At 42.6% G+C, this 288,358-nt stretch overlaps 1 protein-coding gene and 1 long non-coding RNA gene across 5 annotated transcripts; both read right to left on the reverse strand.

The window, feature by feature from the left end:
• Nucleotides 1-15,131: 15,131 nt before the first annotated feature.
• LOC311521382 lies at nucleotides 15,132-23,323 on the reverse strand. The gene is made up of 3 exons (XR_014711879.1): nucleotides 23,038-23,323; nucleotides 22,050-22,177; nucleotides 15,132-16,608 (listed from the first exon to the last, which is right to left on the reverse strand). It is a non-coding gene; the product is annotated as an uncharacterized lncRNA (long non-coding RNA).
• Nucleotides 23,324-28,901: 5,578 nt separating this feature from the next.
• SEMA3D (semaphorin 3D) lies at nucleotides 28,902-220,451 on the reverse strand. 4 transcript variants are annotated; one of them, XM_084617316.1, is made up of 19 exons: nucleotides 220,017-220,339; nucleotides 202,981-203,115; nucleotides 153,190-153,381; nucleotides 131,535-131,695; nucleotides 116,883-116,945; nucleotides 114,002-114,121; nucleotides 104,823-104,916; nucleotides 100,716-100,844; nucleotides 93,085-93,227; nucleotides 79,013-79,127; nucleotides 78,546-78,615; nucleotides 76,054-76,198; nucleotides 61,867-62,089; nucleotides 58,863-58,951; nucleotides 56,965-57,006; nucleotides 55,264-55,421; nucleotides 50,882-50,946; nucleotides 48,619-48,758; nucleotides 28,902-37,227 (listed from the first exon to the last, which is right to left on the reverse strand). In XM_084617316.1, exons 3-19 carry the CDS (start codon nucleotides 153,338-153,340, stop codon nucleotides 36,799-36,801), a joined length of 2,337 nt encoding a protein of 778 aa, XP_084473442.1. In that variant the 5' UTR covers nucleotides 153,341-153,381; nucleotides 202,981-203,115; nucleotides 220,017-220,339; the 3' UTR covers nucleotides 28,902-36,798. The 4 variants fall into 4 exon arrangements, with proteins under 4 accessions (XP_084473442.1, XP_084473441.1, XP_084473443.1 ...); XM_084617315.1 differs by lacking the exon at nucleotides 202,981-203,115 and having other exon boundaries at nucleotides 220,017-220,451; XM_084617317.1 differs by lacking the exons at nucleotides 202,981-203,115; nucleotides 220,017-220,339 and adding an exon at nucleotides 219,839-219,940.
• Nucleotides 220,452-288,358: the final 67,907 nt, after the last annotated feature.

Consider the following 288,358-nt stretch of genomic DNA (forward strand, 5'->3'; position numbering starts at 1 on the left):
CCGGGATTTGTTGGCTTTGACATGATTTTTTTCATTGTTCAAGTACACAGGGCCAATCCTGAAAACCTGAATGCTTCCCAGGGCTTCCTTTGGAGCATGCCGGTGGCACGGTATGTGGAAAATGAGTTCTCCAAAATGCATGCTTCTGCAGTGTTGTGGAATTCGAGAATATGTGTAATGAAATGTAAAAGAGTATGTTAGTCAGAAAGCAAACACACGCCTTCCAAATCTTGTGACATTTTATCCTGACTCTGCAACCTCTGCACCATTTAAATCCCATTTAAACTCTTAATGTGGAGCTTAAATTGAAGGTCAAAGCAAAATTCTGCTCTCCTTTGCACCTGTCTAATACTCATTGATGTCAATGGAGGTTGAATGGGGGGAAACAAGAAAAGACTTACTCCCTAAAGGCAGGGGTGAAAGTAAGGCGGTACGGGCTGGTACGGCGGGCTGGTAAAGGGCTGCCAGCACTTTAAAGGACCCAGCTTAAACCTCAGCAGCGCTTTAACATTGCTGCTCCTTTTGCGCCCTCCCCCCCCCCACGTAGGCAGCTCTGCCGGGTCCCTAGCGACGTTAAAGCACTGTCACAGCAAAGGACCCTGCTTAAAGCACTGTCGCAGCAGTGGCCGGAGCCCCAGGCCCTTTAAATCGACGCTGGAGCCTTGGGCGGCGCGGGCCAGGCAGCGCAGATGGGCTGGCTGGGTGACGTTGACCCTCCCCCAGTCCCGCCCCTTCCGCCTGAGGCCCCGCCCCTTCAGGTAAAAAGCCAGCCCACCCCGTACCGGTAAGAGATATTTTCACCCCTGCCTGAAGCACAGAATGCTCAAACATAAGTAAACTTTTATGTGCCTTTCTAATAGCAATGGGCCTGGGGCAAAACCTAGGAGCTGTTGAAGATTTTTTCATAGTGAAATTTGAACTAACATTTCTACAAATTGAATAAGGAAAAGTTCCAAAATATTGTCAGATTTCATAATCACACTGGATTTCAGCAGCATTGTTACATTTTAACTCTAATATCGAAATCCTGCTCACCTTACTGAGAGTGTCTGCTCCTTTATATAAGTCAAGTAGGCTCTGATTGAGTACCCAGCAGTCTGTGTGAGAAATAAGAACAGCCCTGAAAAGACCAGGGGCCTGCTACAGGGTTTAATTGCTGTGTAGACATACCCTGTACCAATGAAGCCTTGGGGAAGGTTTGAGGAACACTTTTCCCATATAAAATAAATAAATGAAGACCTAGGTTGGGATTTCCAAATGATATTATGAAATCCAATGGGAGTTGGGAGGCTAAATCCCTTAGGCTCCTTTGAAATTCCAGCCATAATGAAAGAATGAATGAATGAAGATATTTCAGTGTACGGAGGATATGTCCTTATGTATAACTGATTACAGATTTTTTGACGCCTGAATTATGGGGCAGATTTTCATAACATTACGTGGTCTGTTGCAACCCAAAAGAGCCATACAATTCAGAGTTATAGATGGATATCTGGAATGACATTCCAAGTTTCATTTATGTCATTGTTTTGCAAACACACAGAAGTCCCATTACATTGTATTATTTAAAGTGACAAGGTCAGCTCAGAGTTTTAGGTCTAAGTCCTGTGGGCTGAATCCTGATATTGTTATTCATTCCAAATTCCTCTCAGGATCAATAGGAATTTTGGATAAATAAGGAATAAAAACTGAAAAAGATTTGGCTTATAGATTTTTGAATTGGAATTTCTTATGTTTTGTCTGTTATGCCTGTGTTTTATTTTCCATTTTCTGTTTTAGTAGTAGCATTCTTTTAAAAATTAAAAAATTGAAGAAAAAAGTAATGTTGAAAACTGCATTACCCATCTTAGGTAGTCAGATGTAGGAGAGTTTACATTTATAATATTTGTTGGGTCAGGAAAGTAAGTTAGTAGGGTGTAATTACACTCAATCCTCAAGCTTCAGCGATCACCAGCTGGAGTCAGGAAGACATATTCCCCTAAGGTATAGTAAGGAGCACTATGGAGATTTAATACCTTCCTCTGAAACATCCAGAATTGAGACAGGATAGTGGATAAGATGGAGCATTGGTCTGTTCCAGTATATATCCTGAGATTATAAATAATAGCTCTTTTAATGCAATGCATCGATGGATTCTGACAGCTCCTACATGGGTGCCTCAAATGCACTGCATGGCGTGCTAAAAAAAGTCAGGAAAAAGAATAAACAGACTTTCCTGTTTAACTTATTTTGAAAATGGAAAAAATGTTTTTAAAATATCAGAAGACTTTAGGGGCTTGATTTTCAGAAGTTCTCAACATCCAGAACTCCAGCTGAAGTCAATATGAGCAACAGGTGCTCAGCACTTCTAGGAATTAGACCGTTAGCTGATATTATGTACTAATGATGACTAAAACTTTGCTTTAAAAAACAAAAAGAGAAAAGCTATTTGTGCTATAGGAAAGCAGACAATTTACAGGACTCACTTATAAATTATTAAACAACAGATCAAGAATTAAAACATGGCCTGACATGCAAACTACACATATCAACGGTACCCGGAGTGGGATTTTGAAAGGAACCTATGAGAATTAGGTCCCCAATTCTCATTGAATTTCTGTGGGATTTGGACACCTTATTCCTTAGGTCCACTTGAAAATTCCAGTCCTAGTCCTTAGCCATTAGCAAGGCACTTTCATGGCTACTTATCCAACACATATTCTTCAGTCCTCCATCTGCTATGCATCTGTAGAGGTGCTCCTGATTTCTAGGGGGGTATTTTTCCCTGGTTAGTATGCCTTTTATGTAGGTTTAAGCACTATTATGAAAATTTGGAGCTCAGACACTGAAAGTAAGACACACAAATCCATACTGAGGCATCCAAGGAAGTGGCCTGATTTTCAGAGGTGTTTGGTGCACCCATAATATGCAGATTGAACATTGCTGGAACTGACCTGTTATTTAGCAAGTCAGTTGCTGCCCCAGGAACAGAACGCTGGTGCCCCAGCTCCTAGCCCTGTGCCTTCAGCACGGGACCATGCAACGAAATAAGGATTAACAGCATTCAAGATGTGGAGGTTAAATTGAGGGCATGGCCACAGAAGACAGTGTCAGCCTCCATGAAGCCATCTTTTACATTCAATTCATATCAATGTACTGTCGTTCTCTTCTGAAATAAATTCCTACTAGTTATTCTAGGTTTAAGTTTGCTCCCATTTAAATCAATGGGAGTTTTGCCATATTGACTTCAGTTGGATTAGAATTTAGCCACCTGTGAGTTGACATTGAACAGAAGACCTTCTCCAGGAGTTCCTAATGTATTTGACTGCTAGAAGCATCAGTTAATCACACAAGCACAGCCCTCTCCCCTACCTCAAATGAATGTGTTATACTATCAACGTTACGATAGCACTGAAGGAATTTCTGGTTAGTGCTCACCAATGGGAGGAAAGCATCCATAATCAGGCCCTGACACAGTATACTGCCCTACTACTACACAAATAGTTTGGGAGTAAAGAGGCTCGCTATTTCTTTTGGTCTCACCCCACCAACCTGTGTAATACGGGACAGGTTTTACCCTTGCTATGCAGTGTGCACAGAGTAGGATTTCACTGTAAGTCAAAGAGACACCATAACAGTGTCACATATTATTGATCTTTAATTTGTTGACCTTTTTAATTTTTGAGTCCACTTTCTCACCATCACTAATTGAATATGGTACATGTTTTTGACCTTTCCCTAGCCAGGGCTGAATTAAGCTACACACTGTGCCCATAGCCCCAGCTTCTATTCTGTGGCTCTGTTCTGTGCCATGAAACCGCCCCCCCCCCCCCATGGGGTAATAGCAGGTTTCAGAGTTAAGATGAATGGAGCAGATCATACCTCTTGGTGCTATTGTCTCAGGCTTTGTGCAGACTCACAGAAATTGGGTACACATGGGTCAGGTTCTCAGCTTTTTAATGAGAACTGGTATTTTGATCTCATCCTGTAACCCCATGAGCTGGTATCTTAGGCATGGGCCTATACATCCTATACCTGAAATTAGCCCTGGAGTCAATGGGTCAATGGTTCCCAGGAATAAGTGCTCACCAATGTGAAGGAGGCCTGCACAACTAAGGGTATGTCTACACTACGAAATTAGGTTGAATTTATAGAAGTTGTTTTTTTTAGAAATCGTTTTTATATATTCGAGTGTGTGTGTCCCCACAGAAAATGCTCTAAGTGCTTTAAGTGCATTAACTCGGTGGAGTGCTTCCACAGTACCGAGGCAAGCGTCAACTTCCAGAGTGTTGCACTGTGGGTAGCTATCCCACAGTTCCCGCAGTCTCCGGAAATGAGATTCAAAAGTTCGCGGTTCTTTTCCTGTCTACCTGGCCAGTGCATCTGAGTTGAGAGTGCTGTCCAGAGTGGTCACAATGGAGCACTCTGGGATAGCTCCCGGAGGCCAATACTGTCGAATTGTGTCCACAGTACCCCAAATTCAACCCAGCAAGGCCGATTTAAGCGCTAATCCACTTGTCAGGGGTTGAGTAAGGATATCGATTTTAAGAGCATTTTAAGTAGAAAAAAAGGGCTTCATCATGTGGACGGGTGCAGGTTTACATCGATTCAACGCTGCTAAATTCGACCTAAAGTCCTAGTGTAGACCAGGGCTAAGAAATTTAATACTCTCACATGTGTTAGGGCTGGAGTCAAGCTAACACACTAGCATCTTGGTCACCAGTAGGCACTAGAGGAATCACACACTGCTCTTTTTATGAAGGAGCAATAAGGGGCAGTGCAGAAGTCATTGCCCCAGCCCTCTTCTTCTCTGGTGAGGTTCTCCTGGGACCTTTACAGCAGCTGTACCCCAGCATATTGCTTCAGTGAGCTAGGGCAGGAGTTTTCCCTCAGAGAGGGAAGAGTGCTGCCTTCACAGATTTTCAGTTGCATCGTGTAGCCGAGTGGGGGAGGGTAAGAAAATATAAACAAAGAGCAGAACTTTACCCAGGAAATGGGTGCTCTATATATTTTCCTTTGCAAAAAACAAACAAACAAAAAAAACCCCTAAGAAATAATTGCTGATTAACTTAATTGAAAGCCCTCCCTCTGTTTTCCCATGGAGACCTCACAGCTTTGGTCACATTTCCACGGATTTCTTCACATCATGCTTTGCTCTGAATCCCCAAACACAACAAATACTCATGCTTTATTGAGCACTTGCTTGGCTTATTTGAAGAATCTGACTGTGATGGCACTAATCCTGACCTTTGACTTTTCCTGGCCAAAGCCAAAGTGGTTATTTCTGTCAGTTCTTAGATTGACACCAGGGAGCAATTCATTAATCCTCCAGCCTTGTTTTCTGCCCTTGTTGTTCACGCTTCTCATGTTTCTGTACTTCAGATTTGTTCAGACTGATGTACTATTCCAACAGCTATGGAGAAGGACATGACACTATGAACTGATATTGGCTCCCCACGTTCCCCCGCCCCCAACACAACTACCTATATTTTTTCTCACAGATAAATGAATGAACAACACACCAGGCATTTTAGTCCACTGCAAACAAGCACATGCCCACAGACCAGGCTGAATGCTCTAGGTGCAAAATATACATGCCACCTTCTGTAGAACAAATACCATACGCCATGAGTCGAGCGTTGCTAGTCCCACATTACAGCGAAAGTTGAAAAGGCCACCTGAACCTTTTCTCTGCCATTACTAGTAACTTCGTTAATACAGAACAATGCTGAATGCACTTTCTATATATGTAAGACTGTGGGTCAACCCAGCAGCAAGGATATAGACCCAAATTAAAGAGGAGACATGGGATCACAATGGAAAGTTGCAACCGAGAAGGCTTTGGAGCAGCTGTTTATTGAATGAAGCTAACTGGCTGTGCATCTCATACATACAAAGTCAGAAATCTAATGTTTACCATGGTACCAACAATGACCAGGGCCAAAGTGATTTCTATTTGCAGTGCTGTATTTTAAAGCTGATCCATTAGGACAATCTCCTAACGCATTTACATTAATAGGTGTGGAGAGAGGTCATCAGATGTAACATTCTAATTCAGCTTCACCTTTTTGATCATAAGCATGTGAAAGTTTCACTTGTTACCTGGTCTGGTGACTTGCACATGTCGCTAGCTGTTCTGCTTTCTACAAACGGCAGGCCAGATCCTCAGCTGCACTCAATGTAGCTGCTCCAATTTACAGCAGCTGAGAACCTGCCCTGTGTGTTTTGTCTTCTTTCCCAGGCTGGTGAGTCATTTCTGTATTGGTTTTTACCTTCCAAACTGAGTTTGTCTCCAGAATTAGTGTTTTCTCCTTGATCCGCCCTTTTAGAGGGGGCTGTCTCCAGCAATGGCATTTGTGAGACATTATGGACCAGTCCAGCAATCCCTGGGAAAAGTTCCCAGCAATTCAATGGAAGTTTATGAGCTTTGATGCCGTAACCCAATGACCCACCTCAGTGCCACAACTAAAAGCAAACTGTTCCTTTTGTTACTGCCGGCAAGTATATTGAAACTGCCTCCTGAAATATTGCTTATGCAGTTTACTTCCACCATTGGCTGTTTGAGCCTTTCATGCATCACCTCTATATTTACAAAGCTTTAGTTCTGTTTCCCTCATCAGCAGATTATGACTTAATTTTCACTACCTTGTTCTCTTTCATTGCCACAAGTCAATGCCTCTTCCCACATAGGTCTTCGGCTTTCATCACAGGGTTTAGTTTTTTGTGAGTTTCCATTGCATGCTCTTAGATGCAAACTGGGAGCTTTGTTTCCAGTTTACTAGCTTAGCACTTTGTAAATTCTACATACACAGTAGCTTATGGCCTGGTTCTACTCCCACTCAGGTCAGCTGAAGGTTTGCCATGCACTTCCATGGAAAGACAGTTGAGCTGTTTTGAGTGCAAAGTCAGCCCTTAAACTTACACTTGCAAAGATGGCATTGCACCTCATTCTGCTCCTTTCAAACTATTTGCATTTTAACCAGCTGAATGTTTTACATCATCTTCTTGGCTCATTGCTCTGAGGCTACATCTTCTCCACTCTTTGTTTGGTTCCACTATTATATTCTATAAAGGTTATTACGTTGCCCTCCTCACCATAATATCTGAACAGCAGTGTGTTGAACAATTTGACCCATATCACTATCAAGTGTAGTTTGTTCTCTCGTGGATATTCTCCCCATGGGAAGGAATTGCATGTGCGGTGCACTGTTTTGGTTTCCCTTATCTACCACATTAAACATAAGCTACTTATCTTGCCCATTAAGGACCACCATACCCTACCCATCAACTACACCTTATTGACAGAACTGATCAAATTATTTTGTTTAAAAAAGGTGGTTTTAACCATAATATAAATTTCTGAGACCAAGATGCTATCATGTTCTTCAGAAGCTCTAAATTCTATCTGTTAAGTCTTTGGCTTTTGCCTGAGAAATGTGAAACAGATGTAACTGATGCTGAAAGGTGTGACTGAATCTGGCACAAGAGTTCTGAGAGATGTGACCTGCCCCATTCATCTCAGATGGCGTCTGGGGTTAACTCAGATGCCCAGTGATTATGTCTTGTCACTGTTAACTATCTCATTCCTCAGAAAGGATAGCAGGATCACAGATCTGTACAATTTATTCTGGTGACCTCTCATTCTGGTGCTGCAAGTGTGGGGTTTTGGGGTGATGCCATCACTTATTTGTTTATCTGAGAAAGAGCCAACCCCAAGGAGACTAGCAGACTCCTGGGAGTACTCAAACCCTACTGAGAGGGAGACAGGTTCAAGACACTCTGCGGAGCTAAACAACACACACTATCATATTTAAAACCTCTCCACAATCTATTGTGAGGGGAATCTCATTTTGTTGACTCACATGGGTGGAGTTTATTTGGTGGGTGGAGCTTGAAAGAGTACTCACACCTATTTTTCCCTTGTACAAAACACTTGACAATGGCAAGACAGTTGGTGTGGTCTGTCTGCTGCTAAACATAGTTGTTTCTTTCTCCTTCCCCACCATCTTTCCCTTGTCCTTGAATCCACTGCATCACTTTTGTCATATGATACAACTGTAAGCTCTTTGGGGTGGGATCCATGTTTTTCATAAATGTGTGTACGGTGCCTAGTAGAATTATTATTTATTTGTATTACACCACTGCCGAGAAGCTCAACCAAGATCAAAACTCCATTGTGCTATGGTACAAACACATCATAAGCAGTTCTTGCCCCAAAGAGCTTACAACCTAATTAGACAAAACTTGCAAAGAGGGGAAGGGGAAACAGAGACACAGACGTGAAGTAACTTGGCTGAGGTCACCCATCAGGGCAATGGCAGATCAGAGAATAGAAATGAGGTCCCCTATCTCCCAATTTAGCACTCTGTCCATTGGACCACTCGGTCTCTCCTAAAAGGCCTTGATCCCTGGTTAGGGCCTTTACATGCTATACAATGCACAATACAAACAATAAATAACAAAAAAATACCATGTATGAGGCTTTCCAGCATCCATCTCTCTATATTTCTGTTATATTTATATGCCCCAACCCCCATTACTGTTGTATCTGAACTCACAGTCTTTAATGCATTTATCTTCACAGTGCCCCATGAGGTAGGACACGAACACAGTCCTAGATTGAAGCTGTGCAGATTGCCTCCATAAAGGTCTATAGTACCACTTAAGTCCTACTTAGACCCTAAAGGTGGTTCATTGGGTTAGAGTACATACACAAGCAATATTCACAACCTTAAGCATTCAAAAACCATGAGTCAGGCCCCAGACAATCATGGGAGTGGCTTAAAAATAATATGATTTTAAAAAATAAGGGTTGTTTTTATTTGCCCTCTTGTTTCCGAGCCTTTCAGCTGCACTCAATTCACATTTTGAGCCTTTACTCCACAGCCACAAGGGCTAGAAAACACACTTTTTATTTAAAAATAATGAAAGCTGAAATTCACACTTAACTGCTTGGCTAGGGGAGTTGAGAACTTAAGAAAACACCAGATTTTGTGAGACTCATGATAAAATCATGATTGACTGGCAAGCATGACGATGGAGTTACACTGGGCATGAATTTAGCCTATATTGAAGCCTATTTGGTTTGCCATAAAATATGTTGGTTCAAGAACAGGAAACCATTATTTGCATTAGCATTCTCTGTTTTAAAATCTGGGCAAGTTTAGGAGAAGTATTTGTATAAGACTTTTACATGTTTCCTTTCATTACTTCAGTTATAACCTTTATCCATGCCCACTATTTATGCTCCTAATGGATCCCACAAATAACACACTCAGGTTCTATAAATAATCAGCTTTGCAATTACCCTTTTAGTATTAAACAAAGTTACTAGACGTATTGGAAATGCCATAGGACTCTCAAGCAGTGTGGGACTGCAGACCTACTCTGGCTTTTGAAACTTGCTTTATTTTTGCTTTTCTTTAAAGCACATTATTTTGATAAATCATATGACCACCAGCCAATGTCTATAGGAAGTTATTGTCTTTGGCGGTTATCTAAATAGTTACTAATTTAGGATAAATTCAAGGTGGAGAAACCTAGAATCAATACCAATAATCTGGAGAAAACAGTGATAATTCAAAGTCTTTAAATTGTCTTCTTGAGTGGGATTAGTTACTTCAAACTAAGGTGATTTTTACTTGATTATAAAAATCTCAATAAAAAAAAATCCACAATATAATGTTAAAAAGAGGGTGATTTGGCCTTTCCGAAAGACAGTATCTATTAAATTATAAACAACTTTTACTTACCTCTTTTGAGGAAAAAAAGAATTTCATTTTATTTTTCCCCGGACATACTGTTTTCTTGAGTACAAACTAACATCCCCAAGTTTTAGTCTAGTACAGCCCCCTTGCAGCACTCTGTGAATTCAAGGGGCCATACATCCGGGGGATCTGGCCACCTGGGAATTCCCACAATTAAGAAGCTTTTTTTTAAAAAAAATCTCTATTTTCTCTTTTTTGTGTTCCCATATTTTTTTCTCTTCATTCTGTAGCAATGGTCCACAAAGCTGGTATTAAGTACTGCTGGTCAAAAATAATTGAATTTAGACAAAAACTTTCTCAATTTTTAAACAGTTATAAGTCTAACTCCAGAAAGGTCCACAGGAATTTCGAAACCAGAGAAGACTAATGGTCCACCCTAGACTAGTATCTTCTCTGACAGTAATTTGTGCCAGGTTCTTCAGAAGAAATAAACAGAAGCCCTTGAAAATACAACTTACAGTACAATACTATACCACAAAAGGAAATTTCTTCCTGGCTCCAGTCGTTGATCAGCTTCCCGCCACCCCTCAGAAATGGTAGGAGGCAACAGAATAGCTACAAGTTGGATAAAGACAGCCATAGTTACTTAATTATTGGTGTTTGGGCAGATTGGATAGTTCAGGCCTGGCCTTTTCCCCCTTAACACCTGCTGATAGTTATAGTCATCTCAGACTTCTAGCTACATAACCTAAGAAAACTGTATTGTTGACAGTCACAACTTTTTGCCAAGTTAGGATGGAAACTCTTGGCTCCAGGCTCCAGGGTTATACACTTAGGTCTTAATATACCGTATGTTCAGCTTGAGATTTTGATCTTACACAGTGACAACTGGATATGATCTTTATGAGTCTTACCTTTGTGGAGGTTAAATGCACAAATGGAACCAGTATGTGTAGATTTAACTAGATTTTTAAAGATGATACGAACAGGGTGGCAAAATGAACAAAGAAAATACCAAGCATCTCTGGTGATTTATATTTGATTTCATTCAGCACAGAAGCACACAAGACCTTAAAGGTCTAGGATGTGTTTTTGCAAGAAGGCTCTGTTGAAGACATGCGCACAAATTACTGTAATACAGGACAGTTGTCAAAAAAGAACCAACAGTGATATAGAACAACAAGTCCATGATATAGAATTTTCAGTTCAAAATCGTCTTATGCTAACAAAAACCTGTATCTACAAAACATCTGAACTATAGTTACCAATGTTTTCCTAGTTGGAAATTAGAAAGCAACAACAAATCTTTCAGTCAATTCCTCCTGATCGAACAAGTAATCTATTATCAATGATCAGAAAACCCTCTCTGTAGCGTTTGGAATCCTTAGAAACACGGATGAAGTCTATAGCAATAACTCAGGGTAAATCAAAGAAATAACTTCCATCAGTTTCTAATTGCTAGACCACAATGTTTAAACAGATGAAAATCAAAATAAAAATGTACCTTGATCATTGTAAACCACTGCCTTCAAATATTTCAGAGTAAAATTTGCTTTTCATCAGTTAATTGTACAAAGCCCAATAGCCACTCAATATTTTGACCAGTGATATTATGGAAGCTGAAATAATGGGGATGGCCCCATAATTGCACTGTCTGCTACAAAAGACCTTGCAAAGTTAGATGTGACTAAGCAGAGCTCACACTATTTAGCAATAAAATCTATGAGAGCTCATGAGAACTATGCAGCTCATAATATTTTTATGTAATATCTCTTTAATCAGGACTGGTGCCCCATTCTGGTAGGTATTGTACAAATATAGAAGATGATGATCTTTTACAATTATATAGTTCCTGCTCAGACTTTCAACCCAAACTTAAATTATCCTAATATGGTGCCTGAATATGGAGTCAACCAACCAGAGAGTCAGGCTGATAACATATGGCCTGTTTCATCATCCCTTGTGGCTGGATTCTTAGTTACACTGCATAGTTCTTTATTGCCTTTAGTCCCATTGAGTTCAACAGTACTACTGGGGCAGCAAAGTCCTACTCAGCACAGGCAAGGGAGGGGAAACTAGGTTCCAAGCTAGCACAGTAAGAGGATTCATCCTGCGGTTCAGTCGCCAGCCAACTTCTGCTGTGGTTGACGAGTGGTTTGAATTCAACACCCAACGTGCTCCAGACTTTAAAAGGATAGTCACCACAACTCTTTAAACTCCACACCAGGCAACTGAAAACTTAACAAAGTGCCAAATGGCCATTTAGGAAGGTAAATAAAGAAGAACACCACAACTGCATCCATCTGAAGCTGCAAGAATATTTAGGTAGTCGGAATGTAATTGCAAGTGTTGGAATTTCATCATGGAATTAAAGTGCCATCGAATCTTTAATTACTATCAATTAAATTCAGCCCGTGCTAAACTTGATTAACTGCCATTGAGTTAAGGGTGGGTGAAGTAGTATCTTTTATTGGACCAACTTCTGTTGGTGAGAGAGACAAGCTTTCAAGCTTACCCATACCTTTTCTTCAAGACCTGTGGCCTACCCACAGGCAGATCTTTCCCAAAATAATACAAACTGGAAAAAAATATGAACACTTCCATACAGCTCTTGATCTCAGATTGGGGCAGCCCTCAGATTGTTTTCTGTCCACCATGATATCCATTCTACCAGGTCTGAAACAGGAATGGGAAGCCCCCGTGGTGTACTGGGAAAGCTTTGTAACATAAGCAGGATGGGCTAGTGGCTAGGGCTTCAGCCTGGGACTTAGGAAGCTTGTGGCAGAACAGATCTCCTGTGTGACTGTGGTCAAGTCACCCAACCTCTCTGTTCCTCATCTGTAAAATGGAGATACTAGCTCTTCCCCACCTCACAAGGATGTTGTAAGAATAAATATGTTAAAGACTGAGATCTACAGAAGAAAATGCTATAGAAAGAGTAGTATTATTAGCCCTGATCTCTCAGCTCATTCCAGACTGGTGCTCATTGACTTCTGTGCTGAGTCCTGTTAAGAGTTAATATAAAGGGGTGCAAAAGGCTTCCTTTATGCAGAACAGTTTTTATAGGTCCTAGAAAACCTTGGAGCAATGCTGCATATTCCCCTATATATGGTACATTATCTGTTAACGATCTGTCTACATAGATACCCACATCCCATTTGTAGAGCACCATCATAACAAGCCCCAGAGATCGTATGGAATGAGCTGAAGGACTGGAGTCTTATTTTTAAGTTTCAAGTTTCCTGAAATCTTTTCAGGTTTCTTAAAGCATTTCCCTCCCTTAATTAAATTATAATATAATCCTCACTCTTACTATAATACACATTATGACCTGTATGCCCCAATCAGGATCATTGTTCTATGCATTGTAGAAACACAGAGTAGAAAGACAATCCCTGCTTTAATCTAATTTAAACAATCCCCTTACAGGAGAAGCTCAATTAAAATCATAATATGTATTTCTAATTAAACAGAAGCCTATAGTATGACAACAACAAAGATTTTTCTTTGAAAACAGTTATTTCCTTGAACCTAGGACTGCCAGAAAGTGAAATATAAACCACACAATGATCCTGAAGGCACAGTTTCCTAGAGACAAACAGAACTCAAACCTCCCCTGTTTTGAGGGTTTTTTTCTAAACCCACAAGCCAAGTGGGTTCTACATTTTGAAAAAAACAAGTTTTCCATCCCTTGTCTGAAACTCTGACAGTTTTTACTAGTATTTTCCTCCAATAACTATTATCTATTATACTTAATCCTAAATCCTGAGTTGAACAAAAAACATTTGGTGCAGTTTAAACTAACACAATAACAGCATAAAAGGTGCATATAGTCTGTAAAATAAGACCCAGATGATCTGGTGTCTCTTTAAATGTCTCTTTAATTTAAATTTAATTAGTTCACTTTATTTTATTTAAATTCATGCGTGGAGACAGAGGCATTTAAGAAGAACAAAAGGTATCTTAACAGGAACAGAATGGTAGTTGCATCAATGCGGATAATGATGTGGCTTTTCTATTTCTCATTTATTGCAGAGGACTAAGATACACTGCCACAATTAGTGGCCCACAAAAGGTCAATGAGCAGGGGGGTACATTTAAATTATATTGGGGAATTTATGTCTACCATTAAACTTTACGCTAACAAAGGTATCTTAAAAAGGGAGACCTCTGTTGTAGTAAGTGACAAAATATGGTTTATATTTTGATAGCCAAGGAATATAAGCTGCAACATGCTACCTGTGAGAACGTGCCATCCCCCACAGAAATAAGAAAGGGACAATCTAACAGGAAATAAAAGTACTTACTGCTGGAAGGAAGGCACAACAAACAGCAGGCAGTTGCAGAATGGCTACTTTAGGCCTGCAGCTGTTTGTTTCTGCCATATTTAAAAGGCCAGTTTCCAGATAGGTATGCTGGGAAAAAGTTCCAAGAGGGTAGAGATTCTATAGTAGAGACTGTGCAGTCACAAAGGAAGGTGTTTTGGAGGGAAGGGTGTGTTGGTTTGGATTTTGTGCACTGTCCTTAAATCGCACTACATTAGAGTACAAAGCAGGAATAACATTTTGACCTGATAGTGTTTTACACCCACTTTCTCCACCATCTTGCATCTTGTCTACTCATTTACAGTTCTGCAAAGTGAGTGAAAATTACTAGCCAAGATGCCTGGCAGTGGCAATTCAGGTCCTATGTTTCTCAAGAAACTGCCTTTACGCAGAATGAACACATACTCATATTATTGCAATAAACCTATGGCGTTATATTGTGGCCCTGCTCCATGAGTTCCCTGAGACATAAAATTTGAATATTGTGAAACCTGACAACAAGCCTAACATCTTCCATGTTATATCTATGGGCCTGATTCTCCATTACCCTGAAGCTTGTGGAGTCATTTAATCCCATGCAAAGTGGATATAAACTACTACTATCCTGAGCTGAGTGAGAGTCAGGTCCCTTTTATTTATCTAGATGTCCACATGAAATTGAAGGCATCAGACAGTTATTGATGAATTTGTCCTCATAAAGGAGTAAAGCTGTTAGCCGACAGCCAAGGATGTTTGGTGAGGTGCCAGCTATGCCCGTTTATACCATCCGTGACTTTAACCGCTAGGACGCACTGTCCCTTCGCGGCAGGCAGCCCGGGCTAGGCTGACGGATGCCCCAAGGTCCTAACCACCTGTGACTTTAACTGCTAGAGCTCAGAGCTCCTTCGCAGCGGGCAGCCAGGATTGACTGACAGGTGCCCCAAGAGTTTGCCCCGTGGAGGCGGCACAACTCAACGCTAGGCTCTTAGTACTCTCACCTAATGGCCAGGCTTTAGAGCCAAAACGGCTGAGGTTCTTTAATTGTGTTGGCTGCTTTACAGTAAACCAGAGAAAACAAGTCAGGCTTATGCACAAATGGTTACCAAAATTTATTAAGCTAGATTCTAATCATGTGGTTACAAAATTGCTAGTGCCTACTTATTTAAATGTAGAGATGTTACACACACAAACAAGTTACAAAACTGAAGCCACAATCCCAAAGAAAGAAAACAAAGTATAGAGCTCTATTTCAAAATATGTGTACACTAAAGATAGGAGATCAGGTGTGGGTGCTTCTTACCCTCCTTGCATCTCTCGATTCCAGCGGTGCCAAGCCAGGATCGGTCACTCAATTCCGCGGAAAGACGAATAAGGGACAAGGCGTAGGGACCCTCTTAGCTGCAGAAGCCTTGGGAGGCTGTCACTTATCTGACCAGCAGATAGATAGTGAAAAGCACTCAAAAATCATGGTGCTGTAGGTCCCCTACTTATACCTCTGTACTCCTTTATTCTCTTTCTCCTTTCTTATGCCAAATTGAGGCTGGTCTGTCGGGGTGACGCCAGCTTTTGCAAGAGTAGTTTACTCTTGCAAGGGAGAGAAACAATAAGTTTCGACTACTGGACATTTCTTTTATCAGGGTAAATATTTTCCCACCTAGGATGTTGGTGTGTGTGCATCACCCTATTTAGTAGGGGCTAAGAGCCATGTCTGTCACAGGGCCTCTGCCTGCTGTGAGCTTAATCCTTGTATCTGTTCCCAGAGGCACATTGTAGCAGCACACCTGTGCTTTCACAGCTTCAAAGGCTGTGCTGGAATATATGTTAAGTGCCCTGTTCCGGCTTCCTCCTGTGTTTCCAGCAATGCTGGTCTGGGGGGGGGGGGAGCTGGCTGTCTGGCTACATTCCACCCCCTGATGCACCACACTACATCCCAGATTGCAAGGTGGCGGTGATGCCAGCACCTCTTGCCCTCCTTGGGGAAATCTAGAAATACCCAACAACCAAATTAGAGGATGAGGGTTCGCAGAATTGGTTAGGATCCCTTTTTAGCTCTAGGTATCTGATTTGCGTGGAGGAAAGAGCAGTTTGAATCAAACGCTTCATAATACATAAAGTTACACAAAAAACAATTACAATAATTAAAATGGTTAAAACAGTATTCACAACCGAATGTAAAAACGGGGAGAGGGAGAATCCCAAGTGTTGAGCTAACCATTGCATTCATGAGGTTTGTCCATTCTCAGCCACTGCATGTAGTGGTACAAATTCAAGTCCCAGTCCATTGGTTGAATCTAGCAAGGTGCACATCCAGCAATTTGTAGCACCAGCAGCTGAGGCGATGGTTTGGATTGCTCCCCGAAGAGGATGTTCTGGTATTGCCAAGGTGACTGGAGCCAAGAGAAGGATCATGAGGGCTTGCAGGAACATATCTCTGGTGGGTCGTGTTGTAGCTAAAAAAACTTATTTTAAAACCAAAAGCAAAAATTACACCTGCTATTATAAGTAATGGCAAATATATCAACAGTCCATAGTAGTCTCTAGTGATCAAACAGGTCTGCTGCATGATCCATTTTGCTGACAGGTTAGCTGGCAGGTTGCTCCGAACCATGGGACCATTCCTGCAATAAATCACATGGTCAGCCGGTCTTGGATGCGATCCAAGCCTCTGTAATGGTTATTAGCCTTTTATCAGCATTTAAGGCACTCCATACACCTTTCTCTTTATAGGCGTGCAAAACGCAGGTAAAGGTTCCCAGGGCTGGGTGTTTAATCACAACAGTATCTCCGGGAGCATACTTGGAACTGTGCAGTGGTGTTCTGGCAGGGGAGATAGCTTTCCCTGTAGGGAAGAATCCCCTGCTGATTGGACTTCCTGTAGGAGTCTGTCTGTTGTTTAATCTCTGCACCACTTCGTCCAGTCTGTCTCCCCATGTGCCATCGGTAGGCTTCAAGTGATTCTTTAGAAACCCATTCCAGTGCTCGACCATGCCATTAGATTGAGGTCGATATGGAAGGTGGAAGGTCCATTGGACTCCATGGTTAAGGGTCCATTCCCTTACAAGTTTATTCTTAAAATGCGAACCATTATCTGATTGGATTTCTTGAGGCATTGGGACAATTGCTGTTAAGCGGTTTAGTCCCATAACTGTGGACAACCCTGTTGCCAATCGGGTTGGATATGCAAAACCAATCCCTGAAACAATTTCTACTCCAGTCAAGATGTATTTCCACCTCTGCCTTGTAGTGGGCAGTGGTCCGACATAGTCGACCTGCCAGGTTGCCCATAGTGTTTTTCCATCTCTTAGCCTGGCAAATCTTTGTCCTTCTGCTATATGTTTTCTAGTCTCAGCACAAATAGTGCAGGCTTGCACCAGGTCTCTAGCCTGTCTGTGGGTGATAGGCCACCCCCTGATATGTGCTTGCCGCACTAACTCATCACTTCCTGTGTGTCCTAAATTATCATGTAACCATGAATATAAGCGTTCCCATTCTACTTGTGTGGTAAAGAGCTGGGCAGCTGCATCGGCTAAATTGTTTAACTGTGCAGCTGGGGTATTATTCCTCTGATGAGCTGAGACATGTCCTATAGACAGGGGTTGTTGCAGGGCATGCTGATATAACCACTGCCAGTATTCCAGTCCCCAGACTGGTTTACCTCCTATTTCCCAGTGGTTATTTTTCCAGTTAGTGATCCACTGAGTGGCACCTGCCCATACCGCATAGGAGTCCGTATATACTGCGGTGGCTCCTGCTTCACAGGCCAGTTTAATTGCAGCCAATTCTGCAAGTTGTGCTGACCCATCAATTTCAGCAGTTAGGGGTGCTGCAGAGGGGTCTGCAGGCACTGCTGCAGCTTTTCCCTTCCATTTTCCTTTTACCAGCCTGGCACTGCCATCAGTGAACCATACTCCCTCAGGCTTAGAAGGATCAAATGGGGCAGCATCCTTAATGGGAGACTGCTGTGGAGGTAGGTGGTATTCATCAGGCATTCCTACTTTCCATAGGGATTCCTGAATCATAGTGGGGTTTTGTGCAGTGTCTGCACTCCCTACCCTGTGGTGTATGTAAAGTGCCCATCTTTGGATAGTCATCTTTTGTGCTACACCAGGTGGTAACTCTTTCTCTTCCAATATAGGTTTAATGATTGGAAGAGGAGTGTGAATTGTGATGTCCTTATCCTGAGTTAATTCCTCAGTTTCTCTCAAGGCTGTGTAAGCTGCCAGAAGCACCTTCTCATAAGACGTGTAGTTAGCCTGTGACCCTTGCCATGACTTGGAACCAAACTGAATTGGTCGTCTGGGAGCAGTGTCACTTTCTTGCCAGAGAGCATAAGACATTCCAGTGGCTCCCACAGTTAGGTACAAATGGAATGGGGCTTCAGGATGTATGGGACCCAGAGCCTGATAGGTGTGTATCTCCCCTATCAGTTGCCTGAGGGCTTCCTCATGGGCAGGAGCCCAATCCCAGGCAGCACTTTTCTTTAACAAATTGTACAATGGTCTGGCGATAATGGCAAAGCCAGGTACATGTTTTCTCCAAAACCCCAGGGTTCCCAAAATCTGTCTCAATTGATCTTTACTTTCAGGGGAGGGTGCCTGATTTAGCTCTTGCACAGTGTCATTAGGCACAGACCTCCTACCTCCCATCCATACAGTACCTAAGAATTTTATCTCTTGGGAGGGACCTTGGCATTTCTCAGCTGGTAACTCTAAATTAAGGGCTTCTAGTGCTCCTTTGATTTGATTCATAGCCTCCTGTACCTCTTCTGAGGTTTTCCCACCTATTAAGATGTCATCAATGTATTGCACAGTTTGTACATTGTGTGGCAGTATAAGGTCATCTAGGACCTTTGCCAGTGCCCCATGGCAAATAGTGGGTGAGTGTTTAAACCCTTGTGGCATTTGGGTAAAAGTGTATTGTACACCTTTCCAAGTAAAAGCAAATCTTTCCTGGTCAGCTGGTTGCAAAGGGACCATGAAGAACATGTCCTTTACATCTAATACTGCTAGCCAGTGTTTATCCCAGGTTTGTATAGTGTTTACAATATCTGTTATGCTAGGGACTGCTGCAGTTAATGGTCCAGTGTTACTGTTTAGCTTCCTATAGTCTATAGTGAGTCTCCATTTGCCATTTGGTTTCTTGATGGGCCACACAGGAGAATTAAAGCGAGAGTGTGTACGAATTAAAATTCCTCGCTGTTCCAAATCTTTGATCAGGTCAGTAACAGGGCTTATGGCCTCAGCTGGGACATTATACTGCTTTGTGTTTGTTACTGTTGAGGGCGGGAGAGCAGGCGCGCTGCTAAGTAAGTTTACAGAATAGTGGGGAGGGCTTTCCTCTTCCAGGTGGGTGGCATGAGGAACAGAACTGACTCCAAAAGCCCATCTTTCCCCATTAATCCTTCCCTTCTTTCCTCTTAAAACGTCCATGCCCAGTATGTTGGCATTGCCCAAAATCACCTCATATTTTTGGGGCTGATGGTGGGGTTGCAATGGGATATCCAGTTTTATCTTAACTAATGGTAAGTTATGGTACTGCCATTTACCCCTGTAACAAGTACCTGCTTTCCGCCAGTAGGTGGCGAGCCCTGAAAACTTTCTCGCTTAATCATGGACCTTTGAGCCCCTGTGTCCATTAAGAAAGGAATAATGTGTTTGTCATTTACAGTTACATGTATCCGGGGGTCTTTTGCTGTTGTTTTCTCCTCTTTGGATTTAAGCTGGTTTATTAGGAGAGGAGATTGACCCCCGCAAGCTAGTTTCCCTGCTCTGGTAACTCTTGCAGTTGCTGCAGCAATGGAGTATACCGGGTGTCTGCAGGTGGGGAAAGAGGAGAGAGCTGCAGAGGTGCACTGGGAGTAGCATGAGTTGTCTCCCAGTCAGCTCTTTTAAAGGTGGTGAATAATTTTAGCCGCTCTGTGGGCAGTCCATTTATCACATCTCTGGGATAACGTAAAGCCAGACATTGTCTCCACAACTTGGCTCTAAGCTCCTTTTCCTCTTGGGTTGGCTCTCGCTTGTTTTTATGTCCTTTAGATGGTGCCCCCTTGTTTCCCTGAAGGGAACGCATCTTAGCTTTGCCTGTCAGTGCTCTGATGTCTCCGAATTCTCTAAAGTATGACACCAGAAGGTTTAGCAGTGCCCGAAAGGTACTGTTATGTGCTGCAGCTTCTGATCTAAGGGACAGTGCCATAGCCCTGTGGTTACTCGGAACTCCCTTAAGCAGGGGTCTGAGATCATCTACATCTACCTGACCCTCCCATGGGCTTTCATAGGCTAACTCTTGAGGGTTTTGGCCAAGCATGCTAATGACAGCCACAGTTAATAGAGCTGTTTTTACCTCATCTATGTTGGTCCAGTGCATTACTGTGGGTTCATCTCGGTCTGCTGGGTAAATACCTCTTGCCCATCGACAAGCCAGAGACCAAAGTGTTTTAGGGGTGTTCCCCTCTGAGTGTTCCAGGAATATTCCTGCACCTAAGTTAAGGCGCTCAGTTTCTTGGGCTGTCAGGCGTATATATCCACCCCCAGTGTCCCAGAGGCGGACCAGCCACTCTATTATACCTTCCTCAGGCTTTTTAGCAAAATCTCCCTGGATTGTTTTTAACTCCATGGGAGTATATTGGCGGGTGGTAATTTTGGTAAAGTGTGTTGGAGCTTTACTCCCTTTTCCCTTTTTACCTCCCTTCTTTGTTTTTGAAGAGGTGGATGGATAATTGTCATCCCCTTCTTCATCCAGCTCTGCCCCACTCAAATTTTCCTCATGTTCTTCTGATTTGTGATGTGTGATAGCTGGTCTTAATTTTACAGAGGGACCTTCCTCCTCAGAGGAGGGGGACTCATCTGCTGAATCCCAAATGTCTCCATCCCATTCCTCAGGGTCTAGCCAGAGAGCAGTCTCAACTTTAGCCCGGTTGATACTGCGTGTTTTAGTCTCCAGCTTTTCCCTTCGTTCTATCCCTTCTTTCTCAATTAAGGGAAGTAATCTTTTCTGAAGATGTTCCATATCCCTATTCAGTGTTCTTACTCTGGTATCTAAATTCTGGCATTCCTTGCGCAGTGTGTCCCTTTCCTGTTGTAGCCTATTAAATTCTATTGCCAGACTATGATAATCCTTACAGGCAGCTTGCCAAATGTTAGTAAGCAGCCATATACAAGCACCTTTTCCTTTCCCTTTCTTCATCTTGCAGGCAGTTCTCCAGTTACAGAAATGCTGCCAGATCTCTGCTGGTTTTCCCCAATATTTCTCCAGCAGTTCTTTGCTCCACAGAGGATTTCCCTATCCCTCTTGGGTCAAACTTTTCTCTAGCTCAGGGAATTCTGTGGTGTTTATCATGACTAGTTTCATTGTGTTACTGTAGTGCAGCCTATATCACAATCCTGTTCGTGACGCCAATTTCTGTTAGCCGACGGCCAAGGATGTTTGGTGAGGTGCCAGCTATGCCCGTTTATACCATCCGTGACTTTAACCGCTAGGACGCACTGTCCCTTCGCGGCGGGCAGCCCGGGCTAGGCTGACGGATGCCCCAAGGTCCTAACCACCCGTGACTTAGAGCTCAGAGCTCCTTCGCAGCGGGCAGCCAATACTGACTGACAGGTGCCCCAATGGCAGCACTAAGAGCCTCTCCACACCCGTGACTTTAACTGCTAGAGCTCAGAGCTCCTTCGCAGCGGGCAGCCAGGATTGACTGACAGGTGCCCCAAGAGTTTGCCCCGTGGAGGCGGCACAACTCAACGCTAGGCTCTTAGTACTCTCACCTAATGGCCAGGCTTTAGAGCCAAAACGGCTGAGGTTCTTTAATTGTGTTGGCTGCTTTACAGTAAACCAGAGAAAACAAGTCAGGCTTATGCACAAATGGTTACCAAAATTTATTAAGCTAGATTCTAATCATGTGGTTACAAAATTGCTAGTGCCTACTTATTTAAATGTAGAGATGTTACACACACAAACAAGTTACAAAACTGAAGCCACAATCCCAAAGAAAGAAAACAAAGTATAGAGCTCTATTTCAAAATATGTGTACACTAAAGATAGGAGATCAGGTGTGGGTGCTTCTTACCTTCCTTGCATCTCTCGATTCCAGCAGTGCCAAGCCAGGATCGGTCACTCAATTCCGCGGAAAGACGAATAAGGGACAAGGCGTAGGGACCCTCTTAGCTGCAGAAGCCTTGGGAGGCTGTCACTTATCTGACCAGCAGATAGATAGTGAAAAGCACTCAAAAATCATGGTGCTGTAGGTCCCCTACTTATACCTCTGTACTCCTTTATTCTCTTTCTCCTTTCTTATGCCAAATTGAGGCTGGTCTGTCGGGGTGACGCCAGCTTTCGCAAGAGTAGTTTACACTTGCAAAGGAGAGAAACAATAAGTTTCGACTACTGGACATTTCTTTTATCAGGGTAAATATTTTCCCACCTAGGATGTTGGTGTGTGTGCATCACCCTATTTAGTAGGGGCTAAGAGCCATGTCTGTCACAGGGCCTCTGCCTGCTGTGAGCTTAATCCTTGTATCTGCTCCCAGAGGCACATTGTAGCAGCACACCTGTGCTTTCACAGCTTCAAAGGCTGTGCTGGAATATATGTTAAGTGCCCTGTTCCTGCTTCCTCCTGTGTTTCCAGCAATGCTGGTCTGAGGGGGGTGGGGGGGCTGGCTGTCTGGCTACAAAAGCTGAAGGGAGAGAAAGGATGGTCTTGTGACTGGGATGTTAGCTTTACACACAGAGACCTGGCTTCATTTCCTTCCTCTGCTACAAACTTCCTCTGTGAACAAGGGGAAGTTGCTAAAGCCTCATCTACATGGCAGAGTTTTGTTAGTAAAAGGCAGCTTTTGGCAGCAAAACAGTGGACGTGTATACACTACAATGCCACTTCTGGCAACCAAACTTTTCAGTTTTGGCAACAAAATAAAACCACCTCGACGAGAGACATAGAGCTTTTTTGCAGCAAAGTTAAAATGACAAAGCACCAGCGTAGACACTGCCGTTCGATATATTGCCAGAACTGGCCTCCCCCAGTATCCCACGATGCCCGCCATGACCACTCTGCTCACCATTTTGAACTTGGCTGCCCTCCTCTTTCAAAGCTTCCTGAAGTTCTCACAGCTGAGCCTGCTGCTCTGCTCTGGGAACAAAGAACAAATCATTAAGGTGGGATGCTGCTGTTTCCTTCACTATGAACACAGAGGCAGACAGGCAAGCAGGGACATTTGTGTGTGTGTGTGTGAGAGAGAGAGAGACTGCTGTGCTGTGCAGAACCAGGGAGGGAGGCTGGGCTGATATCGGGGGTGTCCCCCCTCCTGCCTCAGGACTGGTTGCTGCCAGTGGCTGTCTGAACATAGAGACAACATGCCGACACACTCACTCTCCCCCAACCCACACGGTGTCTCTTACATACACTCCCTGCTCTCTCACACACTCCCCCAACACACTCTGTTTCTCCCCTCCCTCCACACACATACGCTCCCTCTCACACACTCTGCCCCCTCCCCTCCCACTTCAGTTGAAAAGTGACTGATAATCTAGTAGGCTGCCCATGGAACGATGGGATTGAGAAACCTGCATCGTGTGACGCTGTCCCTGCCCATGAGGCAATGCAAACCCTTCCCAAAGCACCCTGCGGCCAGCTGCACAGTGGGATAGCTACCCACAGTGCACTGCTCTCTGTGTTGATGCAAGAGTGGTAGTGTGGATGCGCTCTGACAACACAAGGAACATAGTGTGGGCATGCAACAGCGGGTTAATTAAAATGCTTTAATTAAAGTGGCAGAACTTTTGGCAACAAAACTCTGGAGTGTAGACATAGCCTTAGTCTTTCTTTGTACCATCAGTAAAATGGGACTAATGTGGTTTATTCCCTCACAGGCATGTTGTGAGGATAAACATATTACATATTCTGACTTGCTCCAATACTTTGATAATGGGAGCTATTTAAGTACTTTAAAGAAATAAGGCCTTGAACACATGGCCATTTTTCCTCCCTTAAAATCAGTGTGTTCCCTAAGTGTCCCCCTCAGCTCCGATCACCCACCTTCAAACCCCAACCACCCAAAGCTCTGTCCTTGTGTTGTGCTTTGAGTAGGGTGACCAGATCACCACACTAAAATATCGGGACACATTGGGGTGCCATCAGCCCTGCCCACAGTCCACCCCCGCAACTCCCAGGCTCCGCCCCCACTCTGCCCCAGGTCCCGCCCCCTCCCTGCTCCCCCCCTCCCCACCGCACCCTTCCTCATCCCTCTACCAGCCGTTGGCTTGCTGCGTCCCTCCTCAGTCCTCCAGCCACCGCTCGCCTGCCACTCACCCCTACCAGCGCCGACTTCCCCTCTGCCGGGTGGCTGCTCGCCCACCCCCCGCCTCTGCACTGCCCTCGCCCTGCCCCCATTCCACCCCCTTCCCCCAAGTCCCCGCCCCTGCCCTGCCTCTTCTCCGCCTCCTTCCCTGAGCGCGCCGCATACCCGCTCCTCCCCCCTCCCTCCTGGAAAGCGCTAAGCGCCACCAAACAGCTGTTAGGTGGCAGGAAGCACTGGGGGGAGAAGAAGGTGAGGAGGGGGAGCTTGGCTGCAATTTTTCCCCGTGGGTGCTCCAGCCCCGGAGCACCCACAGGGTCAGCGCCTCTCTCCCACTCGCCTCCTTACCTGAATATCAGGACAAATGGCGTCCAGATCATACATTGATCGGGATGTGGGACAAAGGGTAAAATATCGGGACAGTCCCGATTTTATGGGGACATCTGGTCACCCTAGCTCTGAGGCATACAGCAAGGCTTTCACTCTGATGCTGAGTTCATGGGGTTTACATGGAGTTACACGGGGTTAAAGGTAAGTTTTTGTGGTTGATGATGTGCCTCTTTGTGCACTGATGCTAATCAAGGTGGTGCTTATTTGGTTCCAGATCATAGTCCTGTCTATCCTCTTGTACTAAATGTTATTCATGATGATTCCTATGAGACTGACTGATTCTTCAACCTCCTTCTCCATTCCCCACTTGTTGATGTCCCATGCAAAAACAATGTTCCAGATTGCATTCTAAAAACCCTTTGAGTTTTAGATTGTCAAGGCCTAGAATGCCTCTGCTCATTTGAAAATTTCTGTGAAGCTGCTCTATTAGTATTAAACATCAGTGTGTTGCTGGCACCCAATGCCAGAGGCGAGCAACAGCAGGGGGTTTGCTGCCTGGTGTGCATCACCCAATAATCACAACAGGGTGGAGAAGCAGAAAAGTTTATTTGAAGCTTCAAAGAAGGTACAGGGAGAATAGAATCTCAAATCCTGCACCCGGAGCAGGAAGTTACACAGGCTTCTATACATCCTTTCTTCAGCACACTTATCCAATAGCAAGCTGCCCTAAGTATCCATATAGCCAGCCAATCCAGTTACCAGCTAGTTCCCTTGTTCTCTGTACCATCTATTAAACCATACATAAAGCTGCTTTATTCAGCATTGTTCTTCCATATCTGCCCTGTTTGGCCTTGTTTAGTTTCAGGCAGTCTGACTCTGCAACATATTGTTGCAGATCCCCAGCATAACTGCTGCGAGTGCCTCCAGGCAGGGGGACGGGGGGGTGGGGTGGGGGGGAAGGACACTTGGGCCTAGTACGAGGGGGCTTCATCGACACTCATGGTCTTCCATCCCCTCGAGTTACCTAGTGGCCATGCCCCAGTGTCCCCAACCAGGTGTAACCATTTTTTGAAGTTTCACATTTCTGTTTTTCTCCATTTGTACTGCCTCTCATTTGAGCGTATGTGTTGCACTTTCCAGATGCTTGTCACAGCTAGCCTGTCCGGTAAAATCAGCATGCATGTTCCACCTAGTAAAAAATGACTTTCCTCCGCTTTCATGAAATGTTTGTAGGGTATTGTTGTGCTCGTTGCTTTGCACTTATTTTAGCCACTTTACTCATTTTTTTGTTGTTGCCTCTTTAGCATTTTACTGCTGCTGACACTGCCAAAAAGTTGAGTTTACTTCCTGCTTCCACAAGACGGGTCACTGGTTTCATGGTTGAGTGGCAAGAAATGCCAAAATTCACACGTTCCATGACAATGGTGGCCACTGTGACAAAATCGTATCCCTACTCACGCTTAACTGAAGTAAATGGCTTGTTCATGGCAGTAAAGTTGAATACATAGGTGTTTGCAAGATTGGAGCCAACGATTGTTACCTTTAGTAAAATCTCAGCACACAATTAATCTGGGAATGCGTGAGCGAGGAAGAAAGGGGTTACAGGAAGGGGTGGGGAAGGAAAACCTTTGAAGCTGCACTGGCAACTATATTCCCTGACAGCTGAGGTATTTGTGGTTGTTTTTCTCACAAAACCCAGGTAGATGGTGGTAAAATTGGCCCCCACAATGCAGAGGCTGGCTGGTGTGCAGCGAATAATGGAGGAGACCACAGATTGAATAGTAAGGGGGAAAAACAAATAGGGAACAACTGACTCATTGACTATGCACTGTCCCTTCTGCGTGCTGAATTAGGCACGGCTCTGCAGATATAACAGTATGTAACCATGTAATTAAAGCTTTTATTGTAAGGAGCGTTAAGGTTGTAGAGGGAATCTTAATGTTGGCCCTGCCTGACTTTAAAGTGTTTAATTCCATTGGACTGTAACACTCTTTTAAAGATGCATGTCAACCTGTTCCAAAACATGCTTCGTTGTAATTATTTTTCCCCCCACAATTTTAAGAATGAACTCGGAGTCAGAAATGTGGATTTGATTCGTCAGTGTAGGAGAGCAAAGGAGGGAGCTTAAACTAGAATAATGCTAAATATAATTGAACTTGTTGAATACCCTCAGCCGGTTTTGAAAGGCATTGCTACGGTGTCACTGTATCACGCTCTGGTGAACGTGTTTTCGGGTCTCCCCTCTGTGCCCATCCACAGAGGATAGGAATAGTTACCGCTTGTAGTTGTAGACACTTGGTGCTTTAGCTCAAGCTGTAGCAGCCCATACTTTTAGCTCTGGTGGTCCCCCATTCAATCCTTTATGTGGTAACTAAGGTGATGTAACATCTTACCCTCTGTGGATCAGCACAGAAAAGGTCTTGAAACGCACACACTCACCAGTGGGCAACAACTGTACTGGGTTACAGGTTTCGGACTCCTCGTTGTTTGTCCTGGGTTAGGAACTCCACTTTCTGCCGCCATTTCCAGACAGTGCATTAGCTGCAAGCAATAACAATACAGAGAAAATGTGGCGATGGGGAGCCCCTGGGGGAACTGTTAGGATACAGATATTCAGGCATGTCTGTAAAGGCCTGTACTCTAAGAATTTAGGTGTATTCTTATCACTTGGCTAGTTATAGAGGTATAAAAGAAAGAATCAAAATCACTGTCTGCCGGTGTAAGGGCCTTCTCTTACTGTGACAGTCTGAGGCCCTGTTCTTAGGCTAAGGCCTTTGGCTAAACAGCAGAGGCAGCCATAACCTGGGAAGCGACTGGTCACTTCCGCACATTCCAAACTAGTCACATTGAAAGAAGGTGCTATTGGGCTGTTAGGAATACACTCCTGTCCTGATAATGTCTATCGCCTCCAGAGAAAGGGAAATGCCTAGAAGATGTAAAAGGAAACTTAGTTTTAGTTTCTTCCTGTCTGGCAAGAACTCACTTATCAATAGCTGGGGTGTGAAATCCTCACTTCTGTATTGTTTTGTCATTATAGTTCCCACTTTGCTATTGTTTATTTGTATGGTCTCTCTCTGGTTCTGTGATTGTTTCTGTCTGCTGTATAATTAATTTTGCTGGATGTAAACTAATTAAGGTGGTGGGATATAATTGGTTACATAATCATGTTACAATATGTTAGGATTGGTTAGTTAAATTTCAGTAGAATGATTGGTTAAGGTATAGCTAAGCAGAACTCAAGTTTTACTATATAGTCTGCAGTCATCAGGAAGTGAGTGGGTGGGAGGGGGGGAGGGGGAATTGGAATCATGTTTTGCTGAGGGAGGGGGAATGGGAACAGGTACACAGGTAAGGCTTTGTGGTGTCAGAGCTGGGAAGGAGGACACTAAGGAAGGAAACTGGAATCATGCTTACTGGAAGTTCACCCCAATAAACATCGAATTGTCTGCACCTTTGGACTTCGGGTATTGTTGTTCTCTGTTCACGCGAGAAGGACCAGGGAAGTAAGTGGGTGAAGGAATAAGCCCCCTAACAGCAACTAGCTGTTCTTTTTGCTCACTCTAAAATTGGATCAAATATATTACTTCATAGAAACCTAAATTACTACCAGTGTCAAGTAAACTTTGAATTTCTTGTCATTAACATTATAAATCTCATTGTGTGTGAATAGGCCCACAAGTTCTTCCAAACGGCCAGATTTCACCTCCTCCCTCCTTTTCTCTCTTGGAGTAGTGACGTATTTAGTCAGCAGCCCCACGGATTTCACAGAGACTAGACGTGGAGTAATGTACTACTCGCTGTGAGCAACAGCATGCAGAAAGTTTAGAAAGCTAATCCATTTCATAAATGCTGTCGTGTGAGCTTCAAAGAGCTCCTTGCTTGTATTATTAGTTCCTTAGGCCAGGTCCACACTACAGATGTCTGCCAGCATAACTACATTGGTCAGCGGTGAAAAGAGATGTGATCCCTGATCGACAGAGCTGTGCTGGCGGAAGACCCTAGTGTAGATGCAGCTGGCAAAGCTGTCCTTTTACTGCTATACCTTGTTTTGTTGAATAGGCATTTTCACTACACCAGTACAAAAATACAGACTTGTTGGAGTAGCTGCTGTTACACTAGGATTGATTTGCTGTTAATAGTATAAATGTATTCCTACACCAGTAAAGCACTCCTACGGCAAACATGGCCTATGTCTTCCCACTTCCATCTCACTTTGCAGTCTTTTTTTCTTTGGAAGCCCATATTGTACTATTTGGTATGATTAGGGGGAAAAAATAGACAGCAAAAGTTCTGTCAGAATTTGCTATTTATTATAATAAAACCAAAATATACATTTAACAGTTTCAGATACCTTTGGATTACAAGATTGGAATTCCTGTTAAAACAACAGGATTGCCAAGCTCAAAGCTAGTTAGTGACCATGTACGCTTTACTTATGATGTTACATAATTAGCTATATTGGCTGTAGTAGTGTTGTAGCCATGTCAGTCCCAGGATATTAAAGAGAGAAGGTGAGTGAGGTAGTATCTTTTACAGAACCAACTTTTGTGGGGGAAAGAGAAAAGCTTTCAGGTTTACCCGAATGAAGAGCTCTGTATAAGCTCAAAAGCTTGTCTCTTTCACCAACAGAAGTTGGTCCAGTAAAATATATTGCTTCACCCACTGTGTCTCTATATTTAGCCATGGTAATTTACAAATGGGCCCTTTCCACCAAAAATGGTTTTTTTTTTCCATATTACTCTATAAATAATGATACTATAAATGTGAAATGGACTCCTTCACAGAGTCAGTCTAAGAACCACTTAAGCCCTATAACATGGTTTTAAATGGTGCATAGTTCTTGTGCTGGACTACTGAAATAGTGTGAGTTTTGTCCTATGTGAAAATATTAGCCTTACTGACAGAATGTGAGGCATTAACCAAATTCCTTTTGGCCAGTCTGCTTGGCCATGACTTTTCTCTTGAGAGCACTTGGAGAGGTTTTGAGCAGTTTCCTTTCTTCCCAGCCAGACTTATGCTGAGATATTTGAAATTTTCTGTCATTAATTGTGGGGGAAAATGCACTTCATACAAGTGATGGAAAAGATTATAGATCAGTCTCTCTTGATTTGTATGTTTCATAGATTTCTGTACTTCTTATCCAGTAGTAATGTACTGTAGTTTTTACAATGTCAACATGTTGACTAGCAAACTTAAAATGACATTTTTACATTTACTTTACATAGAAATCTCTTCAATTTAAGTCATGAAGAAATCATAAGTAACAGAACTTAAGGAATCCTTTAGAGCAGGTTGATTTTTTTTTTAAAGTTGGGTGAGTTTTGGAAAATTTGAAAGCAATTTTCATGATGCCATTGTTCCCGGTATTTTCATTTTTCCTGAATTTTCTTGTATAATAATAATTCATTTTCAAACTAAAATTTTCAAAAAATGTTTTTTAAAAAATGCCTTGTGACTAAGGGCTTGTCTGCGTGGGGAAGTTTGTGTGGAGTAATAAGCTAGGGTGTGAATTTAAAATGCACTAGCTACCCGTGTGGATACCATTACGCTTTAAAGCACACAAAGGTGCTCTTAGTGCAGAGTAAGCATGTCCACACAGAGAGTTAATGTGAAGTATCTAGTGTGTACGAGTTGCTCCACACCAGCTACTCTGGGCTTTTTTCCTCATGTAAATAAGCCCGAAAATGACCATGCAATCTTCCCTCCCTGCACAAATATACATTTTGAAAAGCAACAAGCAGGCAATTATTTTCTTTACAAATTTCTGTTGATTTTTTTTTGACAAAATAGAAAACTTCAAAAATATGAAAACTTTTTCCAAAAATATTCCATTTTTGGAAAATGGCCACATTTTGATAAAGTATTTTTTTCCTTTTAAAATTTGACCATTTCTAGCTATCAGAGTTTTGGAACTTTCGATAACAAATTATATAACTTTAGGTGGTGCTTTGATGTATAGTAAATGCAAGTTTTGTAAACTGATCCTGGCTTTCAGCCTATAGGCAGATATATGGTACTGTCCTATGAAATGCTAAGTGCTTTCAAAACTCATTAAAGTTGTGAAGCCCACAAGGCTCTGCCCGGAGCAGCCATGACACACCTTAGCAGACAAGTTATCTGCCTAAGCCTTCTGTTCCAGTCACTATTACCACGTATGTTGAATCTTCAGAAAATGGCTGGTCTTGGACATGGTTCCATTTAACAGCAGGAATAGCAAGAACAAAATGAAAGAACACAAAAAGCAGCCAAAGGCACTTATATATAACAAGAGTAATGGAGCAGAATATAAAACACCACCAAAATCGAGACATGTCTGCATCCATTAAAAATATCATGACTGCCTATGAGTGGACAGATGACTTTCTTGGCACAGACTATATGAAACCATTAACTAGCGGTCTATAGCAGTAATAAAAGTCACCTGGAAACGTTTTTCTTGTTCTTACATCACCCAGAAAGGTTTTTGTTTTAAAGCACAATAGACATTGATTTTAAACTGGGGAATTGTACACAATAACAATACAATAAAGAGGGAAAAGACCAACTTTAAACAAGAGTTTCAAAATCTCATTATTGAGGCAAATTTCACCTTCCGATCTGTGATTTGTCTTTCCAGATCTGGTTTACATCTGTCAGCCACTGAATAGTTTTGTGTCAAAACATTAGGAAAGTTTGTGGTAGACACTAATCTATACAAACACAAGTGCTTAAGAGAAAACATTGTCTGAGATGAGAATATGTTAAGGGGCCTTCTAGTATGTTTAACTTTATACACCAAGCAATGAGCCAAATCCTGAAATCTTCACTGATTTTCCTAGTTTTTTCTTAATGTCAGCAAGAGTTTGCCTGAGTGAGGACTGAGTGAAAACCAAGGAAGGATTTGGCCCGATAACTTGAGACAACAGACTTGGATTGTGGGTTATAAAAACAAACCTGATCAATTAAGAGCCCAATCCTGCGTCTGTTGAAGTTTGTAGCAATACTGTTGTCCCAGTATTATAATTTATTTAAATATTCAGCACTGTCAAAATGTATGCCTGGCTTGGACACTTTTAGGTTTATCATCATTAAAATACTATATGGAAGTAAAAAACCCAAGATTTTTCACAACCTTAAAATTCTTTCATGAGCTGTTCTTTTATCCTTCCTTTTCCTGCCTATAATGAATTTATTTTATAAACCTGAAAAGATAGATTACAATTACAAAGGATTTCACATATCAGCTAATCACAGAAGCCTAATTCTGAGTAATATTTGTGACACTAAGGTAAAATATAATAAGGGACCACTTAAATTTTCATAAATTGTAACAGAATATATTGGAGAGACATGTGGACTTGATTTTCCTGTTATGCAGGTGTAATTCCACTGCCTTCCATGCAGTTAACTCCTGATTCTCCTCTGTATAATGAATCTCTACATAGTTATCTACACTCTAGGCTGCATCTTGGAATAACTTGCTATAATTATTTTGGTTAGGTTCAGATCTATATTCTACTGAAGCCAATGGGACTTTGGTCACTGACATCAATGGCTGAGCTGGCTCTGTAAGTATTTTTAACTCATACTAATCAGTTGCAACAACCTTGTGTTACACATAAAATAAAATGCATCCAATTACTTATGTAGGTCCCTACAAAACAGTCATACACATGACAGCAGTTTAGTAGGAAAATCATGTTCCAATAACCATGTATTAATTTTCGATAAGGGATTTGTAAATGGTAGGTGCATATCAAGACTTACATAGATTTGATTAAAATTTCAGAGCATTTTAGACTACGGCCCAATTCTGATCTCATATGAATGTAAACCAAGAGTAATTCCATTAAGTTTAATTCTGTACATCAGTATGATTGAGATAGGAATCAGGGTCCAATGTCTAGTTGAGGACTGGCAAAATCAAGGATCTTGGCTCCTCAGTATATGTGTAAATGTAACTGCTTGCACAGAAAACTGTGTCTGTGATATGAATACATTTTCACACATGTCCCTAGAATGTTTACCAGCAAAGGAAACAATTTATCAGAAGAAGAGTTAAACGCTTTATTCCTTTGTCCGCTAATCCCACTGCCAGTTTTGTTTTAACTGACTTCTGGACTACTACTGTATTTAGGGACCTGTTGGATCTTAAAGCTGGCATCAGTTTTTAGAATTCTAACAACTACAATACAAGCTGCACTGGATGTTCTGACAGCCTGTTTGAAATGGATGCAACTCAGACAAACACCAGTTATCTTCTGAAGTGGGGGGAGAAGGAATTATTTTATTTTATTTTGTTGAGGTAGGGGAAGAGCATTTATTACTGATTGAACCAAAGTAATTTTTTTAAAGTCTGCACTGGGGTGATCTGTTTAGAACCTTCAGTTATTAATGTGGAGGTAACTTTTTCCATGCTTAACCTAAACTTTGGGTATCATTACAGACGCTCCCCGGGTTACACAAGACCCGATTTACACAAATTCATACTTACGGAAGAGATTCCGTGAGCTAGAAATAGGAGGGGGTTTTTTTTGCATAACATTTGGGTAAACGTTTCCGACTTATGCAAAAGTCAAGTTATGCAAAGTTTTCTGGAACGGAATGATTGTGTAAGTCGGGGAGTGTCTGTACTTTTATTGAGCACTTTAAGGAGGGTGGGTTCAGTTTCAGTTTCCTGTTGTGGCTCATTATACAGCCCAGCAGCACAATGGACCCTCAAGTCCCCATTTTGAAATTTAAGTAGACCCAGGTTTGTGCCTTTAAATTATATATTTAGGAAGGGAATCCTTTCTTGTCTAGCTCTTGTTGCTACAATTCCCTGGGTTAGCTCATTCTGTTCTCCTTGAGACTGTTTTGGTGATTGTACATTACAGAAGGATCCACTACTGTTACTCCTGACCTTGGTTATTGACTCAATATCAAACAACTGTCTAAAGAAATCCCTTCTTATCCTTCCTCAGTGTTCCCTGGACTATCTATCTAATTTACTGGTCTCCAGGGCCCCTTGGAATCATGACCAGCGTATCATCTACTATGAGAAGCAGTGTGCTAGCTCAGAGTACATCACTTATAAAATGTATTGAACCACAGATTTTTATCTGCACAATATTATTAAATATCCCTCCCCGGGGTGGTATGAATCCAATATGGCACAACGACTTGGAGGATACTGAATTTATTTCCCCAGGATAGAAATGGCCTCATTCCTCACTTGGGGCTTCACTCTGCTACTTCACACAGGAGAGTTGAGGTCAGTCCTCTGAGAGGAATCCTCTTGCAAGAATACTTAAAATACAACAAAACCCCTTGAATTTAAGAGTAGTAACATTTTAATTCAATCTTTTATGCTCGCAGTCCCAGTGGTGCAGCCCTTAGGCCCTCAAGACTCCTGTTGAAGTTGATGGGGAGTTTTGTGTGAGGATTGTAGCGCTAGGCTCTGCAAAGCTATTTAAACCTAAAGGAAATCAATTGTGTTCAGCTCTTAAGGAAGATGGAAAAAAGTACCAACCAAACAACAAACAGCTCATTTAGGGCCAAATCCTGCTCACCTTATCTCATTGAGTAGGGCCACTGAAGTGAGTCCATGGTTCTACTTTTATGAATAAGGTAAGTAGGGTTTGTGCTGTAATTAATAATTACACTACTCAGTCCAGTCCTGCTCCCATTGACTTCAGTGGGAGCAGGAGCAGGCCCCTTGTCAGTATATGTAAGCACAGGCCCAAGATGGATTATTTGATGGTAGCACCTTAGCTTAATCATGGCATGGCACCACTCATTCCCAGAAGGACCAACTCTGAGAGATGGTACTTTCTGGACTGATAAAATACAACACGGAATACATCGGTGGGTTCTGTATGGTGACTGCAGTCATTCTTAGGCAAAATTTTTTTAAAGTGATTCAAGATTTTGTGTGTCTCATTTTTGGGTTTCCAACTTAAGATTCCTTAAATGGGCCTCATATTTACAGGATAACACCCCATATGGAGTCTCAAATTGGGCAAGAAACATCAGGGCAGTCAAAATCACTAGTCACTTTTGAAAATCTTGACGTAAGATCCTATTGCTGTACAAGCTGATTTCTGAGCATAATGCTTACTATTGTGAAAAGTTCTACGGACATTAATAGACTACTCAGAGTAATAAAGATTAACCTTACTAATAAGAGCCCAGGACATCAGTCTCTTTGATTAAAGGTCCTGTACAATGAAACTCCCCTCTCATCTTTTATAATATTTAACACTTGCAGAGTACACTATCAAAGTACTGAGCACAAACTACCTAATACCTTCTAATTAACTAATGTATCTCTTAATGAAAAAACAAAGAATATAAACCCCGTCTTTATACAATACATGCACATTCAGTTTTAGTTTTTTTACAATGAACTTGAGTCAGCTGAGGTTCCTTTCTCCGATCTGAAAAACACACCACCATATTTGTATCATTTATCAGAAAGAAAATGTACAATGACACAGATTGTATGGACACAATTATTGATCTGGGACTGAAAGCACACACACACTAGGTAGCAGATAGGGATAATCTCCAGCATTCAGAGCCAAAGTTCTTGGTTCCTTAATGAATTGCACATGAATTACATGGGTTTTCCACAGACTTTGCTATCCAGACATGTAGAATGCATGAGAAACAAGTAAAGTCTGTCGGTTTAGTATCCATCAAAGCTTCCTTCCATGTGAGGACGTCGCTAATTTGTCATTTCACACTCAAAGAGGCGTGAAAGGCAAAAAGGGGGAGGTTTGGTAGAGTGGGGGAGAGGGGCTGCAAAGCATGAGAAGAGGCAATAGGCCTGATTTTGATCTTGCTTACACTAGCGTAAATTGGAAGAAAGTCCAATGAAGCCAATGGAGTTATACTGGTGTAAATCAGATCTGAAGGAAGCACAGTGTCTCTTGCTCATACAAGAAGATTTATCTTATTAAAGAGCAGAAAGTAAAACTAGGAACAATTTACAAATGATGCTATTGTAAATCACAAAGCTGCTCCTCTCTAATTTGTACTTCAGTTAATTTACACATGGGCTTTTTTTGTTTTTATTTAATTATAATAAAAAAGTATTAATTCCAACACCACAATACCTTGTTTGAAATACACAAGACCTTTTATAAAACAAATACACAAGTCTGAGGAATGTCTGCTCTTTCCCCATTGTTATACCTGGTGTAAGAGCACTGTCAGTTTCTGTCTGTCACTAAATATGTTTCCCTCATTGTCTTTTGTCATCAAGTTCGGGAGGGTTTTTGTGCGTGTGTTCACCTCTCCTCTTTTTTCCACAACAAACTAACCATACTCCAGAAAATGAAGCCAGTTGGGGGTTAGAGTTGTAGAGGTGAGTGGAGACATTCAGGGTAAAATCTTCAGCAAGACAATAGAGGTGAAGGCAGAAATCTCATTATTTGTTAATAGGGTTTGTGCATGTACCTCCCACATGCTTCTTACGAAATTTACTCTCGAGTATCTTGCTGGCAGTTTCAATTTGAGTCAACAGTTCATTTCAGCAGATGGACTGCAAACTAGAGGCTGCTTATGCCCTAATGAATAAAGTTCTACATTTCCTCCTCTTAAGATGTGATTACATTTTTAAAGGGGAAAACGAGTGTTACTTCTAAGCTGATATTTAATTTGATTTTTTGCTTTGCTTCTCTGCGTTAGCAAATGCCACCCATGTACCTAAATATATGCCCAATGGGTAATTTAGTATAGTTTTGCAGATCTGTCATGAAATGGCCTGTATCTATATGGCACCTCCCATCCTTACAAGACCCCCCAGCACTTTTACAAATACATCCACCTACCCCTGAACTGCAGCCAACTCTCGGGTGGAATGTAGCAGTCCATTAATAATACACTGTAACATAGACTTTAAATCTCATACAAAAATTATGCCAGGGAAGCCATGGAACACCCCCATGACATATGTCACGAATCAGCTTCTCACTAAGTGTTAGCTATAAAATCTGAATTTTTCGGGGAAAAAACAGATTTGGAATTATTGCCTTGAGTGCGGTGCTCAAATAAGGAATTTGTCATTTGCTATCGTATTCCAGTATTCCAGTGCAGTCCTGTACAGACCAATAATGACTGTGCATTATCTAATCTCAGTGAGAAGCAACATTAATTAATAGGAAGGATGCACAAAACAGAATACAGTATTTTTGCATGTTAAATGTCCTTTCTTTAAATAGAATATAAAAGCTATGTAGATGTTGGCCTGGCATCTGGGCTGCTGACAGGTTCATGGTGCCTTCGATTTCGCTTTTTCTTCATCTCCTGCATGTGCTTCCATTTTGCCCCACCTTTGTTCCGCTGCCGCCGCTTCTCCCGGTGCCACATCTGTTCACACCACTCCTCCAGGCTGAAGCTGGGGCTGCTGACAAGTTGAATGTAATCCTTGTATCTCAGCCGTGACTCAGTAAGCAAATCTCTCCCTCGTCCCTCTTCATCCTCCGTTTTCTGAGTGCTTTCCATGTGCCCATTCTCTATGACGTTCAAATTTAACTTCACGATGGTGTGAACGAACGTGTGCTCCTGTGCTTTGCAGTAATACGCCCCTGTGTCCTTTCTCTGCAGGCTGCGGATCAGCAGTCCGTATTCCGTTTTGATGATCCTCTCATCAGCCTTCAGCTGTGAGGTTGGACAAAGCAGAAAACAATGCATTAAAAGCACAGGAAAAATAAAATTTGAGTACGTGTTAGGTGGGGAGTAGAGGAGACAGAGGGGATGATTGGCTCAGGGACTGACCATGAGAAATGCAGCCTTTTACCTCTAGGTCACTGGCACATAAGTACCTTAGATAAAGAGATACGTATGGAACCATTTGAATTTCAGAGTTCTACTCTTCAATTGATAACTGTAATCTCATCAGCATGCATTAGTTAAATGTACATACAGTCTGAGAGGATAGAGTCACCAAGAAATAATACAATTAAACAGACCAAAACAACGGCAAGGTAGCTGACTTTCTCGAAGCAAGAGTTGGATAGTTAGCTGGACAAATCCCATTAGATTGCAAGCTGTTTGGGGCAGGGCTTATCATTTTATTCTGTTTGTAGAACACATAGCACAATGGGGTCCTGGTCCATGACTGGGGTGCCTAGCCATGACCGCAATACATATAATAAATCAATAGTAATAACTATTAAGACAATGAATCTGCTTCTGATCTGACACTGGGTTTACAACAGTGTAAACTCTCTTAACTTCAGTGTGGTTACTCTTCATTTACACCATTGTCAGTGAGATCAGAAAAACGTCAATGCTAAACCTCAGGGAGCTAAAACCCAATGCAATTCTTTTATCATGTAGGGTTTACAATCCGTGAATGAGAAAACCTGGAAAAAAACAGAGATTTAAAGCTAAGGCTGAATTTCTGTGCATTATGTACCCTATTCACTGCAACATTTGTGGAATTGTACTTGAGATTGTGAAGGCTGTGGAAATACTTGCTATATCTAGCACAATAGGACATGTTAGCCACTGGTGTGCTGGCTCAATGCAATTGGTACCTGAGGCAAACATAGCCATCCATGCTGCCAGCTACTTTGCAAATCTGGTAACCTACAAGTGATTTACAAAATTAATTAAGCCTCACAACCCCTCTCTGAGGCACTGATATGTTAGGACCCTTGCAGATGGAGAAACATGGATGCTAAGTGATTTGCCCAAGGCCACACAAAGACTCAGTGGCAGAATTGTGAGTAGAGCCCTGACTCCCAGTCCCTTGTTCTAATTCCATACCCCAGGGTACGTTCCCTCTGAAGCACGGATGTTGGGAAAGGCAGCTGGTACTTCACAGAGTGCGCAGTGTTCTGCTGCCGCACAGAGGCTGCAGGGGAGCACAACAGCGAAGGGATTGTAGTTCAGCTTGATTAGCCCACAATGCAGCATGCACATTGAATGCATCTTCAGCGCCACTAGGGTATTGTTATAATATGCAAGGACCCTGTTTAATTCACTATTGTGCTAAGTGCCTCACTGGAAAAAAAGAAAAAGAAGAAAGAAATCTGGAAAATGTCCCAGACTACACATCTGCCCTTCCAGCATATTTCAGAGGAAGATGATCAGGGAAGCATAAAGATGAGTAAATTAACTGTATTCACAGTGGGTAGACTACACACTGTTTTTATGTGAACAATCTGTATGCAATTCTTCATCCCTAAATAATATATAAGTCCTGCTTCTGCTAGCCTGGCTTGCTACCATGCTAGCTGAGCCACTCTTCAGCCAGAGATGTGCAGCTGTCTGTGTGCCACTTGATGACCCGCTCAGAGAGCACACGTCAGCTACTAGAAAGGCAGGGTGGTCTACTGAACAGAGCTCGGCTCAGCTGGGGCTTACTGGTGGGTTCTGTTTGGTTCCGTCATGGCCACACAACATGGCCTGAGGAAAGGCAGCTCTGGGCTTCAGTTTCCTCGTTCAGAAATTGGCGACAATAATACTTACTGAGTCACAAGGGGGAAGTCGGGCTTATTTAATAAGTGTCTGGCAAGTGCTTTGTGATCTTTTGATACCAGGCACGATACAACCCCAAAGTTTGTCTGAATTAAACTAAATTGGTCATGCTCAAAATACAAGCACATTTACAGCAGCTAAGGGTCCTGCAATAGCGGGGAGATGGACTAGGTAACGTAATAAGTCTTTTCTTTCATAGATTCATAGATTCATAGATATTTAGGCCAGAAGGGACCATTATGATCATCTAGTCTGACCTCCTGCACAATGCAGGCCACAGAATTTCACCCACCACTCCTAAAAAAGACCTCACACCTATATCTGTGCTATTGAAGTCCTCAAATTGTAGTTTGAAGACCTCAAGGAGCAGAGAATCCTCCAGCAAGTGACCCGTGCCCCATGCTACAGAGGAAGGCGAAAAACCTCCAGGGCCTTCCAATCTGCCCTGGAGGAAAATTCCTTCCCGACCCCAAATATGGCGATCAGCTAAACCCTGAGCATATGGGCAAGATTCATCAGCCAGATACTACAGAAAATTCTTTCCCGGGTAACTTGGATCTTACCCCATCTAAAAACCCAACACAGGCCATTGGGCCTATTTACCATGAATATTTAATTACCAAAACCATGTTATCCCATCATACCATCTCCTCCATAAACTTATCGAGTTTAATCTTAAAGCAAGATAGATCTTTTGCCCCCACTACTTCCCTCGGAAGGCTATTCCAAAACTTCACTCCTCTGATGGTTAGAAACCTTCGTCTAATTTCTAATCTAAATTTCCTAGTGGCCAGTTTATATCCATTTGTTTCTTTCACCAGATTCTATCACATAGGGTAGTGTTTCCCAAACTTTTCAGGATGGCATCCCCTTATTTGAAGTAAAAAAATTTTGCAACCCCCTTGCATTTATTGTAAAGTAACAATAACAATGTATCAATGATAACAACGATACGCCTATATAATTTATTTGTGTGTGTGTGTTGCGCTGTTGAGAGACAATACTTGACCCTGAAGAGTAAGGCTGGGTAGGCAGTGGTGGAGAGAGATTTTCTTTGATTTAGATTATAATAACATTTCCATTGCCTCGCAAACATCCCCCATCTCCCCAGTTGCCTTTCATGATCCACCCTTTCTTCCCCTGTAAGGATTGCGACCCACCAATTAAGAAACATTGACATGGACAACTTCTGGATGTCTGAGGAAGACAGAGAAATATAGAGTGGGATTTTCAAAACTGCTCAGCATTGGCCTTTACTCTGTTGCCATTAGAACCCGTATGGATTTCAACAGGAGCAGAGTTAGACCGAGTTAGATTTCTTGAAAATTTCACCTAGACATGGCATTGTATTTTGTCAATTGATACCACAACATTTAGTATCCTGCAAAAGTAGAATACAAAAGAGATATTTTAAGTTTTTGAAAAGGCCTATTTTGAAGATAAGGGTTCCCTCACTTTTGCTATTATTATTTCTAAGGCCACCTAAAGATATATTATTAGGTGTCTTCCAAAACAGAAAGCCTTCTCCAAGATGCTTAGAAGCCAAGATTATGCATTTAATCAGCATGGGCATGGCAGTATGAGGAAAGGTTTTTATAAATTATTCTGGGAAAACATGTTCTAATCTGGTTAATTTTGTGTAGGCATTATGAAAAAGGTGGATCTTAAAAAGGGGCTTGAATGAGTTGAGGGTGGTGACTTTTCATAGCAGCTCAAGCAGGTCATGCCAGGAGTACAGACTGGTGTGCAAGAAAGTGCAAAGAGGGCTGTGGGTAAAGTTGATGAGCAGGGCGAAAAGGCTGGTGATGCTGGTGGAGCAGAAATGACGCAATAAGAGACAAGAGGCTCAAACCACTGCTGAGCCCAAGTAAGGGAGTTTCAAAGAGGCATCCTGTGGCTCCCTGACACCATAGTTTAGAGCAGATTAAGGGCTGTTCTACACTATGTCCCAGCTGCAATGTCCTCCAAAGAGCTGTTTGCAGCTGGGAACTGCCAGGGCACAGCTTGCTCTGGCCACATCTCTGATTCTGGAGGCAGAGGGCTGGCTACATTGGTTTAGGGTGACCAGACATCCTGATATTATCGGGACCACCCTGATATTAGGGGCTTTGTCTTGTATATGCAACTATACCTCCCTGCAAAAAACTATACCTTCCTGTCTTGATTTTTCACACTTGCTATATGGTCACTCTATATCGGCTACACGTCAGACCTCCTACGGTAAGGAAATCTGCAGCCGGCTGTTTAAGCTGGCTGTACACTGGTTCAAAGACACCACAGTGGGGCTCAGCCTATTGTCAGGTAAAACGAAGGACAGAGCTATGGAGGATCTTGAAGAATCTAGAATTAGAAAAGAGCTGTTGGGTCACTTAGTCCATCTCCGTACGAATTATTACCATGCATAATTTGTAATACAGTAGCCTTCATGTGCAGTTTGACACTAGGATGGAGCTTCTCAGATGGAGCTAGGCTGTTCTCGGTGGTGGCAGATGACAGAACAAGGAGCAGTGGTCTCAAGTTGCAGTGTGGGAGGTCTACGCTGGATATCAGGAAACACTATTTCACTAGGAGGGTGGTGAAGCACTGGCATGCGTTACCTAGGGAGGTGGTGGAATCTTCATCCTTAGAGGTTTTTAAGGCCTGGCTTGACAAAGCTCTGGCTGGGATGATTTAGTTGGTGTTGGTCCTGCTTTGAGTTCTGTTCACAGTACAGTATAGTTATAAATGTGCTAAATGTTGAGGTTCCCATCACTCTCCTTGGGAGCCCACACCACGGGCTAACCAACGCTAAGGTGGTTGTGTCTCTTAATCCTAATCCATCTCTACTTTCATTTTTAATGAATAAGATTCTTATTCAAGATCCCATTTACATCTTGGTTATTGATTTATGGAAACTGTCACCCCCTCCTTTTCTGTGGCTTTATTGTTAATTCCTTTCTTATTCTCTGACAGGATGAAATTATGGCTCTGATTTCACACATATTGAGCCACATTTCATAATTGCTTTCCCTTCCACTTCTTTTTTTTTGTATCCTGTTTATGTTGTTTTACCCATAGGTTCAGAACTCTTCCTGTCTTTCCTCTCTACTTTTTCCCCCACAGGACTCTGGAGTTTCATAAACACCTGGCATTTCATTACTTGGTAGTAGATCTTTAACCTTTCACTTGAATACTTAATTTGTTCTTTAGTTTCTGACCTGCAGATGTAAAACATGTTTTATTAAATTTTGAGTATAGTGCCAAGCCTGGTTACGTACGAGATATCATTTTATTTCTGTCATATGTGGTTTCATTATTTTAAAGTGTATCATAACCAATAATTCTGCGGGAGCTATAACGAGTTTTTTAGCAATTCAGAAGACCAGAGATCCCAGTTCAATAATGTGATTAACTTTAAGCAGGTATTTTAAGATGAACATATGATTAAGTGTTTTGTTGAATCAGGGCCAAAATTGTGAGCCACAGAAATTAAGCAGTTGATTATCAACATTCGTCCACTTAGGTCTTCTGGTGTCATGCTTGATTCAGCTTGCAAATAGGTTGCAGTGTGCATGCTATATCTTCTCAATGACAAGGAAGCAGAGTTTAACAGCATTCTGTGTGTTCTTTCAGCAACTTTTAAATAGTTTTTTTATCATTGATATAAAATATTAAATAAAATGTGCAGAGCACAGATTCAGAAAATGCCCGGCAAGGGAATAAGAGGCTCATTTACATTATTTGCTTGATTTTTACAGCATGAATTTGGCAATGGGGGGAAACACAGATTGCCATAAGGATGGCAAATCTTGAAACGGTAAGATAGTAAAGAGCTAAGGATTCAAAAGTGGCATGGCATCAGGTTAGGTCAACGTTTTTTGTCCTTTGTTAATGGTGTGTTTAGATGGCTCCCTCATTACAACTAATTCCATGTCAACTTTTTCACAGATGAAACATTGCACCTGTCTATGAGAAGATAGTGGCTTCAAAACCTGCCTTCCCTCATTAATCAACATGTGAAAAAGCACTAGCGGTGAAGCTGAGCTAACCGTGGGTTAGATTACTCCTGGGGGAATTCTGCACCACTGCACAATGTAGAATTTTGCAGAAATTAATGTTTTGCATGCAGAATTTCCTTTCCCCCCCGAACAGAAATGGGCTGCAGAACTGCTGGCCACCACTAGGGGCCACTGGACGTGGCAGAGCCCAGCTCACAACTAGAAGATACTGCGGGGGGAAGAGGAGCTGGTGCAGTTCCCAGCGTGCCCTGAAGGAAGGAGATAGTGTGCAGGAAATTCCATGCCAAGGGGGTATGAGTGTCTAGGCTGGGGGTGGCCATGGCTGGGCTCTGTGGCGGAGGGGGTGTGAGTGTCTGAGTCAGAGGGGGGCCCTGCAGCTGGGCTCTGGGGGAAGGGGTGTGAGTGTCTGGGCCCTGAAAGGCCCCACGGCTGGGCTCCAGGGAAGGAGGGGGTGTGAGTGTCTGACCCCCTGGCTGGGCTCTGCGGGGGGAGGGGGCAGAGAAGCAGGAACTCATCTGTAGTAGGGGTTTCTTTAACTTTCTATTCCTGGGGGAATTTTTGTGTGCGTCTGTATTGTCACAGACATACTTGCTGCCAGGTATTTTGAAATAAATGATTAAATAATTGAAAGTGGCATGATTATATAGTGTTATTTTGACAAATAGAATTTGCAGAATTTTAAAATATTGTGCACAGCATTTTTAATTGTTTGGCATAGAATTGCCCCAGTAGTATTAGATGCAACCGCTGAACAAAGAAAGGGTGGAAGAAACAAAAATAAGGAGCGTTTACTGAGAATTCTCCTTGATCTTCATTATCAGTGGCCTGTATCATCATTCCACTGAGAAAGTGGATCTTTTTTATTATGTGCCATGATGCTACTGTTACACTGGAGAAAATAATAATTGAATTCAAACACCGCTGTAGAGAGAATTATTTTTTTACAATTTTTTTTTAAATTTGTACTTAATAAAAAATCTAATGGAAAAATCACAAATGTGTTGGGGACATAACAGAGAGACAAGGTGGGTGAAATTTTATCTTTTATTGGAACAACTTCTGATAGTGAGAGAGACAAGATTTTGAGCTTACACAGAGCTCTTCTTCAGGTTTTGGGGTCATAATGTCATTATGTATGGAGAGACATCAGTCACACCATAGTTAAGGTTGAAGTTAACTTCCCATTAGAAGGATAATTTTTAAACTCTCACCCTACACTTACCCAAAGCAAATCAATCTCCCTGAAAATCCACAGGGATATATCTCAGCTCAGGATACAATTTATTTTTTTTGTAATTGTGGAAAAAAAATAATGGTCTGATTTAAGGACCTCATAGAATTAAAAAACAAACAAACAACCCACCATCACCACCCAGTTGGTTAAAGTAAAGTAAAAGAGTGAAAGAATCATTGATCAACAAACTGAAACAGTTAAAACCTTTAAAGAGTAAGTTGACACTGCTGTCGACACCAGGGGATTTCCCTAAGAAAGCACATCACACCACCAACTTATGATAAAAAGCAGATCAGCTGCATCTTCAATAAAATTCTACAACAAATTAATCAATAACTACCTAACATTACATTCCATCCCTGCTGGGCAATGTGTATTTCAGTCCAGGGTTCCCACTAGTCACCATTCAATGGGCCTCCAAGACAAAATTCCCTTCTCAAAGAACCAGGCCTGATACATGACAGTGTATTCTTACATCTTTACTCGATAATAAAGTCTATGCCCATAACTGCTATTCTCCGCCAAACTTAGCCCTTTTCTACACACTGCTTTCATCTGACTCTTGGGTTTTGGGTTGAATAGTCACAGAATCTATCTACAATCACCACCAGAAACTCATGCCCATGGAGTTGTGGCCAAAGAAAATAGGATGTAATCACACAAAAATAATCAGCCACTAACTACCAATGCCTCACACACCCAATTCACCACCAAAAATATCAATACCACAAAACAGAGATAACTACCAGATGTGACTAAAGCCTAATCCCTTAATCCAGGGTAAAATGCACCATGGGAAAAAATGCCTTCCTGTCCCCAATGTGGTGACCACAGCAATAGAGTTGAATTCTCTACCAAACACATAGCTTTCAAAGAGAATTACCAACCAGGCTGGATAGCCTAATCCATGGCCAACATCAGCCAGCCAACGTGGGGTGGGACACTGCGAAAGAGTGAGCTGCTGGTGAAGAAGCTGAAATATGCTGAGGCTCCCCAGTGGTTTATCTTCCATCCCCCACATCATGCAAGGAGTTAAATCATATCAGTGCATAGGCCGTTGTTTCAAACCATATGGCTTGCTCTGTCCCATGGAAGGGTACATGACAGCCTGGCAAACTTGTGGCCACAGGAGACTCTGGGTTGGGGCCAGCCGAATATTGTCTAAAACTATAGGAGGCCAGAGTTAGTAGCTTTGCAGGGAACCCTGGGTTTGCTTTTTCTGGTCCTGACACCTATTATGTACATAACACAACACATAGGAATTTAAAAAGGAATAAACAAACAGCCGAGCTTAAGCTGCAGGAAATTCAGCACGTTAAAGCTTTACGAACAAATGATATACAGGATTTTTTATTAATCCAAGTCACAAAACTGTTCTCCCACAAGTCAGTGACTAACCTTCCAAATATGGGAATAAACATGATCAATTGCGTGAGCAACACTAAATACAAAAGCACCAGATAATTGACTCATGACCCACCAAACCGCAGGGAAACGCACTCCCCCTGGCAGCAGAATGACCTGGTGACAGCTCCTGTACCACAGGAGATCCTGTCCCCTCCCATAGGCCATTCTAACTGAAAGTAGGATTCTGAACCATGACCTCAAAGGTGAAATGCAGGAGACATCCTGCTGGGCCAAAGGCTCCCAATCTAGTCTGGATTTTGCCCTTTCTCTCCCCTCAGGAAGCTGTATTGCATGTCATGGACAAAGTGTAACCATCTATTTGTAAAGTGAGGTTTAAAGATCTGCTGAAACATTCCAGCTACACCACTCTAACTAAAAGTCTGTAACTTAAGTTCCAGGTGCACTGAGTCATTCGCAAAGCATGGTATCGTCATCACAATAAGTTATACCTTTAAGACATGCACTAAAATAACATACAGTGTTATTCGAGAAATATAATGCAGGAAGACAGAGCAGAATATAGAACTGTAATAGAAAAAGTTATGGTAAGGTATTGACTTAGCAAAGATCAGGCTATATGTTATATATAGCTACCCTATTTCTGTTACATATGGTATTTTGGTCAAACTAAAGTGCATTAAAAAAACCCTCAACTTTATATCTCTCTATCTTTGCATTTTCTATAGGAATCCACCAACCCTGTTGTATCTCAATTTCCCAACATGAAAAATGAAGATGAAAATGCTCAACCAACTTTGCAAAGCACTTTCAGATCTAAGAGGTGTTAAACATTATCATTATTAAATATACCATCTTCAGATGTAATATTTGGTTAATTAACATTTGTAAATCCTTTTGAGAAACTTGGTTAGGTATTACAGAGGTGAAAGGTTGTTTTCATAATGACTGTGGCTCATCGAAGCACCAATCAAAGTTTCCTGTTCTGGAACACTCTAGAGCATGTGCCTAAGTTTAAGCATGTGCTTAAATCTCTTTTAAAACAATAGGACTTAAATAACTGCTCAATTGTTTTCATAAATTGGATTGGATGTAATCATATATGTAAGTGCTTTTCTGAAGTGGACCACTAGTGAGGTAAGGAATACAGCTTCTTGCACAAGAGAGTCAAAAATAAAACAATTAGGGCAAGAATTACAATATTTCTGGAGAGATTAATATAGGTCTTCCAAGCCATGCGTAGTACAGTTTTCAGTTTAGCCACCTGTGTTTATTAGTGTTCTTTGGCCATTCTCCAGACATACCAGCAGGCCTGCTGATAAGAATACAATATAATTTTTCAAGTATGTGGTATTGATGGAAGTCAAAGATACTGTTTTAAACCACTATAACTTTACCTAAGGCATTAAGCCTGGGGCATGAGATGTGCTAGATATATAAATACATTTGTTATGCGCTCATGCTCAGTGGTGAAGTTCACTTTGCCAAGCTTGAGTATGTAGGGATTGGTACAACAAAAGTACCCCAAAGCCAGGGCCTGCAGACAGTCCTGTTCCTCCAGTTCATGTGGTGGAAAAGCAGCTGCAGCCTGAGCTACTTGCATATAAAGTAGATTATCTGACTCCCAAGGTTAGCACCTATCACTAGTCTCCATGGCCCACTATTGGTGTCATAGCCTCATGTGGTCTCCCACATGGCGACTTTCCCCAAAGAGCCCAGATGGTGCTCAAGGTCCTCTTCAATAGACACCATAGCCCCATACAAGGCTATCATCTCACAAGAATCTGCCATGGCTAGACTTTCTTGGCCCTTAGGAAGAAAGAGAGAAATCTTGCCATCACAGTCAATGGGGAGAGTTGCTAGCTCCCACAATCAATGGAAGGCTGAGCCATAAACGATGGTGCATGTTTAAAAGTTCCTGTAGGACTCTGATATTTGAACTCTGCTTGAGCTTGAAAGAAAAAACAATTCAATCTGGTTCAGATCCAAAGGCATAACTAACTAAAGACTGGGATGAACATTGAACAATAAAGCACATCTAAAACCTTCAACCAACTTACCCTCCCCCTTTTCTCTACCACTACAGTTGTGATAACTACACCGGTGGTAGGGAGTGGCTTGAGATGGAAAATGGCTTGTCTGAGGACAAAAGGCATTCTCTGTGAGGGGTCCTTAGGTTTGAAAGTCAGTCCAAACCAGTTCCAATCTGTTGACCTTCATGACATGCTCTAATGCCCACTGGTTTTTCACTAGCTGTGAGAGGACTCTGTGGGAAATTATAAAGATTGTAAGGCAGGAGCTATCTCGGGTGCTGGTCCCAGACGATAGAATTAACTCCCCCAGGAACTAAGGACCATTGGAAACCACCCCACTTTGAAGTGCAAGGGACACTTCTTCCACCTGCCTTCTCCAATTTAAACACAGAGGAGCATAAATATTTTTTAAAAATCCGAAACCCAACACAATCATAATAAAAAACACTCCACTGTACATACAATTCTCCTCCTAGGGACAGGAGGAGAGAAAGAATCAACTTCACATGAGAGATGTTCATCACCACATGAATTGAAAGGTTCTCAGATACGAGGGTGATATGAAAACTTATAGAGAGCAGAAGATTCTGAATGTGGTTTCGGCTGCTGAGTTATTCCATGTGTTAATTATTGGGGGAAAGGGTGTTACTGGAGTAGTCTGTCTTTTTAAAATGCACCCAAGAGTGCTTAGAGCAAAGGTTAGGGTTTGGATTTTTTTAATGAGTAGAATAAATAAAATAAATCTGCCTGTAGTACAGTGCAAATGGCCTCTCTCCCACCCTCTCTATGCCCCAAATGGTGATACCAGAACGCTACATGATAGCTAAAGTGAAGCAAGGAAAAAGAAAACATCTACTAATCCCAGTAACTCCTGCTTTTGAATACTCGGCTGAATTCTCCACTGAAGAAGCTTGCCTTGTTGCCTATAACTTACCTCTTCTCGATGTTCTTCTCCAGAGCGTTGAATATACCACCTAATCGAGGCTTGCTGGGACTTAGGAATGCATTCCAGAAAAGTTGAATTAAATTCAATGCCAAAAATCACCTTTTCATCAGCAGTTTCATGACTAATGCCTGGAAAGCAAACATGGTACAGAAGATTAACCCTGACCTGATTTTTAAAGCAATGGGAAAATAGACTGATTCAGAACAGATGCTATAGGAACAAGTGAATTATAAAATAAGCAAAAGGAAACTTAACTTTTAGCTTAAAATGTAACTGCTAGGATTTAGAGGCAGCTGCTAACTTTCTTCCAGTGCAACTGTTTTTTAGAGAGGTTAATAAAATCTGTACCACTGACTTACTTGAATTTAAAGAGAGACAGTCACTGCTAGTGAATTACATATTTTACCTATATTTTTTCTCTGCTCCATCCTCTGTGCACCCAGTGAAGACTGAGCAGAGTAGAGGTGGGGTAGCCATAAGTGCTGGTTGTAGTTTCACCAATTCTGAGAGCCACTAGGGACTGCTTTACCAACCTGCATACTTTAGAGCAGCCTCAAGGCTACTTTAAATCACTCCCTTTTAGTGGCCATCTACTAGGCAGTTACTGCTGGAGCTCAGTGTGTTCCAGATAGGGCACTGAACTAGAAGTAAGGAGATTTGGCTTCTTGTCTTGACTCTGCCAATGACCTTGGAAAAGTCACTCCATCTCTGTGCGTTTGTTTCCCCTCCCAGCCTTTGTCTGTCTTGTGTATTTAGATTGCAAGATCTTCAGAGCAGGGATTGCCTTTTGTACTCTGTTGGTGCAGTGTCTAGCACAACAGGGCCCCAGACACAATTGGAGCTGGGAGGCGCTATCATTACATAATTATTATCTATTATTAATAGTCGTTAGTATTAATCTGCCAGGGGCTGGAAGTGGGGTGGCACAAGGCCATCTTAACCTGTTTTACAGCACCAGGGGAGATACCCAACTAGCTGCTAAAGCTAGCCATACATTCTATTTTTGCCACCATATTGGGGCTCAGTATTGAGTTCATATTAGTGAAACATTTTAGTAATTTTGTATTTGTTCATCAAAGACAATTACTTTAATAACCATTTCTCTACAAAGAGATACCTGACAGCAGCAGTCGGGCTGGCAACCCTACAGTAACCCTAAACTCTGTGGCATATCTCAGATACCACTATGTAGTCATTGTGGGTGAATCGTGAGAGTGCAATCCCAGCCCCATTGAAATCAATGGGAGTCTGGCCATTAACTTCAATGGAACCAGGATTTCACCCTGACTTTTTAATGATCCCTGCGGTATATATGCACAGTGAGAGCCCAGTATACCAGGCACCAGACTGGTCTTTGATTTCATGGCAGACAGCCCTAATTTTTGCCATAACATTCGCTGAGTTCTGCAGTAGGCTTCCAGCACCACAGTGACGTGAAAATAATCAGAGAATGATCAAAGGAATGGCTTCTAATAGCTCAAAAATTAAACTCAGCAATATTATCAATAGTGTTGTGACTGGGCTGTTCATTTTAATAATTCAATGTAAAAACCCCAGACTAACTCAAACTTTGGTTTTGAAATTTTTTCATTTATTTTACGCTGCCACAGAAATTGTAGCATAACCGCAGGATTTAGCATTGACAGTACACACTGTAAGTGAACTGCAGCAGTTGTCAAGGGAGCGAGCCAGACTTTTGGCAGCTGGGAGAGGGGGATTTCTTGTTGAGGGAAGGGGAAGGCTCTTGTAATAAGGGGGGTGCTTAAGTTGCTGCAGGGAGGGGGAACTGGAGGGTTTGGCAGCTGGAACAGGGGTTGGGACTTTTGTCAAGTGTGCGTATGTATTAGGGGAGGAAGAAGGAGCATTTCCTGCTTCCTCAGAGGTTTTCTTACTTGGATCTCTCTCCAGATACTCTGCAAGGGAGTGGAGGTCCTGGCATCTCACTCATGGTCGTGTATGGGGTAGTCACGTCAATTGCCTTATTTCTCCCTTCATGCAGGTTTCTGCTGGTGTCTCTCCCCCATGGAGTGGGGTAGGGGAGAGTTGTTTTCACCACTTACTTCTTTTAAGTTCCCATCACGCAGTGAGTCTAACTGCTGACTGAGGGCTGAATGGAGAGTATTTGGGGATTCTAACTGCCTGGGCATTAGCTGCCCGGATATCTCCAGAGGCCTAGTTCCAAAGACCATAGTAAACAGACAGACACACTGACCGTACACTTTTTGTTAGAGGAAGAGGCGCAAATACTTACTTTCTTCCACATCCCAGCACTGGGCGACTGGGTCTCCGTATTTGACATCTTGTCTCCTGGCTCGCCTATAACAAGAGCATTAAAATTTGTAACATTTGAGGCATAATTGCTGGAATTCAGTAACAAAATGCAGAGGAGCTTGGCCGATATGGGTCTGCAGCACTCCTGCCCTATTGTTGGCAATTCCAGCCCTAAGTAAATCCAGCCTCGCTCTCAAGTGGCTTGTGGCACAGAGAGATTTGTACAAATGGCACAAAGAGACAGGCCAATGATTTAAGAAAATCACTGTGGGGAGAGAAATCTGCCTAGAAGAGGGTGAGTGCAACCTAGTAGCAGAGACGGCTTCCAAATCATAGAATCACAGAATATCAGAGTTGGAAGGGACCTCTGGAGGTCATCTTGTCCAACTCCCTGCAGCTACAGGAGCTCTGCCAGATCCAAAGGCAGAACAGATGCTGTGATTTGGTGGGCCAGTTCATCTTGGAAACCATCAGAACCCTCAACACCCTAGGTCATGTAAACCTACGAGGTTCAACAGACCACATTCCTGACCCAATTCAAGGCCAACACAGTGTAATGTCAATGACTGAATTTTCTAAAACAAGCAATGCTGGAAAAGCATAGGTGCTGCTTCAGATGGAACAGTTTTGAGAACAGCAGCTACAGAGTACGGTTTGGGGAACTTTATGAAGAGATGAACAGAGCGGGGGCCTGGGAGTCAAGATTCCTGGATTCTTTTCCCAGTTCTGCTATTTAACTTGTTTAGTGATCTTTGGGTGAATTACTTAGAATCATAGAATATCAGGGTTGGAAGGGACCTCAGGAGGTCATCTAGTCCAACCCCCTGCTCAAAAGCAGGACCAATCCCCAAATAAATCATTCCAGCCAGGACTTTGTCAAGCCTGACCTTAAAAACCTCAAAGAAAGGGGATTCCACCACCTCCCTAGATAACCCATTCCAGTGTTTCACCACCCTCCTAGTGAAAAAGTTTTTCCTAATATCCAACCTAAACCTCCCCCACTGCAACTTGAGACCATTATTCCTTGTTTTGTCATCTGCTACCACTGAGAACAGTCTAGATCCATCCCCTTTGGAACCCCCTTTCAGGTAGTTGAAAGCAGCTATCCAATCCCCCCTTATTCTTCTCTTCTGCAGACTAAACAATCCCAATTTCCTCAGCCTCTCCTCATAAGTCATGTGTTCCAATCCCCTAATCATTTTTGTTGCCCTCCGCTGCAAGCTTTCCAATTTTTTCACATCCTTCTTGTAGTGTGGGGCCCAAAACTGGACACAGTACCCAGATGAGGCTTCTCCAATGTCGAATAGAGGGGAACGATCACGTCCCATGATCTGCTGGCAGGCCCCTACTTATACAGCCCAAAATGCCATTGGCCTTCTTGGCAACAAGAACACACTGTTGACTCATATCCAGCTTCTCGTCCACTGTAACCTCTAGGTCCATTTCTGCAGAACTGCTGCCTAACCATTCGGTCCCTAGTCTGTAGCAGTGCATGGGATTCTTCCGTCCTAAGTGCAGGACTCTGCCCTTGTCCTTGTTGAACCTCATCACGTCTTTTGACCCAATCCTGTAATTTGTCTAGGTCCCTCTGTATCCTATCCCTACCCTCCAGCGTATCTACCTCTCCTCCCAGTTTAGTGTCATCTGAAAACTTGCTGAGGGTACAATCCATGCCATCCTCCAGAACATTAATGAAGATATTGAACAAAACCGGCCTGAGGACCAACCCTTGGGGCACTCTGCTTGATACTGGCTGTCAACTAGACATGGAGCCATGGATCACTACCCACTGAGCCCGACAATCTAGCCAACTTTCTATCCACCTTATAGTCCATTTATCCAGCCCATACTTCTTTAACTTGCTGGCAAGAATACTGTGGGAGACCGTGTCAAAAACTTTGCTAAAGTCAAGGAATAACACGTCCACTGCTTTCCCCTCATCCACAGAGCCAGTTGTCTTGTCATAGAAGGCAATTAGATTAGTCAGGCATGACTTGCCCTTGGTGAATCCATGCTGACTGTTCCTGATCACTCTAAGTGCTTCAGAATTGATTCCTTGAGGACCTGCTCCATGATTTTTCCAGGGACTGAGGTGAGGCTGACGGGCCTGTAGTTCCCAGGATCCTCCTTCTTCCCTTTTTTAAAGATGGGCACTACATTAGCCTTTTTCCAGTCATCCGGGACCTCCCCCGATTGCCATGAGTTTTCAAAGATAATGGCCAATGGCTCTGCAATCACATCCGCCAACTCATTTAGCACTCTCGGATGCAGCGCATCTGGCCCCATGGACTTGTGCTCGTCCAGCTTTTCTAAACAGTCCCGAACCACTTCTTTCTCCTTAGAGGGCTGGTCACCTCCTCCCCATGCTGTGCTGCCCAGTGCAGTAGTCTGGGAGCTGACCTTGTTTGTGAAGACAGAGGCAAAAAAAGCATTGAGTACATTAGCTTTTTCCACATCCTCTGTCACTAGGTTGCCTCCCTCATTCAGTAAGGGGCCCACACTTTCCATGACTTTCTTCTTGTTGCTAACATACCTGAAGAAACCCTTCTTGTTACTCTTAACATTTCTTGCTAGCTGCAACTCCAAGTGTTATTTGGCCTTCCTGATTTCACTCCTGCATGCTTGAGCAATATTTTTATACTGCTCCTCGGTCATTTGTCCAATCTTCCACAACTTGTAAGCTTCTTTTTTGTGTTTAAGATCAGCCAGGATTTCACTGTTAAGCCACCCCGGTCACCTGCCATATTTACTATTCTTTCTACACGTTGGGATGGTTTGTTCCTGTAACCTCAGTAAGGATTCTTTAAAATACAGCCAGCTCTCCTGGACTCCTTTTCCCCTCATGTTATTCTCCTCTTAACCTCTCTGTGACTGTTTTTAGGTTTCATTAAAATAATATTGATAATACTTCGCTTTTAAGAACTTTCATCTGTAGATCTCAAGAGGATAAATCTAATTATTTTCATTCTTCACATGGGGAAACTGAGGCTAGGAGAGGCAAAGTGACTTCCTCAAGGACACACTGCAAGCCAGTCTCAGAGATGGCAATAGGACTTTACAAGTGCAATGCACAGCACTGTCTAAGTGGAAGAGCTGGCTCCTGGTGCTGATGTAACCATTTGGGGAAGAGACTTAAATATGCTGGGAGCACAGTGTGCTAGATAGCTAGATTGAGCTAAAGGAAAATACCCAAGTAACTGACCTACGGAAGATGCACAAAGCAAAACATCAACCCCTTCTTCTGGAGCCTCACACCCACAAAGCTTTGACCTATCCACCAAGCCAGGGAGCTCTATAAATAAATGAACTCTCGTTCTCTGTCTCCGCATGCAGTGGAAAGAAAGCACTGCAGCCTTCAGCAACCCCCATGGGTGCATAACTTGTTCATTGAATCTTAGCTTTTATATTTCTCTTCTCATTTACATTTCTCTGAATTTATTCTAGTTTGCTATGGCTTAGGGGAAAATGTACATGGTTGCACAATGAATGACACAATAACCCGCAACTCATTAACTACAATAGTTCATTTCATCGTTTAGGCCCAGTACGGCAGTCCTTAAGGAAGCAAAACTCTTATCACAGATCAGCAACCATGGGCCCTTATTGTAAGCTGGGCAACATTTTTCAGATGATTAGTTTATATGCCAAAAAACTCAGTTTCAGCCAAAAAAATCTTTGTGTGTGTGTGCGCGCGTATGTGTGTTCAGGGAGAGTTCAGATATGGCTCCCATGGTCCTTTCTCTTTAGGGAGGTTGTTGCTGCAGCTGGTATTAGCCCAGCAAAGCACTTGTGTAACCTATACCAGTACACTATGGCTCTTTGTTCTTCGCTAGTCCATGGATAGAGGTTTGTAAACTCTAAAACACCTGAGCCATGAGACCTGTGTCTTTTAGCTTAGACAGCAGCAGCTCATCCTTTCAGTTCCTGCTGTCGATGACCCACCCAAGGATATCATGTGAGATTCACACTCCTCATTGTGATTGTGCCTGGCAGAGGCACAAGTATGGGAGACTCCATGGATCACTTCCCTCCTTTGTACACTCATGCAGAGGTGGCCACAATCTAGTCCTTAGCCTCATAACTTGGTATCTTAAAGGACGTAGCATAACAATAAGTACGGTGATCTTGTTACGTTAGATGCCCTAGCGCAGTTAACGCTGTTCATATTAAAGTGCTGCACTGTTTTCATAGCACTCCCAACAAAACATGGACAAAGTTATGTCTACAATTTACCTAAACAACATGCTGAAAAAGTGCAACTTGTTTTCGCAGGCCTAGAAACAAAATGGGAACCTCTGAAGCCCTTAATGTAGAGAACATGAGTGGATGGATTTTCCATAGGAACTCTATACGTATTCTTACCTTTTAGAAGTTGGTGCATATCTGGAACATGAGTTTCCATCCCAAGCGCAGTATGGGTCTCTGGCAAGGCAGCAGTCTGCACAAGCCTTCCCATACGTGTGACATCTGTGCAGAGAGAGCTGAACCAATCCATCTCTGGAACCAATGTACAACTGTTGCTGCAAATCAGGGAAGGTGAATGAATTAGAAGCATTCTTCAAGCAATTATTTTAAATGTTCTCTTTCTCAATACCACCCTCGCAATCGTCCAACCTTAGCCCAGATTGTATTGAATGGGAGAGAATTTCACATTCATTGTAAAATGTTTCTCAGGGCACTGTGTGCGCTGGCCAGTCTCCATCCATTGCAGATGATATGATGGTGGAAAGGGGCTATGGAACTGGAAGGACAAGGATCTAAAACACTGGTAGCATGTCGGCATAAATTTACAGTATCAATAATCTGCAGCAATCCACAACAAAAGTAACTTTACTAATAATTTGATAGAGGAAGACAGTCATGGGGCTCAGTTCTGGTTTATGTCTTATGTTCCTAAAAGCTCATGCTTCAGGGTTTCAGATGGTCACCAGCACAGGTCAGGAAGGTATTTTTTCCCCCTCCAATGTATTTTTTATCTCCTTCCTCTGAAGCATCAGGGATGGCCCTTGCTGGAGATGGGATAAGGTGAGCCAGGGCTATGAGGTGACATTGAGCATTCTCTCTCTCAGGTGCTTGGCTGGCTGATTCTTGCTCAAAGGGTCTAACTGATTGTCAAACACAAGGTTGCAAAGGCATTTTTCCCCAGGTCAGATTGGCAGTGACCTTGGGGTTTTTTGTCTTTCTCTGCAGCATGTGGGTGAAGGTCACTTGCTAGGATTACCTGGGTATATCTCATCCAATCATTTCCCTGCCATTGCAGGGACCTCAGGTACTGTGCACCTTGGTCTTTCACCTGTTCTCTGCCTGTAGCACATAACAGTTTGGTTTCCTGTGGGCCGTAATACTGTGTTCTAATTTCAGTTGTTGGGTTTAGTGTGTGGGTACTGGGTGCTGTTGGTGGCCTGTAACATACAGGAAGTCAGACTAAATGGTTTGATGGTCCCTTCTGGTTTTAAGCTATGGCACTGACTTGGAATTCAGGATATCTGGATGACCTGGGTAAATAACTTTACCACTCTGTGCCTCAGTTCCTTATTTAAAAAGGGGAATAATAATACTTCCTTTTTCCCACCTTTTGTGACTTGTGTGATTAGACTGTAAGCTGATAGGTTGGGGACCGCCTCGTACTATGTGTACATACAATGTCTGGCACCGTGGGGCCCTGATCCCTATTTGGGATCCCTAGCAGTGCTGTTTGTAATACCGCTACTATAACCAATAATAAAATAATAATAATGTCTTGTTGAATTGATAGATTGCACAGAGTCCAATTTTTGTTGTGTATGGAAAATATGTGTGAACTAACTTTATTCACAAATCCCACATCCGCGTGACTAAGGATTTGTATCTATGAGTAATTACCAGTTTGTGCATTCAAACTACTATTTGTGAGCAAATGTCAATTTTCCAGGCAAACTAGTTCACACTATGGTTTCCAGATACAGCTTAAGTGGCAGCCTTTGAAAGTTTGGCTAATAAGCAACAGATGTCACCAGCAAAGCAACAAGCTAAATGATCAAAATACCAAACTATTCATGTGAATTAAACAAGTGTGTGAATTACCTGCTTCAGGGACATCTCCATAGTTGAGATAAATGATGGACGCTGAAAAATTAATGAGTGAATGTCAGTGTAACTATTCATTGACATTTGCTTCTGTCTTTAATAGAAAAGACGACATATCTTATCACCTGCCTAACAACAAAAATAAAGAAAACTACAGAGCAACTTAATTGGTTTATGCAGATGTGGAAAAAAAATCAGAAATAACAAAATACCTGCTTCCAGAAACACATACCAGCAAATATTCTCTGCTACTTGCCAGTAGATGACTTTTATCCAGGAAGATTGTAATGCACTGTGCACAGAGAACCACCACCAAGTCTAAAAACTCCATTTAAGCACTATTCTGAAAGCTTAAATGGAACTTAAGGTATGCATAGGTTGCTTCTCTGCACCAAGGGTGAATTTTACCTCCAGGGAAGTCAATGGGTGTTGGGCCAATGTCTGTAGTATAAACAGGATGGTCCTGGTATATTATTTATGCTCTATCACATAATCCAACATCTAAGCCTATTGTTTAATTTTGATTTGATTTTAGGAATAAGGAATGGTTTGCAGCTGCTCTCTCCTCTTCAATTTTCCACATTAAAAAAAATGCAGAGGTAACATTTATAAAGTGGAGGAATGTCTGTTGAGCAAACCCCAACCCTTTTTACTGTTAAATATGATATGGCATGTTTGCCCTTGACATTATGTTATAAGAATGCAGCAAATTGGTGTACGTATTGAAACTCCTGATTATTTGGCAGACTGTCAAGCAATCTTGGTATTTTCAAAGTAATATTTATAATTCGTGTTCATGGCAGTGAAAAGAGGATATTGAGAGCCTTTAAATCAAGAGGATTCTCCTCCTATAGATGATGTATCAAAAGGCACATAAAGAGATTAACTCAGTAATATCAGTTTTACAGAGTCCGTAATAGTGCTGGGTGAACTCATTGTGTCTGATTTCAAACCCACTTGATCATTGTGAGTTAGAAAGATCGACTACGACCCCACTGTTCTTGGGCTTGCACTGCACTTAGGAGAGAGTCTATGGAAAAACAGGGCAGATGGTAGGGAGAAAGGAAAACACTAACGAAACAGTAAGGTGAAAAATGAAGTAGAGCTGGATACAATGAAAAGGGAACAGCGAGAGGCTGCCAAAAAGGAGGAGAGAGAAACACTGGAATGAAAAAATAAATCAGCAGGCACATTCTATTTTCCATTACTCTGGTGTAAATCCAAATCACACACTGCCATCAACAGAGTTAATCAGGATTTATGTCAGTGTAATAGAGAGCAGAATTTGGCCCAGGGTATATACCATTTACAGGCAACTCACTGGAGCTGGCCTGACTCTCTCTGACATTCTACCGTCATTGCGAACCCCAAGCACACAAAAACCTTGAATCAGGCTTCAGAATAAACCCACCCCAAAACAAAACAAATCGAGAGATTGATTTAAAAATCATTAGACTTTAAAAAACAGCAGATATTTCGTTCATTTTATTTGCCTTGTGTTTTTTGTTTGTTTTGTTTTTAACCATCATTTGTGTTTCAAGGTTTTCTGCGTGCCCATGAGGGTTGAAAATATTTTTAAAGTGATAATGGGGATCGCAGGACGTCAGAAGCTGAGGCTTTAGGAAAAACACTAAAAATCAAGCAGTGTTGGTGAAATGGGTGATAAAACTGCAAGAGTTGGCAGGAGTTTCCTAGGAGCTTGAAAATTCATGTTCTTTTTGATTCAATCACCTTTGGAAAAGCAAAGGATCTCAATGCTAAAAATAAAATAAGTCTGGGAACTTGCACTAGTTCCGAGAAATGAATTGCTTCAGAGGTTAAACTCCTCAAGGCTTAAAACTCCCCTAAACTATTCTCTAATGCTGTTTAAACATTCAGTGGCTGGTAAAGCTTACCTTGAAAATCTGCAGCTCTTCCAGTACTACCTCCTCTATAGTCCACTTCTCCTTAGTAATACTCACAACTTTCAGTACCGTTCCCGTGTCTGAAACAAAGGGATGTAGTATACGAAGCAGTAGTTGTGTTTCAGCGTTTACGTACAGTTCTGTTGCTAACTGACTTCATATTGACTCCCCTTCCCATTCTTATTCTAAGTGATGCTCTAAACTGCAGTTATAAAGAAAATAATAAAGGAAACTAGACATCAGAGATCCTGTTTAATGTAGCCAGGAATTTGCTTTCTAGATACGTCTGTCCATCCCAGGTACTTGTATGGCCCCCATCACTATAGTGTCTGCGCAACTCACAATTTTTAATGTATTTAACCTTAGAATGCTCTGTGAGACAGAGCTATTATCCCCATTTTACAGATGGGGGACTGAAGCACAGCAAGACTTGCCCAATCTCACATGAGAAACATGTGGGGGAAGCAAGGAATTGAACCAGGGTCTATTGAGCCCCACTCTAGTGCCTTAGCTACTGTATCATCCTTCTTTTTCAGTAAGAATTTATCTATTTAAACGGTTTTAAGGACGATAAAGGGCCTAAAGTCCTTTGCTGAATAGGGAGCCTGAGTGACTACCTAGGCAGCATGGTGTGATCATACTTAAAACTGAATTGAAGTGCTTTTAAAATCAAACTAAACAGTTGTTTAAGATCCCACAGCGTTAAGGGTGGAACCTCACACCTGCTGAGGCCCAAATGTGGGATGTGTTATGTGCCAGTGACCCAAAGTCAGGGATACAGAAATGTTACTAATGCAGCGATTTAAATTGCAATGGAATCCCTTATTTTAATGTAAACAACTCTTTGGATCACCTCAGCTCCAAGAGTCTGCATTTCTTCTCTGAATAAATCCAACCATAATAGTGAAGGGACACCAAAGCTGTGTGGCATTTATGTATTTGGGCTTGCAATGAGTGATGCCCTTGAAAATGAAGCCCAGGTGAGAGTTGTGCCCGAACACGGCCCTTTGCAACAGTCACATCCCACTTGGCCCTAACAGGGGACTCGTGCTGCATAAAGCCTTGTGCGTGGGTTGCACGTTTTCCTGACAGAATACAGGATAGCACACAGGGAGGCAGGTTGGAAGTCTAGGGAACTGAGTATTGGACTGAGTTAGGCATGCTGGAGTTCTAACCCCACCTCTGTCATTGACTCACTGGGTGGGTTTCAGAAACTCTGGGCCTCAGTTTCCCAAACTCAGCATGAATTAAAACACCTCCCTATCTCAAAGGGGAGATGAAATTCATTGACATTTGCAAATCCCTTTAAAAATACCAGGTTTGGTCATCTCCTGGGAATCCCCAGTGGTGTGAATTCCAGTTGGTGGAATCCCAGCATTGCAAGGGGGCTAGCCAATCCTGCCCCCAAAACTCACAGGCTGGTGAAGGGGCATGGCCTGGATGTCTGGAAGATGCAAGGCAGGATTGAATCAAGCCCATTCAGTACTAAATATTATGTGTAGTATTAAAACAACAAATAAAACAAGTAGTATTAAAACAACAAAAATACATTTTAAAGCAAAGTAGGAGACTACAGCTGATGACATCCCTAGCACTTCAAGTGGAAGCTAGAAAATGTCACTACCTGCCTTCTGTGTCAGTAATGTCCACACTCTTATCTAGGCTTGCACAGATACAAAGGGCTGCAGCTGAAATATCTATACATAACAGGCAGCCTTTCTAAATTCTCCAGCAGTGTTGGTTAAACATATTCAAACATATTTTAAGCTTCTGATCTTCTGGTGGCCAAAACTTCCCAAGTTATTTGGTGTATTTTTATGGACTCATTGTATAATCTTTGAAATATTATCTTTCAGCCTGATTTTCCACAGGATAGATTTAAAATATAACATGAAATAAAACCATGTACTTCTGGAGAAAAAAAATAGCTCACTTTTTAACTAAAAGGTGCTGGAGCTGATAATTTTCTCTCTATTCAAATTACTAGTGACTACATGGTACCTAGCCACCTCCAAATCTCTACCCTAAAGAAGAATTACATTGAAGAATTAGATGTCAGTGCTGTCTATGAATAGCTAACCCGACAGAAGGTTATTGATCTAATTTAAGTTAATTTTGTATGAAAACCTATGGCAGTAGAGGATAGCACAAAACAATGCAAATTCTAGAACATGCCAAAACAATATTCCATGTGTTAGGCAGCAAATCTACCTTTTTCGAACGGATGTATAATTTTTTCATAACTGTTCAGCATGTGTAACATATGAATGATCGTGGGTGTGCATGTTGTGTGTATGCTTCAGATGTAACTTTTATATTTGAATTGTAGGGGTTTCATGGTATTTGAAAGTGCATGATTACTTTCCTCCTTTGATTGCGTCAGAAAGGCAAAGCAATGAAGGTTCTCCATGATCGGGGCAGTGCTTGCTCCTGGACAGCCAACCGTGCTGTGAGAGCAACCACCCTGAAGTTCTTCCTCATGCTAAAATCCCAGTCCATCTCACTCTTCACTTGTTGGCCTGAAGTGTATGGATGCTGGAAGACACCTCACGACACCTTGTTTGCTAGTGAAATTAGTACTTGCGAGAAAGGCTGAGTCAAAAGCCCTGGAGACTTAAGTCCTGCACCTGAGACGTTGTTGGCTTTGAAATTCACTCCCGTCCCCAGTTGTGTCCCAAATAGTCAAATTTGTTGAACTGCAGGGCACGCTGCAAAATTCATCTGTGTGGTAAAGGGGAGGCAGTGTGGCCTACTGGAGTGTGACTCAGGAGACCTGGGTTCTATTCTTGGATCTGCCACTGGCCTGTTGGTGATTTTGGGCAAGTCACTTCACCACTCTGTGCCTCAGTTTCCCCATCCGTAAAATGGGAATAATGTTACCTCTTTGGTAAATGGAAAGATTCTTGATAGATGAGGACCCCAAATGATCTTCTTCAAGAGCAATATCATAGGAAAGCTAAATAGGTTAAAGAACTATGAGAGCTCTTTAATTTACCTGTGCCTAGGAATATAACATCATACTGCCCATCTTCTGCCATGACATGATCCACCACAATCTGTGTCAGCCTGTAGTCCACATTGATTCTAGTAAATACAGGTCCTCCAGTCACTGGGTAAACAGACTTGTACATCAATGGATGGCGTTTTATAAAGCTAACAACATCATCTGGAAAATCTCTGGTAGATTTAATCAACGGGTCGTAAGTTTTGCTTGGGCACTGAACACAAGAAAGGGGAAAAGAAGATAAAAAAGAGAACATTAAGAAAAAATATGGATTACTTTGAAGCGTTCATTTCTGTGCTAGGAAAACTTATTCACAAACAGTGCAGGGAGATAAATGAATGTTTAGTATAACTGAAAAAAATGTCTCACTCACTTGGAAACAGAGTTTAACATATTGGGTGCTACACAGAGCCCACTGAAGTCAGTGGGAGCTGCTGGGTGCTAAGCCCTATTGAAAAATGAACCACTTGTTTAGATGCCTAAATACGGAATTAGGAGTGTAACTTTAGACAACCATTGTTTTTAAACCTTGGCTTTTGTGTGTATATTGTAACTGTCTATAAAGCATGAATGACAGCGATAAACCCGAGATTTCATCCAGAGGGAACGTAATTTGGCCTAGAATTGGAATAGCTCAGTGGTGTTTCAAGTTTTCTAGTCACCAGTGCTTGGAAGCACACTGGGCTGTTCAAAAAGACCATCCAAGAACTCTCTGCATTGGGGTCTTCAGCTTGCCACTTTCCCCCTTGTTTTTCCACTTCCCTCTCCTCGTCTTTTCATTTTTCGTGTCTTTACAAGCCTGTCCCTTTTATCGTCATTTCTGTTTTTCTCCGCTCCCACTGATTTTCCTTTAGCTTCTAAAACTCTCTGAAACTTTATCATTTGTTTCCACTATTCCATTGCCACTTCTCAGTAATATAAATTTCAGACCCTTGCACTAACACTCTCTTTCACAAACGTGATGCAGTTTCTGGTGTCACTTATTCACCTGGACAATCCAGCAAACTTTTCTCAGGCAGACCTTCCATTGAAGTCAGTGGGAGTGCAGGTCAGTTGCCAGTCTGGGATAGAAAGGATTGGCAGGCCGTGTTAGTAGGAAGGCTTTGTCTAGGAGGCACTATATGAAGCTCTAATAGGGGCTATAGGAATTCAAGCACTCAGACTCTATTTTCCTCCATTCAAGTAAAAAGTCTGTTAATGAAACTTATTAAAAAAAGTTACCTTTGGGACTTAAGATATATCAGTAAATAGGTGTGAAGACCACAATCGAAGAGCTTGTCTGTGCCTTCTTCTAATAGACTGTGTGACAATTACAGCTATCATTACGTTTATACTACTATCACCAATCATGGTGTCAAGGGTTACTGAATTTATTAATTATTACTATTATTGATCTGGTCCATGCCAGCAGTGTGCTCAGAGTTGTATGTGGCACATTTTAAAGGGCTTTTCAACAGACATTTGGATAATGAAGAGTGAACAGTTTTCAGCCAAAAAGATAAAGTAACATAAGAAAAAACACCCAGAAATTTCTGGTGTTCAAGATTTTTGTAACTATTTTCAATGTTAAAAGTGTTGAAAGGGAGATATGCTCAATTCTGGAAGAGCTAGAGGCCCATTGTTTAACAAAGAGTCAGACAAGTGAGTCAGATTGTTTAACAAGGAGTTAGTCAAGTGAACTGTGTATGGAATAGAGGGAGAAAGGAAAGACCTGTTACGTTGTCTACCCATTTTATTTCAATTGCTGTGTGTTTTTCAACAGTTAGCCTACTGTGCCCTCTGGTGGTTTTCAGTGTAAAGTCCCCAGCTTCTTAAATCTGAATTGCCTGGATACAAATACAAGACATGCTTCCTTTCATCACTGTCTGTGCTGTTGCTTAATTGTTTAGGGCCATAGGATACCCTGATCTACACATCACAGAGCAGGGTAAAATGATGCAGAAAAGATCCCAAACTTAAGGGGAGAAGTGTAAACAGAAGTATTCCAGAAGATTGTCTCAAGAGACCAAACAGCAGATTTCTCTCGCCAAGGTTGGGGTTCTGTAGCGCTGGTGCAGTGGGGCTGAACAGGGGAGCAGTCACTCTTTAGTGGCCTGTACCCTGGCACATTTCCTAATGGGAATCTACTCAAAAGTTACAGCTGCTAAAACACCACCGTCTGCATTACTGAAGAAGAACTGTTTTATCATTCTCCCCTTGTTATGCCTTTGTCTGTTATACAGCTCTCTTTGACTATTTTTCTCCTGAGTAGGGAGTTCCAGATGGTGATCAAACCACCTTTTATCTTTCTCTTGTATAACATAATCAGGTTGAGATCCTTGTGTCTCTCATCGTAAATCAGGTTTTCCAGACCCCAAATCATTCCTGTAGCTTTTCTCTGAACCTTCTCCAGCTTTTCAGCACCCTTTTTTTATAGCCTAGAACCAGAACTGGGCACAGCATTCTGACTGATGAAGGCCTTTAAAGTGAATATTGCTGCTTACTATATTACATTTAAAACAGTCATACTATGTATGATAAATACTATGCCAAGGATTGAGCCTTTTCCTCCCTTCATGGTTTGTGTGCATTACTAGCATTCAGGTAACAATCAGACTTATTTTGCAGATAAAGTAGAGACTTTCTGGCAAATGATTACTGAGGTCCCTCTTTTGATAACTAGACAGCTACACGGAACAAAGTTCTTCTAGCAGATCAATACCAGATCTGCACGCTGACAGTGCTCTATATACATGCATTGAACTTCCATTGATATCAGGGATAGTTCTATATATGCACAGCAGGGAAACCACAAGATCAGAGCCAGGCCTGCCGACGCAGGGGAGGAGGGGGAAAGGGGCAATTGCTATGGAGCACAGGCAATTTAAAAGGACCTGGGGGCCCCCGGCCACTGCTGTCGGCAGCAAAGTGGAGCTAAGGCAGGCTTCCTGCCCTCCCTCACTCTGTGTCACTCCCTGAAGTGGCTGGAATGGCCCTCTGTTGGGTGCGGGGTGGGGCAGGGGTTCTCTGCGTGCTACCCCCACACAATGTTGACTCCGCAGCTCCCATTGGCTGGGAACTGCGGCCAATGGGAGATGCAGAGGTGGTGCCTGCGGGGAGCAGCACGCGAAGACTCCCTGAGCTCCCCGCCTAGGAGCCGCTGCCAGAGGGGTGTGCCAATCGCTTTCGGGAGCCCCCCGGGGTAAGTGCTGACCTCCTGCTTCCCTCCTACACCCCAAACCCCTGCCTCAGCCTAGAACCTGCACCCAAACTCCCTCCCAAAGCCCGTACTCCACACCCCCTCCCGCAACCAAACTCCCCGCCCCAGCCTGGTGAAAGTGAGTGAGGGTGGGGGAGAGCGAGCGACAGAGGGAGGGGGGAATGGAGTGAGCAGGGGGTGGGGCCTTGGAGAAGTGGCGGGATAGGGGCATGGCCTCAAGGAAGGGACGGGGCAGGGGCAGAGCAAGGGTCTTTGGGTTTGCACAATTAGATAATTGGCAACCCAACTGGGAGAGCATATGGAAGCCCTGGCTGTGCCGGAAGAGCGAGCCCACCAGCACAGCTGCAGTTCACTGGGCACCAGCCAGCGCAGGCCCAGCACCGCCCAAATGTCAGGCGGACTGTGTCCGCACGGGCGCAGCTTGTGCGTGCGTGGGGGACCACTGACCGTTCTGCCCTGGGGCCTGGAATTGCTGTTGGCGGGTCTGATCGGAGCAGAGACCAGCTGTGTAAACCAGGTCGGAGACATTTGTCCTTTAAGTGGATCCTACATTCATACCTAAATTCAATCTGTACAGTCTAGTCCAGCCAAAAAGACAAATTAGCTTGAAGTTTAGCTTGTGGTAAACACAGCTAGTAACTATTCTCTACAAATAAAGGGAGTTTTATCTGCATATAAAACTGCACAAGTCTCCTAAGAGAGAAACTAGTTAGGAAAAAAGTAACTTTTGACTAAGGGTAATATTTTCAAAAGCACCTAAATGACCTAGCAGCCTAAATCCCATTTTTCCAAAGTGATTTAGGGCCAGACTTTTAAACGTATTTAGATGCCTAAAGAAACAAATATTAGGAACTCAATGGGAATTAGGCATAGCTGCAATTTTTGGTGTCTAAATACTTTTAAAATCTGGCTTTTAGGCAGTTAGGAGCCTAAGTCTTATTGAAAGTCATTGCAGTTTAGTGCCTACTATGGCCCAGATTTTAAGATATTTAGTCACCTAACTCGCACTGTCCTTGTGTCACTTTTGACTATGCCTAAATTACATAGGAGGTTTTGAAAGTTTTACACTAGATTCTTGAGGTGTTACATCAGTGAAAGGCAGAACTGCACTCTACATCATCATGTACCCAGTGTCCCATCATTTAGCGTCAACCTACAATTTGATGTGCGACTGTGGCTAAAAATTAAAGACTCAACTGGAAAATACAGAGGCTCTTGCATTACTACCGTGTGATAGTTATTCACTGGGCATCTCTGGAGAGTTTGGCACAAGCAAAGAAAGACAAGGAGATATGTCAATTGGATACTGTAAAAGTCTCCTTTGGAAATATATTTTCATTTGCTGTGAGTTATTCTTAGTGGCATTTTGCCAGCATTTGCATATGGTCTTTATCCTCTGGTTTTCTGAGCAGGATCTCCCATGTTCCATTGTCTGATGTGCTTTCACAAACAAAAGCCCTGAAGGTTATTCCCTGAAGGTTGGCTATAGTGAGATTCATTTGTGAAGAAAATGATGTAATTTTAATTCTGACGGAATAATTTGTTTTGATATTATGTAGCAAAGAGAAATACAGAGTGTGTGTCACGAATCTAAAAATCCATTCACAGGCTAGTCAAAACCCTTTTGATTTCCAGAGAAATTCAAAAGGATCTATAGTGTCAGCAGAAAAAATTCAGATAGAACAATAGCTGTAAACAAACCAAGCCATAGCTAAACAGTACATTTTCAGGGCAGCCGTCAGGGAAATTTCTCTTTATCCCCATCCTTCTGAACAATCCAAATTTAATCCTCCTCCAATTTACACTGTTTTGGGAACTCAGTAACTGATTACAATGGTGTAGTTATATATTTAGGGGTTGAGGCAAAGCCCATTGAACCGAATTAAAAGATTTTCATTTTCTTCACTGGTACCAAGTATCAAAGGGGTAGCCGTGTCAGTCTGTATCCATAAAAACAACGAGTCCGGTGGCACCTTAAAGACTAACAGATTTATTTGGGCATAAGATTTCATGGTTAAAAAACCCACTTCTTCAGGTCCATGCCTCTGAAGAAGCGGGTTTTCTACCCACAAAAGCTTATGCCCAAATAAATCCGTTAGTCTTTAAGGTGCCACCGGACTCCTGGTTATTTTCTTCACTGGAGTTTGGATCAGCATAAGTGAGAGTAGAATCAGGCCAGATTCCCCGGGTTCCAGATGTTCAATAGCTCCCCATTGATGGAATTTATTTTTCCCTCCTTTGTATATTTTTCTGTCATCTGCATTATCACTAGCTAAATATGTTATACTTTATATGGCACAGTCCACATCTTCTAGAGATTTTTGTGTTGCTCCTCCATTCACAAATGAATCCCAGCCACTCTGTTTTTTTCTGAATACCATGTTGAAAATCTAAGTTAGCAGGAAAGACTAGAAGATGTGATAGATGTTCTGAGAGCTAGAATGTGAGACATTTAAACATCTTGCTAGAAATGTCTATGTGGAAGAACACAAGACGTAGGAGAGGTGACATCACGTGCTATCATCTGTGGGATTGAGAGCAAAATGTCTACCAATCTGGAACTGAAATAATTATATTACTCCCAAAGGCCTGGATCCTGCAGTGTGTAGTGTCAGCAGATCCCCGCCCATTTATTTCAATGGGCCACCATGGATGTTTGCACACAGTAGTTGGCTGGAGTGGGGTCTACTGTGACTTCAGTGGGCTTTGGATCATGTCCTAGAACAGCCTGACCATTAAGAACAGCTGACCAGGTGCAACCCTGTTGTTCTTGGCAAAGCTAGCTGTGCCCAGAGACATCTCTGTCAGTGGCACGGGGTACTGCAGAAGGGAATGAAAAATGATTCTCAGCCACCAACAGGAATTTGGCAAGTCACCAAACAGCTCCACCCATCATTACAGAACAATCTATATAGGCTTGGGCTTCCTTTCATACTAATCAGCATGACACATGATGTTATGGGCTAGGCAGCACAGTGGGTGAGCATAGTAGCTTTTCACCTCTTGAAAGCTGAGGTCACATCCTGGCATATGTCACAAGTGAAAATGAGAGGGGTGATCTCCACCCATTCCATAGAGGACATTAGTGTACATCCAGAAGGACCAGAGGGTGTGTCAGACATGGACACTCATCTTCCACTAAAGTCAGTGGCAGTTCTAAATTCACATCAGAGGGCACAGGACTGGAACATCAGGGATGTTGCATGTGAAGACTGGAATTCTGCTTTATATAGGTTCTTATAATACTCTCATCACTTTAGTATCTGAGAGCCTTCCAGTAGCATATTAAGTGATGTGACTAGCATCGGTCAGGGGAGGATTAGTTTAGCAGTGGGTGGAAGCCTACAAAGAACATATCCAGAGTGTAAGTCACTCTTGCAAGATTTGTTAGTTCTTTGCTTTTATGAAAGGTAACTTCACAAACACACAAGTTAAATGTTTTACAAAAAACACACATACTGTGCACACATGTTCAGCTACTGTGTAAAATCTGATTCACAAAACATTAAGGGATTGATTCAACACCCATTAAAGTCAATGGGAGTCTTTCGATGGACTTCAATGGGAGTTTGATTAGACCCTATTTGCTTTGGGTCCAATTATTATCCTGGTTACACTAACATAAATGCCGTAGCAGCGTCACCAAAATTGTTGGGAGTTACTCCTAATTTACACAGGTACAGCTGAGAATTAGGAGTTGCCCATTGGTTAGGGAGGTAGTGTAGCGCACTGTACTTGAACTCAGGATCTCAGGGTTCTGCTCCCAGCTCTACCACTGGCCTGCTGAGTGACTTCAGGCAAGTCTCTTTGCATCTCAGTTTCTGCATCTGTAAAATGGGGACAATGATATTTACCTTGTTTGTAGATCACTTAGATGTATTATTATTTTGCGCAATTCTAGATCAAATTATCCACTCTAGTATGGGAGGAGATGAAACCTCAGAAGCTCCACAAATATGATGGGGAAAAGACACCACAACAGATGATCTGCAAAGATGTTTTTAAAAATGTTCTCATATAGACTATGCTACAGACTAGGGACCGAATGGCTAGGCAGCAGTTCTGCAGAAAAGGACTTCGGGGTTACAGTGGACGAGAAGCTGGATATGAGTCAACAGTGTGCCCTTGTTGCCAAGAAAGCCAATGGCATTTTGGGCTGTATAAGTATGGGCATTGCCAGCAGATCGAGGGATGTGATCGTTCCCCTCTATTCGACGTTGGGGAGGCCTCATCTGGAGTACTGTGTCCAGTTTTGGGCCCCACACTTCAAGAAGGATGTGGAAAAATTGGAAGATGTCCAGCGGAGGGCAACAAAAATGGTTAGAGGACTGGAACCCATAACTTATGAGGAGAGGCTGAGGGAACTGGGATTGTTTAGTCTGCAGAAGAGAAGAATGAGGGGGGAATTGATAGCTGCTTTCAACTACCTGAAAGGGGGTTCCAAAGAGGATGAATCTAGACTGTTCTCAGTGGTAGCAGATGACAGAACAAGGAGTAATGGTCTCAAGTTGCAGTGGGGGAGGTTTAGGTTGGATATTAGGAAAAACCTTTTCACTAGGAGGGTGGTGAAGCACTGGAATGGGTTACCTAGGGAGGTGGTGGAATCTCCTTCCTTAGAAGTTTTTAAAGTCAGGCTTGACAAAGCCCTGGCTGGGATGATTTAGTTGAGGATTGGTCCTGCTTTGAGCAGGTGGTTGGACTAAATGGACCCTTCCAACCCTGATATTCTATGATTCTATGGTGTCAGACAGATGGATGCCAATGTATCACTTTGATCAATTAAAGAAAACAAAAACCAGAATAACAAAACAAAACACTATCAGTGTATCTCTGTGTATAGAGACAGCACAAAATATGCAGGTGGGATCCACAGGGAGGTTTAGAAAGCAGCATTTTGCACTAACATTACTGACATGTCATTCAAGCCCACTGGCTAGGCACACACAGGGAGCAGCAAAACAGCAAGGTGGTCAAGGACCAACCTCTTTTTTTTTTTTTTTAAAGAAAGGGAAATATTTTTTAAAAGGCTCAGATTCCCGTGGCTGATGCCTGATCCTAGAGTGACCCACAAGAGGAAAAATGTTAGTTCAGGTGGTGTTTGGAATCAGCCGCTCCTCTGTTCAAGGTTCCACTGTCTGCCCCAAACGTGCTGTATCACGTTTCCTGTTAACGCACTGGCATTGTTGATATTAAGGAATAAATTGAGATAATTGCTTTTAGGTGGACAGGAATAAGAAGGATCCACTAAGTGCTCTTGACTTTGCAGGTGACACTGTAGAGCTCTCTGTAAAGCTTTGCAAGTGCAAAAGGCAACTAAGATTCGCTGAGTTCAGAAAATCTGCTGTTAACTCAAAGGTGATTCATATCAGGGAAAGCGTATTAGTAAGGAGGTGGAGGAGGTTTCTTCAGGAAAACAACATAAAGTAAAATGTTTCACTTGATAAGGCAGCCCAGTTACAGTGTGGAGATCAAAGGAGAGCTGAATTGGAGAAGTGAGGAATGCATTCCAACCTATAAAGATCAGGAGCAACAGGGAGATTAGTCTACAAATAATAAATGACACCTGTGTAACCTCAATGTTTTATACACATGCTTATTACAGCAGGAAAGCCAACCAGAGAGTGGGCTGGTGGGAGTTTTTGGCGGAGAGTGCTGGCTTTGAAGGATGCTTCCCTTGGGGTTCAGTCTTGTTAGAATGAGATGTACAGCACCCCCACTATCTGCATCAAAACTGCAGAGGGGACAAGAGATGTGAAATATGATCAGTGTTAGATGTTATGGTGAGGAGCTCTACAGAAAAGTGAGAGACCCAGAGTAAGGAAGAGATCACATCTGAGAATCTCATTTTAGTTTTAATCATTTTACAGTTTTTAAAAAAATGTAATGCTCTGAAAAACAAAGAACCCAGAAACCCAGGATTTTGTGAGGTGCTTAGATACCAGTGATTATAGCTATAATAGTAGACAGATTAAAAGACTTTTCCCCTAATTTAATCAAAATCCTGCTCTTCTGCCTTCTACCTGACATAAGAACTTTATCAAGCACTGATTATAAGTGTGAAAATCTTCAGAATACATTTTAAACAGAGTTTTCGGAGATTTAGTCCTGATCTTCTTCTAATGTTAATGGTAGCTTCCTGGCTGAATCCTTAGGTAGTGTTTTCTAGTGGCAACAGCAGTTATGCAATCTCAATTTTTAAGAGGTGAAAGAAAATCAGAATGAAATAGGCTTGCTTTTCAAATGGACCTTCATTTCAGATTTGCCTAATGTTATTTTTGATTTGTCCCTGTCTTCAGCTCCCAAATTCCAGCATACTGTATTTCAGTTATTTCACCCTTGTTTAATTTCCATTATTTCCTAGAGCTTCCAATTAACACCAGTGGGACAGGCCCGGCCAAAAGAGGCATACATCACACACTGACCAAGCCTAGGAGTGTGGTGTATCAATGGTCCCTGAATTAACACCAGAGGGCAGGCAAACAATGCAAGAAAGAAACTGAAGCAAACAAGGGATCCTGCTGCTTCTATACAGTTTAGCATTATGGAGTCATGATGTCATGGTCATGCTGGGAGTTCATCGCTAACACAAATTGCCACAGGAAGCATTTTGTCAAAATTTCGATATCAGCGTGGTCACAGCATATATAGAGAGCAGCTTTATTTAATTCGGAGATAACATTAGTTGAGTAGAATGTTAAATTAGGCTAACAGTCTCCAGCTTCTGTATAAATGCTTACAGGAAGCCAACACATCTCTGGAAGCCCAACATCAAAGGGAATACATTTCACAGGGTATTCATTTTTTAAGCAACCCATAGCATATAACATAAGAAATATAATGAATCCAGGAAGAGCTCTGTACACCCTAATTGTGTCTTAGCCCTTATACAGATCTTTCTATTTTCCAAATACTAATTTATTAAGGGCTAAATTGTATCTATTTTGCATAGCCCTGAGCAGTACTAAGCTACCCCATGCTAGAGGGACCACAGGTGACATTTGACCTTGAGGGGTAGTGACTCCAGCATCCAGAGAACACTCAAAACGCAACACACTTAAGACATGCAGCATACCTCACCTCCTATCCGCCGACGTGCGTAGCAAACTTTACTGACTGGCATATAGGCAGGGAGGAAGCATGTTTCCAACTACATCTCGTCCCCTCTTTTGGGTTCTGTATTACATGGTGGAGAGTCTTGGTATTAACTCTGTGCTCCCTTGATCAGAGGGGCTGCAAATCTGCCCAGAACCTTATGTGGGAGTATAACACAAAGGGAGTTTCCTCTTCCCCAAAGTTTAAGACTATTCATATCCAGGGTTTTGATTTAGCCTATTACAAGATGCGGGCCCTGCCACTTAATTTGAATTTGGATCCTGATTCAGATCATTATCATCAAGGCACCTCCCAAAGAGATGTAGTCTCCTTGCAGATCAAGCACCACTGGGATCAATCTCTAGCTAGGTCCTTAGAACAATCTGGCTGGATGTTCAGTCTATGTCCATCACTGGCCATCTCACTGCATCACCAAATCTTTTGGTGACCATGTGATCTTGATCTGAGCAGCTGCATTCCTTGGTAAACAGGTTTTGTAATTTGTTGGTCTTCCTCCTATTATATCCATACCAGGAAAGCTGGCGAAATTAAACTAGTGCTGATGGACATCCATTGCTGGGTTTGGCTACAAATATCCTCATTGCTGACTGTGTCCTACCACTTAATATGGAGCTGAAATGGCCAAGACTTTCTTTGCCACTGAGGAAAAAATGCCCAATGAAAACTTGTGAAAAGGCCATTCCTGTATCCTGAGTGTTGGCAGCATATGTAAAATTGGGCCTGGGATGTTCAAACTTTGTCCGAAACAGCTAAGCCACTCTCTTCGTCAAGCTGTTGAAAAGTCTGAAGGTTGATATCTGTGCCTTATCTGAAGCATGCTGCCCAGAACCACCTAAAAAAAAAGAGTTGAGGACTGTACGTTTTTGTTCTCATGCTGCCCTCAGGGGTTGCTTGAGCAGAGTGGCTATTGTACTTTCACCCAGTGCCCAAACAGAACTGCAGCTGTGGCGGATAATTCATGAGCAATTTATCCTAACTGGGGTACTAAATACTAAATCCCCAAATTTCAGAGATGTTCAGATCTGGGATAATTCCATCTTAGTAAAGACAAAAGATTCCAGTATTAAAAATACTAAATATAAATAGATATAATGTAAACATGTACTACTGTATTATTAAAGTAAATTATTGTAACCACTTTGAGAGCACTTTCTCCTCTAACAGCCATATCCCCTACTCAACCCTTGTTCAGGAAAACTCTTACTGACGTCTACTGACAAAAGATTGAGTCAGGAGGCCCTTAGTATTTGACCCTAACTTTTTATGGAACCATTCTCTCATAGCTGTTATCAGGTGCTTAAAGGAAGTAGCTGCAGACTTACGGGAAGGGTTATGGAAAGTATCAGTTTATCTTTAAATCTTGCAACCTTTAAAATTCTTTCAGATGTGGATATCCAAACCAGTGAAACAGATCAGTGCTGACAGGATCACTGACACACACTTCCTTCCTTGTGAATCTCAGTTCATGCATGTGATGGCTAATACACACAAAAAAGATCCCTCTAGGCAGGACAGAAGTTTTAGTATATTCATCTTTCTTGGGCATAGCAGGAGTTTCAGACGAGTAATTCCAATGATATAGACAGCATGGGCCTGTGACAGTTTCTGGTTTTGTGGGCACTATTTTATGCCTATGAGTAACTGCACCTGCATTTTTTAGTAATGAGCTGTGAATGCAAGCGTTGGTTCATTCTCTGGTCCAAATTGCCAAATGTGGCTTCTACTTTGGGTACCTCAAATTCTGGATGGCAGTTAGAGACACTTAGTGCCTGATTTCTGAATCTCAGCTCCCATGCTCAGGCCCTGGGTATTTCTGGTCGGGCAACCATAAACTGCGGCGTCATTCCAAATTAAAGGTCTCGATTGAAAATCTGGATCAAAATGTCTACCTGTTTGCATGTACATAAAAGGGTGGGCTGCCCCCTTATGAGCCAGGGGCTGGGTGTTCCCTACAAAGGGCTGAGAGAGCTCCACTGAAAGGGGAGCTATTGAAAGGAAGTAGGTTTCTGTGGCTGGGCCAGGAATAGGAGATAGAAGAGCAAAGGAAAAGGCCTCAGGGGTAATGCAGCCTGTGTTGGTCAGAGGAATAGTGTTTTGTGTTTTTGTGAGTTTTGTGTTCGAACTGATAAACTGTGCCCTGCGGCATGGGCCTGAAAGAGACTTTGGGCATGACATTAGTCCTTCCTGGGTTGGGCAGACAAGCAGCTCGTATTTATCACAGATGTCTAATAACTATTGGTTCCTGCAGACAGCTGAGAAAAAAAATGGGGTGGGGTGGGAATAAAGGAGAAATGGGGGATGACCAGAACACATAGGAGTGAGAGATGGACTGAAAGGAAGAGCAAAAATTAGATAGTGAATTATTGCCTGAGACAGAGGCAACATCAGGCCATAAAATATGTACATGGTTTACTCTGTCACGTAATCAGTTTCTCACAGCAATGTGTGATTGTGTAGGATCATGGATAGGAAGGGAAAAGGCCCATAAGACAATCTCTATTAAGATGTGGATTACTCCACAAAGAAGCTTGGGAACTTTTGTTCTCGTGCTCCGTCCAGTCTACCTTTATATGTCTCGAGCTACACAGGGCTCCCGCCTCTCTCCTCTCCTCCCCAACGTGGAGCTGGCTCTCTTCTCTACACATGGTTAGGCTGGTCCAAATTTTTCCAATTCAATATTTAATTTTATTTTTAAATGTGGGAAATTTGTCATTAAAAATGATCCTTTTTTGACCAGCTACAGAGTAGGTCAACCATTTTGTCAGTATTTGAAATATGAATTAAATTATAAATTTTGAAATAAAGAAGTGTTTGGTTTTTTTTTCAATTTTCCAACCTTTTTTCCCTCAGGGCCTAGGGCAGGGGTGGCCAACCTGAGGCTCCAGAGCCACATGCGGCTCTTCGGAAGTTAATACGCGGCTCCTTGTCTAGGCCCCGACTCCAGGGCTGGAGCTACAGGTGCCAATTTTCCAATGTGCCGGGGGGCGCTCACGGCTCAACCCCTGGCTCTGCCACAGGCCCTGCCCCTTCCCACCCCCTTCCCTGAGCCCCTGTGCCCTCGCTCCTCCTCCCCATCCAGAGCCTTCTGCATGCCACACAACAGCTGATCGGGAGTTGCGGGGAGGGAGAGGGAGGTGCTGATCGGTGAGGCTGCTGGTGGGTGGGAGGCACTGGGAGCGGGCTTGGGGACAGACTGATAGGGGGCTGCTGACATATTACTGTGGCTCTTTGGCAACGTACATTGGTAAATTCTGGCTCTTTCTCAGCCTCAGGTTGGCCACCCCTGGCCTAGCGGATTACTACTGAGAAGTATTTCCTGATTTAAGCTTTACTTTTTCCTCCCATCAATCAGTTTTTCACCAGAATAGCTTAAAATTTATGACAACTAATTACTTATGTTACTTTAAAATAACTTATATTAATGACAGAGTCAAAATCAATGGTCACATCTAAGGGAACAGAATTTTATCAAAACCAAAGTCTGTAAGATATAGCAAAACAGAGAAACACAAGATTTAAACAACATGTATCATCATCATTTAATAGTCATCAGAGAAAAGTACTCTGCTATTTATGAAGTGTTGGTGTCTCAGAGAGGATCTCCACCTACACATGGAAATATAGCCAGGAGGAGCCCAGAGTGGGAGAGACCATCAGGAAATAGACAGTCTGGGCACAATGTTATCTCAGAGAAACGGAAGAGTTATATATAAAAAGGGGTAGGTAGAAGTCTGAGCTGTCAACATGAAGGAGGGTTAAGAGGATAATTTAAAACATCCTGAAAGGAAAATACAAGTTACCCATTCAGAAACATAATATATGGTCATTGAGTAAAAATAGAAGTATATAATTAAAGAGACACTTACTGTACCAGGCCGGGGGTATGGGATACGTCCTTCGTATTGTACCCATCTATGATCCACACTTTCTTTGTGAGCGTAAGGGCCATTGAAAACAGCTCGGATATCAGCCATGCTGTACACACAAACCGCGGAGCCCTTGAATACAGAGCTGAAAGAAATGAAGCATGTTTATAATCACATTTTAAAATCTTCAGTATAGGCCTGATCCAAAGCTCTCTGAAGACAGTTAAAAGTCCTCTGATTTTGATGGACTTTGGATCAAGTCCCATACCTGAGAATTATTATAACTGAGGGTGGTGCTAATTATGTACAGTATAGATTATATCTTTGGCTTGAAAACTCTCATACATAATATAACTGTGAATTACAGTTTAAAACTTTGGTTCGCTGGAGACCAGGTTTGTTAACCTTTTGGCCATACTGAAGAAAACGTCTTTTATCTTGGTGGGTGAAGGGATCCAGAGACCTCTTATTCCTTATTATGATTAGGACTTTGGGGTGTGTATTTTAGAGATTGAAGGACAGCCCATTACATTCAGTTTGTATTTGACATTCTGTGTTTTAATTCTTGTTCAGGCAATCAGAGTATTAGAGAGGCATGTGTAGGAGCATTGTAAACCAAAAATAAATAAATAAAATGTTATGTGTCTTTTCTAACAAAGATAGTTGAATTATCTAACCAAAACCAAGCCATAGGTAAACGTGTTAATCTTACACTTTGTGTGATGAAACGGACATTCATTCACTTCTGTATAGCTTCAGTGGCTATGTAATCTTCTAAGGGAAGATCCTATAACTGGGTTCAATTTTTGTCAGTTTATTGGCTGAATTGTATGAAGGTTCCAAGAGGCTTTGTTGCATACAGCACACATCCTATTGATATTATATTCATACTGTTCTTATAGTTGACATTTATAGTGTCTTTCATACTTTGCACACTGGACTGAGACCCAGGGACCTAAGCTCTACTCCTGGCTCTGCCACTAATCAACTGTGTGACCTGGACAAGTCAAGTTATTTCTCTATGTCACTCTCCTGCTTTGACACCTCCCCCTTTGGTTGGTCTATTTAGATTATAAACTCTTCAGGATGAGGACTCGTTTACTATGTGAATGCTCTGAGTCTAGCCCAAAGGCACCCTAATATTGGTTGGGGCCTTTATGTGCTACTGTAATGCAAATCAATAATCAAGACTACTACAAACTGATATAGAAATTATATCTAGAATGATTGAATTCCATTCCATCTGCAACAGGTAGATTACATGACACACAAAACCTACATTAAACATTATTAAGATGTGGAGTCAAATACTCAAAAGTTAGGATGCCAGAGGTAAGATTGCCAGTGCAAACTTAACTCACCCCCTTGTGTGTATACATTCTGATACCGTCTCTAATTACAGGATCACACACTATTTTACCCACAGGACTTCTGCCTCATTCCGTTCACAGGATGGAGGGTGCTCACTTAATCAGCAGTTATTCAATATCTTGTTGTAACCTTATTGTTCAATGTGTGGCCCCATTTACTGCACACTATTCAAACCATGCTCTGAAAATAGATTTATTAATTTCCTCATTGGATTTTCTATGACGTTCTTCGCTATAATATCTGAGTACTACACAAACATTAATTAATCTTCCAACCCCACTCCCCTCCTGTGAGGTGAGAAGGTATTATCTTATTACCATCCCCACCTATTATTCTGATGTGTCACTCTAAAGCATTGGTTCTCAAAGCCGGTTCACCGCTTGTTCAGGGAAAGCCCCTGGTGTGCTGGACCGGTTTGTTTACCTGCCGTGTCCGCAGGTTTGGCCGATCGCGGCTCCCATTGGCCGCGGTTCGCTGCTCCAAGCCAATGGGGGCTGCGGGAAGGGCAGCCAGCACGTCCCTTGGCCCGCGCCGCTTCCCACAGCCCCCGTTGGCCTGGAGCAGCGAACCGCGGCCAGTGGGAGCCGCGATGGGCCGAACCTGCAGACGCGGCAGGTAAACAAACCGGTCCGGCCCGCCAGAGACTTTCCCTGAACAAGCGGCGGACCGGCTTTGAGAACCACTGCTCTAAAGTGCTTTATTGTGAAAAGTGACCAACAGCTGTATCACCTTGACATGTGATATTGTTTGATCTCACAAGATAATCAGGGTCTGGCAGCAGAGGAGAATGAATTTATTTCAAAAGGAGCGCGGTTGGGTACTCTGTAAAGCTAAGAAACTTTTTTTTTTAATTTTGAAATTCAACATCTTGAAGATTTTTGTGAAAAATTCACCTGTTTCTCAACTGACTCTTTTTTTAAAATCAGGGCACTTATTTAGATGCCTACATAAGGACTATGAAGCACAACTTAAGGCACACATTTTGGAAAATATTGGCCTAGGGGAATAGAGGTCATTCCTGCAGGTCTTATTCTGGCAAACTCCCTTTGCCTTTAAGAGGTTTTTGCCTGAGTGAGGCCTTCAGAATTGGATTCCAGGGGCAAATGTGACCCTACACATACCTTGTAGTAGTGAAGACTCCATACACTAGAGGGTTTCTCTCATCTCTTGTGGAAAGTAAGAAAATATCTTCTGTAATGGGAAAAGTTTCTTTTTATTAAACAGCCTATAAACATTTTCATATTTACCACCCTATCATTTGGAGCTTTGTAAACATACAATTAATTCTTATGTTTGTTTGATTTTGAATTTTTTGTCCTGTGAATTTTGCTGAAGTTCTGAGTTCTGCCATCTGCTGTATTCCACCTGGAATCAGCTGAACTTCTCCCTAAATGGGAAAAGCCAAGTAAAAGTAACAGGGCATAATTCTGATCACACCTACACCAGCTGTATACCAGGAGTAAAGTCAGTGGAGTTGCTCACAGTATAAAACTGGTGTGAGTGAGATCAGAACACTGCCCTGAGTTTCTGTAAATCCAAAACACAGAGCAGATTACAGAACAAAATAGTAAAGATCAGTTCAACTTACGTAGCTCATCAAAGTATGTGTCTGCTCCCTCAGGGCCAGGTATCGAGCACACCAGTCTTGCTTTCAGGAAAGTTGTCCACTTGTTTATTAGGCTCCGTTGACCTCCCATATCATTCTAATTTTTTTAAAAAAAGTTTTGCTTAATGACTAAATAAGGCAATTTTACGTAAGTATCTAAAATATCTGCTGATCCCATTCTGAGCAGTGTTTTTTTACAGGGTGTATTTCTAGTCTGCCCTTTCTATATTTAAAGTAGAAGATGGATTAATGGGAAATGTTTAACACAAACAGATATCTCACAAGAAATGCTTAAGATTTCAGGTGCAGGAAGACTTGCTGTATTTAAGGCTGCAGAGTGGTTTTCTTTGTAACCTGATTTTTAGTTGCTCATAGCCTTGGGACTTTGAACTTTGGCGCTGAAATTTAAATGGTTTATTAGTATCCCAATTGTGATTGTATTCTTTTACTCCTTGTGCAGAAAAAAGCCTAGTTTGAACAAATAAGCTAAAACAAAATAAAACAAAACCCTTCAGAACCCCCCCCCCCTTTTCTTTTTTCTTTCTTCCTTTTTTTTTTTTTTTTTTTACAGTTTATTTGGTCAAACTAGTCATTTTTAAAAAAAATACATTTTTCCCCATTATACAAAAATCTGTTTGCAAAGTTTCTTTGAACAACTCCACAGCTGAAATGCCCAAAGCCACACCTCTCCCAGCATGTGGTCTCTTCTTGTCAAGAGAGAGTCATTCTGGAATTAATGGTTCTCTAGGAATTTTTTTACATACAGAATAATGGTGCAGATCATCTGGGGCGGAGGTCCCAAAGACAAATTACTGTACCTACCAATTGTTCTACAAATATACATATGCTATTAGTTATGTGTACACAGTTCACAGGGAGGTTTGTGGGAGGGCAAAATTTGGTCAAATTACTATAACCTACGTTCTTGGTGAAGTATTCTGCTAAATTCCATTCTAGACCATTTCCTCTGAGCTACCCTTATAGCCCTAACAATCAATGCTCAAAGGTTTGGGGATTTTCTAAAGTATCAAGTATAAAACAAATGGGATACCATGGAAAAAAAACCTGTTTCTGAAATATTAATATGCTTAACAAAATATACTCATCAGCTGTCAAAAAATGAAAAAAAGGAGTTGAGTCTGGAATGAAGTTTTAAATTTTTAAGGAGTCGACTGTAAGCACTTAGTGACTGAATGATAACTATTACAGACATCCAGGAGCGTGGTCTTAAATGTCAAAGTTCACTTTGCAAGGAGTTGCTTTTCTCTGGTAATGCACTCTCAGCTGACGAACTGTTGACTTCTCTTTTTTCCCCAGTATTTGTTCCTTTTAAATATTTTTAGCTCAGTTTCTAATTTTTTTTTTGTAATTATTACCTTTTGAATCAAAATTCTTACAAGAACTGTCACCTCTCTGCTTATTTTTCTAAAATCCTTCACAGCCTGCAGGTTTGCATCTAGCCAACAGATTTATTATACAGGTGTCAAAATTAGCAGCCTTACGTGACTAGTAAAGTATGCTCTGTACATGTGTGTTGTGTTTGGAGGTGCAACAGCTGAGCATTCTGGCATAAGCAATGAAACATACGTAAACAGTAAATAGCTCTGAGCTTTTCATGCATCTGGCAATTCTGTTCAGCTAAATTACATCTATCTTTTCCACCAGAGTACCCTTATTAGCTCACTAGTTGATGCTGCACGTTTTCAAAAGACCACAAGGAGTTTCTAAATGTCTGTCTGATATTTGGAGTGATGTTGGGGAAGCAGGGGAACGCCTGAGAGAAGAATCTAGAGACATTCCGTTGCAACTACAGACCGGAAACGTGGCTCCCAATCCTTAAGTCCGATCAAGCAAAGCTCTGAAACACCAACTTAATGGTAAACACAGTAGTAGCCCAATTCATTTCCTAAGGTGAAGCACATGCTTAAGTACTTTGATCAGTGACTCAGCAAGCAGCTGAACCTGTGCTACTCATTGCCAGTAATATTTTATTTCACCGATTGACACAAGGAGGAAGGTCAGCATCTTGTGACCTGCCGGCTCCACCTGGACTATCATCAAGTGCTCTACAAAGTAACCACAGGGTGAACATGTCGGGTACAGAAATTACATATGGAAAAGCCGTTCCACCCATAACATCCTCTGCCCTCCAGCAGCAGCTCCTACCCTTCCAGGCACGCCTGGGTGGAAGAGACAGTGAGACACAAAAAGGGCAAGGCACAGGAGAGACACAGGGGAATGGTTGTTTTTGAAAACATCGGTATCTAGTGAACACTCAGCTCTACATCTCTTTTCTCTCATATCTGAATGATGCAGGTTCTTTGCTTTTCTAATTTTGGACACCTCCCAGCTCTTGGATTCTCAGGTAACACAGTAGCTACTACTGCTTTCGATATCTGCGCTTAGCTGTGTAAGCACGACCTTTCCTCCTGGATGCAGACTTCGCCACACCACTTCTAACTACCTCAGCCCTCGCAATTTGCTTAGAAATTTCAGCTACAACAGAACATGCTTATCTATCTGCTGATGGGAGCGCACTGACATCAGCACAATAGTGCCCTGTGAACCACATAAACGTCCCATTTCAATTCACTGTATTGGTTCTGACCTGGGCCTAATCTAGGAATGTGTTACGTTAGAACATACCTCTCTTCCTATTCAATCCCTACAACTTCTGAGGCACATTTGCTGACAGTCCCTAGATCCTCCTGAGTGAGGGCCGAAGGTATGGAGCTTTTGGTATATGATCCCCAGTCCATCATAGCATCTTTACAGGCCTATAGAGTCCTGTCTATAGCACATCTTGGCCAAACATCTGCTTGACGCTTCAGTGACACATGGAAGGGGAGCTATTTTATTTTGTTTGTCTTTCGTGGATGGTTTGATTTAATATCTCACTGCACTTAATCACTGTCAGGTGCTCAGATGCAACCTCAATGGGTAGCAGATCCCACTAAATTAATATAATGAAACCTTCAGAGGCGAGGTGAGCAGTAGATTGGAAAGAGGGTGAAAGAGAAGGGACGGGAAAAGAGAGAGAAAATTAAGAAAGGGAAATTCAAAGTACGGGGGTGGAGGTGGGGTGGTGAAGCCTAGGAGAGGAGGAGACTATGCAGGTAGGAGAATAACAAGAAATAACTTGAAATGGAGAGATCCTCAGCCAGATCCTCAGCTGCTGTAAACCAGCACAGTTCCACCATAGGTGTAGTTTGACTGCTATTTTTGGGGGTGGGGGGACAAAGCGTGTGAATGTGCACATGTACGCACACATACATGCACAGTGAAGCCGGTTCCCCGTCTCACTGGCTCTCTTCCCCAGCCTGGAGTGGTACCGGGGCAGCCGGTACTTAGGGGTTGGGCTGGCTTAATGGGGGAGTCCCAGCTGCTGTTGGCGGCCACTCTGGCACCGGCAGCTTTTGTGATGTCACTGCTTTGGTGCTGCTGAAACCGCCTCCCAGCTGGGGCTACTGCTGCTGCTGCTGAGGGGATGCCATATGCTGGGTTCTTGCTTCCCCCTGCCCATTCCTTTATCCCCTTCTCTTCCCCCTACCCTTCACCTTCCTTTCCCCACTGTCTCCACCCCATCCCATCCCCCTTTGTCTCCCCACTGTCCCCTGCCCCATCCCATCCCCTTTCTCTCCCCACTGTCCCTGCCCCATCCTCCAACCCCTTCTCTTCCCCTTGCCCAATGCCACTGTCTCTTCCCACCCCCCATGCCGTACCCCTCTCCCCCAGCCCCACCCCACCCACCCCCTTGCCATGCCCTCCATGGGCACTCACTGCTGTAGAGGGTACAGGTGGGCACTAGAATCCAGGAGGTGACATCCAGCTGCTGAGGCAGCAACCCAGAGTGCAGGGGAAAGGCTGCTCCGTCCCACTCCCCGCGAGCTGAAATGTGTGTGGGGGGAGGCGCAGTGTGGGAAGGACAGAGCCCCCCTCCTGAGAAGGCTGAGCAAACCCTGCTCTGTGTTCACACAAATGGGGGGTGGGAAGTGGCACGTGAGCCTGCGTGACAACCTCCCCATACCTCGCCTCTGTTTGGGGGGGCAAAATAAAGGGGCTTTCACCAAGAGAAATCAGTAGAGTGGGGTGCAGAAGAACAGATACTGCAACGAGATGAGACAATGGCAAGAGAGGATGGCGCAGGATGAATTTAAGTGTATGTGTTGAGAGGAGGACGGGCAGGAAGAATACTCTAGTTTTTCAATATAGAATTATGGCCAGACTAGTCACGCCACATGAACAGCCCAAAGGTATCTGAAATCTTATCTCTAAGTATCACTGTCTATAGCTCCTGAGCACACTGGCTTAGTAGTGTTTACAATAAACTTTGTTTCATTACAGAAGAAGGCACTTAAAACCGCATATTTTTTCTCTATATAAATAAAGATTTAATTAGCACTTACTGTTTTGTAATCTCACAAGTTGTAACAGATACCAATGCTTCCGCCTCAAATGCCTTCTTCTATAGTATAAAGAAGTGCCTGTAAACTCTGCTACTCATGTGTATTTGGGAGTGAGAGGCAGCTGTAGATACACTGCCAGCTGGAAAGCAGATAATTTACCTGGAGTTGTCAGTCTGTTATAGTAAGACTTAAAAAAAGACAGCACACATAAATTAACTAGTGACCAGGGAAGCTTATTCATTAAGAATCTAAAAAGTTAAATTAATATATTCTAAGGCCAGAAAGGACCAGTGTGATCATCCAGGATGACTTCCTGCGTTCCATACTAGGCCAGAGAACTTCCCCCAAATAGAGCATATCCTTTAGAAAAAAACCATCCAATCTGAATTTAAAAATTGCCAGTGATGGAGAATCCTCCACAACCTTTGGTAAGTTGCTCGAATGGTTAATTACCTTCAGTATTAAAAATATATGCCTTATTTCCAGTCTCAATTTGACTTGCTTTGACTTGGTACAGTACATTAAAGAGATACTGTAAATATTAGAGATGGTAAAAAAAAACCGATGGAATGATTTTCTGCCATTAAAATGTAGTCACATTGAAATCAAGAAGTTTTGCTGGAATGTGTGAATTTCAACAAAATTTTCAACAAAACAAAGTCAAAGCTAACTCTTTCAACCTTCACTTTTTGTTTGGATAATGTTGAAATGCTTCATTTTGACTCTTGTTTCGATTAATTTCATTTTGACTTTTAAAATATAAATTTTAATATGCATTATAATTATACAGTTTTGATATTATCAAAGTGATGCTTTTACCCTATCCATAATAAATGTTTCAACATTATCTAAATTAAATGTTTCAATGGTAAATTGATTTTTTTTAAAATGTTTCTTCCATGGGAAATTTCAAATTTTTGTTATGATTTAGAACAAAACCAAATTTTGAAACATTAGAATTTTCTGTGGAATGGAAATTCCAATTTCTACCCATCTCTAGTCACTATTCAAATATTTGAGGAAACACTGAAATTAATACAGTTGTACTAGGAAATATAATGCCCTTGTCAAATCAAGAAGGCGTTCTCTTCAAAAGCCAGAATATAAAATCTGTATGAGAGATTAAGGCTGAATCCTGCAGATTTTATGTGAATAGCTCTACTGCTGTGCAAATTATCTCTCAACAAACTGAAGGTCTCATTCAGCTCTTATTAAAGTGAATAGAAAGACTCCCACTGACTTTAAAAGGGAGATGGCTCAGGCTCAAAAATTTTAATAATAATTTACACAATTAAGAACTTTTGGCACCTGGTTCATATTAGAAACTGCAACTAATCTTCCTCATTCATGTCAACATGAAAATGTAAATGTAGATGCATTTCAAGCCCTTGCTTTCTATCTACAAAATTATTATGTCTCTTTCTCATTAAAAAGAAAGAGGAGTCTTTCTGATCTGCAATTTTACCAGAACAAAATATATGTTTCCTAAACCATGTGGTTATAGGTAAAAGTTATTTGAGCATTAACCTTTTTGCAAGTAAAATCTATCACAACACTATTAATCTCGGAGTGTATGGATTGAAAATAAAATTAAATGATACATTTTCTTCAGTCACTTTAGGAAATATGTAGATGACATTAATGTAGCTGAATCAAAATTCACAACTGTGTGCCTTGGAATGCACTAGACAGGAAAACAGATGGCAGTACAGCAAAAGAACACCTGAACCTAACTGATTCTTAATCTCTCATTTGGGTTGTAAGTAACACTGAATGTAAGAACAGAAAAAGTAATTTTTTTAAAACCAGTAAACACTGAAGACATCAGAAAATGTAATACATAAAACTTTAAAGACAGTAATTATCCTGAACAACTGTATAAATCAAATCAGACAATGAATGGAATTCAAAGGAGGCGGCTATTAATTAGTGCCTGCAGCAAGATGCAAAAGGACCATCCAAAGTGAATTCCTAGCAGAAACAAAAGGAAATACCAGCAAACAAAATGAAAAGAGCTGGAACCGCGAAAGACCCTGAAGCTCTAGCTATGTGATAGATCCACCAAAAACAAATAAAATCCTAAGCAACAGAGAGCAGCACTATGGAAAAGTTTCCAGCAGACCAATGAAATTCTATTGAGAAATTGCCAACATTCTAATGTCAATGAATTTACGCCTCCAAATACACAATTCCTTTGTGACTCTTTAAGTATTACTGTCTAATATTTTTATTCCGGCAGTGTCCAGCTATGTTAGGTACTGGCCACACACAGGAAGACACAGTCCCTTCCTCCAAGAGCTTTTTATCTTTAGGGTCTGTGTCAAAGCACACTGAAGTCCATGGGAAGACTCCCATGATTTCAGTTGGCTCTACATCCATCAGGCCCTAAGAAGATAAGCAACACAGGAAGGGTGGGAGAGAGAGAGAGAGAAAGAGAGAGAGAGAATAAAAATATACACAAGTATAAATAACAGGAAGGATGGTCATGTGGTTTAGACACTGGGTTAGGCCTCGCGAGTCCTGGGCCAGTTCATGGTTTCCTGTGTGACTTTGGGCAAATCTCTCTCTCTCTCTGCCTCAGTCTCCCCTGGGGATAATTCTGTCTTGGAGCAGTGTTTGTTTCTCATTATGTATTTTCACAGGGGTTAGCACAATGGGCCTCAATGTTGGCTGGGACTGCAAAACATTATCATACTACTACTATTAAAGAGCACTTGTATTCAATATTATGGGGCAAAGAATTCACTATACTCCCTGCCATCGACCCACAGGATTGGTGCTACTCTCCCAGCTTCGGAACAGTCGCTTGGAGGAACCCCCTCGATATGTCAGACCCTAAGGGGTCTCACTCTTTCTTCAAGTTAGGCCACGGCCTCCTGGGACTGCACCTGTGGGGCTTCAGCACTTCCTGCTTCACACCATGAGCTTTGTTCAGTGAGTCCAGCAGAGACAGACCCCTGGTAGGGACTTGTCCATTCTTCAGGGATTAATGCACCTCACCAAGCATTTACAGTGACACTTCAGCAATGTTTTCAAAACAATTGGGTTTATTAGTCAACTGGAACACAGCATAGGAAGCCCTTAGGTTAGCACAAAGAAATGAAGGCTAACACATAGAACATTCTGGTCAGCCCAGAGCCCCAGCCAAGCCGCAGTGAACTCCACTTTCAGGCTCTGTGTTTCTCTCTCTCTGAGTCTCACCTCCTTAGTCAGTTCCCAGGTGAGAGAACTTCCAGCTTCCTCCAGAAGCCAACACTTATCCCCCACCTCAAACCTTCCAGCCCTTTGTTCTCCCGCCGCTCTGCTTCCCAGCTGAGAGTGCTGATCCATGAGTCACTGGAGCTTGCATGGTCTCTCTGGATCCCTTGTTGATCTGGATCAGTTTCAGCCAGTCCCGTAATGACTCTATTAATTCTACCTGGACAGGAAGGTGACACACACCCATGTCTCTTAGCCTGCCCTGAGAGCAAACTTAATTCCTCCCCCCCACCCCAACCACCACCACTAGGTAGCCATGCAAAGTAAAAGGGAAGCTGCAGATCCATTAAAAATATTACAAAAAATTCCACTTTGTCACACTCCTTCCAGCACACCCTCCCCTCCCCTACTGGGGTGTCTGATCACTGACCTGGGGGTGCAAGGAAGGCTTTCCAGGCAGCTGTGCCAATGTCTAAAGTGGAGGGAGGGGACTCCTTGAACTCTCCTCCCCCTCTGCTAATTATTGTTTGAGTGGCCCCATTGTACTAGGTGCTGTACAAACACACAGGGAGACAGAGGCTCTGCTCTGAAGAATTTACAAGGTAACCAGACAACACAGACAACGGCGGGAGGGGAAATGCAAGCACAGAGGTGAAGTGATCTGTCCAAAGTCACATAGAAGGTTAACAACAGAGCCAGAAATGAACTTAGGCCTCCTACCTGCCAGTCCAAAGCCCAATCCAAGGAACCACACTGGCTCCACTATCTGGCCCTGAGCGATGCTGTTTCTTATAAAAGGCACAGGGGAGGTTAAGTAGTAGGTTTTACTGTCTAAAATTATATAGTACAGCCTCAATCACTCAATGAGCACAAAAATGGGGGTCCACCCTTGTAGAATCATTGCAGGATTGGGGCGAATTTTATGAACTTATTGTTTAAGGGTTATTGTTAAATTAGACTTGATGGATAAAGATGGAATTCTGCATACCAATTCATTTCTAGGTATTAAGACAACAGGTAAGGATGTTTTTATCCAGAGAGAAAACTACAGGAGGGAAAGTGAAAGGAACTCAGTTTGAGCAGGTCACATCACCTATGGAAATGGCCTCTGACGGAACTATGTGTGGGAGACAACACTATTTTAGCTTTGAGTTCCTGTACCTCTCACAGATTGGCTGTTACTTCTTTTAGAGCTGTAATTTACTCACAACAAATGTGCAGAACTATTAGGTTCGCCATGGAAAACTCGACTCTCATTTTAGAAAATATTTTCACATCACACCCATAGTTTCTTCTGAAATATTTTTGGATGTGTCCCAAACTGGAAAATCTAACTGTACAGTAAGGAATCTGCTGGATGGTTGCCATTCATACCAGAAAAGAAAGATCAATAGGCTCAGGTGAAATGACAGAGATTACAACAGGTGTATAGGCTTTGGGAGGAAAGTAATCATGAATCAACTGGAATTACTAAACCGTTCAGCACGGGATTGGTTTAGATTAAAAATAAAGCAAGTTTATTAACAAAAGAAGATCGGATGTTAAATGAATTCAAAGATAAGACATAACAATTAGAAATGGTTACTTAGCAAATAAAAGTGAAAACACACATCTAGAAGTCTAAAACTTAAATTGAGCGTATTTTGATGCAAGGCTTTGTTTAAAATGGAGACTGACCCTTTTCTTGGTCAGAAGCTCTCCCTGAGGTGCTGGTGCCATCGTCTTCTTAGGTGAAAAGAGATAAATTAGAGTTTTCTTTTGTAGTCCAGTGAACCTTTGAAGTGGATTCTTCTGAAGATTGCCCTTCAAAGCAAAGTCTATCCAAACAGTGAAGAAGGCAACATGGTGTCCGGTGGTGAAGGAGGCTCCATACTCTTTCTTCCCCCACCTGTGTTTGTTAACATGCAAATGGTTCTGTTTCCTATCATCTCCTCCCACTGCTGTTTTGAGGACCCTGTTTATTATGTATATGTAAATTGACGTAAACACACATTCCTTTGTTTAGGATAGGCCTGTTTAACAACTTTTGCTGAGGCAGGACTGTCTGGTTTTGAACCTGTGCTAATAAAATCATACGGGGGAATTCACATATTTACATATAATGCTGCTACATACATTTCACCACGATACAATTGACCAGCAAGTTATTCATGTTCAAATGATACCTTACAAGGCATATTTTGTATAAAGATTACTACAATGCTGTGTATGGTATGAATACAGGGGTGCTTTTGGTCACATTCATCTTATAATAATTTAATTTAGACCACATTTCCCTAGTTTACTTATGAGAATGTCATGTGGGACAGTGTCAGAAGTCTTACTAAAATCAAGATATATCACATCTACTGCTTTCCCCCCATCCACTAGGCCAGTGACTCTATCAAAGAAGGAAATTAGATTGGTTTGGCATGATTTTTTTCTTGAGAAATCCATGCTGTCTATTCCTTATGATCCTATTATCCTTCGGTGTTTAAAAATTGATTATGTAATAATTTGTTCCAGTATCTTTCCAGGTACTGAAGTTAGGCTGACCAGTCTCTAATTCCCTGGGTCCTCTTTGTTCCCCTTTTTAAAGATAGGTACTATGCTTGTCCTTCCCCACTCTTCTGGGACCTCACCCATCCTCCAGGAGTTCTCAAAGATAATTGCTAACCATTTCTGAGATTGCTTCAGCTAGTTCCTTATGTACCATATGATAGATTTCAAGGAATGACATCATGACTTTTTTACTTAACACTGAGCCTTAATGATCTTGGACAACGTCCAGTACATTACAGTATACTGAAGCTGGCATGTAACTTTGTGAAAATGTACTGAAACTAATAAAAAACTATCTCAAAAGAAATTGTTACCTTCCTAGTGGACTGTTGTAAGTTTGGACTTATTTTTCTAAGGTGATTTTGGCAAATTTCTATATGGTTCAATGTGTTTCTGTATGTGCAGCTTTGCATACAAATGATGACATTTCCATGAACGAAATCTGTTTGTCGTCAATTTGCAATGGATATACATGCAAAGACTTTGTGTGCTTGTGTAACTAAGGTTTATCATTTGGGTGCAAAGGTGACAGTTTTCAGAAACAGCACTAGTTTTCAAAATCTGATCCTGAATGTCTAATATATGGGCCATACCGTCAGCTGGTGTAAATGGTGCAAATTGATTTGAGGTCAATGAAACTATAATAATTTACACTGGCTGAGGATATGGTCTTGTGACATCAATGGGAAAAAGTTCCTACAAAGTGTAATACATTTTCTATATTTTAAAAAAATACATAAAAATCCAGATAGGATTAATCTTTAAGCCTGATTTTTGCTTTTTGCAAATAATCCTACCTTGAACGAAAGCAAACAATTAACCACGTTACACTTGATATTAGTGGGAACATTCTGTTTTCCCTAATCAGAACAAGAAATTCCAGGTACTGCAGATAAGCTGACGATACCTTTTTTTTCCTTAAAACCAAAAATAGGAAATGCCATTTGTCGTGATAAATTATACATTTTAGTCTGCAAGTGACTGTTGAAAGCACTTCCTCCCAGTTTATAATTATATCCCCTGGTGATATACAGAAGGCAAGTGACGTAAACCTAAATGAGCACTTTTTAATGCTTTGGTGGCTGTGTTATTAGCAAAGCATGCTTTAAGATAGTAAATATAAGAACAGTTTTCTGAACAGGGCAAGCGACAACTGTTTGACTCTGGGCAAAGAACTTTAAGTGAGATATTGTAATCTTTTAGGTCTAGAAATAGCTGGGAAAGGGGAATGCTCTCCAGAGAAGACTTCCCTAAGGGAGAGGATCAGTGTGAGACTATATTGTTCAACCAATTAATACTAGTTAAAGAGTAGGCTCTACTGACTAACCTGTTATATTAAACACACAAGTCTTTTTGTGTTTTTACTGCCTATTCTAATTTCAGCATGTACCTCTAACACCAAAGTGTAGGAAGAGCCTTAGAGAACAGTGAGGCAGAGTGGTGAAGCTCCAGTCAAAGGAATTGGAATTACACGCACCAAGCAGATCATTTAAATAGTTCCTGATCTCCTGACACATAGCAGTATGTTGTGTTGCTGTGGACATGGTGGAAGGAAGACACAAGCTCGAATTTAAGGAAAATTGTCTAGATTAGTTGAAGCTTATTATCAAGTAATGCTGCAGGACAAGTAGAACTTTCAACCACACTAAATTACTCATGGTTGGTTTTAACTATAGATATGGACACCTATGCCTGCAGGCATAGAGAATTAAGCTGACCAGATTTGGCACTGCAGGTCAGAGAAAACACAATTGAACCAGATGTCAGGAATTTATGCTTTACCCATTTGTACTACATTTATACTACAATAAGCATAATCAAGACACATGCACAAACAGTGCAAATCAGATTTTTCAAGAGAGTTCTGCACCCAGCACTTCCTATTTAGGTCCTTAAATGAAGCAGCCAGATTTTTCAAAATGCTCCTCACCTGTTAGCTCCCACTCAGTGTGTTTAACAGGAGCTGCTGGAGGCTGAGCTGTTTTGAGAACTGGATACCAACTGTGGCTGCTGAGCATTTTGGAATATCTGGTCCCGTAAGTCTAGCAACCATCTGTATTTTGGTGTATGTACACATTACTACACGTGTTCATCGCTCCCAGTGTTGGGAGTTACATATGTATATAATAAAATGGAAGTTCTATTTCGAAGTTCTCCTATAATGTTCATTTGATTGGCAAAATGAAAACAAAGCTCAAGACATTTCCTACAACACCACTACCCTAGAAACTTGGTCTCATTTGAGACTCAATTAGGACTGTCATTAGGGTCTCTTTACAATACATTTGCTTTTATTAAGATATCTTATCTGTCCTTTTTCTCAGTAGAAGCTGGAGGTCTACTATTAATGCATCTTAGTTTAATATAATCTCTCTGTGCCTTGGCTTTCCAGATTCCACCTAACCATTTTCCCCCTAATGCATTAAGTACTTTCATAATCAGCAAAAGCCACATCTAGTAGTAAATTATATTTGTTTGCCTTGTCAGTATTTCATTAATCATACTGCTGTGAAAAACCCAACCGAAGCTTGCCCGTTCTCTTGTTTGGCTAAACACGAACTGCTACAGTGAACTGGTCGCTCAGTTTGTTGCAAACATTTGTCGACCCAGGACTGAAAATTTGTAGACCCAGTGGTCACTGAAGTCTCAGTTGTGACTCTTCGTGGATAGAAGAACAATTCTGGGTAGGCATCCGCACACGTGTGTCCAGTTCTTTGTTCTCTTGTGCCTGCATGTCTTTCTAGTTCATTTTTTCCTATTAATTTCTCTTTCTGAATCAAGAAGTCTTGCAGTTAATTGTTTTTTTCCTCAAGGGTCCTTCTTAGGAACCTAATGCCCACTGTTAGTAGTGCTAACTAATGCATCAGACAACACGCTACAGAATACCAGCAAATGAAGAAAGCTGTACAATTGTACCATAGAAATGCAGTACATTTACCTCTGAGATTACTACATACAGGGTTTTTGCTGAAACTTGGGCCATTTCATAATCAAAGCATAATGTTTTTAAAGTGTAATAACATACGGACATCGAGACTATTCTAAAACATGATAAAGAAACTAAACCGTTCCGGTGTGACATTGGAGTTCCTCACGTTTCCAACTTGACTTTGGCCACTGCATGGAAACGTAATCAAAACCACAATTTCTAATGACCTGGTCCATACTTTTTTCAAAAAGCCCAGCTTTTCTAATCATTACCAAAGTTTCATAAATCCATGGACCTGATCACAAAAATACTGCATTTGGAACACAGAGCATCAGCAGTAACAACATCTATCGCTACAGGGTTATGGATTACAGTAACAGCTGAGAAAAGGAAAGGCTACAGAGAACACATCAGCTAAAGTAGCGTACAGGTCGTTATTACTATTATTTATTATGTCTATGATTGTAGCATCTAGGGGCCCTAATCATAAGCCAGGCATGGTGCAAACACAGAACAAAAAAGACACTGTTAGTAATACTTGTGGGGGCAATACACTGATGCTCCCCACCTCAGCGAAGATTCTATTTTCCCCTTAAGCCAGTGCACACCCCATAAAAAAGGCCCATGTACTCTGACTTTGCACAGATGCTTAGGATTTAGCCTTAACCGAGACAGCAAAACAAAGGTTCTCACCACAAAGGAGCTTAAGATTAATCAATTGCTATTTAGATGCATCATTATCGATTATGAAAATATTATGTTTCCAAAAATATGATGACTTACTAGGTATCAAGCCTATTTTGCAGTTAAGGCAAGTGAATTTTAGACATCATTAGTAATCCATGTTATTGCACATTACTCAGACGGTTATATGCGTGAGGTTATTTCCTTCCTGGACAAAACTGAGATTTCTTAAAGAAACAAATTAAAGTTTACTTTTTTAAAAAAAAGAGAGAAAAAAAAGAATGTACATTTCTCACCTTACAAATTCTTCCAACTCGGGAAAGGATCGCTTTGTCAGACGTACTGCTATCTTGCGATATTTCTCGGAAAAAGAAATAGATTTTGTCGTCATCTGGATTGTATGTGTCCGGGATGGGGTAGGTTCCAATAAATTTTGCTCCTAAAAGAAACCCCCAAAACAAAAACAAATTATTAAAGTATTTTAAAAAATCCCTACTACTTGAGACCAAGATTCTGCGTTTGTGTCCATGAAGCAGATCACGGTGAAATCAACGAGTCATCATAAGCACATCTGAGGGAAGTCTAGCCATAAGACTGTATTGACCCCCAAAGTATTTATATCTAATAGGGTAGCTTTTATTCTTCAGGATGTATTCTGCTGCAGAACACTGCATTGGCATAATTGGCTGCCATTGTGAGTTTACAGGGTTAATGCCAAGGTTTTTAGATCCAAAACCCATACCTATGATACAGCTGATTTGCTGCTTGTGTTACCCTGTTTCCTGCTAAGCAGGTTTTCCAAAATCACACACTATGTTACACAGTTATTTAATTTAAAAATGGCAGCACTTAGTAGTAGTCCAGGGATATAGGAAACCACAAATGTTACAAGAGGCAGTATGCAAGGGAGCAATATAACCTCGATTTGTTTGCATGACTCAAGCTCAGATATTAATAACAGCTGTACTAAGACAATAGTTTCCTATGCACATGTGCTAGGATGGCCTTACTAAGTCAACAGTGTTGAGATTGTCTTGCCAAGACAATTGGTTCATATGTCCCTGTTCTGCTCTACAGTCTCATTTTCAAAGGTTTAATAACTTGGCATTTTCACTTTGCTTGTGCACTCAAATCAGAAATTAACGAAATGCCAGACACCTTAGTTAGTATAGCAACAACAAACAACACAATTCAAATACACAGATAGAGGGGGAAATATTTAGGGAAATTTCTTTAAGATGTTCTTGTGATCTGCCACCATGACTGAGATCCTCTGGGAGCACTCAAGATAACTTTCCTTTGCACTGAACAAGAGGTGGGCCAGTGATCAGACTAAGTCAGTGGGAGTAGGCCCTTGACTCTGGAATTCATTTCCCAGGCTGGTCAGACAGAGCATAGTATCTCTGGCCCTCACAGGATGTCGTCAAGGAACATCATAAAGAGGGGCGAAACGAGGACTAGAAGATGTTGGGTGAGTGAGGAGTGAACTGGTGGTTTGTAGGGAATGATATTTTCTTCTGCCTCCATAAGAAGTTAATTGATCTGTATTTAAATATGTTTGTTTAAATTCTTAGTATGCAAATTGATGCCAGAGAGCAAAATGTATGGGCCAGAATAACCATTGTATTACTCCAGATTCACACTGGTGTGACTCCATGGAGTTACATGTCAGTGTAAAATTGGAATGATGCTGTAGATCATTTAGACTAGGATTTTCAAATCAGCCTAAGGAAGTTAGGCACCCAACTCCCACTCAGCCCCTTTCAGGCTCTTCTGAAAATCCCAGGCCTAGCCATTAATAAATGCATTAATAAGCTCCAAGGTGGCTTTCAGCATATAAAGCTAGTTACAAATAAACAAATAGCAAATTCTGAAAAATACCTTGACAACATCCTTATTACCGTCAGATTTTTTTTAAAATAATCCACATTCAGAGCTAAACTCTGAATTCTGATTTTTTTTATTACAATTTTACTGGTTTACTTGCCAAATGGAACCCCAAAACAAATGCACACATATCAGTTTTTGGGACAGATTTAAAACAATCTCAAACAAAGTAAATAAAGGAACAGGAATACTTAAGTAATACAATACTTAAGGACTTAAATTCACAATTGAAAGCATTAAAGTTGAAAGTTGCATCCAAACAAATAAACTAGAAAAGGTAAGCATACACAGACAAAGACACAGAAATCAACGGAATAAACAGACCATGACTGTCAGAGTTCCCTCCCCACTCTGAACTGTAGGGTACAGATGTGGGGACCCACATGAAAGACCCCTTAAGCTTATTTTTACCAGCTTAGGTTAAAAACTTCCCCAAGGCACAAACTTTGCCTTGTCCTTGAAAGTATGCTGCCACCACCAAGTGATTTAGACAAAGAACAGGGAAAGGACCACTTGGAGTTCCTATTTCCCCAAAATATCCTCCCAAAACCTTACAGCCCCTTTCCTGGGGAGGCTTGAGAATAAACAAGATGAGCACAAACCAGCCTTGGATTTTTAAGACCCAAAAAACCCAAACAGATTCTTAAATATCAGAGCTTTATTAGAAGAACAAAAAACAAACAAAAAAAAAGGTAAGAGAACAACTCTAAGATCAGAATGGAAGATAATCTTACAGGCAGTCAGATTCAAAACACAGAGAATCCCTCTAAGCAAAACCTTAAATTACAAAAAGACACAAAAACAGGAATACACATTCCTACAGCACAGCGAATTTCACAAGTCAAAACAAAGAAAACCTAACGCATTTCTAGCTAGATTACTTACTAACTTTACAGGAGTTGGAGGGCTTGCATTCTTGATTTGTTCCCGGAAAAGATAGCACACAGACAGACAAAAGCCTTTTCCCCCCCACCTCCAGATCTGAAAGTATCTTGTCCCCTCATTGGTCATTTTGGGTTAGGTGCTAGCCAGGTTATCTGAGCTTCTTAACCCTTTACAGGTAAAAGGACTTTGCCTCTGGCCAGGAGGGATATTATAGCACTGTATACAGAAAGGTGGTTACCCTTCCCTTTATATTTATGACAATGACACACACAAAAAAACAGTTATTTTTTCCACAAGTGAGATCTTCCTCTCATCTTTAGTATCCTGTTCACACTATATAGAAAAACTAATTATAATCAGCTGTGACATGGGTTTTTGTATGTTTTGTAAAGGAAACAAATGGCATAATTGTGCAATTTAAATCATTGTTTATATTATCAATCATGTTGTCTATCTTCATTCAAAAATCTGACTAATTTCAATAGAAAGATTGTAAAGATTTCATTTGTTGGGGTGTGTATAAGCAAATAATAAGGCACTGAGATGATAAAGGGAGAGCAAGGCCTGGTAAAAGATGATACAGTATATCCTGGTATTGCATAAACTTTTTGTAATTTGCTCCAATGGCCTTCTGGGAGCAGCAATAAAATTATAGAAAGTTCACTAATGCAGTCTATATCCCTGGTGTTGTATCTGATTACCTACTTTAAAAATGCTCCAATCCAGTATTATACGATTGGTCAAGAGGCTCAATAAAGTTTATTCAACTGAGTAAGTCATATTAAGACTCATGAAGCCCGGATGCAGAGGGAATCAAAGGAGTGGGAAAGGCCCAGCAAGCAGGGAAGTGAAGGGTACAGATCTGAACCAGCATGAGCTAGTGGAAGACATGCTGCACCATCGCTATGACTTTGGGCCTCTAGAGGGCATGGGTATAGAATAGAGGCAGCCACTCTGTGATGCATGCTTCCCATGCGTCCTACATTGTGGAACAAACCCCCAGAGGTTAATGATATCCAGGGAGACGTTAACTCTGACAATGGCATTAATTTCCTGGACAAGTGGGAGGAATGTGCCGTTGCTTGGTGTATATGTGTGTGTCGACAGATCAAAGACAGCATGGCTCAGGCACACTGCCATAGGACTCTTCAATTCTCATACAATCCTTTTCACTGCCAATCTAGTCAAGAATCTGCTTGGCTCGGGCAGGACAGATCCACAGAGCTTCAATCTAAGGCCCAATCCTGAGAATAGACCTACATGCTCACTGACGTTAGTGAAGTTAGTTAACGTTAGTTAGCCAAGAAAAAGAACATTTTCTCTTATTTCCCCCACCCTGTTTTTCATTCTTTTTTTTCTTCATCCTCTTCCTATATTATAAGTTATGAGAAGTAAATGAAAATAAAATGAGATACCTTGATTGGGGCAGGAGGTTGAGTGCAGGAGGGAGTGAGGGGGTCAGGCTCTGGGAGGGAGCGTGGGTGCTGGGTGCGGTCTCTGGACTGGGGCAGGAGGTTGGGATGTGGGAGGAGGTGAGGGGTCGGGCTCTGGGAGGAAGTTTCGGTGTGGGAGCGGGCTCTGGGCTGGGGCAGGAGGTTGGTGTGTGGGGGGGGGTGAGGGGTTGGGCTCTGGGAGGGAGTGTGGGTGCTGGGTGAGGGATCTGAGCTGGGGCGGGGGGTTGGGTGTGGGAGGGGTGAGGGTTCAGGCTCTGGGAGGAAGTTTGGGTGCAGAGTGCGGGCTCTGGGCTGGGGCAGGGGTGTGGGAGGCAAGAGGGGCGGCGCTTACCTCAGGTGGCACAGCTCCCAAAGCGACCGGCACTCAAACCCCTGTGGCAGCGGCCCCTAGGCGGGGGGGAAGAGGGGCAGAGGGTCTCACACACTGCTGCCTCAGGCGCTGCCCCCACAGCTCCCATTGGCTGCAGTTCCCAGCCAACAGGAGCTGTGGAGTCGGCTCTCATGGTGGGGGCAGCATGTGGAGATACCCCCTCCCCCAGGGGCCACAGGGACACGCTGGCTGCTTCTGGGAGCAACGCGGCACAGAGGGAAGGAGGCAGAGAGGGCAGGAAGCTGCCTTAGCCCTGGGGCTGACACATCTCTGCGCACCCCTTGGGGGTAAGGGGACAGCGGGTCTCCGTGTGCAGCCCGGGGCAGAAGCAGTGTGCGGAGCCACCTCCCCCCACCAGGGGCATGCAGAGACGTGCCAGCAGCCGGCCGCTTCCAGGAGCGACGTGGGGCCACCGTGCCTGCCTAAGCCCTGCTGTGCCGCCGGCTGGGACTCAGGGGCAGTTGTCAGATTAGATTTGTCCTGCATTTTGGGGGCCCCTGTGTCATTGGGGGCCCAGTGTCACTGCACGGTTTGTTTCATGGTAAATCTGTTCCGGACTTCAGTGGGACTCTGTGCAGGAGTAAGAGTCCCAGTGGGTGTGAATCTGTTTGAAGGTTTATTCATCTCACCTCTTCTGAAAGGCTGCTATTAATGCAGTCAAGAGTAGGATGTGAAGGCAGTGAACTGCATAGGACCTAACGGTGTCCCACAAATCTTTGCCTTCTGCATTGTTTTTTTCCCTCCACAGGTAGGAAAAATACTGCTTCCAGAAACCTTTTACTAAAAAATTAAAACTTAAAATGCCAACATGCATTATAGCACAACCCCCCCTGCACTCAAAAAACCCCCCAAGCCATACATTTTTCACTTATCCTAAGTAAAATATGAGTCACCACTGCAAGTAATTTATTGCTAATTATACAATTACTTAAATATGTACTACCATTCCTGGAGGTCTAGCATATGCCTGGTAAATGGATAGTGAATTTAGGTTCTGGAGTGATTTTAAACCTAGAATCAAGTAAATATTTTCTTAGCACCGAAATCTGCTGAAAGCACAAAAGGTATGTGATTGTTAGTATTACTTAATATACTAGTGATGCACTGAGTATTATGTTACAGTACTTAGTGCAAAAATTGATCACAGTATTTAGAATTTCCTCAGCCTTAAAAGAATCTTTTTAAAACATTAAAAACTGCTAGTTTCTATTTATTTCAATGTAGAACAATGCATGAATTGTCTGTGTCAAGTTTCAGACATACTGTAATCGTAGTCCTTAAATACGGCTGGAAAGAGAGCAAAAACCTGACAAAGATGGTGGGGGCTTCATTATTTATATGGTATGAGATAGTATGTTAGGCTGTGGCGAGGAAACTAAGTTGTTTTTAAAACTCAGCCATATTCATATAATGCACACTGTCCTTACAATGTTCTCACAAATACGTTACCTCTTAGTGAAAACAAAATAAATTAATAATAATAATAAAAAAAACTGGTCTAAAAAGCCAAACAAAAAACCTCAGAACTAAAACACATACAAAACTCGCAATTTCTTCACTTTATGTTGCACCCTGTTACTGTTCCCTTGCCTGTTTAGGGCCCAATCCTAACCACACACTCTGAGGTAACTTATTGATGCCACTGAACAGCCCAAGTGAAAATTAATGGTGTAGGTAAGTGTTTGCAGGATTGGACTGTTAGGTTGTAAGGCACAGAACACCAAAGGTATTGAGGCATTTAGTTCCCATTAATTGGTGCTTAAACACCTTTAGGGATCTGGGTCTCAGTTCTTTTGGGCAAGAAATGGAACCTTCTAATATGCCTGTGCCATGCATACTAATGGTTGTGCTAGAACGGTAACAACTAAATTCATCAGCCCACAACAGCATTAAATCTTTTCTATGATAATACTTTACCTCTTAGGAAACTGGCTAATCCTAAGGATTTTTATGCCATAAGTACTGGTCATTGTCCAGGGTTCTAAGCTGGCTGGTGAGGGGGCAGGCTGCATCAAAATTCCTGAAAGGAGCCAGTCCTGGCCTGAGCTGGCCTGCCTCACTTTCTAGGAACCCTCTCCTGCTCTGGACTGCAAACTGAATATGCCCTGCCTGCCTTCACTGCCAGGCCTGCCTTCTCCCTCAGGAAGTGTAGCAGCTGGCGGAGTGGCATGCAGCAAGAGAGGTGGGACAGAACTGGTAGAGAGGCAGCCAAGGGAGGAAAGCAGGAGACAGCAGAGAGGGAGCTCAGCAAGGCCTAAGGGAGATGAGATTCTCCACTTGTTTGGAAGGATCCCACTTTTACAGCCTGGGGAGCGCTAAGGATATTTTAGTGGTTATATATATGGCTTTTTTACACAGGAAAGACACTGGGACAGGGGAATGGGCAGAAGTGGACAGAAAGGTGAGGCATCTGCATGGGAGGAGAGAGAGGAGTGAAAGAAAATAGAGTATACTCTTGTTAAAGGGTTAACAGGCACAATGATCCCTTTCAGAGGATAACTGTGGAAAAGTCAATTTACTGCTGCGGTCAGGAGGCTCTGGCTTTACAATTCACCCATAATAGCCACATGGTCATGCTGCATCATGGGCCAGTGTTGTCACATTTTTAAAGATAATTGATGGCCGAAAGGGGACACTTTCACATCTTCTAATTGAAAGGCATTAGGATTGTGGGTGAAGTTTTCTGTGCCACTCGGTGTGTGGTTTGAGGATGGCTGGGTATAAATATGGCCATTTTTTTTACAGGGTTTATTACTTTAAAAATGTTTTTAAATGGGCAAGAAAAAGCAGTCTGTTACTTAAGAAGCAGTTTTAAAGCATTCATAGTGAGTTTAAACTGCTCCTTGAAGTAGCACAGGGGTATTTTTCCCCCGACGTGGGGGAGGGAAGAGGGAAAACCTCCTACCTAATAGATGGAATTTCTAGTCTGACATTTCAGAGCGCTGTAGGAAGCAGCTTTTAATAAATGATTGCAACTGTTTGGTGAAAAAAAATATTATTCCAACAACACTGAAAAACTAGAAGCACTTATGCCATGAAATTATTTCCAACTACTGTGCTATATATAGACTCATAGATTAGAGACGGAAAGAACTCTTAGGTCTTGTACTTCAAATCCCTTCCATTACAGTATTTTCCCCTCTGGTACATTTCTCCAGCACTTTCTCTGTTCTACTTTTAAAAGACTGTAGATGGAAATAACCAACTATGCAACTTTATTTATGCTGGTTATATATACACACACACACATGTGTTTAAATAAAATGGGCCTCTGAACTTTCAAAAAAGCAGAGACAATGCAGTCAACAGCAACGTATGTTAAGTGTCCTACCGTTAAGCCAGTAATGTTCGGAAATGTCAGTTCTGATGTAATGGTGGTCATCAGAAGGGCCTAGAGAACGTGTTAAAGCTGTATCTTTGCCAAGGAAATCAGAAGCTGTTCCAGCATAGAGGTACGCATCTGTAAATGAGAAAGAAATAGTGAGGCTTTCTTCAAGACCATGGTGTATATATGGTTTACTTTATTCCTGTGTTGTTAAATGAATAAAGTATACATATGTTACACCATTCTTTTCTTTTAAATCCAAGTCTTTGACTCTGTAATGTAACATAAAGGATAACATTTTCAAATATGCCTCAGTGACTTTGGAGCCCAGGTCCCATTATCAAAAGTGACTTAGGCACTGAGGAGCCTGAATCCCATTGACTTTCAATGAAACTTAAGAAGAATTTTCAAAGGCTCCTAAATGCTAACTAAATAATTTAATACAGATTAGTGTTTCATATGCTGCAAACTGGTAATGATGAATTCTGATACAAGACCCAATCCTGATCACGTTAAAGTAAATGAGCGTCTTTGCCTGGGTTAGGTGATGATGATTTGCCTCACAGCAAAACTGGAGTTAAGTATAATGGAAGTCCCAGATCATTTCCATGTATTGCACTGTGCCAGTTGCAATTGCAGTTACAGCTTATTCCCCTGCTTAGGTTTCTGTATGGTTCTTAGAATCCAAGCCCCAAAGGGACCACTGTGATCATATAGTCTAGGGGTCGGCAAGCTTTCAGAAGGGGTGTGCCAAGTCTTCATTTATTCACTCTAATTTAAGGTTTCGCGTGCCAGTAATACATTTTAACGTTTTTAGACGGTCTCTTTCTAGAAGTCTTTAATATATAACTAACCTATTGTTGAATGTAAAGTAAATAAGGTTTTTAAAATGTTTAAGAAGCTTCATTTACAATTAAATTAAAATGCAGCGCCCCCTGGACTGGTGGCTAGGACCCAGGCAGTGTGAGTGACACTGAAAATCAGCTTGCACGCTGCCTTCGGCACGCGTGCCATCAGCTGCCTACCCCTGAATAGTCCAACCTCCTGTATTACACAGGCCATAGAATTTCCCCAAAATAATTCCTAGAGCATATGTGGCTACCTTCATGGCACCTCAGCACTGCACAAAATTAAAGGAGCACAGAAGACCAGAACAATGTTTGCTCTTTGTGTTCAGAGCATAGCTCTTTTGTGAAAAGAAGCCAAAAAAGACCTTGCTGTAGAAGTTTTGCAGTGCACAGTGCGTTCCACAATAGCTCTTTAATTCTTGCAAAATAAGGAGCTAGATTTAACAACAATGATTTTTATAACAAATTTGCATATGACGACATATTTCTGGTGTCCGTAAGAAGAAACAACAGAACTATGATGATGCATGTAATCCATACATGAATGGCAGAACTTCAAATTGAACAGCAATCATAAACCACATATAAAAGGCCCCTTTACTCAAATTCTGACATGGGTGAAAACATTTTATGTGATCTCTGAGCAGATAAATCCAAAGCTGAAAGTAACTGCATTTTTAATATTATACAATACTGATGTGAATTTTCTTCTGTAAAGAGAAAAACACATATTAAAAAATAAGACCTAACCCCCCCATGAATAAATATGAACCACACAAACCTAGTTTATCAGTATTACTATTATCTAAGTAATCCTCCCTAAAAATATTTTAAAATTCATCTTTCAGACAGCATGTCTCCTTTGTGCAGTGACAAAGGATTCTGAAAGGTAAATGTCAAAATGAGGAATGGATGGTATAATTAGTGTTTGCTAGCTGACAGGCCTTCAATGATTGATACATTTGAAAGACTCAAACAAAATGCCCATCCTCACTTAACCTCTGTTGACAAGAAGCTTTCAGCACTTAACTTATTCTTTGGTATCCTGCATTCCAAGTTCCTGTTGTTTCCTATAAAGGCTTTGGTAGACAAGAATTTTTAAAAAGGGATGGATGCTAAACAATGTTATTAAAAATAAATGTATTAAAAAACTTTGAGCAACTACATAATAGTATAAAAATGCCTACGTAGGGTAGGCAGATATTCAAAGCTTTTTGTAATACACTCGCAACTACTCATGCAAGGAAGTATTTGTAAAATCAGACACATAGCTTTTTAAGATTATGTACGAAAATAGACACCAACAAATGCACTCAATCTGCCCCTGTATGTTTTAGCCAAAGGGACTAGGTTTTTAACATAATGCATAGCTAACCTGCAGAACTTACTGCCACAAGATATTGACGCCAAATATCTTGCAATATTCAGAAAAAGTAGACATTTATAAGGAGAATGAGAGCATTCCCAATTACATTAAAATATAAAACTATTTATAAAGGATAGAATTCCTAGCTCTTGTTAAGTGTTTCACATCTTTAGATCTCAAAGCACTTAACAAAGGAGGTCAGTATCATTATCCCAATTTAAATATGGGGGAAATGAGGCACAGAGTAGGGTCGTGACTTGTCCAAGGTCACCCAGCATGCCTGGGCAGAGCCAGGAATTGAATGGAGGTCTCTTTTCATAGACGCTAAAACCATGTTTCATCTGAACTCCTGCATAACATAGGCCATAGAACTTCCCCCAAATAATTCTGGTTTGAACTAGGGCTTCTCTTTTAGAAAAATATCTATTCTTGATTTAAAAATTGCCAGTGATGAAGAAGCCACCACAATACTTGGTAAAGTGTGCCAATGGTTAATTATCCACCACTATTAAAAAATGTACACCTCATTTCCAGTCTGAATTTGCATAGCTGCAACTTCCAGCCACAAGGAACCTGGAAGCAGTGTCCAATGCCCAATCTTGGTCCAGTGCCCAAGCCACTAGGCAAAACTGCCTCCCCTTTTGTTTCAGGGCATGAACTAACTGATGCATTACGAAGAAATTTCCCCCAAGGGCAGGTGATTTCACAGCTGCCTATTGCAGTGTTTCTTGTACCTTCTCCTGAAGCATTTGGCACTGGTCCCTGTCAGGGATGGGATACTGAACTAAAGGGGTCACTATTTTGGTCCAGCATGGGAGTTCTTATGTTCTAAATGCTATGTTTTAATAAATTGAAACATGGCCTCTTCTTCACTGCACAAGACTTAACAGAGAACTCAAAAGTATTTTAATGCTACTGAAATTAACAAACAGTTCTGTAATAAATCAGAGTGTTCTGTCACATTAGGAAAAAGAGAACAGTAGAAGTTTTTAGAATCTCTTTTTAGAAGCAGACTTCACGGCCATTAAAAAGGGCTAGGGGTTCCTGAGAATGGTAACCCTCTGGCTTCAGTCTATTGTTTTTAATAAAAGAAGTATTGGCCCTTCAGCTGGGTCAAGATCACAAATCATCGATCTTATTATTGTAGAATAAAGGCTGAACATTAGTCATATTCTTTTTATAGCCCCAAGAGTCCGATACTTCAAAGCACGATCGCCACTCCTCTTCTGCTGTAAGTGAAAAGGTCATGGTGCTTCACTCTTGTCTCGTATTCATACACTTGATGGACAAGTTAAATGAAAATTATCCAAAGCTCTGAACCAAACCATGACAAAAGTAGCTTTTTTACAGTGGTTTGGAATACGGAGGTCAGGCTGACATTCCATGACACCAAATGTCAGACCACACAGCATGGAAGTACAGGCAAGAGGAAAATTGCTCTTAGAATCAGTGCCTCTGAAGTGGCTACTCAAATAATTAGAAACCTCAAAATGGATTTTTGCAGATGACTTCATGTATGTCTGCTGACTTCAAAGGGCTGACAATATTGATAATTGCCACAGAACCCCCGAATCATATGAAATACTGTATACAGATTTTTTTAAAGCAGGAACGACTGGGTAAAGATGACACTACCTTGTTTCTAAACTGGCAGCTTTTCCATTTATTGGCTCTCATAGTTCCCCTTTAGCTTTATCGCATTCATTTTTTTTTTAGCATATGCAAAGTGACGGATGCTGTTGGGCCAGGTCCTCAGCTAGTAGAAGTTGGCATAGCATCATCAAAGTCAATGGAGCTCGGTGGATTTGCACTCGCTGAGCATCTGGCCCTGTTGTTGTTAGTTAAATAAGACTGTGATGAACACGCAAGGAAGAAACATCCGTGATGTTGACATCTTACCTGTCATTACGGAAGCAAACGGCTGATGAGGATCAAAAGGACATTTCAACCTGCCAGACTCCAGGTTCTGAGTGTCCAGTCTGAATACTATTTCCTGAGAATAAATGCAAATTCATTAACCTGGTGTCAATGCAAAGAGCGACTAAGTCTTAGACATATTGCTCCTCTCAGATATGAAGTAATGGCGTATTACACTGTGTATCTCTCACACATCTGGCCTTTATGTCTGTAGTTTTATAGATCTGCTTTGTATCTGGATTTTACATTCATCATTTTAATGCATCACAGTCATTTAATAGCAATGAATTAAGCAAAAATAAACTGATCTGAAAATGGATGCATTGTTCAATGCCATCCTTTCAGATTAAAGGCTGGATGTGCCTTAAAGGCATAAGCCTTTGTTGGGGAGAGTGTGCCGAGAGACTGTGGACAAATGGGAGGGATTCTAGCTATTTCCACCTGGTTTTCTCTTGGGGCTCCTGAACAGTGCTCAAAGCAGACACAGCTCAGCCACTCTTTAAATGAGTGCAGCATATGCTCTCTCCTCGTCATCTTTAAGGAAGCTGTTGAGGCTGGGGCTGCTTGCATGGCTCATTGGCTCCAATCGCCACCTGCATAGTGGCTAGGAGCTGGGTAATGGCATAAGGCATAAAGCAGGATGGAGAAAAATCATGATGTAAAAAAAATAATAAATTAAAAAAATATCAAATAATGGTTCTTATTTAAATCTTATTTTATGTATTTCCATGTTGCTCGTCCTTTACTTTCAGCCCATTTTATAGTCTTTAACTGCGTAAGTGGCTATTTGGTACTGGTTTCCTTCCTTGTTTTTAGTAAAATTTCAAGTTTTACAGAGATTTTCCTTCCACTAAGAAATTTCACACTTAAAATGTTTGTCTGTGCTGGGAGAGAAAAAAAAGCCACGTAAGTCCAGGACCTCCCTATGGGTTTGTCTAGCCTTGGAATGTTTTACCAATTCTATCAGTATAATTATGCCTGTATCATTTAACTGCTATTGTTATGCTAATATAACTCGCAGGGTGGACATTCTTATTCTGGAGTAAGAGTGGCTTTTCTGGGTTAGTTTAAACCCCTTCCAAAGCAACATATGCTAAACGGAAAAAAACAAAAAAGGCACTCATACCAAAATAAGAGTGTCCACATAGGGACTTATATCCCTATAATTACTGTGGTTTAAATTAACACTTTAGTTTCCACTGGTATAACTTTCCTGTGGGGACACATCCGAATATCCTTATTGTGAGAAAAGCACAAACTGAAATATAAAATTGATCAGCAAATAGTCTGGGCTGTATTTGCAACCACCACTATATTCCATTACATTGAACTGACAGACGTCAAGAAAGCTGAAATGGTTCAACCATATTACACTCTTCCAACATGGTTTGCAATCTGAAGTCAGTGGGACCCTGTGCTTTTTAATTACTTAGTTGCTTTTGAAAATCCGATCCTTATTTGTCTAAATATCGGCTTGTGGTGGGGTGGCTGCCCTTCCCAGGGAGAAGAAGGGGTTAAAAGCAGCACCAGGGAGGCTGCACAGAACCCACTAATCAGGAAAGGGCTTATTGAGCCCACCAATAGGGGGAAGGCTTGCTGGAGCAGCCAATCAGGGGCAGCGAGGGCCATATATAAAGGGATGCTCAGCAGCGCGGAAGGCAATCTCTCCCTGGAAGGCAAAGGAGAAGGATCGGTTGCCTGAAGAAGTGACAGAGATAGAGCAGTGCTGGGCAGGGGCAGCAGAGTGCAAGGGTGAGCTGCTGGCGGACCACTGCCAGGCTAGGGCCTTGCTTCGTGGGCTGACAGGGTGCTAGGGCTATGGGGGAAGTGGCCCAGAGAAAATAGGCAGCAGGTTGGAGGAGGGCAGTAGGTGGCTGCTGGCTATAGGGTCCCTGGGTTGGGACCCAGAGTAGCGGTGGGCTTGGGTCCCCCACACTTGCCAATGAGGAGAGTGGCCGATATCCAGACTACAGTTGGCCCCTCAGACGAGGGCTGGATATTGGACTGCAGTTGGCTGGTAAGGCAAGTGGCAGGAATACAGACAGCCGATTCCCCTGGAATGGGGAAGATACTGGAGTGGGGGCACAGCCGGAGGCCTGTGCCCAGAAGAGGACACTGTGGTCCGAGGAGTGAGAGTCCTAAGAGTGAAGACAGGAGTGACAGCAGGCGTGAAGGTGAAGCTGAAGGTGGACTGGAAGGGCCGAGGGCTAATTCTGAGAATGGCCAGCAGGAGGCGCTGCGGAGTTGAGTCCCGCTTTGTCACAGGACTTAAAGCCTAACTTTAGGCTCCTATTTTTGGACAGTATGTATGGGAAAAAAAACAAACCCTTTGTTAATGCAGTGAAAGTCTATATAGTTTTCATTGTTAAAACAAAATCCCTTCAGCGTTAAAGTGACAAAGATGTTATGCCACTAAGGGAAAAGTTTCAATAAAAATACCAATTTTAGTCAGTGATGCTGCAAACACACACATGCATGCTTAACTTTATGCATGTGAGTACTCCCATTGAAGTCAATTTTACTATTTGTGCAAGTAAAATTATGCAACTGTTAAAGTATTTGTTGGACCAGGGCCTTAATTTTCCATATTTTGTTTTTTGCCTGGAGCAGTTTTGTATAATTGCAATGAGATACTCTATTAGTAGTGGCATTTAAAAACCCCTCCTGCATTTACAGTTTAGTTCATCATAAGTTTTAATTTAAAACTGTAATAGCACAAATTTTCTAATTAGTTTTACAAAGTCAACCTGATTTAAATCAATTATTAAAATAAAAATCAAGTGTCTTCAATGAATGGTTTAAATCACTTTGTGTTAAATTATTCCACCCTGTCTTGGGGTATAGAGGGCAGGCTACTTACACACCCACAGAGGGCCATGTATAACAGGACTCCTTAACAAGTTAAATCCACCAATAATCTACACGACCTGGTTAAGTCAATACAAGGCAGCTTACGTTGACCTAGCTGTGGATGTCTTCACTTAATTTGACTCCCGCTGATGTAAGTGCCCCACTATGCTGACTTAATAACAACCACCACCTCCCAGAGCAGGGTAGAGTCACAGTTGATGTAGTTAGATCAACACAAAGTATGTCTACACAGCAAAGAAAAACCCACAGCTAGCCTGTGCTAGGTGACTCGGGTTTGTGAGGCTTGGGCTAAGGGGATGTTTCATTGCTGTGTAGACTTCTGGGCTCAGCTTGGAGTCCAAGCTCTAGGACCCTGCAAGGTGGGAAAGTCCTAGAGCTTGGGATGCAGCCTGAGCCTGAAAGTCTCTGCTGTAGTGAAACAGCCCCGCAGCCCAAACCCCTGGGAGCCCACGTTGATCCAGCCACAGGTATCTAGTTGCTGTGCAGACATACCCACTGTGTCAGTGGAGACATCGTGTTGTTTAAATCAACTATTACTGGTCTCCAGGAGCTGTCCCACATTGTTCCATACTGACCACTCTGGTCACCGTTGTGAACTCCACTGCCCAGGAGGTCAGGGAGAGAGAAAACTGCCCCTCTTTTTTAAAGCCCTGTGAATTTTTGAAATTCCTTTTCCTGGTTGCCTGGCTTGGTGAGCACACCTAGCAGTTCTCCATTGTTGTGTGCAGCTGCCTAGCTGACCAGGCTGGCTACATGCTGCAGACGCGTTCCTGCCTGGAGTAAATGGGCAGTATTCAATCTCCTATGGGGAGAAGAGGTTGTGTAGGGACAGCTCCGATCTAGCCATAGAAATGTGGCCATCTAGAAGCAGATTACTTGGGGGATACCGGAGAAAGGCTACAACAGTGTTGGTGTAACCTGAAATGGAGCGTTCTTTCCCCTTCATAAATTCTGTTCCCTTAATGTATTAAGTTTTAGATGTTTTCTTTTAAGTGCCTGGTTCATGTAACAGAATAAAATTCTATTTTTGGAATAAAATTCATCTTTAGTAATTCACAACATATGCTGGCTGGTGCTGAGCAGATCTGACACCCACCACTTTCCTGTTATTCACTGTTGCAGAACCTGTAACACCATTCACAGACCATATTAATAGGTGTATTGACAATGTTCTAATCACTACAAGATTCATATCGGCCTGCAAAAGAGCAAGGCCAGGTAGAATACACTATAGCAACACTTACTACTCTGGCTCACTATTATAATGGTCCTTCAAAGCCTCCCTGAGCGTGTAGCTCTGTATTGTATCTGAATGTTCAAATTCAGAAGACAGATGTTCCACCTCCACCCCAGTGGAAACCTTTCTCCTTTTGCTTCACAGATATTATGCAGGACACACCAGGCCACTATAACCATTGGGATAATTTTCTCACTGAGGTCCAATCTTGTAAGTAAACAACGCTAGTGATCCTTCAAACGACCAAAGGCACACTCAGCTGCCATTCTGCACCTGCTCAGCCTGTAGTTGAAGTGCTCCTTGATGCTGTCGATGTGGCCGGTGTATAGCTTCATTACCCATGGGAGCAACAGGGGTAATCTACCAGCTGGGAAAGAAAATCCGGGCTTGCAGTTTTTTGAACAGTTCATCTTCTTAAAGATGCGAGCATCATGTACGTTCTCTAACCAACCCACACGGACGTCAATAAAAGCATCACCAGTGATTTACCAGATTTTGCATTACCATAGAAAAGTAGCCCTTTCTGTGGATGTACTCTGTGGCAAAGTGATCTGATGCTAAAATAGCGATACACATGCCCCATCTCTTGCCACACCATAGTTCAGGAACCCTGCTGCAGCAAAACCAGCCACTATGTCCTCCACATTGCCCAGTCACAGTCCTGCATAGCAGGAGGTGATTAATAGCCCTGCACACTTGCATGCCAATGGCCCCTGTGGTGGATTTCCCAACTCCAAATTGATTCCTGACTGACAGGTAGCAATCTGTCATTGCAAGTTTCTACACTGTGAATCATCACTCACTTCTCAACTGTCAGTGCTGCTCTTATTTTGGTGTCCCTGCACTGGAGGGCTGGGGCAAGTTCAGTGCACAGATCCAAGAAATGTGGCTTTGTGCATCCGAAAGCTCTGCAGCCACTACTCATCATGCCAAACCTGCATGACAATGCAATCCCACCAGTCAGTGCTTGTTTCTCAGGCCCAGAACCTGTGCTCCACCATCTCCGGCTGCTCCACGAACACTACCAACAACCTTGAATTGGTTCTTTCTATGCCCCACAGCAATCAAGCCTCCAAGGAATTGTCATGTTCTCCACAGCTCCTCTGGCAGCTCTGCAAACTCTGCAGGAACATGCCCTCTATGCTTGCAACGCTCATGGCAATAGTGCAGAACTGTGCAAACTCCATGCTTCTGTCACAAACAGCAGGTAGCAAGGAGGGATGTATGGGGTTTTGTGGATTTTGAAAAGAAGATGTGAAATATTATGGGATGCAGATGAAATTAAGGGATGGATAACATTGCATTATGGGAAGTTGACCCCCAGGCTCCTAGTCACCATTGGGTGACTCGTTTCGGCCCCAGCAGACATTGCAAAAACTTCCCAAAACACCCTGTGCTGGATGGTAGCAAATTGCACAGTGGTATACCTACCCATGGTGCATTGCTCTCTGCACTGATACAAGCACTCCTGGTGAGGACATGCTCCGCCAACACAAGAAGCAAAGCATACACATGCACAAGCGATGTAATAACTGTGGCGACTATATGCCAATGTAACTGAGGTCAGCATAATTTTGTAGTGTAGACATGATCTAAGTTTTCATTTAGGTAACCAGAGGGCCAGCATTTTTATTTTTCCTGTTATGTCCATCCATAAATTCTCTAGGCTCATGACAAGATATAAAAACACAGCACCAAAAAACTTATCTGCGGAATATTTAATAACTAAGCTCCCTACAAAGAAGCAAAGTCCCAGTAGTGGGACATATTCCACCCCATCCATTCACCTCATTCCCTCACATAATGTCACCTGGGACACAGGTAAACTTTGCAGTGTTCTCAGAAGGTCACCAATGTGAGTTGAGGCATACTGATGGGGAAAATGAGTTCTAAGGCTAAAGATCACTGGCCTGCTCCCATCCCACTCCCATTTCAACAAGGTGGCTGTTAGTATGAGCCCCTTCCAAGATCACAATGACAGCAGTATCAAATATGGAGAGGGTGCTCTCTAAATTAACTAGGACCCAAGTCACTTAGAGTCTTACACATCAAAATCAAATAGCTCAAACTTCACCCAGAAATCAACAGGTAACCAGTACAGAGTACAGGTAATTAACACACAACCTGGGCAAAGCTTTCAACACTGTTTTGAAGGCTGTGGCAAAACACACAAATTGAGCCCAGTCCTGTTCACCTTGCCCTCAGGAGAAGTTTTGGCTTTGACTTCAATCATAACAAGATTGGGATTTTAATCTCCTTAAATTCAACTGTGTGACGCCTTGGCAGATTTTATCATGTTTCCAAAACAGTATGTGCTGTGGCTTAAAGTCACCTGACCTGTTCTGACTCATCTGTTTTCAGGGCACTGCCATCAGAAGGTTGGCAGACACATGGGCAGGTTTCAAAGGTTGTCAGTACATTGGCAGATTTCAAAGGCTCATTACAGAAAGAAAGACTATCTTGAGCCTTTGCTTTCCCAACAGCAGATTAGTGCCTAGAATCCAACAGAGTCAGACTGAGTTTGGTCATTACAAAACACACGCAATTATAATCTAGACTTTTAAAAATCAAGAAAGAATCTGGATCAGTGGCAATGCTGTGTTACCACGCGAGAAACCTGAATTCAGTTCAGAGTGTCAGGGGACAAAATTCCCAAAGTACACAATCCATGCAACCATAGTCAAATCAATAGGTTTGCAGGGAGAGTAAGGGCTAGCAGCACCTGGCTCCTGACCTCTCACCTCTCAGGAGGTAAGTGAGACACTGAGGAGGCAGTGGAGTTTGCCCGTTAGATAAGAGCCACAGGTGGAAAGGGAAGGAGTGCCTCATGCCGTTCACCGCTACATTGCACTTGATTAAACCAGGCTGCAGAGAAGAGATACTATCATGTGAGGCTTTGGGTGGTAATGGGAGAAAGGAGCACTCCTTAGGGATGCAGAGGGCAAGCAGGGGGGTGGGAGGAGAGAGGGAAAACGAGGGAGAAAAGTTGCATATAGCCAGTCCAAGAATTCTGTTCCACCAGCTGTGACAAGAGAAGCACAGTTTATTACAGTGCTGCTTTTCTTTTATTTCAGAAGCACTAGAATGTGCTAATTTCTCTTTTGAATCTTAGGTAAGAGGCCTTTGAAAAAAGTGAATTCTTTCAACCCATGAAAAACACAGGACTCTTCCACACACAAACACAAAGGGACATTGGACTTGTCCTAATGGATCAGGCTAGTAGTCGGTCCAGTCAAACGGCCTATTTCCAACCTTGCCCAGCACCAGCTGCTTTAGGGGAAGGAGAAAATAAATCCCTCTAATGAACAATTATGGAAGCATCTGTCCATAGGGGAAATTTCTACCAGACCTGTCAGTTAGTGGCTGGATTATACCCTGTAGAGTGAGTTTGGCACATTGCCACTGTTGTCACTAGGAAGAGCGTGGGCCTGTTATACCAATTGACAAGGTGCAGCATGTACAGACACATGGGAGGGGACAATTTTGCAGGCTGGTGGAGCTGGGGGTAGAGCTTGTGAAGGCAAAAGTGCTGGAATCAGTCTGAACCGAGCTTGTCCACAGGGACCAATACTTTGTCTGTGCTCTGTGTAAGGGGAGGAGGGAAAATCTCCTTGAATCCTCCTGCTCCATCCCAAGCAGATACTGCTCTGGTGCCTTTACACCAAGTAAAGGGCTGGAATGACATAAAGAGGCCCTATCAGTCCCATTTCAGCTGTGGGTGGATTCCCTCAGTGCAGGTACTGATGAAGACAGCCTTCTGAGAACCTCCGCGCAAGCCCTGGCATAGGATGCATGCCAGCAGAAGGGGCATGTCAGGAGCAGGGCTGGACAGAACTAAGAGACTGCCTGGAGACAGGTCCCCAGGACTGGCCTCTCCGGGCTCCAGATCATGCCAGGATCAGGGGCTTGCAAAAGTGGCTTAGATTCCCTCCCCTTGGGCTGTGAGTTTGCCTCAGGTCCCTAAACCCTCTTTTCAGCTACCTTGTTTTTAAAAGTTTTATAGGACTCTGCACCTCTTACCTGGCAGGAAATATCTGGCCTTGGTGCTGTGCCTCAAAAGAACTGCAGGTATCTGGTGTTACCGCATACTTTGGCACACTATGGCTTACATTATATTTTACAGAGCAAGCCAACATTATGTTAGCTTTTGAGAAGCATGGCTTCAGTTGACAAATCCTTCAGGGTAAAATCACAGCCAGGAGTAATACATGTGAAAGGACTCTGCTGTGTGTTCTAAGGATGGGCAGGGCAAGGCTGTGCAGCTGCTCTCAGCACTGACTGCTAACAGATTTGAAGGAAGAATCTGAGATGCACCCTGTTGCTCTCCCCAACTGTCATTTTGATCCCAAGTGGCAATCAGTCCTGTCATCTTCATCCCCATAACTTTCCTACCCTCATGAGCAAAGAGCCACCACACAGTTCCCCCTTCTGCTTCCTGTTCAATTCACAGCCCCTCTGTGCAATGGAAAATGTGTTATTTCCACTGGAAATGGGTGGGTGTAAAGCCAGGCCTGGCGACTGAAAGCTTTCACCCTAAATGGCGAATGGACTAAGCAATCCATAGTGGTTTAGACAGTCCCAAAGCACCAGAGCACTTCCATTCCCACAGGTAGCTGGCCCATGGAGTGATAGTCACAGTGAATTTCGAGGTTGCTACTTTCCCTGGAAGAAGCAGAGTGTTGCAATGCTGACCAGAAAGCAGAGAAAGAGAAACAGGAATAAATAAGCAGGAAAAGGATTTGCTAGAAAACAAGACATCTGGGTTAAATCTGCTCTTCACATAATTAATCATTTGAAAGTGTCATTCTAAAGGCCGTTGTATATTAATTCTTGCTGGGCAAAGAGTTTTGTTCGGGTGCAATATGCACACATCAAATGTGAGAACATGAGTTCTTACATGACCTGTAAAATGCGCCATAACCCTGATATTTATACAAACTGCTGGCAGTTCATTTTTTATACCACTCACTCTGTATTTTAAAATAAATGATGGATGCTAAGCAAGGCTAGAGCCATTTCTTGTCATGCACCATTGGTGGGGGGATTAAATTACCTCTTTGTGTACTCCAAGCTCAATGTATCCACAGATAGGGTGGAAGGCTCCTGTGCCACAGACATAAACATGGGTCCGGTTGTAGGGTTGAAGAACCCGGATAAAATTTGCACATTCTGTCTATTGGGAGAAATGGAGGAAAAGTTAATACTTTACAACTATTCACACAACAGTACTCATATTTGGTGGCTTATTTATTTTTGCTCTCCCATCTACATTTCATTAAGCAATAGCCGTGCTCATGTTATTTTGAAAAAGTTGTAACGGCTAAAGCATTAGCACTGGCCAACTACTGCACAGTTCATCCATCAGGCAATGACTTACATGTTATACTGATTACATTCTTGTTATACTGGTATAAAGCCATGAAGAATGACAAAGTACATGGTGAAAGTCTAGTTTGAGGAGTTCTCTATGTACCAGTCTTTGTTGTAATAAAGCTCCAGTCTTAACAATTGTCTGGAAACGGGAAAGTTGGCAACCGTTTCCAAAATGTGGTGGGCCCCACGTTTGGCTGGCCTGTTGGTTCCCCTGTCATTTCTTCCAATTAAAGACTCAGTGCAAGCATTAACAGCCAAAGGTTAATTGGGGGAATAGAGGCAGGGGCCCTCCATCAGTGTGGCAGTCCTCAGGGCTGCAATAAACTGTCAAAGGGTGCATTATGTATATACTCCCCTTGCATTGGCCCTACCTTATAGACCAGCAAGGACTGGGGCAAGACTGTTATGCTCTGATGCACCCTAAACAGCTAGCCCAAAACACAAGGAAATTTAAGCAAGACACACAGGTAGGTTGTCAATCAAAACTTTTAACAACCATGAACCAGTTAAGTCAGCAACAATCTGAAGAAAACATCACAACAGTCCAAATGGCTGGTATATAGCAGTTGTGCCTGAGTAACTGCACACATCCAATGATTGTGCACATACACACAGGACCAGTAACTATAACAAAGAGGAACAGGAACAGAGAGAAGGAAGCAGTAAGTAGGAGGGGAACGAACACACACAACACACACACACACGTCATCACAAGGTCCATGACACTTTGGGGTACGTAGCACCAGGGTAGTCCCTGGACAGTCCTGGCCCTTGCTGTTCAGCAGTGCAATTACCTAGAGTTTCAGAGTAGCAGCCGTGTTAGTCTGTATTCGCAAAAAGGAAAGGAGGACTTGTGGCACCTTAGAAAATAACAAATTTATCTGAGCATAAGCTTTCGTGAGCTACAGCTCACTTCATCGGATGCATGCAGTGGAAAATACAGTGGGGAGATCTATATACACAGAGAACAGGAAACAATGGGCGTTACCATACACACTGTAATGAGAGCGATCACGTAAGGTGAGCTATTACCAGCAGGAGAGCGGGGGGAGCTTTTTGTAGTGATAATCAAGGTGGGCCATTTCCAGTAGGTGACTTCTGGGTATTCTTGATTATCACTACAAACAGTTTCCTCCCCCCCTCCCCGCTCTCTATGTATATAAATCTCATGTTCTCTATGTATATAAATCTCCCCACTGTATTTTCCACAATATGCATCTGATGAAATGAGCTGTAGCTCATGAAAGCTTATGCTCAAATAAATATGTTAGCTTCTAAGGTGCCACAAGTACTCCTTTTCTTATTACCTAGCGTGTGGCTGTCCATTGCAAGGTTATGGCATGGGGCGGGGGTAAAGGGCAAGCAACAGCCTTGCCCTAACTGGGAAAAAGAAGCATACAGCAAAGCTGTTTGGCCACTTATTTTCAGGTTAATATATCTGCTGTCTAACCTGTAAGGTGGAAAGAAAGCTGAAGAGGGAATGTAGTAGATGACACCTACGAGGCATCACAAAACACAATATTCATCCCTCCAGCTGCCTCTCTTTTACAAAAGCACAGACATGGGTCCAACTACAAAGTTTGTGTACAGATCAGGATCAGAGAATTCCCAGAGCTCAGATAAGGTGTTGTTCAGCCCTGCTGTATAATAGAGATAAGGGACAGTCATTATGTTAGGATCCCAAATGGAATCTCCTCATAAAGTGTATTTCAATCCAGGGTTTTAGCTTGGGCCCATCCTTTAAACAAAAATGCCCAGTGAAGGCCTCTGGGTTAGTGGGAAGAGAGGGGAAGAAACTTCTCATGTATGATTGGGGAAGGCTTCACGTTCTTTATGGCTCTTCTTGTCTTTCATGAGGGAATCTGGTTTCTCTTCACTGTGCAGAAGATAGATGGGGGAAGTCTTTTTATTATGCAGAATGATGCATGTTCTTATATGAAAGGGGACTGTGGCACTGGAGAAGAGCTTATGAATCCATGAGACTGATGTTTTAGACTGGTGATAATTGCAGCTGTCTATGAATTGAGTTAATTTGTAAATGTACAGGTCTGCGGCTTTGTTAATGAATTGCATAAAGCTGTGTTCAGTATATTCCCAAGGGGAAGGGACTTTCTGGTGGTCACAGGAGCTTTTAGTGGCTTTGGATCAGGCCCATAATGAGTATCACAGGATACATTTCATAATGGAATTGATTCACTTCTCAATATGAACTGTGGCTGAATTTTGAACGTATACTGAATTTTGCATGTATACCGATGGCTAAGCACCTCTTCTACTCAGTACTGTTCCATGTTTTGCTTGAAGCATCAGCATTTGAAATAGAGATGAAACTACTCTTTGAAGTTAGTGATTTCAATATCAGTTGCATGCACTTTTTTAAAGAAAGAGGCTAAACTATCAATGGTATGTCTTTTGTGCATTAAATTAGAATACAATAGTGTGTGTATTTACCAGCCTTTCTTCCACAGCTGCTTAATAATCAAATCTAACACATTTAGAAATAAATATATAGCTATACAGTGTTACCAGCACCAATAAAGAAAAACAATTTCTGTACTTACCTGGGCATCTTTCCCAGCTAGTTTGCATACTTCCACCTTGTCTTTTGCTGCAGGCCAGTAAATCTGTAATACATTTAAAGGTGTGTTAGGACCAGAGATTTTGCAGCATTTTACTCTTTCTTCTGATTTTGCTTGAAATATTTCATTGCAAAGAGCAGCTCAAATAACCTTATGTATATTTAAAGAACTGAGATATGAATATGTATTTCTTTAAGAATATCATAATGACTATACAAACTTTAAATACAATGTGGCCTGCCATTTGTTCATTTTATTTACCCATTTTAAGGTAACCTTTAAGACCCTTTCTTTACCTGTTTTCATAATTCATATGCATTTTTAATGTGATGAGCTGTGTCTGGTTCTGAAGGACAGACCAAATTCAGCCTGAGTGTAAAATTAATACACTCTATGGAATTACACTAAAAGTGAAGTTAGCCCAGTGGTTACAGATTTGGCAAAGCTGTATCTGCCAAATATTAGCTGCGTCTGCCAATTTTAAAATGAAAAGGGGTTTTGTTTGAAAAACTAAAGCATAGCTTTAGGGAAATCTTTAGAACAAAAAGGACATTTGTCAGAAATGCATAGCACATGATTTAATAATCTGACCCATCAGCAGAAACTGACTTATAGTAAAGTATATACATGTAGAATATGACATACATGCATAGAGCAGAATTACATGCCATACTTAATAGGTCTCTTTTCTTTCATATACACTTAGAATCCTGACATATGGAAGTTAGTATTTTTGGAAATATTGGCTCAGATCATTAGTTGGCATAAATTGGCATAATTCCATTTATGGCAATGGAGTTACATTGATTTATACCAGCTGAAGAGCTGGGCCATTTATTTCAATTAAGTAATCAAAATAGGGCACTGTCAAATATATGTATGAATCCATCAGCTAAAGAAATACAAACTTTCGATAAATACAAAGAAGGGGAGAGAGAGAGAGAGGGAAAAGTATTCTTCCAAAAGCAACATGATTTATTTGCCCTGAGTTGACCAGGGATCTTTATTCCTGTTTTTTATTATTTTAAGACAGCCTGAGTGTGAGGAATTTTTTTTCTGATTGACAGCAAAGAGACAGAAAGAATTTAATATGGTAAGGTCTTGACCGAATGCAAGTTAGGAAATATCTAATGCCTCATGCTTCAGGAGCCCAAAAGTGATTTACCAGTAGCCTGGGTTCTTACAGCATAATGTTCATCTTGGATAGCACTTCATTCAAATCTTAAAACACCACAGTCCTAAGAGTCTAGATTAAAGAGCAGACGTTACATAAGGCTTGTTTTCCAATAAAGACATGCTTTCACAAATATATATATAATTTCCAAAAGGGGATTTAAGGAGTTGAATTCATGGCAATTAAATCAAAACATATCCCTCTGGACAATTTCAGATGGAAGAAAGGGCAATATGATTTATACCAATAATGGTGAGCTTCAAAAGGTTCAAAATTGGAGTTCAGTTCAGATAAGCTTCCAAAATTGTAGGGTTCTGGATGTTGGGGTGTAGATGAGCTGTGCTCAGAGCAAGATTGAAAAGCTTGGGGACTTAAGTAGCTCTCTAGCACCATTTTTACTCCTCCAATCCTCAGGGCTACTCTAATCATGTCATCTTATAAGAGCCCCCTAGGGACCATTAGTACAGATGGAGATCGCTGGAGTGAAACACATTCTAGCCATGACCCCTACACCAGCTCAATTCCACACAATTAAGGCAGCTTGAAAGTGCCCACACAGGCCAAGATTTTGCTCCAGATGTTTATGTGCAATGCTTCTCTGAACCATCCCAACCTCCCATGTCTACAAAACTGGGTCGAGAACAACCTCCTTTATTTGCATTCTAGCCGTTCTTGTTCTCCTCCCAGCCAGAAATGGGATGTGCTGGCCTTCTGCAAGGAAATTCATTCACTCCCACATGAATAAGGGATGTGCAATCAGGCCATATGTATTTCCCTTACTGTCAAAATTCAGTCATTCATTTACAATTACCTTTGTGGTAAGAAACTTTGTGGTCAACAGTGTGCCCTTGTTGCCAAGAAGGCCAATGGCATTTTGGGATGTATAAGTAGGGGCATTGCCAGCAGATTGAGGACGTGATTGTTCCCCTCTATTCAACACTGGTGAGGCCTCATCTGGAGTACTGTGTCCAGTTTTGGGCCCCACACTACAAGAAGGATGTGGAAAAATTGGAAAATGTCCAGCGGAGGGCAACAAAAATGATTAGGGGACTGGAACACATGACTTACGAGGAGAGGCTGAGGGAACTGGGATTGTTTAGTCTGCGGAAGAGAAGAATGAGGGGGGATTTGATAGCTGCTTTCAACTACCTGAAAGGGGGTTCCAAAGAGGATGGCTCTAGACTGTTCTCAGTGGTAGCAGATGACAGAACAAGGAGTAATGGTCTCAAGTTGCAGTGGGGGAGATTTAGGTTGGATATTAGGAAAAACTTTTTCACTAGGAGGGTGGTGAAACACTGGAATGCGTTACCTAGGGAGGTGGTGGAATCTCCTTCCTTAGAAGTTTTTAAGGTCAGGCTTGACAAAGCCCTGGCTGGGATTATTTAATTGGGGATCGGTCCTGCTTTGAGCAGGGGGTTGGACTAGATGACCTCCTGAAGTCCCTTCCAACCCTGATATTCTATGATTCTATGAAAATATTAGTAAAGGAAATTTAAGTTACATAAACTTTAACCCTTTACAGCAATATTTATTTCAAGAAAAGATAAGGCCTTATAATGTCATCTCAGGAAGTGGAGCTCAAATTTGCTCTTCCAGAGCATAGCTCAGGGTGACATAATGAAAGCACCTTGGTCTGAATCAGACATGCCAGTACAGCTGGTTCCAGGGGCATGGATGTTTGGGACAAAGTACTGGGAAAGAAGCAGGGTCATCAGGGTGAGATGTTGGGGTGACTGAGTGGAAGATGGCATTGGTTTCAGTGGGGTACAGCATAAGTAAGGTAAGAGATTCAGGTGGATGGACCCTAACTCCTGGGCAGAGTCTTTTGAAGAACTGAAGGCATGATAGCATGTGTGGTACAAAATGGACAGATCAGGCTGGGACATGAACGCTTCTTGCCATGCTGACTGAGGAAACGGACAGAGTCAATCCTGACTACAGAAGAGTCACTTGGTTTACATCCTAGCTACTTGACAGCCTCAGAGTTTAGCATTCTAAAGACATAAATCAGTCACTGAAGGGTAGCTTAAGTGCTGCAACTTAACAATCTGTTTACAATTCTGCACAAAGGATTTAATCGTTTACTTTTCATGTGAGAAATGAGAGGTTCCCTGAAAATTCCATTTCTAAAATGTAACACATCAAGATTACATAATAAATTATAAAGTATGATCACAAGGCTGAAGCACTTTTAGTTCTAAAAGTGATCAAACTGTACACAATAATTCCCCAGGGCTTGTTACTGCTAACACTGGCCCTCATAAGTAACTTTAGTTATGTCAATAGTCCCATTGACTTCTCATGTGCATCAAGCTATTTACCTGCATAAAGAAAAGGAGTACTTGTGGCACCTTAGAGACTAACCAATTTATTTGAGCATGAGCTTTCGTGAGCTACAGAAGTGAGCTGTAGCTCACGAAAGCTCATGCTCAAATAAATTGGTTAGTCTCTAAGGTGCCACAAGTACTCCTTTTCCTTTTGCGAATGCAGACTAACACGGCTGTTACCTGCATAAGCATTTCCAAGATCCTAGCTATAGACTAAAGACTGGATGCCTTTCTGGAAGATATGCTTTAGTCAACAAAACTTATTGGGCTTAATATAGAAGTAAATGGACAAAATGTTATGACCTATGTGTGACACCCTGGCACCCCAATAATCACGACTGTCATGTAATTAGGATATGTTTTGTACGAAGTATGCCTCGCGATGTATTATTCTAAAAGTCTTGATCTGCTAGATATTAATATCTCATTGTATTGTATGTATTATCGTCATATCATAGAATATTAGGGTTGGAAGGGACCTCAGAAGGTCATCTAGTCCAACACCCTGCTCAAAGCAGGACCAATCCCCAACTAAATCATCCCAGCCAGGGCTTTGTCAAGCCTGACCTTAAAAATCTCAAAGGAAGGAGATTCCACCACCTCCCTAGGTAACGTATTCCAGCGTTTCACCACCCTCCTAATGAAAAAGTTTTTCCTAATATCCAACCTAAACCTCCCCCACTGCAACTTGAGACCATTACTCCTTGTTCTGTCATCTGCTACCACTGAGAACAGTCTAGAGCCATTCTCTTTGGAACCCCCTTTCAGGTAGTTGAAAGCAGCTATCAAATCCCCCCTCATTCTTCTCTTCCGCAGACTAAACAATCCCAGTTCCCTCAGCCTCTCCTCGTAAGTCATGTGTTCCAGTCCCCTAATCATTTTTGTTGCCCTCCGCTGGACATTTTCCAATTTTTCCACATCCTTCTTGTAGTGTGGGGCCCAAAACTGGACACAGTACTCCAGATGAGGCCTCACCAGTGTTGAATAGAGGGGAACAATCACGTCCCTCGATCTGCTGGCAATGCCCCTACATATACATCCCAAAATGCCATTGGCCTTCTTGGCAACAAGGGCACACTGTGAACTCATATCCAGCTTCTCGTCCACTGTAACCCCTAGGTCCTTTTCTGCAGAACTGCTGCCAAGCCATTCGGTCCCTCGTCTGTAGCGGTACATGGGATTCTTCCGTCCTAAGTGCAGGACTCTGCACTTGTCCTTGTTGAACCTCATCAGATTTCTTTTGGCCCAATCCTCTAATTTGTCTAGGGTCCTCTGTATCCTATCCCTACCCTCCAGCGTATCTACCTCTCCTCCCAGTTTAGTGTCATCTGCAAACTTGCTGAGGGTGCAATCCACACCAGCCTCCAGATCATTTATGAAGATATTGAACAAAACCGGCCCAAGGATCAACCCTTGGGGCACTCCACTTGATACCGGCGGCTGCCAACTAGACATGGAGCCATGGATCACTACCCGTTGAGCCCAACAATCTAGCCAACTTTCTATCCACCTTATAGTCCATTTATCCAGCCAATACTTCTTTAACTTGCTGGCAAGAAGTGTCAAAAGCTTTGCTAAAGTCAAGGAACAATGCGTCCACCGCTTTCCCCTCATCCACAGAGCCAGTTATCTTGTCTGAAGGCAATTAGATTAGTCAGGCACGACTTGCCCTTGGTGAATCCATGCTGACTATTCCTGGTCACTTTCCTCTCCTCTAAGTCCTTCAGAATTGATTCCTTGAGGACTCAATTATGTGACTCAAATATGTGACGTTATGAAGTGGGCTATGTTTGTGTTACTGAAACAAGTTGTGAGGTTGAGAACACCCACAAGCAGCCTTTCAGATACAACAATAAAAAAGCCAAACAATGTTAATGTTTTATTGAGGAAATGCACACAAGCACAAGGATTACCCCAGGAACTGTGTACAATAGAAACCTCTCAGAGATAGAACTACACAATGGGAAATGTTTGACCCAAGTCACAGCAAAAAGAGCTTTCCAGCAAGTGGGAAGAAAATATAAAAAGGGGGAAATGACATCATGACAACACACCTGAAAACACCTGAGGAACAAAGATGAACTGAGGGAAGTGATGGTCCCAGACTAAAGGGATTTTTAGCCTGTGAATGGAACACCTGGGGATTCCAAGCTGTAAGCAAGTGCAGCTTGCCCCTTAAGAATTTCCAGCTTGATTGTATCAGCTCTTAGGGTGAGAATCTGCTATTTAAATCCAATCTAGTTAGTATATTAAGTTTAGTTTGCATTTTTAGTTTATTTGCTAGGTAATCTGTTTTGATCTGTTTTCTTTCACTTATAATCACTTAAATCTATCTTTTATGGTTAATAAACTTATTTTTGCTTTATCTAAACCAGTGTGTGGGAATCATAACTCGGGGCAAAAAGCTGTTGCGTATTCCTCTCCACATTGAGGGAGGGGGCAAATGTTATGAGCTTTCGCTGTACAATTCCCGTGCAATGCAAGATGGGATAATTGTGGGTTTATACTCCAGAGGGGGTGCGTGCCTGAGGAGCTGGTAGTTGCCCTAGCTGTAGCCTTCCCATGCAGGGGCTGGTCCAAGAGCCTGCATGTAACTGCAGCTGGGTGCGTCCCTACCTATATGCATGCTGGTGAAAGTGCAGGCTGGAGAGGGCTTTGCAGCTTGTCACAGCAGTACAGTTTAAGAGGGAGCCCAGGGTGTTGGGTCAGGGGGGCTCAATGGTACCCCAGTTCCAGGTGGCACCCTGGAAGAACCGGTTACACTATGTTATCGAGAAAATCAGACCAATCTAGTGGTCCCTTCTGACCTTAAAATGTACAAATCTATCGATCTGTGGATGGCTTGGACTGACAAGGTCAAAGCAAAACTTACTTTATTCTGCAAGATGCATTTAAGCTTATGCATTCAATGCAAAATGTAAGTGTTGTAATCTCTTACTGACCAAACCGTTTTATCCTGGAATTCTGCAAAAGGAAGCTCATTAACAAAACCATTTTCACGATAATGAACATGGACAAATGCTACATGCATGCCCTGCTAAAATCTGTTATGGGGTTGCACTACAAGTATTACAGAATTATTTTTTTTCAAATCTAGATAATTATTTCTGGATTTAGAATAATTAGTTTTCATTCCATAAATACCACCAATTAGAGCTTATAAATTGCCTGGAGAGCATCTGTATCTTAAATATCTGTGAAAATTGTAGGTTACCTAACTTCAGTGAAGAATGTAACTGTATTAAAGATGTGATCCATCCACTCAAAAGGTTTTTTTTTCTTTTAATCATTTATTTTTCTTGAAAAGTATATATAATGAAGATCCAAAGGTCAAAGCTGACTTTATAGTTTCATGATTTTGTCTTATGTAGCTCTGATCTAGAATGTACCCTATTATTACTGTTTGACCTTATACAAGCGACTGCTCTGTGCCTCAGTTTCCCCATCACTAAGTAAGATAGAAAGAACATGCAGCATCAATAGAAGGTTTTATGTTGCTCTAAAATAAAATGCCCCCAAATGTAAAATTGTAACATTATGGCATATGACTCTGTTTGTAGTGGTCACTCAGCTCTATGGATTACACATTAAATTTCCAGAAATCAGGTCGTATTGGTGCTGGGGTGCTTGTCATTTGTTTTCACTGATCAGTGGGGCAGTTGGTAAAAAGAAATTCCAAGTAATTTCTTCTATTTTTTTCAAAGGTTCAAAAGAATTTCACACTTTTTTACATATTGCTTAGCAGAAAGAAAAGACATTTACAGTATTTGGGAATGCTAGGTAAGGCCAGTTTTAATGTCATGTTTGTATGACAGTTGCTCTATAGGTACATGAAATCTGTTATATGCATGTGTCCACTTTGAGATATTCACTGTTCAGTGATTTGGACACAGTGATCATTCAGACACACCGATATTAAGGGAGGATTGTCCAAATCAGTTCTTAAAACAGGATCCCATTGTATTGGCTGCACTCTCAAAGCTAAGATTTTTTTAGACCATTACTAAACAAAGAAGGATAAAAAGTAAACTCCTTATCTAAATCTTGTCCCATAATTAATTTTTTAAAATAATTACTCTTTCTTTTTTAAGAATTTTACTGAAGCATCAAGATTTAAATGAACCAGAAGAATAGCTGCAGCTCCTTAAAATGTTAGGCATATATTCTGAATTTTCCTTTAGTGTACATCTGCCACACATCTCCACACTTTCAACAGACACATACATACCTGATGGTCTGACTCCTACACCTGAAATGTACATTCCCAGACTTATGTCTCACAGGGCTTTTCAAAGTCATGTATTTTATTACTGACTGAAAAACAGGTACAGGAAAAAATGGTTCGCTATATGCAAGCAAGCTACTCAAAAAGGGGACCTGATTCTCCTCTTGCCCAGCATAATTCAGCAGTAACTCAAAGTCAGTGGAGTTACACTGCTGTCAAACCAGTGCATTTTATTGCTACCCAATTACTGCATACATTCACAATGTAATCAACCCATGTAAATATGCCTGGAAGCTGGAGAGAAATTCAAGAAGGAATCTAGTCTAACCTCCTGTGTAACACAGGCCAAAGAACTTTCCCCAAATAAATTCAAGAGCATATTTTCCACAAAAACATTAAGTCTTGGTTTAAAAATTGCCAGTGATGGAGAATCTACCATGTTCCTTAGTAAATTGTTCCAATGGTTAATTACCCTCACTGTTAAAAATTTGCACCTTATTTCCAGTCTGAATTTGCCTAGCTTCAACTTCCATCCACTGGTTTGTGTTATACCTTTCTCTGCTACATTGAAGAGCCCATTATCAAACATATATTCCTCATATAGGTACTTATAGACTAATCCAGTCACCCCTTAACCTTCTCTTTGTTAAACTAAATAGATCAAGCTCCTTAAGTCTATCACTATAAGGCATGTTTTCTAATCTTTAAATCATTTTCATGGCTCTTCTCTGAACCCTCTCCAATTTATCGACATCTTTTTTGAATTGTGGACATCAGAATTGGACACAATATTCCAGCAGTCGTCACACCACTGCCAAATACAGAGATAAGATAACCTACTCAGGATTTCCCTGTCTAGGCATCTAAGGTCCTTAGCACTTCTGGCCACAGTGTCGCACTCGGAGCTCCTGTTCAGCTGATTATCCACCAGGACCCTCAAATCTGTTTTCTATCTGAACACTATAGTGAGGTCTTAATATATAACTATTTTCACTTTAGGATTTGATTGTATTTAAACTATCAATTATATTAAAAGAAAATAATCTTTTAATAGTATTTCTATTTTTGTAAAATGAATGGTTAAAGATACATTACAAGCATATATGAAAATTAGAAAGAAAATATAAAAAGCACAGATGCTGATTTCAGTGACACCAGTGCAAAACTGGAAAGACTTCATTAACTTCAATGGAGTTACTCTGTTTTTCCCTCCCACTGTAAATGAGAGAAGAAATTACCCCACAGTTCGTTTGTCATGAGGGGAAAACTACGCTCAACATGATAGCTAGGGAAAATGCCACCCCTTTTCACATTAGTCTCTCCTCTTCATTTGAATGCAAATTCCGCCCTCACATATTTGAGCAAAGCCCAAGATGAGCAGGATCTTTCAGATGGAAGCATACCACCTATTCATTACACCAAAAGCCAAGCAGTGACACATGAATATGGCAGTGGATGTTTGCACTGTATTTTATGGCAGCATTACAAAAGGAAAAGAAAGATACATTCTCTTCTAACTAAAATTCCTGTGCTGTTCCAGTCAGATAAGGTATTCTTTACATGATGTCCTGGTCTGTTGTGTTGCTCTGCCCTGTTGAAAGGCTGCTGGGGCTTTCACCACAGATGTGGCTGAGTCTGAACGAAAGGTGAAGCGATTTCTTCACTCAGTTCATTGGGCTGTATGTTTCCATGTGATTTTGGACTAAGGAAAGTGTTCCAACATGCAGGGAAGCAAGTTCCATGAGAAGAAACCTACCAAGAAGGCGACTGTCATTGTGCATCTGGGGCCATGTAAACTGGTGGGCTGATCCAGCAGCAGGGGGAAGATGAAAGCAAGCTCCAAACAACAGCTTGACTCCAGTTCTCTTCTCAGGGCTTTCTTTACTAGCAGACATGCAGACCAAAACCAAACACAGGCGAGAACAGTCCCACTGCTCCCCCTGGGCTTCTCTTAGCTTCATAGCCCTTCCAGCACTTCTTCTAGAACTTCACAGGCCACCCCAGCTGAGGCTTCTCTCCAGGTAGCTCCTGATCTTTGCAGGTGGCTCTTTTCAGGTCTTACATCCTGACTGGTGCAGAGAGCCCCTTCTCTCACCTTGGGTCCCCATTGTCTGCTCCTCTGCATAAGAGGTAGGAAGCCCTGTAACCAATTTCCTGTAAGACACCTTACCTGCAACTACATTTCCCAGTCTAATTGGTCTGAGGGCCTTAACAGGCACACTTCCATGTGTGCATGAGCCCCACGGTTCAGTGCCCTAATACAGGCCCACTCCCACATTACTGCTATGCTAAAATTCCTGTTAATTCAGTCCAGATTTAGGGAAAACTCCCACTGATTTAAATAGAAGTTTTGCTTGAGAATGGGTGGCAAAATGGGGCCCTTATCAAGTGTTTGTTTTACTATATGAGGATGGGGTCTGTCCAAAAGTGAAAAGAGATAAATCACAGGACTGTTAATCCACATGCTACCCCTCAAACATTCACATGGTGTTGCCACAAAACAAGCTGCAAGCTAAGGATGCCCTCAACTACAACAACTTGTGACCTTATGTCAGTGCACACTGTGGCAGGTCAAAATAACTCATTCCAAAGAAGAGCGTGGGGATGTGACATGTTTATCTGTTTGGCCCATATGTGGATGTGTTTTCTAGCACTGACAGCTCCTGTAGGTTGGCAGCTTTTCAGGAGTTTGTCAGCTCTTGATAGCATTCCTATTGCTGCAAAGAAGGGTGGGTCCCACTGTAGATCGCACAGTGATAACCACGCTAACATGTAACCCTGCTTACACTGCTGAGGGCAGTAAGTACATAAGATGCAGAGGAATATGGGAATTCCTGTGCAGCATTTTCACCAACATTTGTACAGTTGACTGAAGTTATTTTCTTTATTTATTCATTTAAATTTAAAATAATAAGCCAAGGCTCTAGGTGCCCTAACAATACAATAAATGCAATGAATCCCATCGGTATAGAAGTAATCATTTCAGCAAGAACTCAGCCAGCCAGATGCCTATCAAAACTCCTTTTCACCTCTTCATCATTGTGAGGAGCATGCTATCTTCAAAATCCTTTCTACTGCCTTCCTTTTAAACTACACCCTCTAATGGTTACAAACTACTGTTCTTCAAGTATACCACCTAGGAGTGACATGCTGTAACAAACATCCACTGGTGCTCTTTTCTGTCTACTTCTATGCTGATTTTGCGGTGGTTATTTGTTTGAAAAGAGTCACAGGGTCTCTTCTTTATAAGCAGTTTGCAATATTTGTCAAGTATCTTAAGCTCTTTGGACGAAGACATTAGGGCATATGCCTATGAGCTCTCTTATGGAAAAGCCCTATGGAATTTAACAGAAAACCCTCTTGAGGTTTGTAGGTCCTATGTAATTTCATAGACAATTCTATCCCTGCTATAGAAAGGTGATCCTATTCTATTAAGTGCTATAGACTTATACAGTAATATCTAAAAAATTCCTAAATTAATTGATCTATAATTTTAATGGTATTCATTCCTTTTACATTCTACAGGGCGATCGTGACTGTGCTGAAAAGGGGATAATTTTTCAACCATAACACAGTTGACACATTAATAGACGGGAGTTATCAATCACCTCCACAATTACCTAGAATAAGCTGATTAAAAGCTACAACAATTAAAGAAACCATGTACTTGAAGAAAAAAAATCTGTTAATTGGTGATGAAACTTTGATATGACAGAATACAGAAGCTATATTTTTTTTTTAAAAAGTATTAAAATAATACTCCTCATCAAGAATTTCATAGTGGATAGCTGCTCTGTCTCTTTCCAACATATGTGACTAACTATGCTGTAACAGAAAGTTGTAAAAAGGTATTTTTTTAAAAAAAGGGGGAAGGGTCCCCTGCTTTTGAGGCTTCTTTAAATACTATTCCGGAAATACTGTAACTTATCTGAACAGACTCTACAATGTAAATTTGTCAAGTGAATGTATAGAAAGTGGCATTCTAAGAGAAAATAGGGGGATATTCAGAGTTAGATATTCAGGGTTATAACTGTTCTTCTAAAAAAAGAAAAGGAGGACTTGTGGCACCTTAGAGACTAACAAACCTAAGGTGCCACAAGTCCTCCTTTTCTTTTTGTGGACACAGACTAACATGGCTGCTACTCTGAAAACTGTTCTTCTGAATCCCCCAAAACTGAGTAACAGCCTGTATGCACATCTCTAGATTCACTAGGTTTATAAAATTCAAACACTGTTCATGCTCTTTTTCCCTCCGATGAATGAAAACCTGGGCATTAGTTATACAAACTTTCAGTCTGACTGCAAACCTCTTGTGCCCGTCTCAAACCTCTAAGCAGGATTCTTGTATCATCCTTCTGTAGAGTCATTTGTAATTGTACCATTTGCAGGAAGAAATTTAATATCCTGATATGTTGCTTCTATCCCTAATGGACACCTATAGCACAATACCCTTTTTTCAGAAGACTCTTAGTTCAAAGAGTACAAAGGAGACACTTCAGACCCTGGTAGTCCCAACATGTGTGGTTTCCTCACACAAGGAAAGGCTGCAGCTGAGCCGAGTGGCACAGAGCCAATCAAAACCACAGTCAGTCTAAACACAGCACAGACAAACACTACATTCTGACACTTATTTGCTACTGGAGAGTACCCTTTGGCATTTGATACTGGAGAGTAACCTTAGGCTATAACGTACGTGAAATCTCTCTCTCCCCCTATCATTGTGTAAGTATATTATGGTCATGGATGCCAGCACTAAACAGATAAGACAGACAGACAGATACATAGATGCCAATATTGTAAAACTTGAGCACCTAAAATTAGGCACTGAAATCCATACTTAGGCATTTAAATAAATGGTCCACTACACAAAAGTTCTTCCCCCTCCCACTGAAATTAATGGGATAAGTAGGTTCTCAGCACCTTTGGTCACTCATTTAGCAGCCGAAATATACCTTGTGTGGCTGTCTTGTGATAAAACTCAAGACAGTTAAATGAAACTCCATAGCAAAATTGTGAGTGAAAACTGGGTTTGATCCTGGGGTACATCTACACACATAGCCTCCTGTGAAGTTAGGATCTACTAAAATCTACAAATTTTAATTAGTTACATATTTCAAATTATCACAGTATCAATCAGTTTTTCACTTATTTGATTTTGATTTATCACAAGTAAATTTTAGTTCTATTATAAAGTGAGTTTACACTCTGGAAAGCACTTCTACAGAAATAGCAGTATATGGTTCCATAGTAATTGTCTCAGTAACTTCAGCCTGAATGCTGTGGTGCTTATAGTAGCAAAACTCCCACTGAAATCATTGGGAGTTTAGCTAAAGTAAAGACTTGTAGAAACAGAAATCTGCCTCCCTTACACGTGATTTCCCCTTCTTCCACTGCCCAGTTGCCAAAAACTGGGATAAGAAAGTGTATGGTAGGAATAACTGCAGCAGGAATAATTCTGTTATCCATAACTATGCCTAAGAGATGGATGGGTGCCATTTGTACATTGTTACAATTCTGACTATACTATTGAGCTCTACGATTGAAAATGATCATTCGGAAAAGCATACAAAGAAATAGGAATAAAAGAATAAGTAATAGCTATTCAGATTGTGAAGTTTGATATTAGAAACTCTTTTCTACAGTGCTCTCATGTCTTCCCTTCAGACAGATGGGCCCACCCTGAGTTACACTGGTATAGCCCACAGCAGAATTTACCTTTTAAAGCCTCCTGTTGTATATAAAGAAAATATAAAACACAGCTGAGGATCTAACTTTCTTAAATCAGAAACATATATGTGATCATCAAAAAGCAGTTTTAGTTAGAGTTTTTGTGCTAGTACTTGGTTTTTATACACTAGGAGCCAAAGGTATGTGCAAAAAGCATCAAATCATCATCCCCACTGGAAATATTGAGGGTTAAACCTACACCCTTCTCTTAGATATGGTCTAGAACAGTGGTTCCCAAACTGTTCCACTGCTTATGCAAGGAAAGCCCCTGCTGGGCTGGGTCGGGCCGATTTGTTTACCTGCTCTGTCCGCAGGTTCGGTCGATCGCAGCTCCCAGTGGCCACGGTTCGCTGCTCCAGGCTAATGGGAGCTGCTGGAAGAGGCGGCCAGGACGTCCCTCAGCCCGCACCGCTTCCCGCAGCTCCCATTGGCCTGGAGCAGCAAACCGCAGCCACTGGGAGCTGCGATCAGCCGAACCTGCGGACACGGCAGGTAAACAAACCGCCCCAGCCCACCAGGGGCTTTCCCTGCACAAGCGGCAGAACAAGTTTGGGAATCACTGGTCTAGAAGTAACAAAATTAATTTTACCCAGGGTAGAGGCATGGGCTATGTATGGTAGCACCCAACAGAGGTCCCTTGTAACCCAAATAATTCTCACTATTAGTACAGTTAAGAATATTTAAATTGTCTTCAAAATGTTGAGTGCCATTTAAAACAAAGCAGACTAACATACTAATGGGACATATTGTATGCTTAGTTAGACCCATAACCCCAATGAAATCAGTAAGCAAGGACAGAAATGACCTCACTGTTTGTTTGTTTTTTAAATTTTTGTCATGCAAATGTCTCCATTAGGCTAAAGGGAAGAAGAAACAAATACTTTGAGAGGTGTCCTTGCCATTTGTTGATATTTTGGTTTCATGAAGTGCACAGCCTCTATAGGTATCCGACCTAATACATTTCTTTATTGCTACAAGGGGTCACACACACTGACAACCTCCGTTGATTAAAAGCAAACCATGTAACAATGGGAGGTGAGATTATTAAGTCCGGTTACGAGGACGCATCACGTAGCGCATTTGCCATTTAGCCAGCGAAGACAGAAAAAAACAAAAACACAGGACCGGGAAAGGGGCTGAAAACAAACTTATCAGATGAACTGTGTAGAAAACAAACTGACCTTTTTTACACTTTTGTTTAAATCAACCAAGCTGAGCAGAAAGATGTGGTCTTTAGCTCCGATTAGCAGCCAGCCTCTCTCCTCATCTAGCAGCAGGGTCCGAAAATCAAACCCCTCCGCTGAGCCCAGGAATGGGATACAGCTGTTTGAAAGCAGCAAGTCTGTGGGAAAATGAAGAAAATCTTTATAATCAAAATGTTTACATATGACTCATTGGTGTCTGTTATAAATATATGCAACCACCATGGAGGTTGCCGGTGAGATAACTGCAGCGGACAGCATATCTTTCTGGAGTCAAAATACAGTTTTTGTTATTCTCAAACATGTTTTTTTTTTGGCTTTCAGTTGGGTTATATTTACTTTCACAACTGATTTTTAATGTGTAAAAATTTGTTAATAAATATTTTTAAAAGTCTCTGAGGAATCAGACTTTTGGAAGAAATTGGAAACAGGGAAAAGGCAAAACTTTGGAAGAAATTTGCTACATCTTTTTCTTGCTGCTATAAAATCTGGCCATATTATTAACATTATTCTGTATTTTAATTACCATTATGATTATTCACCCCACTCAAGGATGAGGACCCCAATGTGCTCAGCTCTACACAAACAATGTAACAATAAAGACAGTCACTGACCCAGAGAAATATCAGACACGATGTAACAGGTGAACCAAAGAGATAAGTTAGGAACGGAAGGATCTGAGAGATTGAGGTAATAATAAAATTGATAGAGGTTAGCATAAAAAGTGAGACAACGTGGGTGAGGGAATCTTTTATTGGACCAACTTCTGTTAGTGAGAGAGACAAACTTTCGAGTTACACAGAGCCCTTCCTCAGGTCTGGGAAAGGAGAGGATCACAGCTAGATACAAGCTCAAACAGATAGGTTAGCATAAGTAGTTAGCACATCTCGTAAGGGACCATTCAAGGTGAAGTGGGCCAATTAACACCCCTGTAGTCATAGGACAAAAAGGGGGGCTAGTGGGTTACAGATTGTTGTAATAAGCCATGAATCCAGTATCTTTATTAAAACCATGATTTTTAGTGTCTCGTAAAGTTATGAATTTAATCTCCCAGGCTTGTCCTTTGAAGGTGTTGTGCAGCTGTCCTTTGAGCCTGGGAGCTTAAATCCGTAAGCTAGACACTAAAAATCATGGTCTTAATAAAGATCCTGGATTTGTGGCTTATTACAACAATCTGTAACTCAGGCCATGTCTGTGTGTGCAGCGCAGCAGCGGCGCAGCTGTACTGATATAGCGTCTGCAGAGCTCTCCCATCAGCACAATAAAACCACCTCCACGAACCGCGGAAGACACAGCGCTGTGTATACGAGCGCTTCTGTCAGAGTAACGTATGTCGCTCAGGGGGGTGGAATATTCACACGCGAGTATGTTTTGCCGATATAGGCTGTTGTGTAGACATAGCCTCACTAAGCCCCCTTTTTGTCCTATGACTACAGGGGGGCTAATGGGCCACTTCACCTTGAATGGTACCTTTGAATATCTGCTAACTACTTATGCTAAACTATCTGTTCCCTCTTGTATTTAGCTGTGACTCTTAGGCTATGTCTACACTACTGCCTATGTTGGGAAAACTTATCTCGCCCAGGAGTGTGAATATTCCACCCCGAGTGACACAAGTTACACCAACATAAGCGTTCGTATGCACGGCGCTATGTCAGCAGGAGAGTTTGTCCCGCCAACATAGCTTCTGCTGCTCGCGGAGGTGGCTTTATTACGCTGACGAGAGAGCTCTCTCCTGTCAGCATAGAGCGCCTTCACCAAATGCGCTGCAGCTGCGTTGTAAGTGTAGACAGAGACTAAGTACCTTTCCCAGGCTTGAGGAAGAGCTCTGTGTAGCTTGACAGCTGTCTCTCTCACTAACAGAAGGTGGTCCAATAAAAGCTATTACCTCACCCATCTGGTCTCTAATATCCTGGGACTGACATGGCTACAACAACACTGCACAGCATAAAAAGTCTCAGTTCGCCGCTTGTCTACCCATACGGGTGGTTGGGGATGTACAGGAGCATAGTATTAACATTTGAAACAATCTAAGCAACACATATGAGACTCAGGTATGGCACTATGGCGCAGTCTTGCAGTAGGGGGCAGTATGGAGACAAACCAGCCCAGCCAATGCTAAAGGAAGCTTGCATGGTGCCTGAGCCAGGCACAATGGCCCAGGTCCTCAAGGTATTTAGCTACCTACCTCCAGGAGCCTTGGAGGAGCACAGCCAGTGTACCCGCATGAAAAGGAGACAGCGTGTGCTTGCCCCACATTGCTGATCTATCAGCAGAGGAAGTGAGGCCATTGCTAGGCCCCTCTACTCGAGTTGACTAACCTGAGCAACAAGTGCCCATACTTGAATTGAGCTGTTGCTTTTGTGAGACATCCACTTTGGCCAACACTGGAGACTGAACAGGGGAACCTCCAAAGCTAAAAGCATGAGTCTCCACTGCTTGAATTCCAGAGACCCCTTCAGTAGCACGGGCTTTATCTGACTCTGTGGATCCGTGACAGAAGGGGACATGTAACATAAGCCAATCAGTGAATTACACTTGCACACAGAAGAGCGCAAAGACTATGACTGAAACCAGCCCAACAAAGCTCTGGAGGACTTTCTGCCTAGGGACCCTCTTTCAGGGTTCTTACCGGGAAAGCAAGCATAAACCAGGGCTAAAGTTGACCAACCAATTCATCTACTGATATTCTTCTGCCTGACAGTCCCCATAAACACCTCTGTTCTTAGCACATCCTCTAATTCTAACACAGATTATTAAGATAGCCCCACCTCTTCCAGTTTGATTTCTTTTTACTACATGTCCAGCATGCGGCAGTGCTAGATCAGTTTTCCCTTCACGCTGTGGAAGTGAGCACTAATTTGGGGAGAACACACTTAAACATGCAGAAATCATGCATGGCCTGGTTTCCTAAACCGAACCACACACATCTTTTGGGAGAGACAGATGAATCCAGGGATCAACAGAACAATATCAAGGTTCCTTCCTTCTCAAGGTAGGTGGACTTACTCCCACTCCTTTATCTAACCAGCATGATTTATATGCCCAGCACATGAAGAAAAATGTTATTGGGCTTTCATGAACAGGAATTCCCCATTCAACAAAATAAACGGAATACCCCAGAGGACTCTTGCACGCTAACAGAGATATGGCAGACACTATAGACTGCTCAAGGATTAAGCCAGTTTCTTGGGAAAACAGTATTGGGGAAGAAAAAATAAATATTTTATCATTATTCATCTGCTAATGAGGATATTGTTTCAATAGTTATAAGCTGGCTCTTTGTCATCGTTATGTATGAAGTCCAGGTATTATTGTCTGGCTCATTACTGAATGTTGTTACAGCACAAGCTGCAGACGAATTGCCCTGTATTGAAGCTTCTGTTCCCTTAGGTGAGATTTATCTGGTGCTATTTGGAAAAGTCTTAATTTAAATAGGATATTAATTCAATTGTTCTGCCTAAGCTGTTTCGGGCAAGGGCTGTCTTTGCATGCATCTTTTAGAGCCAAGGATGTTGCCGGTGTTTAGCAAATAAATAGTATTTTACAAGGGCTGTCTCTTAGTCAGACCAAGAGCACAAGAAAGGAGCTAGGGCTGCACAGGTTTTCATGGCATGATGCTATGAACACCTGAGCCCTGTCCAGACTGCTCCTCAGGCTAAAAATGCAGTTGTTGGAAACTGGGTACCAAATTTTCCAGTGGAGACAAGGCAGCGTAGCCTGAATATCTCCATTTATCCACTGAGCAGGTACAGCACACATAGTTAGCTTACCCATACTGATCTGCCAATGGAGGTTGAGGGGATGATTTATTCTCCATGATCCATTCATTTGTTGGCCTCTCTGTGGAGGCAGCCAATCAGTGCCACTTATGGTGCGTTTTTTCTTTTTTTTTATTTGTGTGTGATGTGGACATCTGTCCACTGGGAATTAAAAGTTGTTCAAGATTCTTTCCAAAGTTGTTGTTAATATTATTTGTATTACTGTAGTGCCCAGAGGTCCCAGTCAAGAATGGGGTCCATTGTACTGGATGCTGTGAAAATACATAGGATAAGATTCCCTGCAGCTGTGCACAACAGAGTAATGGGTTACAGCCACTTAATACTCCCTCAGGCTACTCTAACTTGAACTAGCAGCGGTCTCTAAGGCCCTGTTCAGCAGCTGAGCATTGCTGGAGAGCATCATGCTCCAGTCACTCCTCCCTCCTGCCCTCCCCCTCCCCGCCCCATCAGCTCTACACCATTCTGGGATAAAAGCAGAGACCAGGGTGTCTGGCCCATACTACATGTAAATCCCTGCCCTAATGACTTTGCAATCTCGATTAAAACAATGCATAAGAGTTGGGTATAGCAGACAATGGATGGGCTCAAGGAGGAGAGATGAGAGTAACTGCAATGGGAACACACAGCTACATAGATCAGCCATGGATAATTTGCTGGAATTAATTTTAAAGAAACAGGAGATTTTAATGAACGACTGTAGGCTGGTACATTTTAACAGTTGCCCCCTCTTTTTTTTAGTCCCAAGTCTCATGAGCACAAACTCAAAATGATAGATTGTGTGATGTGTCTAAATGAGACCACTGACCTCATTTTTATCTGCATTCTAGTAAACCAGGATTTGAATCTGGGTATCCAGCGATAGACAGCTACTGTCCTCTCCCACCTGGCTCTGATTGCCATAGCTCATAAAATCAGTCAACATGCTAAGATATATAGCAATGGAATCCAACATATCTGAGAGGGGAGGAATGAGGCACTGGTTTCCTTTTTCATTTGCTTAATTGGAAGGAAATCTCTCTGCAATGAGCATCCCAAAAGGATAATACGTCATTCCTTCTTCATGAGCAAATACTGTCAAGAAAACTTAAGTAATCATCTCAGGCAGCTATTAAGGGGAAGTGAAAGGGTTGTCTCATGACTGGAACACTTGACTGGGAGCCTGGAGAATTTGGACGGATTTTCCGTTGTCTTGCACAGTAATTTATCCTGCGCAGAGGGTGAAAAATGCTATCAAATGGAACAGCCGCATTTCACACTGACTTTATGCAGGGGTCAATGCCAACACAAGGTGCAAAGCAGTGAAGGATCCAGCTGGCAGTGTTTTTACTTTTAACTAATGTATTTCTGAAAAAAATCTTGGAAATTAGATTCTGCCTATTGCCACTGATAGGATTAAAACTGAGATGTGACCCATTAAAATCTTGCAAAGCAACATTAGCAGAGAACTCATTAAATTACTTCCAAATTAATCATTACAACCACTCACATTAAAAAGAAGCCAAACTTATGGGTTTCCCCCCTACCCCTTTTGGGTAAATCTATTAAAGGTGATCAAGGATATGAAAATGATCAAAGTTATCATGAAAAACAGCCCTGTCCACTGCCATCCAGGAGAATTTATTGCTTCTCGGAGAAATGTGTAGATTTGCAGCACTGCACCTTGATCAGTTAGTGGCTGACTGTGTTCTCATATTGCACAGGAACAGAGTTAATTATACATATGGTCGTTTATTAATGTACGGTGAACATTCACTTTAAGAGGTATGCTTTCTGTTTTATTAAAGATTAAAGTTTTTATCACTTCCTCAGAGACTCCGGTTGGGTCATTAAATCGGCATGCAGCTAGTTCCTCATCTACATTAATGTTTGCCCATTAAGTGGTGGAAATTACAGTCATGCCATCATTTTTATTAATGGAGAAAAGCATCTCAGTAGATCTGACTGGCTATGCCAGTACGACTGTTACTCTACAGTACAGCAGTGCTGTAATAAAAATACATTGTATTATGAATGAACATGCCGCCGTTTGCACTGTTTACCAGGGACTTTAATATGTAACCCCACCCCCGACTGCAGTTGTGCAGATAGTCCTATTGACTTCAGCTGTGCAAGACTGGGCCCTTATTCTTGGACCAGTGCTCCATCACAGCGTTCAAGACGCTGCTAGCTGGAGCCACTCTCATTTCGATGACCTAATGGAGCCATTTTTCTAAATTATGGGCCAGGTCATCAGCTGACATGAATGGGCACAGCTCCACTCATTTCTAAAGAGCTGGGCCCATTTACGGCGACTGACGAGCCTGCCTTAAAAGCACGTGTGTGTATGTGTACACATTTGAATAAACTTTTTTTTTTTTAAATATCCGGTGGCATTTTTCTCAGTAACTGAGGTGTTAGCTCCTGGAGTCTTGACTAAGCTGCTATTTTAAATGTCCAAGAGTAGCAAGAGCTGCAGAATGAACGAGATCGGTGCGGTGTACAGAGCATTTCATTTCCAAACAAATTTGACTAGAGAAACAGCTGCACAAATAACAGTTAAAGTATTATTATTCCAGAGATGATTAAATGCTGCTTTGTGACTTCATGTTATTGGTGAAAAATGCATAAGGCCTGGTTCACAAACTCCATGTAGCCAAACTAAATAGTTAGCTTTAGACAGCACAAATGAAAACGTATTCAAAATATTTGTTATTATGAAGAAGACCTCAGGCTGTGGATTTGCACAGGTTCCCTTTTTCCGAGAGCAGCTTATCTTTCTTGCGTTACTGCCAAATAAAGCAAAGTCATCTTTGTTACCAAGGCAGTTCAATTCACAGATTTTTTTAAATGGAACTATGGCCATTAAAGGTTACACACGGAAAGTTTAATCCAGCACAAATTATTTACAGCCATGCCAGCCCTGGAATACCACCAGTGGGTACAAGCCACATCCCACCACTCTATTCACATGGCAGGTCAGTGTGGAATGGAAGAAAAGAAACCCCATCCTTGAAACAAAGCTCTCTTTGGGAGAGCTCATGCAAATTAGCTTCCCATCACATTTGTTCCACAATTCCCAGTTCTCAGAATTGCACATCCTGCCTCTCCTCCATCCACCTCCCACAGCTTCCTGCTGTAACTTTCCTGCAAGCCTCAGGTAGACAGTCTGTACTGTTTCACTGGAGTCCATTTCTCCTCCTCTCAATTGCCATTTTAAGTGAACCTAGTCATAGGGGAGTAGCTGAAAAGCCCTACTCTCTAATATCTTGTCTAGCGGTGTGGAGGAAAGGTGCTGAATCTTTAGCCTAATGGACTCTTCTCTTCCTCTCCTGAATCCTCACAAAAAGGAGTTGCCAGCCTGGGAGAAGCCAATAAATGTAGCCTTCTGCCCTATCTTTTAAAAGTTTTCCCTCAGTGACTGAGGTTCAGGCATCTAAAGAAGAACACATCCTCTATATTGGGATGTTGGGACACTTAATATGCTCCTCACTGAATCCTCAAATTGTTCCTAAAATCTGGATTACAGTTTTCACCTGTGGGATTGGCAGGACTATTCACTGAAAGGGCAGCTGTAGAAGGACTTGTGCTATCTTCCACACTCATTATCAGGATTTAAACTTCAGGAATCTCCCATCAATCTTAAAATTGTGAAGGAGGCAAATCCTTAATCTATTCGGCCACAAATCCCCTCCCCGATCTGTTCCCCACATATCTACCAACCAATAAAAATGGAAGCAACATACCACATAGTTCAGCTAGGGATTGTCCTACAAATTGGAGACAAAAGGGACATGAACTGGGGGACTCCTAGGTCTACAGTTGTTCAGGTCCTAAAAATGGACTTTGACATGAGCTGAATTAGAAATGTCCTCCTAGCCTGGAGCGCTCAGAGGCTCTGTAGGTCAGTAGCAGTAGTTCATTTTGTCTGGACCAATGAAATTATAGAATTGGACCCACAATATTAAAGCGAGAGTCAAGAAAGCCCTGGCTGGGATCATTTAGTCAGGGATCGGTCCTGCTTTGAGCAGGGGGTTGGACTAGATGACCTCCTGAGGTCCCTTCCAACCCTGATATTCGAGGATTCTATGAATGAACTTTCGTCTTAAGATCCTGTTCCCTTACCTCCAAATTTCTCATGTCTGGTGTGGAGGATTTTAAAAGTATCATGAGCACAAGGTAAATAGTGCATGCAAATACGCACTAATCAGAAGTACAATGAACACAAAGGAGACATTTTGTGGGTGGAAAGACTGGCAAAGTTCTCTTTGGCTGTCTTATTTGAATGGTCTGTGTTAAATCTCTAAGGTGCCACAAGTCCTCCTTTTCTTTTTGCGAATACAGACTAACACGGCTGTTACTCTGAAACCTGTGTTAAATGGGTTTACTCTGAACCTCTCTTCCCCACTGCCACATCTGTCCCCATCACTCTGGCCTGCCATCCCTCTTCCATGAATTTCTTTACCATATTTATTTGAGTGCATGATCCAAAGATCTCAAGTTCAAACCAGACTACATTCTCTGAGGGATGCTCAGCTACCAGAAGGCAGGCTATGCTACAAAGCACATAGCTACCACACTGAGTAAAAGGTAAGGACTGGCCTAAAGAGACTAGGACTAGCCAGCGCATACAAAATTTTAAATTGGCAACAGAATGGGTTCAGCAGAAAGCTTATTGCATCAACATGAGCCCAGCCATTTTGGGAGACATATTAACTTCCATTAATACAGCCCACCGTGCAGCAGATTCAGCATTTGGTCACAGTCATAGTCAGTGGCTCAGCAGGCAAGCAGCTCTTTACAGTTCAGATGTTCATGTTGCACATTTCAGGCAAATCCAGGTGTTAAAAATGTAACAGTCATACTTACCACGTACAGCAAATAGAGTTTTACTTTCCCAGAGAGTCATACATACAATTATCTGTGGTACTATGCCTCATTTTAAAACAAAATCACTGTCATTACACTTGTCTCCAAAATAGCACCAGCTTTTTACTTTAAAATGTATTTTGCTTTTGAGTTACTCAGAAAGGATTGTTTTTCAACAGTAAAGTCCTATCTACCTTCAAAACTGGTCAGATTTTGCTTGTTTGCAGTGAGTTTTAAGTCAGAAACATGACTAAAAATGGCTACTTTGACCTTCGCTATTCTTCTGCAATGACTTTTATAGCACAGTTTGCTCCATTTACAAGTTGAATGATGATTTTTCTCACTGCGAGCTCTTCAGGTTCAAGCTAGGTTCATCCTGCCACTTACATCATCACCATAAAAAAAAAAAAAAGATCCTGCAATCTGGACATAGCTGAAGGTACACAAGGCAGACTAGAACCCAGCTCATTTTTCCTGAGCTGTACTGGCTTTGAGGACCTAACGTGAGTAAACAACTGGTTTTGCCTGGAAAGCACATGCATGGTTCTAACATACAGGTGAAAAAGCTGCCCTGCTCCTTCTCAGAGAGGATTTGAGAAAGGAGCAAAAGTGATGCGCAGGGAGGAAGGTGAGTGGAGATGTCAATCAAGAGACTGCTCATACCATGTGGACCCAAGCTCATGGTGGTTCTCTCTGCAGACAGAGTTGATGACAGGCTGAGGGAATGGCCAATAGTTCTATGCACGGACCAGATCCAATGACCTAAATTTCCATATGGTGAAGAGGCTATAGGAGAGAATGTCTTCTATTCCTTCCATAGCCTGTTCACCAGAGGGCAAATTCCAAAACCTTACCCAGCTTTTGCTCCTTGCCCCCACTCCCCACTGGGAGTTTTACCATTGATTGTAATGAGGCTTGGGATTCAACCCTTGTCTTGAATAGGAATTTGCTTAAATAAAGACTGATGAAGAACTGGGTAAGGTATTCACAATCTGGCTCCAGTAGAATGCGTGATACTACTGGTAGGTGCTGATACATGTGGTTCTTAGTGTGATTCATGCTTGTCTGACCCACTTCTTGGACCATGTGTTTGGTGCCAGAATTTGGCCCACAGGGACCAGATCTGTGGAATACAGGGGTTCCAGTTTATAAAGTGTTTTTTAAAAATAGTATCTCCACCCTTAAAAGTTTCTCCCCAGTTTGAAACTTATTTGCCAAGACTCTGATGAGAGCAATTTTTGATAACCAAGTAGACAGGGGTTTATAAGTGAAACAATGGGAGACCCTAACCTAGTGTGGCGCGAACAACTCTGCTATGATAAAAGTGTTAAATGACTATGGACCATAAAGCACATTAAAATCAATTTTAACGGGCTTGGGAGAGTAGTAGAACAGCACAAACTTTTTCTGAAGTAGGTGAATTGACAGTTAGAGTTAACACAAACACATTTATTGGCTTAATGTCTTTAAACTACTTTCAGTACCTTCTTTGTAAGAATGTTTCATTGACAAAAGAAACCAAATAGGTACCTTATTATTCCTATGACTGAAAAAAAATTGGTAATTTTCTTATTAGCATAAGAGGAAAGTAAGAACTAGTGGGGTTTTCTCAGATGTAGTACTGTTTAATTTTCTAATGGTCTCTGAGTCAGTATAAAGTATAAAAGGTGTTAATTTTACACCCATGCTATGAGCTCATCAGGTCTCACCCCCTAAATTGGGTTGGGCCTGGTCAAGACTTGGATGTGACAGCAATGGAAAATTAAAAATCAAGGGCCAGATCCTCAGCTTGACTTCAATAAGGCCATGACAAGTCACAGCAGGTATCCATCCAGGCCCCAGTTTGCTGCTGAAAGTTGTGCTGGCAGTTCTATAGCCGACATTCTTCCCTTAGAATCAGTACTGAGAGAAAGCCCCCTCATGCTGTCACACGAGATATAAATGTGAGTCCTGGTTACTGATAGTAACTACATGAATAAGGTGTCCTGACCACATTAGTGTTTAGGTAATTATATTCTGCCTAGGCAGTTCCAACAGAATGTAGTTAGGTCACGGTTTCTAGTTTGAGGTTAAAACCAATAAAACCACATAAAAATCTGAGAACAGGTTATTATAAAGCAGAGATGGGGGGGGCAATATTTATTTTACATATAGTTCAGAGAAACCTGTTCAAAACACTGCTAAACAATATTTACTCCAAAACGGAGCCATTACTTGTCTAAAAATAAAATAAAACTGGAAAAATATATTGAATATCCTGTGTATGATCATCTTTGTTTCCTGTCCTAAACCATTTTGTGGTCTTGCTGCAAGTTGTTAAACAGCTTCTACACTTCATTCCATTCAGTGAAAAAAATATCATTCAGTGGTTAAGTATCTGGCCTAGATCTTGGGTAGACCTAGGTTCAAGTCCTTGGGTAGGCCTAGGTTCAAGTCCCTGCTCTGTCACAAGCACTCCCTTATGTTGCCTGGGCAAGTCACTTGGCCTCCCTATGCCTCGGTTCCCCATCTGTAAAATGGGGATAATAGCACCACTGAGAGGTAGGGCAGTGCTAGGACATTAAAAATGGTGAGATGTTCATGTAATGAGGGTCATAGAAATACCTAAGACAGACATAAAAAATAGCTGCATTTCAGCCATAAGAGTCTTTCAAGAGTGTGTAGAATAAGAACCTCATAAGTAAAGTGATTTAGAATCCTGTATATTTTAAGACACTTTTTTACAATGCAGGCAATTAGTTTAGAAACAGACTAAATTCTTAATGAGGATTAGAAATAGGGACTGATTAGTTTTGTCTCATGTGGGCAGAATTTTACCGAACATTTCATCTCATCAATAAAAGTGAATCCCATTACAGTATTTCATTGTGGAAAGAAGACTACAAAATATTTTGTGTGGGTGAATTTTTTCATAACTAACTCCCATTTATGCTATATAAACTGAGTAAAACAGAGTTTAAGCTATTTACTCCAGCAGCACTTGCATGTACTTGTTAGACACTCATTTAATTCTAATGGGCTATTCTTGTTAAGAGTTAAGTTGTTTTTCTCAATGGTGCTGCTAATTAATGCACCCTAAAAGCAGAACCATTTTCAGCAATGAAAAAAAATCTGCATGGTAATAGCTCAGATTAGCATAATAAAAATTCTGACATGGAAAACTAAATTATATTCTCAATTACATTTTGATATTGATGGAGTTGAAATTCTGATAAGACATCTGGAACCAAATGTCACTGTATATGTAGATTTTTTCTTTAAAACATTATTTATTTCTAGTAGAGTAACAGATAGCACCCCCAACCAGGGTTGGAGCCCCAGTGTGCTGCATGATGAACACATGGCCAGACACAGCCCTTGCCTCAAAGAGCTCACAATCTACTTCAAACACAAAACAACTAATCAGAAGGAATGGGGCAGGGAAGATGAAGGAAACAATAAGGACATGTGTTTACACAGGCCAGTTGTGTGCACTGCCAGATTACATCAGATCAGTTTGGGAGTTTTTTTAGTTATAATATATAAATAAAGAGATAAACTAAATATAAACTACAGGCTAATATTACAGCTCAAATAATGCAGGTGGGGGGACTGAAGCAGCATCTGCATGTTTTATGTATAACCTTTGCTGTCAGCAAAATACTCATGTAGAAACACACATTTATCAGAACATCTCAACGCATTCTACAAAGGAAGTCAGCATGATTATCCCCACTCTACATATGGGGTAGTGTTATGCTATACAAAGCACACGGGATCTTTTATGAGAGAGAAGGCAAATACGCCATATTTATTGAAAATACAACAGTTAGCATATGCTTTTCAGTCACACATCATGCACACAGTCCTGCCAGTTGATGTTTTTATAGTTACCAGTCTGTTGTAGCTCCAGTCAATCTAATGGTCAGTTAGTTTGAGCACGAGTGAGGAGCTGGACTCTGTCGGTCGCGATCCGATGCTCAGAGGTTTTGGCAGGACTGAACCCAGAGTTTCATGGCAAAACACCATGAAATTTATATTTGTAAATTCCCATTTGAGTCCATGCATTTTGCAATGTCATCCTGTAATCATTAGTCCTTAAGTGGTGGTAATCTTGGGGTTTTCCGTTGTTATCATTTGATGATTGTCAGGCTTCCCATCGTTATCTCCTATTTGTTGTCTTGTCTTTGGGGGTGGTTGCCTCACCTCTGAGGCCATCAATGCTGCTAACATGTTTAGCATCTGATACAACGGACATTTTCTGATTTTCTCCTGGTGTTTCCAAGTCTCTCAATTTTTCCTGACCATCTGGACATTTGTGATGGCTTTCACACCTTATCTCTTCCTGATGCATGCATTCCTCATTCGCACAAACAATCTCACAGAGAAGACAGCAGTATTTTATATTCAGCCGAATACATTGTAAATTAAACTTCACAAAATATTGTGGTCAAAACAGTTTACATTGTGGCTCAGGCCTTTAACATTCCTTTAATCTAATTAACAGACAATAAAAGATCCAGTCTTTTACTCACTAAACCTTAAACCAAAGAAATGACTAGAGGGAAGTTTATAATGCATATAGGGAACAAGATCCCAGTCTCAGGCAATCATTCCTGCTGTTATTCAAAGAGGGTGGCTGGCAGAATTAATTCAAAGCTTACATCAATTTTTATAGTACAATTATAAAATCCTGTCCCTACAGTAGAGGGAGGCGTGGAGACTCACCCAAAAATCCAGTGGCAGAACTCAGGTGCTCCTGAGTCCCAAGCTAGTACTCTACCCACTAGGCCATGATGCCTCCCCCTGTAATGATCTGATCTGATCACCCTGGAGATTGAAATCTTTTATCTAGTCACAGGGCAGCACGTGCAGCAGCAGTGTATACTTCTTCAGGACAGCTGGGACCCATGCTAACGCACAGAACTCCTGCCTTGTCTAATGCATGTTCCTCAACCCTAAAAATCCTCTCTACCACCCTCTGCATATACTTATCCCCTTGCTCCTGGATAATCTTTGCAAAATCCAGTTGCAAATTGGACAGTGTAACACAAGTCCCTTTTTAAGCCTGGGTTTCCTACTTGGACACTAGAGGAAGCTACAAAAATACCCTTAGGTGCTAATAGGATACCCTAGCATCTCCTTGTGCCATTTTTAAAGACATGTAAATAGCACAGAGACACGCATCCGATGAAGGGAGCTGTAGCTCACGAAAGCTTATGTTCATATAAATGTTAGTCTAAGATGCCACAAGTCCTCCTTTTCTTTTTGCGAATACAGACTAACACGGCTGCTACTCTGAAAATTGATCTAGGTAAGTTACTCTGAGCAAGTATGTTAGCAGCAGCACAAATTTTGGCAAAAATTCCTTCAATGTGTTTCATAATTTTCCCCTCTCTTTCCCTCTGGCCCTGTGTATAAAGAACTATTCCATATATAGATTACCAGAGACTCAGAGGAAGGTATAGGAGGTAAAACATTATTTAAGGCCCAGGCCTATTCCCACTGACAACAGGATCAGGACAGGTCCTAAAATTAGTTCATAGTGAAAGACTAAGGGTAGAGTTTTCAAAAGCACTTGGCATTGGCCTCACTCTGTTTCCATTGAAGCCAACAGAAATTTTACTATTGACTTCACTGGGAGCAGAGAGTTAGGCAAGCACTTTCGAAAACCCCACCTGAAAATGCTGCCATACTCAACCCCTGTTCTTTTAGGGTAGCAACCCATAAGTATTTTCTCTTCCTCCTTTTTAACTGATTCAACACTTTCTCCACAATCCAGTCCACTTCCTCTCTCTCTCTCATCTTTGTGAACTCTAAGAATTATGGGGCAGTGTCTTGTGAACTCAACATTTTTCCTCTTCCAAGTGAGGCCCTTTTGCAATTATGCAAAGAGAAGAGCGTTGTGAGCTACAAGCTGTTTACATTGTTATGAGGCTGATGTGGGTCAGCTCTTCAAGGTTATTCTTAGTTCAACTGCTATGTAAACTACTGATGTCATTGAGTGGAAGTTGCCCTGCAGGACATAATATACGTGATAATTATAAGCCAGAGAATACAGCATCTCGTCAGATATGACTCCAAGTTCTCTAGTTCAAGGAGGAGGGAGAAACCTGTTAGTTTTCCGGTTGTAGCTCTGCAAAAGAACCTGAATGAAAAACAGATTGATTCTATGCACGTTATATCCCAGATTTTTTCCCAAGCACGATAGTGCTGCCCACCCAAATTCATTTAGAATTGATTTAAGTTTGTATGTCAGAAAGCATCTTTTGAAGACCATGGAAAGGAAAAAAAATTAATATGCTAGCTAACCAACACCCTCAGCCAGGACCTTGTAACAGAGCATGCAGCTACTGATGTTCTGCTTGTTTTTCAAGCAGCTGCATCGATTTGTGATGATCCCACATCAGATGAAATGACAAGCGATAACACTTTGCAAAGCACTTTGAGATCCATAGATGAGAAGTGTTATGTGAGTGCAAAGGTGATTAAAGCACGGCTCTTGTCTGCAACGATGTAAAATGGCACTCACTCAACAGATCTGCTTTCTCCTAACGTATATTTAGAATTATATCTGCCGACTTTGGTCACAGCGGTAGATTTTTACTGCTTTTTCCTCCCCTTATTCCTGCACAGCCAGCACAGCTATGAGCATGTGAGCTTAATTCTATTCCTTCTTGGGCATCATCAGTAGAACAGTTTACTACGTTCCAATCCGTTACACCTGTGCAAACCCTTGCAGTGCAGTCACTGTTGGCTTAAATGAGGACCATGGAGCTACGCCATTGTAACTCAGTTTTGCAGGTGTAAGTGAATGATGGAAAGATGCCAGCTTGACTCATACAGCACAGGCTGAGTACAGAGGGGTAACAGTTTATTGTCTTTTCATTGATTTATGAGGAGAGGCTGAGGGAACTGGGATTTAGTCTGCAGAAGAATTGGGGGAGGGAATTGACAGCTGCTTTCAACTACCTGGAAGGGGGTTCCAAAGAGGATGGATCTAGACTGTTTTCAGTGGTAGCAGATGACAGAACGAGGAGTAATGGTCTCAAGTTGCAGTGGGGAAGGTTTAGGTTAGATATTAGGGAAAACTTTCACGAGGAGGGTGGTGAAACACTGGAATGGGTTATCTAGGGAGGTGGTGGAATCTCCTTCCTTAGGAATTTTTAAGGTCAGGCTTGACAAAGCCCTGGCTGGGATGATTTAGTTGGGGATTGGCCCTGCTTTGAGCAGGGGGTTGGACTAGATGACCTCCTGAGGTCCCTTCCAACCCTGATATTCTATGATTTGCAAACAGAATAAGCTGAATACAGAACTCATTGGAGAGACAGTAAGCATGGAACTTTGCAATACCATTTTTAAAGAAAAATTTATTTTCAGTGATTATTGTTAAAAAGTTATCGATTCTGGGTAAAAAAAAAAAAAGTCAGAAGTGCCAACATTTTACCCTGTTGGCTGTGTACATATGAATGGATCACTCATCTTGTAAAAGGAGGAAATTCACTCTCCTCTGTACAAAGCTAAAAGCTTATAAAGCAAGGTTTGTTCCTGTTCACCCGATTTACCTTAGCATCCTACAACATAGGGAACAGGACCTTACAGTAATAGTTCCTTCAGGTCATGTTGACTAATGATGTGAACAACTGGGGACTTGATCCTGCTCCAGTTGATGTCAGTGGCAAAACTCCCACTGGCTTCAGTGTCAGTGGGCTTCAATTGCACAAAAACTTTCTTAATTAATGCAGCAGGATCTTCATGCTGTGTGAGTAGGAAGAAGGCAGGTGAGACCTGTGTTCTTTTTTACTAGCCATTAAGTTACCACCACAACAGTCCTTACGAGGGTTGAGTCAATGCAGCCTGAATATGGACTTCCAAACTCCAAAGGGCAACTAATACAAGATGAAAATTGTTTATGAAAATGCTAGGGCTGAAAGTATCCCTTCAAAGAGTCACTCAGTAGTTGCTTCTAGTCAAGAAGCATCCACTGGACACGGTAAATAAGTTATACATTAAATAAAGAATGTTAAGGTTAGAAAGTCAAGCACTCAAAAGTTAGGAAATACCAGAATTAAAGGTTGCTTGCGCAACATTAATGTGGCCCCCTTGTGAATATGCATTATGGAATAGGATAACATGCTATTCCCCGCCCCCACAGGACCCCTGCCTAATTTAGTGTACAGCATGGACATTGCTCTCGGAATCAGGATTGTGTAGTGAATGAGGTTGTTGTCTCCATGACCTCTGCCTCATTTGTTGCAGAAGTTGGAAAGTGTGCAGTGAAGACAGCAGGGACTTACAGAAGGAGAAGGGATGGTCTCATAGTTAAGATATTTGAATGCAAACTTAGAGAACTAGGTTCAATTCCTGCTTCTGCCACAGAAGTCTTATATGATGCTGGATACCCAACAGAAGATCTCTTACAGAAGTATAGCCAAGCACCTGAAATTGATTGAAATGGTGCTTTTAACATATTAAAGTGCTAGACTCAGTAAAATTGAATCCTAAGTATACCAAGTTGGGCACTTAAAATTAGCAAACAATTTTGTCGTTAATGTCTGTGCCTCTGTTCCACCTTTTGTGTTCTGGGAATAATAATGCCTCCTAAGATCACAGGAGTGCTGAGAAGATAAAATTCATTAGTGACACTATTCATTCATTCATAGTGACACTATGGTGAGAGCACCACAGAAGCCCAAGAGGAGATTACTAGTTTTGTATTCAACATAGTGCAAACACTCCGTAACCAAAAGTCCCCAAACTTAATCCACACACTTCCCAGTAAGGGCATGCAATCTTTAAAACCCAGCTTCGTTCTCTTAAATGTCTTCTCCATCCCTCTGCCAGGGCAGTCGCCCACAACTTTCCTTCTGGGGTGCAACCCTGCTCTTCCCAGTGAGAACTCCCACAGCCTGTCTGCTGGGTGCATTCTTGTCAGGGAAGCATCCCTCACTCCCCTGGCCCTCTCACTATTCCCTGTGGTCCCCACTCTCCAGCAAGGTGATGCCAGAAAGTAAGCCCTTCCTCTTCTCCCCCTTCCTACAGCTCTCTCTAGCCCTTAGCTCTGGCTCTCCAGCCTAGAGCTAGCAGGCATCTTACTCTTCTGCCTTCAGCCCTGGCTCTCTGGCTTGGGGATGCCAGCCAGAAAACACCATGTGTTGCTCTTTGCCTTCAGCCTTCTCCCAGGAACCATCTTCTCTGTTTGGCAGCTCTCCTGTCCTTCTCCTGTCTGTCTCCTGACTCATCTTCTAGAACCCACCCAGATGTTTCTCCACCCTCTTAATTGGCCCAACTGGGATCATGTGGACTGGATGTTCATTTAATGGGCCAGCAACCCTGTTGCAGAGAACAAGACACATCCCTAGCACCAGCAATGTGTCCTGGCCAAATTGCCAGACTGAGAAAGTTCTGTCTCCTGCACAAATGAGCTTAATTCTTATTGTTGAGAGTTCCATTGTGCCAGATAGTGAAGTTCTTCATCCTGGAGCTTTATATTGTCTTTTAGGTATCCTGGGCTCATGCCATGAAGCACCTTGAAGATAAGGGACGAACCCTTGAACTTGATTTGATATTCCTTGGGAATCCAGTGCAGAAGAAGTTTGATGTGCTTATGGTATCCAGTGTTGCTGAAGAGATGCGCTTCTGCGTTCTGTACTAGTGGGAGTCTTTTAAGTGCTGAAGACTTAATTTCTGGTATATCTCATTGCTATAGTCCAACCAAGACTGAATGAAGGCATTTATAACTTGAGATCAGGCCATCATCTTCCAGGATGTGATGGAGTCTCCTAGCCAACCAGAGATGATAGAAAGTATTACTCATGGCTGTTGCGATGTGAGAGCTCAGTGGCAAGAAGAAATCCAAGAGCACTCCTAGACTACGTTCTGAATTGACCTATTGTGGATATGAACCATCAAAATGTTGTCCTCTGCCCACCAACATCACCTCTGTCTTTCTTGGGTTCAGCTTCAGCCAGCTGTGCTTAATCCATAAGCTGATTTTATACAAGCCTGGTGGTAGTGGTGAGGTCATATGTGGTGAAAGACAGGTACAGATGTGTCATCCACATATTGCTGGCACATGAGTTCATGTTATTTGACCATTTCACGGTTGCATGTGGATGTTGAAAAGGACTGGAGAAAGAACTAATCCTCGTGGAACTCCACAAGTGAGGGATCTAGTGGTGAAGGTGTAGTTTCCCCATCATTATTCATTGGTTGTGTCCCTCAAGGAAGAGCTTAAACCATTTAGTGCATTACCCTGGCCCCTGTCACTTCCCTCAGCTGAGAGAGCAGTAGTTTGTGGTCAACAGTGTTGAATGCTACAGAGAAGTCGAGCAGGGCTAAAATTTGGCTAAGTTTTAAGTAACTGAAAACAGCATGTAATCATGGGAAGTACTTGGCAACTTTAACTTTAGGCATCACTATCTGCACTGACTATAATGGAAATCACTACTCAGTGAAAAGTCAGCATAAAACAGGCACATCAAAATTCTGTTTTGGAAACAAACATTTGGATGCACCTCTGCAAGCCTTTGACACAGGTTGACAGCTAGTTACTTTTGAACTTTAGGACCAGCTTGGTTGTTCTTGCACATGAACAGATGACACCACATTTCAACACACCTTCTCATAGATTCTAAAGCTGCTCTAAAGACACAAAGCCTTAAGAAATTGGTTCAAACCATTTAATTCTTTTTGGTGGTAAGCAGAGTCCAGGTTTGCATTAGTGTGTGTTCAGGATGTGCATTTTTCCTCTACTTTTTATTTCTCTTTAATAAACCTTTTCATCCACAGTGCTCAAAGAGCTTAGAGATGCTAACAAGTTTTTTTTGTTTATACTTTTTTCCTCCTTGCCATTGTTTTAATGCCATTAAAAAGCTTGAAAATATTACATTTTCTTTTACTTTTTTCTTCTTCCAGTTTTGGGGGAAAAAAACCAAAGAGCAAGCACAACAGTAATTCAATATTCCTCATACTTCCTTATTTGTCTACTGGCCTCATCATTGGCAGCACAGCTCTCTAAATTGGAGTGTGTGTGTTTATTTGTATTCCACTCTGATTTTTTCCCTGCAGGGCTAGGTCACTGAGTTTAGATATAATAACCCACCCCTCCAGCCAAATCCAGAGCTTTATGAAGGTCCTAAAAAAGTTTGGGTCAGGGTCTCAATATCAGTCATCTACTCACTGTCATTATTAATGACTAAGCATTTTCCAACACCACTCCCAGCAGGTCTTTCATTATTTTAAAATACTTCACACATTTTTTCCTACATTGACCTCAAAGTTTTTTTTGTCTCCCCTCCTCTTCTACCTGCCAACTGAGTCTATCAGGATTTTGCAGGTGGCTAGCTATCTGAAGTACAGAAGAATACAGAAATTTTGGTCATAAGTCCCACAATATGTGTCATCACCATGTGGAATAAGTAACTCGGGGGAAATGTTTAAAAGCCAAAACTAGAAGTTTAAATACAAGCTGCAGGTTTTTCCTACTAATATCCATAACTCAATGTCAGATCTTTCAGCTTCTGAATTCATTGGCTTACATAACTGTAACTATTTCCTGAAACTATGGAAAAGCTGTCAAGATCTCACATGCACACAAACACACCCACATACTTGCATACAAATCCAGCAGATGCAGAGTTGAAACTTGTAAGTAAGTAGCATTTCACAGGATACAGTACTCACTGATTAAATAAATTTTTGTATGTGTCATACCTTACAATAGGCACACTCTGCTCATTTATGATGGCTGTTCAAACTCTTGTCATTACAGAGCATCTTGGGCCTCACTTAGGGTGACCAGATGTCCCAATTTTATAGGGACAGTACTGGTATTTGGGACTTTTTCTTATATAGGCTCCTATTACCCCCCCACCCCGTCCTGATTTTTCACACTTGCTGTCTGGTCACCCTAGCCTCACCCTACTCATTTACACACTGAAGAATAACTATGCCTCTAAGTGAGAGCAGAATCAGTGCCCTTAATTGCGGGCACCGAGATGGTTTAAAACTAACTAGGGAAACTTTTCTTTAGCTAAGCAAGACAAGATCAAGTGCATCAATATATCTGAATGGAATCTCACCAACTCTGGTAGGATGCAGTGCAGAGACAGCAACAAGAAAACCCACAAACTGGACTATGATCATCATCATTTAACAATTAAAATATATATCTTTATTTAAATTCAGCCTTTATCATTCTTACTGAGGGCAGAATTTAAGACAAAAGGATTGCACAGGTGTAACTGCCAACACTTCAGTGCATAGTCTGAAGAATCTTTCTAAAGTGCTAAAGATGCACAAGTAAGGGGAAAAAAACCTCTAGATTTTTAGATCCCAGGTTGAGTTAGGTAGGGCAGCAGTTAGGGGTGAAATAAAAACAAAAACAATGTATTTTGTAAACTGAGCAAGCACATTGTAAAACAATACTCATAGAACTCCACAATGACCTTTTTACATAGCCAGTTTTCAGACAGTTGTACTTGCAGTTTTACTTCTAATCTCAACGTGAGCAATGTATTGGGCCCTAAATCAGGGAATTGGACCCCAAAACAATAAGAAATACTATCAAGTGGCTACCAGAGTCATGCACGTTCAATGGTGACCATACAAAAGAACCCAAAAGAATAAGGATTAGTTTCTTACCAGTCATATGGGATTAATTTATACAATTCTTGGTGATTTGCGTACTGTGTGTCACATAAGTGATTTTTAGCGTCAAGAAAAAAGTCTAAGTTTAACAAACACTTTGGAGTTTTTACAGAGTGTTAAAAATTATATCCCTTTAAAATGTATTTGAGAAACTTTATGGTTTCCATTACTATCCGTCGCCCCCAAAAAGATAATTGAATACTTTTGTCCCATAGAAGACTATACAAGTCTTTCATGCTATTGTTGTCTATTTCTAGGAACTGTTGTGACAACTGTTTACTTGCCTGTTTACTAACAGAAACTAAATGGTGCCACCACCACCACCACCACCACACACTTCAACAACCCAGAAATAGAAAAGCTTCTGATGGGTTTACCTTTATAGGAAAGTTTAAGTCTTGGGATATTTTGCTTTGAAGTTCCAGTGACTGGAAGGAACAGCATTACTAAGGATAACGCTGTGCAGACATGTGGCGCTTTGAAAGATCTCACTCTGCTGTTCTCTCGACAGTCTGTTCTTGCATTCATGGTGAAAAAGGTCCGTTTTTTCAGAAAAATCCAAATGTAATCTGAAAGCAAGAAGAAAACATCTGTGTCTCCTTTGCATCGTCACACACAAAGCTTATGAAGGCAGGCCAAACCTTCAGTTAGAGAGTATCTTAAGCAGAAGTCACTTTGTTATAGAGACTTTTCTCCAGTATACACCAAAACTCTAATCTCTTTTCTATAAAACTAATTTGGTAGACTGAGGCCGGAACAATGCGTAAGCTTTTGGACACTGTCTAGCATAGCTAACTTTTAAGTACAAATTAAATTAAATATAATACCCGTTAAAAATAGTCACATTAATGCCTTGGCTATCTCTATATAGATCAGGTGTTCTCAAACTGGGGGTTAGGACTCCTCAGGGAGTCACAGGGTTCTTACATGGGGGGGGGGGGGTTGACGAGCTGTCAGCCTCCACCACAAACCCCACCTTGCCTCCAGCATTTATAATAGTGTTAAATATATAAAAAGTGTTTTTAATTTATAAGGAGGAGTTGCATTCAGAGGCTATGTGAAAGGGGCCACCGGTACAAAACTTTGAGAACCACTGACACAGATACCACAGCAATTTTATATCCTTACACTGTGAATAGGCTACACTGTAATATCTCAGATACCACGGTGTAGCAACTGGAGATACCATTAAAATTAACATGTAATTGACATTCATCACAAACTTATTTATAAAATAAAAAAAGGGCTATTAGAAGCTTTTATTCACTTTCAGGAGAAAAACAATGATTGCTGATAAAATGTAAACATACCTTCCCATATGTTGTTCTCAGTGAACTAAGACTTACTTAACAACCACAATCCACAAACCAAAACGTCCTAGGAACATTAAACGGGGGAGGTCCATGCAAAGGCCCATCTCAGCACAACATGTAAGAAAAGCAAGCTTTGCATCACCTTTCACTTAATAATCATAATAGAATACCTAGCTCTTTTCATCCATAGATATCACAGAGTACCCTACAAAGGAAGGCAATTATCACTATCCATGGAAAAACGGAGACACAAGTAAGTTGAAGTGACTTTGGGAAGATCACACAGTAGTCTCCCTGTGTAGAATTGGGGACAGCAAGATTGGATTTTTTTTCCCTAAAAGATATTCATGTTTGAACAAGAGCATTGGTTTGGGGAAGTTCTATGGCCTTTGTTATGCAGGCGGTCAGGCTGGATGACCACAGTGGTCCCTTCTGGCCTTAGAATCTATGAAAATGACCAAAGCAGATACAACACCAGTGATTAACAAGTAGGGCTGCTGGGAAAACAATGACAATTTTTCCATTAATTTTTTTTTTCGGGGCGGGGGAGCGGAGAGCGGAGTCAGTTGACTTAAAAAAAAAGTTAACTCCAGTGCTCTGATCAACTGATTTGGTGTAAGTACCGCAGGCAATGTTCTGTGCTGACCCTTTTAGATGAAACAGAATGCAGAGCCCCTCCGACGTTTGGGCTGCTCCATGGCTCTCGGTGTTAACTTAGCGTTAGTTTAGCTCTCAGAGAAGCTGCAGCACTGCCCAGGATCTCCATGGTATTGCATGCTCTAGCCCTACCCCCGGCACATCCCTCCTGGCCCCAGCCTCTCCCCAAGCACATCCCCTACACCATGGCTTGCAATGGGGTCCTTGGAAGATTGCGGAGGATAGCTGTGTCTTGCCAGAGTAATCCTTCCTCCGCCTAAACAAGGTGGTTCTGAGCCCTTTACACTACTCTGGTACTTCTACCTGGTGTAAAGAAGCCAGAGAGGGGGTGAGGATCTCACCTGGAACATCCTTCCTATGCCAACACATCCAGTTTCCTCCCTTTCCTCCTTCAAATCTCTCCTCCAAATGCAGCGGGACCCTGCCGCCTTTCAATCTGAATCGACTCCTGTAGGCTACGCACAATCGCCCATTCATTAAATAAAACCCCAAAGTAAGCATCTGATTATTTGATTTGTTTCTTATTCTTTGCCCTGTTAGAATGCAAACCCCTGAGAGAGAGGGGGAGAGAGAGAGATCTTGTTTACTCCATAAATGTGTATTACTGAGTTCATTATTGGCGCCCAACAAATAAGATGATACAGGAAGTAACTGATGGTGACATTTTTCACCTCAGTCTTTTTTTATATAGATATATAGAGAGAGATGGTTAAAGATGCACAGGCCCTGTCCATTTTGGTGGAGGAGAGTGAAAGCTATACTCCAAAGCAAGAAATTAACATCAAGTCTCATTGCAAAGATTGCATAGGGATCATGGCTTGGGGGACTGGGATTCTGCTAAACGTATAAGGATTCCGCCAGAGGGTGTGAGGGTCATTTTCTAGAGGCAAGAGCATACTTAAATTGTAGGTCCAAATTCACCAATGGTATAGTGAGGCATGAATGGGACGTGTCTTACAGCACTAAATTTAGCCTTTTGGCTGCAAGGAGTCTGACTTTTCCACGTAGAAATTTCTTCCTACACAAATCCTTCTTCTTTTGTGTTGTCTGAACTCTGGCTGTGGAAAGAGGCCAGACACAAGGGGCTTACTTTACACTTGAGGCAGCTGTTCAGTGAGTTTGAGCCAAAAAAGTCCCATTAAGGACTCACTGCAGGCTAGTCAGATTTTTTAAGTTATGCTTTTTCATACGTTCATCCTCTAATACACCTCCAGCTTCAATACAGGACTCTTCCAGGAGATTAATGACTAGCTCAGGTTAATGTACCTCAGACCAATTGACTCAACATTAATCCCCAGAAAATGCCCAATAGCTCCTGGGTAGGGTGACCAGATGTCCTGATTTTATAGGGACAGTCCCGATATTTGGTGTGTTATTGCTTATGTAGACACTTATTACCCCCCACATCCTGTCCTGATTTTTCACATTTGCTATTTGGTCACCCTACTCTTGGGACATCTCTAATGTAGATCAGTGTCCTATGCTCCATTTGACCAAATCCATAAGCACTGTTTTGTTTTTAAAAGAGGAATTTTATAAGAATGAATAGCAATTCTTCTTACTTTAGTTCTTTGATTTTTCTGATAAGCATCTACCTATGCTGCAATAGTCCTGTGAGATGTACTGAACCAAAATGGAGGACAAAACATTTCAAGAGAATGATGTTTAACTTCAAGTGCTTTATCATGAAGCTGTATCTGCATTTGGTTCTTTTACGTTTTTTTATTATCCTCCTGTAGGGAGCCAGGGTGGCTCCCCTCTGAACCAGAGGGTAAAGAGCCACCCTTTCAGCCTGAGTGGGCGGAGCCAGGCCAAGCTTCCGCCAATCCCCGGAAGGGGAAGGGTGGGACAGGAAGTACAAAGGGCAGGGGGGCCCTCTGCCCAGTGAAGAGAGCACCAGGGAGGGAGACAGACACGCGCTGCTGGCTGCTCCCTCGCGAGCCTGCTGCTGACCCAGGCGAAGCCCTGGGCAAGGAGGAGCCTGACCGGGAGGAAGGCCTGTGGCAACCACGGCTGCCAGCCGCTGAATACCCAGAGGACCTGGAGGGGCCTGACTGCAGCCCGGGCCAGCGTGAGTCCGACACCGAGGGGGAGCGGGAGCTGCCTGCAGCGGAATACCCGGAGGAGATGGAGGGACCGGAGCTGCCCGCTTGAGAGACCAGGTAGGAAGTAGCCCAGGGGCCGAACTACACCGTGGGGTGGGTGTGTTTGGTCAGTGGGTGCGGACGGCCCCGCTGACCCAGCGGCAGGACCTTCGCCTCCCGCCACTGTCAGGGCCCTGGGCTGGAACGCAGTGGCTTTGGGTGGGCCTGCGTTCCCCTACCCTGGCGCTCCCCTGCCTGAGGGGCGCGCTACTGACTCCGGCCGGCACACCTTCCCCGCTAATTCCCCAACACCTAGAAGGTGTGGCTGAGGCCTGCCACGGAGACCATAGCTCTCCATCGCGCCTAGGGGCTCGGAGGACCGACCAACACCTGTCACAAGTGGTGGAGAATGCGGACAGGCGATCCCAACCCCTGCCGAAAGGGGTTAGTGCGAGGGCGCCTGTGAAGCGCCCCTACTGGAAAGATGGAGATGGGAAGCCTTATCAAGTTCCTGGCTGAGAGCCAGCAACAGCAGCAGCACCAACTCGAGCAGCAGCTGGGCGCCCACCAGCAGCAGTTGCTTCAAACCCTGGGGGCCCAGCACCAGGAACAGCAAACCCAGTGCTTCCAGCAGCTTGCAACCCTGTGGTCAGGCATTGGTGGTGCTCAACCGAAGCGGGCAGCCACCCCGACCCTTCCCGCCCCACCGATCTGTCTGGCCAAGATGGGGCTGGAGGATGACCCGGAAGCCTACCTAGTGACCTTCGAGCAGGTTGCCTCAGTGGCTGGTGGGGCGCCTGACCAATGGGCGACACTCCTCGCCCCATATCTGACAGGGCTAGCCCAGAAGGCTTACCATGGGCTCCCAGATGATGAGGCCTGCATTTATGCTTGAGTGAAAGTGGCCATCTTGGATGCCTTCAACATTACCCCAGAAACCTTTCGGCAACGGTTTCGGGAAAAGGTCTACCCACCGGGCGCCAGACCCCAGGCGGCGGCCCAGGAACTGAAGGACGTGGGTACCCGATGGCTCCAACCCGAGCGTCGAACCGCAGCTGAGGTGATGGAACAGGTCATCCTTGAACAATTCGTGCACATCCTCCCACCTCAGGGGAGAGCTTGGGTGTTACGGCACTGGCCACAAAGTCTGAGCTCGGCCGTCACGCTTATGGAGGACTTTCTCGAGGCTGAGGCCCCGATACGACCGGCCACCTGCCCCCCAAACCCTGGGCCCAATGCACAGAAACTTGAACGGAGGGGGCCCACCTCCCAAACCAACGCACCCCACCGTACCAGACAACCAGAAGGTGGCAGGACCGAGTTTTCCCGATGGCCTGAGTCAACACCACTCTCTGGCCCTGGATGCTTAACCCGACCACCAGGCCCCGGCCCACTCTGCGGGCCCCACTGGTGCCCCCACGCGGCCGGCGTGCCCAGAGGTAGGACCTTGTTTCCGATGTGGCGAGTATGGGCATCTGCAACGGGGCTGTCCTGCAATGGACTGCAACTTTGGCCTGGTGTGTGCCGGGGAGCGATGGGCCCGTCTGCCCTCCGTGGCCAAACTGACAGCTCCCATGGAAGTCGCCGGGGTCCCTGTGGTGGGTCTAGTCAATTCAGGCTGTGGGCAGACCCTTGTCCGCCAGGCACTCTTCTCGGACACCACGCGGACCGTTGGGGAAGTACAGATTCAGTGCATCGATGGAGATGTAAAATCGTACCCCACGGTGTGGGTCCCCATTATGGTGCACGGAGTAACCCAGTTGATGAATGTGGCAGTGGCGTCATCCCTCGCCTATCCAGTGATCCTGGGCCGTGACTGGCCTGACTTTGTCGAGGTGCTCCAATCCCTACCCACCAAAGAGGCGTTTGAGGGAGCCCCGCCTGAGAAGAAGACAGGACCTGACTCGAGCTCCGACTCTGGAGCTGAACCAGGCCCCACCCCCAGGCAGGATGGCTGGGAAATGGCGGGTCCTCCTCCTGACCTGGACTTTAGCCGAGATCAAAGGGAGAATCCTACGCTCCGGTTTGCCTATGAGCAGCTAGCCCGGGTGGATGGTGAGGTCGTGGAGGCGCAGCGCACTACCCAGTGGCCCAGGTTTGAACTCAACCATGAGCGGCTCTACCGCCTTGACCGAGACCCCCAGACCCAAGAGGTCCGGACCCAACTCGTGGTCCCCCGCATCCATCGTCGGGCTATCCCGGCTGCTGGCCATTTAGGGCAGGAAAAACTGGCTAGGGTCCTGACCAGGTTCTTCTGGCCCGGCGTCCACCGTGAGGTGAAGGAGTATTGTGCGTCGTGCCCAGACTGCCAACATGCAGCCCCGGCCGGGGTACGGAAGGCCCCCCTGGTCCCGTTATCAGTCGTAGGTGTGCCATTTGAGCAGGTAGCAATGGACCTGGTTGGGCCGTTCCCAAAAAGCAAGGCGGGCCATCAATACATCCTCATCCTGATGGACTATGCCACCCGCTTCCCGGAGGCCATCCCCTTAAGTATCACCGCCCGCACTATTGCTGCGGAGCTCGTGAAGACCTTCGCAAGGGTGGGCCTCCCACGGGAGATACTCACTGATCAAGGGACCAACTTCACATCTAAGCTGTTCCACCAGCTATGTGCCCTATTGGGGATTAAGAAATTGCAGACCTCGGTCTACCATCCCCAGACTGACTGGTCGAGCGGTTCAACTGGACCCTGAAGGGGATGTTGCGGCGTTTCCCCACCCAGGACCTCTGCCAGTGGGACCAGCTGCTCCCTCCTTTACTACTGGCGATTCGAGAAGTCCCACAGGCCTCCAAGAAATTCTCCCCATTCGAGCTCCTCTATGGGCAGCGACCCCGCGGGGTGTTGGACCTCTTAAGGGAGACTTGGGAACACAACCCATCCGCAACACAGGGTCTCTTGCGATATGTCTTACAACTGCAGGGGCAGCTGGCGCAGGCGGGCGAGCTCGCGAGGGAGAACTTAAACACTGCCCAAAAAGCCCAGGAGCAACACTACAATCGGGGTGCCCAGGCTCGATCATTCGGGCCAGGGGACCGAGTACTCCTCCTGCTCCCCTCAGTGGAATCAAAGCTTTTTTCCCGCTGGCAGAGTCCGTATGAGGTCCTCCACCAGGTCGGGCCGGTAACTTATGAGATTTGGCAACCTGGTCGCCGTAAGGAAAAGCAGATTTATCATGTAAACCTCTTAAAACCTTGGCAGGACTGGAAAGGGCTCCTAGTGGCTCCATATCCCCCCGAACCGGAACTGGGGCCCCAACCACCCGAGGAGTCGGATAATGGTGAACCCCACCTAGCAGAGACACTCACTGTTGAGCAGCGAGAACAGGCACTCTGCTTAGTGAGGGCATTCCCCAAGATGTTCACCACGAAACCCGGGCGGACTATGCTCACCTACCATGTGATCCAGACGGAACCTGGTGTGGTGGTCCGAGAGATAACCCGGCCATTGGCTAGGCGAATGCGGGAGGCTGTAGAGGAGGAAGTCCAGGCGATGTTGGAACTGGGTGTCATTGAGCCTTCCCAGAGCAAGTGGCGGAGCCCCGTCGTCCTCGTACCAAAGCCCGATGAGAGCTGGCGGTTTTGCATTGACTTCTGGAGGGTCAACGCCATCTCAAAATTTGACGCCTATCCGATGCCCCGCGTCGATGAGCTCCTCGACCAGCTCGGGGAGGCCTGTTATATCACCACTTTAGATCTCAAAGGGTACTGGCAGATCCCCTTGGATCCCAGGTCCAAGGAGAAGACCACGTTTGCCACCCCTTCAGGGTTATACCATTTCACCCGGATGCCTTTCGGCCTACATGGGGCCCTGGCAACCTTCCAGTGTTTGATGGACCGGGTGTTGCAACCACACACGAAATACGCGGCGGCCTACCTGGACGATGTGCTCATCTTTGGCAATAACTGGGAGGAACATCTTAACCAAGTAGCAGCAGTCCTCCGGGACCTCCACGCAGTTGGGCTGATGGCCAACCCGAAAAAATGTCGAATCGGGCAGGAGGAAACCACTTACCTGGGGTACACCTTGGGCCGGGGACAGGTCTGCCCCCTCATTGGGAAGGTCCAAGCACTCCAGGAATGTCCGGTGCTGACCACGAAGAGACACCCGATTGTTTACCTCAGTCGGAAGCTGTTCCCCAGAGAACGGAACTACTCAGTTGTGGAGAAAGAGGCCCTAGCCATTAAGTGGGCAGTCGATGCTCTCCACTACTACCTTCTCCAGGCCCCCTTTATACTGGTTACGGACCACGCACCCCTGAAGTGGCTTAATAAGATGAAGGACAATAATGCCAGGCTGATGCAATGGTATCTCGCTCTGCAGCCCTATGCCTTCACGATTCACCATCGGGCGGGACGAGACAACGCCAATGTGGATTTGCTATCCCACCTCGGAGAAGGTGAGGACGCCAGCTCCGAAGATCAGGAGCTGGATTTGAGGGGTGGGGTATGTAGGGAGCCAGGGTGGCTCCCCTCCGAGCCAGAGGGTAAAGAGCCACCCTTTCAGCCTGAGTGGGTGGGGCCAGGCCAAGCTTCCGCCAATCCCTGGAAGGGAAAGGGTGGGACAGGAAGTACAAAGGGCGGGGCCCTCTGCCCAGTGAAGAGCGCACCAGGGAGGGAGACAGACACAGGCTGCTCCCTCGCGAGCCTGCTGCTACCCAGGCGAAGCCCTGGACAAGTAGGAGCCCGGGCCAGCGTGAGTCCGACACTGAGGGGGAGCGGGAGTGGCCCGCAGCGGAATACTCGGACGAGATGGAGGGACCGGAGCTGCCCGCCTGAGAGACCGGGTAGGAAGTAGCCCAGGGGCCAAACTACACAGTGGGGTGGGTGTGTTTGGTCAGCGGGTGCGGACGGCCCCGCTGACCCAGCGGCGGGACCTTCGCCTCCCGCCACTGTCAGGGCCCTGGGCTGGAATGCAGTGGAGTTGGGTGGGCCTGCGTTCCCCTACCCTGGCGCTCCCCTGCCTGAGGGGCGCGCTACTGACTCTTGCCGGCACACCTTCCCCGCTAATTCCCCAACGCCCGAAAGGTGTGGCTGAGGCCTGCCACGGAGACCATAGCTCTCCATCGCCCCTAGGAGCTCGGAGGACCGACCGACACCTGTCACACCTCCCTTAGTACTTTGCTGAAAAGGGCCTTAAGCACAAACCTCTTTTTACGTACATAGCAGCTCCAATGAAGTAATGAGGACTATTCACATGCTTAAAACTGGGTGGGTGCAAAAGCACCTTGTTGAATCAGGGCCAATATGGTTGGCTCTGCAGTTAGATCTTCCCTGTGGAACTCTAATTTGAAACGGGTTATGGGCTAGCAGAGCTGCCAGCAGTCAAACCACTGATGTGCTGGTATTCTGCCATCTTGGGACAACCAGGGCTATCCAGATGCACATGACTGGTGCATTTGTGACATTATATCCCTGAAAAGAAGTGACATCTCAGTGCAAGTGGTCAGACTTAGTAAAACCTGTAGGGTAGATTACTCTGAAACTACTGTCTGAAACAGGCAAACCTGGAGCCAATTTATTTAGCATAATTTATTCCAGGCCCTTTGTTGGAACAAACAGAGCTCAGATAGACAGTCCCCTATTAGCTGCAAAACTACATCAGTTTTTAAACACATTGTTCAGTTAAATCGGATATCTAAATGCAAAAAATCTAGCACCCAGGGATGTTGTGTGGACTCCCAACTTTCCCTGGCATCTTGAAGTTCAGAAACAAAGGACAGCAACTCACTGATAAATTTAGATTTTTCGACCATGGCTGATATAACACTCATTTGAATATTTAAACAATGTTTTTTACTTAATTGGAGTATAACAGTTACCACTGTTCATGTTGCGAGACAGTTTTAAAATGATGAGTTTTGTATTGTGCTACAGAGCACAATGAAAACTGCTTGCAGCAAATAAAGTATCCAAATCTCACTAATAAGGATGTAAAAATGAAACAATGACAAATCCAGAGTAAACCTGGAGAGTTTGGCCCATTGTGATTATAATAATTAAGAAAAGGGTAGGAAAAATTAGGACACGATGTCAACTCATAAATATGTTGGGTAAGTTACTTGGCCCCTTTTTTTTCAGCATGCATAATATTAACCAGCGTTTTTTAGTGGAGAAGACTGTTGTCCAGTAAAGAAGCCCATTTTGACTGTCTGATCTGGGTTGATACACATGACAGACATTCTGTTGATCAGACCTATGTTTAGACCCATACACGAGCACACTGTATGCAATGGTTAAATACTAACTGTAGTTGGGAAAAAAAAAAAGACGGGAAATGTATCCCACCTACAGTTAAATTTCAAATATGTAGAGAAATATATAGAAAGTTTCTAAATATATTATATACAGACAAACATCCACATAAGTTCTAAATTTATTGCTAAACAACTATCTTTCAGATGACTAATTACAGTAAAACAGCAAGACATATTTCCAAGAAAGATATTTCTACAGTTGGCTAGTTTATACTTCCAAACTGCACTATAATCACAAACTGGGTATTGGAAATCTAGCCTTAACCAGAAGAGAAACTGGAAACATATATGACAGTCAGATGAATAATTCAGCAAATAAAACACAGAGTGAAATATAGTATCCGGGTTCACTTAGCATCCAGGCTCTCTTTTTAAATAACGAAGATGACATTGATCCAGAGCACAGTGAAACTATGTTCTTTCCCCTCACAGACAGGATACTCTGCTGATAGACAGTTTGGCAGAGAAAGCTTTTCTTCTCGATGGGAAATCTCATTATAAATCTAACTCCATCTGAGAGCTAACAATATACTTCATAGCCATTCTCCAACATTTACTTTATAAAGCAGCTTTAGTGATGTTTACAATGCAGCAAATTTTGTCTTCTGCATAGACTCAGACCCGTTACTCTTTTCCACAAAAGCCCCACAAATCAATATCACTCCACCCCACCCCCGTCCAAAAACAAACAAAATAACCTAGCAAAACTAACATTAACAAAAGGAAGTACTTTGGTACAATACTAACATTAAAGTGAACGTGAAATGCATTTACTTGATCTTTTCTTGAATTTCAATACGCTAAACATCCAATGGGGTATTCTCTACACATTCAGGTCTGTCCTAAAATGAGTTTGACAGCACAGGAATCCACCCATTCTATGCTCTGTCATCCATTCAGCCTCCAAAACACCTGCATCCTCTCTGTTTGGAATATGAGATAGACCTCTTCTCCGGATTTCAGTCCAAAAGGAACAAGTGGAACAAAAGAAAAGAAGGGACTGGAAAATGGAGGAGGGGGAGAGATAAGTGAGGGGAAAGATTCACACCAGTAGAAAAGTTATTTTAAATGGAGAAAAGAAAGAGGTTTAGAGATTATAGTAAATTAAAACAGTAAAAAGAATGACACCAAAAAAAGGGGAAGTCGGGAGAAAAAAAATCTGAAAAAGGACAGCCTAAAATACAGAAGAAATAAGTGGAAACTAGGGAAATGAAAGAAAAACAAACAAGCTAGGGTTTTTTTTCCCCTTTCTACAAACTATTAGGATTTAACATCTGGTAAAGCATGACTATGACACAGTAATTGGTGGAAGGGCAAACAGGATAAGGATGGACCAGATCCACAGGGTGGTCTGGATCACATGGCAGGCTAGGCTCATTAAAATGTGCTTTGATGCAGCCAATGCAAGGTCATATCCAGGGAGGGAGGGTGAAACTCTGGCCCTACTGAAGTCAGGGCCCCCACTGATTTCAACGATGCCAGGATTTCATCCAGCGAACGTGGATCATACATGTAGGAGAGGGGAGTGTACTATGCAAAGCTGCAATACTGAAAGGTACTACATGAGCGTAATGGTGCATTCTGACTTCACAGTCCGTGACTCAAAGGTTGAGGATAACGTGAAGCCTTCTCTCCAGACCTGATCTGTGGTGTGCTGCAGATCACACTCATGTGCATGTAGAAAAGCAAATGCGGGAATGTACTTTTAGATTGTATTGTCTGTTTCTGTTTTTCCAACTCCAGTCTGCATTTTCTGGCTGAAGGCTGAGAGGAGCTTGTGTCATTCGGTGATATCACATATTTGACAGCATCCCAGCAGCCAGCTGTCCAGATGGTGATTTGTACCCACAGATCTCAGTACGTGTACACTATTGTGTTGAATGCATGTGCAAAGGATATTCAAAATTGTACAGATATTTTTGAAAAAAATTATGCCTTAGCTACCCATTTTTGTGAGCTCTGAAACATTCAGGCACACCTGCTTTAATACTAGGTCCTCAGGAACAGCGCATTTAAGTCACCTAAAAAACCCGATTGTAGCTTTACTCATTTGAAAAGGAAAATGAGATGAGAGAGTGAAACAGTTTAATAGTTTAAAAAATACTCAAACAGAACTCATAGGACAAACCTCACCATAATATTATTTTCATTACAGCATATACCCTGATCAGAGCGAACTGAACGAATTATGTGTCTATATTAAATATGTTCTAGGTATCATTACCTTGGCATCTAAGACAAGAAGGCAGTAGACAAATCTCTAGAGGCACTACAAGTGTGAAGTTGACACCCAATAAACAGATGCTGAGAGCTGCTGCTGGCAGCATAACATTTCCCAGAAGATGCAGAGCTTCCCTGCAGAGAGTTGGATGGTTTCACACAGCTATTAAATAAGTGGGCACAGAGAATGGGCAGGAAGCCTGCCTAAGGAAGCACCTTTGCCTGCTATTGAGAAAATAAGAACCCTCCCCACCATCAAAAACGAAAAAAAGTGTCACGATGACAGTAAGAGAAACTTCAGGAGCCGTATCTTGGGGCTACCTGCCTAACCAATTAAATGTTCCCTGGTTTTATTGGCAAAGGCTAATGTCTGAATAACTCCAGGCAGAAATCACAAACTGTTAATCAACTGACCCTGCAGGTACTATTGCCCTACACATGGAGACACACACCTGCTGTAGCCCGTTTGAAGAACTAGAGTCTTCCCCCCCTGCACACACACACCCCCCGCCCCCAGGTCTGTGCTGACAGTTTGCTGAGGAAGCTGTGAGTACCTCTCTACTTAGTTTACTTTTTGCAACCCCCACACCAGATCATCAGCATGAATGGAACCAGAGACCTCCAATAATGGAGGTTTGAGCTTTCGGGATTCAGGGCCTATCCCTGCTGATGACCAGTAGTGATGGGTTTTTACAAACTGGGACTTGTCCTTCCATGCACCTCACATGCTTGGGATAAAACTCCCTTGACTGGGAGGGGTTCATAACACACGGCTAAGTGTGTTATGAACCCCTTCACCAATGGGCTCAAACAGGATAAGACTACAACTCCTACCAGGAGCTAGAGGAGCACCTCAAATGGAGGAGGCTTATGTTTCTGAATGTGTAGGAACTGGTTCTATCGTGGCAACAATTTGTGATGGAAATTTGTCACCAGCTGGCAATCCATAATATTGTTGTTATCAATACTTGCAAGTTGCATTAAGAAGCTTGCACTGGGGAATTTGTTTATTATTAGATGCTCCCATGCCTCATGACACATATGGCAACATAGTGTTTCCACCTCAGTCTGTCTAATGACATGTTTCTTGCTCTGTTGCAGTCTGTTTCCATGACAGCAACATCTTTCCCAATTGTTCTCTTACATGCCATCTGTTGTCACCCATTTCTCCATCTTCCACCAACTGGTATCCAGCATTTGGGAGACTGCTGCTTGAACATAATGAGTACAACATGTTCAAATTTTAATATTACTAAACATTTACATTGGGGTAGCATATAAGGTCTCATCTTGGACAGGGCCCCTTCTGGTAGGGACTACAGAGTCATGTAGTAAGTGACAGTCCCTGCCCCACAGAACTTTCCATCTAGAACACTGGACATTAAAAGGTGGAGGATACAAACAATTGAGCAGGGGATTTCATTTACTGCAACTCATAGCAAGAACTTTCTCAGTTTATTGATCTGATATAACAGATGTTTAATCAGATTTGCTTTTCTGTAATATTGCACTAGCAGGTTTCTTGCTATGGTGGGAAATGTATGCAACTGTTTGGTACAATTGTGGTGCTAATAGATGTGCCAGTTTTATTTAAGTTAAACAGAAAAGGTTACTTCTATATCTGGTTCCTCTTGTGTCTCCCTATGAGAAATACCGTGAGTACTGCAAATATTGAGCTTAGCTAACTGCAGACTTTAAATGAGAAACCTAAGGCAATTAATTTTTTTTTTTAAGTACCACCACTGTACTACGGATACAAAATTCCGCCAACCACCAATTACCAGCAATTCATTATCAGCCCGTGTTTCCTGTTTTGAAAGGTTTGTTAATAAGTTCAGCTTGTTTATCGTCTCTAAAGTCATGTCTACACTATGACATCTAAGCTACAACACTTCAGCCGTGCTGTTGTAGCACTCCAGTATAGACACTTTCTCCACTGATGGAAGGGGTTTTCCCCCCCATCTATGCAGTTAATACACCTCTCCAAGAGGTGGTAGCGAGGTCAATGGAAGAATTATTCCATTGACCATGCTGTACCTACAGTGGAGGTTAGTTCAACCTTATTAATCACACAGGTGCAAAATTTCACAGCCCTGAGTGACGTAGGCTAGGTCAATCTAATTTTTTAGTGTAGACCAGATTTAACTTCAAGCTATTGTGATTTGGTGTCTGTCGGCTACAGAAATGTAGGATTCATACTAGAAGAAGACTGATCAAATGTTTGTTCTATACTAACTTATTACTTTTGATTCCTATCACCAGTGTACGGCCTCATTATTTGATGCACAGCCCATGAACTCTATGAAGTATAGCTTGCTTGGATTTAGCATGTAAGGTACAGAATTGAGAGATGTGGGGGGAAGGATTTTTTTAGTTTACAATTCCAACAGATTTTGGTTTCTTTTAATCATATATTTGATTACTTTTGGAGGAGTTCTTTATGTCACTCGTCCAACTAAATTTTGGATCAACATTTTGTGCAATCCACGTGTAAAATGATATTCAAGGAGGTTTAAGAAAGGATATATTGCAATGGAGTAATCAACCAAGTTATGGCCCTGCTGGGATGGATGTTTTATTTTTTTAATGGTTGGATCAGATTTTAAGGAGAGATTGAGAGAACAAGCAGAAGCATTATAACGTGTAAGTTTACAATCTTACAGAGTAATTAAATCCTTTTAAATCTTAGCCAAACATTATAGACCTTTTATAGGCTCTTCTAGAGTGCTCATCACCATAGTATCTGAGCAATTCACAGACGTTAATGCATTTATCTTCACAACTCCATTATGAGCTAGGTAAGCATTGTTATTCTAGTGTTGTTACTAGAAAATGGAGGTACAGAAAGAAGAAAGGACTTGTGCAAGGTCACACAAGAAGTCTGTAACAGAGCCTGAATCAGAACTCACATCCCTTGAATGCCCATTCACTTCCTGGGGTCACAAAACCATCCCTCCTCTCTTCATCCTACTCATTCCTTATACCATGCAATGTTTGCAGTAAGTCTTGTGGCTGGAGACTGAGGACTCACATTTCACTGAATTTAAACTAAATAAAAGATGGAACTTTTCCTAATGCTTTATTCTTTGCCTGTGGGCAAACTTCAGAGTATTAAGTGATCACTGTTTTATTCTTCATAAATATTTAAAATGGAATCACTGAGACTCCTTGTGGAGTAACAGACTGTTTGGGGTGAGTAAGGATATCAGATTATTATTTTAAAATAAGTTAATATTCACTAACTGTACCATTTCCAAGGGGTTTGGAATTGCTGCTGCTCTGACCTAACAGAGTTTTCTGCCTGTGTTACGCCAGGACTCAGCTTATCTTTAGCACAACACACATAAAAAGCAAAAGCTGTTTTGAGAAGGATGCAGTGTCAATGTCCTCTGGGTCTAGCAGAGCTATTCTGCGGGGGGAGGGATCAACACCGCCATTAAACATAGAATTATTTTCCGGTTTGGTTTAAACCACCATAGTGGCTTGGGGGGGTTTTTTGAGTACAAAGTGAGAGCAACATAAGTGCAAAGATGAATCAGTTCTGCACAGGACATAACAGGGCTTTCCAGACTTTTAACCTCTTAGTTACTGGGTAGATGAGTGCCTTGTTTTCAGCTTTGTTGTACAGCCATCACACTGAATGAGCCTACATCTTCCAGAATTATGGATCTTTTAAAAATAAGAAATTACATGCACAGTAGTTTACATCTTGAGTGGGGGTTGCCCTTCAAGGACCTCTCATCCAAGAATTTGGGCATGATAAAATATGTATCAGAACCTCCCTTCATTGGAGTCAGGTATCCGGGGAATCCAAAAATCGGTACCTAAATAGATACCTGCTTCTCCCATGTACAGCCTACTGAAATGACTGCCAATTTCAATTGATGATGTAGCGGAGAACAAAACTCAATCATATTAAGCCAAATACTGACTCTTCATCTGACTGTCTAACTTGGAGAGCAAGGAAAATACACATGCACACACTTCTTAAAACCTTTGTAAGTATATCAGAAGCTGGAAGCCTGCAAGAGGGTGAATCTGCACTGTACTATTAGGCATAAAGGGGGCAATTAAAGAGGTTAAGGACATGACTGACAAACTACACGATTCCTTTGTATAAAGGATTAACTAAAAAGGTAGTATTTTCAACCCTACACATTCAAAAATCATGAGATGGGAACAAAAAAAATTATGGGATTGGCTTAAAAATAATGAGATTTAATAAATATATTTGGAATCTTATGATTTGCCTTCTGGGTTTAGAGTGCTACGTTTATTTTTCACATTTTTATCTACAGATACGTGGGCTGGAGCTTACTTTTAAAAGAAGAGGTTGAGATTCTCATTTAGTCACGGGACTCCAGGAGCCAAAACCTTAAGTGCCATGAACCTGGTCTAGGCCCATTCTTTTAGTCTAAGAAACAAAGTTAGAGATGGAGGTACCAGAACAATACGATATATCAAAAAGCAACAAGTCACCAGTCCAAGGCCAATGGAAAGACTCTTATAGAGCTGTGTGGTCTTTGGAACAGTACCAGGACTTGAGTAGATGGATTTTTTTTTTTTTTTAAAAAGCAAAGCATAAAAGTGGCTGAACTGCTAATCTTGCAAGCCTTTACTCATATGAGTAACTCTTCTTACACAAGTAGTTGTGCCACCTTGATTGGGAATGTTCATGAGAATAAGGACTACTCGTGTGAGTAAAAGCTTGCAGCATCCAGCCCATAGGTTTAGTATTTTGCACAGCTGGTACCTCTGATTATAGTAAGAGCTGTTTGTGTCCCCAGCACCTTTGGGCAATCGAGGCTGTACAACACAGGTAAACCTCCTCACAAGACTTCTGACATCTTCTCAGCCATGAGGACCCTTATGACTACAAGACACTTTGGGATCTTCGTGATTAACTAGCCTATATGAGATATTCCACACTGCTTTAGTGCTTTTAACTCCCAACCCTCTGGATTAAAAAGAGTTCTCTCTTCACAGCTGCAGCTCAACTTTGAGAGGAATTGAGAGACATCCAAAAATAAAGCCAGACAGAATTTAAAAAAAAAAAACAAAAAAATCCTTCAGTGAGGCATTTAAAAAGGGTGACAGATACAGCTGGATCTTATAAATACAACCACCAACTAAATATATATTTATTATACAACAGCCTTATGGGGACTGACCTTGAGAAGGACAATTTTGTACAAGGAACCAGAAGGAATATATATATATATATATATATATATATACACACACACACACACATACACACACACCATGAACAAATCAGATCAATAATAACAATATTTTGTACTTATATAGTGCCTTTCATCAACTCAGCATTTAGAATAAATAATGTATACATCCTTGAGCCATCCCTCAGGGCACTAAAGGTAATTATCTTGATTTTACATTTGGGAATGCTGAGGCACAGAGTGGTTAAGAGCCTTGATAAGGCGCAGAGATGGAAATAGATCTCAGAATTTGTGATTATAAATGCCATGTTCCAGCCACGAAGAAAAGTCTCCCTGATGAAAGAAGTTATGCATCAAAATGGAAAAGGTATTAGGTATCCGCTGAAAAAAAATTGCAACTAAACAGAGTCCAAGACATTCAAGCAAATAGAAACCTAGTTGCAAAGGCAAGAAATCTTTAGAGCAGCTTTGCCAATTTATCAAGCCTGGATGCTATGCACTATCAAGAGCAAACTAGAAATGAATATTTTAAATCTCTACAATCTACCTTTTCAGTGGCTCTGTTATCCCTGCATCTGGAGTGCGGAATTTTTACTAATGTCAATGAATGGGAGTAAGATGTTTGCTCTAAGGGCCAAACCCTGGCCCTGCTGAGGTCAGTGGGAGTTAGGCCATTGATTTTAATGGGACCAGTGATTGTCTGAGGGCAGGTCTACACTCAGAATGCTGCAACAATGCAGCTGTAGCGGTTCAGTGAAGACACTACTCCGCTGACGGGGGAGAGAGTCTCCTGTCGGCAGTTAGCTACCGTCTCTCACAGAGGTGGACTATGTCAGCGGGAGAAGGGGCTAGGGCAGTATAACGCCATCGCTCAGGTTTATGTAATATAGACCTGGCCTAAGGGAAAAAGGCATCCTAAGGACCCAATTATCCAAACTAGTGAACATTTCCTCTGAGGTGCTGACTAGCCTCAATTCTCACTGGTCTAGATCTTCGACCCTGCTACGACAAAAGGAAAAGGAGTACTTCTGGCACCTTAGAGACTAACAAATTTGAGCATAAGCTTTCGTGAGCTACAGCTCACTTCATCGGACCCTGCTACGGCTGCGTAGTACCATTCCCGCTGACTAGAAGGGCCACTTGAGAATACTCCCTGTGTTTGGAATTCTGGGGTGGCATAGAGTCAATGTAACATACAGCCTCCCCTTCTTGGGGCCCTTTCCAGGGAAAAGGCCGTGGCCAGGATATCCCTACATGCCAGAAGCCCAGAGTACTGCAGCATCTTGGCAGCCATATGTAACCAAAATATATAGATTTTTGAGAGATTTGAGGACACTTGGCACCTTTCAGGAAGCACTTGCTACCGTGCCAAATTTGCTTTCTTCCAACCCCCCACCTAAGCTGCCCCAGGTGCCCAAAAGCCCAACCCAACGATAGCACCCAATGTATGGCGAAGGCACTCACTGAGCACCTTGAAAGAGACACTTGCCATCCTGCTTGGCTTCCTGAGCCCAAGCCCAAATTCCTTCATCTTTAACATCAAACAAACTACTAACACAAGAAAAACATGCTGAAGCCAAAAGAATGATGGCAAAAGAAGACTGAAGTCATAAGTTGCCCTTACATAGCACAAGTTGGGCTACACAATACCATTTCAAGGACAATATAAAACAGGGCCATGAAAGTGACACTGAGATGGGCACTTCAAAATTGTGTTTTAACTGAAGACCTCCCTACAGGTTCAGATATACAGTTCATCACAGAAAGACAAATGTCATCCAGAGAAAGTTAAGATGAATTTAACAACATAGGCCAAGAACTGTCACCAACATGCTACAACAATGAGTCAGATCTGCAGCTAGCATTGTACAGAGGCCCACTGGTGCCAACTGGCGAAGGGTTCAACACTGTTTATTACAAGCAACTCCTGTCTCAGACCCGACATGCTCAATACATCTAATACACCACTTTCATGGTATTTATCCATAAAGGGTAGCATGTGAGGTCTCTAATGAAAGCTTATAACTTAATGACAAAAATCACTGTGAGTTGTGTGTATGGGTACTAGTTAAGGATTAATGTAGCTATACTGAAATTTATGCCCTTATGATCTTGTAGTGAAAGTGAATCACCAAGGAATGTGTCTCAGTGATGGCCCAATCAAGTGGCAGAGAGTTATCACTCTTCCCTGCCTAATTATGTAATGTATTGCTCAATTGTCTACCATTGCAACAAACCAGAAAAGCCCATGGAAAACCCCCAAAGACAAAACTATGATCACTGAAGCCACTCGGAAGGGATAAAGAACTATAAGACCATAAGGGGATGGCCCTGTCTGCAAATAAAGGCAAAAGTCTGATTCTGCACATCACATGGTGGAGAAAGACACCCTGCATCCATTCACAGAGGAGCAGTAGGTGAAAGAATGGGCCCTGGCTCCTTCCAGTTAGGAAGCGCTGCAAAAGACTGAACTTTGGGGTGAGAATCTACTTTGTTGGATAGGAAAGGCGATTATTAGTGTAGGCCCTGGTTTGGTTTTGTATGTTACCATTTGTTTCCCTCACTCTCTTGTTTCTATTTGAATCGCTCTTCTTTCTTCAATGAATTTGATTATCATTTTTTAAAGGAAATTTAAGTGGTGTGTGTGACACAGGAGCAGTGGGCTAAGGTAAAACTGAGCTATGCTGTTCCTTTGGGAACAGATGTGGGACTCCTGGTGGTATCTGGTGATCACAGGCTGGATAGCAGGACACTTTGAAGGGACTTGGGCGGGGGTGCAGCTATTGTCAACTAGCAGAGGCGGTATAGGCCAGAGAAGAGTGCTTGAATGGCCAACAGCCAGTCGTGTTATGGAGTAACACCCAGCTGGCATAGACTAGACTCCCTGGGTAGGTGGCAAAAAGGCGATTGGAGATCTGGGTGGCCTGAGAAGCGTAACAGAAATGAATCACCATCACTTCATCTGGCCCAGTTGTCCCCCTGCACCACCCACACACATACACAATAGTATTTGAGCACCTTGCAGTCCTTTAATGTATTGAGCCTCACAATATCCCTCTACAGTAGGCAGTATTTTACAGTTGGAGCACCAAGACCCATAGAGATGGACTTGCCCAAGGTCATGCAGAAAGTCTGTGCAGTGCAGGTAATTGAACTTCCGGTCCCAAACAAACACCCTAACCCTTGGACATACTTCCTCTCAGCAATGACAACTGATAAGATGACTCATAACAGAATTGCCATATTTGAAAGCTCAAGGGCTGCCATATTGCTGATAAAGAAATTTGAGGCCAAAATTGACTGCCAAGATATTAATGTACACAAAGATGAACACAGTAACAGATTTTTGTACCATCTCATTTCACCCAAGAGATTCTGGAAGTGAGTATAAATAATAATAGTGACACCCACAGTGTGAACAGTTTTCAGTAGGTTCCAGGTTGATCCAGAGAGTCTAATGTGATCTTTAGGGATTATAGGAGGGTGGACGGCCTCTAGTAATGTTTAGCCACATATGAAAAAAAGAAGCTCTGGGGGTTACAGCACAGCCCTGGGAGTTGTCAGACCTAGGGCAAGTCACTTAAATGAGCATACTTAAATTTAGGCACCTATATCTATATGTAGGCACCCAAATATCTGCCTTGTTTTAGAAGTACTTATATAAATATTTACATGTATGAAATTAAATATAAAAATCCACAATGTAAGGAATAGCCAAAGGATAAAAGAAAAAACAGAAAAAACCAAGTTTAAAATAATAAAAACCTTATGTGCCTCCTAAAAAAATTAAAAATTACATTGAGAGTCATCCAACTGACTCACAATCTATAAATTGATCTGTGTCCCTTTGACTTCTGTTACTGATTGCCCATCTCAAAACAATGTAAATTGTATATGTTTGGTCAAAATAATAGTTGTAGGTGATTTGCTTCTGCTGGTCAGTAGCCTATAAATGCTGCAGCATAATCCACACCATTTCCTTAACACCGGAGACAACTTTACAAGGTGCCTCTCAAAAGCAGATTTCCATCTGGATCAGTCATTGCTCTTTCAGAGTGATGCTAGAAGGAATTGTTAGGAAAAATCACAAAAGTCAGCCCAACAACATTAATATAAAGTGAAAGGGAAAACACTGACAACCTACGTTCAAGTAGTTAGAACCGTAAAAAAATGTGGGCTTGTCACCTGGATTCTATGCCAGGGTGACCCCTCGGCCAGGCCCCAGCTCTCACCCGGGTCTATGCTTGGCAGTGTCTGGGTATCTCAGCATGCACTCCAGTCTCAAGAGGCGCAGCCCTTTGGCCGAGCCCCTTCCCGAGGGTCAGTAAACAGAAACAAATGGGAATTAACACAAAGGAGTGGTTCCACAGCTGCATTAAAAATCCTCCTTCAGAGGGCACTGGTCAGGATGTGGCCCTGAAAAAGAGTTCACAAGTAAACAAAGGCATAGTCCCTTCTTCAGGTGAGTCAGCATCAGGCCCTCCTTTCCTTCAGGGAGGGGCCATCAGTTGGCAGGACCTCCTTGGATGACTGCTTTCAGCCAGCCCTCTCTCCTGGAGCTGAGGATTTAAGGCCTGCTCTCCTCCCTGGTCTGTCATCAACTGAGCTGGGTTTCTCCCTTTTTCCCCTCTAATTCTGACATTTCCCACTGGTGTGATGGCATGGGGCCACTTCAGCACACATTAGCTCATTAATCTCCTATTGCCCAGGGTGGGGTTTGAATACCCTCCTTAAAGGGCTTCTTTTAACATTAGTTTAAAGGATTGAGCATATTCCTATTGTTGTAGCTCACTGCTCTCATTATGGGGGGTGGGAGGAGGGGAGGGAAGTGTCTTTTCCCTTACCTTACTCCAGGCAGATGTTAGCCATGGGCGCGGTCTCAATTCCAAATTAATTACTAATATTTATCAATAAGCACATAATTTATGTTCCTTTCCTGAAGGGGTGTTTTCTCCAGCCCCACCCATGGCTTGTTCTGAGACGCGCATCCATATCTCAATGACTGGAAGGCATCTATCCAATAATATAAAGTGATGATATGTAAAGTGAGAGTGTGCAACTCAAGCACCAATGACACCATTTTAAGATCTGAAAAGTACATCCCATGGGGCTCTGGATATGGTGATGTATGGTTTAGGTCTGCAAATCGCCATAGTTATCAGTATACTCTGCCACATGATCAATTATGCACCATCCACCACAGTTTGCTTGTTTTTACTGGCTCAACTCATATTGGCTTGGAATTCAGGGATGATGAAAGGGAGTTGAGATAGAGGGCACCACTGATTGTTGCCTTCTGCCAATTGCAAGTATCTTTGTTTGAGAGCCATTTATTATGATCATTGCCCAAGATAAAAATTGCCATGAGCCACATTTGGCATTTGATTTGATTCCCATTTCCCAGAGGATTCCACAAAGCAGCTTTTCAACTGCTTTTAAATCATTTTTCATACTAAAGATATTGCAAATGTAGTTACATAACCCTACACCACTTCAAATACTTCAGCTATGATCTTCATGTCTCAGATTTTTATACATATATGTTTTGCATTAAAGTAGACAGCAAATTAAGGACTTGCAGAGACTTCCCACAAGCAAAGTTAATACTTAACATAAGGGATCATCTTCATATTTTATTCAGCGTGCATATGCTTTTTACATGCCAATAATGTAACTTTGATTTCTAAATATCCCTATTAAATTAGGCAGACATACTGGGATTTGGAACACCTTCCATTTGATAACAAGTACCGGTCAAAACTGGAACCATTTATCAAAAGCTTCTCAAACTTAGAAGTTTCTTACAAAATGGGATCTGAATCTGTGCCATCCACTGCATTTGCAAAACTGACCAGGCTTTGCAACAACCATTTCAGTTGTATTGTTTCCTGGGTGTCTAATGCTTTAACAAACAGAATTACTACAACCACCTGTGTGTTTGTTAAAAGTATCAAACATTGGCATAATGACAGTTTTAAGTCTTACTTAGGTAAACTAATATTTTAGCAAATATTCTCAAATCCCAGAGGAAAAATTTAAAAATGTAAACACTTGGTTTTGGTCCTAAAGAAATTCCTCCAAAGGGCACATCATGCTACTTAAAAACACAATTACATAGGAGATACACAACATCAAACAATCCAAAGCAGCCGAAGCTTTTCCCATTCCCCTGCCTCATGTATCAAGATGAGATTGGTACAATGACGTTTTGTAGTAACTTGAAACTGAAATCTAGCTGATGAAACCCCTACACTAGGAGTTTGCAAAGGTATCACTCAGGTCATAATCTGAACACAGTGAGGTTGCAAAAAAAATGTAATCGACCTGCAGAATTTTCATTGTGTGAAAAGAACCCACCTTCACTGCAAGAATCCAGGGTGCGCCTATGGGATTGGGTGTTAGAGCAAGCACCTATTAGATTTCTAAACCAAATAAATTCAGTATGGAAATCAATGAGTTACAATGAAAATGAAAACTCAGAAGGCCATAGTCAGTCACTTTTCAGGGAACACCCACGCTTGTATTTCATTTTTTATATAGCACATTGTTATTGCTGCTGTAGACACTTAACGGCCCTATCAATGTGCTGCTGTCTGCCATCAACTCCTAATGAAATCTGTGAAAGCAGAAGGCAGTTGGTGGATTAAAATAGGTGCTCAGCACCTTGCTGAGTCAGTCTCACAATGAGGTGTCCGAGCTCTGAGGCTCTACAACTACTGCACTTTAATACATTTTTATTCTAGTACATGTTTAACATACACATAGAAAAGCTTGTATACTTCTCATATCCATTAATGAGAAAGGGAGTTTTGCCATTGACTCCAGTAGGAGCAGAATTGCAATCCTTTTACAGTAGCTTTCAAGTGTGGAAATAATAAATTGTGCTGCTAATTACATGGTATTGTATGAGATGAGTGTATCTCCTTTTCTGTCCGTCTCATTCCCTTCCCCATAACAATGTGGCTAACACTAGATATGGTGTTTTACAACTGTTAAAGAGGTCACATATGTATTTTGATCCACAATAGTCTACTTGGGCTAGATTGAGCTATGGTGATTTACAACAGCTGCGTTCCAGCTAATTATGTTCATAAAACTTACTATAAACTATTAGAACATGGACACATAGACAGTGCTTTCAAGTAACAATCACCAATCAATGGTCACCTGTATTTTCATTGGCAGAACACCAGATTTCTCGAGACATTTTTGGTGTCAAAGCAGAGCTGAAATATCAAAATTCCTTCAAATACTTCTCCACCACTATTATCTGCAGCTGCTTTCAAAACCTGCTGCCTTTGGTATCACTTACATTCCCACAGGAAGATAAACCTCTGTGAGGCAAGAAAAAAAAGACAGTCCAATAGGAAACACACAAATTAATTCTTTTGATGCTCAGTGATAATTTGCAAGTGTTATACCTACTGAATTATGTGTTTTGTACTCTTTGTGAATGTTATTGCCTCTTAGATTGTTAATTTGAAAACAGACCAAAATAAAACCAACTGAGAGAGCCGATGAATTCAGAATCAAGTACTGTATTGTCATGCTAGTTCTGGCCACTGAATAGCTTGAATACAGGCAATTTACTTCTAGGCACTGGAATATTAAGAAAAACGTCAAGAAGAGATTATTGAAACTGGCTGTTCTCTTTGGGATCGAAGAGAATATGAAATTGTCAGCTGTAGACAAGATAATATATGTGGTGGTGTAATGGGGGACACACCTCTTGGGCACTATGGCCTCCTGCTGCTGCAAGCAATACAGTAAGCCTTTCCCTGCTCCTAGCACCCCCTGTAGGTTATCAACAGACATGTAGCCCTGCTTTTGCAAGTGCAGGTATTCTGCCCCTATCGCCCACCCCAGTGTGACCCCAACCCACAGGCAGGATCCCCCCCAGCATGTTTCTGTATAAAATGGCAACCTCCATGCAACATAATCTCATACATGCAGTGTGTGTGAGGTCAAAAGCACAGGAACCCTGTTCCTGCAGTCCTGCCCCACTATCCAACTAAGTATCAGCCTTGCTTGGCAGGTCTTCTTCAGATCAGTCCTTCACCTACTTCACACTGGGTAGCAGAGAGTTCAAAAACACTATCTGCCCTCACCAAGGTCTTCAGCCCCAGCTCTGAGCCCTTTAAATTCAGCCATTTGCTTGAGCTTCCAAACAAACCTTGCTCTCTTCTCAGGGTTTACACCACTTCACTAGTAGCTGGTGAGAGAACCCAGGCTCACCCACTGCATGTTCCAACCCATGGACTTACAAACACCAGACACATACAGCTCCCTTCAATTCATTGCTGCTACTTCCCCAGGCCTATTCCCACCCGGCCCCTTTATCTTCACCCCTTACCTCAGGGTTAAATTTCTCCAGTCCTATCTCTCCCACTTTAAGGGAAATGCAGTCAGAACCAAACTCTGGTTATCCCTCAAGCGTGTTTAGCCAGACAGGATCCCCTTCCATGACACTCTACTCTCAGCAAGGAACTGAGCTGCTAAGGCCCTGTAGCTCCTTTTATCAGAGCCTGCTGGACTCTGATTGGCTGCTTCCATGCAGCCTCTCTAGGCAGGCCTGGAGGACCCACCTTCGGTGCTCATTTCCTGGGGTGGGGTGTGGTAGGATCACAGTGCTCCAGCAGGGGTCATGAAGGTCTTGTATGCCCCCTTAACAGGTGTTCTTGCACTTTAATTGTTAAATATTCATACTGAGAAATTTTATTTTAAGAGGTTTAATTTTAAAATCCATTAGCATTATAACAAATGAACAATCAAAAAGTATTGATATTACATTTCAGAACTACAGCTATTTCAACAAGGCACCTTCTTATTTGTAAAAAGAAAAGGAGTACTTGTGGCACCTTAGAGACTAACAAATTTATTTGAGCATAAGCTGTAGCTCACGAAAGCTTATGCTCAAATAATTTTTTTAGTCTCTAAGGTGCCACAAGTACTCCTTTTCTTTTTGCGAATACAGACTAACACGGCTGCTACTCTGAAACCTTCTTATTTGTGTGGCTAAAAAAATATTCAAAATGAGATGGCTCAGAACTATAATGCTGTATTGTTTTGGAAACCCAGTGGCCCTATTTGTTTAATTTAATCTCTTAAACTTCATGATTATCATGATAATAATAATGATCTAAAGAATGTCTATTACTATTGGAACTTAAATGGATAGTGACAAATCTGAAAACATCACTTACAAAGCTACCCATAATGACAGCACTAAAGAAGCATCGTTCTTCCTTACAGAAATATTAATCACAATTATCTTGTTTGGAATAAAAAATAAATGTAAAAAATTATATTGCAACAACAACAACAACAACAAACATTGAGCACATAAACATGTGTTTTGAATTGCACCCTGTCATTAGTCTTGGGAGCTGCCATATCTCCAAAGGATGTCTTGATTGAGAAATCCATGACACTGGTCACAGAAAGTTCAACCCAAGGGATGACATCAATCTTAACTGTTGCAGTGGGAAATACAGTGAGAGGTCTCAGAAACCCTGACCATTCAACACTTTCATTTAATCACAGACCCTTAAATGGCACAAGGAAGCAAACAGGAAGCCAATGTCTGACTTGAGCATAATGAGAAAGGCTGTCATAAATATAAAGGGAAGGGTAAACACCTTCAAAATCCCTCCTGGCCAGAGGAAAAACCCTTTCACCTGTAAAGGGTTACGAAACTAGGATTACCTCGCTGGCACCTGACCAAAATGACCAATGAGGAGACAAGATACTTTCAAAAGCTGGGGGGAGGGAGAAACAAAGACTCTCTGTCTGTCCGTGTGATGCTTTTGCCGGGGACAGAACAGGAATGGAGTCTTAGAACTTAGTAAGTAATCTAGCTAGATATGCATTAGATTCTGATTCCTTTAAATGGCTGAGAAAATAAGCTGTGCTGAATGGAATGGATATTCCTGTTTTTGTGCCTTTTTGTAACTTAAGGTTTTGCCTAGAGGGATTCTCTATGTTTTTAATCTAATTACCCTATAAGGTATTTACCATCCTGATTTTACAGAGGTGATTCTTTTTACTTTTTCTTCTATTAAAATTCTTCCTTATGAAATTGAATGCTTTTTCATTGTTCTTAAGATCCAAGGGTTTGGGTCTGTGGTCACCTATGCAAATTGGTGAGGATTTTTATCAAACCTTTCCCAGGAAAGGGGGTGTAATGTTTGGGAGGATTTTGGGGGGAAAGACGTTTCCAAACGGACTCTTTCCTAGTAATATACCAGTTAGACGTTTGGTGGTGGCAGCGAAAGTCCAAGGGCAAAAGGTAAAATAGTTTGTACCTTGGGGAAGTTTTAACCTAAGCTGGTAAAAGTAAGCTTAGGAGGTTTTCATGCATGTCCCCACATCTGTACCCTAGAGTTCAGAGTGGGGAAGGAACCTTGACAAAAGCTAAGGCATAAAATAGTTACACCTAGCAAGGGACATAAGAAGCAATAAGACGACATTCTATAAATACATTAGGAGCAAGAAAAAGATAAAGAAAAGTGTGTGTCCTCTTCTTAGCAGGAAGGGAGAACTAATTATGGACAACATCAAGAAAGGTGAGGTATTTTGTACCTATTTTGCCTCAGCCTTCACTAAAAACATAAATTGTACCAGTCAAATTAGGGAAAGAACAGATTAAAGAATATTTAGATAACTTAGATGTATTCAAGTCAGAAGGGCCTGATGAGGAAAAGCAGCATAAGCTCTGGCAAGCCAAGTGTAAAAGAATAATTAGGCAGGCCAAAAAAGAATTTGAAGAACAATTATCAAAAGACAAAAAATAACAATATTCTTAAGTACAATAGAAGCAGAAACCCTGTCAAACAATCAGTGGGATCAATGGACAATCAAGGTACTCAAGGAGCATTCAAGGAAGACAGGGTCGTTGTTGAGAAGCTAAACAAGTTATGTGCATCAGCTCTCACTGTAGAGGATGTGAGGGAGATTCCCACACATGAGCCATTCTTTTCAGGTGGCAAATCTGAGGAACTGTCCCAGATTCAGGGGTTGACAGAGGAGGTTTTGGAACTCTTGATAAATTAAACAGTAATAAGTCACCAGGAGCAAGATGATATTCACCCAAGATTTCTGAAGGAACTCAAATATGAAATTGCAGAACTACTAACTGTGGCATGTAACCTATCACTTAAATTAGACTCTGTACCAGATGACTGGCTAATAGTGAATATAATGCCAATTTTCAAAAAAGGCTCCAGAGGTGATCCTGGCAATTACAGATCTGAAAGCCTAACTTCAGTACCAGGACAACTGGTTGAAACTATAGTAAAGAACAGAATTACTAGACACATAAATGAAAACAATGTGTTGGGGCAGAGTCAACATGGCTTTTGTAAAAGAAAATCACGTCTCACCAATCTATTAGAATTCTTTGTGGGAGTCAAACATATGGAAAAGGTGATGCAGTGGACAGAGTGTACTTGGTTTTTCAGAAAGCCTTTGACAAGGTCCCTCACCAAAGTCTCCTAAGCAAAATAAGCAGGATAAGAGGGAAGGTCGTTTCTTGGATCAGTAACTGGTTAAAAAATAGGAAGCAAAGGGTAGGAATAAATGGTCAGTTTTCACAGTGGAGAGAGGTAAATAGCAGGGTCCCCCAAGGGTCTGCACTGCGATCAAATCTGTTCCATATATTCATAAATGATCTGGAAAAAGGGGTAAACAGTGAGGTGGCAAAGCTTGCAGACAACGTTAAATTACTCATGATAGTTAAGTCCAAAGCGGACTGCAGAGAGTTACAAAGGGATCTCACAAAACAGAGCGACTGCGTAACAAAATGGCAGATGAAATGCAAAGTAGAGCACACTGGAAAACACAATCCCAACTATACAAACAGAGTGAGCTATTGCCACTCAAGAAAGTTCTTGGCATTAGTGTGAATAGTTTCTTGAAAACATCTGCTCAATGTCCATCAGCAATCAAAAAAGATAACAGAATTTTTTGGAACAGTTAAAAAAGGGATACATACTATATACATCCATGGTACACCCAAACCTTGAATACTGCACACAGTTTTGGTCATCCCATCTCAAAAAAAGATATATTAGAATTGGAAAAAGTAGAGAGAGGAGCAACAAAAATGATTAGGGGATGGAACAGCTTCCATATGAGAAGAGATTAAACAGACTGGGAGTGCTGAGCTTCAGAAAGAGGGATATGACAGAAGTGTATAAAATCAAGAACCAAGGTCACCCAATGAAATTAATAGGTGGCAAGTTTAAAACAAACATAAGAAAGTAGTTCTTCACACAATGCATAATCAACCTGTGGGACTTGTTGCCATGGGAAAACCAAAGTATAATTGGGTTTAAAAAAGAATTAGGTAAGTTCAATGAGGATAGGTCCATCAATGGCTATTTGCCAAGATAGTCAGAAACACAACCCTGTGCTCTGGATGTCTTTAGGTCTCTGATTTTCAGAAGCTCAGACTGGACAACAGGGGATGGATCACTTAATAATTGCCCTGTTCTGTTCATTCCCTCTGAAACACCTGGCAATGGACACTATCAGGAGGCAAGATATTGGGGTAGTTGGATCAATGGTCTGACCCAGTATGGCCATTCTGATGTTCTTATGAAATTCACCATAGCATGCTTAAGGAAATAGTTGAAGCAAACTCAGAACCATTAGCAATTATCTTTTGAGAACTCATGGAGGAATGGTGAGATTCTAGAAGACTGGAAAAGGGCAAACATAGTACCCATTTTTACAAAGCAAAACAAAGAGGATGCAGGGAATTATAGACCAATCAGCCTAATTTCGATACCTGGAAAAATACTGGAACAAATTATTAAACAATCAGTTGGTAAGAATCTGAAGGATAATAGATTTACAGGGAATAGCTGGCATGGATTTGTCAAGAACAAATCATGCCAAACCAATCTAATTTCCTGCTTTGACAGGATTAGTGGCCTAGAGGATAATGGAGAACCTGTATATCTGATATATCCTGGCTTTTAAAAGACTTTTGACACAGTCCCATATGACATTCTCATAAGCAAACTAGGAAATATGGTTTAGAAGAAATTACTATAAGATGGGTGCACAACTGGTTGAAAATCTGTACTCAAAAATAGTTATCAGTGGTTCACTGTCATACTGTGAGGGTGTACCTACTGAAATCCTGAAGGTGTCAGTCCTGGGTCCAGTATTATTCAATATTTTAATTAAAAACTCGGATAATAAAGTGAAGAGAATGCTTATAAAATCTGTGGATGACACCACACTCAGAGGGGTTTTTAGCCCTTGGAGGACAGAATTAGAATTCAAAACAACCTTGATAAATAGGAGAACTAGTCTGAAATCAACAAGATGAAATTAAATAAAGAAAAGTACAAAGCACTATGTTTAGGAAGGAAAATTCAAATGCACAACTATAAAATGGGCAGTAGCACTGTTGTTAACAATCTGGGATTACCGTGAATCACAAACTGAATATGAGCCAACAATGTGATGTAGTTGCAAAAAGTCCAATATCCTTCTGTGTATTAACAGGAATGTCATATGTAAGACACAGAGTTATTGTCCTGCTCTACACAGCACTGGTCAGGCCTCAGCTGGAGTACTGTGTTCAGTTCTGTGCTTTAAGAAAGATGTGAACAAACTGGAGAGAATCCAGAGGAGAGCAACAAAAATTATAAAAGGTTTAGAAAACTTAAGGTATGAAGAAATGTTAAAAAAGCTGGCCATGTTTAGTTTTGAGGAAAAAAGACTGAGGGACAACATGATAACAGTCTTCATATATGTGAAGGGCTATTATAAAAAGGATGGTGATAAACTGTTCTCTATGTCCACTAAAGATAGGACAAGAAATAATTGTCTTAATTTGCAGCCAGGAAGATTTATGTTAGATATTATGAAAACTTTCATATTATAAGGATAGTTAAGCACTGGAATAGGGTTCCAAGGGAGGTTGTGGAATTCCTGTCATTTTTAAGAACAGGTTGGACAAACACCTATCAGGGATGGTCTAGGTATACTTGCTCTTGCCTCAGCCTAGGGGGGTTGGACTTGAAGACCTCTCAATGTCCCTTCCAGCCCTAAATTTCTACGATTCTATAAGTGTATGGACTCACAGCAGCATGCCTTGTTCAGCAGGTTGATGACTATGGTCTGCACTAGCTAAAGCTTAAACTTCGACTTCAAGGATACCTGTGAGTAAAGCACATTCCAGTACTGGAGGCTGGTGACAAAGGCCTGATTGGTGTGAGGTTCACATTAGGGAGAAACGACCACAGCCTCCTGGTGAAAGGCCCTGAAGACCATGGCTGCTGTAGACCTCACCATTACAAATAGTCAATTTCCCATCTTAAGTATGTGAAAAAGCAGATATTTCAGATATCATTGCAAGGAGATGCTGGCAAATTCTGGCTTTTTTATTGACACCCTTATTACTGCAAAATTGAAGAACAGCAATGGATCACAGTGGATTAGAAGACTGAGAATTATTTTGCAGGGCATATATCCTCAGTATACAGTGTAGGTATCTCCTCCACCCATGCCTCTAAGTGCTTCCCGTACCTAATAACCATCATTTCCTTCTTAGTCAAATTTTGTCACTAACAGTTCAAACCAGACTGAGAAGGACCAAGGAAATCTATGGAATCTCAGTGTAGGTGACACTGCTGCAATTCCACCTTCTCAATAACTTTTCTTCAAAAAGGGAGATTCAAGGCCATAAAGCAAATGATGAGATATCGCCATCCAAATAGTTTGAGTTTAAGTAGAGCTTGCTTACGTGTTGCTGGCAGCTTGCCCTATTCAAGTGAAGGGGCAACTCAGTCACAATGAGCCCAAAATATCTATGCTTACTTTAACCAACCATGAAGGACACAGGTGGTTGGTTACAACTCCCTAAGAACATCCAAAACCACTGGAACTGAAAGTAGACGAAAACCAACCAGAAGAGATGACACATTCCTTCCCTTCCGCTTGAACACACTTCCTACAGAAGTCATCAGACTGGCCCAGATCTCACTGAATGTATTTGCTAGTTAAGTTGACAGTGCCTCATGAAGAGAAACATTCCACTCAGTTAACCAAGCTAAGAGAGTCTTGATTTATCAGTCTGCTGACAACTCAGAACAGTACAGCTGGTTTGGATTTCGTAAGATGTCAGGGGGCTTTGTGGAGCAACTCAGTGAAAAAAAGCTTAAGAACATGGCAGAAATGGGGATGATTACTTCAAAGATGGTTTAGATTAGTTAGAGATGGAAGAGGTGTCTAAACACAAATCCATCACACTGTGTGCACTTACTACAGAATACTGTCCTCAAAAACAAAAGGCATGCTAAATTGATACATAAGCTACAACAGAGCCAATTTGGAGGTACAAACTCTGGCAACCATATAACATGTTTTCAAGGGGGCTTTAGGGGATGGCAGCCACATATTTATCTGTTGTGTCAAATATAGTAACCTCAGGACAACAACTCAGCATAACACAAACAATAAGGCAATAAATAAAATAGTAATACCTTGGAAATTATTAATACAAATTATAGTTGCATCTGCACTGTTTCCAAAAACTGGCAGAATTCCTTCAAATAAACATGTACCTTTTTATTTTTTTTTAAAGATTCTATGATGGCAGTAATTTGAGGAAATCTGCTAATTGATTACATTCATCTGAGGTGAAACACATCTATCACATTGCCTTTTTTCGCTTGGAAAGCCAGAACAGGGAATCTCCAAAGATTAAAGCAGTATAATGAAAACGATCATTGTAAAACAAGTTTCAGAGTAACAGCCGTGTTAGTCTGTATTCTCAAAAAGAAAAGGAGTACTTGTGGCACCTTAGAGACTAACCAATTTATTTGAGCATGAGCTTTCATGAGCTACAGCTCACTTCATCGGATGCATACTGTGGAAACTGCAGAAGACATTATATACACAGAGACCATGAAACAATACCTCCTCCCACCCCATTCTCCTGCTGGTAATAGCTTATCTAAAGTGATCATCAAGTTGGGCCATTTCCAGCACAAACCTGGATTTGTGCTGGAAATGGCCCAACTTGATGATCACTTTACGTAAGCTATTACTAGCAGGAGAGTGGGGTGGGAGGAGGTATTGTTTCATGGTCTCTGTGTATATAATGTCTTCTGCAGTTTCCACAGTATGCATCCGATGAAGTGAGCTGTAGCTCACGAAAGCTAATGCTCAAATAAATTGGTTAGTCTCTAAGGTGCCACAAGTACTCCTTTTCTTATTGTAAAACAAGACAGTCATAGTCTGGGGTATTTACATGTGGTATGTATGCAACATACTAAGCCAATAAAATCATAATGTATGTTTTTGTTATATAGGGTAAAATTCTTTCCTGGTGTAAATGAGCACAACTCAGCTGAAGGCAGTGGAACTGTGATCAGTTACACAGACAGAGAATTTTGTCCTAAATAATATGTATAATATAATTATAGGTCCCAATCCTGCAAACACACACACAGGAGTAACCTTACTCACGAGTAGTCTCTATGATCTCAGTTGTGTGTGTTTGCAAGGCTGAACCTTTAGTATGTACTGTACAACACCATGACATACAAAGCGTTATGTAAGTGCTAGAGTACATAATGGTATTATAATCTCTTCTGCAGTGGAGATTTCAATTAACTCAATTCCCCTTACAAGAGAGGACATATACCCAATTTTTGTAGCAGTGATCTTGGCAGGTTAAAAGAAAACATCCTTTTATCCAATAACTGAAATTTAAAATAAGTACCTTCATGCTTTCTCCCACGCAGTCCTTCATGCTTCAGAGGAGCGCGCCTTAAATATTCACAAAACTAACACAATATCCTCTTTCAAATCCCTCCTTAAAACTCTCCTTTGCCTTTATGCCTACAAAAAACTTGGCAGGTAGGGGAGCTGGTATGCTGAGACCCTTGCCTATCATTCTGGCCAATATTGTCTCATTGTTTCCTTGTGTTCCTGTCAGCCTTTCTGTATCCATCTGTTGTCTCTTGTCTTTGGCTATAAGTCCTTGTGGCAGGAACTATCTTTTTGTTCTGGGGTACTGGGCCATGATGGGCACAATGATAATACAAGCAATAATAATAGGGTTAAAAATAACTATATTAAACGTTCTCCTGAAAACGCCATTCTGTCTCAGATGGTGCATTAATTAGCCTATTCACCATATGAATAAACACCAAAGCTGTTGCACAAAACAAATACCTGTCAGGAAAATGTGCTTGTTTAATAATAAAAAAAAAAAGGCTGAAAGAAGTATCAGCCACCACATGCTAGAGTGAGACTGCTTAACAACACTGTACCTTGGAGACCAATCATGCATCAGTGAAGTCAATGACAGGTTTGCCGCTGACAATGTCAGCAGGGCACAGCCCCATCTGTATGAATACAAGTAAGAGGCCTGTGTAATACAATACTTCTATGTTGATCTGTGAGCCACTAAGCCCATGCATAATATTGTGTCTTACCCACAGCATGGGTGAGACGTGGAATGTGTTTTAAACTGCTGCATACCTAGGGCCTGATTTTGCTCCCATTGAAGTCAATCAGGCCGCTTCAGAGGCACGTTAGTTGTTCATAATACAGAGGTTCTTAACTCATTTCTCATGGGGTGCAGTGGGGCTTGCCGACCTAAAATGTGCTCCAATGGCTCTGACCTGGAATTAAACCGATACGCCATTACTGTAAAACTGAGTGTTACATCTTTTTCAGGATGACCCCATACTTAGTTATAATTCACAAACCATCAGAATGGCATTACATGTGAATGGTGATAATACACTGCTGAATTCCCCACAACCATCTTATAGCATGCACTTTCTGGGTATGCTACCATGGGAGTTCAATTACTTTGTCTGAAACAGGCTGATCTGTGCTTTAGAAATGTGTACAGTCAGATAGATTAGTCACTCTTTCCACCCCACTGTAATACATTCCTATCCATATTAATTCTGATTTTCTCCCTTCATTCTTTCTCCGGTGGATAGTTTCTCTGTATCATAGTGATTTTTCCCCAGCTTTCTACCCAAAATAACAGAGATTTATGACTGTCTTCAACATTGACCAATATCAGTGTATTGCAAGACTGTTACCACTATGGTTCAGAAAGTCTTTTTTGTTGTTGTTGTTGTTCTAACTCAGGGGTTCTCAAATGTCATCGCACAACAAAAATTCTTCTGACAACAAAAATAACTACACAACCCCAGGACGGGGGACTGAGGCCTGAGCCCGCCCAAGCCCTGTCACCCAGGGTGGAAGGGCCAAAACCAAAGCCTGAGCCCCACCATCTGGGGGGGGAGGGGAAGGGCCAAAAACTAAGAGCTTCAGCCCCAGGTAGATGGCCTGTAACCTGAGCCTCCCCACCCAGGTCTGAAGCCCTTGGGTTTCAGCTTCTACCCCAGATAGTGGGATTGTCACCCATTTGGGGGTCCATGCCCACAGTTTGAGAACCCCTGTTGTAACTGAATAAACTATGTGGACCAGAACCTCAATTGGTATAAATCATGTTAGATCCATTGATTTCAATGGAGTTACACCAACTGAAGCCAGGCGAGGGTCTGGTCCTAGAGAATTAGTGTATTTAAGAACACAAATATCACAAATGCAGAATTACTTTCCTTGCCTGTAATTCTGAGTTATCTTAATATGGCTGGCTACCACATTTTGGACAGAAATAATCATTCATGGCCATGTTGGTCCAATCCAGTTGAATGGAAGCAGAATTCCTTTTTACAGTAATAAATGAATCTGAAGGCTTCTATTTGCTAACGTGTTATCTGATCTGACTACACTCTCTCCCCAGGCAAACACTTCCAAGGACAGCCAGATACAAAAACAGATCAAATTGCCACAATCTGGACCTGAAGAAACAAAAATATAACCATTGCGTATGTAACTCCCCTCCTCAGAGGTCACCTGCTGACCAATTATTTGAGCATGGTCAAATATTGTCAAATATTCCACTATGAATGCCCTGATGTAGGCTGTGGTGTACCATTTTGATTCCACCTGTTACCAAGTCTATTTAAATGTCTTGATCACTCACTTTAATATATGCTAATGCCACCTGTTGGGGAAAAGAAGAACTTTTCGAAAACTGAGCATCTTGATTGGCTGGAATATTCTAGAACAATGTCTGTATGTGGTATATATGTATTTGTTTTCCAGACCATCAGTGTGCATGGCAGTTTACAAGGCACATTAACAAGTTAAAAGGGATGGTCCTTGCCCTGAAGAGCTTACAAGGCAAACATACAGAAATTAATTCAGAAGGGAGTGGGGACAGGAAAGGGGGGCTTGTAGTCATTAAACCTCCTCCCACAACACAAAGAGAAAAGATGCACAACCATTGAACAGATTGAAGAGTTAGCCTGCTGCCTACGTAACATAAGTGCATGTAAAAATGTTACTGTTTTTCTTTTCTTTTGTAACTGTTCAGTGTTAAATGACATTCATATTTGAATGCCAACCTACCATTGCTAATTAAAATAACACAGTTAAGTAACTTGTCTTTTTTGTAATTAGGCATAAGTATCTAAGGCTAAGCCTATTGGAAACCAGTCAAATGCCCAACTGTACCTAATTCTTCCTCTTAGCTAAGCACATTCTCTTTTTGTGTGCTAGGTGTTACAGAAGGATCTAAATAGAACCATGTCTTCTCAAATGTTACAACACAACTGCCTACTGTGATGTTTCGTGCCTCTTCTTCTGAAGCCAGTGCCAGTGACAGGACATAGGATTAGATGGCTAGAACTGTGCAGACCAGATCCAGGAGGATCATCTGTAAATACTGTACAGGGATTTTTATTCTAGAGAGAAAAGTGGGCTGAAATCAAGAAGTCAGAGTTGGCAAGCAGCATACATCCCTGAAGGCTTTCTTCAAGGGGACTAGGCTCAATAGCTAGGACTAGAAATGTAAGGGAGACTCTCCACTTTCTTTCTTTATTTATTTATTTCTAAAAAATAAGTTTCTAACCATTTCCTTTGCAAAGATACCCTTGAAAAGGTAACCAAAGCAAAACCCCACTTTAGAGCTGAAAGCCTATTACTAATTTTTCCTAAGGTCGCAGTTATTCAAAGTCCCCTCACAGCCCTTTGGGTTCCAGATAAAAACGAACCTTAGCCACTGGTTTTTGAGAAGACCCCGGATCAGTTCACAGCTATAGGGAGCAGTTATATTTTTCCTGATATCCAGCCGAATGTTCCATACCTTACTCTCATTATTCAGAGTATTCGCTCCCTATGGAGCTCTGCATGTAGCTTCCACTAGCTAAGCACACAGAAAGGAAACAAATCAGAATAGACATTGCGAGAGAGTCTCCATGAGCACATTGAATAATGTTCCCAAATTGTTAAACGCTAGTGAAACACTGAACTTGATATCATTGTTATTGTTTTATCATTCTTTTCAAATCAGAACTTCATGCTTTCATCCTCCATGAACTAGTTCTCTAAACTTAAGATATACACAATGATCTAACAGAAAGGCATTAGAAAAATGTTAAAGTAAACAAAATAAATAAAATAATCATCATAATGAATTGGGCTTACATCTGTTTGTGATTATTATTTATTAATGCCTTTTGGGGAAAACTATATAGAATCCTTATAACACACATCAATTTAACTGCTTTAACTTTGGCCCAAAATTCACGGTACTGTTAAGTTTATCCAACAAGGATCCTCTTATTTGAGGCTCAGTGTCAAGTAAGACTAAGCTTTCAAAAGAGGCTGACTGAAGCTATCACACAAGAGGATCAGAGGCATACTTCTGCCACAAGAGAAAGCACTCTGAACAGCAGTGCGCAATTCTGTCAACAGATTGTCACTCAGTGGATTATAGCATCAGACTCAGTCACAGATTCCCCTTTCAGATAAACACTTTGTCACAATCCTGACCTTGCCAGATAAGGCCCATTTAGCAGAGTTCAAGTCTCACCAGGTAAGACCCGAAGAAGTTATGATTCACCTCTTCTCATTCTCATCATAGAGCTCTATTTGTTACCAGCCACAGTTATTTACCCAGCGATTGTTCAGACTTTACTGGAGGTGGAGGAAATGCACACAAAAACAAACATGCACTTGCTAAACTAAAAAGTTTCAGCAAGTACCCCCACAGCATAGGTGCAAATCACTATTTCTGAGACCTCCTTATGGGCATAGTCCAAAAAGGAATGGAAAGTGACACTGGCAGGCATATTCTGCTCCAACTAGCAAAGTGTTTAAAATCAAGAAAAACGGGCAATTCTGGATCAGACTAGGCTAATTTATGTGGAATTTTTGTCTCTTAAATGTTAGAATATCAGAGAATATCGGGGTTGGAAAGGACCTCAGGAGGTCATCTAATCCAAATCTCCACTCAAAGCAGGACCAATCCCCAGCTAAATCATCTCAGCCAGGGCTTTGTCAAGCCTGACTTTAAAAACCTCTAAGGAAGGAGATTCCACCACCACCCTAGTTAACCCATTCAAGTGCTTCACCACCATCCTAGTAAAAAAGTTTTTCCTAATATCCAACCTAAACTTTCCCCACTGCAACTTGAGACCATTACTCCTTGTTCTGTCATCTGCCACCACTGAAAACCACTGAGAACAGTCTAGATCCATCCTCTTTGGAACCCCCTTTCAGGTAGTTGAAAGCAGCTATCAAATCCCCCCTCACTCTTCTCTTCTCCAGACTCAATAATCCCAGTTCCCTCAGCCTCTCCTCATAAATCACGTTCTCCAGTTCCCTTTAATATTCAATCCAAAGAAGAAATGAAATATTTGTAATCTTAAGGGTCTGACATAAGGCTACAAAATAAAAAGATAACTAGTCCTGAAGTTAAGTTCTTAAGGTTGTTTCAAAATTATTATTCTGTGTTGTTTAAAAAAATGCCCTTAGTTTCTTCCCAGTGGTAGAATTACAATAAGAGCACACACCAAGTTCCTCACAAATAATAAGGACCAGATTTAGACACCTTTATTCACACTCAGTGCTACTAGGTTTAAGGCCCTACTGTGCCAGGTATTGTACAAACAGATAATAAGAGTCAGTCCCTGCCCCCAAAAGCTTACAGCCTAAACAAAGGGTGGGAGAGACAACACAAACACAAAGTGATGTGCACAGGCCACTGGTAGACTCAGGAACAGAAATGAAGTCTCTTGAGGCCCAGTCCAGTGCCGTATCTAATGAAACACACTGCCTCTCACAGAGTAGCTGCAATGTAAACAGTGGAACTGCTGATGAAGAAGTTACTCTTCAGCACGCAGACGGTTGGAGGAGTCAGGCCCAAAGGAAAGTGAAAGTGAAAACTGGAAAAGAAAGACAGGGCATGCAAGTGTGGGCTAGATTCACACCCCAGCTTGCTGCAAACTAATTGTTCATGTAGACAAGTCCTTCCTCAAACTGGTTTTAGAAAAAGTGATTCTTAGGCTAAAACCCCATCTGATTCTTACTGCCATATAATTCATTTATTTTCAAGGATCTGTTGACAGATCTTTAAACAAAACAAAGCTGTCAGGTGCCACAATGAAAACAAATACCGTTCTGCAGACCCTTAATCAAACAATGTGTTTCTAAACCAGAGTTCTACCTACTTCTGTATACTCGTTCTGAGTCCTCATTCCACTATTTGACGTGGGCCCCGTTTCTAAAAAGCTCCATGTGTCAGACTAGAGGAGACAACATTCTTATAGGCTGTATCGCTCCATGGCCGCTCCAGCCACATCCCCAAGCTTATGACCCAATCCTGCTCCCACTTATCTAATGGCAAAGCTACCTTCAGTCCTCCTGTTTCAGGTCCAAAGTGACACATGATGCCTGAGACAGGGTGGTCTAATTCTTTTATTAAGCTAACCCTGGGATAGCAGTATTTTATTTTTTATTTTTTGTAATTTGCCATGGCTCGTGAAGACAAGGGTCTCATGGAATTTTTTATGTCAGAGAACAGGCTTTTTGCCATCTGTATGTTTGTTTTGTTTTAACTAACCATGAGAGGGGAGCTTCTGTAGCTTCATTTTTCTCCCCTACTCCAAAGCCCCTGCGGATGTTTCTGTTTAATTTCATGGTTTCACTCCTGCTTTGGGAAACCTTTTTCCTGGTGTGTGTGAGAGTGACCCTTCCTTAGAGGTTTTTAAGGTTAGGCTTGACAAAGCCCTGGCTGGGATGACTAGTTGGGGATTGGTCCTGCTTTGGGCAGGGGGTTGGACTAGATGACCTCCTGAGGTCCCTTCCAACCCTAATATTCTCTGATTCTATGACTCTATGATATGAATGGAGGATAATCACTACTGCCTACTTCATTCTGCCCTTGCTGGATTATTCTATTCTTCCAGTTCTTCCTCAGAACAAAGAAAGGAACATCTTTTTCTTTCCCTTACTATAAAGGACATTTTTTGTCTCTGGGGAAACCGAGGTCTCTGTTTTCTTAGGTCCAGCTACAAGCTGTGATGGGATATACAAACCCCACGCTGGGATGGAAGGAGTTAAAAGACTATACTGGGCCCAGCTAGCCCTGCCCCTCCAACTCTGCAGGGCATGGTCCAAATGGAGACAGAGTTGAAAAGGGAGCGACCCAGCTCAGAACAGGGAGACTGGGGAGGAGTGCAGACCTACCTTTTGCAGGAGCCTGCAAAAGGAGTCAGAAACGCCTCCCAGAGACTCAAAGGACTGTGTGCTGAGCCCGGTTGGGACTGACGGTTTGGTTTCCCTTTTCTATTTTCTTTCTCCTTACCTGGACTGGAAACGGAGAGAGCAGAGTTAAGAAGCAACCCAGGGACAGTAACACAGAGTGTCCACAACTCTCCTCAGGGTTCTGTGCTGCTGACCCTCCTAGGGTCCTGGGTTGGAGCCCGGTAGAGTGGGTGAGCTGAGGCTCCCCTACTACCCTCCACCAGCTGAGTGAACACTAACCACTAGGACACCCAGCCCACCAAGGACCCTACCACACAAGCTCTTTGGACTATTGCATAACTGAGGCCATTTGTCCAGCTTCCTGCTTACCCAGGATTTTGAAACCAGGGAATCCAAGGCAAAACATGGGGCATGAATTTAGCAGGCCTAAGCAGCTACAACTCCAGCTGAAGTCAATTGGCGCTCCTGGGGTTCAGTATCTCTGAAAATCAACCCCTAGGACAACAACAGAGTTAAGACAATGGAGCACAACTGACATCCAGGGAGGAGACTAGTATCTTCTTCTTACATATTAAAACCTTAGGTTTGTTTTTTTGAAAAAAAACTATACAGGCCATGGCCATGTACAAGCCAGAGCAAAGGCAGGAGGAGAGTTACACGAGCTCAGAAAAGCTTTCCTCTCTCCATCCCAGTCCATATGAAAAGAGATCACTCACCCCCAATTTAGACACTTCCTGAAACAGCTGCTATGGGCCCAGCTGGTGTTGGACTCCACAGGATCACACAGGTGCAGCAGTATGCAGCCGCAATATGAGATTTTTGTTTCCTGGATGCATGCTTTGTGTTTGAAGACCTCATTCTAACCTAACAGACATGATCCAGCTCCCGCTGAAGTCAACGGAAAGACTTTGCTTATGTTCAAGAACTCTTTTTTATTAATGTAATTTGTGATGTGAAATAAAAAGCACCCCGGAGGCTATTACATTTCATTTCAGCAGCAGCTCCCTGGAGTCTAGATAGCCTTGGCCATGACTAGTGCAAGCTGAAATCTACATTGTGTGCTGTAGATAAAAACTCTACTAGAGACAGCAACTTGCCGTTCTTAAATTAGAGCACTATAAAATCACTGTTCAGTAGCACTCCCTGTAGAATAGCTGGGAATGTCATCTCTACAACCCAACAGTTTGTGTGTACAATCTACAGTACAAAAGTCACTCCCAAGCTTAGGTCTCCTCTTTAGGAGCAAACTGTGCTTTCACCTCATCTATAACTGGCAATGTGTGCAATGTTTCTATATAGATTACGGAGAGAAAGAGAAATATGCTGCAGATAACCTATAACCATGGTAAAGCTGTTTGTCTGAATGGTCTTCCTGGCAAGCATGGAAGTTAATGCACTGCCAGTTAAGAGATTCTCCTAAATTCACTGACTTGTAACAGTGGCAGCTGTGAGAGACCAGTCAAAGGTATTGGACTTAGTCTGTATGTGGGAGGATGTCCAAGCCACTGCTTTCCATTCACCTTCTGGAATTCAACTGGAAGAGTCCCAATAGCTCGCACCTTGGGGAAATGGAGGCGAAAAGAATTAAAGACACACAAGTGACACATGAGGCTCCAGCTCTGCAAAAGCTCTAAGTTTAAAGAGGTACAAGAATGTTGCTGCTAAACTAAGAATGTCCACAAAACTGTGAATTTGCCAAGAGTACTTCACTCAGTGCTAATGCAAAACACTGTCGGCATTTCATCAAATCATGTGCATCTGCTAAAATATAAGCAATTATCTACAAAAAGGAAAGACCTATAAGTGGGCAAGTCACCTAATCTCTGTGCCTTGGTTCCCTATCTGTAACATGCGGATAATAATGCTTCCTTCTCCCACCTAGGCCTGTTGTCTATTTAGAATGAAAACTTTTCAGAGAAGATTCTGTCTCTCACTCTGTATACTCTGTGTCTGTGCAACGGGGCCTTGATGTTGGATGGGGTCTCTAGGCACTATTGTAACACAAGTGATCATCATCAGCATCATCTTTTCTGTTGTGCACTGCCCCTCCACGCCTCAGAATGTGTGTGCGTGTCACAGAGATAAATTGTATTATTTAATCTGAGCATACTGGAGCTGCATGAACAATCAATGCTGTATAGATAGAAAGGAAGCTGCTGCAAACTCCAGTGTAATAGTTGCACAGACATGGCAAATGCTTTTCAGTTGTTCAGAGGTATTACTTCATTTTATATATTTATGAACTTTTTGCTCTTGGAAAAACCTCCAAAACAAACCCGACAAAGCCTGGTCATCATCACATAAGACACATTCTGCCCACACTTGTCACTCACCTGTGCAGTAAATACAGATTGCTCACACACACAGAATTCTTACGTTGTCTTAGGTTTCTATCTCTAAGAGCTGGCAATTGCATGAACCAGACATCTGACAACAGTATAGTTTACTGTTAAAACAGAGCGTGGGCCTCAAGAACTATATGGATGTTACACTGGTCATATATGATTTGTATTGGGGCAGTGCCTTGAGGCCCCAAACAAGGATCAGGGCCCCATTGTGCTAGGCCCTGTACACAGATGTAACAAGACAGTCGGTGCCTCTAAGAGATTACAATTTAAAAATATGAGAAAAGACTCCAGGTGGATAAAAACAGTCGGTGGAGCAAAGGTGAGATGGTTATGAATGGTGTTATGAATAGTGTAATAAGCTGCAGACACAGCACACCAGCTGTCTAGCTATATACAGTATATTCAATTTTGTGTTCCTATTACTATAATCCTTGTCTTCCCTTTGCCCTCTCCACCTGTCATGTTCTGTCCCTGGACAGAGCCTGATCCTGAAAACACAGGTACATGAGTAGCTTTGCATTGACTTATTATTCATTATTTGTGTTACCGTAGTGCCTAGGAAACCTGGACCTCACTGTGTTTGCATAACTGGCCCTTGGGTTGTAAACTCTCAGAGGTAGGACTGCCTTCTATGTTTATACAGCTCCAAGCAGAATGGGGGCCTGATCCTAGTTTGGGCTTCAGGACACTACAAATAATAAAGCAGTATCCAAATTACTTTTACGAGACCACTTGGGGTATGTTATTTATGACTCTCTTCCTAACCAGGTCTCTTAAAAACATATTTCCCACATCTGAATTCAATGCATCTTTGTATTCTGACACTACAGAGCTTAAAACTAATCTGATGGCACATGTTTAATGTCTCTCAGTAACAGTTAATAACAACAGCACAATACTTTGGAATTGTACAGCATTAAAAACACATTGTACAAATATTCACAGAATGTTGGGGTATACACTGTGGTTTTTGATGTTTTCTGCAATGCACTAGGACATAGTAAAGTTGCTTTACAACTGCGATATCAGACACCCCACTCCAGATCCAGCCCACTTGACATATTTATGTGGCTGGCATCAGTCATTTTTGCAGAAACGAAGACACTGATTCTGCAACCTGTGCCATGCAAGCCGTGCCACTAAGCCAGCACAGGGCGCCACTGAGATCAATGGGGCTCCGTGAGAGTTGCAGGGATAATCCAGAGTGGAGCAATTTCTGGGACTGGTGCTTCAGCTTTAATAAATAAAAAAAATTATGTTCCCAGCCTTCATGGTTGTGAAGATAACCTTCAAACTGAGTGCACTGACAGATTTTAATTAACAGGTTTTTAAACATCACTTAGCACCTGGGGTGGACAAAGACAATAAAGGGTTTAAAAATGCGTTAGCTGGGCATGGTTAACCCTGCCTGAAACTTGCACACCAGCTTGGACATCCCCTAGAAGGAAGGGAGCAAAACTGGTGACAGAAGACAGTGGGAGGAGAAGAATGCTAATGGATGGGAAAAAACTCTCTCATTTTCATGAGCTATCACTTGCCTTACAGTCAAGAGGAGGGACTAAAAAATGTCTTCCTGCAGCAGTGGCAACCAAACCACGGAAAAATCATAGTCCACGGAAATATTTTGTAAAACACCAAATGTGTGTCATCCATTTAGCTCACTGATATCAAGCCCCATTTAGGAATTGTCTAAATGGATGGTACCAACAGGACATCTCAACTCAAGGATAGCCTCCCTATACTACTGTGTGTATAAGTGTGGATCCCTCTTCCCCTTGACAGTAATGCTGAGAGTTACCTCACATCTATGATTGCTGTCACTGGTCTGCTGTGCTGTGTGGATAAGATGAATAAGGGTTGCACGATGGTGACTTAGTGCCATGGCAGTTGGTATAGAGAGATGAGGAATGTGATCTCTCCTTAAAAAAAAAACAAACCTAAACATTTTTCAAAAAGGTGTTTCCACCATTTCTCTGAACTCAGAAATTAAATCCCTGTGTCTCTATATCGATGGAGTCCTGGTTCTCCACTGCCTCTTGGCTAGGAGCACAGCCAGTTGAAGGAAAAGGGGGATGGGGGACTGAGCAGTGAAGGGATTCCCTCTATGTGTGCAGAGCCAGTGAAGTGAGTGAGCTCAAAATGCTGGGAGGGATGCAGAGCCAGCTGTGTGGGGATGAGCTCCATAGAGGTAAGGGTGGTAGCTACCATGATACTAGAGACAAAACATTAAAGCAGGCCATTACTTCAAAGGCTACAGACCAGAACAGTAAATGGGACAGGAAGAGAGGGTGTTGTCCAGCAGTGTAGAGTATAACAAGTGAGAAATTAGTGACTGAGTCACACCTATGTCTTTAGCTGGATGGGCCAATAAAACCCATCTCCCTTTGAAATGTAGAATCCTGGACTCATGTGGAGTAGAAGGGCCTCTGGTGGGTTATTCCACTCTGTCTCCTGTATCGTAATTGCTAAACCTTGCTTCAAAGGGCCCCATCCTACCGCTGCTCTGCACATGGACCTCCCAGCAGCCATGTTGGGAGCTCCAAGCATTTTCAAAGCTCTCCTCTGAACAGTTCAGTTTTTTCCCTTGTCTTTTTTTTTAATGCATGTTGCCCATAACTGAGTAGAGTGTTTCAGTTGGCCTACCAATTGCCATGTAGGGAGCTGCCACCTATGGGCAAGTATTGGTTTCCAATTTGACCATCAGATAATTTTATAGAGCAATTACCAATCTTATCAAAGCAATTAGGGCCAAATATTCAGAAGACCTCACTTCCCATTTAAACACGTAGGCCCCAATCCTCAAAGGTATTTAGGCTCCTAACTTTCACTAAAATCAGAGGGACTAAGGTGCCTAAATACCTATGAGGATCTGGACCTTAATGGCTACAATAGTTGTTTCTTCTACTTTCTTCCCACGCAAAAAAATTCTTACAATATATAGGTATATAATGACTGTATTAGAGAAGCTAGCAATGGAAATGACCTATCATCTAATTAAACTTTCCTGCCAGTTCAAGATGTTCCCTAATAAAATAACTGCTGTTCTTGGCCAGTTTAGTTTCAAAAACCCCAGGTGATGAAGTTTCCACCACTTCCCATGGGAGACTATTCCACAGGAGAACAAATCTGTCAGGCAGATTTTGTCATATATTCAGTCTAAATCATCCCTTTCTTAATTTCATCCCACTATTCTTAGTTACTCTGCCTTTTATCTGTTTAAGATAATTATATGTCTCTCTATAGTGGTGGGATCACCCGCTCCTGCCTGAAAGGGCTTAAAACAGCCCTGGGAGAGGGCTGGGGCAGGGGAAAAGCTGGGCTGATTGGGAGGCAGCCTCAGCTGTGACCACACCCCAAACAGACCCAGTTGGCCCTATAAAAGCCAGTGATGCCAGGAGCTGGACACACACACGAGAGGGGCCTGGCTGCTGGGGAGTGTACCTAAGGTGAAGCAGGGCTGGGGGAAGGCCAAAAAGGGTACTGGGGATGCAAGGGGCAGGCAGAGGCAGCAGGTCCAACCCCCCTTGCCTATGATGAGTGGAGCTTACACTGCAGTTGGCCCCAGGGAACAGGGGCCAGGTGATGACCATAGACTGAGGTGGGGGTAGAGGGTTGGGGGTTCCCTGGGGAGGAGAGACCCAGATCTGTGTGGGGTACTGCAGGTGGCAGCACCCCAGTGTAAAAGGGGGTACTGGGGTCCGGGGTACTGGCCTGCAGAGGGAGCTCTGGAGGCTGGAATGCTAATTCCCTGGATGACCAGCAGGAGGTGCCGCAGGGGTGAGTCTCACACTACTACACTCCCATTACCATAGTATTTGGGAACCTCACAATCTTCCATAGTATTTATCCTCACAATACCCATGTATGGTAAGTTAAGTGCAATTATGTCCATTTTACAGATGGGAAACTGAGGCACAGAGAGGCAAAGGCAGGATACCCAATGGGATTTAGGTGCTACTGTGATCCACAAAAACCCTGCTCAGCTGCCACCTAATCCGATAGGTGCCAAGTGAGCTTAGGCACCTAAGGTTTCACTGCAAAAATTCCTTAGGCTCCTACTTGTCTGCCTATAGCAGGGGTGGGCAAACTATGGCCCGGGGGCTGCATTCTGCCCTTCAGACGTTTTAATCTGGCCCTCAAGCTTCGCTGGGTAGCAGGGTCCAGGGCTTACCCCGTTCCGTGCTGTGGCTCCTCGCGGCTCCCGGAAGCAGCAGCATGTCCCCCTGCCGGATCCTACATGTAGGGGCAGCCAGTGGGCTCCACATGCTGGCCCCACCCCAAGCACCACCTCTGCAGCTCCCATTGGCCGGGAACTGCAGCCAATGGGAGCTGCCTGGCCACGCCTCTGTGTAGGAGCCGGGGAGGGGGGGACATGCCACTGCTTCCAGGAGCTGCTTGAGGTAACTGTAACCTGGAGCCTGACCTCCTCCCACGCCCCAACCCTGATCCCCCTCACAGCTGAGTGCCCTGACCTTTGGACTCTTCTGATATGGGTCACTCTCAATATCTTACATTGAAGCTGTTCCATTTTGTATTAAATAATTGGGCCAGCGAACGTAACAATGGATCTATAGTACAGTGGTGAGTGCACTCCTCTGAAAGGTGGGTAACAACTGTTCAAATCCCTTCCCATCAGGCAGAGGGGGACAAAAGGTCACAAGGGAGTGTTCTTGTCCTTCTCCCCTGCTGTTCTGTACTTGGAGCTTGGCAGATGCCTAAGCCAATCTCGCAAAAACGGCTGAGGCACCTGACTCCAGAAGAGGGATTCCCGGTTGTGGATTGCACAGCCCAGACTTAGGCAACTCGCTCCACGAGAAGGGCAGGTTTTATCTTCTGGGACTAAGATGCCCCAAAATATCGTCCTAATACAATGAAACCCTGGTCTCAGTGGGAGCTTTTAGATACTTCTGTAATACAAATTAAAAATAGGGACTGATCCAATACCCATTAAAGTCAATAGAAATATTCTCTTTACTTCAGTGAGCGCTGTATCACACCTATAACGTAACTTTCTTCTAAAACATTTTATACCACAATGTATGAATGGACCGTATATATATATATAATATATATATCATACAAACACATTATATATAAAGCCATAGACCTATTGGTTCACAGCAGGCTTCCATATCAGCAGTTTTCCTACTTCTTAGAGTAATTGTGGAGTGCCCTCGGATGTGTGCCCCCAAGGCTCCCAGTGACTTCAGTAGGAGCCATACATGAGCATCCAAGGGCAGAATTCGATGCAAGTAATGACCGATAAGCTGGAAACATTTTATAAATTAGGCTGCATTAGTCCCAGCTCAAATCCTGTTACTGGGCTGCAGCCTGCACACTTTACATACGGTGCAGCAGGAAAAGCAAAGAACTGAGCTGTCCTTGAGACAAAATTATCACCCGTGTGAAACAATGACAGGCTTGCACTATCAAGCTCTGTGAGAAATATGAAGCAACATTGTATCTTTTGCACTACACATTTGCTATTTTCCTTTACTGAGCCAGAAATCTTGATTTTAACCAAAAACAATTCCATCCCTTCCTAGAACCATCACCAAAGCCGATCTATATTTTTTTTTCAAAAACTACATGCACTGTTCCATTTTTTTTTTAATATTCAGTTGGATTAAAGTGCATTTGTAAGCAAGGTGTTTTTTAAATGACTGTAAAAGGTTTTGCACATTTTAAATTCATAGTTTCAAGGGCCCAACAGATCATCTGATCTGACCTCCTGTGTAAAATAGACCATAGAATTTCAATTTTACCCAGTTATCCCTGTATAGAGCCAAATAACTTGTGCTGGGTAAAGCATATTTTCCAGAACGGCACCCACCCTTGGTTTCAAAACATCAAGAGATGGAGAATCCACCATCTTCCTTGGAAAAAGTGACTTGTCCAGGGACATGCAGCGGATTAATGTTTCCCAAGTCCCCGTCCAGTGACCTATCCACTGGCTTGCATTGCCTTCCACCATTTTTTTTGAATGAGGGGAAAAAACCTATAGCAAAAAATGAGTTTTGCTGAATAAGCAGTGTTCACAGCCAGAAAACAGCACTTGTCCAAGGCAATGCAAAGAACACAGGAGCTGACCTAGTAGATCAGACCAATGGTCCATCTGATTCAGTATCAGAATAAGGTATTCATGTGGACCTAGGGCTCACTGCAGGATCATGGCCCAAATGCCTATATATAAACTGTCCCTGCAGCTGACGTACATTAAATCCTCTATCCATTAATGCTCTTTTCCAGTCCCCTCTGCCTCCTCATGAACAAGCCGTCTCTCATTTAGACACACATACACAGCATGAAGGATGAATATAAAGAGAGAGATAGCATAGGTCAAAAGGATTTTTTTCCATGCTTCAGATGTGCCAATTAACATAATAGACAATGGGTATAATACAGTGCCCACTACAAGACCTTGTGGAATCCCTCACTAGATATTACAAAAGGCCATAGTACTCCCGCAGGCATTTATAGTGAGGATGACAGTCCTACTCACACTTAGTGTCACTGTGCCCCAGTTATGCTGGCTTCACATGCTGGTTCTCTGTGCCATTCAATGAAGAGGAATACACTCCTTTACATGGAGATTGAGGCATTTATCTTGTCTCCTTTGTATCGTGTGAATTCTAGACTAGGAGACAAACAATTACAATGAACTGAGCTTCATTTCCAAAATGGGTCCAAAATGCTCTTTTAAAATCTCTTTAGTAGGATTTATCTTAATGCTTTTACTTTAAAAAAAATCTGTTTTCATTACATGTACTGCAGCTTTTCTTCTTAGCAGTAAAAAAGAGAGTATGATACACTTGGATAAAGACAACAATTTAGCCTCCTAGGACATGTCTGCGCTAGAAGAATTACTCCCAATATTTCATCAGTGATCAGCAGCAGTGAGTGCATCTGCACCAGTGACAGCTACGGTGTAAGTGCTAATGCAGACAGACAGGACTCAGGGGCTTTTACCCCGTCTCGAAAGTCTGCCTAGAGCTGAGACTTGTCTGCGCCTGAGCGCTCTCAATGCTAGCAGCTTAGCACTCATGTTGCAAGAGTGTTGAAATATGGGGACTAATTTGGACGCACCCTTAGGGATGCAGCTGGTGTTTTCAGTTTTCATCTGGACCATTATTTGGAGTTAGCTGGGTACAGCAAAACTGTGGCTGCTGATTTACTTATAACCACAAAGGAGAGCTAAATCGTAAAAACAGTGGGAGAGGGAAACTGAGAAGGGTTTGCAAGGGGGAAAGATCTGTTTTACACTGTGGCTTGAAACAAGCTGGGGAACTGGTGCAGCAAAGAGGTGTGGGTGGGCTGTTCCAGGCAAAGCAGAAGAAAAAGTCCTTGTGCCACAGTAGCTAGTATGTGTGGAATAGCCCGAGACAATGAATCGGGGAGTGGAGGACAGAAGAGATTGTATGCCAAATGCGAGTTTACCAGTGGTGTCCAAGCAAATTAAGACAATTTTGATTAGTACCATTTTTCAGTCAGTTGCGTGAATACCATTTATGGTACATTTTGTAATAATAGTGAACAAGCTTTATTTCCTCACTCAACAAAGCATTTATTACAAGTGATCGTTATAGTGGAGCTACTGAACAGAGTAGGGCTTGAGACATTTTCCAGACCTACTATCCAGGAAACTAAGCCTACCAGCCACAGGGTCATGAAAGATAGGGAAAGGCCACCAGCATGTTCCAGGGTCAAGGTTCTAATGCGTAGGATACTGCTCAGAACTTTCCCAAGCATCAGCCAAATGACACTCCCATCATCCTTGCCAGTTTCCCTGATGCCCACAGAATTCTGAATAGCACCGAGAAAATTGACCAGTGTCCTGTCAATTTAATTCTGCTGTTCTGCTGCTGCTTAGGAATGCTACGAGCTGTAGCAAAGACACAGAGCAGTGGGTCTGCAGACTCAGCCTTTCAAATGTAAACCGTTGTGGTGTTGTATTCCTATCTATCTTTGGACACAGGCGTACAAGAAAACACTGGGAGACTTTAAAGTGGGATGATTTTAGAATGGGGGTTCATCTTTTTCCTGCATATCCTTAATTTTGCAGGTTTAAGCAGTCTCCTAACTATGAATTGCCTATTATGGGCTCTGGCCTAGTGATGCAATCCTTCCACAATGTAGAACTCGAGTGGGAGATCACGTTCTGGCTATTATATTGGGTCCTAATTTTCTTTAATGTGGATTTTATTTTTTTTCTCACTGGGACAGCTTTATGAGGTATACATCTCCTTTTTTATAGGTGTAACTACAGGACAGTAACCATGGCCATAACTCCAGCATAAATCAGTGTAGCATAAACAGTATACAGGACACTCAAGAGGCAGACAAAACTGAGCGGTCATAATTACAGGTCTTTTTACAATGACAAGGCATCTAGAAAAGAAGAATCAAAAGTCCCTTAAACCCAGACAATGATAGTGTCTGATTTAAAAGAACAGGTGCTGTAATTCCCCCTTCCCCCCAGTGGTTTGGGACTGAAATTCCAAACGCTTCCCACAATCAGTTCTGCCCTGGAGACCCTTTAATACTTTGTGTTTGTATTGGAAAAAAATAATAATACCTAAAGTTTAAAACAGCTATAATTTTATCAGGATTGAACATCCTTCATATCTTATACCCATGTATAATCTAAGACCCTGGACAAAATAGCCCATGTTGATTCTTTCAAAGGCACCAAGCCTATTTCAAAATCTTTTACCCAAAGTGTCTTCACACTACACACTGAAACTGAAAATCTGAAATTCCTCAGGAACCCTTTAATTAAAGTAATTGGTGTTCTGGACACTTCTCCAGATATAGGGCCAGACACTGGTATAAATCAATGGAACTCCACTTACTTCAATGACACTACTCTGATTTATACCAACTGAGGATCCAGCTTGTGAAGTCCTGAATTCTTTGTGAACATGGCCATGAGATTACTCTAGGTAAGATTGTCACAATCATATTCCCTATCTACAAGCTCTGGCACGTCCTCCAAAGGGGATTTTGTTTTCCTAACATGAATCACATTTATACACCTCAGCTCTTACAAAACTGGACTTCCCACACACGTGTGTGTTGTTGGGATTTGTTTTCTAGTTATTACCTTGATCATTATCAAAATACCTCCCACCACTTTAATGGAGTGCCACACAGGTTTCTTTTGTTAAGATATAACTGAGATAAACTGCAGAATTTCAAGAGCTGCTGACACCTATTGGGAAACTTTGAGAAATACTCATTTTACAATTAATTCCTATTATACATTATTTTCAGAGGGGTGTGTGGGTGAGGAACTAGGGGGGAATTCTTCAGTGATTTTGTTTTATCACTGAAGATTTTTGCATTTGAAGGTTTGTTCCTGACCTATTGATCTTCTTCTGCTTTTTCTTCCCGAATGATACTTTGTGCCGAAATAGCTCCTTCCAACTGAAGATAACTCAAATCTTTAGCAATATTAATGAACTCATCCTCATACGCCCTTGGAGACAGATATAGTAAATATTCTTACGCCCATTTTTAGATGAAGAACTGAGGAATGGAAACACACGTTTTTCCCTACACAGGAAACACCACAAGTTTGTGTTCATAGAATTTGATAGCTTTCCTTTTTAGGGTTTGGCCCCACTGGAAGTGGCAGGGGTTAAATCCTCCAAATCAAAATACGACCTAAGATTCATGTGTTTCTCTGTGGATCCCAGGATCATCCACATAGAGACCCTGTGTCTCTATATCAGTTCCCAGTCTCCCTGCAATAAACCTCCTCATGATAAGATGTAGCCTCTGAAGCTGCATAGCCCACAAAGTTCTTCTGGTAGCCCTCAGAGGCTCCAGGCACAAGCAGACTAATTTAGTATCATTTATTTTAGATATTAGCTCTCATTTGACTTTGTTTTTAATTCTAGTTGCTAAGTGTTCAACATGCATCTTAACTACTGCAATATCCTCCTCTGTCTTTGACACAGACAAATGCAACGTTGCTCTCCCACCATGCCTAGGGTGACCATATTTTCCTAAACTGAAACCAGGACACCCAGCTGATGATCAGTTGGCAAGAGTGAATGGGACAAATGCCCAGTTTTGCCAAAAAAGTTGTGATGAACAGAGCTTAAAAAGGGGACTGTCCTGGCCAAAATGGACTATATGGTCACTCTAGCCATGCTCCAAGTCATTCAAAACATCTGCTGAACATCTTCCAGGCTCATTACTCTAAAGGCTACATCACTCCTATTTTTTGTATCCCTTCACTACCATATCAAATACAAACTGTTTTTTGCCTTTAAGGTCTTTCATGGGTTAACTCTACCTTACCTACCTATTACATGAGAACATAAGAGCTGCCATGGTCCATTTTGCCCAGTATCCTGTCTCTGACAATGGCTCATACCTGAGCTTCAGGAGGAGTATACAGAGCAAGGCAATTATGGAATGATCCACTTTTGTGTTCCACTCCACTACTACCAAGACATCAGTGCCCACCTCCTCTCTGCCAGTGAGGCTAGCCTTCATCAATACTCCAATTATTTCCCCAAACATCTTCATGCTTTCTACCATGTTGCCTCTTAGAAGGAGGTCCCTGTAAAAACCCATGTGTTATCCTGCTTCAAATCCCTCCTTAAGACTCACCTCTGCCAACACAACACAAGGGATAGACAGTTGGTGTGCCAAGATGATTGTTTGTCATACTAACCAGTCTTTTCATTATTACCCTGTCTTCTACCACACCTGTTTCTTGGTCTTCCCAACCTGTTCAAACCATCTAAGGTACTTATACCATAGTCATAGTATCAAAGCAAGACACAATTGTTAATGTATTTATCCTTACAACACCCCTGTGAGGTCAGGCAGTGCTATTATCCTTATTTTGCAGATGGGGAACTGAAGCACAGAGAGACTAAGTGACTTGCCCAAGGCCCCTCAAGAAGTCTGTAGTGAAACAGGGAACTGCACCCAGGTCTCTCAAGTCCTAGGCGAGGGCACTAACCACTGGACCATCCTTCCTCACGTATTTTCTTTTCTCATATGCTAAGATTGTAAACTCTCTATTAGATTAATGCACTGTGCTTAGTACAACTGATCCCTGACTGTGGCCTCCAGATGCTACTGCAATACAAATACATTAATAACAATAATCATTTTGATTAGAAAGTGTCCCCTTCTTAGCAACTAAATGAATTTACAAACAGAAATTACGAAATTTATATATTGCACAAGCATCCCTAGTACTAAGAAGGTGACTTAAGAAATATAGAAAATGTATACAAACAGATCACATCTAAATCTTTTTTCCAACATTTTCCATGACACATCAAGGGATCTTTAATCAAGAAGCATAAAATTACCCTGTAGATACAAAGCCTTGGAGTAGCTTTAAAGGAATATTTATGTTCTTAATAAAGGTTTCCAGGCACTTGTTACAGAAACATGAAAGGTCACGAAACTGATTAAAGGATCAATTTTGTGTGAAAGACTGGGAAATTTCAGATATTGAAATGCTGCAGCAAAAGAGACAGCAGATGTATCAGTAGTCAAGAAAGAGAGGTTCAAATTGGAAAACCCTTAGGGTATGTCTACACTGCATTTAAACACTCACGGCTCGCCCATGTCAGCTGACTCTGACTCGCAGAGCTTGGGATGTAGGGCTATAAAATTGCAATGTAGACATTTGGGATCAGGCTGGAGCCCAGGATCTGAGAACATTCCCCTACACAGGGTCCCAGAGCTTGGGCCTGAGCCCAAATGTCTACACTGCAACTTTACAGCCCTGCAGCCTGAGCCCTGTGAGTCCGATTAGCTGACTCAGGCCACCTGCAGGTGTTTAACTGCAGTGTAGACATACTCTTAGAGCCCAAGTGGACATGCTCTGTTATGCCTGGAGAAGAAGCATATTTGCAATAACACACCACTACCTGTCATTCCCAGCACACTTTATTATTTGTCTTTTTTAGGTGTGGTGACTTTGGGATCAAAGCATATTATTCTATACAAAGCTTTCATACATTATAATGTGTTACCAGAACCGATAAAAAGTTACAAAGATTGTAACATCCCAAAGATAAATATCTACATGAACATTAAAATATATTTCTGCCTCTTTATATTTTTAGCAGATACTTTGGCATTTAATTTGAGAGTAAGATACATGCCTTTTGATGTAAGCAGCTAGTCAAAAAATCAGGGTCTAGTGGGTTGCTCCAGGTAGGAGCAAAAATTGATGGAGTTTGGTATTTTCTTTGATGCAGTCTTGTTTATTTACAAGGAATAGACAGAGTCCTGCTTCTCTGAACGCAGAAGGAACCAAACAGGAGATAGCTTCTTTGCTTATAGACTAAGCCTCTTTAGCTAGCACCAGAACCTTTCTATATGTTTCTCCAGGATCACACTATGCTTATAGGCTTCTGCCTGGCTTTCTTCCTGCCTCTGAGTCTCTCTCAGATTCTGAGTGTTCCGCTCTCCCTCATACACACACACACAAAATTCTCCACCCCTTCAGTCCAAAAGTCCTGGGCAGGTTCACGCACCCCTTAGTCTTAGGTGGGCAGGGGGGCTTGTCATTAACTTATCCTGACTATGTTAACTAAGAGTGTGTTCATGCAGTTCACACCCAATCTCAAAGAGCTTTGTGATCATGAAGTCACCTGCACTTCTCATCACAACAGTATTCTTTCGGGGGTCAGAAGGGGAGAAAGCAACGTTTTTGGGGAGTGAAATAATTCTTTGCATTTTCTCTCTTTTCATTACACCACAAAAATGATGAGGAACAACCACAATTTTACAGAGTGAGTCACTGACAACTTCCAGGGGGATAATATAAAGTACGTATGCATAATGCACATACCATTAGATATAGTTGTACAGAATGTTAAACTCCTAGCCAAACATCAGGTTGGAGAATTTGGACACATCTGGTATCAAAATCATGCTTAACATTTGAAGAACCTGATCTTACATTACTTTGAGGCACTGATTCAGGAAAGCATCCTCATTAAGGGCAGCACTTAAACACAGACTTAACTTTAAATGTGTGCAAATGTCCTATGACAGTCTCACTGGTATACGCTGAGATCAAGATCAAGTCTGCAATATTTACATTTTTAGAACTGGATATTCCAGGAAGATGGGTAATTTCCTCCCCCTCTCTCCAAAAAAACAAAACAAAAAAAAAACCCCACCCACCCACCATTCCGCTAGATTGAATCATTACATTTTTAAAGACTTTTTTTCTTCTGCACAACATCTGCTTCCTGCAGGAATCCGATTCACTGACCAATTGTCAACTATTTAAATTCTGGGTTTTCTCTTTTTAAAAGTGACCACATCAAGAGAGAGAACGCACACAGCTCTCCCCTCTGTGTACACACACATGAACAAGGTTAGAATGCTAAAAAGTGCTGTCTTGTGTAAGGGCCAGGGGACAAATATTACTGAAGAGCAGAGTAATATATGCAGCACCCTATGAGTGAAATTCACCCTCCGTGCAGAGGGTCCTCATCATTTAAGCTGTGATGCACATTTAAGGTCCACTGGGTGACCTTAAATGTGCATCACAGCTGCATTCAGCTAATGTCTGAGCCAGCAAGATTCCACGTGGGAGACAAGACTGTGGAGTCTTTGCACCTTAACTAGTACTAATGTACTATGCTACTCCTGAGAAATGGTTTGACTAGGAAAGTCCACTAACGTATGAATTAATTAATTTATTATTATTATTATTTATTATTACTATTATGGTAGTACCCAAGCACCAACCAAGAATAGGGCCCCATTGTGCTAGTCCCTGTACCAACACATAGTATTAGATAGCCACTGCCCCCAAAGAGCTTACAATCTAAATAGATAAGACAGAACCAGGGTGGGGGAAGAGGGAGAACACATCACAGAGTGACCAAATGTGATGGTGGCAAATGTCATGTTAGTTCCCGCGACACTTTTTGAAGTTGGTGTAGTTAGGAGGGGATAAGCTAAATGGAAAGAAAAGTGAAGGGAAAGGGAACACTAAAGGGAAGGAGGTTCAGGAGGGCAGGGCAAGGAAGAAGGGGGGGCAGATGTAGAGTAAAGCTGATGTGAAGAGACTGAGGGAGAGAGAGAGGAAGAGAGTTGGAGCAAACAGCCAATAAGCATAAGGCAAAGAAAGTCCAGTCAGAACTGTAGAATGTTTACTTTACTAGGTAACAGTATCAGCAGGGTTCTATATTTTAATTGGATTTTCCAGTTGTGTTGGCAGGGTTACTGGGTGGTGCAGTGACTTCGCTAAGGTCACATATAACTGTCTAGATTTTAATACCACACCCATCACCAAAAGAGTTGAATCGAGTTAGTGATTCAACCCAGATGGGAACCCAGGTTCCTCTTGGCTTTCCCTTATTTCTTCTGACCATTAGGTCAGGTGGCCTCCATAAATTATTTGGCATTTTCTGTAAAAATCCACATTATCCTGGCCACAACACCAAAGGGACTTTTGGAGGGGTGCCTCGCTTTCAAAGAGCTGACTCATTATGGATCCATTCCATTTTATGCTGGATCCCTCTATCCAAGCGAGAAAAGAATTTTACGGGGTTTTATCAGTCGCAGTCAGATAACATGTGAGTGATTATGCCGTATGCCGCTGGGTATGTGAAAAGTAAAAATAGAGGGTAGGTGCTTTTAGATTAAATACAGTAGGATGGCGGGGAGAAAGAAAAGCATTAAGGATGTATACGGGGCTAATTTAAACATTGACTCATTGCCATTACTAAGTTTGTAATACATGAAACCCAGACAAAGTTGTTAGGGGTTTTTTAAGCAGCATGACTGAGGTTCAGCACTATAAAAAGATTAAAATAGCTCACACATCAAATAAAAGGTTAGTTTGCACATGAATTAAAAGGAGTCGCTGCTCTTCATGTTTCAGATGCCTTGAGGGAACCTTTCTTCTGAGCTTTTCTGTTGCTTACTGGTAGCAGAAAAAATCCCACCAAGCAAGGAAAGCAAATATGTAACACATTTACTATATTTATTTAGGTATTTAGATTTCACAGCTATTGTGTACCTTAATTGCTTTACCAGGATTAAAAAGACAATGGGCCAAAATCTAGCTCTGGCTGGAATGGGCTGCTTTGACAACACAAAACTTCCTGATTGCCCCATGTAGGAAAAACCCAATGGTGTAGGTCTGTGTGATGAGACGTGCCCTCATCCCCCATTCCTGCACTTGGTGCCAACTAGGTGCTCCTGCAGAACATGCTCCATCTGGAGAAGTGAATCTTAAAAGGGAGAGACTGGCCACACAAACAGCGGGAGGGGGAGTTTTCTAGGAGCAGGAAGGGTGCCAGGGACGACTAGCAAACTCAGCTAGCAAGGGGAGCTCAGTCTGAGGCAGTTGCGAGTCCTTTCACTTCCCCTCCCTTGTTTGCAGCAGAACTGACACTGTGAGACTGATATGGACAAGGAGCCCTGGAGGGCTCCTCGAATCCAGCAACAAGGGAGCGAGCGCCTCCAGGGAGTAGAGGCAAGTGAGCTGTAATTGTACTCAGAAATGCCCTCCAGGAGTGACCTGAACTCTCACCGGGAACAGTGAGGTTGCCCAGGAGTAGGTACTCCAGGAGGTGACCTGGGGTAAGAGACTACAAGTAAGTCCAGGCTGAGGGTCGTCCAACTACAATTGGTGGAGAATGAGGGCATGAAGGTCTATGCCCGATAAAGAGCCTTGAGACGGACCCAGGTTCCTCCAGCCAGTGAGTGTTCTGGAGAAAGAGTGGTGAAATCGAGTGGCACGGAACCTTCACTCAGGGTTAACGAGAACTTAGCTACTGGTACCATGTAAGCATTGCCAAGACATAATGCAGCTACCTCATCATATTCTCTGGGTGGGGCATCTAGGGCAGGATAAGAACTTGCAATGGTACTGCCCTACTTTTTCTGGGGGATGGGGGGTACAGCACAAGGTTAGGGAATATTGCTCTTCCTGTCCTGAGGGTCAGTATTTGGCAGCTAAAAATGTTCCAAAGGCTCCCTTGGTCCCAAAGCCATTAGTGGAAACCCCATTTGAAAGAATAGGGAGGACATGGCTGGGCCTTTAGAAAAGAGCTCTGTGGGAAACCAGTATATACATGTAGTAGTGGACTATACCTCTTGCTACCTGAAAGCCATCCCCTTCAGTTCAGCTAAGGCAACAGCAATCACTCCCAAGCTGATGAGACTCATTGCCTGTGTAGGTTTCACTGATCATAAGAACATACATAAGAACTGCCATAATGGGTCAGACCATTGGTCCATCTAGCCCAGTACCCTGTCTTCTGACAGTGGCCAATTCCAGATGCTTCAGAGGGAATGAACAGATATTCATCAAGCGATCCATCCCATGTCATCCATTCCCAGATTCTGAAGGGCTCCAACTTCACCATTCAGGTGATGTGTGAGCTATGCTCCCTCTTTAAAATCAAAGCCTTGAAAACATCAGTGTACCATCCGCAGACAGACAGCCTCATGGAAAGATTTAACAAGACACGGAAGGACATGTTGAAGCAGATAATTTGGACCTAGCCTAGGCACTGGGACCAATTCCTCCTGCTGTTTCTCTTTGCCATGAGAGGTAACCCAGGGTTCTCACCATTCAAACTGCTCTGTGAATGCCAGACCCACGGAATCTTGGATGTGTTGTAAGGAGGTTGGGATGAGCAAGATGAAAATATGCTCAGAATGATCCAATACATCATATGTCTAAGGGACAAGAGCACCCAATTGTCTATTTAAGGAGAAAGTTGTTCCTCAGGGAGAGATTTAATTCAATTAGTGAGAAGGAAGCTCTGGATATCTAGTGGATTGTGGACTCCCTCAGCTATTATATGCTGGGTAGTCCCTTTTCCCAAATCACAGACGACATGCCCTTGTGGAGGTTACACTACACAAAGGACTCAACCCTCTGGATTATGAGCTGGTATCTAGCGCTCCAGCCCTATGGCTTCTGGGTACAGCACCACACAGGGAAAGAGCATACAAATGCAGATATTTTTTCCCCAGGGAGACTGGGACTGGAGAAATGCTTGAGCAAGAAACTCTGCTCGTGTTGAGGGCGGGAAGGGGGGCAGGTATGTGATGATCCACTGATAGAAAGGCTACTGAGCATTCCTGCACTCAGGCCCACCTGCAGAACATGTTTCACCGGGAAAAGTGGTGCTTAAAAGGATGAGACTGGCCACACAAATGCAGCGGGAGTTCCCTCGCATCGTGGAACCTGGGGAGAGCCGCCTGGGATTAGAGGCAAGTGAACTGTAACTGGACTCAGAAAGGACCCTGGGAGTGAGCTGAACTCTCACTGGGCTCAATGAGGTTGTCCAGGAGTGGGTGCTCCTGTAGGGGATCCAGACACAAGAAATTCAAAGAAGCTACAGCTAAGTCCAGGCTGAGTGTCAGCCAACTACAGGCTGGCGTAGTGACTCAGTCATCAAGCGCAGTGTAGAGACTGTGGCCAAGGAAATGTGGACAAAGACTGGAAATCCAATTGATGCCTGGCTGATCAATCAGCCTATGTGGAGCTGGGTGTAAATTACAGGAGCTTTCAGGCTGCTCTAATATATACTGAAGACCACCCTGATCCCCAGCCAGCCCTGGAATGAGGGAAGATAAAGAATTTAAACACAAGCTGTCTCTAGGTAAGCACACAAAATTACTGGTCATGCAAACATTTTGGCTTTAATCTCTCTTAGCCCTAATTCCGCATCTGTAAAATGGGAGTAAATAATAACTCCTTATCTCACAGTAGAGTGGTGAGGTTAAACTCATTAATACTGATAAGGTGCACAAATACTATGGTCATAGGAACAAGATAAGGAAATAGATTTTATTTTCAGTAATAGACAGCCATCAAGTCTGAGGCATTGGGTGTAATATTTTAAAGAAAGTTAAAGTGAATTTCATTTGTGGGCTAGAAGCCACTTCATCAGATGCATGGAGTGGAAAATACAGTAGCAGGTATAAATACATAGCACATGAAAGGATGGGAGTTGCCTTACCAAGTGGGAGGTCAGTCTAACGAGACAATTCAATTAACAGTAGGATACCAAGGGAGGAAAAAATCACTTTTGTAATGGTAATGAGTGGCCCATTTCAAACAGTTGACAAGAAGGTGAAACAGTAGGGGGAAATTAGTATGGGGGAAATTAGGTTTAGGTTTTGTAAACACCCAGCCACTCCCAGTCTTTATTCAGGCCTAATTTGATGGTGTCCAGCAATGCCCTTCTGCCATGTACATCTCTACCCCGATATAATGCGGTCGTCGGGAGCCAAAAAATTATACCGCGTTATAGGTGAGACCGCGTTGCATTGAACTTCCTTTGGCCACCCTGCTCCTTGTCCCCTCACCGCTCCGATGACTATCCACACACCCCGCCCCCTGACAGGCACTCACCGGCAGCGGCAGGAAGCGGAGCAGCCCAGCCCCAGCCCACTCCACTCTGCCAGCTTCCAGCCGCGGCGCCCCGCTTCCTGCCGCTGGTGAGTGCGGGGAGGTTGGGGAAAGGATGCCCCCTGTACTCACCTGCGGCGGGAAGTGGAGTGCCATGGCTGGGAGCTGGAGGAGTGGAATGGGCTGGGGCCGGGCTGCTCCGCTTCTGCTGCTGCCGGTGAGTGCGGGGAGGTTGGAGAAACCAACCAATCGCGACCACAGCCCGCTCCGCTTTCTTTTCCCCGGCCTCAGCCCCAAACATCTCGCTTTGGGGGGGGGGGGGTTTGGGGAAAGGTCCTGCACTCACTGGCAGTGGGAAGCGGAGCAGCCCAGCCCCAGCCCACTCCACTCTGCCAGCTCCCGGCCACGGCGCTCTGCTTCCCGCCTCAGGTGAGTACGGGGGCATCCTTTCCCCAACCTCCCCTCACTCACCGGCGGCAGGAAGCAGAGCGCTGCAGCTGGGAACTGACACGCTGATCTGCCGGAGTGCTGCTTTACCACGTTGTATGCAAACCGGTGTCATATCGGGTCGCGTTATATCAGGGTAGAGGTGTACATTGGCCAAACCAGACAGTCTCTATGCAAAAGAATAAATGGACACAAATCTGACATCAGGAATTATAACATTCAAAAACCAGTAGGAGAACACTTCAATCTCTCTGGTCACTCAATAACAGACCTAAAAGTGGCAATTCTTCAACAAAAAAAAACTTAAAAAACAGACTCCAACGTGAAACTGCAGAACTGGAATTAATTTGCACACTGGACACCATCAAATTAGGCCTGAAAAAAAAGTGGGAGTGGTTGGGTCATTACAAAACCTAAACCTAATTTCCCCCATACTAATTTTCCCCTATTGTTACTCACACCTTCTTGTCAACTGTTTGAAATGGGCCACTCATTACCGCTACAAAAGTGATTTTTCCTCCCTTGGTATCCTACTATTAATTGAATTGTCTCATTAGGCCGACCTCCCACTTGGTAAGGCAACTCCCATCCTTTCATGTGCTGTGAATTTATACCTGCTACTGTATTTTCCACTCCATGCATCTTATGAAGTGGGTTCTAGTCCACAAAAGCTTATGCCCAAATAAATTTGTTAGTCTCTAAGGTGCCACAAGGACTATTTGTTGTTTTTGCTGATACAGACTAACACGGCTACCACTCTGAAATCTGAATTTCTTTTGTAAACTTTTTTTTTTCTTTGTAAGAATATGGCAGCTTTTTAGATAGAAGAGAGCAGGCGATGCACTTATGACCAGATTTGTAAAGGTATTGTAGGCACCTAAGATGCAAATATAGCCTAACTACCACTGAAATAAAGCCTAACTTTTACTGAAACCAATGGGAGTTGGGTACCAAAGTACTTGTGAAAATTCCAATAGGAATCTTATCTGTATCTTTACTTGCTTTTAGGTACCCTTACACCTTTACATATCTAGTCCTCAGTGGGAAGTTATTCCTTTGACCTCCCTCCCTCTCTGGTGCTTCCAGCTAATTGGCTGTCAGTTGGACAGCACTTGGGTGAAAGAGAAAAAGGAGACTTCCAGGCCTAAAAGACAAATTCACTGGAGCAAAAAGACTTTGCAAAGATAAGAGTTTTGAGAGCTCAGGGCTATATTCCTTTCACACCCAAACTCCCCCTGACTTCAGCAGGGTTTTGGATGCAAAAAGAAAGTAGATTCATTCCATAATGCTGAACACTAAACACAAAGGTCCAGATCCTCAGATGTATTTAGGCTTCTAACTTGCATTGTAATCAATGGAAATTAGGTGCCTAAATAGCTTTGAGTATTAGAGTGAGAAAGTCTGTACATATAGCATCTCATTAAATGATTATGGCATTTTGAGCGGTTAAACTACAGATGCTCTAATTTACCTGAGTTCTTGTGATTTTGTTACTTATTCCCACTTGTGTTATACTATGGATGGTGCACGTGGTTTGTTTGGAGTCTATTTTATAACTTGGAGTTGAGGATTTTTTTGTAATTAGTTTATTCTTTGTTTGCTTTATAATGCTTTGGCAGTCATATAGTAGTTTTGTGTTTTTAATTAATTGTTATTATAATTGCAAAAAGAAAAGGAGGACTTGTGGCACCTTAGAGACTAACCAATTTATTTGAGCATAAGCTTTCCTGAGCTACAGCTTACTCCTTTTCTTTTTGCGAATACAGACTAACACGGCTGTTACTCTGAAACCTGTTATTATAATTATTGCATATTTAATGCATAGCATCCCAATGATTTTGGGTGGGGACACTTTATAAAATAAATTATTTATATTTAATTTTCTAACACGGTTTTTGAAACACACACACACACACACACAAATCTCTCCTTGAGCCTTACCCCACTCAAGTCAATTGCAAAATTCCAATTGACTTTAATGGATGCAGATCAAACCACTAATCCTCACCATGGTATCTTTAGGGGCATATCTCCCTTTGAAAACCCACTGTAAACAAAAAGGTACATCATCATTCTCTCATCTTCAGCTGAGTAAACTACTAAAAGACAAAGATAAAATGAATTATATTTCATACATGTAATCATTCAAGTTAGAGGAATATTGGATAACTACTTTGCAGTGTGTTAATCCATTCACTAAAGATTAAAATGGAATCCAGGTATTGCATCCTACTTACTAGAAATGCAAAAGAATAGTAAAAGGTGATTGAGTATATTATTGCAACTAATGTTATAATCTGCATCTGTGTAAAGACAGAACTATGCAGATGAACAGCTTGGGAGCTGCTTTCTGAGCAGACAAGAATGAGCTGTTTGGTCTGACTGCTCCTAAATCATCCCTATTGTTCTTGGACAATTTTTTTGTTTGATTTATTTTGTCTTGATCTGTTTCATGGAAATCTAAGTGGCTGCTTTGCAATTCTTCATTACCCAACAAAGACCAATCACATCACACACTGTGGAATGTTTCTGCTCTAGAAACAACAAAAGCCATTTTCAATATTTATAATGAAACAATGAGCTTTGGCAGCTACACCTGGGCACCATCTATCCATTTGCCTGAACAAAGCAATATACAGCTTGTTGCAAATTTGAGGACGTTAGCAATATCATTCCAGTGAAAACCACAGGACAAACTGGCACTGACATACTACACCACAGCTGGATACATCTGAAGAAAATAAACAGCTAGATCAAGCTCCGCACTGTAGTTAGTAGCTGAGCTTGAGAAAGAAACATGCAGCATTGCTCTCAGCAATTGCAACTCCAGAGTTCAATTGAATTGTATGCACATACAGTAGGATTGCATATGGCCACCCACCTGTGTCATTCCTTCTCCTTCATTGTCTAAGGAAACATTTCAACAATAACTGGTTCAAAAAGCACTAAGGAATTCCATACAGGTACATGGAGGAACTGATCTGTCGACCTGTATGGCCTCCTTCCCCATAGTCTGAATACCTAAACTCTGGAACACTTCCTGTGTCTGTTTAATTCTGATCCAAAGCAGTGCGTTTCCCACTCCTGGGGAAGGGATGGCAATGTAATGATAACCTGGTGCAGTGCTGTGGTTCAAACCTATCGACTGTCCTGGAGGACTCACAGTTGGGCATATTACTCTCTCTTTCTGCAGCTTTGGGAGGATACCCCCCCTACAGTGTCTCGCCCTCCAGAAATCCAATCAAATGAAAAGAGCTGAGCAAAGTTCAGCTCACAAATTATACTGTGCAGGGATATAACACTTTCCACCGAGTGATCTCAAAGTGTTAAACGGCGGGTAAATATAACTACCCTCATTCTACAGAAGGGTATACTGAGGCACAGTGAGCTGGAGGGACCTGCTCCAGGTCACACAGCAAGTCAGGGGCAGAGCCTGACTCCCAATCTCCGACTCTAAACATTATAAATGTATATTACCCACCTCGGTGGTTCATATTAATTACTCCCCTATTTGTTCATGAATTATGTGCAGTGTATTAATTAAGTGCAAAGCCAAAACACCTGAGCTGATGATAGCAACGGCCTGAACAGGGCCCGGAGAGTGCGTGGGTATCCACCGAGCCCCCAGGGGTGTCCCACACTGCAGGCGGTGGGGCAGCTGCAGACCCAGCTGTGCTAGCTCGATGACGCCCCACGAGGTGCGGCCAGGTGTCTGGCACCTGCACCGGCGCTGCATGGAGCGAGCATCTGCGGGGAGCCAGAGAGCAGGCGCCCACCAGCGCACCTCTGCAAACGCTCCCTACTTAAACACACGCCAGCCACCCTCTGCTGGGAATTCGCCACAGATTTGCAGAGAGCCTCGCAAAGCGTGAGAGGTTTGGCCGGGCGAGACAGCCCGAGGGAGGCTGCCTGAGAAAGAGTGGGGAATTGACCCCAACCCTACTCTCCTGCTGCAACCCAGTGCCAGATCCGCTCATGCAATGATTTGTGTCCAGGGATAAACTTCAGATCAACTCACGCAATGGTTGCTGCGTGTAGCTTGCCAGCGGGTTAGTCACCCGCTCTCCTGCCTGAAACGCAGAGCTGCCTGGAGATCAATCCGTCTATTGAAAAACGGCTGTCAATGAGCGTCTCCATTTAACTTTTCTTGTCGTAGACAACCCCCCAGCCCCCAACTCTGGATGCACCTCGGGTCATTTCCCCCATTGGGAACTGCCCGCTGATGAGCGATTGAATGAACATCGCAAACCCCGCTGGAAGGGGGGAAACCTAGGGGTGGATTTTACACGTGAATCCGCCGCGCTGCTTTGCTTCGATTAGTCTCCGAGCTGCCCCGGTGAGCAGCCAGGGGAGACTCACTTCCCTTGCTCACCCTCCCCCCCAAAATCACAGCCTGCCCCCCGCTACCCCCGGCTGGGAGGGGGGGGCAGCCCAGACAGCAGCATCCCGGGCAGCCGGCTCCCTGAACCAGCCCTTCCAAAGCAGCCCCTCTTCCGTCCCACCCAGCCCTCTGCCGGGCCAAGCCGCAGCACACCTTAGGGAAAGGGTCGCACCGGCTCCCGTCTGGACGCTCGCTGACCGGCCCCGCCGCTCGTGCCCAGCGCGTCTGTGGGACCGTGTCTGAGCCCGTCCGACCCCCGGGAGACTCGCCCCCTCTGGAGCCAGCCCTGGGGACCTGCCCTGCCAAAGGGGCGGGCGGAGCCGCACGGTACCTGCCGGGTGTCGCCGCCGCAGGGGAAGGAAGCCGGTCCCGGGAGGGAGACGCTGTTGCTCCGATAAGAGCCGCTGGCCCTTCACTGTTGCACGCACCGGGAGCGAGCGGCGGCTCCTCTCCGCAGCCAGGGAGCAGAGGGCGCTGCCGGCCGCTCCCCGCCAGGCAGAGGTTGCGCCGCTTGGGCGTGACGCGACTCCGGTGTCCCGCTGCGGCTGGGGGCTCTGGGGCGAGCGGCTGCCGCGGCTCTTGTCGGGCCGTTCGGGGCGAGGGAGTTTCCTCCTTCCATCCCCTCCCTGCCGCCCTCTGTCTCTCACACACACCCCCCCCTCGGGCGCGTTGGCGGGAGTTCCCGCACACGCCTCCCCCCACGGGCCCGCGAGCGCACAGGGGCGCCGCGGCGGGCCCCGGGAGACGGGGGCGGGGGTCCGCCCCGCTGGCCAGCAGCGGCAAGTGAAAGGGCATCGCGAACGCGCCCTGTGCGCGGCAGCCCTTGGCAGGTGCCGCGCAGCCTGACCCGAGAGCTGCGGCCCAACAGGCAGGCTCCCTGCTGCACCGGACAGCGCTGCGCTCATGTCGTACCCGCAGCCCCCAGGGGTAGGCGGGCAAGGATCCCGCCCGGGACCGCTGGAGCTAAATGCCTGCGCCTCTACTGCGTGGGCTGAACGCTGGCCCTGAGCGAAGGCTGCGGCGGACTCATTCAGCTCTCAGTCTGGATGCCACTAAAGGGGACAGAACACCCCACCCAAGAGGTGCCTGGGTTACACTCGCATGGCCATAGGCCAGGTCCCAGCCTGGGACACAGAGCTAGACATTGCACACAATGCCAGAACCATCTCGGGCAGGGGCCACTGAAACTTCGGTGGAACCTAGCGGCCTTGCTCAGGGCGGTGAACAACTTCAGCACTGTAGTCAGGCGGACCTGACCCCTGGTGTCGAAGGGTGAGAGCAACAGAAGGATTCTTCCCTCAAGCTCCCTACCCTCTCTCGGAAAGAGGGATTCTCTACATCTGTGGGAAACCCCCTTCCGGCAATGCAGGGAGCAGCCTTACAGCGGCACAGCTGCAGCTCCATAGCTGTGCTGCTGAAGCATAGATGTACCCTGACCCACAGCGTATCTTGGAATCATAGAACTGGAAGGGACCTCGAGAGGTCCTCTGGTCCATTCCCCTGCACTCAAGGCAGGACTAAGTATTATCTAGACCATACCTGATGGGTGTTTGTCCAACCTGCTCTTAAAAATCCCCAGTGATGGAGATGCCACCATCTCCCTAGGCAATTTATTGCAGTACTTAACCACTCTGACAGTTAGGAAGTTTTTCCTAATGTCCCACCTAAACCACCCTTGCTGCAATTTAAGCCCATTGCTTTCTGTCCTATCCTCAGAGGTTAAGAAGAACAATTTTTCTCCCTCCTCCTTGTAACAACCTTTTATGCACTTCAAAACCACTATTGTGTCCTCTCTCAGTCTTCTCTTCTCCAAACTAAACAAACCCAATTTTTCAATCTCTGTACAGTACTCCAGTTGAGGCCTAATCAGCGCAGAGTAGAGTGGAAGAATTACTTCTCGGGTCTTGCTTACAACACTCCTGGTTATACATCCCAGAATGATGTTTGCTTTTTTTTACAACAGCATTACACTGTTGATCCATATTTCGCTTGTGATCCACTATGACCCCCAGATCCCTTTCCATAGTACTCCTTCCTAGGCAGTCGTTTCCCATTTTGTATGTGTGCAACTGATTGTTCTTTCCTAAGTGGAGTACTTTGCATTTGTCCTTATTGAATTTCATCCTATTTACTTCAGACCATTTCTCCAGTTTATCCAGATCATTTTGAATTTTAATCCTATTCTCCAAAGGACTTGCAACCCCTCCCAGCTTGGTATCGTCTGCAAACTTTATAAGTGTACTCTGTATGCCATTATCTAAATCATTGATGAAGATATTGAACAGAACCGGACCCAGAACTGATCCCTGCGGGCCCCCTTTTATTATGCCCTTCCAGCAAGACTGTGAATCAGGCAGCCACAGGTTCACTAAGGAGCATTACACACCAGACACAAGAGCCATTCCCAGTGATGTGGGCCTAGGTCCTGCACTCATTTGGTGGTGGACCCTGCAGCTAGTGAATGGAAACAAAATAAGAAGGCAAGATGTCCATGCTGTCTGATTCAGTTAAAGGGGATGGGCAGTTGCTTATAACTAGAGTTGCTCAGATAGGGTAGCTGATTTCAGCTAAACAGTAGTAGACAGCCCCACCCCTCCCACACAAAAACATAAGAACGGCCATACTGGGTCAGACCAAAGGTTCATCTAGCCCAGTATCCTGTCTTTGGGCAGTGGCCAATGTCAGGTGCCCCAGAGGTAATGAACAGAACAGGTAATCATCAAGTGTTCCATCCCCTGTTGCCCATTCTCAGCTTCTGGTAAACAGAGCCTATGGACACCATCCCTGCCCATCCTGGCTAATACACATTGATGGACCTACCCTCCATGAATTTATCTAGTTCTTTTCTGAACCCAGTTATAGTCTTGGCCTTCACAACATCCTCTGGCAAAGAATTCCACAGGTTGACTATGTGTTGTGTGAAGAAATACTTCCTTTTGTTTGTTTTAAACCTGTTGCCTATTAATTTCATTTGGTGACCCCAAGTTCTTGTGTTATGAGAAGGAGTAAATAACACTTCCTTATTTACTTTCTCCGCACCAGTCATGATTTTATAGATCTCAATCATATGCTCTGTTTGGTGTCTCTTTTCCAAGCTGAAAAGTCCCAGTCTTATTAATCTCTCCTCATATGGAAACTGTTCCATACCCCTAATCATTTTTGTTGCCCTTTTCTGAACCTTTTCCAATATATCTTTTTTTACATCTGCATGCAGTATTCAATATGTGGGCATACCATGGATTTATGTAGAGGCAATATGATATTTTCTGTGTTATCTATCCCTTTCTTAATGATTCCAATATTCTGTTTGCTTTTTTGACTGCCACTGCACATTAAAGTGGATGTTTGCAGAGAACTATCCACAATGACTTCAAGATCTCTTTCTTGAGTGGTAACAGCTAATTTAGATCCCATCATTTTATATGTATAGCTGGGATTATATTTTCCAATGTGCATTACTTTGTATTTATCCACATTGAATTTCATCTGCCATTTTGTTGTCCAGTCACCGAGTTTTGAGACATCCTTTCGTAGCTCTTCACAGTCTCTCTGGGACTTAACTATCTTGTATAGTTTTGTATCATCTGCAAATTATTTCACCTCACTGTTTACCCCTTTTTCCACACACTCTTGTTTTTGTTGTTGGTTTTGGTCCTTGGAATGTACTACATCAGTGGTTCTCCAACCTTTTCATTCTGCAGGCCACGTCCTCAGAGAGAACTCCCCTCATGGAACCACCCTCCCACCCCAAACTGTCTTCCCAACACTTGGCTCTCAAAATATGTCATTCTGTGGCTGCCAAGGAAGAGCCTCACAGACCACAGGTTGAGAACAGCTGTATAGACTTCATGGATAGTATCAAAACATTTCCCTGGCGGCACACAGTAGGATCCTTCCCCCAAATTGGCTTTATTCACCCTCATGGAAACTCACATTGAATATTTCCAGTTGGCAACTGGTTTCTGAAACAAACCAATGTATCCACCAGTAAAAAACAAGGAACCAGTTAAAGAAGTCCAATGCAATATACAGGAAATTTTCACTCAGGCCACCCTCCCCAACAAAATTCTACCCTCAGTTACACCAGTGCCACTTCAGTAATTTGGGCTGTACGGGTGGAAAAGAGGGCAGAAATTGGACCTATATCTGCCGTTTAAATGGTGCCTTTATTGCTGAAAGGCACCTTGATACTTATCTATCTTGGTTTTAATACCAAGTTTCTCATCATGATATCTGATATGATGGTAATATTATTGTAAGCTCTTTGGGACAAGAGGAATATTTTCATTGTGTGTGCATACAGCGGTCAGCACAGTGACCTCCTGGTCCATGGCTGGATCACCAAGCTGCTACCACAATATAAATAAATAAATTATATTAGCATTTAGAGAGAGCTGACTGGCTGGACACTTGGCCTTTACACAGAGAAAAACAGCCCCTGCTTCATAGAGCTGGTGTTAAATTCTTCGCAAAAGTAGCATGTTTTAAGGAATGATTTGAAGGAAGGCAGGGTAGTTGTTCAGTGAACAAGGGAGCATAAAGAATGCCAAGCAATAAGGGGCAACGTTGATTTTTTCTTTTCTTTTTTTTTTTTTTGCTGCTTTAAAGGGCCGCAAAAATGGATTTCATACCTTGTTTCCTCCTTTAAATGGTCTAGAAAATACAGATGATCTCATCACAAAAACAGTGTTCACGCCGATCAGCCTTGCTTTTGCCACTTGCCAGCCCCTGGTGTCAGGGTCCCAGCGAGAGCAGTCCAGGCCTAGGGTCAGAGTAGGGGCAAACCTGCAGCTGGGAGCCGTAGAGGAGTTCATAGTTATGTCCAGGCTAGTGTCGACACCAGGGGCCAGAGTCTGAATCAGGTTTCAGTGTTCAAGTCAGGAGGCAAAGTCAAAATCAAGCCAGGAATTCAAGGGCAAGGAGCACAAATAGCCATGGCAGCTACAGAAGAGCCACACTGTTGCCTGGACACTTCCTGGAGTGCACTTTGGTTTATATAGGGCAGGGAGCCAATCAGGTGCCATGGGGATGCTGTCTGTCAGCCCCTTGACGTGGAACTTCCCATGGACTGTGGCCACAGCAGGTAATGGCAAATGGAGCACAAGTTGGTTGCAGCTGCTACTAGGTAGTCTAGAGCTGTCAGTTGCCTGGTATTGCTACACACCTGCACTCTAGACCTGTGGGGCCTTACACCTTGCAAGTCAGAATATGATAATGGTTTATACAATGCAAGTCAGAAGTATTCTTAAACTATGGAGATTAACTGTTGTCCTTCCAAATCCTCCCAATCAGATTAACTCTTGTCCTCCCAACCAGATTCTAGATAAATGCCAGGTAAATTACAAGTAACTGCCCTTTTCCAACAGACAACAGTCAGTGAAAAAGAAATAGAGATCCTACAGGACTGACAAAGGCGAAATTCCCACTTATTTTCATGAGTGATTTGCCTTCATCAGAACTACAGAACTGGACTCTAGGTTGCTCTAAAAATGTCTGGTCCTACAAGGGGTGAAGTACCCCTGAGTGATGCCGGGCACCCTCCACATATGTTATAATCAGTGGAAATGGAGGGCACTCAGAATTTCCGAGGATCTGTCTCAAATATTGGAACTATTTTGGATAAGAGACCAAAAAAAATAAGGTATCATGAAAGAGTCTCCTTTCTCATTTCTAAACACAGCCTGCATTCTCTGTACACCATAAAATAAAACCACTTGGAAGTGGTTTTCTTTCAATGTCCACTTTTCCTCTTGTGGTTCATTAGAATAAGATTTCTGAAATCCAATAGAATCAATATGTTCAATGTTTCCAAAAAATATTATGCTAAAATATGTGATAAAATAATTAGTCCATATATTTATTGAAGCTGGTGAAGCCAATATGCCCTCTTGTGGCTATTTGACAATGTGTAAAAGCTGTGAATATCTAATAATAACTGTCTTTTCTTTATAGAGCGAACATGCCTTTTTATTTTATAAGTTAGGCATGGCTGTAAAACCACTGGTCAGGTTACATAAGGTCATACCTTAAGAGCAGAATGAAAAGATACATTCATTGTCCACACAGAGTATCTTTTTTAGGATCAGATAGTACAAAATGTTCAGCCTTAGTCAACATGGTATTTTAAACCATTAATGTTCACAAAAATCTCACTGCGGGCCTACAAATGTCCTTATCTGTTATGGCAGATTTCCCCAAACGCACTGCAAATTTCCCCAAATGCACTGCAAAAGATTTCATAGCTGGAAATTTGCGGTGGGGAGGGTGTTCTCTGAAGGAAAACTAGTGGGGGAAAGATAAGCTTCACAGGTTCCTGCACACTAGGAAAAATGTGTACTAGTTTCTTTGAGACCCTTTGTCCGAATTCCTCAGTCTGATACACCCGGACAACCCATCCAACTTCATACAAAACAGTGCTGTGTTTGAGCAAAAGTCGGACATTGGATCATTTTTACCATTTTCTTTTTCTTCTCTCAGGAAACAAGGGTTCAAGCAGAAGCAAGAGTGAGTTAGGTGATCAAAAAGGTCTTTAAAAAAAGTCAAAAATAGCGTAGAAGATAAGCCATTATTTATTTGGTCATGACAATGACAATGACAATGGTTACAATGGAAATATTCACCTACAGCATGACTGTTGGGTGCCACTATGCTATTAGCATTTATGGTTATGCAGAGCTCCTTTACAGTACTACTCTTTCTTCTATACTGTAAACCAGTGTTTCCCAAACTTGGGACGCCACTTGTTCAGGGAAAGCCCCTGGCGGGCCGGGCTGGTTTGTTTACCTGCCGGGACCACAGGTTTGGCCAACCGCAGCCAATGGGGGCTGCGGGAAGTGGCGCAGGCCAAAAGACGTACTGGCCACCACTTCCCGCAGCCCCCATTGGCCGGGCACAGTGAACCACAACCAGTGGGAACCAGCGGACATGGCAGGTAAACAAACCGGCCCAGACTGCCAGGGGCTTTCCCTGAACAAGTGGCGTCACAAGGTTGGGAAACACTGCTGTAAACATATGCAGCACTGTGCAATGGGTCAAAAGATCCAGAGAAATTCTTTGGCCTGAATATCTTGCAATCTAAGGGTCTGATCCAACACCCATTGAAGTCAATGAGAGTCCATTTACTACAGTGGGTACTGGATTTGGCCCACTAGGGTCATGTACAACATAGAGCAGAGTGGCCTACAGCCAGTTAAGTTGGACTGTGGAGGAAGATACAGGGTGTGGAGTCATACCTAATGAAGGAGTCAGCATAAAAAGACCTCATGAAAGTCATGGGTTTTAAAGAGGGATTTGAAGGAAGGGCAGTAATGCTAGTATTAAATTAGATTGTCATCTTTCAGTCCCTCCCAGAGTAAGGGCAGCTTACTGCTCTGAGAGTCACAGTTCAGTCCCGGTTTCTTTGAGCCGGGGGGAAGGAAACTAACAGAGCCCTTTTCTGGGCACAGCTTATTTCTCCCTCAGCTTATTTCTCCATCTCAGCTGTGCTGGCTAGAGAGTTGAGGGGCAGAAAGAAGACTCTGCCCACTCTCACCCACATGCAGGATGGGGACTGGCAGCTGTGCAGAGACTGGTTTACCCCCAGTGCTATTAATCATGATACAGGCACTCATGCAACAGAGTGCAGGGGCTATTTACTCCCCTGCACAGGTTCACAGCCAGCATCATGATCAGGAGTGTCATTTGCCATGGGGCAAGGGGGGCCGTTGCCCTCCTAGAACTTGTCCCCACCCCGACTTTCATAGATCTATATACAACACTCCCCACCACCCCCTCCAACTTTGCAGGATATAATATAATCACACGTAATGTTCTATATGCTGACACAACTTTGCCCCCTCTCCAGAATTTTTCTGAAATGATGCCTCTGATCGTGATCTGGTCCTTTGTTTTCCCTATAATATAGCTTGAGCAAAACCTCCCCGCTTGCTTTAAGGCAGTGGCTGTCAGAAGAGCTTGATATCATTAATGGATTTCTTGGTGATTTTAAATACATTTATTTGTTTTTAATTTGGATTAAACAGGTAAGTGCAGTGACATGGACAACTGAAATCCATTCTCCTATCCACCAGGGTACAGACCTATTTGGGAAAGACCCACAGAAGAGAGAACTTACAAATATATTCTGTTTTGGAAAGTTTTTTATTTTTATTTTTTCACCTCTCTTTGCTCCTTAATCCTGTATTTCAGGTTTTACCTGGTACAAAAAAATATGATCAACAAGTAGCTGCAGAGCTGGGAGATGGTAGATAAGATTCCTCTAGGCATACCAAATTATTAAAAAGAAAAGGAGTACGAGTGGCACCTTAGAGACTAGAGACTAACCAATTTATTTGAGCATAAGCTTTCGTGAGCTACAGCTCAATGCATCCGATGAAGTGAGCTGTAGCTCACGAAAGCTTATGCTCAAATAAATTGATTAGTCTCTAAGGTGCCACTAGCAGTCCTTTTCTTTTTGCGAATACAGACTAACACGGCTGCTACTCTGAAACAAATTATTAAAGAATTTAGGAGTAAATTGCTGGTTGTAACACTAGGGGGAAAATCTGATTGAATATTAGAACTTATGAAGCTGTATGCTTTACATTCACTATTTATTATATTAGCACTTAGAGCTCCAAACTGAGTGCTAGGTAATATATGGATGTCAAATAGAACATAGTCCCTGACCCACTGACTTCACTTTCTATAAAAGGAACAAGGTGCAACAGGTGTATGTAGAAAGAGAAGTCAAGGCTGACATTTAGGGTACATCTACTCTGAATCTGGAAGGTATCATTTCTAGCATGCGGAGACATAATTGTGCTGATCTAGCTAGGGCACTAAAAATAGAGGTGCAGCCACAGTAGCATGAGTGGTAAGAGGGGCCAGCTGCCCCAAATATGTATTTAGGGGTTTGGACGGGATCCATACTCGTGGCAGCCAGCCCCTCCTGCCAACATGGCTACACTTCTATATTTAGCACACTACCTCAATCAGAGCTAGCATGAGTATGTCTATTCGGGCTGGAAATTATACCTTCCAATCCAGTGTGGATTTACCCTAAATGGGAACGGAAGGCTTCATGTATCAGTAAGGTAAAAATGGAAGCGCAATGCTTTGCTGCCTAATATATGGCAAGGTACCAATTTTTAGTCATAATAGAGCTGATCCTGAAACGGAATCCATTCAAATTCTACAGAAATCAATGGTATTTGATGGTGCTCAGCATCTCACAGGACTGGGCCCCAATTAAGTTAAGCCACACTGAACATTTGACCAGTTCCTATGTGCATTCCTACCTTCATTTGGGCCCAATTCCATTCAGGGTTGTGCCCTTATGAGGTAAGCACTTGCAATTTCCATTGCCTTCAGTGAGAGCTAACGGTGCTCAGCACATTTTGGAATCTGGCCCCAAACCGCCTTAGAACCATGGCCACAGGAGCAGGAATTTTGTGCAATGATCAAAGGCAGAATCCAAACCCAAATATTAATGTATATAAAGTAAATACTTACACAAAGGCCTGTTAAATGTCTCTGTCGGTCCTAACTAGAAAAAGGTAAAAACATGCAGTGCCATGTGTATGGTAACATAGATCAGAAATTCATTTGCATAAAAATTCACTAAAATTCTGTCTTCCAGATTATGCAGACCATACTGTCAACTTTATTTTCAAGATGTGTGATCTACAGCTGATTTCTATCCTCACTGGAGTCAGTGGCAGAACTCTCCTGGATAAAGAGTATGTCTCCACAGCAATTAAACACCTGCGTTTGGCCCGACTCAACTGACTCAGGCTCATGGGGCTTGGTCTGCAGGCTGTAAAACTATGGGGTAGATAGTTAGGCTCAGGCTGGAGCCCGGGCTCTGGGGCCTTACCCCCTTGCTGTATAGACATAGCCTTAATGTCAGAGCCTGCACTTGCTGAAGCCAATCAGTGTCAAAAATTGACTCATTGACTTCATTGGGAGCAGCATCAAGTGCTTAAATAAGGCCAGGACTGTAACATAGGGATAAATTCAGCTCATTTTTAGATGGGTACAACTCCCATTCAAAGGGAGCTGAACCCACATTAAATCATCCCCTTGTGTTTCCCATGAAAATGAGTGTTATAGCTAGAAATGATTTCACCTAGTTTCTTATCTCCAAACACAGGCTCTACAGTTCTATTTATCTTTAGCATGAACAAGGCTTTGTGTTCCCCTGAATGTCACTTTTAATACCCAAAATACATATGTGTGGTTAATTGAAGAAAAACATTCAAGCAAAGATACTATAGACATAAAAAGCTCTTTGTGGCTTCAAGATATAGTTTTTGCCTAAAGTGCCCCCTATTTATTTTTTGTTTTCCACCTGATTCAGAGCAAGACTCACTATGAGCGATCACTTTTCAAGAAAAATACCTGTTAAAAGAAATCACGTCTGAGTGATTTATACGGTGCATTGGGTGGACTTAGAACTTTGGCTAAAATGTTGTCACTGGTAAATTCCAACTTTGAGTGCATTATAAGATTTTGTCCTTTGCTAACAAATGTTAAATTAGTTACAGCTTCTTTACAAGAACATATTGTTTAAAATTCCTTGAGCCCGTTTTCTCCAGGACCAACTGGGCCAAAGGCAATTTGAAAGCTGTGGGTCATCCTCACACTGGTTCGGAAGGGGAAAACCTGAGTCTTTTTGTGGTGTAATTTTACAAATTGCCTTTATTCCATCTATTTCCTTCTCTTCAGTATTTTGTTCAAATCCACTCCACTCTGTAGTTGGGGGAGGGATAGCTCAGTGGTTTGAGCATTGGCCTGCTAAACCCAGGGTTGTGAGTTCAGTCCTTGAGGGGACCATTTAGGGATCTGGGGCAAAAAATGGGGATTTTCTGCAGAAAAGGACCTAGGGGTGACAGTGGACGAGAAGCTGGATATAAGTCAGCAGTGTGGCCTTGCTGCCAAGAAGGCCAATGGCATTTTGGGATGTATAAGTAGGGGCATAACGAGCAGATCGAGGGACGTGATCGTTCCCCTCTATTCGACATTGGTGAGGCCTCATCTGGAGTATTGTGTCCAGTTTTGGGCCCCACACTACAAGAAGGATGTGGATAAATTGGAGAGAGTCCAGCGAAAGGCAACAAAAATGATTAGGGATCTGGAACACATGACTTCTGAGGAGAGGCTGAGGGAACTGGGATTGTTTAGTCTGCAGAAGAGAAGAATGAGGGGGGATTTGATAGTTGCTTTCAACTACCTGAGAGATGGTTCCAGAGAGGATGGTTCTAGACTATTCTCAGTGGTAGAAGAGGACAGGACAAGGAGTAATGGTCTCAAGTTGCAGTGGGGGAGGTTTAGGTTGGATATTAGGAAAACCTTTTTCACTAGGAGGGTGGTGAAACACTGGAATGCGTTACCTAGGGAGGTGGTAGAATCTCCTTCCTTAGAGGTTTTTAAGGTCAGGCTTGACAAAGCCCTGGCTGGGATGATTTAATTGGGGATTGGTCCTGCTTTGAGCAGGGGGTTGGACTAGATGACCTCCTGAGGTCTCTTCCAACCCTGATATTCTATGATTCTATGATTCTGTAAGGACTAGATTTACACACAGAGTGCAGATGTTGAAACTGAGTTTACAGTGCATGCTTACATTTGAAAAAACAAATTCATTTAACAAACCCAACCAGAAGGAGATGGTGCAGTAGTCTGAGCATCAGATTTGAAGGACTCCCTTGAATGACAAGAAAAAAAGTCCTTGTGGCACCTTAGAGACTAACAAATTTATTTGAGCATAAGCTTTCGTGAGCTACAGGCTCACGAAAAAAAAAAAAAAAACTTCTGTAGTGATAATCAAGGTGGGCCATTTCCAGCAGTTGACAAGAATGTGTGAGGGACGGGGAGGGAATAAACATGGGGAAATAGTTTTAATTTTTGTAATGACACATCCACTCCCTGTCTTTATTCAAACCTAAATTAATGGTGTCCAGTTTGCAAATTAATTCCAAATAAAGACTGGGAGTGGATGTGTCATTACACAAAGTAAAACTATTTCCCCATGTTTATCCTCCCCCTCCCCCCACAAAAGGTTTTTTTTTTCTCTCCTGCTGGTAATAGCTTACCTTACCTGATTACTCTCCTTACAGCGTGTATGGAAACACTCATTGTTTCATGTTCTCTGTGTATATAAAATCTCCCCACCTGTATTTTCCACTGCATGCATCTGATGAAATGAGCTGTAGCTCACGAAAGCTTATGCTCTAATAAATTTGTTAGTGTCTAAGGTGCCACAAGTCCTCCTTTTCTTTTTGTGGCTACAGACTAACACGGCTGCTGCTCTGAAACCTGTTGAATGACAAGGACAAGTAATCTCTTCGAATGTAGACAAACTGAGTCTCATGCAGAGTTTTTGCCTGTTTGTTAGGTACCAGATAATCAAATGCCCTCAGACTATCATGAATATTAACTGCATTGGCTTGCAATCTACTTCCAGATGCATTAAAGTCAGCGGAAGTAGAAGTATCATAGAATATCAGGATTGGAAGGGACCTCAGGAGGTCATCTAGTCCAACCCCCTGCTCAAAGCAGGACCGATCCCCAATTTTTGCCCCAAATCCCTAAATGGCCCCCTCAAGGGTTTAGCAGGCCAATGCTCAAACCACTGAGCATTGGGGTCTCCTGGATTAATTCAACACCTGGCTTTCTCTACAGGTTTCTCTAGAGAACCTAATCTAAGCCCCTGTGAGTGGAAGGGAAATCCAGGGAGGCCAGCAGAGGCTACACAGAACACATCATATTTTGAGTATCTGCACAATCCACTGTGAACTGCATCTTAGACTGATAGGGTTTATTTTGTGGGCTGATCTTGGAGGGGTATCAATAATTCCCCCCCCCCCGCCCAATTTGCACTCACTTTTTGTAATGTGGGGGGATTTGCTCTCACTAGCACTGGCTTGTAGCATGCTCTGTGTCAGCTGTCTCCTTCCCAACAGCCTTTCTTCACCCATTTTTGACTGCAAAAATTTGCCTTCGACATCTAAAACAATCATACTTGATTCAAACTAAACAAATATATTTCTAATTTTGTTTATTGCTTTTTCCAATACAAATAGTTTGTGAAGTTTTACACTAAACTTAATTCAGTTTACATCAGCAACATTTCTTGATGTGGCTATGTCTGGCTGCCTTTCAGTCTTTTGGCCTATGTTTTTTTTTTAAAAAATGACAAATTCATAAATTTAGCATCATTGAAACCATGTGCATCTACATCAAAGTGGCCAATTATTCAGTGGCTGTATCAAATGTGACTGCAGTAACTTGACCTCAAATCTGGACAATCTGGAATGTTGCTTTATATAAAAAAATATCTCTGAATATGGAACTTGATATTGTGGGTTGGGTAGGTCCAATCTTATCCTATCAAACTGCAATTATGAAGTGATATATATCATACGTGTTTTGGTTAGTTAGCCTTTATATTCTCTTTTTGGGGCTGATTCAGCTCCCAGTAAAGTCAGTGCAACTTCTGCAATTGACGGAAGTGGAATCTGGACCTAAGAGCAAATATGGTGAATATTTTTAAAGGAGCGTTCAGATTAAAAGACCCTATCGTCTGTGCAGAAACATGTTGACTCTTTCGACACTGCATGTAGGCGTTAGAGCTTTGTAAGTACACAAAGACATTTGTGCAAAAAGAGAGCCAGTGCTGGAGATGCTTAAAAACTTCCCCTTCCCCCAAACCTCCACTGCTGCCCCACCTCTTCCTGCCCCCGCTCTCCCCCTTCCCACCCAGGTCCACCCCTCCCCAAACCACGCCATATCCCCGCTCCTCCCTCTCCCTCCCAGCGCCTTCAGCATGCCGCGGAACAGCTGATCGCTGCGGACAGGAGGTGCTGGGAGGGAAGAACTGGCTGCTGGTGGGTGATAAGCACCCACTACTTTTTTCCCCATGGGTGCTGAAGCCCTGGAGCACCCACAGAGTCGGCACCTATGCTCCCAGTTATCCCTCCTTCCCCTACGCTCCAGTTCACACCTTCCTTTCTGCTGCCCCATACCCTTAGAGCAGTTACCTCTGTGGGATACAAACTTTGTCATCACATCTTGGCTTCTGTAGAACACTTCGCAAGCTAAATAAATAAAGGGTCAATTCCTCAGCTGGTGAAAATAGGCATAGCTCTGTTGAAGTCAATGGAACAGCACTAATATATACCAGCTGATGATCTGGCCCGAGGTCCTCAGGATTCAGGAACCAGATTGTATCTTTGCTTGTTGCATAAAATACTGTGTACAGAACATACAAGGCTCTATGCAAATCTTTCTTAATAACACTATTTGTTACACAATCTGTCTGCTATATTCAGTGCACAGTTTGTTCCATACCTATTTCAGACCTGATGGAATGTGTTCCCCGCTTGATCTTCCAACCTAATCTCTTTTTAATTTTTTAATTAGAAGTTGGATGGTTGGCACCCTGCTTCTTGTAAAAGATGCTCTGTAAAGGCAAATTTCTCATCTTACTCCCAAACAACAGATCGAGACTCACAGATTCTTCCCAGTTTAGCTTGGCATAGCCTGGGTAACCACGTGATCTTATTACTGCTACAATCCTCCTCCTTTCGATTGTTTGTTACTTTTGTTCATTTATTCCAGATTCAAATTGCATTAAAATTTTTCCTGTACAGTACAAACCTGTTTAGCTGAATGGCCTGGGGGACAGCCAAAACTTTTGGATAACTGGGCATTTGGTTAAAAAAAAAAGGGCTATTTTGAGCTGCAACTTCATTGATATACATATACAGGGAACAAAGGGAGTAATGCTGATGTTTGCTTAAAACTGTATACTTTCTTAAAAAGAGTAAAAAAAAACTTTATGGAATTTATTAAAATGGCAAAAATGTATTAAAACCACAGTGGTCATAATTTAATTCTGATTTATTTATTTTAAAACTGACTAATCACGGTGTGTCGTTCGTGTAGGTCTCCGTAACGGTTCAGAACTACTATACAAATACAAGGCTAGTGATTAGCTCTAACAGGCACTAGGAGGCTACTTGAACAGTTTTTAGCAGTTGGCATAGGGCTACAGGGGGACACACTGTGGATTTAGATCACTAGGATTTTTGTATAAAAATAATTTGGCAACTGCAATTCTATGTAAAATGATAAAATGAATCTCAGTGGGGTCTTGGGGTGCTATAACAATAGAAATAATAAATGCAAATATTAAAGAGGACAGATTGAGTTGGGATCCACTTTGCAGCTATGACTTTTGTGAACCTTTATGCATTTAAGATTAGTACATAGCTTTCTTCAGTAACACTGGCCCTGATTCTTTCTCCTGTGCCAATTTTATACCAGCATAAGTCCATTGTCCTCACAGGAGTTGCATGGGTTTAACTGAATTATTATGTCCTAGCTCAAGCAAAAATTGTGGGTTCAACACAAGAATTAATGGGTAAAATTCTATGGCCTGTGTTATACAGGAGGTCAGACTAGATCAAGGTTTCTCAACTCAGGAGTTGTGACCCAAAATTGGGTTGCCAGAAGGTGTCAAAGGGTGATAGGGCTGACTGGGCTCAGCTCCCCGCTCTGGGCTTTGCGACTGGGTATGTGGGGTTTCAGTGCCACTCAGGTCTTGCCCAGCCACGCCAATGTCATGGTGATGGGCATCCAGCTGAGCCACATTTGACTGAGGCGTGCTGTGATCCCATGCACCAGGGAGTAAAGTCACTCACACAAGTTTGGCCTCACCGGCCCCCATAACAGAGGGGCCAGGCAAAACCTGAGCAGCACTTGCATCCCTCATGGTGGCACCACCCAGGCCAATGAGCTGAGCCCAGCCAACTCTGTGGCACAGGAGCTGGGAGAAAGTAGCTGACGTCACATTCTCTGGTAAGTACCAATCACCTGATGTACTCCTCCCCATAGCTGGGTGAATCCCACTCTGACATACCACCCCTCCTGGCCCCAGATCTATCCCCCTGCACCTCCAACCCCTTCTGCCTTCTACTCTTTCCCTCAGCCTCACCACTTTACCCTCAGGACTCCAAACCCCCCCCCCCCCTTTTATTCTCTGCCCTCATGGGCCATGTGTGGGACCTGTGTGTGTTTTGCGGGAGGTATCAGCTTACTGCCCCTCCCCTATACCCCTCTGACCCTCAATTCCTTATCCAGCCCAGTCCTTCCTCATTATACCCCCAGGCACGTTAATCCCCCTCACTTCAGCTCCAGAACCCCAAATCCCTCCACCCTTGACCTCTGCCATCTGTGTGCCATGGAGGGGGCTGTATGTTTTGGGGAGATATCTTTTCTTGCTGCCCTTCTCCCCAGTTGCTGGTTGGAGGGGTTCCCCAGCTGTTCACATCTGTCTGCAGCGTCTAGAATTTTAGCCCAGAGCCTCCCCCCAATGGACCATTGCTGAGGGTAGGGGTGGCATGGGGCTAGGAGCATTTTTTCTGGATGAGATAGTTCTTTGGGTCACAATAGGCCATCAAGGTGTACAAATGGGGCCTGAGCCTAAAAAAGTTGTGAATCCTAGTACCTTCTAGCCTTAAAATCTCTGGAGAAATCCTGGCCCCAATGAAGTCAATGGCAAAACTCCCATTGACTTCAACAGAGTCAGAATTGAACCCTATGACTATAAATTTGGCCCAACTCTCAGATAACAATAAAGCCACTTAACAAAGCTTTTACAGAATTGTAGATTCATCGCTTTTCTGCTAATAATCAATGCAGTGTAACAACAGACTTTAAATTGTGACCAGTCTGTTTGCAAATGAGGGATACCCTCATTCACGATCACTTGGAAATCTTCAAGTTTGGCAGCACGAGAGCACTTAGGTTCTTGGCATTTTATTTCCCTTATTTTTTAAACAGCCATTTTTAATGCAGTTTTCTTGGCCCACAGAGCCTGGTTGGAGTTTCAGCTCCTTGCTGCTTTTATTCAGACCCTCTACAACGTCATTCGTCAGCTTGGTTTTATGCAACACTGGCTGTTTGTGAAGCTCAAAAGCTGTTTCTTTTGGCAACTTTGAGCTAGGGTTCAAAATGGGGCTCTAGTTTAGAGCCACTAGCTTTTGGGTACACATAATACAGCATTTTAAGTTTCAAACCCCAGCAAGCTTATATTGCAGGTGCAAGTTGTCAAAACTTGTGGTTCTTTAACTTCAACCCAAAGAAAGATATAACTACATCCAGTCACATATTCAAATTGTAAATTACATAGCCCCAGTCACTTGATGACCCTCTCTTTTTTGTTTCTTGAGTTTAGAATGAAACTATAAAGGAAAGCAGACTTGGCAGGCATCTGGGTGGTTTCTGGAGGGATCTAAGCAACTTACTTCCAGGTTTTGTGGCATTTATGGTAGAAATGGGTTTAGTGTTTGTGGTTTCTGTCTATGGAATATCACTGGACACGTGCACAGAGGCCTGTTCTTCATTTTCCAGACCAGCAAACCTAGAGAACACTGGAAAATCTAAGTCTGATTTTGTGATGCTTCACAATTAAGAATTCACAAACCCAAACCATGCATCACATTACTCTTTGTTTTGTTTTGTGTCGGGTTTTTTTTTAAAAGAGGCAATGACCAGTAAGTTTCAGCCTAAATTTATGGGGGTAGGTTTGATTCCACTCCTTTCCCAAGTGGCAATGAGAATAAAATCCCATGCGCCAATCAGAACTCAAGCAAGGTGTGGAAGGATCATTTGGAGGGTGGAAGGGAGAAAGGTTTCATAAAACCTTGTTGTGATGGGTTCCCCGCAGGGTGCCAACTGGAACTGGGGTACCACTGAGCCTGTGTGACCCACCAGCCTGGGCTCCCTTTACACTGTACTGCTGTGACAGGCCCTCAAGCCCCCTCCAGCACACAGACAGGTAGGGACTCACCCAGCTGCAGCTACACACAGATGCTGAGATCAGCTCTGCATGGGAAGGCTCAGCTAAGACACCTCCCAGTTCCTAAGGCATGCACCCACCTCTGGAGTGTATACCGTCTTGTGCTGCACAGAGATCTGTACAGCATAAGCTCATGAAATTCACCCGTTCCCTCAATGTGGAGAAGATTATACACAGCTTTCTGCCCCAAGTTATGACTTTCACACACTGGTTTATTAACTACAGAAGATAGATTTTAAGTGATTATAAGGGATAGCAAACAGATCAAAGCAGATTACCTAGCAAATAATCAAAAACAAAATCTAAGCTTAATATACTGAAGAGATTGGATATGAGTAGTAAATTGTCATAAATATAAAGGAAAGGGTAACCACCTTTCTGTATACAGTGCTATAAAATCCCTCCTGGCCAGAGGCAACACCCTGTTACCTGTAAAGGGTTAAGAAGCTCAGTTAACCTGGCTGGCACCTGACCCAAAGGACCAATAAGGGGACAAGATACTTTCAAATCTTGGGAGGGGAGGCTTTTGTTTGTGCTCTTTGTTTACGTGGTTGTTCTCTCTTGGGACTGAGAGAGGCCAGACAGAAATCCATCTTCTCCAACCCATCCTAATCCAAGTCTCCAATATTGCAACCAGTATAGGTAAGCCAGGCAAGGTGGATTAGTTTATCTTTTGTTTTATGTGAATTTTCCCTGTGTTAAGAGGGAGGTTTATTCCTGTTTTCTGTAACTTTAAGGTTTTGCCCAGAGGGGGATCCTCTGTGTTTTGAATCTGAATTCCCTGTAAAGTATTTTCCATCCTGATTTGACAGAGATGATTTTTACCTTTCTTCTTTTTTCTTTTTTTTTTTAATAAAATCCTTCTTTTAAGAACCTGACTGATCTTTCCATTGTTCCAAGATCCAGGGGTTTGGGTCTTTGATGATTTTGTAACCAATTGGTTAGGATATTATTCTCAAGCCTTCCCAGGAAAGGGGCTGTGTAGGGCTTGGGGGGATATTTTCGGGGGCAGACATCTCCAAGTTGTCTCTTCCCCTGCTCTTTGTTTAAAATGCTTGGTGGTGGTAACATACTGTTCAAGGACAAGGCGAAGTTTGTACCTTGGGGAAGTTTTTAACCTAAGCTGGTAAGAACAAGTTTAGGGGGTCTTTCATGCGGGTCCCCACATCTGTACCCTAGAGTTCAGAGTGGGGAAGTAACCCCGACAAATTCTCACCCTTATTGTTGATTTAGGCAGTTTGCAGAGATTCTTGAGGGCAAGCTGCACTTGCTTGCAGCTTAAACCCCCAGGTATTTCTTTCACAGGCTAGAAATCCCTCTAGCCTGGATTCAGCCCTTCTCCCCTAGTCCAGTCCTTATTCTTCAAGTGTTTCCAGCAGTCTTCTTGGGCGGGGAGTCAGTGAAGAACCACAATGATGTGACTCCCCTGCCTTAAATAGCTTTTACATATTGGCAGGAACCCTTTGACTCCCAGTTTGGTTCCCACGCCTGGTCAGTGGAAAAACACTGGTATTCCAAGATGGAGTCCAATACCAGGTGACTTGGTCACATGACCCCATAGTGTCATAGCAGCCATGAGTCAGAGGCTGTTTATAGTGCCCCCAGGAAGGCTCCTGGGTGGGAGATTGACTTCTTCTAAGACCTATTTTTCTTTCTATTGGCCCTTCCCAGACAGCCATCTAAACTGATTGCATTCTGCCTAGTGGGCGTTTCCCAAGTGTAAACACATTTGTAGTAGATGCATAGGTAATATTCCTAACTTCAGATACCAAAATGAAACATGCATACAAATAGGAGAATCATATTCAGTAAATCAAAACCTTTTCAATGATATCTCACATGACCTATCTTGCATAAAATACATAGTTTTTGCATAGTTATGCCCTAATCATATCCTAATAATATCTCTATGAAGAATATGGGCATAGTGTTACACTAGTATTGGAAATATTACATTTTTAAATTAAAATAAATAACTGCGGACTGAGATTGATAGATTTTAAGGCCAAAAGAGACCACCATGATCATCTAGCCCAGTGGTTCTCAACCTAATTACCATGTGGGCCAGATATGTAGCTCTCTGTGTGTTGTGTGGGCCACATCCATACAATATATATGTAACTTTAGCGCGTGGCCAATATGGAGTCTGCTCTGCAGGCAGCTTTGGCCAAGAGACGGCGTGCGCAGGAATGCAGCAGGAAAAATCCCTTCCACCCCAGGGGCACCTGTTCCAAACCCCCCAGAGTGAACACACCCACCCACGGGAAAAGTACAATGGATATAACAAAGGGAGATATTTATTTACAGAGGGATGAGAGGAGAAAAACAACAAGGGGAAATATAGGGGGAGCAGTAGAACAAGGTTACATCCAAACCAAGGCCCCACGGGCCCAGTGATAGCAAGGGCAGGCACTGAGCAATGTGTCTGCACACAGAGGTCAGGAGGCCTGAGCAAAGTTCCAGTTCAGTGCTGAGTCTTGTGTGCCCCTGGTCGTCTTCAGCGCCAGTGAACTTTCCCCAACAAAGCCCTTCAGTGCCCTCTTCTGCCCCTCTCTGCAAAGCCACACAGAGCGACAACCGCCCCACTTAACTAGCTACCAGCCTCCCTCCTTATTCCCAATGCAAAGTCTCAAGCCCTGGTACTCACAGCCCCATGCAGCTCTGGGCAGCAGTGAAACTGGGTCCAGCTCCAGCTCCTTCCTCCCTGGCACAGTGCTCCTCCTGATTCCTGTCCTGGGGTGTCCCCGCTCGGCCGCCCTGTCCTTCCCAGGCTTCAGGCAGGTTCTCTGCTGCTTCACTTTGCGAGGGCCTGTGGGCTGCCGCCCTTCTTTCTCTCTCCCTGGCTCCAGAGCCCCACCTGGAGTTTCCCTCCTTTCTCTCACTGCTCCCTCCTCCCCCCTTAGGAAAAAGATTTAAAGGGGCCATGCTTTCTAAACCCCAAGGGGTTACACATATCTACTACCTGTATAGCCCTGAGGATGTCACGAGGGCCGCAGCTGTGTGCTGATTGGTCCGCAAGTGGCCCACGGCCGCTGATTGAGAACCACTGATCTAGCCTGACCTTCTACATAACACAGGCCATAAAACCTGTAATTCCTGCATCTAGCCCATAACTCCTGTTTGAGCTATTGCATATCTATTAGACATCCAGTCTTGATTTAAAGACTTAAATGATTCTTAAGCATTCACATTCAGCATTTGAAATCTAACCTCTGCAGCATGGTGGTAGTGTATAAGATCTAGATAGAAACTGTCTAGACATCACCTAAGACAATGGCATGTTAGATATAGCTTAGTCAATTGAAATTCAATGAAACGTTATTTGCAACTAATTATAATGAACATGTTTTCAAGGTAGAAAGTAAATTTGTTGGAATTTTTCCACTTTTAGGGACAGATTCTAAGAAGTCTTGATTAGTCACATCTCCAAGTCAATAGGAATTGCAGATGCTTAGCACCTTTCAGGATCCAGCCCGTAATAATAATTCAAGACACCACATTGAGACAGAATATACCCTTGTATTCATACCTGACACACTGTTGTAATAATCTTTGTACAAAGTATGCTTTGTAAGTATCATTTGATAACTCATAATTTGCTGGGTAGTATTGTCCAGACAAAATATGTGTGGCAACATTGCATGTGAAGTTATAAGATTCCACTGTATGGTGTTATTAACACATGTTCCAAACCCAAAAGCCCTGCCCCAAACTGAGGTTGGCAAACAGGTCTGTCCTAAACCAAGGGATGTGTGTTTTGCTTAATTTGTATTTAAGCAGTAAACAGAACCATCGAGCAGGAAGAGAAACAAAGGAAGCAGCAGGGAATGTCCTTCCATGTTGACTCTTTGCCTCCTGATGCCCAGGAGAAATATTTTTCAAAAGAGGCACTGACACTATAAAAAGGAGGAACAAACTCTCCAAGGACCTCTTCTCTTCCTGCCCATTGTATTCACTGTACTGAAGCAACAAAGGAAGCATCTGTTAAACTCTGGGAGTAGGGATCCTGGCCTACAGAGTTTGGTCAGTAAGACTGCTGAAAGCATGTGGTGAGAAACTTTGCTTGAGTCTGATATAGTTTGTTAAATTAGGTAACAGTGAACTTCTTCTCTTTATTTTTTCTTGTAACCATTTCTGACTTTCATGCCTCATTACTTGTACTCACTGAAAATCTCTCTCTTTGTAGTTAATAAACTTATTTTATTGTTTTAGCTAATCCAGTGTGTTTAAACTGAAGTGTCTGAAAAACTCCATTTGGGGTGACAAGTTCTGTGCATATTGTTCTCTTAAAGGAATAACAGACTTAATATAATATATACTGTCTAGGAGAGAGCTGAATGTATTTCCCTCCCCCCCAGGATGTACATTTCTGGGGGGAAATCTACAACAGGGGGTGTGTTGGGGTCACCGTGCAGTATAACTAAGGTAGGAGAGAGCCAGAGTGTAACTCAAGTGTGGTTGGTAGGCTGCAGCTATACATCGACACTCAGGGTGTGGCTTGCATGCTGGAAGGCTGTTTGTGAGCGGCCCAGGTGGGAAGTACTTCAGCAAGGCACTGTAAGGTACCCTAGGTTGCAGGGCAGGGATGACACAGCTGCTCATTAGTCTGGATTGTACCCTGGTACGTCACACAGATATACAGAATTAAATATAAAAAATTCAACTCTGATTTATCCCCCAGTCAAATCCACTGACCCCTTATTTTCAGTCTGTCACTGTTCCTGTAAGCACATTATCCTTTCCACAAACACTCAAGAAGAAAGATGCAATTACATTTACAACAGTTAGATTATATATGTTCTAAATTACAGAACAGATACTATTCTGGAGTACATAACCTCACCAATATGTAAAGCAAGATGTAATATAAGAATCTGTCACATTTTCCTTAACTTAAACAACACATCAGCATTACCATTTTTCATTGGCAGTTTGATAAGTGTTTTGGAAGAGGCATGCAATAAAGTAAATTAAGGTCCAATCCTACCATCTTTCCCCATGTGGCAATGGGAATAGAGTCCCAGGCCTTAATGGGAGTCCTGAATGCACAAGCATCTTCCTTTGTGTCAGGTTATTCTATAATTGTCCATTTAGAAAGTTTCTTGCACTCTGAAGCACCTAATTCTAGCCACTGTTGGAGTCAGGTTGCTGAACAGATTAATCCCTTCCCTAGTATGGTAGTGCCATTTCTATGGTCAAAAGATGGATTTAGTTATCTTTAGTTACCCTGAGTGCTTAGAGTTCATTAAGGAAAACACAAAGAGAAAACATTGGTACCTTATTTCCAGCTTTGATTTCTGATGACAACTCCTTCTGCTGACAAAAAGATACCATCTTCTCACCATAGATGGAGTAGGGGGTGGGGGCAAAAGGAGATACAGGAGAAATCTAGGATTATCCCCTTGCATTAAGGAGCTAAAATCCAGGAGTGAAAATCCTGACTAAATAATATAGATGGGTATTTTAGCTGCACTTTTCAGGTAGCTTTGCTGAATGTTCCTTTTCTATATTGTATTTATGTAACGTTGTCCCTTACAGAAACCAACTGAGCTATGGGTTCATGAATCACTATTTCATCACAGGGAGTCATGGACAAAAACTGTCCAGAACAATGTGCTGACTGCATCCTGCACTCATTGAAGGCAATTAACGTTAAGACTTCAGTGAATGTGAGATTAGAAAATTGTTAACTATGGAACATATCCTGAGGTCCTTAGTTAGTCCTCCATCTTTGTAGGATACTTTTCTCTGTGTATTACACACACAAAATTCACAGCTCAACTCAAAACAGTATGGGCCTGATCCTCAGATGCTGTAATTCACTGTAGCTCCCATTGACCTCAATTCAGCTGTCGCATAACCTGGCAATTGGATTGAAGACATCTCTGTTATGTATTATAGGATATTCTGCCACCAGTTATGCCAAGTGATATGCTGTATTTTTTCCAAATATCAAATGTTAACCAAAAAGACTATAAATTAGTCATTTTCCATTGTGGATGAAGGTTGCTTCCTAAGTATTCCAGTATTTAGAATATTTTGCACTTCTGTGCAACTTGCATGTGTTTGGAGAGGAAGATTTCAATACAACATGGTTAATATGTACTGGCCACATACATGCTCAAAATACCACAATCAAGTGAATGCAATAAAATGTTTTACAAGCACTAACATTCTTCCGAGGGATTAACTTTTTTTTCAGAACAATGGATCTAAAAGTAACATGAACTTCAGAAGAGTGTTTACCTTGGTTTTAACTTACATTAAATTATTTTAGTCTTTGGCTTTGTAGCATCATTATTGAATTGCAATTTGAACGATCTTCCTTCTCCTCAAACCTTATTCGTGCCAAGAGAATGATTGATTAGCTGTGTTTGCAATGAGTTTATTACTTTTTAATGTAAAGACATTTCTTCAGTGCCTACATCCATAACAACTTATACTTGTATGGCAGTTTGGTTATACCATGTTTGTATTTTGCTTCCGTTTCTGAAACAAATCAGTAGGACAAAGTTCACTCTTAATTTTGCATGTTGTCATTTCAGGACATTATGGGCCTAAACCTACTAGTCTATCATACTCAAAAATCCCATTATATATCATGGGAGTATTAGATATTCCAAGGAGGCAGAATAAAGCTCAATGTGCATCACTGAGGAAATATTTCTCGTCTGGATGGTTTGTTGACTCTTACATAATCAACATCATAGCTAACACATAGCATATAGAAACAAATAAATAAAAAGGTAGAAATCATTCCAAATAAGACACATTTAAATACAATCCTTTAGTTTATAATGGCGATCACTCAGTTTTTCCTGTTCATGGAACAAACCTCCAACAGGGTTTGAATGCAGGACCTCAACAGACCTCTACTACTTGAGGAGTTCCTTCATTAGCTGGTAGCAGTAGTAGGTTGTGGTCCTCCAGCAGATCTTACATTAGAGGGAAAAAACTCTGAGTATGTTACATTATGAAAGTAATATCTTTGAAAAGTAGAGTCAAACACTGTCAGTTACATCAGTATGACTCCATTGACTTGTGCCAGATGAGGTTGAACAGTGTAGATTTTAGCCCTAGAACTTTATTTTGGAGTTATATATAGATGTAAAGCTGGGAACTAAGCTTGTCAACTACAAAACAAGCTAAATTCTAGGTGCATTTCATGCTTTTAAAATCTTCCATCAGTTCCTATATAAAGTTAAAACAAAATACTACGCATTTATCCTTCTGTAGGTTACAAAATGTAACTTTAAAAAATAAATTTTAAAAGGGCAGACTTGGTAAGGGGCCCAGCAAACTTTTCCCTTTCATTCCAAATAAAGTAAGAGGTAAGATTACATAAACTAAGTTGCACTATATTGGGGGAGTTTGCCATTTTTCAACCAGTGGGAGAGCTTGCCTTGATATCAAGAGATTAGTTCATTTTCCTCACTATCTTAAAATGTAATTTTTCAAAAGTTTTAAAGACTTCTCCAGTGCCTCACAAATTTTAAGGTTGTTTTATCCTTTAAGTGACCCATACCCAGTCTCTTATTCAGTTGACTAATTTTCTGCCTTTTCCCATTAAGATTAGAATTGAAAACTCTAAAAAATCATTAAGTGTCAGAACAGTGGGAACAAGACAATGTTTTGGCTCGCTATTAATAAGAGATAAGTTTACTGCATACCTCAAAAGAGTAAAAATGATTCTGTAGTTCACATATTAGCCTGCTAGAAAGAGGAGCCTTGAAGAATTTAGATGTATGCCTATTAAGCCACGTATTTCAACCATAATTCAACCCTCTCTGGGGGGATTTGTCAAGATTTTGCCCTCAAACATACATTGATGAGAACATTCCATTCAAGTAAAGGTGAATCATTGTGAAGTGACGTGGGGTGAATCATTGTGAAGATGAAAAAAGAAAAGGAGTACTTATGGCACCTTAGAGACTAACCAATTTATTTGAGCATAAGCTTTCGTGAGCTACAGCTCACTTCATCAGATGCATGCTGTGGAAGGTGTAGAAGATCTTTTCATACACACAAAGCATGAAAAAATACCTCCCCCCCCCACTCTACTGCTGGTAATAGCTTATCTAAAGTGATCACTCTCCTTACAATGTGTATGATAATCAAGTTGGGCCATTTGATTATCATACACATTGTACACATTGTAAGGATGAGCTTTACCCTTATGGTTAAGGTATTTGTCTGTTCTCTGAGAGTCAGTTATGTCTTAGCGGCACGTTAAATGACAGAAATAGCAATACAGTAGGTATCACTTAATGAGGATGGCTCATCCGGGAACTTGAACTGAATGGAGCCATCCTGAATGCCATTTCAAGGTCCAATCCCTAATGCCCATATGTGTTCTACTGCCAAATTGGTCCTTCTGATTCTGTAGATCAGATGGGACCTCCCACACTTGCATTGCCTTCCGAGCCAGTTTCTTGCTCTCCCTAAAGTACATCAGGAAGGAAAAAGGGACAGTTTCAGTATATTAGAACAGGGAGTGCTGATCGGGTTGGTGCTGTCTTCTTTGGTCTGCCCTCATGCATTTGGCAGCTGGCTATGAGGGAAGCACTCATAGTATGATGACATGCACAAAGGGGGGAGGGTCAAGTAGGGGCAGCTCCCCAATAATCGACAGGGGAGGCACAGAACTCCTCCAGCCCCAGGGTTCGAGTGGGGAGAGTGAGCTCCTCTGGCCTTAGGGCTTTCCAGGCCACAGGGCCACAGTGGGAGCGGACAGCCCCTCCAAAAGCATTGACATTTAAATTCCTGTCCATACCCCTGATAACATAAATATGAGAAAAACAAATATGCAACATCCCACCTAAAGTGGGGAAAAGTGGGGGGCTGGGGAAGGGATGGGAGGAATGACGAGGAGGAGGAGAAGAATTGAGGGGAGGTGACCAGACAGTGGGTGAGGGTGACAAGTATCAGGCCCAGAGGGTGTAATGTGGCTTAGGTAGGGCAACTGGAGATATCAAAGCAAAACCAGAAGTTTTGAGATAGTTGAGCCACAAGAAAACTTTCCTTATAGTTCTATACAGAGATTAACCTCCTCTTGTGCCTCCCCCCGAACCCAAACACCCCAGTCTTTGTGGGAGTTCAGCCGCAGACTGGCATATGGTGTCTCAGGTCCTGCTCTGGCTCTGATTTGTTGAAAAGATTAATAGATTTGGGGCCAGACAGGACAATGAGCACTTTTTAAACTCACTTTGCCGATTAGGACTATCTGTGTTCCAGGGAGATGTCTCTAGTAACAAAGTCCTGCAGCTGATAGAAAAGTATGCACATCTACATCTTTGTTAAAACATGGAGCGCTTCTGTGGACTTGAATATACAGTGGGGCAAATTCTCCTTTTATTTACACCCGCGCAAGTATTTTCAGCACCTAAAGTTTCAGACTGGACACTGAATTCATTATATGACTAGCACTGATAATCAAAGGATGCACTATTAAAATTTCAGTGAAGATTTACTGGAGAAACAGTATTATTAATAGCTGTTTCATATAGATGGTTAAAAATAGGGCATTACACTTTCTTTTAATTGATTTCTAAAATGCACTCCATATTGCACCTTTGCCACCACTTTTCCTTTTTATAATACTAATTTTATGAGCTCTGATCATAGGAAACTTACCCTATGTATCATGATCAGTGGACCTGGAGTCAGAGGGAAAATGTTTCCTGGAAGTACTGTTATTGATGGGAGAGTGGAACAGGGAATGTGGGGAGGTAGGCTGGTTGCTACTCAGCCATATGGACAGAGCAGTCCATAGGGTTAAATAAAGTTTCACTTGTTCTGTTTAAACAGCATTCCACTTCAGACTTTATGAATGAAACACTGTGCAGTCTGCTAAGGTCAAGCTTGGGATAGTTACAGTTAACGTGAAAGGCAAGGGAATTCCATCTGTACAAGAATACAATTTCTTTTTTAAAAAATCACTTTGAAACAAATGTATTCAACTCCAGGAATGTTGCATATGGTTATTACTTTGTTCCACATTACCAACATGCTTTCTTTGTACTTGTCCTTTGAGACAACTAGACTGCCGCAACATTCAGATTAAAGCACCAGAGTGGGAGGTTCATGTTGCAACCCAGAGCCGAAAGAGCAACATAAGATATTGTAGTTAAGTGGTTAGAGTAGGCTGTTTGGTAGGAATGCCAAAATTGGACTGTTCAAATGGCCCCGCTCCTCTTGGAATCAAAACACAGTGGTAGCAAGTTTGGGAAGGAGGGCTGGAAGAGACTTCTCCAAATAGCCTACTTCCTCCATTGGAACCAGAGCAAAGCAATTCAATCCGTTCAAACTGGTTCCCAAATACGTCTGTTCTACCCAAACACTCCACATCCAGGCTGGCTTTGTTTTGCTAAACTCATAGTTTAGGTTAAGCTATCATAGAGCATTCTGTGGCTCCTGGAAGTACAAGCATAAACAGAGACCACTGTTGACTTTTTTTTACTGCCCACATTAGATTCCTCCTGTCTCAATTGAATGGGATGATCTCTAGGTGGCTTAGCACCTCCCAGGCCATCTCTAAACTCAGAAGTCTTAACAGAAATTTGGTTCATAAATGTTTAAAATAAGTAAGTGGATGAGAATTATCTCAAGGTTGGCACATTTGCTCTTGGACGATGCTGGATCTTCAGTGGAAAAGGTGAAACATGGGATTGAAACTATGCTTTACCTTCCATTATTTGTTTATGGTAGCATCTACAATATGCGAGGCATTTTCCAGACACTCAGGAACAGACAGTCCCTGCTTAGAAGAGCTCACAGACTAGGGATAGAAAAGCATAGGTTGCAGAAGGGAATCAAACACCAATTCAGCTTTTGTACAAGTCACCTAGATTCACTGCAGGCAGCACAACAGAAGTGGGTCCTTAAGAAGGTCTTAAACATGACCCTTATGGCTGAATTCAGGCAGGTCAAAACATGCCTAGTCAGCCACATGGAGGAGATTGTTCAAGGAGCTGACACAATTAAATTATTGCTCAACAACTAAAGCAAAGTTGACCCAAATCAGAGGCACATTTTAAACACGTGAAGCCTCTTTACTGCCTTATTTTAGAGATATATTAGCTTTGGAATGTGTTAGTTATCTAAGGCCTGTGATGGGTTATACAAACGCCACACTGGGCAACAAGAGGTTAAGGAACTTCTCTGGGCTCAGCCAGCACTGCCCCACCACACCTGTAGCAAATGCACCAACTGGAGGAGAAGTTAAAAGGCAGGGGAGCAGCTCATTTGGTGGCAGACCAGGGAAGAGGGCAGACCTGTAGCTCCAAGTGTGAAGAGCTGAGGGAAGGCAGAATCTCTCCCTAAACAACTGCCCAACAGTCCCTCCCTGAGTGAAGGGAGAGTCTGCTGCGGAAACAGCCTGAGAGGGAAGCATTCCCTTCTCTCTCTTATATGAACTCCAGACTTGGTGAAACTCCTTTATTTTGTTTGGACTACTGCAGCACGGGAAAGCCCTGGGACAGAGCTAGCCCAGGAGGCTGGGCCATACTGCAGGAGGAGGCAGTTGCTGCCCGAGAGAAAAAGAGGGTGACTTCATTATACACAGCTCCCAGGAGGTGCCTTGCAGTGAGCAGACACCCCTTACACCTCCTTAACCCAGATGATGATGTTGAGACAATCGCAGGTGGGGATAGGAAGCAGGCCAGGGAGAGAAGCCTTAAGCACCCCCAGCTGTCAGATTACTGACCACCTTCAGAGGGTGGTGGGTCAGAGGCTGGTGGAGTGGGAGGTCCCTGGCTTCCCTATCAACAACCCCCCTGTACATGATGGGCCTAAGCTCTGACCACTAGGCAATGCTCCCCTCCCAATCACCCTAAGTGAGGACCGTCTCAGGGCCTAATTCAAACTCTGCTGAAGTCAATGGGCTATGCAATGTCAATGATGCGTCAAATGAATGCTTACTCTGTGTGTTATGTATCCAGCTTTGTGTAACTCGAAAAAAGAAAGGAAAAAACCAAGATGGATATAAATTGACACATCACAGTGTATGGATTTGAAAGAAAAAAAAAAGTAAGGTGGGAAAGTTTTCCTTTGATTGACTTCTTTACAAATAATTTATCTTAGATTTTGCCCATGTGGGATGCCAGCAGCCTGGGGAGCTAGCAGGCCATGGAGTTTGGAAGCCCAGGGCTCCTCTAGTCCTCAGGCAACTACTGATCTTGAAAGCTCTGATGGCTGCTGACTTGTACTTGTAGTCTTGCCAGTTTAATTGCTACTGTTCAATGGTGAGCAACCCTGAAACTGATCAAAGTCATGTCCATTTCAGTCAGCAGCTGCTGGGGTTCTGGGGAGAACACTTGGGTTTGAAAACACCCTGTAATGTTTCCAGTTCACAGAAAATTTAAAAATGTCCATTTCCCACAAACCAGAAGTTCTGAATTTTGGCCAGCTCTACAGAATTTTGGCCAGGGCTTACGTGTTTTCTCACTACCAAGGTATATCTGGGTTTCTGAAAATAAACTGGGTAGGACTGGAAGCTTAGAACCCAGTTTGAGAAAAGGTGAATATTCTTTATGTGGACATTGTTTAAATACCCTTATTAGAAAACACATGCTTCACTTTTCAGGTGGAATATATAGTACTCGGGGGGGAAGCAAATATCCTTCATTTCTCTAGTGCTTCCTACTAAAAGCTTTGCTTACCATACATTTTCATATCTATGTTTACCTGTAAACAAGTCTCCATTTCAGTTCTGCTTTAGCCTCAGCTGTAAGAGAATTACAATTTTCGTCATGTCAGAACAGGAGCCTATTAATCATGTTAGGCAGCAATTAATTATTTTGTTTTTCTGAACCATCTCCCCCATCAGATATATGTGACAGAATTCAGAAAACATCTGCATGAGACAGGGTTAGACACAATGTGAGAATCTGTATCCACTAGATGCCATGTTCTAAATATGGATTTACACTAACATTGCTCCACATCGGTACTGGGGCAAATGTCTCCAAAAGAGCATCTTTAGTCTCAAGCACAGAGGCAATTCTGACTTAGAAGGAGTTAAGCAATGGGAGACCATTTATCTATTGTTAATGGACACCCTCAGCATTGCTTCTTAATGGACAATTTCAGCCTAAGCATCCTTATACTTCCTATACCTGAGCCACCTTTAGAAGAGATCCTAAGTGAAGGGATATTAGACCAGTGACTTTCTTTTCCATATAATGACCCCTTTTATATTAAAGTACTTTCAGGACCCTCTACTCCCATCTCACCATGAAGAAAGTGATATTGGCTGTGACTGCCTGAAACCTGTTTGTGACGCCCCCAAAACACCACCCTGTATTAGTCCAATCTTTCAAATATCGCAAGTAGTGACAAATATTTACCACCCTCACAGGAGAAACTGGACATTTTATGAACAGAATATGAGAACCCCCTGCTCAAAGCAGGACACTAACACTTTATCCAAATGAACTTTTGAGGCATGTAAATTGAGATGTAATCAGAGAAGAGTTAGCAGCATTGTTGTACACATCTTGCCAAAAGGGAAATAGCTAAACATTTTCCACTTCCCCCACATAGTGTTTTCTCTTCAATGCTCTCAACATGCTTTAAGGATTACTAAGACACAACATCCCATGAGGTAGGTACCCACTTATTTTTGGATGGCAACCAAAGTACTAAATGGATGGGGTGAAATGCATGTCATCAGACCTAGTCCATTATCTTTCCTGCCTTTCTGCACACAAGCCAAGACCGTATGCTTTTTTTCTCCCGACCCATTCTGCCTCACCCAGCCCAGCTTCCCTTGTTATAGCTCATAAGGTTTCATGGCCATTAAAATATTTGGCTTGTGTGAGAACATGCAACAATCCACAACCAATATACATTCATTGGTCTGTTCATTTTCGCTCTCAGATACCAAGTTACTTTGCCCAAAATCTTCAAATTCGGGTTCCTAAAGACAGCACCTAACTCATACTTAGGCACATAAATGAGGAGCCTGATCCACACCTCCCATTGTGTAAAGGGCTCAGTATAAACATGTTTGTACCAGGATCATAGAATCATAGAATATTAGGGTTGGAAGAGACCTCAGGAGGTCATCTAGTCCAATCCCCTGCTCAAAGCAGGACCAACACCAACAGGACCAAGGATGATCAGCATAGAGCCTATTAATACTGAATGTTGTGTCATGGGGAAAGGATGCATTCCTAATAGATTAATACTGTAGTGCAGATGGCTGGTTTAGAGAGCCCTTCACCCAGATGATTTTGTAAACACTTCCCCCTGCCAAATTGGCATTTTTTCAGTTCTACACAATGTGGTGTTCTGCTGCTCTATAAACATATGCCAATGCCAAAATGCCTTGTCTGAGGGATTAAAAAAGGGCTTGGATGTGGGAAGAGAACAGGAAGCGTTCAAATTAGCAGGGATCCATTGAACAACTTCCCGATAAATAGGATACTCTCTCACGCACATTCCAAAATACACTGTATGGAAGGCAGCACAGATGTAATCCTAGCAGAGGGCAGACACGCTACATTGCAGATAATCTATGAGACAAGCACAGCTAAGGAAGGGCAGAGACATTACCAAATTCTGATGTTCACTTTGAGACTCTAGAGATATCCCCCTTGTTTATGGTTCTCTGCGCTGAGAACGAGAAGGGGAGCAAGATCCATCTGGGAAGGACATGGCAAGGGAAACTGGTGGTAAACCCTTTGTGACATGCTGCTCAGAGCTACCAAGTATCTCAGGAAATGCCCTCCCATTCCTAGGAAAGGCCTCACCTGCTGGCAGTGTGACATCTTATTGGTCAAAGGAAAATGTTTGAAATACTCACCAAACTGGGGTAGGTATTTGTGGATGGACTGACCAATGATAGCTGACTCTTTATGGATATTCTGGAGAACCATGAGAAGTGCTTGTTGCTCTGTCTACACACCCTTCTGCCTCTCTTTTATTGCGCACATCAAGGACAACATCCTCTGATTGGTTTTATGACTTTCCTCCTTTCTGTTTCTCCACATCCACAAGATCCAGCACATCCACCCGTCGAAGGGCTGGTGTTGTACAAAAGTTGCTACTGGGGCTCTGGAACTCTGCAAATGTAACTCTAGAGAAGGAAGAGGCTGCAAATCTGTCAATGATTTGGGAGATTGGGTGCTGTATTCCTGGAGGGTCCTTCTCACCTGCCATTAAGTGGTCCAAACTCCCAGCCATCTTCACCTTTTAGCCCAGTGTTGTCACTCAAGTCTGAAGGTAAAGATTTGTGCCTTACATTAGGAATTGGAGGAGATGTCTTCAATGGGGAAGTCAGGGGATACTCTTGGAAAGGAGCAACCACAGAAACTGCAGGAGTTTGGGGCAGCTGCACTGGGAATGGATTGCTTGACCAAGAAAGGAGTTTCTCAATAATCTAATGGGATGTAGGGCTGAAGATTATGAGTGAAACCACTGTTGCAGGATCAGAAAAGTCTGTTGCTTCAGGAAGAGGCATAGGGAGAATTGCAAAGCCCTGCAATGGGGTACAAGGCACATGAACATGCTGATGCACCATACCAGCCACTTCTGAAGCCAAAGATTTTCCTCCTTGGTCCTTGGAAGGGCCACGGGGGTTGTATCCTCTGAGGAGCTGCTTGGCCTGAAGAATATGATCCACACTAAAGAGACAAACCTAAATAGAGGAAAGCCACAAGTGAGAAAATTGCCAAAGACATGAGGTTGATAAAAATATTGGGCCAATTTTATTCCTGGTGCTTATTCTCTTGATTTCCCATTGTATCAAAGATGAATTTGGCCCACTCTCAGACTAGGTCTGGATCATAGAATCATAGAATATCAGGGTTGGAAGGGACCTCAGGAGGTCATCTAGTCTAACCCACTGCTCAAAGCAGGACCAATCACCAACTAAATCATCCCAGCCAGGGCTTTGTCAAGCCTGACCTTAAAATCTTCTAAGGAAGGAGATTCTACCACCTCCCTAGGTAACGCATTCCAGTGCTTCACCACCCTCCTAGTGAAAAAGTTTTTCCTAATATCCAACCTAAACCTCCCCCACTGCAACTTGAGACCATTACTCCTCATTCTGTCATCTGCTACCACTGAGAACAGTCTTGATCCATCCCCTTTGGAACCCCCTTTCAGGTAGTTGAAAGCAGCTATCAAATCCCCCCTCATTCTTCTCTTCTGCATACTAAACAATCCCAGTTCCCTCAACCTCTCCTCATAAGTCATGTGTTCCAGTCCCCTAATCATTTTTGTTGCCCTCCACTGGACTCTTCCAATTTTTCCACATCCTTCTTGTAGTGTGGGGCCCAAAACTGGACACAGTACTCCAGATGAGGCCTCACCAATGTCGAATAGAGGGGAACGATCACGTCCCTCGATCTGCTGGCAATGCCCCTACTTATACATCCCAAAATGCCATTGGCCTTCTTGGCATCAAGGGCACACTGTTGACTCATATCCAGCTTCTCGTCCACTGTAACCCCTGGGTCCTTTTCTGCAGAACTGCTGCCTAGCCATTCGGTCCCTCGTCTGTAGCGGTGCATGGGATTCTTCCGTCCTAAGTGCAGGACTCTGCACTTTTCCTTGTTGAACCTCATCAGATTTCTTTTGGCCCAATCCTCTAATTTGTCTAGGGGCCGCTGTATCCTATCCCTACCCACCAGCGAATCTACCTCTCCTTCCAGTTTAGTGCCATCTGCAAACTTGCTAAGGGTGCAATCCATACCATCCTCCAGATCATTTATGAAGATATTGAACAAAACCAGCCCGAGGACCAACCCTTGGGGCACTCCATTTGATACCGGCTGCCAACTAGACATGGAGCCATTGATCACTAACCGTTGAGCCCGACAATCTAGCCAGCTTTCTATCTACCTTATAGTCCATTCATCCAGCCCATACTTCTTTAACTTGCTGGCAAGAATACTGTGGGAGACTGTGTCAAAAGCTTTGCTAAAGTCAAGGAACAACACGTCCACTGCTTTCCCCTCATCCACAGAGCCAGTTATCTTGTCATAGAAGGCAATTGGGCTAGTTAGGCATGAGTTGCCCTTGGTGAATCCATGCTGATTGTTCCTGATCACTTTCCTCTCTTCTAAGAGCTTCAGAATTGATTCCTTTAGGACCTGCTCCATGATTTTTCCAGGGACTGAGGTGAGGCTGACTGGCCTGTAGTTCCCCAGACCCTCCTTCTTTCCTTTTTTAAAGATGGGCACTACATTAGCCTTTTTCCAGTCGTCCGGGACCTCCCCTGATCGCCATGAGTTTTCAGAGATAATGGCCAATGGCTCTGTAATCACATCCGCCAACTCCGTTAGCACTCTTGGATGCAGCACATCCAGCCCCATGGATTTGTGCTTGTCCAGCTTTTCTAAATAGTCCCGAAGCACTTCTTTCTCCACAGACGGCTGGTCACCTCCTCCCCATGCTCTGCTGCCCAGTGCAGCAGTCTGGGAGCTGACCTTGTTCGTGAAGACAGAGGCAAAAAAAGCATTGAGTACATTGTTTTGAAACACCAAGACAGCAACATGAGTAGACAAACAGGATATGCATGCTTGTCTGAAATGTTGTTTGTACCTGAACTGCCCATGTACTCTGGAAAGCTGAAGTCCGACTGCCCTCCCTTCGGGAAAGCCGAACTCTGCGTCTGAGGCGGCTGAGGTTCCATGGTTTCTGTTACTGAAGGCAGTGCATTTGTGGCATGCTCCATGGCAGATTCGGGTGCGGTTCTTTCGCATGTCCTAGCACCTGAAAAATTTCAGAGACTGGCTTAATCTTCTTTACAGTGTAAATTAATATATCTGATATATAGCTGTGGCACTGCACTGATTTATCCTGTGGTCTACCAGAAAGGGGGAAAAACGAGAGCCCCACGAGGACAACTGATGCATGCCTATGAGGGACATGACAGATGTGTGGAGTTTGTGTCACTGGGATGTTCACTGTGAGACGTTATAATACGAATAAAATTGACACACGTAAAATTTAAAGCAATGTTTCTACCTATGGGCTTTTGCCTTTTAGGTGGGTCCAATGCCAATTCCAAACCAAATCAAACTCCTACAAACCTTTTAGAGGTCACCCTGCTCTAAGATAGGCTTAAAATAGTCTTAGCTGTTCGGTCCCACAGAATGACAGCTCATGATGCTGAGATCCTCCCAGGTGCATCTGCAGCACATCCAATAAACTCAGTAATATATTTAACTTTTCAGTTCCCAAAAGTGACAATGCAGCACAGAGAATTGTTATTGTACTACAACAAATGAAAATCACATTAAGCATTCAAAGACCTCGTGTGCTAGGGATGATTAAAGCAAGCCACTCTAAAAACACATCTGGAGATTTTATGTTCAAACAAAGCATTACTTGTCAGCTTTAATACCATGTGCTATATTTGACAGGTTTCTTACTAACCTCAACCACTGGGGAGCCAACACTCCCCATTTTCAGTTATATATTAGGCGATTGTATGTAAAATGCTGATAATTATATATTGCAGCTCATAATACATGATTTTAAGAGGTCCCTCAGTATTTGATGACTATGTAAATCTAAGGTAAACATAGAAGGGGTTTAGGTCATAGTGAAAATAAAGAATTATTTAGTTAAGCACACAGTATTCATGTTAAAATTCTGCATTCGTCTGGGCATTCTTGACAGAGTCATAGAAATTCATTGGCTACATTATAGTTAAGTTTTTCATCACCTCTGATTGCTTTACACACACCCCTCTACCACAGTATTTCTAATGGCACAGTCTGATATAAAAACCAAAAACATATGGGGGTGGGAATTACTAAAGAAATTAGAAATCTTGAGTTAGATTTTTTTTCTTGAATAGGGACTAGACAGTGAAAAAAACATATCTACACTGGTGGTCTAAGAGCATTTGAATTCACAAGCCTGTTTTCCAGAATTCGTTGTATGAAATGTTGTTAAAATTACCAAGCTAAATGTAGAAATCTTGGAGCTTACATTGGATTTCCAGGAGAGTCATCTGGAAAATTGAGTCTAATGGCAGGGGTTATACTGGCCCCTGAAGGCATTTTTCACTAGTGACAAAGGACTGATTCCATGAAAACTCCTTTGAAGATAGAGTAATTTTACTGAAGTCAATGGAACCACTCACATGAACAAGTGTGGCAGCATCCAGCTCAAAGCCATTTAGAAATGGTATTTGTTGGTGGGAAAAAAACAGGCATGTGAGACCAATACAGCGACTGTCTAAACTATTCACAAGAAGGGAGAGAGATGCTCGCTTGACCAAGGAGAGGTACAGTCAGAGTGGAAAAAGAAACATGAAAACCAAAAACTTCTGCCCAAAACAACCTCTTATTTTTGAGACAGAAACCACACAAGTGAAAGTTTCCACAGGTCTAATTGCTTGGAAAAGTAAGTTGTGCTAATAGGATGGGGAGACGAGGAGAGAGAACCAAAGTAATTCCGTGGGTCACAGTATCAGCTTGTTTAAATTGGCATAGCTACATTGAAGTCAATGAACGATGCCAATTTATACCAGGTAGGGAGCTGGCTTTGTGGTTGTAAGACCTTTTAGTGGAGGAACAGGATTAGGTGCCTCACTCCCTTGGGTACTTTTTGAAAATACCACCTAATGTCTTTTCATGAAATGTATACTCCTCATAGGTTTTACTACTGTATCCCAACTCCAGGAAGGCCACCACACATTCTGCACTGCTCACTGATTCAGATACACTGATCAACTGTTTACCCCAGGTGTTTTCTCATTACCATTCTTTTCACTGGATAGTCTCACTGGAGCATTTACCTTGCAGATCTGCTTGCACCAGCTTTGTGCCTCTCACCTGGAATGTTACTATGGATGAATACTGCCTGGATCATCTCACATCTGCATCTAATTTTGTGGATATGCTCCTGTAGCAGCAAGGGCTCTGTGCCCTCCAGTCCCTCCACTTGACACACCGGGTAGGGCAGGATTTTACAGCAAGTCCTGCAATTGTCTCCTGGTAGAAGAGGGAGATCCCAGAAGCAAACACCAACCTTGACAAAACAGAAGCCAAGTGACTCAGTCAGGATTTGAACAGACCAGCCAGCGGAACTCCATGCAGCACTCAGCTCCCAGTACAACAGGACCCACTGTTCTCTCTCCACAAGGTATCAAGAGAACCAGCAGTAGGAGAAACAGCTCACTGGGCATGCAGGGGTTTCTGTGATGGTAGCTGAGGGAGCTGCTACCATGGCGTGTCTGATTAATCTTATCTGGTCATTCAAACAAGCTTGTGGGATGACCACTGGCCAGTACCTATGGGTGAACTTCAAGAGGTTCAGAGATCCCATTGCATTAAGCAACCAGATGAAGTCTACATGAACCTCTTAGGCCAACTACAACAATAGACACAAATGGTGGTATAAATTCTGACTCTGATTTCCAGTACATACATGGAAGAAGGATGGTAACTAGCTCTGACCTTTTCAGGGGAGGCTGAAGATGGGTACAATCACAAAAGCAGACACCTTCCATAACAGATAGAAATTTGCCATCAGAGGTATAAAAGCTACTCATGCATCCTTCGTATGAGAAAAAAAACCTTCTGCTATTTTACTCCCTGCAGGCAGGTGACATTTTGCAAGGCTGATGTAGGAAAACAGGTTCCTCCTCTTAGACAGTTGGTCAGATTCTGATCAGGAGTAGAACTGGTAAAATAAACCCAAAATCCACATCTTTTCCTGTGCAAGTTTTCAAGCTGAATATTTATGTTGAATATTTTCAATTTTCACCAGGAAATTGAAAAAATAAATGTGTTTTGTTTCCCATTATAATTTTGTTTTTTGAATACTAAAAATTTTTGAGTTTTAGGTTTTGGATTTCTGGAATCCCCTCTGTGACGCACTGTACCTCAAAATATACCCTGTACCCACATATTCACTTCTGTTATATGATTATGATATATTTTGTACAAAGAATGCCTTGTAAGGTATCATATGGCAAGTCATGATTGGCTGAAACTCACTGTTCTGTCAAAATACGTATATCATCATTGTATGTTGAGTTATGAGATTTTGCTATATGGTTGTTATTGAAATATGTTGTGAGTCTGGGAGATGCCCACAGCTAGGTCTCCAGTGGCAACAAAGAGGTGACTCACACTCAGACAGGTCTTAAGTGACCATCACAGCCAGTGATTAGCAGGGGAATTGTAAACAAGAGATATACAATTCAATAAGGGACGGTTGCTCAAGCTCCATACAATGGGGCTAACTCTGTGACTCAGCAAGGTATCAGGAGATGTGATACTCACCTCCATGTTTGAGCCAGTATTTTTCCAGGCACATGATCTGCGGGTATAAAATAAGGGACAGTGGCATCATGAAATCACCGCTCTCTTCTCCCCCATGTACTCTGAAGGCCCCAAGAACGTTTGGAAGAAAAAGAATTTGAACTGGGGACATTGGTCCCAGGCTGAGCAGGGAATTTAGCCTGTCTATGAAGAACTGTGAACTGCTTACAATGCCTAACAGGGTGAGAAAAACTGCTTGAATCAGCTCTTGTTTAATCTGATAAAGTTTAGGATTTAGAATGCGTGTTTACTTTTCATTTCTTGTGTAATCATCTCTGATCTTTATGGCTCCCACTTATAATCATGTAAAATCTACCTTTCTGTAATTAATAAACTTATTTTAATATTTAATCTTAACCAGTGAGTTTGTCCTAAGTGCTTCGGGAATCTGCTCAGATTACAAAGGCTGGTGCATGTCCACTATCTTTTGATGAAGTGGCAAACTAATTAATGAGCTTGCATTGTTCAAGAGGGTCTTGAGTAGCGTAGGATGGTACATTTCTGGGCTGCAAGGCTGGGGGGGATTTGCTGGTGTCTCCCTGTGTGTAGTTCATGAAAGGCAGTGAGACCCTGCATGTAACTTTGGGTGTGCCTTCACATGCTAATGGCTGTGTTGTGAGAGAAGCCTGAAGGGAAGGCTTTTCACTAGCAGAGCAGTATGAGAGGTACCCTGATCCAGAGAGAAAAAGGGGGCACAGCATCCCACAATCCAGGTTGTACCAGGGGGCGTAGACCCACTTATTCTTCTGTCCTTTTAAAAATATTTGCTAACATCTATTCTACTGGAAGGGGACAAAGGCAGGAGGATTAGAAAGGGAGAGAAAGTGCTCACACAGACCCAATATTTCTTCTTGTACCTTGTCATTCTATTCCCCCCGCACACACACACACACTCTTCTGACATGTGAAAAACTGGGGCGGGGTATAAAAGGGAGAGAAATAGGAGAAGCACACACCCAACCATCAAAGCAAACAGGGGCATGCGCAGGGATGTAAATGTGACTACTTTGGGGGGGGCACTTTACACCCCAGCCCCCCCAGCCAAAGCCCCCGGGTCCTGCTGCCTTCCCCACCCCGTTGGCTCCCACTGACTCTCAGGGCTCCCCACCCATCCCTCCTGCACCCCGCTGTCTCCCCGCATTGTCCCGGGCTCCAAACACTTACTAGAGGCTTTTGAGGAGGAATGGAGGGGGCTCAGCAGGATTCCTGGGCCCCTTCTTGCAGAAGCTTCCCTGATCTGGACACCATCTAATGGGGCTCGGTCGGAGCGTGAGCTGCAGTGCCTTTCCCAGGCACATCTCTTCAGCCACACTCAGCCTGACTCCCACCCTGGCAGAAAGGGGGGAGAAGGAGTTCGGGGGAGGGAATCCCAGGGCGGGGGCCGGGGCAGAAGCTGTGGATGGTGGCAGAGATTATTTTGGGGGGGACTACACCCATCCTTGCCCCCCTTACACGTGCCCCTGAAAGCAAAAAAGTCACAATATGAAGCAAAACATTTGTTTCACTTTTAATTTTCCAAGGAAAAATTATCAAAAGTGACATTTTCCCATGATGATTTTGGTTTGATGAAACTCTACCTTTTTGGAAAATCTTTAATCAGCTCTAATCAAGAGTAAGTCCAATTAAGTCAATGGAGCCTCACCAGTGTTAAAACCAAGCTGAGCAAGATCAGAAACAGGCCCTAGCTTCATATTAGATATTTTTCTTACTACGATTTCTTTTTCTTCAGAATCCTTGACCTGTAGCATTATGTTCATTTTGCACAGTCATGAAAACACAAATTTAATCCATATCGCCATTTGCGTCATTATTCTGGCTGACCTAGAGCCCATGGAGTTACAACTGTGTAAACCAGTTCCAATTTCCTAACCCTGGAAATCTTTCAAGTTCATGCTCACAAACTATGCAATTTTTTTTGTTTTAGTGAAGCTGAAAGCACATTATCTAGGTACTAATGATTCCAGATGAAGACAGGAAATGCAAGAGATTCACTAACATGATAAATAAAATAAAAGTTAACTTTGTCTCAGCAAGGGTTTGGTTTACGTCAAGCTTTGGATGTAGGTTTGTTGAATCAGTTCTTGTTTCAGAACAAATCAGTTAGTCCAACCTTTTATAATATCATCCCTCTGGCCAGCACTAGCAGAACTGAGGGCCTTGCAGTATCACTGTGAAATTTACCTGAGTCTGGGTATATTCTTAGTGTAACTTGTTTTGTTTACACTCTAAAACACCAGTCCAGAACACAGGGGGTCACAATTAGCACACACACAAATGCTTCCTTCAGAACTCTCAGCTCAAACACGTATACTGGTGCTGTCTTCTCAGGAAGCTATGCAGCCCCAAGAATTGACTCTAGCTGGAGACTAAGTCAGACAAACTTTTGCTGCTTGCCACAGTTTCTCCAAAAGAATGGACATCACAGAAAGCTTAACATACAGCACTTCCTCAAAGACTGTACACTACTTGCATGCAAAGAAAAATAATTTGTAAGAGTATGGAACGGTGCCATCTGGTGACTCCCACTATACCAATAAAATGGCAAAGCAATACTATAATCTGGAATTCATTTAAATGTGAAGCTTATTTATTCAGGTTAGTAAAACACTTGTTTTGTCCATTTTGTGCTGTGTTTCTCCCTTGGCATGGCTGCTGTGATTTTAGCTCTGTCTTTATTTATGACACACAAGAGTCCACAATATTCCACAAGAGTCCACAATAATCCTGGATTGTGGGTTGCTGTGCTCCCTTTTTCTCTCTGGATCAGGGTACCTCTCATACTGCTCTGCTGGTGAACAGCAGGTAAGAGCAGGTGCAATGGTACTGTGAGATTTTGATAATCCTGTCATCATGTGTGTTTATTTGAAGCTACTGCATGGAGCAAAATAATGTTCAGTATTGTCAGAAGGGCGCAAAGAGAACTTTGTGCTGCTCTCAATGATTTCCAGATGTGATTTGCTGTACAAGCTACTACGTAGCTTCTTTGTGACTCCTTTATTGTTTTCCTGCGGGTTCTCCATTTATATGTCTGGGATAATCTGGCCACTCAAAAAAAACAACAACTTTATTCTTATGGCCTTGCTACATTAGCTGACACCCTCCTTCCCTTCCCTCCCCCAACCTCACACTCCCATCCAACCTTCGCAAACTCTTCTTCCTGCACCTATGTGAACCCCCAGTACACCTGTCACAGTTTCAGGGTAACTGCACCCACCTCCCCAGTGCCCAGTCAGGTTTCAGGTCTCCAGCCATCACCTGCCTCTGGGCAGGGACCCTTGTCCCACTCCTTTCCGACCAGTGGATTTTGAGTCTGCACAGCAACCTGCTTTACACTAGGCAGACTGGTTGCTGGGGCCATCATAAAGCCCACTGCCTGTACTTTGCTGTCTCACTGAAGGTCATGAACAGCATATTGCCAGCAGTTACAAGATACACACAGCTTTTTCTAAGCAAGCACAATTATTGTTGAGGTAAAAGATTTACAGAGAAAACATAGAAGGCAATAAAAGTTCCTATACACATGCTAAACACTTACCAAAGATCACACACCAGGGCCCTAGTAAGCCAAAGACTTCCCAACCCTTACGCAAGGATTGGGGGGGGCCCCTTGAACAGAATGTCCTGTCTTTTGCTCAGAAAGAATGCCGGAGTCCGTCCAGGCTCATCCTTTGATGCCAAAAGCCCTTTCTTTGTTGCCTGGTCCATGGAAAACCCATCCTGAACTAGTCTATAGAAGGCACTCCCGGGGGTGGAACTTCTCTGTTGTTATTCACTCTCAGTGACTCACCTGAATCACCTCACACTGTTTTTTAGCTCCCGGAGGGGCTGTGGTAACTCTCCCCCATGGAGCAGAACACAATCATACATAAACCATTTTGAAATGTAATCTAGTGTTCCCCAAAGATACTGCCTAGGGTTGCAATGTCTGTCTCAACACCTGTATCCAGTGTCACGCTCAGCCCATGGGAAAGGCATCCTAGTTTAGTTTTAAAAGTCTGAGCATTCGCCTCACTCCCCCAGCCTCCTTCCTTCCCAACCCTCCAACAGCCAGAAAGATTTGGGTTCCTTCTTACCAATCTTAGTTACTAGGAGGGATGTGGCTTCTCCAGCCCAAATAATCTGGTTCCTGAAGAGAAGAAGGTGAGGAATTTTAATTTACTACAGCCAGAACACTGTCTGCTCAGCCTATGCAAACTCCAGCCCCTGGTTTAAACAAGGAAGCCAAAGTAGAAGCCAGGGAGACATCCAATTTAGTCTTTGATGTTGCAATTGAGGTGGTAAAAGAAAACCCAAGTGTCTGGGGAAAACTAATGAGCCAGCATTTTAACATACAGCTGTTTCTTATATTCTCCTTTATACCAAACCATACAATTCCCTAGTCAGCCTAAATGTTAGCTTAGACCATTATATGCCACTAACCTGTATTACTGAACTCTACATAACCAACGTTACTGCTCACTGAGGAGTTCACAGACAGCTTCTAGAGGTCTCTCCTGTGTGATCACTGAAAACACACCACCACTTTTCAGTTTTCCAAAGTGATTAGTGACTTGGGGTGCCTGAGCCCAGGGCAAGACACTTCAAAAAGGGGCTTGGTATTCAGAAAGTGTTGAGCACCCACCTTCTGATAATCAGCCCCTTTAAGGTATCTCAGCATAGGGAGCCAACAATGGAAGCAATAGAATCACTAGTCACTTTGGAAACTGTAGGCTGCACACAGGAGACAGATCCCTTTCAGGTACTGCCATAGACCTGTGTCAGGCCTACTGAACAGGCCTGTTCTGTTATTCCAGGCATAGAGAAGTGGAAATACAGGAATTTTCTTTTATGAGGGAGAGGTTCTCTCCTGCGTTTGGCCCGGGTCCCCAATTTAAGTTAAGGGGTAGTAAGAAGTAGGTTTTCCAGGGTAGGGAAGAAGAGAAATGCTGCCCACACCAGCAGTGTTTCTATAACCTGCCTGTGAACTTTGAAATTAAGTGACATTATTCGTAAGCCTTAGTTATCTGGCATCGAGCAGCCCAGTGTCTAATAAACTAGTGTAAAAAACCCATTGCAGATTAGAAAAGGCAGTCAGAGCCCTCTACTCTTTACAACCCTTAGACAGACTAATCCAAGAAACATATACATGTTGTAAAAACTCTTATTACAAAAAAAATGTTGAAGGCAGCGCTGTAAAATAGTCAGATTTAAGGCTCTTTCCCAGCAAGCTGTTTTTAAGGGATAAAACAAACTGTATCTTATGTATATAAAGCAAACTGTCAAACGGGGGTGTTTTAACAAAGCTAAGTGAGATCTACAGTACAGCAATTGGTTTTAATAAGTTCATTTGGTGTTTGTCTCTAACTTACAAATCACAGCAGGTCAATTTGAAAAGGCAGATTGTCTTCATGACAGAAATAAGGGGCAGAAGAAATGCATGAAGAGACCTTCGTGTTCTTTTGAGGGTGCGGAGGAATCTAAAGGGTGCAGAAAAATATTGTGAGCTCCTCAGCTTGAGAGGGGAAATGTGGTCCTGTGCAGAGGTAATGTAGGGTGGGGGTGGGTCAAGCGCCCCTCCCAGATTGACCTGTCAGAGGCGGGAAGGGAAAGGGACTCTGTCCATCTCTCCCTGTTCCTCCCCCCAGCACCTTTGACTGCTGTCCCTGACAGCCAGGCAGGAAATGGGATGGGACCGCTTCTGCCTGAGAAAACCTGGCTGGGAGGCAGCAATGGCCTGCTACCCAGCCAGCTGCCAGCGAGAGTGGCCAAAGGTGCAGAGGGGAGGTGCAGAGAGAGAAGGACAGAGAGTTCCTCCCCACCACACACACAGGTCACGTGGGGCGGGGAGACCACTGTGGTCTCAAGCTGGGTGCAGGGTGGGTGGGTCACTGGGCAGGGGAGACACATGGGGAGCTCATGTCTTCTCCCCTTTAGATTGTGCCCCTTCTGTATAGGGAGGTACCAGTCATCTATGGTCCTGTGGTTAGAGCAATAAGTAGTTTGGGACTCAGAAGACCCAGGTTCAGTTCCCTCTGGGAGTCTGGACAAGTCACTTATTCAGCTGTGTTAATAATCAGTTGTTCATTTCGGAGGCTGAACCCATAAAAATTGAAAAATAAATCTTTTTATTTCATTTCCAGGGGTCTTTACTTTTTTTTAAAAAAATGTAATGGAAGTACCATGTGAAACAACAAGTCATCTTGAGTCCAAAAAAAATTAAAACATTTCATTAATGGCAAAAGAAAATGTTTTGATTTGGCATTTTTTTCCCAGCCGAAACAACTCAGAAAATTAGACCCGGAATCGCCGGATGTCTTGGTTGATCCCAATGTGCATTTTTCAGCCAAAAAAGTTTCATCAGAAAAATTTCGCCCGGCTGGAGTCACCTAGTGTGTCTGCACCTCAGTTCCCCATCTGACAGTGGTGTTGCAAGGATAAATACCAGTGAGAGGTGCTCAGAGGGTCATGTAAGTGCCGTAGAGAGGGAGGATTCACACTTTTGGAGATCTGGGGAAAACAAGACACTTCAGGGGGGATTGACAGGGAAATATTGTTTCCCCTCCTCTATCACCTCAGCTCATTCTGTTTGCTCAGCCCCTCATGAAAGAAGAGGGGCAACTGCAGCAAGTGATAGCTTTCCCCTCACTGCAAAGCCTCTAGTACCTATGACTGTTGAAGACCACAGCTCCTATTCTTTCCCTAGGGCTACTGCCTGCAGTTAACAGAATGATACCCTTCTGCCCTGAGAGGATCATGGATAGAGCAGGAGAGGAAGAAGCAAGTTATTCACCAGCCAGCTCTTAGAGCTGGTGGGGGATGAATGCATCCTCCTCTCCCTCACGGAGCCATCAAAATGGCTGCTAGTCAGAAAGGCAGGCTTTCAAGCAACGCTCTATCCCCCGATGCTCAGGTAGCCGATTGACACAGGTAGTGCTGCTGCTGAGCAAGATTCCCCTACTTGGGCAGTCATGAAGTTGCAAGGGAAGTTTTAAGAGGTCTTGGTGCATCCAATCGGAGTGGAGGGTGCATAGCCCCATGCTGAACTACACCCAAAAGAGGTGAGATCCCCACACAACACGCCACACTTCAAAGCCCTTTAACTTGTAACAATTATTTCATGCAGTCTCGCTGAATTTTGCACTCATCTGTGCAATAAACATTATCCTTACAGCATAAAGGAAGGTAAGAAGTGGGCTAGTGGATTCTGTACCTACTCAGTGTTGCCTGCTCTCCCCTTTTATCATGAGTCTAATAATATGTGGTATTTTCCTTAGAGCACTTGACTCCAAAAGTTTGGATTACATGAGAAACTCAGCTTCCGTTAAAAAAAAAAGTTACTATCCCTTAAGGCTAAAAAGCCTGAAAACATGAACCCTAAAAACTTAAAAGACAGATTTAAAAAACACAAACCCAAACTCTTCTTTTTTTAAGGTTATGATTTTTAAGCCAACCTGGTGAGTCTGAAGCTTGACTCTTGATTTATTTTTAAAAACCCTTGGGAGTGGCATTAATGTACTTTGTATGTAGAATTCTTCTGTTAGTGTCACTCATTGACCCTAAAACAACCTTTATTGGATTAAATCTGTCTATAAAATACAAGCTTAAAAAATTAGCAATGCATGATGCCAATGTCAGTACAAAAACCAGACTGCTGTGAATTCAAACATTCTAATTACTAACAAATGGAGATGCTGACAGGTTTGGACTATTCTGCAGGAAATTGACATAAAAGACCATTTTTGCATACAGGTGGCCTTGGCCTCTTATCTGTATTTACTCTGTGTGAGTCTTTCTGAATAGGTTCTTAGGTTCACATCCAAAAAAACATGCTCAGTTGTCTAGTTTTAGCTGCTACTTCAACTGCATGTCACCAGAGTAAGATCTAACCCAACAAGTTCAATATGGGGAAAAAAAACCACTTTAATCTAAAAAAACGTGTCAATTCTGAGTCAGGGTTAATCATCAAGGTTGACACCAGCCTTAGCAGTTTTTTGTTTGTATGTTGGGGAGAGTTTACAGCAGTATGAATTTAGCTCAGATAGTCAACCCTTTATTATAAACTTCCTTGCCTTTATGGTTTTTTTTAGATGAATACAAAATGCACACATACACAAACACACATAAATAACATTATCCCATTAGTGTTATCTGCATCCCAGATTTGGCAATGCAGTTTGCGTCTGTTACATTTTAAATGAAAGAAAGATTATCTGGTGAGAGCAGAACATGTCAGAAACCTAGGCTAAAAACCAGTCATGGAATCAGAGCCTCGACCTCCAGTATACTGTTTCCAGATGGAGCATTAATTTTCTGTATCTTTACATGGTATAAGACTGAATTGTTTGCTAAACCTTCCTGTCTCCTTCCTGGCAATAATTATTATTATTATTATTAATTAATTTATTTATTTTAATTCATTTTGATTCCACTGCAAAACTAAACAGCTTTCTTGCACAACAGACCTGTTAATTCAATTTGTATTGACTGAATGCACCCTGTGTTCACATGCCACACACTGTTGTACTAATCTTTGTAATAAATATGACTTGTGAGTGTCATTTGAAAACTCATAACTCACTGGTCAATAATATCCTGGTAAAATGTATGTAGTAACACTGTATGTAAAGTTATGAAATTCCCCATGTATAAAGCTGGAAATGGCCCAACTTGATTATCATACACATTGTAAGGAGAGCGATCACTTTAGATAAGCTATTACCAGCAGGAGAGTGGGGTGGGGGGAAGAATTTTTTCATGCTTTGTGTGTATAAAAAGATCTTCTACACTTTCCACAGTATGCATCCGATGAAGTGAGCTGTAGCTCACAAAAGCTTATGCTCAAATAAATTGGTTAGTCTCTAAGGTGCCACAAGTACTCCTTTTCTTCCCATGTATAAAGTTAAAGGCACGTGACCCCAATTAGGCACAACTGGGCAAGCAGGTCTTAAACAAAGGGATGTGTGATTACCTCAATTTGCATGGAAGCTGAAAACAGATTCCTCAGACACACACACAGAGAAAAGAAATGAGACAAAGAAAATCTGTATCTCAGCATACACAGGTGAAAAAAACCCAGCATGAATCATGGACTCATTGTCTCCTTGCTCTCAACTGAAAAGAACTTTATGAGGAGGACTAAACTATAAAAGTGAGGGGCAAACACCACAAGTGTTCTCTCGCCCTGTCCATTACCCTCTTTGCACTTAAGACAAAAAAAGAAACGCCCTTGGACTTTGGAGGAGGTGGTCCTGACTTGAAGATTTTGGTCAATAATGATCATAGAATCATAGAATATCAGGGTTGGAAGGGACCTCAGGAGGTCATCTAGTCCAACCCCCTGCTCCAAGCAGGACCAATCGCCAACTAAATCATCCCAGCCAGGGCTTCGTCAAGCCTGACTTTAAAAACTTCTAAGGAAGGAGATTCTACCTCCTCCCTAGGTAACCCATTCCAATGCTTCACCACCCTGCTAGTGAAAAAACTTTTCCTAATATCCAACCTAAACCTCCCCCACTGCAACTTGAGACCATTACTCCTTGTTCTATCAGCTGGAACCACTGAGAACAGTCTAGATCCATCCTCTTTGGAACCCCCTTTCAGGTAGTTGAAAGCAGCTATCAAATCCCCCCATATTCTTCTCTTCTCCAGACTAAATAATCCCAGTTCCCTCAGCCTCTCCTCATAAATCATGTGCTCCAACCCCCCTAATAATTTTTGTTGCCCTCCGCTGGATATTTTCCAATTTTTCCACATCCTGCTTGTAGTGTGGAGCCCAAAACTGGACACAGTACTCCAGATGAGGCCTCACCAATACCGAATAGAGGGGAACGATCACGTCCCTCAATCTGCTGGCAATGCCCCTACTTATACAGCCCAAAATGCCATTGGCCTTCTTGGCAACATGAGCACACTGTTGACTCACATCCAGCTTCTCATACACTGTAACCCCTTGGTCCTTTTCTGCAGAACTGCTGCCGAGCCATTCGGTCCCTAGTCTGTAGCGGTGCATGGGATTCTTCCGTCCTAAGTGCAGGACTCTGCACTTGTCCTTGTTGAACCTCATCAGATTTCTTTTGGCCCAATCCTCTAATTTGTCTAAGTCCCTCTGTATCCTATCTCTACCCTCCAGCGTATCTACCATTCCTCCCAGTTTAGTGTCATCTGAAAACTTGCTGAGAGGGCAATCCCTGCCATCCTCCAGAACATTAATAAAGATATTGAACAAAACCGGCCCTAGGACCGACCCTTGGGGCACTCCGCTTGATACCGGCTGCCATCTAGACATGGAGCCATTGATCACTATCCATTGAGCGTGATGATCTAACCAGTTTTCTATCCACCTTATAGTCCATTCATCCAGCCCATACTTCTTTAACTTGCTAGCAAGAATACTGTGGGAGACCGTATCAAAAGCTTTGCTAAAGTCAAGGAACAACACGTCCACTGCTTTCCCCTCATCCATAGAGCCAGTTATCTTGTCATAGAAGGCAATTAGGCTAGTCAGGCATGAGTTGCCCTTGGCTAATCCATGCTGACTGTTCCTGATCACTTTCCTTTCCTTGAAGTGCTTCAAAATTGATTCCTTGAGGACCTGCTCCATGATTTTTCCGGGGACTGAGGTGAGACTGACTGGCCTGTAGTTCCCCAGATCCTCCTTCCCTTTTTTAAAGATGGGCACTATAGTAGCCTTTTTCCAATCATCCAGGACCTGCACCGATCGCCATGAGTTTTCAAAGAGAATGGTCAATGGCTCTGCAATCACATCCGCCAACTCCGTTAGCACCCTCGGATGCAGTGCATCCAGTCCCATGGACTTGTGCTCATCCAGCTTTTCTAAATAGTCCTGAGCCACCCCCTCCTCCATAGAGCTGCCCAGTGCAGCAGTCTTGGAGCTGACCTTGTTCATGAAGACAGAAGCAAAAAAAGCATTGAGTGCATTAGCTTTTTCCACATCCTCCGTCACTAGGTAGCCTTCCCAATATAGTAAGGGGCCCACACTTTCCTTGACCTTCTTTTTGCTAACATACCTATAGAAACTCTTTTTGTTACTCTTAACATCCCTTGCTAGCTGCAACTCCAAGTGTGATTTGGCCTTCCTGATTTCACTCCTGCATTATGTTGGAAGGATGTGGTAAGGACTATACCTTAATTCAAGTATAGTTTAAGTTAAGCTAAGCAATAGGAAGCATTTTATCTTTATTTTTCTTTTAACCATTTCTGACTTTTATGTCTCATTGCTTGTACTCACTTAAATTTTTCTCTTCTTTTGTTAATAAACTTGTTTTATTGTTTAATTCAATCCAGTATGTCTAAGTTAAATTGTCCAGGTAACTCCATTTCAGGTGTCAAGTTGTTGTGTATTTTTCCCTTAGAGTGACCTAATATCTCTGGACTGTCCAGGAGAGAGTCGGACAGTACATAACATTCATTTGGGGGTGGAAATCTGGGACAGGGAGTGTGTTGGGGTCACCCTCCAAATAGTAACCCAGGCTGGTGGAAACCAGCGTGTGTCTGGTGTGTTGCTGATAGGCATCTGGGGTCAAAGCTGCTGGACCAGAGCTGTGGCTTTACAAAGACACTTAGGGTGTGACCTACATGCTGTTTGTCTGTTTGTGAGTGGCCCAGGTGGGAGCTACAGCAGTAAAGCATTGTGAGGCACCCAAGGTTGCAGGATAGGGGGACATAGCCCCTGACTGGTTTGGATTGCACCCTGCAGTCACACACACACAAAAATCCTTATTTTATTTAAATATGGGATCAGAGTCTCAACTAGCATAAATTGGCAACTTTAATGGAGCTCTGCTGGGCATATGACTCAAAGATATTTGCAGTATTAAGATGAAAGATTTAAATTAAAAGAAAAAAGAAAAAGAAAAGAAAAAGGAGGAAAAAAAACAACAACCTGAATCCTCATCTCTGTCAAATAATGCATTAGACTCTTGAAACTTAGACTTTTTAAATCTAGGCCCCGATCCCACAACATATACATAAGTAACCTTATACATGTAAAGAATCTCATTTAGCTGCATGAGTTTGCGGGCTAGGGGCCCTATTCGCCCTCTTCTCTGCATCACTCATTTCACTATGCCCCTTACTTTTTTACATTTCTCCCAGTTTAGACATTGGAAATAGGCTAGTCAATTTCACTTTCAGAGTTTTTTTTAAATTGTTTGCATTACAGTGCTATATCCTATCAACACAATGAAGTACATGCCCCAAAGATCTTACTATCTGAAATCCCAATCCTGCAATAAATCTATGCATGTGTTTAACCTTGAGTGCACATATAGTCCCATTAACTTTAATGTGACTTTGCACATACTTAAACTTGAGCGTGTGCATTAATCTTTGAGAACTGGAGTCTACTTTAAGGCATGATGAAACAAGTGAAGAAGGACAGGTGTAGGGGGAGAATAGAGGACAAGGGTAATCGCTCTCAAACATTAGTTTCAGTGTTTGGATTGAAAATGCTTTAATATTGAGCAAATTTATTTTAACGACGCATGATTCTACGTAAGCCCCAGTCTCCTTTCAGCTGCAAAGATCCATTTTATTTTTCAAGACATTTTTCTACATAAAATTCTGAGACTCAGAAGCAAATAAAAGTTGACTGAAGAGCTCAGCATGAACTCCCTGTCAGCCCGGTTTTACAGCTGGATTGAATGAGGCACAAGGACACTTAATATGAACATTTTCAGCACAAAATAAACTCTGTTTTATTGTGCTTTGTTTACCAGCCATGACATAAGAAAAACATCCCTGCCAGTGTGTATTCCAGCATATGCTGGACTGAAGTGAATCCTCAGGACCCTTTCTAGCTGCATGTCAGTCACAGAATTACCATTCCCTAAGCTAAGTTTTTCAAAGGTGATTAATGAACTTTGTGTCCAATTTGAGAAACCTCAAAAGGACCCAATTTTCAGAGGGAGGGTGCTGAGCACTCTCTCACAATTAGGTCCTGTTTAAGGTGTCTAAAGATGCACACACAAAGTCACTAGTCACTTTCCAATCTAGGTCCCTGTCTTTGGAGCCTATCTTCCTCCCACTTCACCATGACAGAGTATTCTCACAGAGGGGTCAGGAAGCTCCTTGCATTTCCTTTGTATTCTTTTCTCATCCGATGAAGTGAGCTGTAGCTCACGAAAGCTTATGCTCAAATAAATTAGTTAGTCTCTAAGGTGCCACAAGTACTCCTATTCTTTTCTCAGGAGTTCATCTGGTGACATGGTTTGCTCCTCCATGGAAGATGCAAGTGACTCAGTCAGCAACACTAAAAGATCCCTTCAGATCTGCACAGATTCCAAGGGACCTAGTGGTCAGGGACATCTGCATGGAGTCTACAGATTATTCTTGAGACTATGACTCCTTGAGAATTTAGTTTCTGAAAAAGCCACTCTGCCAGGCCCTTCCCTGCTGTGAATTCTACTTCCTCTGTAATCTTCTCTCATAGGAGAAAGGAAGATTTCACAGTACAGAGGGGGACAAGGGAAAGTTAATGTTGACATTTAGGGGAAGGATACCATGGGGGATGTTTATTCCCCATCTGCTCTGAACCCCGGAGTGTCTTCTTTCTCCCCCCTTCAACACTCTCATTCCCCATATCTACTGGGTTCTCATGTTCACCACTCCACAGTGTTGCATATGCATGTACCAGAAGGGTCACTGAGACTATGATTCATACACTGCACAGAAACACCAAGCTATAGACCCCTTTCCTTACTAAATCAGGAAGCATGCCAGGTCCTCAGCGGGTGTGAATCAGCAGCACTCTGTTGACCGTGGAACCACACCAGCTCACAGCCGCTCCGAACCTGGTCCACAGCATTCAAGAGTCAGCATCTAGTTGTCTGAACACGGGACTGGGAAACAGGAACTCCCAAGTACTAATCCGGGCTCTGATTACCTCTGTGCATTTTGAAGGGGGGAAAGCCTCTGAGATAAATAATAAGTGTCAAGTACTATTACTCAGACTTGTAGTAGACTCGGAGCATTGTTCATAATCTCCATGGTTTCCAGTTATCAAACACACAAGGGCATTAGTTTATACAAAATAACGGCTATTTCTTAGCCTCCCTGTAACTTCTAAAAACTAAGGAATGCAATTATGTATAAGGACACCACACATGCTATATATTAATTTCTGTACACCTTTCTATTGTGCTTTTCACTGGAATTAAGGTTTCATGGGTGTGCATAACCCTTCTTTCACAAGGCTTAAGCAAGCACATTTATGGGTGAAACTCATACTCAATATGGGTATGGGAAAAAGCACTTCATGTAATCCTCATAAATCCTGCCAAGACGCAAGTTCTACTTTAGTCGAGACATTCCAGGCTAGAGCAAAATCCAACCCCATGTGTTAATTGGATATTATTACTTGCTGTACCATTATTTGCTGTACCTCAAGGGGCTCTTATAAGAATAGGCAAATATGAAATTGGCTAGTGCATTAATCATTTGTCTTAGGAGACGAAGTCCTGGTTTGAATCACATGAGATTTTAGTGACTCCTCTTAGACCCGGATTGTCAATTACACAAGACTATGACCCAGCACTAGCTCTCTTCTGAAGAAAAGGTCAAGGGCTGGAATGACAGGGAACATGGCAGTTCAGAACTGAGATGTGATGGAAGGGCTGTGAATCCAACAGTATGCCTTCTCACAATATGCCCTGCTTAAGCAAATGCATCTCCATGGGATAGGGAGTAGACAAGCTGGAAGAGCACCCGGAGCTATTTACACAACTGGAACCATTTCATCTTCACTCAAGTGAAGCAAATAGCTATAAAAGCATTCTCCATTCCAGCCATCCAAGAACAACATGACATAGTGGACATCCTGAAGAGTAAGTTGCCATGGGCATTCAGGCATCTGAAAGAGAGAATACACACACTAAACCAAACCAACCCCAAAGTAATTTCAGTTCTTATTAATGCAAATTTGCTGTCACTCAATGTTAAAAGTATCCTAGAAACTTAGGGAAAAATGCCTGGATGCTGGGTAAGGTCCTCCTCTGAGACGAGACTGGAAAGAAGCAAATACTCACAACATCAACAGCAGCCAGGGGTGGGATCCTTTATTTTTTCACATTAGGCTCCACAGACACTGGTTCCACTTGACTAATTCTCCAAGCCTGTGTATCTAAGCCCTCTACACAAACATGCTCCCCAACTTGTGTTTCTCAGGGAAGGTTCCTGGCAAAGATCATTTATTTTTTTTCAGTGATTCCTAATCAGAGTTACCAGCAGCTTCTGTGAAACAGGATTGTTAATTACTTTGATTGCTGATGTAGCTCAGTTTAAACACAGCCACCCAATTTCTTCCTCAATCATACTATAGAAACCCACTGATTTTAATGGAGCTGCCTCAGTGAGCCAGAGCAGAATTTTATCCAGTGTAACGGCAATAAGGTCTTGCTACTGCCCAGGGTTAAAGCAGGTTTGACGGAAATCGGTCCTTCTCTTTGCTGAGGCTTCTCCACATTTGTGTCCCTGTCCCCTAAAAAATTAAACAATGATTTGTTTTTTTCCCTTTGCATATGGCATGAGCAGAAATTCCCATGGCAACTCAGCCATTCAATGCCAAACACAATAAAACCACAGCATGACCGCAGAAATTATTCACAGTCATAATTTAGCTCCATAGCCGCACAAGCACTTTGCTAGCTCTGAAATGCCTAGGGCCTTCTTTCTTCATAAAGAAGGAATTGGAAAAAGTGTTACAAGAACTTTCTTCAGGTTCTTTGCACCTGAGGCTCTTCAAAGAGACATCACTTTGCCAGCTCTCATTGGAGACCTGGAGGTTTTTATCTCAGAGAATGATCTAACCTGCAACACACTAGCCTGAAGAATGCACTCTGCACTTTTTTCAGAATAGCAGCCGTGTTAGTCTGTATCCGCAAAAAGAAAAGGAGTACTTGTGGCACCTTAGAGACTAACAAATGTATTTGAGCATAAGCTTTCGTGAGCTACAGCTCACTTCATCGGATGCATTCAGAGGAAAATACAGTGGGGAGATTTATATACACAGAGAACATGTAGATCCTTGATGATGTGTTTCTTTGGGCCAACAAAGAAAATAACAGAACACCACTAGCCATCACCTTCAGCCTCCAACTAAAACCTCTCCAACGCATCATCAAGGATCTATAATCTATCCTGAAGGACGACCCATCACTCTCACAGATCTTGGGAGACAGGCTAGTCCTTGCTTACAGACAGCCCCCCAACCTGAAGCAAATACTCATCAGCAACCACACACCACACAACAAAAACACTAACCCAGGAACCTATCCTTGCAACAAAGCCCGTTCCCAACTCTGTCCACATATCTATTCAGGGGACACCATCATAGCGCTTAATCACATCAGCCACACTATCAGACAGCCACTGCTTACAGACAGCCCCCCAACCTGAAGCAAATACTCATCAGCAACCACACACCACACAACAAAAACACTAACCCAAGAACCTATCCTTGCAACAAAGCCCGTTGCCAACTCTGTCCACATATCTATTCAGGGGACACCATCATAGGGCTTAATCACATCAGCCACACTATCAGAGGCTTATTCACCTGCACATCTACCAATGTGATATATGCCATTATGTGCCAGCAATGCCCCTCTGCCACCTACATTGGCCAAACTGGACAGTCTCTATGTAAAAGAGTAAATGGACACAAATCAGACATCAAGAATTATAACATTCAAAAACCAGTTCAATCTCTTTGGTCACTCCATTACAGACCTAAAAGTGGCAATTCTTCAACAAAAAAAACTTCAAAAACAGACTCCAAGGAGAGACTGCTGAATTGGATTTAATTTGCAAACTGGATACAATTAACATAGACTTGAATAAAGACTGGGAGTGGATGGGTCATTACACAAAATAAAACTATTTCCCCATGTTTATTCCCCCCCCCCCACCTCTACTGTTCCTCACACATTCTTGTCAACTGCTGGAAATGGTCCACCTTGATTATCACTACAAAAGGTTCCCCCCCACCCCCCGCCGCTCTCCTGCTGGTAATAGCTCACCTTACCTGATCACTCTGGTTACAGTGTGTATGGTAACACCCATTGTTTCATGTTTTCTGTGTATATAAAATCTCCCCACTGTATTTTCCCCTGCATGCATCCGATGAAGTGAGCTGTAGCTCACAAAAGCTTATGCTCAAATAAATTGGCTAGTCTCTAAGATGCCACAAGTCCTCCTGTTCTTTTCACTCTGCACTTTGTGATCTCTGGGCCGTGTGTATGGGCCCCACCAGGGACGATTATTCTTTTTGGTGACTTGACCTGCAGTTATATTGCTTAGGGATGTGGTGCCATTATCTCTCCCAAGTCAGCAGTGCTAGTACTTTGGCTTTGAGCCCCTCGCTGTTGCCAAGATGCAGTTCTGATAGAGTAGGTGCTAATCTTCCCTCTGAGTTCTGGATGTCTGTCCAAGAATGGTGCTAGGGAGCACTGTGCTGGGGGAGATGCTCTCCTTCAGAGGAGATATAGCAGAGGAGAGTCCTGACAGTGATAATAGGAGACCATATGTAAGAATAGGGGAATAAACCATAATGCCCTGCCCAAGTCAATGGGGCCCTTTTTGTCCATCTGTGACTGGCCCTCTCCCGGGTATGACCCACTTCTTGCTTTTCTGGTAAACCCTGTTATTTCCACTGCTGTAGTAACTAGAGGGCTTCACCCAGGGATCTCTGTTGTGCTCGTAGATTGAACCAGGGACCTCTGGAGCTTAGTGCATGAGCCTCTACCACATGAGCTAAAAGCCAACCGGCTGTTAGCTAAGGCTGTACAGCAGACTCAGTCTCTCTCTCTCTCTTTAAGTGGTCTCAGTACCACTAGATGGGACAGAACCCCACACCCAGAAGGAGTGTGGGTCACACTAGGACTGTACGCAATATCAAAAAGTGATGCCCACCCGAGAAAGCTTGCAATTTAGGTATATGACAAGACACAACAGGTGGATACAAAGAGGTAAAAGTGAAACAATTACAGTTCTGGTCATACACAGGGGGGTCACAATATGCCAGCTGGCTAGCCATTATCAAGTGTTTTGTAAGCATTGTGGTGAAGGCTTATTCAAGGGGAGATTTTAAGAAGGATAGCATTACTGTAGAGGCTGTGCTGATTTGTATAGATCTCCCATGCATGAAGAGTGACACAGGAGAAAGAAGAACATAAGAGATTACAGGAGCAGAGAAAATAGTCCTCGGTAGGCGGCTAACTCAGAGATGCCAAAGGAATGCTGGCCACCACACTGTTTCTCTGATAATGGGGTGCAGTTTCCTTGTCTGTTACAGCTGGAAAAAATAGGCTTCAGAGAGGTATCCAGATGACTCCAGGGCTGCACTCTGCAAGTATGATATACAAATGTTTATCATTTGTGACACCTTCATGTAGTTCTATAACTCAAATCCCTTTCTCGTTTTAATATGACACCGGCATTTCCCCCCTCTCCAAACAACAGACTATTTTAATTAGAAATTTGGCCAATATTTCACTAGTACTAAGGAGCATCATTATACTAGCTAGAGTCATAGGAATTCTGTAATGAAGACAGCCAAAATGTCTATGAGAGATCTGTTTAAATATGGTCTTTCCATTAGGAAGGGGCACACCTTATCCACACCAAAGATGACAAATACAGATTAGAGCTAGATCATCATGATGATCAGAAAGTGCTCAAATGACAATGACTCGTGTGATGTTAATATACTGTCTGTTTGGGGTTTGTTTGGTTTTTTTGCTGCAGTACTTCCCACAATCAGGCCGCTGAACTGTAAAGTGGCTGCAATGGCAGAGCTAAGAGATTCCAGGACAATAAGGAATCTTGACATAGGGCAGATTTTTCTTAACTTTCACAGGCTGTTGCAGGGGTCTGGCTGAAGAAAACCTAGTGAGCTTCGTGGCCTATAAGAACCTGGGTAAGACATTTGGACAAAGGCATCCAGTTAAAGCCCTGACTCTGCCTGAAGTAATCCAGTACCTAATCGCAATGGTGCGGTGGTTACTTTCTTTAGGAATATACTGTGACTACTGCTAATCCACTCTTAGTAAATCAGTGGTCTAAACCCACCCTAAGGGATGGTTAAAAGCATTGCAGAGTCTCCATGCCCAAGTACATGATCAAAGTCTAAGGATTTGGGTTACAAGATGAAAATAATTACTTTTCTCCCAGAACAAAGTGATAATTGACTTTGGGGGAAAGAATTCAACACTGCATATTTTAAATCATTTAAAAAGCAGGAGATAATATATCAAGTAAAGCTGGCTGCTTGTTATAACAGCAACCCTGGTACATTCTTAAGACCCACAGTGTAAATAGCAGTGCGGGGCATATAGTATATCTTTGTAGCATCTGAAAATTGTGTTTACACTTTTACATCTAAAGAATCAGCACTCATCATACACTTTACATGTATATCCGTGATGGAGAATAAAACTGCATTTTTGTCCTGCACCACAAAAGTTACTGGAAGGAGCTAAAAATGTCCATTATATCATTCTTTTCCTTCTTGGAAGGATTGTGTAGGAGAGCTGTGATGGTTTATACTATTATGCTCACTAATTTTACAAGACTATGATGCATTTTGTTCAAGTATACCTTGTGAGGCATCATTTGAAAAGTCATAATCTGCTGAGTATTATTGTCCAGGTAAAATGTGTGTATCAACAATGTATGTGGAGTTATAAGATTCTACTATGTATCATTCTTACAACATGCTCCAAGGTTAAGACAAGCAGGCCCAAACCGGTTTTCCAGAGACAAAAAGATACATTAGCTCCCCATCCAGGTGTAAAAGAGATATCACTGGCTTAAGTAGACATCCCCCAGCAATGGGAAGGTGTAAACAAGAAATTTACATTTAATCACAGGGACAATGCAAACCTTATGTCCACAACAGACTGCGTGTCACCCGGACTCAACAAGGATGTTTCTAGCATAGGAAACTGAATTATAGAGGGGTGGAAAAAACTTGATTTTACCTCTTCTCCTCTCCCCTCTGCTCATGACATTAATGACTCTCAAAGGACTGAACTAAGGGGGAGTGGTCTCAGGCTGAAAAGAGACCCAGCTTGTGAAATTTACAACAGCATATGGTGAGACAAAACCTTTGCTTTTAAGTTCACCTAGCTTGTTAAGTTAGGTATTAGCATATGTATTACTCTTGAATTTATGTAACCAATCCTGACTTTTATGCATCATTACTTGTAATCACTTAAAATCTATATTTCTGTAGTTAATAAACGTATCTTATTGTTTTATTTTAACCAGTGTTTTTGTAGTAGTGTGTGTGTGAAACTTTATTTGGCATAACAAGGCTGATATATCATTTCCCTATGATGAAATGATGGGCTTTCTATAAGATTGCATTGTTTAGTAGCGTGCTGGACAGTACAAGACCCACATTTCTGGGGGAAAATCTGGGACTAGGAATTTGCTCAGGTATTTAGCTGAGAGTGAATTTGCATGCTGAAGCCTGCATGAGCAGACCAGGAGTGACTGTTCTGACAGTAAAGCAGTGTAAATGGCACCTGTGGTTAGAGAGTTAATGGGACACTGCTCTTCAACAGTCCAGATTGTACTCTAGAGACACAGGAGTACAACTGGTTTGACCTTTGAGCCCGATTCTACAAGGTCTGTAGCAGTTGAAGATACAGCACCTTGGGGGCTCATGCCTTTAGCCTGCAGTGTTAGCAAAATTGAGGTAAATTTTCATTTGGGAGGAACCAGGTCTTATTACACTTATCTTTTAGAAAATGAATAAATGATATTTCCAGATGTAGACAATGGCACTTTCAAGTGATTTTCTACTTCAGATAGTGACTTTTTAAAAATGAAACTTAGTCCGGATTTCTCAAAAGGTGTGTGAATTGCTTCATGCTTTGGGACACAAGTCACTAATTTATACTGTGTATTCGGATTGTGTTTGTGTGTCCATTTTGATTTCCAGGTAAAAGCACTTAGAGCTGAGAATAAGCACTTGCAAACAATGAACAGTGGAGTTAGGAATCTTCTCCATGCTCAGATTATTATATATTTGTCCATTTTAGAGGTTTTATACCTTCATCTGAAGCATCTTGCACCAACCACAGTCAGGTAGGATAATGGACTAGGTGGTACATAGGCTAGGAGTTTACTGATCAAACCTGGATCTGTTTCTTTGACCACATCAACCCTTTCTTCATCCTTCCACTGGATCTTCTGTCACATCAGACATAAGCTACTTCTCTTCATTTTCAAGACTCTTGATGATCTATCCCCACTCTAGCCATCATCTCTCTTTCGGAGAGGCTGACTCCTGCTTCTGATCAGTCCATGATTCCAGACTCCATTGCTCATCTAAATGTTCAAACAAGGTCAAACAAGCACCCAAGTTCTTTTGTCCACGCTGCCCCTCACGCTTGGGAGGAGCTCCCTGAAAACATCCACAAAGCTACCCCATTATCCGCCTTCAGATCCCTCCATTAAAAACTGTCATGATGCTTACAAAAAAGTTGTCAATGGCTAGGCTGCTGATATACCAAGACATTCCTGGCTGGATGGTCTCATCGCTCATTGCAGTGGTCTCATTGCTTCAGTCAATCAGTCAATCTGTCTGGAATCCGCTGTTGTTCTGTCATTACAAAAAGTAAAGCTATTTCCCCATATTTATTTCCCACACACACTGTTCCTCACACTTCTTGTCAACTGCTGGAAATGTCCCATCTTGATCATCACTACAAAAGGTTTTTTTTCTTCTCCTGCTAGTAATAGCTCACCTTAACTGATCACTCTCGTTATAGCATGTATGGTACCACCCATTGTTTCATGTTCTCTGTATGTATAAATTTCTTACTATATGTTCCATTCTATGCATCTGATGAAGTGGGCTGTAGCCCATGAAAGCTTATGCTCAAATAAATTGGTTAGTCTCTAAGGTGCCACAAGTCCTCCTGTTCTTTTTGCAGATACAGACTAACACAGCTGCTACCCTGAAACATGTTGTTCTTACTTTGTAAGGTCTTTGGGGCAGGGACCATCTTTTTGTTCTGTGCTTATGCAACTCTTAGCCCGGGGGGAGAGGGGGCTGCTCCATAACTGAGGCTCCCATGAGCTATGGGAATACAATTATAATATAACTGGATGCTTCTAACCTTTGAAGCAAATCTGGCTTGATTTATAGTTTGGCATCAAAACCACACAGCACTCAGATTTTAGTGAATTTTGTTCAGGGTTTTATTCTTAAAGAGAGATTGATTTAGGGGTGCAAATCCCCACAACATGCCTGCACCATCTCCTGCACTATAACAGAACAACATTTTTCTTTCTTAACACAATCAAAAAAGTGTGGCTGTCCACACAGCCTCTGTCAAAGAATACTATGTATGCTCTTAAAGAAAACAAAGCAAATAAGGAAACTGTCTGCAGAGATAAGAGAGAGGTGGATTTAAAAGGATTGTGTTTCAATAAATTGAGGCACTCAGTGACAGCTTTAAAGCAGGGTCAAAAACATTGCAAGAAGTGTCACTTGGATAAGAAGTTAATCCAAGTTTCCATCTCTCTTCCTTTAGTGCTTGTTCAAGTGGAAGTTAAAGATCCCATAAGAGAGATATTCTGCCCTGAATCCCCCTCTCAGTATCTTCAGAGATTTCTCTAGTACCAGTACACACAGATTGGTGTGTCTTTTTGTGTAATAACAGTTACATTTGCCTGCAACACCTTTACCACAATTTCTTCGCTAGATTTAAGATTCTCTGCTGCTATGCAAACAAATTGAAGTGAGCTGTAGCTCACGAAAGCTCATGCTCAAATAAATTGGTTAGTCTCTAAGGTGCCACAAGTACTCCTTTTCTTTTTGCGAATACAGACTAACACGGCTGTTACTCTGAAACTAATTTTACAGATTATTCAAATGTGTTTGCACTTAAAATATGCCAAAAGACTCATAGATATTAAGGTCAGAAGGGACCATTATGATCATCTAGTCCAACCTCCTGAACAATGCAGGCCACCGAATCTCACCCACCCACTCCTGCAATAAACCTCTCACCTGTGTCTGAGCTATCGAAGTCCTCAAATCATGGTTTAAAGACTTCAAGGTGCAGAGAATCCTCCAGCAAGTGACCCGTGCCCCATGCTACAGAGGAAGGCGAAAACCCCCCAGGGCTTCTTACAATCTGCCCTGGAGGAAAATTCCTTCCCGACCCCAAATATGGTGATCAGCTGAACCCTGAGCATGTGGGCAAGATTCACCAGCCAGATACCCAGGAAAGAATTCTCTGTAGTAACTCTGATCCCACCCCATCTAACATCTCATCACAGGCCATTTGGCCTATTTACCATGAATATTTAATGATCAATTAATTGCCAAAATCATGTTGTCCCATCAGATAGTAAATCTGAACAAGGTTCTTTTCCACAGGGGAGGATCTCAAGAAACTAGATAAAACCTAGTAACTGTACATCTTCACACTGACCGAACCAAAGAGTAGATTTGTATTTAGCATAAAGAAAAGGAGTACTTGTGGCACCTTAGAGACTAACCAATTTATTTGAGCATAAGCTTTCGTGAAGCTCACGAAAGCTTATGCTCAAATAAATTGGTTAGTCTCTAAGGTGCCACAAAGTACTCCTTTTCTTTATGCGAATACAGACTAACATGGCTGTTATTCTGAAACTGTATTCAGCATAGTTTCACTTTTGATGATGCACTGTAGATGTAGTGGTTTGTAATATTGTAATACAATTAATGTTTTTCCCTGAAAGAAAATGGTATTAACGTGCTGCTGAAGGCACAAAGGGATTGTGTTTTTAGATTGGAACAAAGACTTTAAATTAAAAACAAATGCATGTTCCACATCAGGCCTGATATCTGAAATGTCAGCATCATGATTTAATGACAGATCCTGCAGTTATAGATTAATAGATTGCAAAGGCAGAAGGGATCATTGTGATCATCTAGTCTGACCATCTGTATAACACAGGTCAGAGAACTTCCCCAAAATAATTCCTAGAGTGTATATTTTAGAAAAGAAATCCAATCTTGATTTCAAATGGTCAGTGATGGAGAATCCACCTTGACTGTTAAATTGTTCCAATAGTTAATTACCTTCACGGTTAAAAATGTAGGTCTTATTTTCAGGCTGAATTTGTCTAGCTTCAGCCTCCAGACACTGGATTGTGTTACTCTTTTATTTGGTAGATTGAAGAGCCCATCAAATATTTGTTCCCATGTAGATATTTGATGCTGTAATAAAAAGTCACCCCATAATGTTGTTTTTTAAGCTAAATAGATGGAGCTCCTTGAGGGCTATCAGTATAAGGCATGTTTTCTAAACCTTCAATCATACTTATGGCTCTTCTCTGAACCCTCTCCAATTTAACATCCTTTTTGAATATCAGATATCAGTCCTTACATTCAGTTATGCTTACTTACAGGAATAGTTCCTTTGAAGTCAGTGAGACTAGTTGCATACAAATATCTATTTGTAGGTTTGGATAAAGAGAGAGTATGGGAGAAAGTAGCATGAGGAGAACTGAGGTCACTTTTAGCCCCCAAGTTAACAGAATTTAAGTTAAACACAATGAAGCTAAACATCCTCTTTTACTCCTGCACAGAGTGAAATCAGTATGAGGATTTGACTTATGAGGAGAGGCTGAGGGAGCTGGGATTGTTTAGCCTGCAGAAGAGAAGAATGAGGGGGGATTTGATAGCTGCTTTCAACTACCTGAAAGGGGGTTCCAAAGAGGATGGCTCTAGACTGTTCTCAATGGTAGCAGATGACAGAACGAGGAGTAATGGTCTCAAGTTGCAGTGGGGGAGGTTTAGATTGGATATTAGGAAAAACTTTTTCACTAAGAGAGTGGTGAAACACTGGAATGCGTTACCTAGGGAGGTGGTAGAATCTCCTTCCTTAGAGGTTTTTAAGGTCAGGCTTGACAAAGCCCTGGCTGGGATGATTTAACTGGGAATTGGTCCTGCTTCGAGCAGGGGGTTGGACTAGATGACCTTCTGGGGTCCCTTCCAACCCTGATATTCTATGAGTACATGAGCTGTAATAAGAAAAAAAGGCTTCTGAGAGTGGTATCTCAAGAGCAATCACCAGGTCAAATATGGCCTAACATTTAAGGCCCCGATTCAGGTAATTCTTAAGCATGTGTTTCAGGGCTAGTCTACACTGGTAGCGCTGCCGTGGCAGTGGTTTAACGTGGTGTGTGTGGTCGTGGCAAGAGCTCTCCTAGCGCTCTAGAAAAACCACCTCCACGAGGGGTGTAGCTCCCAGCACTGAAACTTGCTGCACTCGGGGGGGTGTTTTTTCACACCCCTGAGCTAGAAAGTTGCAGCGCTGAAAATTGCTGGTGTAGAGAAGCCCCAGGTCTCATCAAAGTCAGAGGGATTGCTTAAGAGTTTTCTTCCACCGAGGCCTACAAGTGCCAAATAAAACTTTCTTAGCCAAACAAATGTTTCCACGATTGTTTAGAAGTTTCACTGCAAATGTTTTTTTAGAAAGCCAATATTCCCCTGCAATGCTTACAAGCCAGGTATTGTAACATTGTGTTTGTGAATGAGAAACTGGTTATGCAGGTTGAAGAAAAAGGAGTCCAAACTGGAACAGGTATAGAGCAAGGCTACTAGGATGACCCGGGAAATGGAGAGCCTGGTTTACAAAAGGAAACTAAAAGAACTTGGTTTGCTGAGCCTACCAGAACAAAGGCTGAGAGGGGATACCATTGTTTTCTATAAATACATCAGGGAGGTAAACATCAGGGAGGGAGAAATGCTATTTAAGCAGATGGACAATATGGGGACATGAACAAATGGGTCTAAACTTGCCATGAATAAATTTAGGCTGGAAATTATGTTTGTAATCGCTAGAAGAGAGAAGTTCTGGAACAGCCTTCCAACAGGAGCAGTGGGAGGCAAATAACGTAACTAGTTTTAAGATGGAGCTTGACAAATTTATGAAAAGGCTTATATAACAGGATTGCCTGTGATAGCGTAGATATCACCCTGGAGTAGATAGCCCGGTTCCCTTCTGATCCTATGTAAACTGAAGGCAAAATTAATGTATTGACTAGAAACAATGATTCTGACCAGTCTATTTTCATCATCCAAATGGAGAGCAAAAAGACAAATACCAATACACATTTATTTTTAAATATTAATAGTGACGAGCACATTGCTCAAAGAAGGGTTAACAGAGCTTGAAAGAGAAAGCTGAGGGTCTGATTCTCCTCACACTTACATCAGTGTTACACCAAATAACTCCGTTCTGTTGTGTTTCTAGAGAGGGCTGATTGTATGATTCCCAGAATAATGACTGGGTGGAGAAGACTTTCTGCAGGTAGCTGAGTTTGTGTTTCAATGATCTGTAAAACAACAAAATCCCAGAAGCATTAAAATAATCTTGTGTTAGGGCATCTAAAGCCTGGAGTAGAAGTTTTCTTCATTACTTAAATCTAAATAAATAAAAAGCTCCATTGACTTCAATTGAGTTATTCCTGCTTTACACCAGATGAAACGATAGCAGTTCCAAAGGGAACAATAGGGCAGATAAAAGAAGAATCAAGTGGCTACTCTCAGCGAATTCACAATCTGGAGAGGAAAAACCATGTTAATAATGCCAAGGGTAGGAAACTAAATGAAAGATCTTTTGTAAGATACTTCCAAACACATTTGTTAATCTCTTTAAGGTAAATAGTAAGGAGATGGTATCTCTAATATCTCTTTGCTCTTTATCTCCATTTCGAATATGTGAATTGGACAAGCACCTTGTGACATACTTTGTAAGACCACACAATACAAGTTCCAGATTACCCTCCGATGTAGTCCATTGGCTTCACGGGGGCTACTCAGGCGAGTAAAGGTTCTTAGGGCTGGGTCCTGAAATGGTATTTTAGCAGCATTCTCCTGGGCTCTTATGAAAAGAGAGACAACAGATTCAGGACAGAATGGATGTCAACACAACTCTGAGGGGTTTCTTTGTAAGACAATGCTACATGCAAATCAAGCATAAAATTGCTTATGCATAGGTTTTTGGGTGGTCCCATAAAAATTATGGCTACTGTTTCTCTTTGCTCTTTAGTTTCTGGTCGGGGGGGGCGGGGGGAGGATTTATTGTGTGTGAAGATATTACTTTTGCCACTGGGCAAAAATTTCAATGTCTGAAATGGGTTTGGATCCAGCAATGGCAATTGGAAGCTGGATGAAGTTATGCCTTAATTCATTTATAATTTGGTAGGGCTGAGACACAATCTGGTTTGATACAGAAAGACAGCAGAAAATATTACTGAAACTATTTCCTGAGGCACTGTGTCTTTGAATTCTTTGGAAGGATTAATTAAGTTCATCACATTTTAAAATTTTGCAGATCCCTTCCAGAAAGTAATTATAGGTTATGATGTGGGTCTGTAGGTTTAATCTTGGCACATGCACATTATAAACATAATGTAATGTTCTTTAATTAGACAAATATTGTAGCAGACCACTAAAATAAATAGTCACAGACAGCACAACTGTCCTGGGTAGATCTAAGTTTCTGGGATTTGTTTGAGCTTTTGTTATATTACTCATGTCTTCTTGTTGTGTCAAGCCACATTCAAACTAACCCCCTTGGTAATTCGTGACAGATCTGATGTATTAACCAGGAGTTTATGCTGGCAAGAATTTCAGAAAAATCAGAATCTCCAACAGTCGGAGACAGGCTAGAAAAGAAATAAAATAAAATAATTATAATATATTGTTTATATAGTACTTTTCATCTGTAGCTCTCAAAACATTTTACTTAGGCAATAAGAATGATTGTCCTTATTTTATAGATTAGGAAACTGAGTCACAGAGGCTAAAATGGATAGCTTAAGATCACCCAGCAGGCCACTGGCAGAGCTGGGACAAGAACCACAGTTTGAGTTTCAGTCTAGGCTGTAGCTTTTCATGCAAATATGGGCTCTGCTCCTCCAGAGACTTACTCATGTAGTAACAAACATGTGAGCATCTCCAGTGGGACTATTCATGTGATTGTCTTTACAGGATTAGAGCCTTAGACACAGACTGAGAGAGAGAGAGAGAGAGAATATGATCTCTTCTGCATACTCATGCAGGGAAGTGAGACAGTGTGAGAGTCCCTTATGCCTCTGTGAGGGGTACCTGCATTGCAGCACCCTTTTCAATGGGGGAATTGCAGTTGTCACTGGGTCACCACTCCCTCTCCTGAACAGATGGGTGGGGAGCCTGTGGGCAAAGGTTTGTGGCCCACGATATATTGGAGCCAGCACAGAGGGGGAAATAAATTGATGCCACCCCTGGAGCCTGGGGGGAATCAATCTAATTCCTGCCCTCCTTCTGGAACAACACAGCTCTGTGCTGCCCTTTATCAGGCTTGAATATAGGGTTCCAATCCAGCCCAGTGGAGGCAATTTTAAAAGCATCTTTTGTAAAAATCTGACTGTGTTTTGTTTACTTCTCCAATTTCTCAGATACATCGCAGTGGCACAGTTGTCCTGTCTGCACCACTACAGTCAGGCTCTGGCTGGTGTTTGTATCACAAAGATCATTTTCCTAGTTACTGTTTGAATGCATGCACTGGTACTTTGAAGATACTTTAAAGTGCCTAAATGAATGCATCCATACGTGCTAGCTTCTGGTACACCTCAATGCATCCCGAAGCACAAGCAGTATTTGCCTGAAAGGGAGATGCCAGTAATAGAGTACGCCACTAAAATCTGTATTTAATAAACTGAGAAATGTTTCCCCACACTTGCAAAAATATAGCAGTCACATGTAAAAAGAATCCAGACAGAAATAGAAAATGGTACACACTGTACCAAGAGAGCATGGATGCTTCCAGGTTTGACTCTTTACCAGTGGACTTCTCCTCTAGCACAATTTCTTTTTTTAATTAAAGGTTGGCAAAACTGTGTGTTTAACAGTTAAAAAGCTTACTAGAGCTCAACTAAAATACATTGTCATCTAAATTTCAGAACACCTGTAAGACCAAACTTATGCTCAGTGAATCACAGATACTGGGAGTGGAAGAGGTCTATTTGGTCTAGTGCCTCTTTTTGCCAGTACAGAATTCTCCTCTACAGTCCATTACCTAATATTTTGGATGGGGTAGAATCATTAATAGGTGGAAGGAGGCAGCTTCCATTTCTGCGGTTGGCCTCAGTTTAGCTTCTTTTTTTAAATGTTATAACTAATATTATAAACACTGAAAGAGGTTAATACTCAAGTATTGCTGCAATAATAGGATAGAGAAGGTAGAATATTACAAATATATAGGGGATATTGCCTGTTTCTGGTCTTATGCTACTATGTAGCAGCTGAACACTTAACAGAAGCAAGTTTTTATGACTTGGTTGGGACATTTTAAAATATATCCAGTGACAGTGAACAGTGATTTTCCAGCTGGGAGGGTTTTATTTTCCCTCCTCCCCATTTTTATCTTGACAGGTTAGGTAAGTCATTAACCATTGACTGTAAAGAATACAGAATACAAAACAGCAATTGGAGACATGAATGTGTGGCTGCAAACAGAAATGGCAGCCCTACCTATGAATCTTGCACCC

The sequence above is a fragment of the Lepidochelys olivacea genome (assembly GCF_965140295.1).
Source record: "Lepidochelys olivacea isolate rLepOli2 genome assembly, chromosome: 1".
In the NCBI taxonomy this organism is placed as follows: Eukaryota; Metazoa; Chordata; order Testudines; family Cheloniidae; genus Lepidochelys; species Lepidochelys olivacea.

Bases quoted from the DNA above. Each gene is read 5' to 3' on its own strand.
- SEMA3D (XM_084617315.1), bottom strand. From the start codon at position 153,340: ATGAATGCAAGAACAGACTGTCGAGAGAACAGCAGAGTGAGATCTTTC. The intron at 114,122-116,882 runs GTAAGTACAGAA...TTCTCCCAATAG, and splicing joins TAGCTGGGAAAGATGCCCAG to ACAGAATGTGCAAATTTTAT. The intron at 62,090-76,053 runs GTAAGTGTCTCT...TCTTGTGTTCAG, and splicing joins CATACCCCCGGCCTGGTACA to TGCCCAAGCAAAACTTACGA.